The following is a 222569-nucleotide window of genomic DNA, read 5'->3' on the forward strand; positions in this document are numbered from 1 at the left end:
TTGCATTTAAATGGGGGTCTGCAAATCAAGGTTAGAGTAATAGATCTTTTTATTCTTCAGTATGTCACCCATATAATCTAGTAGAGGCATAGCATTTTCACTGTTAAAGACTGTCAGTGACTGCTGAGGGTAGATTATGCTAACAGAAGGACCCTCATCACCGAGTTGCTCGCCAGCTAATTAGTCTACAGCGAGAAAAGCTTGTCTCCTGCTGTTCACAGCCAGACTTTTCACCTTTATACCACCGGCAGTTGAAGGCCTTCAGTGAAGCCTAATGGCTTCCTTATCCGATTTACTCTTTCCCCATCAAGCCACTGGGTTCCTGCCAAATGTCATTTAATAAGTAATTTCATGTTCATGTCATTTCGTGTGACCTAGTTCCTTTGGTTGCGATGCTCCGCGTTAACTAACTTAAACATCAGTTGTTGTGTATAAAATATGTGCCAAACTGTCCCAAAGTTATTGCCACAATTCTTATAATACAGAGTAATTAATTGCTAGGATATACATTTTCCAGCTGCACTAAAAAAAACAGCCCAATCTGCTGTGTAAATGATATTGTGGTCATTGTTCAGGAATGTAATCCAAACACTCAGGAATAAGAAAGTCTTTGATGTCACTGAGATGGTGAGGTGACATACTGTACTGGAACATAAAAAAGACCACGCCTGCTCCAGCAACATTAGCAAGCTGGAGAACATGGAGGGTGAACAGTCTTCTTTTTATAGTGAGGAGCCGATGACTAAACTAACAACAGCTATGCAGAAAGATGGCTAATGGCTAGGTGAGTAATGGCAGACACCTGAGAGGGGAGGAGACAGCACAGGTGTCGGGTTTGCTTTCGAACATGAACCACAGTTTGAACTAAAATAATGAAGGTGTATATGATATATGATATGTTGAACTTGTCGTCTTTGAGGGTACATTGTCCCGGTGCAGTGTCTTTCTTTTTGGTTGGCACACCAGACATGCTTGTGGATGCGGTCACAATAGGAAAAGTAAAGGTGTTACTAATAACATTAACAATAACTCTGTTCTATTAAAGTGCCCCAGTAAGCCATGACAGTGTAACAGTGAACCAGCATACAGGACCCTGAAACCAAAGCAGCTAAATTCAGCCATCAATATTCCCATCATTTAGGCCTGAGTTGTTCTTACTCTTACTGGCACATGTCAAAATGGTTACACAAACACTAAATAGAAAGTTATTGGAGAAAAACAAATGTGAATATGCCCTGTACACTATTATCCACCTAAGGATCCGAGAATTAATTTCTTCCAAAATTGAAATTAAATTGAATTAAAGCTTATAGAGAGACGTGAAGAACAGAAAGGTAGAGAAAATCACTGTGAGGGCTGAATGAAAAGTTTGTATTATCCCATAATCTATAGAATAGAAAGACAAGCTGTTCATGGGTGGACATAGTGGGAATAGACAATTGTGGTTTCTGTGGAGGAAGTCGCATCTATGATCAGATGTACTTTAATACCTAGCTAGGGTTTGACTGAGTACAAAGAACATTTTCAGAAACAGCTCTGAGTATAGAAAATTAGTCTACTGTTTCCAGGAAATGGTCTGTCTAGGTGAGTTCAGGTAAACATATGTAATGGTTGTGACTGCACATGAACCCACGGCAATATCTCAACCATTTTTCCATTAGACAAAGGTCTACTGGTGAGGATTTCATTCAGTTTGACACATCAAGCTTCTGCATGTGTTCATTTTAAAGCTGCGTGTTTCCTCTTCTGATATTTTGTGCAGGGTTTTGAAGGAATTAGCTAAGTGATAAGAAGATAAGAGCACAGGTGCCTGTCTAACTCTCTCCCCTTATACTGGCACCTTCTTCAATCAGCGTACTGGTAAATGGAAGGACAACTTAGTGTAAACCCAGGTAAGTGCACCAGTGCAAACATCAAGGGAGACTATTTAGGGAGAAAGAGGGAGGTATCACAGTGAGAGCACGGGTTCTTGAGAAGCTAACAAGGTCTGACCAGTCAAAAGCAATCAATATACCACATGGATCGACCAAAAACAGAATTTCCTCACATGTTCCTGTTGCTAAATTTGGCAGTAATCTCTGTAGGTTTTTTGGACACCATGTGACAAGATGAGGGAACACGAGACCATGCCCAATCTGTTGGTGATCATCTAAGTGGAACTCTTGGCCCCCCAAAAATCATTATCAACAGCAAGAGCACACAGAGAGCGGAATTAATGACAGACTGGGTCAATACTGGCTGCCTGTTAGCCTAGCCACTGCACCAAGCTAATTGTGTATCATTGGTTCTAGCAGCTCTGTGTGCATTAGTGGCTCTGAGTTCACCATGAATTGGATGGACCTTATAGAGGGACTGATGTTCTGTAATGTGAGAATAGACGCAGATGTGAACAGGTGGTGCAAACATATACAGCCGATGTACATAGCACACGTACACATGCCCGTACAAACTCATGCACACATGCAAATGCTGAACCTCGGTGCACTCTCTTACCTGAGCTCTCATCTGAACCTGTGAGCCATCTCAGTTCGCTCTGCGTCATGGCAGCTTTTGTGTTCTGACCATCCCTCATATCTTAATTTGGACCACCATGTTTATGGAGCATGATAGTGATCAACATCCCAGATGAACAACCCTGTGCACCCAATGTTTCTCTAACCTCAGGGAACCTGGCTAGTTAAAGTTAAAGATATTCCTATCTCAGCAATGTCACAATTTGCTGGGGTCATGAGAGTTGAGAAAACCTGGTTTGATCGATCCTTGCATATCTCCATTTCTATTTTTCATAAGCAATGCAAGCCTCTTGGCGCCAACTGCAAGGTTTTCCCAGGTAAAACACAGTGTAGTGAGATACACACACGAGTACACTGTGTACTTAGTAAGGCTTAACGGCATCAAGAACACAGCAGAAAGCCATAATAAACAGAACCTGGTTTGCGTGCATTGACTAAAATTAGTATTTTATAACCCACATAATCGCGAAAGTCCCTCTCCCTCGCTCGCGCGAGAGGGAATTTTGCTCGCGGAGTGACGTAAAAGCACTTGACAAAGTAAAATACGCGCACGGCTGTTTGATTTGCGGCCGCATGAATCTCATTTGCGCTCTCGAATTTTGACAGTGATTTGCCTTCATAATAATCAGAACACTTTGCCTGTGTTGCTAATTAGCACTGAGGTGACCTTCTTCTACGCAAGACTGCCCACTTATACAAAACACTTGCGTCAATCTCTCACTTTGCTGAACATTAAATGGACTAACACAATGCTCTGCAAAAGTAATGTGTTGAATGAAATAGTGAGGAGAAAGAAGTTCTTTTCATTTTTTTTTCTTTTTCATTTTGGAGAACCTCTCACTGAACTTCATTTCCATGCCCTACTTTCTTTTAAATTGGGACTTTCTTACATGGAAAACATATTTTTTAAGCAAAATGTTTTTCTCACCATATGCTCCGCCAAATTAAAAGGTTCAGCCTTTGTCACAAGCACAATGGATACAGACAGCGATAGGCAGCCAGGTGATGTAAGACAGATGGTGCATTTTGAATAATGCATTGTTCCCTCACTGCGTTGAGTGTGGTCACCCTGTTGACACTTTAACATGTAGTATGCATGGTTGTATGGCTGATTTTATGGTTAGGTGCATTGAGTATGTAAAACATAAATGGACAGCAGCCTAAATATATGTGGCATTGAACTGGCCTCCCACAGTCACTCTAAACCCTGCTAACAAACGTAATGGTTTGTGACATCTGCCGGCCCACTTCTAATGTTCCAGATGTTCTGTAATCGAGGTGGAGAAGAGGTGACACAAACTAAATTAAACTTTCATCATTAAAATGATGACAGTTGGCTTGTGTTGCTTAGTAATGCCGCTAAATGTTTATTTGTTGATCAGATGCAGCGATATAGAGAGAGTGACAGAGAGAAGGACGGTGAGTTTGATGTGTCACTTAAATGTGATTAATGTTGCTGTCCTTTAATGGTTCATCAAAACAAGGTGTCGCTCCGCTTTTCTTTTCATGGGTTTTCTTGGTGACTTTGAAGATCGAAGAAGATATTTAGTGACATGGTGAGAAGAGGAGAACATTACTTGGATATAAGAACAACCCCTAAAGCTATATTATACAAAGTTTAAAAGCACACCCAGCAAGCATGTTGAAACTATTATTTTGACATAATATTTTCTATTTTTGCTCTGTGTTACTAATATCTCTCTGGGGAGTGTGGTGAGTGCATGCAAGCTTGTGTGCATACTCTACCCATACACTCAAAGTCTTGCGAGCAAAATGCATCAACTGTACTGTAAATGACTTAATGTTTTCCTGGTAGCTTAGTTCTTACAGTTATAACAGTTTGCTGCTCTGACCCTGAGTTGAGACTATATCCAGTGACACTGTTAAGCAGGGAAGAATATTTCAACAGCACTAAAGTCCAGAGATATCATAGGAAATATCATGAATCCTATGGCTGTAAAATATTAAGTGTTGCATTTCTAAGAGTTTACAAATACATTTACAATTGATTTCCTTTCCGTATAGATGTTGTTTAGAAGGATTGGTCAGATAATTACGCTTTTTTAAGGAAGCCTGAGTATTAGTAGAATCCAAGGCAAACTAAACACTAAAGAAACAATATGTTTTTGTAGAATAAACAGAAAATATGATGTGATTAACAAACGTCTTACTTTCCATTTTATGGTAATCTTGTGCAAAGCAGAACAATGAGTCATCCAACTGCACAAATTTAAAATGTGTTATTCTATGTATGTACATGATTTACCATAGCAATTAGCAGCTTGTGTTTACAATGAGCTATAATAAATATATGTACAAACACAATGCATGCAATGAGATGTTGCTTTGATCCTCATAATGACATACATTGTCTTTCCCAACTACAAACTGTGTTTTTAGCACATCTATAGATCATGTGAGCATTTACAGTAAATCATCATTTTATAACAAATTGGATACAATTGATGATGATAATACCTGGATCTGTGAAAATGGCAAAGATTAATTTTAGATTTTTTTCGGAAAAAAGGGTCTATTCATAGATAAAGTCGGCATACTGGTGGAGAGTAACATCAAAATTAAGACTTGTCTAGACATCCTGTGTCTAGATAGAAATTTGGCTGAATGTGGACACATGTATTTGCTCCTAATGCACTGACCATGGATTCTAAAAAGAGACTACTACTGCTTGTTTTTGTTTTTGCTGTAGCCATACTGTTGTAGGTTCTCATTTTGTCCCGTTCACATCATTAAACAATGCTCATTGTCCAAGCTGTTATGAGCAAGAACACAACAGTTTGTCGTTATTAACATTAACGAGGACTAAGTACAGTGGGACAATGCAGCGTCTGGAACATACGCAAGAAGCAGATAGCCCTGAACACTGAGTTTCAGCCACGACGGCAGCAGCTGGGAGGGAGGGACGTTATCCAAGACGTGTGCTCCCTCAGTACAGCCAGAGACAAGGACATGCCTGTCCTCATTTGGACCTACATTGTTATCTTTTTGTTGTTGTGAATACTTGTGTCACTGCTTGTGTGTGATGGTCAAAGTTGAAGAGAAGTGTGAAGAGACAAACTTTAACTCCTTTTATGCATGAATGGTGATGTAATCTACACATTAAACTGTTCACCCAGATCGATCAGAAACAGATAGTTTTCACTCTTTGTGTCATTATTCAGCAGGTTCTAGGTCAAACTCTCACAGGATGAAACAGTTTTAATTTCAATTAATCTCTTTTCATAGCTGAGTGCAATAGAGACTAAAATCCAAAGAAAATGACAATCACCCGGACCGTAACACTCTGTTCTCTCAAGAGGACGTGGAATGAAGTGCATCGCAGTCAAAGCACAATTAAAAGAGCAAAACATTATCCAAGGCACTTAGCACGGCCTGGGCCAAAAGTAGAACCTGTAGTGGTAAAGGTTAGGAGGAAAGGATGGCTAGATCTGGCTCGCCAACACACACACACACACACACATTGGACAAGCTGTTCTCTCTCCCGACTCAGCAGGCCAAACACGTCCTGGCCTGTTTGTGTGCATGCACTTTTGTTGAGCACATCTTTACACCTTGCTGAGTCCAGTTTCCAAATTACTTTTTTCCCTCTTGTATCCCTCTATCAGAACAGCTGTGCACACACCTACACACACACACCTACACACACACACACACACACACACACACACACACACACACACACACACACACACAGATACACATACTGTTCTTGTCCCTTTTTCCATTATTTAGACAAAAAGGAAAAATGTGATCTCTCCCGCTTAGGACACACCCACCTCCCCAGAGTGCACAGCCAGATCTCCTTTAATCCCCATCAGTAATATGCAAGGACAGGCAACATCTTGAACAACAATGTTTCTGTCATTCACATTAGAGAGAAGACGAGAGTTTGATGGAACAGATGATAAACACCCTACGTCTATGTTAGAGAACATGCTACTCTATGCTAATCCTGTTGAAGTGCAGATGAGTTAGTGGTGGGTGGCATGGAATAGAAAAACAGCTCATTTTAGAAAATACACCATCATTGTTCCTCTCACAGTTCATTTGTTGTATATATATTTCTTTATTTCTTTGATCTTGTTCATTATATATCATGTTCATTATCTGAGCTTACATACAGGCAAGGATGTGCCTTTGGCTTCAAGCATTATTAAATTCATTTTAACCATAATAATAATAATAAAAATAACAATAACTACCTACTTGTTTTGGGTAAGTTCCACTTCTGTAAAAGAGTAATTTCGTACGTTCTTTGGAAACTAAAATTTAGTACACTCATCTAATCATACCCTCTATGAATCATATAATATATAGGTAATAAAATACAACTGCTTTTTTTGTCCTAAGTTTTACGCTATTTATATCTTTATTAGACCATGTGGATATGCTATAGCCTACTTTGTAGTACTTCAAATATGTTGCGTTTCTTGCCTTTATCACCACCCTGAGGAAGTTGTGCAAAGTGTGCCTCGAAATCAAATTCTGCTTGTTAAAGAGTACAGCTGATCCTGCTTACAGTGGAGTCCTTCTTCCACAGGTTTGACTCTCAGCACACAGTCACACAAATTCAATTACCAAAGGGACGGTTTCTCTAACTGTGGCCAGTGACAAGAAGTGGGGAGTTAGTCTCAGACTGTGTTTTTCTCAACTTTAACAGCATTGTCTATGGGTCTGGATGCCTTGCCATTCATTTTGTTTCGGGAAATAATTCATTCATTGCTATTTGTTCTACAGCATGTTAGATGTAGATTTATTTCAGATGTTTCTTTCTTTCCTGTATATTGCAAAGGAGTTTGCCCAGATCCCCTCAAGTTAACAATAGATGGGGCTTTGGATTTGCATCAAGCTTCATTTCTTCTGCTTGGTATTTTTCAGAACATTGTAAGACATATTATCTATCCGTGGAGCACATGAAAGCAACGCTGAAACCATGAGCTGCTGAGGCTGATTCTGTTCTCCAGCTCACACTCAGGGACACATGCTCACCTTGTTACACATTGTGACTTCCACTTGGACATACACTTAGGACACATGCTGACACACACTCATTGGTTATCGGTGATAGGTCACACACATGCACTCACAAACACAATCACTGACATACAGTAGCAACATGACAACACAGCAGCTTAATGATTTTAAAAACATAAACTAGCAATAAAATAATAAAGGCTATTTTATCAAATGTAGACATTGTATTCAGCCATTGTCTCTTCATCAGTGATTATTTTGGATGAATGTAAAATCATCAAGTAGTGTGGAGGTTATAGTGAGGGAATTGTGATAAACCACAAGACTTGTGTCTACTAATTATGATGAATGTATTCCACGTTATTTCTACAACTCTGATTTTTCTCTGATAGAGTGATTGGAACAGATACTTCTTTGTCACAAAAAACATTCATGAAGTTTGGTTCTTTCATGACTTTATTATGGGTTAACAGAAAAAGTGATCAAATCTGCTGGGTCAAAAATATACATACAGCAGTGCTAATATTTGGTTACATGTCCCTTGGCCATTTTCACTTCAATTAGGCGCTTTTGGTAGCCATCCACAAGCTTCTGGCAAGCTTCTCGTTGAATCTTTGACCACTCCTCTTGACAGAATTGGTGCAGTTCAGTTAAATTTGATGGCTTTCTGACATAGACTTGTTTCTTCAGCATTGTCCACATGTTCTCAATGGGATTTAAGTCAGGACTTTGGGAAGGCCATTCTAAAACCCTAATTCTAGCCTGATTTAGCCATTCCATTACCACTGTTGATGTGTGTTTGGGGTCATTGTCCTGTTGGAACACCCAACTGTGCCCAAGACCCAACCTTCGGGCTGATGATTTTAGGTTATCTTGAAGAATTTGAAGGTAATCCTCCTTCTTCATTATCCCATTTACTCTCTGTAAAGCACCAGTTCCATTGGCAGCAAAACAGCCCCACAGCATAATACTACCACCACCGTGCTTGACGGTAGGCATGGTGTTCTTGGGGTTAAAGGCCTCACCTTTTCTCCTCCAAACATATTGCTGGGCATTGTGGCCAAACAGCTCGATTTTTGTTTCGTCTGACCACATAACTTTCCTCCAGAAGGTCTTATCTTTGTCCACGTGATCAGCAGCAAACTTCAGTCGAGCCTTAAGGTGCCGCTTTTGGAGCAAGGGCTTCCTTCTTGCACGGCAGCCTCTCAGTCCATGGAGATGCAAAACACGCTTGACTGTGGACACTGACACCTGTGTTCCAGCAGCTTCTAATTCTTGGCAGATCTGCTTTTTGGTGGTTCTCGGTTGACTCTTCACCCTCCTGACCAATTTTCTCTCAGCAGCAGGTGATAGCTTGCGTTTTCTTCCTGATCGTGGCAGTGACAAAACAGTGCCATGCACTTTATACTTACAAACAATTGTTTGCACTGTTGCTCTTGGGACCTGCAGCTGCTTTGAAATGGCTCCAAGTGACTTTCCTGACTTGTTCAAGTCAATGATTTGCTTTTTCAGATCCATGCTGAGCTCCTTTGACTTTCCCATTGTAGCGTTTGTGGGCATTTGTATCCAATGAGCCCTATTTAAATGGCCTCAGAGAAGTCACCAGCTGTAGTCACTCATAATCACTCACAAGAAGTTAAGAGGCCATGCTATGAAGCTCATTTCATTGACACAACTTTCTAAGTCACCAAAATTGCTAATTCATGTTGCTGTATGTATATTTTTGACCCAGCAGATTTGATCACTTTTTCTGTTAACCCATAATAAAGTCATGAAAGAACCAAACTTCGTGAATGTTTTTTGTGACAAAGAAGTATCTGTTCCAATCACTCTATCAGAGAAAAATCTGAGTAGAAATAACTGGAAACTCAAGAGAGCCATGACATTATGTTCTTTACAAGTGTTTGTAAACTTTTGACCACAACTGTACATCGGAAACAAGCACCCAAGGAACTGAACAAAATCACAGATATGCACAAAACAGATATAGAAAATAAGGTTTTTGTTAAGACGATGCTGCTCAATAACAACTTGAAAACATTTTGATGTTCCAAATAGAAAAGCTACTTTATAACGCACCTCTATAACATAACAAAAGTTTAATCAGCAGTGAAGGCTGTAGTGTCTACCAAGTGAAAAAACATTCAAAATGATGTGTGTTCTCAGAACACAGAATAAAACAAAAAAATGTATTTAAAAGTCTGGCACAGCTTTTATCAGCTTGGACTGTTAACAAAGTGCTAAATTGCCATACACCTGCTATAGGGAATATCCCATTCAACCCAGGCACATGTGTCTGCTGATCTTAGGGACATACTACTGCAACTAAATCAATAACCAATCTCGATCAAAGACACACTCAACATGTGCATGCATGTGCAAATGTTTGCATCCACTGACACACACACACACACACACACACACACACACACACACACACACACACACACACACACACACACACACACACACACACACACAGGAGTCGATGGACCCAGGTGGTTCAATTCGCTAGCTCAGGCAATCATTCATCAGGCACGTCTGTGTCACATGAAGAAAAAGCCAGAACACGTGCAGAGCTTATAACTGTAATCAGCAAGTGCATTCTCCTGATGTTCTTGCAGTGGTGTGGATGGAAGCAACACTGGATGATGTGGAAAACAACAGCAACAACACTTTTGGTCGAACCTGACTACGTCAAACCCGCTTCCTTGAATTGAGACGGGAAATAACAGATACATCGGAAACAAGCACCCAAGGAACTGAACAAAATCACAGATATGCTGAAATAAAACTCCAATGCAATTCAGGAGGGTTTTTGTAAAGACGATGCTGCTCAACAACAACTTAAAAACATTTTGATGTTCATCCAGGCCAACTAGAAAAAGCTGCTTTACAACACACATCTATAACAATTCTAAAAGTTTAATCAGCAGTGTAGGCTGTAGTGTCTACCAAGTGAAAAAAACATTCAAACTGATGTGTGTTCTCAGAACACAGAATAAAACAAATATAACGTTAAATTGTTCAATGGCAGCAAAACCTCACAAACACAAAATAGATTTGGCAGAAACACGCACATACCTCAAACTATAACCATCACAAGTAAATTAATGCAAACTGTCTTGGTAAACCAATCAATTTTCCAAGGCAGACCAACCTCATTACAGACACAGACAATAGAGATCCGTTATTGGCAATTATTTTAAAAGAGTGCAATATTTTTCTAGCTAGTGTCTAAACATCTGAGGCCATAACTCAAATCTTTCCATATGCTTCAAAGAGAGAGCAAAAGCCCCTCCTACCTGGCCTCTCTTCCACTTCCTTCTCAATTTTTGGGGGTTTTCATATAGAAGGATTTTATTCAACAGCCTTTCTGACAACCTGATATCTGAATGATATCTTTTAAAGCGACTGTAGAACCATATCTTTTCTCCTGGTGCCATACTCAGCATCTGTACATAACTGTTTCTGCCAGAGAGAAGTCTCTTGAGAAGGAGGCTAATTAGACACATTTATGACACCATGTGGACCTGGAGAAAGATATGAAAAGTCTAGCCTGCTGTCATGGAGCAAATTAATAAATGTCACTTGTTCATGCAGTTCACTTACACCGTTGCTCATTAAATCATTTCAGGCTATTTATATAGGAGCTTCACTTAAATAGACTATTAATGCACCACTGAGGGACTTAATGCACTACAGAGGCAGGTTTGCGCCCAATGAAATTGAGCATGATGCTACAGCTGTCTCAAATGGGTTCAGATGTACCTTTTACTTTCGAGATGAGGCTTGTGTTGTTTTTTTAATAATTTAAAAAAAGATTCAAATTTCAACGTGATTACAAGACATCGATGTGTAGATCAGTTAAAATAACTAGCTTGTGCAATACCCAACTTGTTTCATCTCGTTGTGTTTCATTTCATCTTATCTCTATAAACAGATTCTGCATATGAATACAGAATCAGTATGCAGCGGGACACGATTTTGGTATCGGAAGCGTTCTTGTTTCCATTGGTAGTCCTAATAGTATTGACCTATCATGTTTGAGCGGTCTTTGATTGTATGCAGGTAAACAGTCACTGTGGAGAGGAAATGAGCAAAAAAAAACAAGGATCTTAAAGATTCCAGAAAGATAAAGAAAATATGCCCTGCCATTTTGAATAGGCATCTAGTAACTTTGTGATTAGCAAATGCAAATACCCTCGATGTATTTTTTAGGATTTTATGACGTCATAACTTTTGCATGGTAGACATTTTTCAGTGATGTCGCCTCATTTTCCTTTAGAAATATTTATGCCACTGTGAATCTGGGAAACATGGGTTTCTAACATCACCAGTAACTGTATTGTTATGTAAAAAAATCAACAAACTATCTATTTCATTTTGATTGACATTTTGCATGATGAACTTAGAATTTAATAGCCTGGTGCAGTTTTTATCAGCTTGAACTCTGTTAACAAAGTGCTAAATTACCATACACCTACCTGCTATAGGGAATATCCCATTCAACCCAGGCACAGGTAGATAGATACTGGGATTTGTTATTTCAAGTTCAGTAGCTATTGTCCTCCTCTGGCACCTCCTGCCGCTTTAGTATACCCAACCAGTTGTAAGCGATTACTGATGCATGGTGTCCTCGATTATGTACGAAAGTACTTGGGCCCCTTTTCTCCTCTATCTAACTGCAACTAAATCAATAACCACTCTCGATCAAAGACACACTCAACATGTGCATGCATGTGCAAATGTCTGCATCCACTGACACACACACACACACACACACACACACACACACACACACACACACACACACAGGAGTGGTGGACTCAGGTGGTCATTCAACAATAGGCACGGCTGTGTCACATGAGGAAAGAGACAGGACACGTGCAGAGCTGGTTGGTGGTCATCACAGGACTGAGAAACGTTAGGTGTGTGTATAGCCTACATTTAAATGTGTGTGTGTATAACCCTGTCTCACTCATATCATCATTAGTCTGCGCGTGAGTGTTATCCTGTCACATTGTCTGCCAGTCGAGAGTGTTGTGCTCAGTTCGTGTCTGGACCCAAAATCACAACTCAGCCCAGATCAGGTCACAAATAAAGTGGACTTTAATTGAACAGGTATGGGTGGAGACTTGAACGGGCTGGTGCAGAGTCGGAGGTCCAGAGAGCGGAGCAGAGCAGGCAGGATGAGCTGGGCCAGGGACTGGAAAGCAGGTTGAGGAGGAACTGGTCAATGCAGGCAGGCATGAATATCAGTCAGGGAACGAACCCAGAGGGTCAGGTAGAAAACTAAGTTAAACAGAGTTCACGTAACATGAGGAAACTTTCACTAGAACCTAGTGTGGCCGAGATGTTGTTCCCAAATTGGCGAACTGAAAGATCTGGTAAGACTAGAGTAAAGAGCCGGAGTAGATATAACACAGGAGCTTGATTAGTGGATGGGCGTTAAGTGTGCAGATTGAGCGAGATTGAGTGCCACGCCCCGTGCAGTTTGCTGCAGCAGAATGCAAGATTAGCCATGGACAATAAAACAGAGATGCACACACAGTCACGGACACACACAGTCACACACACGACCAAATACATTCCTATTTACGCCTGGCGGAGATAACTAGGAATGAGGGAGAGGCACCGCTGGACCATGAGATGACGAGAGATAGTTAAGATGAGCTTTTGTACTGTCATTTATCTTTCTGCATATGTGCATTAGGCCGTATGGAGTCAACATCAAAAGAGTCACTGGGCAAACCCTGACATTAAGTTAAACCCATTGAAACGCACAAAGAAACATGTAATGACTTTAGATGTTTTTTTAATGGAAAGTTCCAGACAAGGACTTGCTAAAAAATGGGTTAATTTTAAAAATGGAAGTTGTAATTCAGACGGTTGACAAAAGCTGTCTGTTTAACTGTAGCTGAAATGAAAGCAGTCCAGACAGAAGGAGAAAAAGAGATCAATGTTGAGGTGGGAGTAAATAATGAAAGTCCGAATCAGACATCCACGTACAAGGAAGGCGTTAATACACGTGCAGTTTAGGGGAAGATAGACTTGTTCTAGGCTAGACGTTACTGCTTTTGCATGTTTTAGACCAATAACTGCAGTGTATACATAAAGTTACTTATATTTTTTTCTATAGCATACTATACGTTTGAGTATTGATATACCTTCTTCCAGGTGGCAGGTAGTGGCTTCTATTAATTTCACTGTGGCATGAAAATGTAATTGTCAAGGTTTCTTAATCACACCCACCTGGAGATTTTACAAAAATGAAAACAGGTGGAATCCTTACTGGCCAAGACATGAACACAAATAGTTTTCCATCCCCTCCATTACACACTTAAAACCACTAGTATTTTTCTTACTGCCCCATCAGAGCAAGCAAACCACGCTGCACACACTTCTCCCTCTGCCCTCCACTGGCACTTGTTTGAGTCTGGCAGAACCCACTAATTCAAAACACCTCATTGTGGGTTTTTTGCCGAGTCATTAAAAGGAAGTGAATAACTCTTCGGTACAGAAAACATGAGGCTTTTTCATTTCTTTCGAGATCAATCAAGAGGACAACTGTTGACTATGTTTCATTCATAAGAAAGCTTTCTGCTGTCTGTGTTCTTTCTAAGATGCCATGAGGCAGCACTAATACAAAAACAGCCCTCTTATATTGTTTGCAGGGTTTAAATTCCGAGAGATGTTGTAGGTATCAAGTTAGTCTATGTTAGCTTCTGAATAAAATGAAAAACAATCTAAATGAAAGAAACAAGTGCTTTTGGATTAGTAATGTAAGACCGGCAGAACAGTTTTGTCTCTCACACCATTACACATCTATTATGTATGTACATGTTAAATCTTGAAAATGTTAATAGGCCTCAGTGAGCTTTTAGGTCACTCTGATTGTGTTTGTGTCTGGGATTTTTTTGTAACAGCTAATTCGCCAAACACTTTAACTTGTTTTTGTCTTTACGTTAGAGGCATTGGGTCACAGGTAATGCTATAAACTATTTTATAGAGAGCTTAATTCAGTTAGAAGACAAGTCCACAGAGGAAAAATAGAACATTGGAAATGCGGTGGTGATAAAAGATAAGGAGGACATGAAGAAAAAAAAAAACAACCTCAGTCTCCACCAGTTGCACACATGCCCTGCTTGGTTGACTTCTACATTTATGAATGAGGAACTGTACATATTTCTGTATGTGAATCAGATACATGCATTATATCTGGTGATATATAGTCCCAGGCAACTGGATTTGAGCTGGTGAGCCGGTAACTCACCTCGCACCTCATATTCGGGGTATTAATTATGCAATCATTCATCGAAGACAGGACAACAATGGAGTTTCTAAAACAATTTACACCAACATGTCAGTCCAGAGTTAAAATATGGTGGCTGTATTTCACAGGTTGGCATGTTAACTGATCACATTAAATACACACCTGTAACACAAAACACTATGAGCCACCACAAAGACACAGGATAGTGGCCTGAGGGCTGCGTTCACAACACGACACCCTATGCTTCATTCACTTCTTGGGGAGCATTCCAAAACAACACTACGCAAATGTTGGTCACCCTCTAAGTGAATGCTTGATGATATGAACCAACTAGAGAGACAATTAAAATTGTAAATTTTAATTGTCAATTAAATTACATCAATCAGTAGCTTTAATGACTCTAAAATAACTTTAAAGAAATTATTTTGGGCATAACCAAAACATGTGAGCAAGATTGCAGAGTGATTGTGAGCTTGTTTCGCAGGAATCTATGATCTCAGGATATATCATTGATAATTTGGAGTTACTGTAATGTGCCCTATGAAGTGTCTTAAACTGAATGAACTGGAGTTTTGCACAGGATGAGCAAGAGATTATTTATTTCAGTGCCAATACTATGTCTGAGAGAGTGACTCGAGTCACCCACCCTTAAGCCTACACCTTTGGTCTTAAGAGGCTCCATTCATCAAACTATTTCTACTAGTTAATAGTCAATCTCTACATATCGTATGCTGAATCTGTAGTCAACAGGACAAGAATTTGGTATTGGATGTCTTCTGGTTTCTGTTTGTGGTCAGAGTAGTATTTACCGATCACGTTGGAGTAGGCTTTGGTTGAATGGTCTGTATGGAGAGCAAAAGAGGAAAGTATTTGCCGAAATGTAATCTCGGAGCCCATATGTCTTATGTCAAATGTATGTCTTAGTGTTTCACAATCAGAATAACAATCAAATCCAATTAATTTCAAATAAATCCATTCATTCATCCATGGAAGTTAAGTTTTGTGTGGCTGTAAATACTCAACAAACAAACATGAAACAATAAGGACCACAAAGACCTAAAGGCGTTTGTCGTAGTATTGTTTTTACATAAATGTGGAATAAATGGAATACTGGAAAGCAAATTTATTTTTTATATGCACATTTATACATCCTGTACTTGTCTCCTTGACAACAGGGACTCAGATGGAAGCCGTGGCTAAACACTGTTTTCAGGGTACAGTGCCTCCTTCTCTGTCCTCCATGCTTTTGTCTCCTATGTTGTCCTCTTCCTTCCTCTTCTTCTCTTCTTCCTCCCCCCTGAGCTCTTCTTTTCTTTGACAGTGAAAGACAGCTAATCAGATTCATGCATTTGTGGGCTGCACAGTACAGTGCAGTTGGGAGAATAATGTAATGTTCTCACAGTAAATAACCCATTAACATAATTATACTGTAGACATACGTATAATATATGTAGTAATAAATATAAGAGTTACTAGGTGTAATATTGTATTATTATTGACTGATATCTGAGAACTGCTTGTCTTTCCTTTGCTGTGTATATTTTGTTCACTTGTTTATCTTTATTCTCGATCTCTTTAATTGAGTATATTTCCTTGTGTTTGCTTGGTTTGCTGTTCCAATAAGTCTGTTTGCCTCTTCAACAGTTTAAACTAGAATGCATACTCTGGAACCTGGTGAGATGAATTTAAAATAAGATAGAATCAAATTATAAATAATAAGTCTTGTTCATTCTCAGTTCATTTTCACAAATCTCCTCAGCCCACTGCCTATTGTAATAACAGCCATCTGCTCCGCATCGCCAGCCCATTATTAGGAGCAACCACATTAAGGGCTGCACTTGTGACTCAGCTCACAAGCCTCCCTCTCTGTGGCAAACGGATCATGGCTTCATTAATTTTCTCGCCTGAAATGGCATTAATAAAATATTTCCACAAATGCGGAAATTAATTCTCTGTTTTCTTATTAAGGTGATGTTGACTGGTTTGATTGTTTTATTTGGATTCATGTCTATATTTGCCACACATCAATATTCATGCATGCTTCAGGACTGATAACAGTGAATGTATCGGAGAGATCAACAGAGGAAGTCGTTATTACATTGAAGTTGATGAATGTTGTGAAGCAATCTTGCCTTGTTGAAATATTAATCACAGAGGTTGATTTTCCCTACAGTATCTGGTATAAAGAGATTTTGTTCTGATTTAAGATCGTTTAAATGAATTATAGTGTGATGTTATGGTGCAAACTCTTTGCCCTCAGTGAAACTGAAGGGTTTAAAGTTAATTCATTCCTTTCTGAAGAAGTACATACTTTATCTGTGATTGATGCAGTCCTCACACCCACGTCATATTCTGGAGAAATGCATCCACAAATACTCCAAACCTCTAGAGGCCACATCAGCTGGGTTGCTGGCACTTTCTACATACCTCCATTGAGAGGATTCCCAAGCCTTGAGAGTTTCTGAGACTCGGTTGGCAACAAAGACTCTAGACCTTGAAGACTCTTTGCTGAGTTATTTAAATACTGATGCACTGTCTGTCCAAAACACAGCTCCGGAAGATTCATGTGTATCTCTTTCCTCCACAAGACATCTATGTGACTTGCCATTGTGACAGTAATGAGCTTGGTTTGGGGGATGGTAACAGACTTCAATTGAGCTACCCAAGCCTTTCCAAAGACAAAGGTGCTGTGTACTTGTGTGGTATGTTGTGAGAGCAGTTAAGTCACTACTCCCTTGTGTCACAGAAATGGTGCAACTGTGCCGAGGTTGATTCTCCAAAGTCCATTGGTTTCAGGCATCTCATGAAGTTTTAGTCCTCCAACAGGCAGAGTTCCTGCAGCAATCGACTCAGGTCTGATGTCCTCCCAGCTGAGCACTCACCTGCAAAGATCCCTTAATATTTTTTTTAGCAGACAACACAACAGGACTCCTACAGGATCATAGATGGAGCGAACATTTGAGAGAATTCCATTTCTGGAAGATCTTAAACTATCAGATAGATTGCATCACTCCACACTGAGTAATTTCCCCACGGTCCATGTCCAACTTGTTCACGTCCTTAGCTCTAGGCTTTCAGGTATTGCTGCCAGAACATCACATCCATGGCTTATCTACTTTGAAAGCAGGAATCCACCTTCTACACAGATGGAACCAGCAGATACAGAAGAGATACAGCTTCCCCCTCTATATCCACTGACACAAGACAACCATCAACAGAAGCAATGTGGAACCTTATTCACCGTTTCCTACCTGAACTGTTCTTTGGTATCTTCTGCACATTTTCTGAGGGCAAAATTAGCACAGCTGGGAGACAATGTTGTCCCAAAAAGATACACCATCATCCTGAAGTCAGTGAGGTTTTGATTTGAATCCCCATCAGGCCACTAGAGAAACCTCAACAAATCAGTGTCAACCAGTACCCTTACCTGGTAAAACATGGATTCAACATTGTGTTAAGGGATGTTGCTTTGACTGCGACTCCCAAAGCTGTAGCTCATAGTTAACAGCCAGCTCTTACCTCCGTGATGTACGTATCTCCCATGATTGCTTAGTTTCATCCTCTTCCAATCCTTCATCTACTGTGCCAACCGTTGATGTTTCTTATGTCTTTTTTTGGGGGGGAACAAAATACAGCGACTTCAGGAAACAAAATTAAAGCCGCTGACTTGGGGTATTGCATCAAATTTAGATGTATTTTATAGATTTTCTTCTTATTCTTTCTTCTCATTGTACCTGCATATAGCTTTCTAAATGTGATTTTCAGCTCTTTTTTGGTTGTTTTGTGTCAGCTGCGCTTACAATGTTGTAAAAGTGTCAAGTTCTATTCACCTCCACGTTCACCCTTAAGTTTTTACTTTTTACTTTGCTAGATGCTGACTTCTGGTTAGGGTTTTATCTATAAAACTATATAAATAAATACTGCAAGTGTCACGAGAAATGTATTACGAAGATACATCCACACAGGATTTGTGGCTGCATTGTGTGTTGCATTGAACTGTTTTGAAGCTCCCTCTTCTGATAAGACAAAAATCTGTAATTTCTCAGCAACATTAATATGCCATCTAGTGGCTTTGTGAGCATAGTTGCCAAAGGGTAATGTCAGCAGATGCATGAAGACACAATCAATAGCTATATTTCTTTCATGAGAAAAAATAACTGTTGATAAAACTGAAATAGTATGGACAACTAACTTAATTAGATATTTAGAATTGAGTTGAAATCACCTTCTTTTATGAGATGACAATATGTACAATCTGCACTCTTTTAGGATAGCTATACTATCCTAAAAGGATAGATATGCTATGCTCAGTAGGAGCATATTGATACATATTGATTGAAAAGCAACTATAACCAGGTTAATTTATACTTTATTAAAAAAAATGCATTTGCAGTTTCCTATCCACCAACATCATTTCTTTTTTGATTTCTTGATATCTTCGGTAATGCTCAAAAGAAAAGCAACAGTGAAGATGGACAGAGGATTCATAAAGAAAGGCCAGCAGACATAATTAGAATAGAACCATGACACCTTCATATTGAAATGATAAACACAATACACACTTTAAACCCTTTGTTCCTTTTTGTCATGATTGGCATGTCTGATTGTTATATTTGGAATCATGCTTATATTTGACACACATCAATATTCATGCATGCTTCACGACTGGGTGCTGACTATAAAAGGTAATATGTCAAGGAGAGGGACAGAGGTGATCCTTATTACATTGAAGTGGATGTATCTTGTGAAGCAATCCTGCCTTGTTCAAGGCTCTGGGGGATATTTTTCCATCCAGTATCTGGTATGAATAGATTTTGTTCTGATTCATTTACATTAAGCCTCTGTTGTAAAAGTAACAATTGCCTAACTTGTTTACTGTGTATTATTCATAGTATATCTGGTACATGCCCACTGACTGCTGACTGCCATGTATACTCATAATAGTGACGTGATTCTCAACACAATCCAATCAAATTAACCGACTTTTCCAAATGCAGAGGCAGTATACAATCCCATGGGCAAAATAAGTCAATTAAAGGAGCCATCAGCCAGCAGCATTAAAAGTGAATTTCCACCATAGTCCTGCATTGCCTTGTGGGAACAGAGCCTCTGCATGTACTGTAAATGCCTGCCTGACAGCCTAACGTCTGGACTCAGAAACAGAGCTGTTGAGAGTGGTTCATTGAGCTTGCCAACTTGCCATTTTCAATCGTCCTAATTCAACTACAGAAGTGGGTAAAGTGAAAGGATTTTAAAAGTGATATACAAACATCAATGTGGTCAGTATGGTCAAACAGATTTCTGTATTTTTGAGTAAGTGTTTGGCCATTATAAATCAAAAGTTAGAAAATTAAAACACAGTGTCTGTCAAAATTGGTGGAAAAAAGCAAGAGATTTAAAATAATGCCACTCAGGCCATCATCTAAGTTCCTCACATCCTTTACTTGACAAAATCAGTCATCGTGAGCTTGGGACTACAGCTCCCAGAGTTCTTTAGTTTGGTCACATGATCCAACAGCTCAGGTGTTCTGCATTAGGATTCACCAAGAAAAAATCAGTATGCAACTGATTTTTTAATTATTTTAGTAAAACCCATATGAATTGTTTTCTCTTTTTTTTGGTCATTTGTCAGCACAACTATACTGTTGATAAGACGAACGTGTTAGCTAACAGTTATTTAGCAACATATTTAACAGAAATGAAGCAGCATTAGCATTCATTTCAAGGGAGTTCTGTTTCAGGCTGAATGTAAGTCCAATATATTCACTCTCCTTAGGTTTAGTAAAATAGTTGGCTCTTTAGCTGCTAAACGCTCCACTATGTTCAGCTACTTGATCACTTTGTCTGTTGTCTGTTTGGTGCTGAGCACAGTGGGTTTATCAGAGCTTTTTGTTGAAAACCACTGGGTCCTTGGCGATTGGAAGGATAATAATGTCACTTGCAATGAGGTCTGTTGTTGTATTGCAGCCTACCTTGTTGAGGGCTTTAGTGTTTTATATTTCCACACATACCAGGAATTCATCAACCAGGCCTTCAAATGAGTTTCCGTTAACTTGGATTGTTTTTTGGAATAAAACTTTCCATATGTTGCGACAGTGAATAGCAATGTGCAAACAAGATGAGTTGCCAGGTTACACAGTGGCTCATGGTGGAACCAGTTTGGGAGGATAAGAGTTTAATGAGGCATCATCTATCATTGCTGGCATCATTGTACAGGAAATTAATGGATTCCATATTTGTTTGGCAACTGTAACTATGAAGAGCTAAATTGTGTGCCAGACTGTTTTGGGATTTATGCATTGTAATGTACAGACATATAACATCATATCTTCATTCTGTCTTGGGGCAAACTTGATTTAACATTCTTTGCCATGTCTAGTACCAGTTTGATTATTATGCAGTGACGATGAATCATTTTCAGTCATCTTAAATTGGTACTTCATTCAAATAAACAACATTCATACTTATTCATGAGCTGTAGAATGCAGTAATTTTCATATCTCTGCTGTCACTGGTAAGAGGGTCACAATATAAATACTCACGCAGTTAGTTGATTTGATTTGCTGCTTTCTCATTCCTCAGGATGTGTGCACTGTATTGTTGAGCGTCACCAGCTTGTTTATGTCAAGTTGAATGTAAAAGTATATTAATATAGGGATACTATTACCATGCAGAGATGGGACAGGAGTTCAAGTAATGAGGTAAAAAGCAGTTTGGTTATTTAAAGTTGTGTGTAATGTGTTCTTCTGAACACTTGGTGGAGCAACAGATACCAGAATAAGAAATGAATGGATTTGAAGTGCTGCAGTGCCATCTCCTGGTGAACTTCTTAATGTCCCCAGGCCTTTTTCAATGACACAACTCCTCTTTAAGGAAATACATTTATCATCAATATTATACAACATACCATACCTGTATGTGCATGTTTTTTCTATTGTCAGTGTAAAGCCACAAAAATACAACAAAAACAATTTAGAGCTTTGCTTCATATGTTCAACAGTGTCATGTTACTCAGCCATTTCTGTGGTAACCGGGTGAACAGGTGAAACTTGGCCTTTTCTTTGGGGGTAATCTCGTCTTCCAGAGCAGCTTTAACCACCTGTGGGTCTTACATTTTCCAGGAGAAAGTAAAGATAACACACACATTACCCACTTTGAACTGTAAATTGATAATTTCTTCTGTTTGATTCCAAGTTCCCCCCAGCCCGGAGAGAGGAAGTGTGTTTGTGTGTGCAGGAGGTGGGAGAGATACACTGGGTGTTGTGTGTTTAGCTGTTACAAGAGGCCCTGTTTCTACTTCCTTATATTGTGAAAGTGAATGGGTTGAGTGGGTTTGCATAATGAGCAATATCTGAATGGAGATGAACCATGTCTATTTCTAATATGATTTGATCATTGTTAAATGGATGTTTGAATTATTTTAATAAAAAGTTAATAGGCTGAACAAACATGTTTTAACAGTTAGAGGAGAGCTTTGGAGGGATTGTATCTGAGATTATGTTGCCACTCATGACATGTAAGTTGCTGTAAGGAAAGTGGTTGAGCCTCAGCTGTTGTTATGATCCGAGAACCAGGGTGACCGGACCGCTTTGCATCTGTTACTCGACAGATGCAAAGTTATTACTGTGCCGAGCAGTTGTCCTGTGTTTTGCAACCGAGTGTTATTGTAGCTATAGGTGCAGTGACCGCAGTGAGAGTGAGGGTCAGAGATGTGTGTCCTTTAGGTTTGTTATACTCATATGCACATGTACAAGTAAATACAAACAACAAAGAAAGAGACAAATAATTCAACTGCTTGTGTCTAAAATATAATGAAGAGCAAGCAGCAATTAAACAATGATGCAAACTCACTGAAATGAGCTTGTATTGCTCTGTATAGATAAATGTAAGTTGTTTTATTAAACAGGCATGTGACTTGCATCCACCTTCCCATCCTCTCAGATGCTGATAATTGATGTTATTACATGACTGTGGGTTGTATTTTGACAGGGACGCCAGAGATGAACCGTAGTCCAAAAATGTAGGGGAATCCCCCCCAACCTTCCTGCCAGAATGTGGCTTGTTTTGCCAGTCAAATCAGCTGCCCTGGAGATATTTCAGAGGAGGACTGGGGACAAGAGAGAGGGAGGCGGGAAAGAAATTGGGATGAAAAGCAAGTGATACCTTAGGCTGGTGGTGCCAACCTGCCTTGTGATGAAAGATCATGAGTGATACTTGGAAAGTCCCTGCAGGGCAAAAACCTTGGAGGCCAAAGGGGCTTCTTCTTTACCTCCTGACAAAATCAACATCACATTATGATGATGATGATGATTTTGTTATGTTTTCATCTTCCATGGGCAGAGGGCGATTGGGCAGAGGAAGTCTAGTATTATGGGCGATTTGAAAGCTTTTCTGGACCGGGTTCAAGAAGTGCTGACGAAGCAAGACTAAACATCACAAACCACAGTTGAAAGATTTGCACATGTGCTGGCTCCCCTTGCACTCCTGCCACCCCGGGATTAGTCCCATCCTGGTAGAGCAGCTACATTTTACATGTGTGCAAGCAGGCATGTCCCCTTTACACACACACCTACACACACATACACACACTTTGCATGTGTTGTGCACCCTATAATTGGAGAGGAGGAAGGAAAGCAAAGCTGAGAAAGAGAGGTAGGTGTCAAGAATGATTGGAAATAAGAAACACAGAATTCCTGAATAACCACAACCAGCAACATAAATAAAGTCAGCTACCACATCAGCAGTCAGTCCTGAAGCATGCACGTTGTTAAATGAAGTGTACAGGGCTAAGAATCAGTTGTTAGTCTCTATTTGGATATGTAAGAATGATTAAACACAATATATCATCATTAAAAAAAAAAAAAAAAAAATTATTGTGTTGGTGAGAATAAAATCCCAAAATGGGTTCATGAGGGCAATTAACAAAAAAAAAACAAAACAATGAGTAGATTTAGATTTAGGCAATACATGTTTTGCTATTGAAACTTTTATTTGGGCAGAGGGAGACTTTGATAGTTTGTTGGTCAACAGTTGCACTAATTCAAGTAATGTTTAATTAAATTGCTGCTCTAGGAGCAAATGGTTGGAATTTAGATAAGCTCACCTTGTCCAGGTTTTAAATACCAGCCATGCTTCAAACTACTTCTCAGGGCAGATAATTGGACTTGTCTGCTGTAACTACTGTAATAACATAAATGATGGTATCATTCCATCATCTCATCAAGCACAATACAGCAACCATTAACACTACCACACCTGCCTGTGGGACTGGAAAGTACTAAAGCCTTTTTTGGTGTTTAGAATACTGTGTATGAATTGTTGTTATGATAGCCTTTACTACTTCTGCTTATAAAAACAATGTAGATAACTTGAGTGCAAATGTCATTTTACAAACTGCCTTTTAAATTATTTGCCCGCTCCAGTGATTCTATCTGTTATATTATGGATTTCTGACCTCCAGTAAACTTCACCAGTAGGCCGACCCATCTGCTTGCCCTCTGCAGTCTCCCGTCTCCCTCCCCTGCAGCAGTGAGAGCTCCTCTTCTCAGGGATATCACACAGCAAAATCACACAGTGAAATATCTGTTTTATTAAAAAGCAGATCACTTTTCACATTTGAGCATACAACCCCTGCACACCATCCTACCCCACTTCCACTGCCAGGAAGTGAAATGCTAGCTACCTGGCTAGCTGCGTGTGTGCACTTCCTATGCATACCTTTTGTAGCGTATGATATCTTTTGGCATTTGTGATTGAACGTAGAGGAAGAAAGATAATAATAGCTTTTCTAACTCAATATAAAGATATCCAGATCAAAGTTAAACAGTAAGAAAGTTAATTCTTTCTTTCTAATCAGATCATTTAAAAATAAGTAGCTAGAGTGCTCTTGTCAGAGGATTTCAGACTACAGTACGTCTGAAATAACAGTATGAAATCCATTTCTGTAAATTCTCGCTTGTTCAGTGGAAAGCTTTACCATTTCCCCTACAGCCCACTCCTCCTCCACGAAACCATAAAAACAGTCAGGCAGTACCAGGGGCAGTCTAACAGCAGGCCTCCTGCCTACAAGGGGTCAAAGTTGAAGCTCATTAGCTGCTACAGTGAATAGTTTGTCTTTCTGGCACAAGTGAGAGTTCACTACGTCACCTTTCCTCTAGCCTAGTATCTCGGCCTTCTCTCTGTCCTTCTCTCTCATGTGTTTGTCTCAGACTTTTGCCATCACCTCATAACCATGTGACATCATGGTGCTGCCACCAAGACAAATGGTGATTTTTCAGTTGTTTTTTCTTTTACTGAAGCAGCTAGCTGGGATGCAACTTGTGACTGGAAGTGGGTTGTTGACGACATAGAGGCGTTGGATCCCTTCTTCTGACTCTTGGCTGAAGAACTGAGGAGAGACTTGTAAGAGAGACTTTTATCTGTGGTCATGAGGGAATGTAAGCGCCCAGCATGTAACACACCACATGTTGGATTGGAATTGTTTTATTAATCTTTTTTTTTAGTTTTTTTGATAATTACACAACCAATAAACTGTTTAATGATTATTTAAGCAGGCAGATATTTGATATTGGGTTTGTGTTGATTTTGAACCCAAACCAGGCAGTTTACTTTTTCAGGGGTTGTGGGTGTCCTTACTGAGTGCTGAACATAATGCTTATGCCTGGCCTGTCTGAAAAGTCAACATAGTGCTGTCAACCATCGTTGTTGCTCCTTCATGAAATATTATAAATATAATATTCCTTCAGCACTGACTGTTGTCAAGTTGAGTCTATACGTGGGAAAACATAATGAAGCAAGACCAAGACAAACATGACATTACCTTAAGGAATAGAGGAGTAGAGGCAGGAGGATTGGAAACTACCGACTCCAGTCTTTTATTACTGGCTGTATTGTGGTCAAGATTGACACTCCTAGACACAAACTCCACCTTTGACCATTTACAGACACTGAGTCATCCCTTCCATCTTACGTCATTCACATCGCAGAACTCCAAAATTGGAGTGGCATGTGTGCAACAAGCTACGTGACCGTAACGTTTGTGTGTGCTTTATCTTTCACCCTCTTATATCTTGCCCTCAAAACAGCAAACAAGCTGCTCTCATTTTCTGTCATTCAAATTATCATCAGCCTCAGCTAGTCCAAATAGATCTGGCCGCTCCCATTTGCATCGAGCCGCGTTTAGCTGCTGCAGTCAAATCAAACTGCTGGTCTCTGCAGCACGGCGGGGACAGTTGAAGCCACAGTTCAGGGCCTGTGTGTGTCTCCTTGTCTGTGAGAGCAAGTGACGGTCAGGGACCCAGTGACGGGTTGGAGGCGCCAGAGCATTGTGCAGTGGGTGACCTCTGCAACCGCGCTGAGGTTTGCTGCTCGGCTGCAATGAACTCAGCCGACCACTAAAAAGCTAAGGCTTCCTCTCATTACCAATGCTCAGTCCCCAGCTTCTCTGAGGCCGCAGTCAAGGGGGTCTAGCTGTAGCATGAGAAGTGTAAGACCGAGGGTGAAAGCAAATATCGTGGTTGCTTTATATGCTCTATTAAATAGAGCATATAAAGCAACCACGATATATAGAGTCTATTTGGTTTGTTGTTGAGATTGCCTATTGACTGAATGCAGCTGATCAAGTTCTTGAATTTGGTGTTGAGTCTTAAATGTGTTAAAATGTTTTTTGTGTTGCATAAGAGGAAAATGGCAAGGAGGAGGTAAAGCAGGATCATATCTGTTTTGATGCTACACATTTGTGATTCTTGGGAGGTGGCAACGACTGCTATTATTCATCTCAGGCTTTATATACTTTGCAGTTGTGTGAATGCACAAAAAAAAAGAGTGAAAACAGGAAGAAAAAGGAAAAACAAGTGAATACAATCTTGAAAGATTTGTTTCTATTTGCTTTAACACATTCACTACAACTGCAATGTGAGAAACTTGCTAGGAGATCACCGTCTGTAAATACAATGTGTAGCTCATTTCAAAGCCGGAGCAGGAGTGTTTCACAGTGTCTGGACTGTGATAAAGTGAGAGAGGGTTGTGTAAATGCCCTCAATCACTTACTTTGTAGGTCCTCACATACACACTCCTCTCCTGCTGGCCCCATATTGTTTTATTTTTTGACAATAGATTTAGTTACATAATGAACCCCATCCATATCAAAGGCTGGACCAGGGATAGACTGGCGTTGCTCCAAGGCCCTCAGAATGGGCCAAAACCACATGGGAGAACAAACTCTTCCCTATTTTTTCCCCTCTCCCCTGCTCTTTGTCATACCACAAAAGATATCAAGTGTGAGAGGATGGACATGTGTTGCTGATCATATGCTTATTAAACAAATATTGCAATGGTCACCTAATATGTTGTGGTGTACTGTCCGTTTTACTACGGCCGGAACCAGAGAAAGTGTGGCATCCCAGATATAGTTTTAAAATGCATTCCTCATGGCACTGCAGTCTATAGGCTTGTAAGAATTCTGCCAGTGAGTATAGAAAACCCGACCGCAGGCTTGTGTGCGCCAGCAGGGTAAATGGGTTTTGATGGGCTCTGCTGTTTTGTCTGAATCGCCATGTTGCACTGGGCGACAAGATTTGGTGCTCCCACAGAGTGCGCTCACACGCGGCTCTGCCAAAACTGAGCTACATTTAAAACTCTGGTCCTGCTGTCCCTGCCACACTTTTTGCCAAGCAGCTCCACAAGCAAGAGAAATAATTAAGATATATTTTTCTTTTTCTTTCTACCTGAGACTTTCCAGCCTTCTGTTTGTTTCCTCATCTTTTTTTTCTTTCCCTCTCTCTCTCCATCCTATTTTGTTGACTTCTCTCTTCTAGTTTGTCTCTACCTCTACTACCTTTGTGCATCAGTAGCATGAAAAAATTTGTGGCAAATGTTCCTCCCACACTCCACATTCCAGGGTCTTACAGGATCCCACATGCTGGTGGCTCAGTCTCTTTCCCTCTGTGTCATCGGTGATGGAGCAGTGCAACTTGTGTGGATGATGAAGGCCGTGGGGCAGCGTAACAATGTGAGTGTGTGTGTGTGTGTGTGTGTGTGTGTGTGTGTGTGTGTGTGTGTGTTGGGGAAGCAAATGTGAGATTGCTCCATTGAATTAACAATTTTAAATTGATTGAGGGAATCATTAATCCTTAAGTCCCCACTAATGTCACTTTAAATTACTGTAAAATATAAATAATGGCCATATTCAGATTATTTACAGCAACCAGCAGATTTTCACATACATGCAGAACTAGATCATTAGTTTAAAAAAAAGGTGTAGCATTTTAAATTTCAAAGGGAAAAAAGAGATAATATATGAATGACTGTCAATCATCAACTGTCTTTCCAGTGTGACTAAAACAGGATAGTAAAGTGTCTCTGTGATGAGGAGAGAGACAGGAAGTGTGAAGGGAAGAAGGTTAAGATGAGACAACTTCAAGTAAAGATGGAGAAAGTACATGACGAGGGAACCGTGCCACAGTTCAACAACAGCAGAAAGCTGTGACAATGAAAACACAGCCATAGTTACTAATCAACAAGTCTTAAAGCTGTGGAAAGAAGATGAGCAGCTATGCTGCCACCCCATTCACAATTGAGATGTGCCAAGAAAAAGTGAAAAGGAGAGAACAAATGAAAAAAGATAGCGAAAGACTGTGGACAACTGTTCAGAGAAGAGAACATGACCAGATGTCAAATTGTTGCTGATTTTTTTTCAATTTCCTTTATTTCTTTTCTTCCTTTTAAAAAAATAAATAAATTAGCAACACTCCACCTGTGTCGGCTGTTTGTTTCAACACCATCACTATCACCATTTTACAGAGCTGATAACCCCCACTTTTAGGAAAATAATAATTTATTAATTTGTTTTTATACTTTTATAAGTGTGTGCTTTTTACCAAATTGGAATTGTGTGTGTTTTATGTGATTTAGTACCAGAAAGTTTCATTAATCAGAAAAGTATTAAAAAAAATAAACTGGCACACTCTGACTTTCCGTGGTGCAGTAATCCCTACCCATCTGGCACTCAGAGCAGGTTGAAACAGCCACCGAGAAATATTTGCAATAGTGTTAGACCCAGGTTTGATTATCTTTTCAGTAAACAACCATAATCAGTCGCTCCACTGGGACAGATTTACTTCTAAATGGAATTTTTTTTTTCCATGCCCGATTGAAGCCCACGATTTTAGATTTACTGATTACAATGCTTTCAAATAGCTTTATTTACTGATCCCTCTTGATTTACCAAGAAATATTTCAATCCTTAAAGTACAAACAAACTGCAACTTTATAAACATTCAAACCAAAACTGTAATAGTTTGGCCTTCCAGACACTTGGAGACAAAAAGCTTTATTTTTCCTCTCAGACATTCTAGTTAGTAGCTAAACTGATTGAAGTTAGTGTCAGTGTTAGTTATTGCTGGCCAATCGTAGATTACCTTGGAGAGGCCGCCATCAATTTAGTGGCCTTTCGAGAGCCAGAGTGTTGGCACTGTGCTTCCCTCCCTTCTCTGTGCGGGCCCATCCGTGAGGAATAGGGGAAGTCAATGTTGGTTCTGTCTGCCACCCTGTTTTGCTTGGCCTGGTCCTGTCAGCAAACACAGGAGACACCAATAATTTAATAGAGTCCTTTTATTTAGTAAGAAGAACAGGGAGACAAGGCAAAATAAGCCTCAGGAAGTCATTTACTTGGGCGGAGCAGCTAGAATTTAGTTGAACGTGTTTGTTTTAGATACTGTTGACACAGTTTATCATTTTGACTTGTTCTATACATTGTTAAAGTTCTGGATGCAAACTTCTTAGTCACAATGTTATCTGCATTTTGTTGCAAATTTCACAGAGAAATCGAAAGTACGTCTTTTGTTCAAAAGTGTTGAAGGCATCACCCAAATATATGAGAATGATGAATACATTTCAGTTGTGCAGGGGAAGCAACATACAATAATAAAGGTTAACAAAAAAATGCACATCAACATAACTTTATCTGTTCTAAAACTCATTTTATCATTTGTGAACATTTTCTTCTGTTTGTAGACAAACTTAAATGCCATCAATGAGCCATTAGATGTGATGGACTCGGTGCATCAAGCGGACTCAGGCTGGCACAGTCAGTGACAAGCAATAACCATGCTTTATGTCCACTTCATTTCCCTTGCAAATCAGCCTCGCATTCTCAGAGTTTTCACAGTTCCCAGCTCCCTCCTTTTCCCCGAAACATGCCCTGCGTTAGCCAGGCTCATTAAACAGGATGAGACTATTACCAGGCGAGTTATCCTGCTCCTAACAATGGGATGTGGTCAGGTGGTGGAAGCACCAGTTTCACTGGGTTCATCTCGCCTTCCCCTTCGTGTCCTCTGGGTCCAAGACCGCGACTCCCACTTTGGCCAATAACGCCCTCCCTCCGTAAACAATAACTGTGACAGCTGGAATTTAGCACAGCCTCAGTGCGGCAATGTTGAAAATTACTCTAAATTACATTTCATTTCCAATTTCTGCTTATATGTGAGTGGGTGAGTTTGTGCAAGCATATACTGTACATGGCGCACTGTGGTTTCACCCAATGTGAGTTTGTGTCATAAATGTTCAGTTCTTCTCAGGCAAAGTTGCAACTGCAGTGTAAAAAAAATGTCCATTCATTCATTCCTTCATTCAGTATACTTTGCTGATGTAACTCAGTGAAGTTGCCCAACCCCCCAGTTAATTTTTTTCAGCTATATACAGTCGGGCTTTCAAGAGGCCCAATCAGAAACTGTGGACAAGTTCCAGGGAAACGGGACCCAAGCACCCTGAAGAGCCTTTTGCCTCACTTTTATTCACTCCTGTTCTTTCTCAAGAGTTCCTCCTGAAAGTATTTGGCAAACACTGGTGAAAAAAAAAGACTTTGAGGGAAGAAAAACAACAAGTTGTTCTTGAGCCACCCACACCCCATCTGCTGTGGTATTATCTTCTTTTATTATCTACAGATTATGTGCGCTGATATGATTTCTACAGTTTGGTCGGGTGGTCATTGTGGTTGTTCTTGTTGTGTTTTTTGTTTGTGGAGCGCTGTGATATGAGACAGTGAGGGGGGGGTTGGGGGGGGATCCTCCCCCATGTGCATCTAATCGTTCATTCAGCACCCTCTTAATGGCTTGTCAGTTCCCCTTGCCCTTCCATTTTCTGTCCAATTAATTCCTTTCTAGCTCTCCGGATAAAGGGACACAATGGGACCCCTCCACAGCATAATGAATCATTAAAATTCAGCAGCGCGGCCCTGGCACTTGGCTTCTCCCTGGGCTGGTTAGAGACGGCTGCTTGGCATGCATGCCAGGGCCAACTTGAGCGTTCTACCCCCTAGACCAGCAGAGATGGGATCTCTCCTCATTTCTCTGTTGTCTGTGGTTTAACAAAAAAAATCTGAGTGTAATGTTTTGGTACATATGTCTATAGCCACATATAAAGTGTCAACTTAAGGCCGTGTCGGGTCAGAAGGTTATGGAAGCGGTGCTAAGCTGTTGACTGCAACGCGTTTTATTTTCAATATATATTAAAAAAAAAAGTTAAACTCACTAGATAGCGCAACACCAAAATAACATGTATTTTGCAAAAGTTAATAGACTTGCATGTCCACTTGATTCGAGCAGCATCCAATTCAATTTACAGTGAAGGTTTAATAACTGTCATTTTGGAAAACTGAGAATACTTCCCTAAATGTCTCACTGGTCTCCCCTCACAGCTGTACTCAGTACAGATGTTAGATAAAGCTGGTATCCAGCACAAAGGTAGACCCATAAACATGTTCACTTTAATGCAATTCATTCTATTTATTTATTATAAACAAGTTGTTTCCAAATATATTTAAGAACAAATATCAACATGAAGCTGAAACTAAAAATAGAGGCAAATAAGAATGACAAAGACAAATATCAAGAAAAAATTATCTTTTTATTTTAAAAAAATGGCCAGCGTATGGGTTAGCTGTGCAAGTGTGAATGAAACTCTAGTTAATGGAACAATGATCATTTTCACAGCCTTTTCTCAAAATTATACACCAGAATAATATACAAACACAGTCCTGTGGACAAAACTTGGAGCACGATGCTCCGTACGTTTCTCATACAGCATCTCACAGAACATTACAAACCAAGGCTGTAAGGAATGATATCAAATTAAGAATATAATCAGGAGCAAGTTAACTGTAGGAATATCTGGTGTTTATTACTGATTGTGTGCTGCCTGAAGTTTGTTAATCATTCAATTTCATATTGAAATACTGACAATAAGCATTAGAAGGCACAAAAACGTTTTGCGCGAGACTGCAGCATGTGAGTTGGCACTTGATGGTTGATGAGATAAATATGGGGAAACACTCACACACTCTTATTTTATCCTTAAACCCTAAACACTCTTCTTTGAGTAACGGATGCATTTAAAGAAAATGTTCAGGAAAGAGTTGTTTATCATTTGGTGTGCATCATGTCATGAGATATGTATCTCTGCCCAAGGAAATGGCTCACACATTCAGAAGCACTTTATCTCCCTGACACATGCACACGCACACACAGATGCATGTGCGCACACATATCCGCGTGCTGTTCATCCACGTGTACAGGAGGTCCAGCTGACATGTCACTCAGAGAGCGTGGTGTTATTTTACCCCATTTCCTTTAACCCTAGATCATGACTAATCGCAATTTGCCAAGCATAGCTTGCAGACACCTGTTCTGTCCTGTGCGAGTCTGTTGGTCAAGCTCTGTTTGCTTGCAACTTGGAATGGAGATGTTAGTGGAAATTGGTCTTCAATGGAATGGAATTAAAATCATGGTACATTTATTGTCATTTCATGTACCTTGTTTTCATTAAAAGCCAAACTGTACTGTAATAACCAACCCCACATTACATGTGTTTATCTATTTAAGAACAAAAAAATAATAATAATGCATGAACATAAATACATATAAGACTTTTATGCCAAAATGACACTATCGGATTCATATGAGCCATTTAGTTAAGACTGGTCGACGGATGCAAATGGCTGCGATATAGCTCGGGCCATTAATGTAAATTTGACTGCAAATTCACATAATTGGTTCCGTGTACATTCTCCAATGTATCCGCTTCTCCATCTGCTTCACAACAGAATTGAGCCAAACAGTTTCTCTCCTACACAACTCCGTGGCAGGCCTTTGCTTTACCTCAAGTGTGCACACACGTGCAATCTTTAACTGGAAAAGATGGGGGGGTGTACAGGATGTAGGCGTAGGCGACACATCCTCATGGAGGAGTTTTGGCTCACCAACAACACAATTTGTCTTTGTGAAAAAAAGTCTGTGTTTTAATCGCAACGATATAACTTTGTATAAAATCAGCAGGCACTTTTTTTTCTCTTTTGCTTGTTTAACGTTCAAAATGATCACAGGTAGCCTACTACACACACTTCTCCACCTGCCCCCTACTTCCTTCATTAGTAGTGCATCAATCTGAATGAGTCTCTGGTTTTGAACTGACTGCTTCTTGTCCCCTTAAGGTCGAGACAGCGTGGTGTAGACAGGCTGGTCCCAGCTGGAGGCGTTGGGGCTGTGGGTAGGAGCCATGGACAGACTGTTGAGGATCGGGCTGCCGTAGGGCCGCCTGGATGAGTGGAAGTATGGGTACTGGTAGAGACTGGACGGGTAGCCTGAGTAAGGGTTGTAATAGTTGGAGCTCTGCAGGTCAGTATAGTCACACTGGGAGCTGGAGAACGAGGCTGCAGCTGATGTGGCCGAGGTGACGCAGGCCTGGCTACTGTAGGAGCCGTAATCAGAGTGTGATGGTGACCCGTGGGAGTGCTCGCTGTAGTGGCTGGGGCTCAGTTGCTCAGTTTTAATATGGAGCCGGTGCTGGCCCACCTCGCTGGCGGAGGGAGTGGAGGAGGACATGCCGCTCTTGCGGCTCCACGCTGACCCGTTGGCGCCTGCGTGGCTGTATGAGGAAGTGTAAGACCCACCAGGCACTGGAGCCTGCCCGTGGCTGTGGTCCGAGGGCAGGGTGGAGGGGCCCGAGGCGTGGCCATTGAGCGGGAGGTACTGGTCGAACTCGTGCACGTCGAAGGTCTCCATGTTGCTGATGACATCAGTGCTGAGCTCAGAGATGTCTACGTTGCTGAAGTCGATGTTTTGCCTGTTGCTGTCAACAAGACGACGGCCTTCATGTTTCAGATCCTGCTTCACTCCGTGGTGCAGGTCTGTTTTGGGAGTAGTGGGTGGTGTAGGGGGACCATGGGGCTGCCCTGAAAAAATATTAGGCAAAAAGCGTGAGGATGAGGATTCATCACTCCAAATACAAAATAATTTAAACAATTTACAGCCGCCTAAAACAAATTAATTCCTAAAATAAAACTCACAAACTAGTTATGTTTGATACATTGTTTATTTTTCGAATACATTTTGTTGTCATACCTGCATGCTCAGGGTGGTGGTGTCCATCAGTCATCCCTACCAGTCCTCCCATCCCTGGTTCAGCTTTATACATGTGATGTGCCAGTTCTGCTCCTGAGTCTGAGTCGCTCTGGCCTGGTTTCATATTCTTCCGTCGCCGGGGCTGGTACTTGTAGTCTGGATGATCTTTCTTGTGCTGAACCCGGAGCCTCTCTGCTTCATCTACAAACGGCCTCTTCTCACCTTCTGAGAGCAAGCTATGGTGAAAAAAAAGTATGACATTAAAATATGTGCAGTCAAACAAAACAACAAATTAAAAAGATACAATTAATAGATGGCTTTAGAGCTTTTTATTTACTGTCAAGAGGTCAGAAGATTTTTTTTAAATAATTTTTCTAAATCATGTACGTTCAAAATCAAAACATTTTTAAAAATATAGTCAAATCCATATTTCTATGTAATTATGAGCATATTTATGGAATGATTGTCATTCAAAGCCAGCCATGACCTCCGAGTGTCCTTATAGTTATTCATTTTTAATAATATTTAAATCTTCATCCCTGCATTTCTTTTTATAGAATAAAATGTTGCCTTACCGCCACAGCTTTCCAAGAGTCTTGCTCAGTTCGGCGTTGTGCAGGTGTGGATATTGATCCGCCAGCTTTCTGCGGGCCGCCTGCGCCCAAACCATGAACGCATTCATGGGTCTCTTGACATGAGGCTTATTCTTCAGAGATCCGCTGCCCCTCACGGGCATGGGCACCAAGGACCAGTCGTATCCTTTGAGGACCTGAGAGACGGCGTCACGTATACAAGCTGGGAACCGGTCGTCATCCTCCGAGTCCAGTTTCTTGCCCAAACCGGCAAGCAGGGATCCTTGGCCGTCGGAGCCCGTCGGTGAGGACGGAGCGTCGGAGTCGGACTCGTCCTGGGACATGGAGCTGTTTGTGCCCGATGGACTGCACGGCTGGTCGCTGCCACACTTGTCATGCTCCTCTGTCATTTTTAACATTATTTGCTCAGCCCCTTGGGGATGAAAATCCCAAAAAGGAATCTTCAATTAAAAACAAAATTCAAATGTTACCACTCGATTGAAGCCCGCAGCAAAGTGGCCAGTGCGCCTTTTACGCACGGTGCGCCACAGTAAATTCCTTCAACAATTTTAGTCGGTACGAGTCCGTTATTTTCCTTCTGCTTCCCTGTTTGTTTGTCTTCGTTACTTTTGTCTATGCTGTCATGAGAGGTGCAGTCGTGAAAGTTGTGGTCCACAATGTGAGCTTAGGAGCTGCATGTTCCAGCAACTTGAGTTGCAGTTTTAAAACAGTCACTCCACCCTCCACCTGGGATTGGCTGGAACAAATCACCACTTTGCCCCCATTGGTTCCAGCTTTTACGTGGGCTTCATTATTATAATGATTTTCTTGTTTTCATTTGTGACACAGTATTGTTTGTACTAAAGTACAAACATTATTGTTTGTACTAAAGTTGCACACAATCATGTTTTTAATGCTCCAGTTTTAGAAAAATCATGTGGGACATTTATTATTTTGCTATTATTAATACCAAAAATGTAACATTCAGTCTTTAAATGCAAATAAGTTAATTAACATTTGGTAATAATATTATTGCAATAAAGGCTGATAAAGTACTTGTATTGTATCATATATTGCTACTTTCCTGTTGATATACAGGATTTGATTTATTTAGAATATGAACTTTGATGTTATAAACACATTTAGAATGTCAGGAAACATTCTACTGTCTGTAGTCAAGACATAGTAAATATTGTTTAGAAATAACATTATGATATTTCTATCTGAGATCAAGGCTGACTCTGAACAAGAATAGACCATCAGAAAAAGTTGTGGCATACTGAGAGCATGAAAGTTGATATTTTGGTTTTGATTCTCCCAGATAACAGAACAGTCCATTTTGATTTGGCCAAACATTTAATGGCAAATATGTCAAAGCTGGTAACTAATTTGCTGCAGGGTTGCATATTATAGCAAGTACAAAATTAGCATCAAGTCTGACGGATCTCATTGTCAAATATACAGGATGATCCTGCCTCTCACAGTTATAACTGATGGCTGCATTTCTATAAAACCATATTTTAATAATAATTTCTGATAACAATTATTCATCAATGTTTATTAAACTTTTCTTGCCTGTCTTTCTACTCCAAAAAAATGATGACTCCGACACAAAAACTCTCACCCCTGAACCAACTTCTGACTAAAATGTGTGTCGTGTTGATAACAAAAAATGTCACAAGCCTGTGTGAGCCCAATTGTAGCTTTGATAAAATTCCAAACTTCAGAAGAGGAAGTTTGTTTGTCCCAGCAGTCCGTGATGTGATCCACATGTCACTTCTCATTACCAGTAAAGCACACTATTTTATGACACTGAAGATACAAAGAGCAGAGGAGATAAGAGGGCAGATTGAATCACTGCCTTTGTTAAAGGTGTCTTTGTGTTCATGTATTGTGGGATGATTTTTATCTGGGCTCCCTGTGAAAAGACAAGGTGTGTTTGTGCTGGACGGCAGTTTGCTTTGCTCGTTGCACGCTGCAGGTGGCTGAGGGACAAGGAGAGTTTGTAGTTTGGAAATAATAGAAACTGCGGCTTTCACATGCAGTACAGAGTTAACTGCAGACTTGCACAGTAAGGTAAGACATTTCATTGTTTGGCTTTTATTATCAAATAGGCTTAAGAAGCAAAGGGCTTCTCCAGTGAATTTTAATATATTGAATTTGAATTCTGAGGAAGGATCATGTGTCTGCCTTTATTTAAACATGTCATACAAAATAATGGAACATTTCTATCACAAACGATAAAATGAAAGTGCTCCTTTGGTCAGTCCAGAGCAGCCTGTCTAACAGCTGCTGTCAAAGCACTCTGTTGGGTCAAGTTCAGTGTGTGTGTGTGTGTGTGTGTGTGTGTGTGTGTGTGTGTGTGTGTGTGTGTGTGTGTGTGAACAGACAGGACAGCGGCTAGTTGTCAGACTTTAGTGACTCTGGCTTCACTTTCGTCCTGCTCCACACATGGAAAAGTATTTGCTGTGTGTATGCATGCATGTGTCAGCAGAGAAGACTCCAGACTCAAGCATGTGTTAAATGTGCGTATTGCATGTCTATCTCGCATGCTTTCCCTGATATAAGGCTGGTGTTAATTTTGATAATGAACTAGGAAGCACTCAGCGAGTAGAAACCTCCATTAATTAATTAATTTGCTGTAACACACAAGACATAATCACTTACACATAAATATAATTGATTGTCTGATCTTTTTTTAACATTCCCTTTTGGATTTGCAATACAATCAGTGTTTGTGTCAAATGTAATGCTGGAAATCCCTGTTCTTAATCAGCATCAAAACTGCATCAACTGTTCCTGGCTCAAGTCCTGTCTCCCCACGAAATTTCATGGAAAAACTTCAGTCAGGGTTGATGTATCCTGCCGACAGACAAACAAACAGTTCAAAATTAATCAAACCAGTGTGTCATAGTTCAAACATACTGCTACATTTTTTTTTGTAATTAAAAATAAAAAGCATTATTTTTGAACATAGCTGTTGGTTGGTGATTGGTTAAGTAGAGTAAAGTCAGCTACCTGCATTATTAAGAGAAGGACAAAAGCTCAAACTCCTCATCGATCACCACATCTGAAAAGGCTGAAAGTAAGTCTGGATGAGCCCAACCTGAGTGGCAGCTGCCATCAAGCTGCTAAGCTGTGGGCTGGTCTTGGTTTCTGGGCAAAGAGATGGAGACAGACTTAAACAGACTCCAGCCGTCACCCCCCCCCCCCCCCCCCCCTTCATGCTTCCCTGTATTGTGGGGAGAAACTCTGGTCAGAGTTTGTGGGCTCTGGGCTCTTGATTAAAAAAGGAAGGAGCAACAGAGGAGAGGCAACCGCGCATGAACCTTAAGTGTCCCAAAGAATGAAGGAAGGTTTTCATTTTCCTATTTTTGCGAGAAGCATCTCAAAGGAAAGACAATGGTAAAGATTTTCATTTTTTGTTTTTTCGGGCCTTAGCATGTTGGCTCATTTCTCCTGGGCTATAGTCACTTCTATCCCACATGTAAATTATACTCTCTGGCTTCTAATGTGCATACAAAATTAAATTACACAGTCACCCACAGGAATCTTGCCCTCTTTGGTCTCTGCTTCTGTGTTTTAATACACTTCGGCACATTTCTTTACTCTAGCCAAGTTATTGGACGGAGTATGTCGAGCAGTTAAATTGGCATAAATTGCCATAGCACTGTACAGTATAAATGTGTTAGGATGAACCAGATGAGGAGTTCATGAATGTCATGAAGTTCATAAAAAACTGAAGTTGAATAAATGTCTGCAACTCATTCAAGAATATATTGCATGTGAAACATATATTCCATATTTAACTCCATATGTTTGTGCATGATGTATAAATTCTGCGTCATAACATTTTTATTTCCACATGCAACTGTGGAAACCCGTGTCTCTACAGCCAGAGCGCTCCTAACCCAAACCCAAACAGCAGGCCTTTAAGCTGTTGAATAATCCCACTGATTGCACACTGAGTCAATGTAAACTTACTGAACTGGGGAGACTGTCATGCCCTCCCTCTCACCCAGACGATCCCAACCACTGCCTAACCACATGTGGAACAAGCTCCTGGGCTGCTAACAAGCCATATATCACCCCTGTACCACATCTACCAAACCACTTCTATCTTTGGTTTCACACACTCAGAAAGAAGGTAATTAGTGCACAATTTACAGATGCAGCAAATGCAACTGGAAGGTAAGCAATCAGGCTCCGGAGAGGAATATCTTTTACAGCCCTGGTGAAGATATAGGACCTGCTATTGCTACATCTTTAGGTGAAAAGATTTTCCTGACAGGTTCACACACACAGCAAACTCTCAGTGATGGATGTACCTCCTCTTCCTTTCTGTCTCATCTCTACTCATCCCACCCCCTCTGGAAGTTGCATGGTGGATGTTTTCCATTTTGGTCTGAGGCCAAATGTATTTTCCAGGTTTTCTACTTAGTGAGGTCGAGGACCCGGGGATGTTTGACTCCACTGGTTCCAATCAAAGTCCAACCCCCATGACAGCTGCTGTGTGTTAGGACCTCCCATTGACCCCTGACCCTGCACTATCCTAAATTCATTCTATTAAAACACCATAATGAGGGGTTTACTGGACCAATTGCAGGTTTTATTTAAACCTATTAGTAGACACAGAGAGGTGGAGGGGAGGGGTTGAACTGTGAGGAGGGAAGGAAGGGAGTTTTGAAGGGGGAGTGTTTGAAACTGAAGGAAACAATTAGTCCAAAACGTCTCAGGGTGTGTTTGGCCTTCGGCCACGCTCGTTTTTAATGTCAGGAGTATAAAAAGAGCTCAAGTGTTTCCAGATTATTTGCAGTGTTTTCTCCCTGACATATTACTGTTTTTTGAGGCAGTGGTTTCGTTTGTGATAGTACTCTATGTTCATGTGAACTAGAGATTATGGGCAGAGAGGTTTTGGAAGCTGTTGTAGTAGCAGGTCGGGAAGGATCATGTTAAATCATTCTCCAGTTTCCTCGAGGCTCTCGTGTAAATCTTTGATCTGCAAACTGTCAGATGGTATCTTGGTAGGGTAGTGACTCCCATGACGTGCAAGAACACTTTATGCGTATGTGAAGCGCATAATGGTTTTAGGTGTCATCACAAAGCTTATGTTTGAACGTTGCCTGAAGGTAAAGCTCAGGGTTGATTATCAGAGAACAGATCAGTGAACTTCCATTTATTAGTCTGTGTACATTCCTGGATTTACAGAGAGGATCTTTAGCAGTGATGACACTTCTCATAGTCTATCTTGTCTCAGAGTTGTCCCAAGAGAAGTGTGGGTCTATGTGGGTTCTTTTTTTTTACACTTTGTGATCTGCAACCCGGTCTTTCTGTCTTTCTTCCCTCTCATCTTCACGGCATATGTTCTGAATAAAACTTGCGGTGTGCTGAGTCTTCCATATTGTCTACTTTTTTGATCCTTGATTCTCATAAATCATCTCCCTAATTTGCCTGTGAGTTAGATGGTGCGGGACATGTAGACATTTAGGACGAGGCGGCAAGAGAACAGAGAGCCCACCCCTTGACTTTACGGGAAATGGGAGGCCGCTCTACAAAAGCGAGACTATTTAGAGGACTTGTCTGGCTGCAGAAAGTTTGCCTCACAGCATTAAGATAACTGTGGTGGATTGTTTTTATTTGCCGATAATTAAAACAAGAACAAAAATCCATTTGCACTGCTCATTTTTATGTTCCTTTTTTATGAGCAAAAGATGAAAATGTGCACATGCATACACATGTTCACATGTCTACACTTGTGTAGCAAGTGAGTGCAGTGCACACAGAACAGCACAGTACGAAAGCTAAATCTCTTGTGTACAATTCATATATCACGGGCTAATTTATAAGCTATGAAAATGATAATTGGTGAAGTGGATCAAATTCTCCATTTAGGCTTTCAGAGTACCAGCCAAGACGTTTAATGTTTATGAGCAGCAGTTAGTCTGTCTGTCTCCAGCCTGTCTGTAACCTCTTATAGAAACAGTACACTGTAAAACACATCAGCACACCTGCAGCTAACTGCATGAAGTTGCATGTTGTGATCATCTGAATCCGTAGGGTAATATATTACGTATATATGATGTTACAGGGCTAATATCCATGGGTTGATGTTGGTTAATTTACTGCATTCAAAACTGGTTAGTGCTGTAGTGTTCGATTTAAGGTGAGTCCCACTTTAGTATATTACATACATAGTATTTGATATATGCTGTATATATTGATATTTTTAAGGGTAGGAAGGCTGCAGAAATACACTACTCTCCCCATCCTTCTCCATAACATGCTGTCTTTTGTCTTTTGTCAAGGCGTATCCATGTTCCCCTATAAACACCCATCAGGGTTCGCCTTACTGACCAGAGAAACCAGCATGGCAACATTATCCAGAGATTAGCACCATGCGCAGACACGGTCAGCTACAGCACATAGCCTCAGATCTGTTGTCAAAAAGGCTCAAACGAAATCATGCTGCCTGACATGTCATCGCCATGGGAATGTAGCTTAGCATTGCACTTTTTCAACTGTTTCAGGGCAGCAGCCCTCCATCCTGTCTTGGTATTGTAACAACTGCTTCTTTTTACAATTAACACATAATTGTTTGCTTTTACTTTGGTCGAGTTTATATGATCTGTCAGCTGGACGATGGTGAAGAGTGAAAAAGTAAAATAGGTGGAGGCCTCTACGGAAAGAGGAGCAGTGCTCCAGCTAGTCCCTTGTTTCCTAATGTTAGCCACAGGTGAGCCTTCATTTAGGAATAAGATGGTTTTGTTCAGAGGTGGCGGGTGTGTGAACCCAGCTTCACTGCGAGGACAGGACTTCTGCTGTGCTAACGTTAAGCTAGCTGTTGATGGACAGTTAACTCCTTCAAAATGTAAACCAGACTATCTTGTTTTTTTTGCTCGTTTAACATGTGTTAAATACAGGATGCCGTGTGTGTGTGTGTGTGTGTGTGTGTGTGTGTGTGTGTGTGTGTGTGTGTGTGTGTGTGTGTGTGTGAGAAGGCTTTGACGGAGTTTAGAGTAATCTAACCATTTACTTTTGCTGTTGAGAGAGTAATTCATTCAATTTCAAATAACTTGCCCAACACTGGCTATGTCATGAAAATAACCAGAGCCAGCACCAAGTCAGTGTTCCAATAAAACAAACAACAACAAAGCGATTAGATGAATTAAATCCTGTATATGAAGATGACATGATACATTTTTAAAGCACTTTTGATCTGTGGATGGTGCCCTTGTTCTTTAACCTGCCATGATTGGATATTTCATCCTCCTCTTTAAGTTGACATTGATCTATAACATGCTGTAAGGTTGCTCTTCCAACTGTCACACAGACATCACTTGCCTCAGGCAGAGAAAGAAGGAAGCACTTGTTAACCGTTTCCACTGGTTGTAGGTAGAGGGTATTTCCTGGTAGCCACTTCACTATTTCCAACTGTTTGTCTGGCTGTTGCAGACATGCAAAGCAATAAAGGGAAAAGAGCATCTCATGCTGTAGCTTTCAGGCGCTTCATATAAAGACAAATCAATAACTCAACGCTTACAGCGCTCATGGGTAAACTAGCCCTTGAATACGAATGTTAAAAAACTAAAGCAGGTTATTTGTGTTGAGTTTATTGGGTTGTTGTGGGAAGTTTTGGCCATGACTGCATGCTGGTGCACAGCTACAGGTCACATGTTGTGGGAGTCCAAGGTTACCAGGGTCACTTCCTGCTCCCTTTAAAGAGGTGCAGAGCTCGAGCTAGGACAAAAGAGACCACGGAAGTACTTCTGCAGCACGAAAGATATAAAGAGTCCTTTCAGTCGACCACCGAGTCTGACCTTTTCATTCACAGAGGAATTTAACTTTCCCTAAATGTAGCTTGCTTTGGAAATGTATCTCTCTCATCCACCTTCTGCTGTGTATTCATGCCAATCCTGACCAGTTTTGTCGTATATTATTTATGTTGTTTCTATTTGATAACTGACACTTTAAAAGAGAATCCTGTGTTGCATAATTTGGTGACAGAGTCTAACCCCTTCTGACTGGTAACTCTGTTCAGCTCTGAGGACTATCAGTGCGTAGATGAAATTACATATCTACAGAAGATGGTCAAATCAACAACATTTGATTCCACTAACCTTGGATTACATCTGTCCGTATGTGTGTCTCTGTTCTGTCTCTCTACTAGCACTAGTTCCATCACGTCCACTTTCAAAAACTCTTATTTCTTGTAATTTCAATATGTTTTGTTTTAACCAAACATTTCCATTGTAGGCATATTAAGCACCCCAGTCTCTGCTCCACCTACCTCTTGTGTCTCCTAATGGCAGCCCCTGGGACAGCTTTGGCTCCATTTAACATAGAGTATAAATCCACTGAGCTATAGGGTCCCACATTTAACAAGATGCTGCTTCATGGTGCTGTGCAAAACTCGACCGACTTTTATGGATTATATTAAGAATATGTCATTGTCGGTTTATGTGATTGATTATTGCATTTATGCTTTAGGGCTTTAAGCTGCCCTGTTTGCTTTTGGGGATAAATTCATCATCTATAATTTGACAATATGACATGATTCTCTATAGCCAGACTATGTATTTAACGGTAAAACAGCAGAATCCTTTTAATTGGGGAAATTGGGAAATTGTTTATGTACTGCATTTATGTTTGTTTGTGTTGGAATAAATGCAGCACATGTAGACCATTTGAGTAGCCCATCAGTTGTCCACATGTGCTTTAGGAAAATTTGGTACCAAACTTAATCAGAACCAATGACCTCGGCCCCCCACCCAGCAGCCAGATTCTTGCTTCATGGGTGCATTTATAACCTCAAACTCAGGTACATATTTATGATGGCTGTAAAGTGGGCCGCTGTAGTTAATCTACTAATGACGTCTCCTTTCCTTTGCCACCAGTGAGTCTGGGTTCGGGCCACAGGGACCGATCGCTGGAGACAGGAAGCGGGGAACGGAGTCTTGTTTTGAGGATGCAAATTCAGGAGAGCAGGGCTTAAACTTAACTGGGTTTATGGCTGAGCGTGAGGTAGGAGACGCCTTGCTTTTTCCGTGTGACATGCAAAATGACATATATGTGACATGGCATATTCCAGAGGTGTGAGATCCATTGCAAGTGAGAGTGCCAGGGGTACATTTCACTAATGGGAAACAAATGAGCCACACGTCTCAGCTCTCAGCTCTTTCTATCTACCAGGAAGCTTGCTGCTTTCTCTTTTTCTTGTTTTATGGCACACATTTGCGAAGATGCTTTGCATAAACCTTTTTAAACTGCTTATTTAAATAATATCCACTTGTTGATGCACTTTCGCATACATGCATATGCACAGGTGTAAGTGTACTGTCATGTCATCAATGTGTGTGCATGTGTGTGTGTGGGTGAGGTGGGGGGGTTGACTCCATTATGAGGGTGCCTGCTACTGTATGCATACTTAAAGATACAGTATGATCTGCCGGTGAAACTGGTGGACACCAAGCAGTTACCGCCCTTTTCCTCTTGCTGTCTCCACTGTCCATCTTCCCTCCTCCTTCCTCTCTCCTCTCCTGGTTGCAGTTGTATTTGTGCGCCTTGGGAAGATTACAAAGAGGTGCTTTGTGAGGGGATGCAGCTGCTGAAATTCGACTAGATCCAGCTGAAGAGAGAAGGGAGCAGGTGGGTCAACAACGCCACCCTGCCGTTCCCAGAATATCAGGCTGCAGAGCTGTGCCTCCCTCCCCCACCCACACACACACATGCACACACATCCTCGGAGCACCCCTACCCCACCCCAGCGCACACACACAAACAAACAGTATACCATGTCAAAATACAAACACAGCAACACCCACCAAACAGCAATACAGCAATATGCACATGTCAAGAGACTGCCTCGGTGGAAATACTGCCCACTCAAACAAGTGTGCATCACTGGAATCATTCATACGGTGGGAGATTGTTGGCAGAAAGTTAGAAAAGCAACACAAATAATTACAACAACACACAAACATAGCCCTAAGTGCTGCCTCTCTAAGGCCTCATGCTTAAAGTTGTGGCTCTTGATGATTAACAGCAGTTATAACAAGGTCAGTGAAAGTGTTGCAGAAAGCAGAGGAAGATCCTGTCAGCTTTGTGAAGTTGAGATGTTAACAGGTAGGGTGCTGCCAAAATGTTGGATTTCTGCATCGCAGTGGGGACATTGGTAAGATGACCCTCATCCGGCTTTGTGCAGCTCAAAAAGAGGTGGTAGGAGATGGAGAGAGAAAAGGAATGAAAGAGAGGAGAGGAAGTCCTGCAGGCAAATGTTCTTGTTCTTGTTGAGACGGATCAAATGTCACACCGTCCTTTCTGCAGGGGACACCATGCTGGACCACAGTGACATAAAATCTACGGATACAGATTTGATTCGTTATTCTTTTTTTCTTAAATCCAGAAAAATCTTGGCGATGCTGTAGAACTGTAGACACATAGAAGTGTCATTGAAGTAAAACTATGGTCCCATTTAGCTTTATTGTCTCCATCTTCCCCCTAAATCAGCTCCAGCTCCATAAAAGCTGCTGTTTTTTTTTTTTTTACACATACAGTCTCTGTGGGAACACCAACCAAAATATGGATACATTTTTGTATTAACTTTGCACGTTTTCTCTCTGCCGTCATGTTCCATTAACAAGCTTTTTGATAATCATAAAAGCAATATGCTAATGAGATGCAAAGACGTTGGACAGTACGGCAAGCTGTGGGCTTTGTGAACTATTCTTCGGCTTTATAAAATATGTTACTTCAACTGAAGCCTCTCTGTACTCTTAATGAGAGCTTTGACGCACATCACCCCCTCCCCCACACCTCAGTGTACCCATCCCCCATCGTGTGAGCAATAATTCAGCCACATTGATAATAAGTCCTTCTGTCCTGCCCTGAAAATGCTTGAATGTCATTTCATACACACTGTCCCACAGGGCTGTACCCTGAAAGAGCTCACTGTCCCACACACTTAGTATTCCTGCCTTGAGATACTTGCAGACATCCTTATCACCACCAGTTAAAAGTCCGGCGAGCAAGCACACTGCACTACGTTTTCACATTCATCAGTGTTTTACTCGTGATTCTTCTGATATTTCTTTGTGTGCAGTGTTTTCTGTTTCTCTCTGAAAGCAATCAGCTTCAAAATCCATTACACTATGTTGCCTTTTGATGGCATAGCATATGACTTCTTTCAGAGTAAAAAACAAAAAGTCCACTGGCAATATATCATCCAGTTGTCATTTCTTCCATCATTTCTGAATGACTTCAATTCTTTTCATGGGTCAGCAGTCTTCCACCATTCATGTGGCTGCAGCTATGTTGAGGCACTGAGTTTAGTGACTTGATGTCAGTTCCATCACGGCGCTGTCACTCGCTTCTCTCTGTCGCCTCTCGCACCAGTTGGGAACACACGGCTCCCACTCTTCTTCATGTGGTACATGTTATTGTTCATTTTCTTATCAGTCCCCCTGGTTCATCTGATATAGTAGAAACAACACATTCTGGGCTCCTCACTTGCTCAGATTACAGTTTGTGTGGAAGTGTGAGAGAGATCACCATTAGAAGGTGGATCTCAGAAAATGCAGACTTCCAGCCATCTGGAGCTCCATCTCTCCACATGTTTTAAAGTGTGGGAAGTTGCAACAGCATGTCACTGGTCTAAAATCCCTAAATATTTCATCAACTCTTTGCTCACTCGTGGGTGTGAGGAAGTTATTGTTTGAGTGGTTTTCCTTTTTCTTTTTTTTTCTTTTTCTTGTGGCCAATTACTCTCCCATCACTATCATTCACATTAATTTGCATCAATTCATTTGTCATGTTAAATCTGCCTAATATGCTTCAAACTCACGGTTCTGAAGTTTGACAAAATTAAGCCATATGCTGTTGGTATGGCACTGATCACGTGCTTTCAGCTTGGTGCTGTGTCATCTTAAACAACTCTGGGCAACAGCAGAAGATGCCTCGACATCTCACCTCTCTTCCATACCTTCCGCTGCGAGAGTAACGGTATCCACATTGCCTAGCAAAGTGTCAGTCCTGATTGCCGCCATTCTCACATCTGCTTCCTGGAACGGCGGCGGGGAAGTCTCCAAAGAGCTCCCAGCGGAGTGTGGGGCATGTGTGCTCACATATGAGGCGAGAGTTTGAGACTGGGGCTTGCCGGCGTGGTTTATTTTCAAAGGGTAGAGCTGAGGATGTGTTGAGAGGTTGAGGAGTTGAGAGAGCTCTCTGCGCTTTGGTTTGGGTTTCAACTCCCTGGGACACAGCTGGGGAGTTGGGGTTAAGAGTCCAGAGAGGGGGTCCGCAAGGATAGTGTGTTTAGAAAACAGCGCAAACAAGGAAGAATATTATTTTCTGTGCAAGCGCCTGAGAGAGAGACAGACAGAAAGTGTGCAATCTTGTACATAATGTTATGTCACTCTCGTATTTACAGAAAATGTTACCTAATTGTTGTTAATTTTTTTGTGATCATGTATATTTAAGTGTCGTGTGAGGGGGGGTAAAAACATGCAAACAACCAAACTGCTCTCCAGCAGAACAAGGAAGTACACCATTTATGCCACTGCCTAACTGTCATATCTGCAACATTCATTTCCCTATTTTTCTGCACCCGCACTAACATGTGTAATGATAGGTATCGTTCCGAGTGGGCCACTTTGCATCTAAAAAAAAGGCCTGGGCCATATGAAAAATGCACAGAGCTGAACCGAATTGTATTTGGTTATTCAAAGCTACCACTTTCTTCTTTCTGGCCTACATCACCATACACATCCAGCATGTTTTCCAGCTGCCACAGCAAACTGGGAAGTTTTGAATGCAAAATAAGATGCAAAAGTGAAAATTTGCATCTACGGGACAGTTTTTTGAGGTCAGCAGAGGTACCAAAACTCCTTTGGACTTCTTTAATGTGAGGCTATTTAAAGTGCTTTGTGTCTAAATGACTGCTCAGAGCGCCTCAGAGCAACTGAAGCATGTCTTCACTGAGGCAAGCTGTAGGTAGAAGAGGAAGATGTACGTAAAACTGACCTGTCAACGATGATACGCAGTAAAAAGAGCAACTTCTAAACTGATAAAAGGTTTTATTGACTGGTATTCGTGCAGAACATTAAAATTTAGCAACCAGATATTGGACTTGCATGATAATGTGCAAATTCTTATTGAATCATCAGGAACCTGTAATATGCAAGAGCCTGTCCTTGCTTGTCCAACTGAATCTCCTCACCAAACATAATGTTATCCATCTGAAAGTGTATCACATGCTCACTAAACACCATAGTTGGATGGTATCTCTACTCTCTGTTTTGTACTGTCTCGTTGCCATCGGCGCTAAAATCTCTACTGGTTACAATCACTGTTATTCTTTTTCCTCACTTTAATATCTTAACCATAAAACTCCTATTTTACTCCCACATCCGCAGTAAGCAGTGCCACCATACTGTATGTGTAGAATGCAAAAAGCAAAGCAGACAGACGGCATGTCTGGATTTTTTTTTTTACGATTCTTACGGCTTCTCTGCATTTTCTGTATTGTGTTGCCTGCCAACCAGTGAGACTGCCACAGTGCTGCTGCTGGTGTTTTTTCAATCAGACTGGTGTGGACCTGGGAAGCAGAGCAGTGCCACAGTAGAATTCAGGTGCCAAGAATATAATTTTCCTTAAGTGCTTACAACTGTAAAAACCAAAGTTGATTCCCTGAGACTGAAAGTAATTACAGGGCATTTAAATTGGAGAAAAAAAGGTGGTTTTCGCAGAACTCAAGAAACATAATGTGGTCTGTCTAATATCTGTTTTATTTGAATGTTTTAACGTTCAACTTGGTTACTCATATTGGTTCTGTGTAATTCCGCTGGAGGAAATGCCACTGGCTATGATTAACCCAAAAATTTATGAATTGTGGAAGATATATTAGACATTCATATCAATAAAAAAAAAATATCTGGACTTTAACTTCTGCGTATGGCCTAATTATCCTTCCACCTCAAGTGCTGGTTTGTCTTCACAAAGAGACGAACTTGGCCGAGGGATGCTCCAAGTGTATCTTTTATCTGTCTTGACGGAGCAGGGCGGGGGGGCTTCACCCGGCTTGTGATAGCGTGACGGTGCACCTGTCAAAGAGGAAGGCCTGGCTAATCACTGTAAGCTGGCCGCAAAGTGTGTGCTCGGGAGACCCTCAGGCCAGGAGGGGAGGGGGCTCTTCTGACCCAAATTGTTTCAATAATAACAGAAGGATGTGGATGGAGAATTCCACAGATCACTCTCCCACCTTCACTTTCACTGCTCCTTGGTTCTTCCCCTTTCCCCCCACACTCCTATCATCTTCAGACATCAGAGCATGCTCTCTGTTTTCGTTGTGAAATCACCCGGCTGTTGACGGAATGATTGCATCCTTGCTCATATTTGCTGACTCATCTCTTCTGTGAAACCCGCCTTCCTGGGAATATCTGGCCTGCCATTGGCTCCCTCAGGTCTAATAACGTAGAGTCAATTCCTCTGCTCTCTCTCGCAGTGTTGAGTCATTCTCTGAGAAAAAAGCGAATCGGCAGTCCGCAGAGATTCTAGAGAACACACTCTCCGGTTCTGTTGACGAAGGGTGAGGTTCATTTTCTCCTCACCTCTGGAGGCAGGACCACACAGCGTGTGAAAATCTGGCCCTGCAGACACACCTCGGTTTCCATGCGCAATAAAACATACATACTGTACATGTTTTCCCACAACAAATGACTCCACGCCACAGTTGAGAGATGCACATGTCATCCTCATACTGTTGTAGGAATAACTCAGTCTGAGTACTGTTTGTGCATAACTCTGGAAACAGGTAATAGTTGAATTGGGTTAGCAGTGGTGCGGTCTAAACAACTGAAAGCAAACAGGAGACTTGTTCAACAGCAGAAGTATATGTGGTTCGCTCAATCTGCCAGGTTGAAGGAGAGTTTTCAATCAACGTCAGATTTGGATGTCAAAAGCTTACCTGAATATCAGTTCACTTCAGTTGTACATCTATTTTAGTTATTTCCTGGAAGACTTCAAGTACATGTTATGCTCCCTCTGCCTGTGTATGCTATGACTAATGGCATTTGGACGGCACATCCAAACGCTTCATGTTTGTCGGTAATCATTTGAATTGACCACCGTGACGTTCCTTGTGTAATCGAACCCTCGATTTCTTTGCTCTGATGCCTCTACATTTTCCACATTGTTCTTTTCCTTCAGAGGGCTCGTACTGCCAAAGCAGCCCAATTCTTGGCAGATGAACAATTTATAATAGATCTTCAGTATATTCATGACAAACTGAGAAGCCACTTTTAGAAGAAGGCTGCAGAAAGAATCTCTATTGCGTTTAAGCTTTAATATAAGATTACAGCTTAAACTAATTCCCCATGACAATCGGAGAGCGATTAGTGTCTTTGCTACGCTTTCACTTCAGATGTCTTAAAACTTGCAGGCTGCATGATGTGTAATGGAGCCGATAAAATGGGGATAATAAGCACAAGATATGTCATCAGATTTTTTTCAACACGCGTTACAGTAGACAGCATAAATATTGAACTGCTTAGTTGCTGTGTTATTATACAGGATTGATGTTTCAGAGAAACCAAATGGGCTTTTTGTTTATGATGCTCACAAGTTAACACCTTTGTCAAAATCTGAAAAATGGGACCTTTTGTGGGGACTAATCCTTCAAGTGGAGTTTTGGGTCCCTGGTGTATAGTCAGTGACCAATCTTAACAGATCCCTCCTAAACATTGGAAACTGGACTGGACATTAAACATGCAGAGAAGTGCCTGCTGTCTACAGCTCGTCAATGTGTTTCCACTTATCTCCACCACCTCCTCCTTCTTTCTCTCTTCTCTTTCTCTCCTCTCTCCCTCTATCTCTTCTCGCCCTGTCTCTCCCCCCGGGGGAAGAGTTTGAAGTGGCGTTTCTGGGCTTTGTTTCCTAAACAGGCTGGTTTTGTTGTGTCTAGTGTCTGGGCTTTGGCAGGGCCTGGATGCTGAGCTGAAATCTAACACTGCACTCGCCACACCACAAGAGGTGGTTTTTGGGATCCTCTTAGTGGCTGCTAGCCACTTTATTCTGGACCCTACAGGCTCTCTACTGAGGGGAGTGAGGGCAATGGCTTCCCATCATGGGATAATGGTTTGTTGCCTTCCACTACCCCCTTTGGTCTCAGTGTTCCTCAGATATAGTTACTCTTATTTTATACTCAAAACACACTCACCCTGCAGGATTTAAAGGTCCTGAAGACGTATTTCATCAATAAGCTTCTCAATGTGAGTGATGGGGTCAATCATAAAGATACAACTTTTTCATAAACGAGATATCTCAGTCTTTTGGCTCAACGCTTCTTGCTGGTTTTAAGTGGGTGGGGCTTAGTTGGAAAAAGGTGGTGTCATGTATTTTAGGGCACCAATCAAGACTTAGCACTATATGAAAGAGGATTGTTTGGTTTTACGAGCTTTGACCTCTTAATAAAATAAAAAAACTAAAAACGAATGATTATATTACCAAACTCTAACCGTGGGTTAACTTTATCATGCATATTTATTAAAGGCTAATCATTTGAAACCACATTTTCAGAGTTGCTTGTCTAATGTAGAGAAATTGGTGCATCAATAAAAACTAAATGCAACAAAGTGCAATGGAAAAAAGTTAATTCCACAGTTAATCTTTTGATTATGTCATATATATATATATATATATATATATATATATATATATATATATATATATAGAGAGAGATATATATAGCACCACCAACTACAGTTAGTATACAAGTAGTGGTGAATTTTGATGAAAACTTGATTATTAACATTTTGTAAAAGTGGTAAGACACTTAAGAAAAAAATCTATTTATCATCAATTTATTGAATATGGCTCTTAAGTAGTTTAGTTTTTCGTGAGCAGTGGCTGTGGTCAGTTGCAATGAATGCAAATTGTGTTAAGTTTTCATGGCAATGAAAAAAAATCAAAGCAATTCTCAAAAATCTATTCTGTGGTCAATTCGTATGTAATTTCATAATTTCATCATTTCATCAACATACATCTATTAGGTTGTGCAGGGATGACATATTTTTGTAGGCCAACCCGGAAGTTAGCATTGCCCAGGTGCCCTTGTTTTGTTTTTTTCCCATTGGATTTTGGATTAATGCAGAAAAAAAATTGAGAGGGATACTTTTTTATATATACTTTCATGTTTTGTTCAGCAAGATAATTTTCTTAAATAAACATCACTTTTTTAATTTTCAAAGCATGAATGCAAATGCCATATGTATGCACTGGTGTATCAGTTGCTGCTACTATAGCTTTCTGTGTCTACCTGTTAGGCCTCAACACACACACACACACACACACACACACACACACACACACACACACACACACACACACACACACACACACACACACAGAGAGACAGAGGGTACCGTGGGTCCCCTGGCCTGGCTGGGCTGTGGGTAGCTTGTAACCCAAGTGTTTTATTAGCAACTGGTCCAACGCAGCTAATTGCTTCCTGAGGGAGCCGCCTCCCTCCGCTCAGTGACTGATTAACGGCCCACATTATGTGTCTCGACAACCTTGACAATCTTTTTTTTTTTTTTCATTTTGGTCACTAACTTTTTTATTACCCTGCGCTGCCACAAATCTCCAGTGCAAATCTCCACTTTTTCATTGAGAAGCAGTTAAAGTGTTCTAACCTTTTTTTCAGCAATTAATGTTTATTAATATGATTTAATGATTTGTCTTGATAGTGCGTTTTTAATAGTCACTTACTGGTATGTTTTGCTACATTATTGTCATCTGTTTTAGCTTTGCAGCATGTATAACATATATTTGATATTTTCAATTTATTTAAATGTTACTTTTTCCACAGAGATGATAAATCTCTCATACTTTGTCATTTTGTCATTAAAACCGTATCCTTTTTTACAGATGAGTCATTTTTTAACTTGATTAGGCATTACTGCATCACACTGCCTCAAATGTGAAAGTAAGAAACTTTGATCTGATTTATATTTCATTTGTCATTATTTCTTTGTTTGGGGGGGGGGGTTTCATATTCCCCATCAATTTGAGTGCACTTTGCATGTTTCTTGTTTCACAAACAAATCTGGGTCATTCAGATTCAATAGAAGTTGTTTTCTGATGGTAATCAGATTTGTTGCTTATTTCTCTCCCAGGGTCTTTTATCTTGCTTTTCTGAATTTAATTATTTTCTAACTTTAAAACCACTTGTTCAAACCTATTAGTTTCAACAGATTGTATGTGCCTTCTTCTTCTCCGTGTGTGTGTATTCCTACATGGGATGACTCTTGTCATATACACAAAACATACATGATGTAAGCATATAATGTAACGGACTGAAACCAAGGATCATCTGGTTTTGGGCCTGTTAACTCCCAAAGGGGAAAATACTGAATTCATGATCAGCAGTGGATGTCTGAGTGGGTGGACATCAGCTCTGTGGTTGCTGAGAATTTCCCTTCATTTATTTATTTTCTTTTTTCCGTGCAGATATTTATGTAAAGTGCAGCTTTTCATCCTCTTTAAAACTTTTGTTCTTAAGGTTCTTAATTACCAATGCTGAATCTCTGGTCATGAAAAGCAGTCACTGGTTTCCGGACTTTTCTAGTCTCATACGTGGCTTTGATGATGCCATTGGGAGCGATGAGCAGATGGGTTTCAAAAGCCTGCTTTCCCCAAACAGGATATAGATGATGTGTAGGCCTGGTGCTCTCTGGAGCAGGGATCAAATGGTGTTCTTCCACCCCCCACTGCTCCCTCCATCACTGCGGGGTGAGGTCCGGACGCACGGTCTGAGGAAGAGGAGGTCTTCCTCAAGTGTGTTTCAAGGTCACATTGTCACAAGTGCGGCTTCCTCATCACTTCCTGTGTATCATCTGGATATCATTGCATTTCCACATCATTTATATGTCTCTGATCATTAAGTAGAATCCTTATTTTCTCTATCTTGATGTTTTTAAAGCAAAGTCACGGCACTTGTACTTAAATCAATCTTTCTTCATCGTTCTGCACCTCATTTTGACCCCTGGATACAGAACTCTTTCATTACTGTCACAGTTGCATATATGATGGAGGATCATCGCCCTGAAACCATATTCAGCCAAATTGCGGTAAAACACGCATACTTCTGGTTCGGGCTTGGAAGAACCCCTCCTGTGCCTTTTTCTCAGAAGTCCCGAGCCAAAGTCAAGTACGGAAATACATAATTAACATGGATTTGTTTTGCACAGTTTCATTTTTCTTCCTTAAACGTGTCAGAATCTGGGAGATCTGTCCCGGAGCAGACTCATCTGACACATCTGTCCTTCCTAGAGCACTCACATGTGTTTTAGCGTATGTGCGGCAATTATTGAGTGGATGATATGGTACTAGAATTGACATTGACATCAGGCGACGACGGTGCTAGGACAGATTTTTCTGCTCAATGTGGCTGTGACCAAGTGGGCAAAGTAGTTGGAAATTGGTCGATAGGAGGGACGCAGGGCAAGAGGGAGGAACAGTCATTTTCACATTAGCAGAATCACATTTTGAGAAAGATGCAGCATTCCAGGACCTCTTTATTTGATTAGCTGTAATGTCATAAATGCAAGAATGTACTCTGATAAATGGCAAAAGTAGCTGATGAATTAGACATTCCCGTCAGCAAATACCCACGCTAGCTTGCCCTCCCCGTCCTCATCCCACGGGCCACATTGCCTCCTCAATCTGCAATATGGAGCATAATTATACTAATTTCTCTCAATTGCATTAGCAAGGGCCTGGAGAAAAGAAAGGCTGTCTTTCTAAGCAGGACCTTGGCTATGCAGTCAGCCTCCCTGCACCTCAGAGAGCAAGTACAGGGGGAGGCAACATGACCCCTGCTCTCCTCCTTCGTTCCCTCCAGCTCTTGACCCTCTTTTCTCTTTCCATTTTTCCTCCCACACCGATTGCTTCATGTGACGTGAACTGAAACCTATAGAAAATAGTGCTTCCGGTGCTTCCAGAATCTGAAAATGTTGTCTTTTTCCACTTTGGCATGTTCTGTTTTCTGTTTATATGGCACGGGGGATCTCTAACATCCCATTCAACTTGTTCTAAGATGGTCCCATACTTTATCATAACATAGAGGTTGAGAGTTTATTTTCCTGGCTTAAGTTTTATGGACTAGTCTTAGTTTTGGATACTTTGGTTATCTTGTTAAATAGAAGTCAAATAAACTAACTGAGGCTTGAGCAAAAATGCAGCGTAGATTGATCTTACAACAAAGTTTCAGACTATTCTGTGGTTGTTGTTTGTCCTGTCTGACAATGTTTTACTAAATGAAGAGTTCTGCTGTATAGTGCAATATACTCTGTAAATACTGCATATGGCTTAATAGAATTCATCTTTCTGTGTTTCCTTCCCAAGTAGAACCAGTCCTCCATGACCAGGTCACATCAGACTTGCCTGGTGGATGAGGGACTCTGGGGGACTGCAGGGTGCTGGTAGTGGGAAAACAGCCTCGGTTATGAAAGACACCATTGTCCTTTCTGGCTCGCCAACATAGAAAATGAATAAATCAAAGGGGACAGATCAAGAGTGAAGGAGAGGAGGGAAGGGAGGGGGGCTATCTGACATCTGCATTTTTAAACTGGACATTGAGCATTGGAGGAATGTTGTTATCTGCCACCCTCAACTGCTACAATGGTGAAGAATTTTGCATTGAATTATAGCGTGATCTGATGGGATTTACACCTCCTCTCTGCCCCTGCAGTCGACCCTCACATATAACAATATTTCTGCTGATCTATTTATCATCAAGTTTGTAGCAAAGCAAGTCTTGGTTTTGTCATTTGTAAAATAATTAAAAATATACAACGTTTGTAAAAACCTGGGTCAAGGTGACATCAGACTGTAAACACACACCCTTATATTTCATCTCCATCAGTCTGTAATGTTCAGTCACAGGTGTCAACCTGGATTGTAGCTATCTTTGCTTCCACATCATGCTGTTACAGGGATGCAAGTCTCTATTTCTGTTGATTTGATTGTGGGATTTTCTTTCAAATTTTCTCTCTCAAGCCGCACTTAGTATCTTTGTTCAGTTTAGTTTTAGTTTTCAGTTTTCTTGTGCAACAAAGTGACTACAGATCAAGTGAAACAAACGAGCCAAAACCAACACGGTCTCACTCCCAACCCGTCAAATACTGAAGGTTGGTCAGTGCGCCAGGGCGTCTGACACCAGCACACGGAGGCACCCGTCTGTAAGCTACCGCCATTCCTACCACGCCACGTCCATAACTGACGCTAGAGGGGTACTTTGAACCTCATAGTTTGAAGGGTCATTGACCAAGTGCCGATATTTGATGAGTTGAGAGTGAGAATGTGTCGCTGAACTTATTGTTGATGTTTTCTAATTTGGTTTAGGTCAAATATACAGTTAATTTGGTTTACATATTAGCATTCCAAACAAAAATAGACAGTCTTTTTATTGGATAAAACTGTCTAGACATGGGTTCATTCTTTCAAAATCCTCCTAATATAATCATCACCCATCATCTGCCACAATATAACCTCAAAAAATGAAATGAAATGTTCAAAGGATAATCATGGCAGCATGGACAATTTTTGTTGCAGAATCAAGATGTCCATGTGTCCACATGTACCCTGTCTCTTATAGTAGAAGGTCTTGTTAAACGTGTTAAAGTCAAGATCATCATCAAGTCAAGTTTTGGATTTGTGCCTTGAGTCATGCAAGTTAAGTCTGCACCTCTGATATGTGGAAATGGAAGGTTTCACAAGCAGCCATTCGTGTTTGGTTTGTTTTTGAAGGTGCAGTGATACCTCCTTGTTATTTCAAGTCCTTTATTATAATATCAGCCTTCATTATGGGACAAGCCAATAATCTATAATATTCAGATTATGGTGTGGGGGACACGTCGGTTGACCAGTCAGTCAGCTCTGCCTGAACTCTGTTGTCTTACAGCTGGTGCACACTGGTATACTGGTGGATCCCAGTAAAAGCATGACAGCAGCTGTCTCTGATTCAGTTCAACACAGTGGCACTTTGCTGCTGCCTCCCATCCCAGGTGTGTGTGTGTCTACGTGTGTGTGTGTGTGTGTGTGTGTGTGTGTGTGTGTGTGTGTGTGTGTGTGTGTGTGTGTGTGTGTGTGTGTGTGTCTGTGTCTGTGCATGAATGGTGTCAGCACAATGGTCGCCCTGTGTTGACCCTGTGCATCTGTGTCTGCCCGGACAAGCTCTACTGTCCTTCTTGCGGCTGGGTCCTCTCTTCAGCGTTGACAGCAAACTACAGGTGCCCAACACATCTGGCACTTTGCACAATCAAACAGACACACACACACACACACTCACATCTGCTGAGGCCCTGATAAATTAAATTAAAAGCCCTCAAAAGAAATACACATATCAAAAGCAGCAGGGATACAACACATTGCCTTTAGTTGCTACTTTAAGAAGTGAGAGAAGTCATTTTTTTGCAGGGCCACAAACGTGCTCATTATTTGACCAGGCCACGAGTTCATGACCAGACCTCTACTCATTAATGAAAGTCTGTGTCTGGGGCGGGACTCTGAACAGTCATCACACTGTTTTTTCATCTAACACCCCCCAACATCTTTCATTACCAAACAAATCCTGCACATAATCAATGCTCTGTCCCACAACAACCCCTGTTTGCTAACTCTGGACAAGCAAAAAAGTTTGGTTGAAAGGAGCCATTTATAGACGTTTTTGGAAGCTAAAAGAACATTTGTAAATCATTTGGTAACTTCTGAAACACAGTGCCACCCTGCAGTTGCAGTGATCCACTTGTGCTGCAGTCTGGAGCTTGCTGGTGAACCCAGTTTAACTGCAAATTGGAGTACAAGAAATTTACACAACACAAGAAAAAAAAAACACTCTGCATTTATGCAAATAAATCATGCAAGTTGGTGTCTGGCAAACAAACCAACAGGGAGATTACCAGGCTCGGTTTGCCCTACTGGCAAGCAGAGGCGCAGTGTGCAAATACAGGCCAGGGGTTAACCAGTTAACAGGTTTCACTTCCTTCTTCACCTGACGGGACATTTGCATGAGCATCTAAAGAGGAAGCATCGTCTGTTCCACCTGTCATACTGATCCTTCAGCAAAGTTTCTTTGATTTACCCCAGGAATAACACCTTGCAGACTTTTGCAGCATCAGAAACAGAATTGGTCTTCCTGATGATGCTGGATTTTCTCCCAGATTGTTTGTTTGAGAGCTGTGTATGTGCGTGTGTTTTTACAGCTCTCGGTCCAGAAGGTCAGGTCACAGGACATGACAGTTGGCCAGTGGAGAGCAGCCTCTAGGCTAGTGTAAGTCCCCCCCCGCCTACCTCTCTCTTTCTCTCTGGGTGGCCTGCGTTTACGAGCTCCAGGAGCAGGTCATCACTGTGCTGAGAACACGGCTGCGGCAGGGGGACTGTTCCTGTGTCAGCCCCAGAGTAACGACCAGGAATTGTTTTTCCTTGCTGTGTGTGCCTGTGCGTGTCCTTACACGTATGTGCACGCTTATTCTGTGTGTTTGTGTGTGCGTTGATTTTGGACTTCCTGTGTGCAGCGGTGCGGGGGAGCAGAAATGGGGATGAGATGACCCTCGACCCTGACCACATGTCCTGGTCTGTCGGCTGATCACCAACACTTCCGCCTGCAAGGCCTCTCTGCTCCTCTCTTTGGGCTTGAGAAATGTCCCGGCTCATCAGCTCTGACAAGATCCTCATCGTCATCATTATTATTATTTGTGTAGTTTGAATTGTTGCACAGTTTATATTTTACTTTCTTTTAAGTTCCTTTTTAAGGTCAGGAGTACGCGAACAGGAGCATGTGAACTGAACCTTTTTTTTAGTAAACCCTGATTTCTATACACCAACCAAGTGCGGACTAGACTACTTAAGGCTACTACCACTTATCAGGGCAAACGTATAGCTCACTCAATTAACAAATTCTTCTTAAAGTTAGACTTTTTTGTGTGAGGTATAGAAGTGTAATGCTTTCACTGAATCATCAATTATTTTGGAAATTCTGAGAAGAGTTTTCATGAAAAAAAAAGATCTTCTCTTGTTTTTCTGAATTAACGAGATACCCAAAAGAAGCTCTCATTTACTTGGGAGCTCCATTTCATGACGGCAAACATGTCCTGCCGGTTTAGTTGAATCCAGTTTCATTTTGGTTTGAGTTTAAGACATAGGAGAATCGTGTCTTTAAGTAATACTGTTGCCAATTATTAGTTTGATGATTTTGCAAAGGCACCTCAAGACAGTTGTTCAGATGTAAAGCCCATTCTGATCTACTGGACATCTCTGGGGTAAGTTGATATGTCATGCATCACGGATATAAGATGATGCATTTGAAATCTAACCTTAGATACATACCTGTACTGACCCCATACTTGAAGTCATATTCTAGCCATGTTGATGCATCGGGCTGATTAGCAGGACCAAATGTACTGCAAGCAAGTGAGTGCTTCTTTCAAGATTTTGAGGTATCTTCTTAATTCAGAGCATTAAGCATAATTATTTTTTATGAAAACATTTCTAATAAATATGACATAAAGATCTTGTTATATTATACTGTGATTTAAATGGAGTAAACTAGGATACAGCAGATCAATTTCAATTCAATTTCAATTAAGATTATAATCAAATGACCAAATAAGTACAGTCAAAACAAACAACAATAATATATTGAGTTCCAAGCAAAGTTTGACTTGACTACAATTAACATTTTCTTAGTCAGTTTTCTGACTCTGATTTCTAATGTGAAAAATGTAAACAATCCACCATGAGAAGCGTACCTCGATCACTGTTGACATTTTGACCCCCAGCTTATGGGAACACCATCATTCCTGTCCTCTCACTCACAGAGCACTAGTCACTGGCCCAGGGCAAACCCACCACAAGGCTTTCATTGACTACGCCTAATGAGAAGACTATGGTACGACATGCAACCAACATGGAGAGGTTTACTTCCTTTACTCCACTTCTTATCAGCCTGTGTATCGAAAATTATTCAATTATCTACATCTCCTCTTCCCGAGGATTATGTCCACTCCCGGTAGTGCACACTATTCTACTAATGTGGTTAAATACAGTTAAATTAAATAATCACAGAGGCTGCAATTATAGTGCAGTATGCTTGTCGATAAAGGGGCCTGTCTGTGTGTTGGCAGAGTGCGCTCTCCTCCAAGGTCCCAATTCCTGTAATTAAATGTAGGGGTCTGCATTTTGGTTTATTGGATTTATTTTGACTGATTAGCCCTGGCATTAAATGATGGGTAAGACAGAGGTGGTGGTGTGTTGGTGGAGAATCTGGCATAATGTGTGTGCATGCAATCCTATTGCTGCTGTTTGGTTTTAAGAAACCATCCTGGAAGTTAAAGGTCAATAAACTCATAAAACCTCACTTCATCTTCAGCAACTGCGTTTTACAAACGCAATAAACAAAAGCGACTTGCTTCTATGCCTAAATCAGTGCTGCTTATGCGCAAAGCCAGCATTAGTCTGGTGTTTGTGCATGTGTGTGTGTGTGTGTGTGTTGGCAGTGGCATTTGCTGTGTTTATTTGGTCAGGGGTGTCAGACAGATTAGCTGGTGTGTTACAGGTGCTATAAAAGTTGTTGCTTTGGACACGGCTCATGAACAGTGTAATGACTCCAGGCTCATGTTAATCTCACTCCTCCTGGCTGCGTCTTGGGGTGCTGGCCTGTTTAGCTGCCGGACTGGGCTCAGGGCTAACAGGCAAACGGAGCGTTCCAGCATTACGCCTACTGGCAGAGGCCGGGAAACAAGCCAGAGAAGGAAAGAGGGAAGGAGAGAGGAAAGAAAGAAAGGGCGGAACGAGGAACGCATTTGCGACCATAAAGGGTCTGATTTCCTATCAAAATCTTTTCGAACCACAATCCCTTTTCTTCCTTCTGCTCTCCTGTCATTTATCAACAGACAGAGAGGGCTCGAGATCAGAAGAGAGGTTTAGTGCAGAGCAGAGAGGATCCCAGGAATATGCAGGAGTGAAAGATTGAAGGAGAAAAACAGTGATGGACTCAGTCCTTCAGTGTGATCTCCTCAGGAGGCGAGGGGGCGGGGGGGGGTTAGTGTATTATGGAGTCCATGCTGTTTGTTTTACTGGTCCTTTGGGGGGAAATGAACAGAACATTTGTGCTGGATAGGGGGAACCACATGGTCTGCACTTTATTTATGGAAGATCCTCAACTCTTTGAAAGAACATTATGAATCACAGATCGCTGTCTCTAACTGTCACACTAGTTCACTGGTGCATTCGTTTTTGACCCAACCTGTCGCTTGTCCTTACTCTCAGGAACAGTCAGTGCTGCTGTTGTCTGTCACCATTCTCTAGGCCATTCTTTTCTTGTTTTAGCTCCTTATTCCCATTTCAATAATCTTAATAAAGTATAACATGATGAGAGCATTTGTGAAAACCTGTACTTGCTCAGTTGGAGAACTGCCAAGTTGTCAGACATGGTTCTCCAATGAGGTAATGCATTGGCACAGCCAGCAGACAGGCTGAAAACTCAGGTGTAGTTTAGAACCATAGTGTTTACGAGGCAATACGCTGGTGTAATCCAAGTAATTGTTTATTACAGGCCTCAACCTATGTAATAAGTAATTACTTTCGGGTGCCCTAGCCCTGTAAAAATCTGTTTTGTTTCCTGTCTGGGTGCCTTACACCACAATCGAAGCTCCTCCTTCCAAAATGTGTATGTTTAACTACACATTGTGAATGATATTACACATAATTACAGTTTTTCTGTGAGCAGCACAGTTGTAAAATACATGCATGAGCTATGAAGGATCATTAGAGCTTTGATGGTACAGAGCTATTCCTCAGTGACACTCCATCGCCTGCGCCAGTAAAACTCTCGGTCCTGAGCCAGTGGGGAAGGATTTTAAGTGTGGCACGGTGCTCTAATAGCCACTTCCTTAATCAGACGGCAGGACAAATTGTAATCATTAGCACTGTAGTAAGCAACGTGCATGACATGGGTCTGGAAACTCATTAGAGTGAGTTAACTGGAGTCGGGAGTGAGTGACGAGAAAGAGAGGAGGAGGAGGGTGCTGTCACACACTCACCTGGGTCTGTTTGCAATCAGGCAGCTGAAGCAGGCCGTTCAATTAGGGCCTAACTGAGCATTGCACCAGCTTGGACTAACAAGGCCTTGCGTGTGCGCAGTAACCCACACAAACTGTGATTACAGTTACAACAATCACACATGCGCACGCATACTCAGCAGGGCGCAGATACCGCTCACACTCTGATTCACTCTGTAGCTTTGTTGTCCTTCTGAGCCATGTGAAGATCCTCAGTCGCTGCAACAAAAGGCAGTGAGCTGTCGAAGCAGTGATACCTTTGAATCCTTTGGCTTAGTTCCATTTTGTAACTCAAATATTTGGGCCGGTTTGTCATCTGTTATTGTCCTGAAGAAAAAAATAAATAGACAGGAAACATTGAATACTGAGATCATATTGAGTTCTGCTTTTAATTGTAAATGAGGAACCATAAATCTAAATGAAGTTGATAGACTGAAACAAGCATCAGCACACCCACAAAAGATAACACACACACACACGAACACACACAAATACTGTACACAAAAGCGCAAAGACACACGTGTGCACGTCCACACAGCTGGTCATGCTTGAGCAAAGCTAGCATCTGTCCCAGAAACATCCGTCAGTGCCTCCACATCTGTGTGCTCCAGCTCGAGCCTTTTGCTCCGGCCCCCACACCCCGCACACGTTCCCCTCAACTGGGCTTGGCCTCGTGCCACCCTCCCTTAGTCCTCCAGCTGAGTGATACATGCGCTAACCTCAGACAGCTATACAGTCCTGTTGCCTATTTAAAGTAATTCCAAAAGGAAATGTGATACGGTGGGTTTTATTTGAAATGTCTTTTTTTGATTGAGAGGGCGATGTGGCAACAGTCTAACAGCACTTCTAATGACACTAATGTGGAATGTGTTTTCACGGTGACACATGTTCAAAGCTTTTTCCTTGCATGCTCACTGAAGCAGTAAATGCCGCCCGGCAAACTGTGCCTCACTTGTCTATGACGTGACTTTTCTTTGTAACTTCGGACGTCAGTTGAGGGTCATCATTGATGCTGGCAGATGGAAGCATCAAATATCACTAAGTATCTGACACAACATGTGCCATGTGCAAAGTGCTTTAACCGCAATTTGTCTTGAATTTAGATTTCATTATTGAGTGTTATGTCTTTTTTTGAGTGTTATGCCTTTATAAGATATTGTTGTGCTGTATGTTGTCTTCAGTGATAGCATCACCCCCCCCTCCCCCCCACCTTCACCCCTAACTTACCCCTGCCCCGAGGTCATTAGTCATAAGCATGGAGGGAGGGGAGGGAGGATTGTAAACAGCGCAGAGGGGACAGAGCAGAATGGATCCTATTGTTAGCCCCACAGGCCAGAGGGTGCTGTCTCACCCGGGGAAGTATCACCATTTGGACGATGCTTGCAGCCAAGTGTGTTTTCCTGGGTGTCCATGTGCGTGCGTGCGTGCATGCATGTGTGTATCTGAAAGCACATGTATGTGTTAAAGTGTGTCTGCGCAGACGTATCACCACGGCAACTGCTCTTTTTGGTTGTTCATTTCCATCTAGCATGTGATGTGACGCAGCCTGACACCACCACATGAGCATGTGAAACTTGTCGAGAGCTAATTTGTAGACTTGTTGTCTTCCATCACATATCATCACCGTTGCCTCTAAAGGTATTTCCATGTGTGGCCCAGAGAATGTGTTGCATACATGTGTGGGTTGGTGGGTGGGTGTGTACACCAGAGACCGCTTGTCCTAATCTGTATTAATGTACTCGTGGTCAAATTAATACAGATTACTATAATCCTATCTGGCTGTGAAATTACATTGATTTCCGGCCAGCTCTCTTTCATACATCTCGGCCAACCCATTCCTCTTCGACTCCCCTTTAAATCTGGTCCAGATTGTAAAGGGCCTATCCAGTGAGTGAGCACACCTTGTTTCAGGAGACCTGGCCCTGCGGGAGAATCAGCCTTTAATAAGTATGTGAGGGAAAAGACTCACCCTGCCAAAATGGCAGCCGCCTTTATACTGTTCAGCTGGCAAACCAACCGCCAGAGAAGGAGGGATGGGATCGGAATCCAAGCGAAAGTAAGAGTGATTTTTCTCCCAGACCTCCTGTTGCAGAAAGACAGCATGTAGGAACGTGAGGAGAGGAGTGTGAAGAGGCTGATCTGAACCACCGCATTCTTTCTCATCGTTATCCTCCTCTGATGCATTGTACTTATTTGAATTATTTCTCTTCATTTATATTGGAACAAAACCATCTGTACAGTTTAAATCTTCTATACTGTATCTCAACCTCCTGCACAGTATGCAGTGACACATTTGGTTTACCAACTCCTACGACCTCAACCTGCGAGTGGCTACATTAACACAGTGACCCAGACCTATCTCTCTGTATGCCTGCCCTTTCCTTGCTGTGCTTTACAGGGTGTTAGCGGTTGTATGTTTTGTTGTAAGCTGAGTCTTGAGTCTGAGCAGAGCGAAGCTTGGAAGGGGGGAGGCTCCCAGCATGTTGGAGACCACAGCACCACCGGCGCCAACTCCAATGAGACATGAGTTATAGCTCCGGCTTCCCCGAAATCAAATAAATAATCTCTCCCATATTTATTTACTTAAACTCTCATTATGATTTGCAGCCTCTCAATTAATCTATCAGGGTAAAAGGATTTGCTCGCTCTCTTGTTGCACTTTGCGTTCCCTAGACACATGCACAAATGTCACTGATGATTTTCAGACACACACCTGTCACCTGTTTTTCCATTTCCATTTTGGTCTGGATATTTAACCATTAGGTAATTATAGCAGGGCTATAATCATGTAAAGTCATTGTCTAAACAGTTATGCTGTGGCGGGGTCCGCCATTCGACACAAGCAAAAACCTTCAACAAAACTACCTATTAACACACACACACACACACACGCTTGAAATGAGCCCTTGGTAACAACAGCGTTACAGCTATCAGAGCCTCTTGGCCGTGTGTTGAGAGCAATAATGGTAACGGCAACGACAGGCTCAGCTCATACTCTCAATTAGGGTCCCAGAGTGCTAGGTGTGGAAAGGTGTCTGGCAACCCGCCTGACCGCAGCACTCAAAGAGCACTTTGTCTGCGCACCTCACACCCACCGTACCTGCTCATGTTGTGGAAACAGCAATACGTTGTCACACAGTTGATTTAATAAAATTGGATCCCCAAATTGAGACTTCTTGTGTTTCAGGGGCGCAATAGTCGTAATGGAAAAGGAGACACTCCACCCCCCAGGCCCTCCCTTTGGCTTCACAGGCATCCTTCCAGAGTAAGAATGAGTGGAGGAGACCTGGGGTAAACGGATACTTCCCCACTGTGAGCCCAGTAGTCTGGGTATGGCAAGAGAAACCCCACGTCCATCACAAGCTCATATCTAGCCACAAGCCTGGCTGTTGCTGCAGCTTACAGACTTGTTAAATGATGATTGCAAAAACAGAAAAAAAGTTGAAAAGGAAAATAAAGGTAGCTCCGGTGTTTTGTGGTTTTGCAAGTTGGTTTTGGGATCTGTGGGGAGTCTGTTTAGTTTCCTGTAGCTCAGACTAGTGCGTGATTTATCAAGACATGTGTTTGCAGGGGTGACATTTAATAATCGGCTCAATAACAAACTGGACTTTCTGGACTTACATGGATGCAAGGGAGTTAAATGAGGGGGCTCAGTTTTTACAGTGTTGGTTGCTCAACCAGTGTTGGTTGGGAATCCAGAAGGATGATCAAATTGACACAAAGGGATGGCAGTATTGAGGGCTGAGCTTGGAAACCATGAAGGTGGTAGCAGAGCTTACACTTCCAAAAAATGGGCATTGATGACGTGTCCTTAAAGGCCCAGAAGCATGAAGCATGAAACATTAAGTTAGAGATGGCAGCTATAGTCCCTGCAGCCACAGAGCATCTTTATTCACCGCTTCATCCCCTAGAAATGCTTCCTGGTTGTGCATGCTTTTTTAACAAAGAGCCACATTATACATTCTTTGTATTCAAACAACTTGGAGGGTGAAAAGACATCAAGTCACAGTTGGCTGACTTCACACAACTTTAGCCAAACTAATCCAGAACTCTGAATCGCTGCCCACACCTTTAATTAATTCAGCAACAAGACAATTTAGTCGGATTATTTATTATTACCATCCTACATTGTGAATAACGGGTAGGATGGAGCAGCTCTGCATTAATCTGTGAAATCTGTGAACGTGACAGATTTCCTGTTGCATGTTCTGATAATATAGCAACATTGTGAACAGATGAAAATCCATATGTGTTTTTTGACTCGCATATTTCTGTGCATCCTGTGTATTGTTTGTCTTGGAATGATTTCCTCCATCTTGGAACAATATTTATAGCTTTGGTCTATAACTCACAACACTGTATGTATATATGCAGTATACCATTTGCAGACTTGGTGTAAATACAATGCACATTTTCAGTGTATTTCATATACTGCACAGTATGTGCTTGTTTAGTGGCACAAAAGGTATTATTGTTTATTCTGCATATATATTAATGATATTTTCATTATGGTCCACTCTCTGTTTCAATTCAGTTTTACTATTTGAATATATTATAATGCTTTTTTTTTTTCAATACTTAAATGAGTACTAATACTAATTTCAGTATAGGGATGAAAAAGCTTTCAGCTGTGAAGCAATGAAGTCAGATAGCTCTCCTGGGACGGGCGTAAGGTAATGGACAGTGGGTAAACTGGTGTCGCGTGTGTTTGTTGACACACTAGTGTATGTTGACTCAGATATTATCAGGGGACTCACAGTACAGGGGAAGGTGTTAAGAGGTGTGTGCATGCGTCTATGTGCGGTCGGTATCCAAGCCCCTTAAAGAGCACACATTGTGGTGAGCAACTGGGTGTGACAGAGGCTATTAATATAAGGAAAATGACCCTTAACTGCTGGCAAGGCTTTCATTGATAACTACAGGAGATTTAGGAGAGATTACATCACACTTTTCTCTTTAGATCAGCATTAGTTTGAACGGCCATTTACGCAAACATGATTACAATGTAGTGGCGGGCCTTGCATTCTATATCTGGGCCTTCTGTGCTGTCCTTCTACAGCTAAGGTTATTATTTGTTTCTAGGGGTGTAACTATACACGTATTCATATTAAACCGTTCGGTACAAGGCTTACTAGTGCGTTTGGAAAATGCAGAAGCTTAAATTGTGGGAAATATAATATTTTCGATGGACTGCGCTCACGAAACAGACAACGGGCTGTGTGACCTTTTCAACCCGGAACAATAACAAAAAACAGCTGAGGCACCGCATGTGTGTTCAGGGACGCTAAGCGGGGAAACAACAGCAGCACACAATCTACGAACTTTCCCCGCAGCAAATGCATAGAGTCAAAATCAATGTAATTAACATAATGAGAAGAACAAACTCACAAGAACCAGTCATATATATTTATATGACAACAAAGCAACAAATCAATCCAGCAACACTGCAGCGCTAGAGCACGAGCCATTCATATTATTCATAAAAACAACACGATAGACAAATTAAAACAGTAGTAACACTACTGCAGATGTAAAAAAACAAAAGCAGTTCACTTACCAAAGCTGCCTTCACTTAAAGACAAAGTCCATCCCCCTTTCTTTAACAAAGTTAGTGGCTCCAAAATGAATTTCTCCTCATCCTTCAGCCATTTGTTTAAAAAAACTATCTATGTTTAAAAAAAAGAATCTACACCAAGCAAAACGCTAAAAATGCCATAACTTCTCTTACATATGTTTCAACCTGAACTCTTACTAAATACAAACTACTGCTAGCTAGCTTTCTGTTTGAACAAAAGTCACGCTGGCCCCCTGACCAATGACGGCGCACGTTAATGCAGACGTACTTAGCAGGCTACCTCGCTACCACTGGGACGTCAAAGAATACGCCCAAAACAAAACTAAAGTCAAACTAAAGATCTGATTGGTTGAAGACTATGACAATCAACAATATCGTCCCCATTTACCTGCAAAGTCTACCTAGAGCTGCAGGCGGGAGCAACAGAGGAAGACAGGAGCTGTGCAATGAGAAAATAAGCTAATGGGGGAAAAAAATGATAATACATGTAATGCATTTGTGAAAAATGATTAAATGATAAAATAGCTATAACTTTGTGATTCTGTTTAGGCCAGCAGAGAAGGCTTAGCTGGCCCTGACGGCCCACCACTGTTACAATGTGGTTTGCGGGGTTCAGGTATGTTTGTTCCATAAATGTTTTTAAGCTCCCACCACAATTTGCTATCTTTAAAATGTGCTCTTTATACACCTATAGCCAGATGACTGCTTGGCCAGTGTGTGTATGTGCACTCATGTCCATACATCACACAGCTATCTCCAGTCTCTTTTCCAAAATTATTTCGACAGGTTCTTGAGGTTAAATCTCGCAGCCTTCGACATGGAGGTCTGCTTCCATAATTACGCTCTGTAGGGTTATTCGTGTACTTTATGAGTCTGAACTTGTGACCTTAGATGCATCGTGGACCAATTTATGATTTCTTTTTTCTTCCCTCTTGTACATGATAAACATCTGCAAACCTCCCCGGAGCCGACACGCTGACAACTTACATCGTAGGAGTCTCAAAAAAATGAAACAGCAGAAATCTCCCCTTTCCTCTCTTCCTCCCTCAACCCTTCCCTGTCCTCTTATCCCTCTCTTCTTCTTCACTCCCATATGTTTCTCTAGTCCTTGGAGGTAGAGAGGGGAGACAAAGAGGGGGGAGACAGATCCTGCTGCACATCTGAGGTTTATTTGGCCTCTCCCTGGGGAGTGTGGTGAAGCTCTGCATCTCAAGGAAATTGCCAGCGCTCTCTGGTCGGCTTGGCACACTCTCAAACACACACTCACACAAACACTCGTAAATGTACACACACACACACACACACACACACACACACACACACACACACACACATTCTCCTCAACTGGCTTAAGTCCCTCTTCTCCCTGTCAATGTGACAAAGTTTGTCCACTTTTCTAGCCTACAGTTCCACAATTCTTTGACGCATGTGTCCATATAGTGCACATTATTTCAATGTAGTCCCTTTGTCTCAACGTCAAAAAACGCACTCCCACTCTGGAAACCCCCGATATGTATCCTAAGGCATGTTTGAATGATAATTTTGTTACAGAGCAGGCTTTAACTTGTAGAGGAAAAAATGTCTTCTAGGAGTCTATGCTAGAAACACTGTCAACTTTCACAAATCTAACTTTGAAGAAGTCTGAAGACTGAATGAGATCTAAATCTCATTAAAAAGAGCAGATGGATGCCACCAAAATGCCAAGCTGTTTATACTCTAATATACAAATACTGTACAGCCACATATTAACACACACACACACACACACACACACACACACACACACACACACACACACACACACACACATTGCAGAAGGACTAATTTGTCTTTGTTTAAATGAGCAGCATGATGAGTTAAGATACCGTTTTTCCCTTTTTGTCAGATGGACAAGTTAGATTGTTGCCAGTCTTTGTACCTCATCCCCAGACTCATTCGTCTACTTCAGACTCAGGACTCCCAGCTGGTGAAGGAAGGATACAGAATGATGCCACCTCACCCCTTAGGCATTGACTCCTTCCTGCTCCTGCTTCTGAACCCATCCCCCTCTCCGTGCATCTATTCCCCACCTGGCTGCCATTGAGGTTAACATTGAGGGGGGTTGAACGCAGGATCACAGACAGGTGGCTCTTCTTGCGACCCGGATGTACTTATCCCCTGATCCCCAGGAACCCTGACAGGAAGTGAATCGCTGGCCAAGTGACCTCCCCTGGTGGGCCTTCCTGTCCCTGTGTTGCCTCTCAGGAGGAAGGAAGGATGCGGTCTGTTGTCCTCAGGCGCCGCTCATTCGCTCTCCTCTCCTCAGCCCGACTAGAAAATACAGATTATTGATTCCAGGCTCGTCTCTACTCATGCTTTCTTTCTTATTTTTCCTTTTGTCTCTCACATTTCCCATCTTCTTCTCAGCACCAACTTTATCTCATTTTGACATCATTCCTTTTGTCTTTCGTCGTCTTTTCTGTGCCCCTAAGTAAACACTGCGGACATTGGCAAACCACACCATCCCCAATTACACTCTGGGGGCCAACAAAACGCTTGATTTATAATATTAATTTAATTTATTTCTGTCACTGACTTGTTTATTTGTGTTATTGTTGTTTTACTGGCCATTTGTTTACATTAAATGTCATTCATTTTATGTGGCGGAGAAATCCCAAAGTCAGGCTTCTGGGTTTAGTCTGCTCTCAAATGATGTGCATGCACATTGTGAATTATAGGACACCATTTGGTGGTAGTTAGGAAGAGAGAGAAGGGGACTTCCAGGCAGACAGAGAAAGAAACCTCGCTAACAACATCAAACGCTGTTTGTGTTCTGGCTGCAGTTTAAGAACAGGAACTCAAAGCTAAAAAAGTGAGAAGGTCATGGAGAAACCTTACTAACTGCTCAGCGACACTGATAGCAGCGATGTGCATGAGCAAAAAGACTAGTTTTCTGTCTTGGTAACGCATACAACATCCTAAACACATGGTCACACTATTTATTGGATCTGATGATGATGAAGGCTGAGCAGGTGGCTCATTGGTCTGTGTCAATGTTGCAGCCACATAATGATGACATTGTCAGCCACATTTTGGTCTGTTTCTCTGTATTTGTGTCACCTTCAGGTGCTAGACAGCACTGCCATGTTTACATAATGCAGGATAATGCAATTATATAAATTTAAAGTCACATAACAAACAAAATATATTCATATTCCTGTTCTATTGTAAACATGCTAATGAAATTACATATAAGATGAAAAAATAAATCTTATACACACCATAAATAACATCCAAAACAAAAGCAAAATGGATATGAGCACTCCTGTATTAGATTATGTTATATAATTATTGTATTAGGCTACATGTCTACACAGGGTTTAATTCTTTTACAAACAATCAATAAATGAATAAATAAACAATCCTTTGAGAAGACTTGGCCTAATTGTGTATTTTAAATGAAATTAAATTATTACTCAGAGAAGGCATTAGAATAGGATTCAATAGGATTCACATTAGAGTAGTCTGTGAGATCCTCTATACAATTAGTTAATAATTCTATAAGATTCAATTATAAATCACCATTATAGATTGCTGTAAAATGGGATCAAATGCAGTGGTTCAATGGGAACTAGTTGTTCTTGAAAATCATCAAATCAAACATCAAATTTGAACATAGTGACAAAGGAATTGTTATCTCTTAAACAGCAGATCACAAGTCTTTTTTTTTATTTAACTTACAGGTTTTGCAAATTAAATCAACAAATAAGATTTTAAGTTCCTTTGTGTAATCATTACCCTGGTGTTTAACAGAGAAATGAAATGGTTTCTTCTTATTAAAAGTGAATCCTATTCATTGTTTAGTAAATGGAAATATAACACGTTCTAAAAGACTTGGGACACACGAGAGAACAGCAGGGAGAGAGCGTGAAGTGAGATGTTGTGATCCCACAGGTGTTTCTCTACCCTCTATCTATGATGTGAGTCTGCAACTGCATTGCCACCTAGTGGAAGAGGAGGATTACTCTCTTCAGACTGGTGTGATTTAAACGACTGTATATTCTGTAAACAGAGTGATATGCACTAGACAATCTTAGGCAGCATATCTGAGGTAAAATAATAAAAAACCTGCAAGGTGTCTGCCACCAGCATCGCTTTGTTCATCGGTTATTTCAGGTCAGACTGTTGGATTTGCTTGAAGTTTTCCAGCCAAGCAAATCCATCCATTTCTCCTAAAAACATCAGAACCAAACATTGAGCCAGTGAGTTCACATCTGGAGCTTATGTGGGAGATAGACATCAATATGTCAGGCCTTCAGGCCGTAGGAGAGCATCCTTACAGTTGCGAGGAATCAAAAACGCTCATAATATATAAATCACTTATCGCTAAAGGCCAGAGACACTGAAAAACTTTGTCTCTGTTGGCCACAAAAGGAGAGAGAGAAAAAGGAAGGCTGGAGGGAGGGAGGGCAAAAAGAGAGAACATGTTGTAAAGGCAAGGGGTGGGTTTGTTTGGCCACGTTTTGCTAATTGGTCTCAATGGTGCAGCTAATGGTTTTAAGTTCATGTCCAAGCTCCGCTGAAAAATAAGTGGGAACCAATGAAAGGCTTTTCTTCGATTTGCAAGCTAAGGAGGGGAATTTAAAGTGCAGAAAATGTAAAATGGAGACTGAAATCACCTAATTAAGAGCCACACATAGCACATCCTGTTACTCCTTCATGTTTTAAACAGATGTTGGGTAAAGTGAATTTGGAACTGTTTCATCCATTACAAGCTGTTTTAGGTTTTCACACCCCAAATGTCAAGCTCACATTTGAAGATCATGGAAAAGCTTTCATCCATTTTGATATCTTCCATGTCTGTCGCTATCTTTCAACACTATCAGGTTATGAGTGGTTCTTCTCCTGACCCTCACCAGTCCATTTTGTCTATCTTTCATCGACTGTAGCTGAGGCATGTGGCAACAAAGCTCTGCTGTGGTCAGATGGCATCTGTCCCTTCAATAATCCTGGCGTTATCGCTACACATCAAAGATGTAAAGGCTTGCATAATTGAGTTAACGAGTGTGTTTGCGACGTAACCTGATCCTTTATTCCCTGTGAGGAGTGCGGTCACAGTGTGTGACCACAGACAGAGGCGAAGAGAGAGAGGGACGGAGTGAGAGGGCCCTAAAGCCCTGCAACAACTGTGGGTTCACGCTGTGGGCCTGGCCAAACGCACAGCGTCCTGGGCCAGTACCAAGCTAATGAAAAAACAACAGAGGGGTAATGCCGGTGCGGAGCTGGGACCGTAGCACCAATGCCCACTGCACAACTGCCCCAGTCAGCACTGGCACTGGCCGCAGAGCCAGTTGTCACAGCCTTAATCCTGCCTGCTGAATGACCTCATCATTCTCTGCTTGCCTCCCTGCAGCTGCTGCCATGGCTCGTTACTGCAGAAGCACCGGAGTGACCTCACCTACACAACACAGACAATCCAATGCAAAGTAAGCAGATACACTGGTGCAGTGCCCAAAACATGCAAAACCTTAAAGAATACAATCACCTAAAATGCAAAAAGACATTTGTCTACTGATGGCATCTGGCCATGCAGAAAAAGAAGAAAAAAAATACTTTTTAACCTTTTAACAGCAATGAGTCTTTCCAGTCCCGCTTACCCTGGAAAATTCACAGACCTTGCTGTGGGCAGTTTTGATTGTAAATACTTCCAATAAAATAAATTGCCCCAGTGAAAACTGTCCACAGAGAGGCCTGTGAATTGTCCAGATTAACCAGGGCATTGTTTCTGGGGAGACACATTGCTATTGATGATCAAAATGTCATAAACCTCCATTGCATTGGGGTCCCAGGGGTAGTTGCAGAGATGGATACCTCAAAAACAGCCCAGTGTCCTATAATTCTACGTCCAAAGCCAGTATTCAGTCCCAACACAGGAAGCAGTATACTCAATATGTAGCGAACTGAAACGGGGTTGTGAAGGATGTGGTGGTGGTGGTGGTGTTGGATGTGCGTCTGATTTCATCATATCACAGACCTGCAAATAATGTTTACGACTCAACTAACCACAACCTGACAACCATACCTCAGTCATAATGTGTTTGCTGTAACCATCATCTTTTACAGATATTGTATTTTATTATTGTATTGCAAATGTAGCCAAAACTACAATACACAGTGAGATAGTTTTTTCTTTGTGATTTGGGTGTGTTGACCCTTTAACTGCACAAACCACAGCAATTACAACAAAACATGGATGTATCCTGTAAACATGAGGCTAATTTACATATTGTATACATTTGTATGACGGCTCCATATTGCGCTCGTACCAAACAAGATCAGACTGTTCTGTACATACAGACTAAGTTAACAGGCACAAACACAGATGTACATAGTGTTCATGAACGTATATCCACACACAGACACACTTGTGTGTGATGAAAATAAAGAGACACTTGCTCTGTTGGCACCTCCTCCAATCACACACGCCGCCTCCACTCCTTCATCCCAGCTGTCACAACTGCAAAAACTCTACAAATACACACGCACGCTCTCGCATATTCACACACACCCACACACACCACTTTTCCTGCTCACACCTTTCCCTGCTCACCATGGCTCTCTCCAGTTGGTGCTTGTGTGCCCACTCTCTGCCGCAGCTTGCATGTAATGTGTGTGTGTGTGTGTGTGTGTGTGTGTGTGTGTGTGTGTTTATATGTGTGTATATGCGTGTGTCATCGCCTTTTATTGTCGTGGTTCCAGCTGAGCTCAGACATGTAGTGCCCACCTCTGGTCCTGCAGCATGAGAGGGAAAGTGGACAGTGAGTCATGTTTTATTCTGGCCTCCTCTAAACTGTGAAAAAAAAAAATTCCGGACACCTAAAACTCAATCTGTTCTGCGTCTGAGACCGGAGAGACGATTGAAATGGCAGTGGGAAATTCAGGCACGCATTGTAGTGAATCTCTGCTTTTTCTCAGCTTTACGCCCCTTTACTTTTTGCCCTAGTTCGATCCAACTGAATGTTCGGCCATTGAATCTCATGATCAGTGTGTGAAATCATTCCTGTGCTTACTCGGCATGTTTTGGTGTGTCGGTGCACTTAACGCCAAATGTTTCCTGTTTGACAGCAACACCATGTGTGAGGTCATAAATCTGATCGCCACAGAAACAGAATACAGAGACACTCACGCTTGCAGGAAGCACCCTGGATTAGCAAGGATTTATGGTTGGGCTTTAGGTAACGCACCCATCCCTTGTGAATGCATCCAGTACCCTCTTTCTCAAAATGACAGGCGTCTTTGCAAGTGGAAACAAAAGTGTCTTGCACCTTAAATCAATCCGTAGAAACGCAGAGCAGATTCAAATTATATTTCACTTATAGGGCCTATATCCAAATAAATAAGGGGACTGAAATAAGGAGCAGATATTGGGGAAAATTGGGCCTCTGGTAGCGATTATTATCCTCATTGAGTTTTTCCATCCTGGTACCCTGGCTCCGACTCTTATGTCTGGATCTTTTAAAGGGTCCGGAGAGGGTTGGGCAGGTATTATTTTCAACACTTCAGATTAAACCCTGAAACGGCTCTCTGTGGCCTTACTAATACAGACCCCCTGCTGGGTTACAGCGAAATTAAAAAATGAAAAAAAGAGCAGTGACTGTGAAAACAGTATTAAAACAGAGGTGGAAATTGCAAATGTGACACCGAGATGCTATGATGACGTCTTTGGAAAGGTAATAATTAACGTAGCCACCTTTTTTACGACGCAGAGGAAAGAGAATTAAAGAAAATTTGTATGATGACCGATTTGAAGTCAGGACTTGGCTTCATTGGTTTAGCACATTAAAATATGGCAATTTAGTGATCATGCCAAGTCAGGTTTAAGCCACCAGAACACATTGTTGTTGCAAAGGCCCATTTCTCTCCATTTTCTCTTGTAAGTTACAGTATATGCAAGGTGTCAAGCTCTTGCATACAGTGAGGACATGACAAATCTTACTTTGATTATCAATTTATCAATGTTTGTCTCTCAAGGTGGGATTCAGAAGTAGAAAAAAGTAAACAAATTATTAAATCAAATAAAAATCCAACCCCAAGTTTGAGTAAGATCACCTATACTAGCGGCAGCAATAAAACTGCTGTAAATATGAATTGAAATTAAAGTACTTTAAGTTAAATATGCATGATAAAAATGTGTTTAAAAATAAAAATGACGTTTAACCAGAACAGAAATAAGAAGAAATGTAGTTTTACTGCAGTCCCTTTCCTTTTTGTTTCTCAGTGTTTTTAAAATATTTTATAATTTTATCTATTCAGGACTAATAAAAAAGAATTCATAAGCGCTTTAAGGGGTTATAGGAAAAAAGGTTGGGAACCCTGCTATACTGCAATATACAACATTCATTGGTTAACGTTATTTATGGTCCAGTGATGTTTATTCTAACATTTTTGGCATAGTCAACATGTAATGCTGTGTCCCTCATTAACAGACTTGATATACATCATATTTTTCATTACTTTGTGATAACTGTGGAGTCAGAAGTAAAGTTTTAAATAACCAGGATTATGGAATGAACGTGGAAGTTGATGGATACATCAAATTGGATAACTACCCAGCACAAAGGATAATACATTGCAAGTTATATTGTAAAGATACACACTAGGATTTCTTATCACTTAAAACATGTCCTCTACGATATACATAGCACACTACAAACAAGCAGCACTAATGCCACTCGTTCTCCTCTCACTCACGCACACACACACTTTGTTTCTCTCATTTAAGATGCCTCGGGGAGCGAATAAGTGCCAGGCAGTACCAGTCCACTGATGGCTGTTCTCGCCATGGCCTGACAAACAGGGATACCGGCTGGCAGGATGCCCCCTGCCCCTCCTCACGGCACTCGGGCCGCAGGCAGCTGAGAGAAAGAGCGGCCAACGGATCAACAGTTGCTGTGACTTTGGTTGAGCGACTGGCCGGGCTGCTGCACGCCAGCCAGCCCACATTCAGGGCACCTGACCCTGGGTAAACTGACAAATGCCTGGCCTTTAGGTGCGCTTGCAGATTGATGTGACCCTGACGTTGTTATGACCTCACTGCATCGGGAGCACACACATCCACACACTTACAGCCATGCTCCCAGTCACAAGGTTTTTTCAAGCACCTGACGAAGTGCATTGCTCTTACACGCACACACACTTTTCAGACTGTTTGACTTATTGTCATGGAGATTGAGCAGCTCTAAGGAGGCTTGCACCCAGTAAAGAGGGCTGTAATTTGCTCCTAATTAAACAGTTGAAATTATATAATTTGATTCATTTTTCACAGCTGTTCTGCAGTGCATGTCACAGGAAAAACAGCTTTAAGTAGATCGCCGCCTTGTTAGCTTAAACAAACAGCTTGATTAGATACAAACTGCCTCCACAGTTTGTATTCATAGACCGTTTTACATGCTAGCGCTGCGATATATATGCTTGTTGGAGCAGACACACACACTCATATATGGTACACATGTACACATTATAGCCTCGTAATGTACAGTACATGCATCAGGCATATTTATCTCATCTTGACAAGGCTGTTAATTTCTCTGAAACCAGGGAAGGATTCCAATGGCTCTCTCTATCCACGTCCCCTCTTCCCTCCAAAATGCCCAGCTGTTGTCACAGTAGACAGCTGCTTTCGTGGTAGAACAAATCTCAGCTGTTGAGGGGAGCTGCTCACAAGGGGGTGTTGGTGGATTTTGGGGTTTGTATTCCCCCAAACCAATGACACTCCACTCCCTACTCTGAGCCGAGTTGGGTGGAGTGTGGAAAAATGCTGACAGATAGCAGATTTAGGGACAGAAAGCAGAGAGGCTGTCTGAATGTTTACAACCAGAACTGCTCAGAAATCTTGAACCTGGGAGCTCTGGGGTCAAATAAGAGACGTCCCCGAGAAGTCTGGGCAAACTACAGTGTTTGGCAGTCGGATAATAAAAGAGGAATAGCATATGCGTTTTGCTTTGATGTTAGATTAATCTTAAATCTTATTATTACATCAAAAGTTTACCACAATGAATATTTACCGCATATGGATCAGTCGCCAAATCCAGTAAGAGGAACATACTGTCAAATATCATCCCCTGCACAGACACTCCCATAAACATGACTCACAAGCTGTTGTTTCTTTCTGGATTAGCTTTCAGTCTGTTAGATTTATATAATAAATGGAGCTGCCTCTACAAGCCTGGTATTATTCACGCCACTCATTGTAAAGGTCAGAGGTAATACAAGCTCACTAAACTCTCCTGTTGTGGGGAGCAAACATGGTCTCCAGGCTATGATCTTTGAGCATATTCTAATGGTCCCGGACAGCATGGCACTTGATCAGAAAGGCAGTTGTATTATACTCAAATTTCATATTGCATAACAAACTAGATTACATAGGGGGGAAACCAACAGCATCGTGTTACTGTCCACAGAGGATCAGGGTCTAACCAGAATATGCTGCTGTTCTTTGTTGCAAATGTAGACAATATGTGGACCATGCTAAAGAGTGACATCCTCCATGTTATAGAGAGACATTTGAATTATGCTGTGAATTATTGCGGGTGTGGGTTAGAGTCATTGAGAGGCCAGTGACCATCGTTTTGATTTTGACTGTTCTGCTCTGATCACAACCAGCTTGTTGATGGTGGCTGTCTGTACAGATGACATTTATGATAAAGACTGACTGTATATGTAAATCAATTATGTGATTATCTTTTGATATAGGTACATGTGAAATATAGTTTGTTATGATTTCTCACAGGACTTCAGCTATATATCCTCCACCATGCTTGACATAGTTTATTTTATGTCTAAAACAGTGAGCTAATTTGGGAGTAGTTCTGATTCAGCCCTAATCATTTTACAATAATCTGTTTTATTCATGCAGGGACAAAAATGTTCAACACCGAGACTACCTTGAACTTTACACTGCTGTTTTACTCGGTTTGATGTGTGACTTTCTATCTTATGTTCTTATATCGCCCTCTTGTGGTGCATTATTGAAATCACATCCCCAGCGGGTTCCACAGGTGGCTGCTGCTTGTATTTTCCATTTCCACATTTTTTTTCTCCACATTATATAAACAAAGTTCATGCTGTTAGAACTACGTATTTGGCATAAAATTACCACTGTGAGTGAATGGAAGGTACCACATATCATATAGGAATCTTACTTTCTGGTTATTAAGAAGTGAAAGCCATTAAATTAGTTGTAGAAAGTAAATCATGAATGTGCAAAAGTAGCAATTATTAGGCTATCGTGATAATAATACCTTTAAATATCCACATTGTCACTCAGAAAGTCGGAGATCTCTCTAAATATATCATATGTGCCTTATTTTTTATATTCAGAACACACTGGTTTATACCATGAACCAAATCATTGCAAGAAAATATCCATGGATAAAAATATGAGAATGAACAAAGCTTTTGACTCACACCAGTGTCAGATAAGGATATTAATGCAGCGGTTTGTCAGCGTCCTGTTCCCTCCATCGCCCTCATAATCATCAATGATAGCCTTCACTGGGCTAGGATACAGGTCATACAGTTCCATGTCACGGATAACGTTTAGTCATGTGGTGAAAGCTGTCACAGTCTCTACAATTGAGACGTACATTCGTCATTGAGTACTCATGGGAGACGTTTGCCTTCAGGGCTTTCTGCCAGAAAGGGTTTCTTTGAACCCAAATCGTGATATTTTCCTCAACCGAACTAAGTAGGTTTGTTGCCTAAAGTTAATAACAAGGCACACTTCTCCTATGTGCTAGGCTGAAGGGCTGAGGCTCTTACTCTTCTTCTTCAGGCGCCTTCGGTTTTCCGTGCAAAGTGCAGCGCCCCTGTGGTCTGATTGTTGTGCGCTCAAGGTGGAGTTCTCTGCCACATCACATCTAATTGTTGTCGCCACAACGCACACTGATCGAAGCTCTTGTCCTGCAAGGAGCACGCTGTCAGCAGTAGGAAGCGGCTGAACAACAACGGAAGCAAGAGCGTGGTTTGTTTTTGGGTTGTTGTTTTTTTGCATTTCTGGACAATTTCACGCTTACTTTGAGTAGAGAAGGTGTCGGAACATGCGTCCAACGCGCAGGTGAAACTAAATCTCCTATTTCAAGTTCTTCGCTGCTGCAACTTTTAAGCCCTTTGGAAGATTTTTGTTTAGTTTGCTTTAGTGAAGATTCATAAAGATAGTTTTTGAAATCTTGAGAAATGTCTCGCAAGAAGGCTGTCAAAGGCAAAGCCGCGACGCGCAGCCCGTCTGCAGGCAGCCCCGCCGGGAAAGGGACCGGGAAAGCTGCGAGGAGCAGCCCGGGCATTGTTCAGATGAACGGCGTGGTCCATCCCAGCAGACCCCCAGTCAGCAGCAGCAGCGAGTTTTATGACATCTCCTTCAAGGTAGGATGCCCGCTGCCGCTGTTGTTGTTTTTGTTGTTGTTGTTGCTTACAGCCTAAATAACAAACTGCACATATACAAGTGGGCTTTAATTTCTAGCATTTTACAACTCCAAATAGCTGAGAAATATTGGAGGCGAGGTACAAATTGATATGAATAATGTCACAGAGGTCACTAAAACTATGAGCAGAGTATCCATTACACGTTATATTATCATATGGACACTTTCTGGCTTTTGTTTACCTTTTTAGGTGGAAAGGAAGAAAAATACATATAGTATGCTACATCTGTTTGTGGTCTTATTCTTTGCCAGTGTCGTTTTCCTGCTTAGCTTTCACTGGCTTTCGCTTCACAACCACCTTTTTATTCATTATTAATCAGCAGCGAGCTCCTGACACCAGCTGTGTCAATAGTCGATTGATCATTGAACGGGTGCACACCGCCGTGCGTCGCGCAACTGGTTGAATGCGTGTTCGTCCCTGCAGCACACAACACTGGATTTGCATTAAGAGTGAGCGACTTGTGTGCTTCACCTAACCATAGTAGTCACCTCACCTCACAACACAAACACAGATTCACACCCACTGATTCTCAGTGTGTACTTCGAGCATCAAGGGACTTGTGCCACCTATACTCCGTGTGTTTGAAGCAGCTGTCTGATGTGACTGCATAATGTCTTTGCGTTGCCGCTTTTGCAGAACAACTGGATTGATTGTGCCAGCCAAGCCACTGTGAACTGTAGATGTTCTTATTTGATTGTTATTTGTGGGGTGCAGGGACTACCTTGTCTACATTATACATCTATATCAATAGCCATTTTCTTCAGTTTCAAACTGGACTGAAGCAAGATATACTGCCACATAACTTCATTTGGTTATGTGATGTATCAAGTATGTTCAGGCAGAAATCCGATAATATTCCCTTCAAATTCTTTCTAGATCTAGCAGTTATGTTTAGTTTGCAAAACTGGAGGAAAACTATCTGCAGCTTGTAGGGTACCTTATTACAAAATTATCTTTGCAAAGATTTACCAATACCTTATCCCTCTTTCTGGTTCCATTGTGCCATCATTTACTGTTTCCAATGAGTGCTAGTCTGCTATGAGTCAGTGAGAAAATGTATTGCATTTTATTTATATAAACCTAAGTACAGGGAGAGACCAGGTGCCTCCCACCGCACACGGCAAACATTTAGCTCGTGTAGAGCTGCTTCATGGAGACAAGAAACAGATATCAGAAAAAAACAAAGTTCAAACAGGGAGCATAACGAAAAACACATTTTGTATCTGACCCCGTCACATCCCGTCAGTCTCCTTCCTCTGTCTTTCATCTCCTCCTTGCTTCCTCTGTGCACCCAAGAGGCACTTTGGATTTCCAGGGTCTAGGGCATCACAGTCCCTCAGCTAAGAAGATAACAGTAATCACATCAAACCTTTAACTTCATCACTGCTCGCAGTAGAAAAGAGAAGCAACCAAGCTTAAGCATGTTTTTTATGTGAATGGATGTGCATTTAAGATGGTTACGCGCACACACTTACAGAAAGGATCTCAGGACATCGACTAGCCATAATGAGCAGTCACATACTCATTCACATACACCCTCTTCACTGGCCATGTACCGAAATACCAGGACAAATTTAGCTGAATGATTCAAATGTCCTGTTTTTATTTCCTGAGGACAAACAATTAGACACTGATATAAAATTAAACATATGAGCAAAAGCTCCCTCTTGTTTATTCTCCCACATGTTGTTTTTTTTGTTAGTTATTTCAGTTTTGTCTGACTTTCACTTTCTCGATCATGGCAGACAGTCTCAAGTTTTTTCCCTCACACCTCTGCTTGTACATTTTTTGTGCCTCTTAGTTAAGCCCTGCCCTTGTGTTCCTGTGCAGGTGATGCTGGTTGGAGACTCTGGTGTGGGGAAAACATGTCTACTGGTCCGTTTTAAAGACGGAGCTTTCCTGGCTGGCAGCTTCATCTCCACTGTGGGCATTGACTTTAGGGTGAGTTGAAATCAATGCAACTAAAAACAACAACAAATCACCCTCATGCATGCAAACATACTGTCAGGTTTAATAGCTTTTGTGAAACGGGGCCATATATGTACTTTTTTTCAAATTCAGTGTCTTTATATGTCCCAGAGCTATGAGTAGTTCCTGAGTTACAAGTCTCACAAGATAGGATATTGATTTCTTAAATTAGTTTGACATGCTTTAGTTTTTTGGCCTCCCTGGTTGATAACCGAGTCTCTCGTGTACCGGTTTTGTGGTTCCACATGGGCAGTCCATCTTTTCTAGTGATCACACTCAGGTGTCCAACACTCTGAGCTGGGCAGCAAAAAAAGAGACAGTTGCCTCCCTCCGGCTCTAGAGTGACATTATGCACAGGGTCATGTCAGCTACAGGAACACCCCTGGGCGATCGCTGAACTACTCCTTTCAATCACTTGGACAATTTTATGTTGGAGCTAATTTATATTTCTTACTCATTGTCTTTTCTGACGGGTCTATATGAGTTAAGGCCTTACAGTGAAAACCTTACTTTTATAAAATGTATTATATTCAGTTTTTGTTGACAGTGTATGCTAAGAGCACTACTGATTTAGCCTTGTTCTCCTATAACATTGTCAGACTCACAACGGACAGTTTGAAAATACAATACAAATTGATGCAGCAGAACCACAGATATTGTTTTAAAAACCTGGTGCCTACACTACCCACAATGCAACTCGCCTGCCGACATTTATGAGTTATGCTACTAGCAGCTAATGTAGCCTCAAGCTGTTAGCCCAAATCAGACATGAGGAGCGTGTTACAGAGGGGTGGTAAACTCACTTCTTTCTAACTTCCTAACTTCATTTTCAAACTCGTAATCTTCAACCCAAACTAACGTTGCCTCAAATGACATCACTTGAGGCAATTTTACAGACATTAGGAGCCACAAAATGCTTTCTACAGCTGTTTTCACTCATGCAGTAACACTCCCCAATACCTGTAACATACTTTGGTGTGTAAAAGCGATGCAGATTCTCTTTAATTAACCTCTCTGGTAATTGTTGAGTGCCATAGTTTGGTTGAGTAGTTGGTATTCAACAAACAGGAGCATTTTACTGCTTACCCACCTCATCACTTGGTTAGTACTCATCAGTTACTGACTTTTTCCTACACCCTTCTCCTCCACCTGTGATGGTAAAGTAACTTATTTTGAAACGCTGTATTTAAAGTTCCATAACATTTAGTGCAACATTAGATCCTTTATACTCTTGGGAGGCAAAATGACATGGGCTGTCACTGTGTGTTTGTGTGTGTGTTTAAACTAAAGTAACCAACCATTATATAGCCCTGTGAGTGGGTTGGATGAGCTTGTGGGTGGATGAGCAGTTGATTTATTTACTTATGTAACGTCTCTTATAACACTCTCTGTGGTCCCGATGTACATTTGGGCTCATCTAAGCAAAGCAGAAGCTTTCATCAGCGATCTTTGCCTGCTACATTTACTACGAATGGAGGAAGAAGTACAAAACTCATAAAGTTTGGTGCTTAGTCGGCTCTTTTGTCATACTGACTTGTTATTTAATTGCACAGAGCTGCATGACATAAATTATTTCATGATCGTCTCATTCTCTTCTGCATGGCTTCTTGTTCAATGGTTCAGTTTTTCAGTGCAAGTGAAATGGTCCTCCTCGACTCACGAGGCTCCTTTCTCAGTCAAACTGTAGAGTTAATGGAATATTTTTATTTAACATGCATACACAATGTTCACAAGTACAGAATGAATCAAAAAAGTCATGACTAGACAGATTTAAACATGTCATAATTGCAAACATGGTTAGTTTATCTAATTGAGTTTGCTGTTTAGAATCCTCTAAACAGTGTGTTTGAGAAGTTGAGTAAAACATGAAGATCCTCTGTGTTTGTCTTTCCATGGAGGATATACATGGAGACAGGAAGTGATTGTTTTGATCCCTTTAGTTGGTGGGAAAGTCGGGCAATTTTCTTCGTATGGGGATTTGACCCGGTTCCCACTTCAAAGCATCAAGATGCTATATTCCCCCCCCCCCCCTTGTTTATTGTGGTCTCATCTCGTTTAAGCCTCAGCATGTTCTCAGGATTACAGAGCTGCACTTGTGCCTTGAGAGGCTTAAAATATGCAGCCATAATGAGGAATGTAAATCCACAAAAATTGCATTTGATCATAAAATCTCACTATGAAGTTATTATAAGGGCCATAAATTCATAGACTGAGTGAAAAACAAAATGGTACCTAATCATATTTATTCCATGCAGATCTAACCTTTTTATAATCTGTTTCTTGGTATCAGTCTGATTTATAATTATTGCTAAACACTAATGGGAAAGAGGACTGATTCTATATGGCCCTATGGCACATTTATGGCAATGACCTATAGATCACATCAGGGTTATTGGATGTAACTTCACCTCTATAGCTCCTTCAAGAAGCATTGCTTATACTACGATTATTATTATGTACAGATACAATTTTGCTGACATATAACCTTTTGTTCTTGGCTTGTGAGAGTCAGAGGTGTGATGATTTTTTTTATCTTTCCTTTTTTTCTTCAATCAGGAGGTCATAAGCAAGTTGTGAAAGGCATCAAGTGAATGTAAAGGACTCAAAATGTAGCTTTGAAGTGTTCCTCATGCTCTGGCTTGCTGTTAAATTTGTAGGTGAAATATGGATTTGTAACATGCATGGACACCCAAACATAAAAGTCACACTTCAATGTCCTGAGGACATTTCCTAATTTATTTATTTTTGCACTATAACACATCTGATGACCTTAGCCACTTTTAGGCTCAAACTTTTTTAAGAAATAATTCAGAAGCAGCAAGATTTTATAACCAGTTATCTATTTGAAGTCTCCTCTTGTCATTTTTACCAAGGTCTGGCTCTGCAGGGCAGCGATGAACAGATTCATCTCTCTAACAAGGAAAAAAAAAAGAAACGCAGCCTAAAAACAAATTAACTGGTTGACTGGATTTATTTGTATTAATTGTTTAGTTGTTTACATTATTTTAGTAGCTAATTAGATATTAGAGACATTAAACGCATTGATATACAATGACCAATGTCATTAAGAATTGCATTTGACATTTATATGTAAAAAGTTATCAAAATAAGGGAAGTGAATCTTTTGTTGTTTCATACAATTTTTGTACATATTCAAATATATTAGCCTGAGCTTTGTGTCAGTAGTTTTAAATCCATTAGTTTTCCTCCTAGTCAGACAGGAGGATGGAACCTTAACGCTGTTTTGTTTTTTTCTTTGGGAATTTAGAATCATTATGAAGACGCATTGTGTTCATCAATATTCAATATTTTTCCTACTGTGGAAAAATCCTGTGAAAAGATTAAAACAAACAATGTATTAGTCATTTTCCCAATGCTTTCCAACTTCCCCACCCACCCTGTCTGTATCACTCAGCTCGATAGCACAGAGAAGTACGCGTTTGGCTACATAGAGCATTATTCTTAGTTGGATCAATTCATTGCTGGGTTTGATATTTTTTTATGGGATTTGTTGAAAAAATTATAGAACCAGACCTATTCTTTACCAAGTACTGTGTGCGTACTATTCATTTCTATTGTTTTTTTGGGCCAATGCACTACCATTTGCATAAAAACTAAGAACTACGGTCTATGGGTGGAACTGTCCTTGGTGCTGAACTCCTCCTGACTGGGGTTCAACAAAATCTATGTGATGCGTACATGGCTATCAAGTCTGTCATCAAACACTTAAGCCATCTTCAACTGAGCAATCAGATTGTCACACACTGAGGGACCAATATAGATTTTCCATGTTGTAATTGTACATCCATTTCAGTTTCCTTCATCTTTCTGTCACTTTTCTCCCCAGCACACTATATTTGGTATTTCGCTAAAAAAAATGTGCAATGTGTTGTTTATTCATCTGAAAGTTATAGCCTGAATGCAAAATTCTTTCTTTTTCTTCTTTTTTTTTAATGAATTTATCTAAGCTGTAAACCTAATGAGTCCCACATGTTCTTTACTGAAAAACAGTATTGGTAACTTCACAGAGGATTCTTTCTCCATTACTGTGGTTAACATGTCTTACATGTCTAACATGTCTAATAAGCTGGAAGAGCAATTTCTTTAAGAGTCAAACAGAGGACTATTAAGAGGAGAAAATGCAAAAGAAGGAAATCATATCCGGGAGAAGCAGAAATACGAGCTGCTCAGAGGGGAGGCCAATTAACAGTAATACTCCAACTAGCCTTCCTCTCATTTCCAATGAGGTGGAAAAAACACAACCTTTCTTTCTCTCTCCATCTTTGCAATCCACCTCGCCTCATGACACCAGAGAAAAGTCATTTTTCAATCCCTCAGCTGACGTAAGTGCAATGGTGGGGAGAAGAGCAGCACTTCTCACCTCTACTGAGAGACAAGGGAGCTGCCCCCAGCTGTCAGTTATGTCTACTGCGCCCCGAGTGACAGACCTCTTATGCAACCACAGATTTCACCTCTCTGCGCCTTTAAAGAAAACATGGCTGGTTTGACTCGGGAAGTCGAAGTCAGAGTTTGAGTGATGCCTGAAGATAGATCATCAAACTTTGGGGTTTTCAGCCTCTAGGGGTGACAATTTCAGTCTGTTGGTTTGGTCCAACCCTTTGTGCTATATATCTCAACAACTATTGGGTGGATTGCCATGATTATTTTTATGTATGGTCCCCAGAGGATGAATACCCCTGACCCTGATCCTTCGACTCCCCCTCTAGTACCACCAGCATGTCACTGTTGTTGCTTATTCTTTAAAATGTTTCAACATCTACAAGATGGATTGGCACAGCGTTTTGTAAAGACATTGGTGTTTCACAGATGATGCTTTGTAATGACTTTTACTCTATAGTGGCATCGTAATGCTCCAGTTATACTTTTCGCAAGGGCGGTCACACAGACTTGAGCTGACGTGGAATCATGACAAGGAAATGTTGGGATATTTTATACGCGCAGAAAACATTCTCAAAGCTCCTTAAAGTTCTCTCCTTTTCGCCACACATCCGAATAGTTGGAACATTTTGGATGTTCCCGGCAGGAGAAAGCCTGCTGCACAGAACCCCCGCAAAGGGCCGTGATCGATGGTGTTACATCACTTTGGCAGTGCGGACTCGCGCGGACATGTGGCCAGTATGAATAGTGCTTTAGGTTGGATATTTGTGATTTTGAGTGATATGTCTCTCATTAAAAAACCTCTCATCTTCAGGCCTTGTTTGCATCTTGTTTGGTTTATTAGTGTAACACTCTGATTTATCTTCAAAATGGTTTCTATCCTCTCGGTTGCGACCCAAGGTTTTCAAAAGTCCTTAATTGTACCTGTGGCTAAGGTAATGTGCATTACTCAGCCTTCTTATTATTGTCAGTTCAAGCAGAAAAATACCTTTTCTTTTCTTTGTGTCATTCTCGACCTTAAGTCTGTGAACTTATATGACACCCTCTCTGAATCAGATGCATGACCACCCTTGACCTCAGTGACAGTCCTCGGTCCAGCATGATGTGTAAACAAAACGTGCAATAACTCTAATTGTCACGTAATGCATGCCACAATATTTAAATTTCCCCATCACAGATATTTTTTTCCCCCTGAGGATGAAAAGATATCTGACATTCTGGACATGTAGTCAGTTATCACAGACCACACTCTGCAGCCCAAGAAATATGAAACAGCACAACCCTGCCCGCCTTCTCCAATGATTTGCTTCATGCACTCTGTCTAGGAGTGGTTCATAAAATGTCCCTGACAGGTTTAAGAGACATGGATCACACCTGGCATACTAATTCATCTGCCCCTGTTGTAGTCTGTATTTCCCACAAGACCTTTTATGAGTGATCTGAGAGCAACTGTGCTTCACATGTCCGATTCAGGCGTGGTGAGGATTGTTGTTTTTAGCCATGCTAGTGGCTCGAGGGATGGCAATGTCAGTCGGTTGGTTGGCGCGTTACTTTGGATACTTGTAATATCCTGAAATACCTGCCGCCACTATCCCCGCTCTGCTTCCCCAGAGAGATCGCCCGTCAGGTTCCCATGTACACTCATGACACTCTGACCCCTGTGTGTCACAAGTTGGACCAGAAGTTTCACACCTTGGAGTTGAAGCCTGTAAAATCCTTTCCCTTTTTAAGCACAGCAGGAGAGTTTCACACATAACTGACAGCCCCATGGATTCAGATTTCACTTCCCTGTGATGTTATTTTTGGGTGTAATTAGTATGTATGTGGGGGTGGGGGCTATGAATCAGGCAACTGCAAAATGTTCACTCAACATTTCAGTTATCTGGTTTTAAGATAACTTGAAGTGAGGATACATTTTGGCACTAAAAGAGGCATTGAAAATATATGTAGAAATCTTTGCCCGTGAGCCTCCGATACCCTGAGCATGACAACGTCTTCATTCTCATCCTAATTACCCAGGATCAAAGCTAAGGCATGCTGATAGAAGGATTTCCTTTCCCAAAAAGAGGTCACCTGCTCTGAATTTACTTGTATGTATTTTTATACATTAATGACGCATAACGCTGATACAGCAGCTTCTGAAGTATTGCTTATTTGTCGAATGACTTTCATTGTCTTTGTCGGACTGACCAGTCTGGTTTGTTGCCATCGTGTGTGTGTGTGTGTGTGTGTGTGTGTGTGTGTGTGTGTGTGTGTGTGTGTGTGTGCGTGTGTGTGTGTGTGAGCATTTCCATGGCAGTGAGGATGGGTGTGTCCCACCTGCCAGAGCAGACAGAAAGGAGATCAGATGGAGGCATCAGCAGAAAAAAAATATTCTTGGCATATATCGTTCTATGATGATGAACTCGGTCACCTTTAAAAGATATGTTGATATACATAGAAGATGCAGGCTTTTCTATGCATCTCATGTAGTTTGCTTGGATCTGTCAGATGGGAGGGGAATATACTTAGACTCCCTCATCTGTGAATTCTCCACTCCATTAAAAAAAAAAAGCTCATCACATTTTAGCTCATTCGTGACAGACTAATTAAGAATCTACATTTAATGTTCATAATACAGACTTACCCACACCTCACACTTCTAAGTTACTGTTTTATATAGCTCTGAATTCTACTTTTTTAAAGGCTGCATTTTTTTTTTCAGTCAGTCCCCCAAAAAATGCAAATATAGCGCAGGGAAACGGCAGGGGGACAAAGTTTATTCCAAAACGAGTGAATCAAGGGTTGGCTAAACTCATGTTCAGTTAACAAATCACAAACAACAAATCCTACATACTGAGGGAAATCTCTCCCTCAGTATGTATCTTGGTCACAAGTCTTTAATAACTAAATTTAGGGGATCCTTATCAAAAATGTTTTCTTTTTTTTTCTTTTTTTTGGGTGTAAAAAAATAACAGTACAGCTTACATGTTAGGGCTTTAATACAGTCTATTTACAGTTTAACATTTCCAGTTTTACACACTAAAAAAGTATTTTCCTTTCCCTCTTTCCTCCTTACAATAAAATCAAAGTGATGAATTTAATATTCAAGGAGGCAACAAATGTCTGTGTTCGAAAGCTCTAACTTCCCATTGCACCAGGATTGCTTATGTTCTTTGTCAAACCACCTGAAATCGAAGGAGTAAACATTGATTTCTTGCCCGACCTCTGACCCCATAATGCTGAGCCAATCATCCCATCTAGACATGCGATTCATCACAAAGGTTGTATTACCTTTGGTTCGGTCACCCTCTGGTGAACAGCGTTTCATAGTTGCAATGGAAGACTGAGCCCTTGTTGTGTGGTCAATAGCATTGATAACAGCTTAGTGGCTAAACAATCCCAAAATGTGCTAGATGGTCAATTCACTGATTGCAGCTGAGCTGGGACGAGGAAGAGAGATTATCTCATTTTGATTACCTTCCCAGGGAGATTACAGAAGAATTAACTGTGGCCCCACATACTGTGTGAGTATGAAAGTACATTTGCTCTGTAAAGACTATCGATAGTTTATTGTTGATGAATGTCTGTCTGTCTCACTTTGTGTGGAATCAGGAAGTGAGATAATGGTGTTGTTTCCTTTTTAATTACATTCAGTCACACATATAGTGGCACATTTAATGGCTGTCCATGACACAAACACACACAAACACATATGCACACACAATATACAAACCCACACTGCTAACAATGCTCAACAGATGTGGCAACTGTTAATGAACCAGGGGAGATCAAAGCAGGCAGCTCTTGTTATGCATCTGTCTCTCTCTTCTGAATATAGCCAGTTAGTGGCCTCTCTTACATCACTGTTGGCAAATAATGTTTGCGAAAACTGGCACGGTCTGCTGAATAGTCACCATGTTTTGGGATGCAGGCGCTCTGTTCGAATGCAGGCAGTTTCTCTGTAAAGCTCAAAAGTTATGTGCTCCAATGCGTGCAGTGTGAAAAAGGCTTCAAAGATAAGCTGCCAAGGAGAAACGGACAGATAACTGAGCACCTACTGTTGGTGTGTCCATGTGTGGAATGGAGCCGCAACCATTTGTCGACTAATCTGCAACTATTTTGCAAAGGATTAATGGTTTAGTCATTCTTTCAGCCAAAGTTCTACAATTGGTTGCAGGTTTTCAAATGTGAGAATTTGCTGATTTTCTTTTGTCTTGCATTATAGTAAGTTACAGTGGTGGAAACTAACTAAGTACATAAGTATTTACAATTCTTCTCAGCATTTCCATTTTATTCTAATTTGTACCTATTCTCCTATCACATTTATCTATTTTCCCCTGAAAATAAACATCTCATTAATCAATGATTTCAAAAAACAGTTGTCAGTTGCAGCCCTAGTGTGGAACACCCCACATAGAAATCAGACACACACATATGCATACATGGACACATTCATGCAGGCTGAGTGAGCCATCATCCTTTGCACCATTGACTCATGAGCCAGTCCATCCTTAGTGATATCGCTCTGAAATAGATTAAATTAGGACGAGCGTGATATGAATCATATTCTCTTTACTTTCATCTCTGACTGGAAAAGACTCAACTTGTGTGTGTGTGTGTGTGTGTGTGTGTGTGTGTGTGTGTGTGTGTGTGTCTATATTATTCCACCCCCAAACACTCACTGCACTGTTGGTTACCTTTTGCATCATAGCTGACGTGTGGTGTTCTTTTTAAAAGTACATTAATATACAATGCATTTTCAAGCGTTTGTTTAGTGGCTGAACGTCTTTGTTCAGACAAACATGAGGTCACCATCTTCAGACAGCTTGTTTTGAGAGAGTGACTCATGCAACAAGTGGACGTTAGTCATCGCGTAAGTACTGCGCCTCAGTTGGAAAACTAGATGCACTTTGTGTAAAAGTGTATTTGCATGCTTTTCATTTTAATCACCCAGCGGTTGATTTTCTTCCTGTGCAAATATAAAGTTAATTTTGCAGGTTTTTTATTGATGTTGTAGATCAGAAGGATTCAAATTTCCAAAAAAGCCTGTAGTCTTTCTGTATATTTGAGGACTTTAAGAACTGAAAGTCTTAAATACCCTAAGTTATCCATGTCTAGCTACTCATGTTGAGTCTTTAAATGTGGTTCCAGAGAAATATGTTACGGATACAACCATATGAGTCTGTAAGTGTCTGTGATGCACATTTTCGAGAGCAAGCACTGAAAAGAGGGGGGAAATAAGACAGCAGGAAGAGAGGCAGCTCTGGCATGTGAGGGGACGATAAAGGACCCATCATACAAATCAGGCTCTGACTCGATGATTACATCTTCTTCTTCTGAAAGCTTCCGCTCCTCTTTGAACCTTCCTCTGCCATTGTGCATGTCACTGACAGACCACACATGTCTATCTGACTTTTACTGGTTCTCAGTTTCTATACATGTTACATATTCTAAATATGTATAGTTTGTAGAGTTAACAGCTGACAGAGTTCTCCATTATCCACTCTCTCCCAACCGCCAGCCTGCCTTCTCTGAGTGGGTGCAATTAAAGTGCCAAGCTCCATCATTCCATCAAGTGGCAGTGATGGGTTTTTTTCCTGCTTGAACATTGAATTGAATTAAATTAAAATGAAGTTGGAGCTACAATGAGAGCCTGAGGCACAGTTGGACACACACAAAAACAGGGAATACGTGTGTGTGTGTGTGTGTGTGTGTGTGTGTGTGTGTGTGTGTGTGTGTGTGTGTGTGTGTGTGTGTGTGTGTGTGTGTGTGTGTGTGTGTGTGTGTGTGTGTAAGCGACCTTAACTTTAAGCCATTTTGCTGGATTGTCAGTAATTGTTTTTGGTGTGTTTATATAGAAGCTTCAGCTGTTACTAAAAGTTGTCAAGCATTCAGTTCCGTCCAAGTGGGTGTGAATGTGTGCCCATGCACGTGTAAACGTGTGAGTGTGTGTGTGATTTGGATCGGGGTTCACTTCTGCCTCAGGAGATGTTTGTAATTAATGAAAAGCAGCTTTGCCACCTGCTGCCCTAATGTCACTGAGACCTATAGAGGCGAGCCCTGAGGAGCACCATGAATATTTAATCATGGCATGAAAGAGGAGGGAAGTGACTGGTTGGAATATGGGAGCGTCGCTGGACGAAGCTGTTGAAAGATAGAAATGGTGAAGTATGTTGATTAGCAGAGATGCCTGTACCGAGAAACCGAAGATGAGGCGTATAACGGGGTTAAGGGTAAACGATTTGGACACAGTTTTTTCATCAAGTAATGCCATAACAGACAGTCATTATATTTAAGTTATCGAAGTATGCCGTCTCACAAATTTCATCTCATTTCACAGCTAAAACTGTGAAAGGCAATAATAATGATAATAAATAAATTATAAACAATACTAATGGTGCATAATTAACAAACAGATGAAAACAAGGAACCCGTATAATTAAAGAAAGAATCGCAAATCATTTATTCAGCTTGTAAAAAAAATGAATTTCGCAAAACCACCACAGTTCCCCTTTTTACATACATAATGTGTTTGTGCAAAACTCAAATCCTTTCACCACAGGTTGCAGGAGGACATTACAATGAAATCTATCCAGGGATGGATTGCCTTGCTACCAGAATTAATGTCACATGCAATACTTAAGACTTGAGTTATTTATTTATTTATGTTTTTCTGAATATATACAGATTCAGATTTTGAGAAACACTATAATGAATCTGAGTAACAAATGTAATGGCAGATATTCTTTGGAGAAGTGATTAGAAGTGAATGTGATTATTCTGGACGAGTGTTCTCGTTGAGAAAAATGAGAGTGGGGGGCAGAGCAGAGAGAGGACGAGGCTCTCCGGCTCTACCACTGCTGTGGTATCATAGAAATGAATGAGGAAGCCTGCGTCTTTGGCTCAGTGCAGTTGTCATTGTGAAAGAGCCCTGAGGCCCTCTGCTCTTACAAATAGTCTGGGGTTTTTTTCAACTTCACCAGGTCACCCAAATGAAAAGGTCAATAACAGGAAGGTTCCGGCTATTACACTTACAGCACATTAGGAGGTGTTTTGGGGAAGCAGACTTTGCTTTTTAAGTCAAAGCTGTGACTGTTGAACAGAAAACCTTCCTTCTTAACCCTGCATATTCTGACAGAATAATGATGTTGATATCAATTTATATTAAAATATAGTCGTATAATAATGTACAAACAAATAAAAGTAACAAGTAAAAACATGACATCAAAAAATGTTGCATGTATTTTTATGAATTTATTTTGATAATTTCCAACAAATTGAGCGTACAGGCAATCAGCACCAGTTGAAACCATTGTTACCACATTAGCGAAGGTCAGCAAGTAGCCCAGAGTGAATAAATCCCATAGAGTCTACAGGTGGTATTATGTCTGGGTCTTGTGTAATGTGATTTATTGTGCTGCCTCTGTCTCCAGGGGAATACCCAGTGCATCTTAATTTAAAGTATTTGTGAAAGAGTGTGTTGTGGTTTAAAAATGTTGGTGATGCTGTATCCAGGATTGTGACGGGAGGCCATATTTAAACAACGATGTATCACAGGAGGTACCAACTACTATAGAAAATTAAATGTCTGTAATCAGCCTCTTAAATTACATATGTGAAAGTGTCTGCTTTATTTAACTGCTGTCATCACATCAAAAATATTCTTATTCTCACATTGTGTCTGACTGTAATAATCATAATAACTTTATATTACAACATAATAATAGCCATACACTTAATGAATGCAGGCTGTGAGCTACTGTTGGTCCTCTGGTTCAGTAAATACGGTACTTGATAGGATCTTTTGGCCTAATTAAATTTCCTGACATCAAATTATACAGTATGTCCACTTGATGTTGAGGCATGAACGTAATGAATCTCAATTTATACGTTTTTAAATCACTGGATTGGCAAAAAATTAAACATTACCGTTTCGGGAAAATGTACTACTGTATATCATAAAATATATATCTAGAAAAAACAAACCAAACCAGACTGTAATGCCCACCTTAGAGTTTGACTGATAAAATCAGTGCTCATCTGTAGGCAGAAAGAGGATGGAACGTCTTACTGGGTACAGGAGTGTGTGCATATGTCTGTGTCAGCATGACTTAGAAAACTTGACAGCTGTGAGTCGGGTTGACTGCAGAGTAGAGCCCAGCGTCTCTCTTTGCCCTCAGTTCTAACTTATTTCCCCCATTGCTTTGACTTCTGACGTGTGTGTTGAGGCCAGGCAGCCTTATGCGCACCATTGAGCTCTCAGAATGAAAGAAAAGACATTGAGGAACGGCGCCATACAGCCTCTCTCTCTCATTCTTTTGTATCAGTACAGTGAATTTGTCTCATACACAACCTTTTTGTGTCCATCATGCTCCTCTCCTTCGCCTCACGCCACTGCGATTAATGTTTTATTGGCTCACTATTTCACGGACCCTATGAAAGCTCCTTGTGCATTTGTAATTCATGATCCCTGTGAAGTGCTGTTTGAGTCATTCTGTAGGCCTATTGACTGTACCTTCCCACTTATGTTCCTTTTATGGGGCAAGATTAAATAGCTAAAATCCAGTGTCGGACTGGTAAGTAGAGCAGTTTGTGTTTGAAGATGTGTTCTGTTTGAAGGGTGTTCGGCGCTTTGTTCAGGAAATTAAATTGACCTGAACGTGGTGCAGGCTTGTAACTACACAGAGCTGAGCTGTGTCAGCTTGTAAGATGTTGAAGCTTGAAGAAGTTATGAAAGTAAAGGGGAGACGGTGTTGCTGGAAGTGTGATTGACAGTTTGTAATCTACAATACCTTAATTCACCTTCGTTCCACAGTAGACTTAGTCATATAAGCTGCTCAGATACTTTTTTTCATCCTGCTCAGTCCACACTCTCGGTGCTCATGAAATCTTATTATGTCCCTGTTCTGGCTGGTTTCCAGTAATTCCTCTTAACAAATTCAACATAATTATCAGTGTAATCAAGTCGGACTAGCCACCCAAAATCCTTACGGTGCTATCATGAGTCTCTTTTTCTGGGTCACTAAATATTTATGAAGCCTCCGAGCACATTGTGAGTTGTTTTTAGCGACAACAACAACAACTGAGAGGAAGTCTTTTGAGACTATGATTCCTATCAGAGCACACTTACAAACTGCAGCTTGACTTGTTCGTGAATATGTATGAGATTCCTCCTTTGTGACTGCCAGGGAGGTAAATCAACCAAACACGTCAACAAAGACCATATCTTTTTGGAAGAGCTCTGCTGGTAGATTAACAGCATCTTGTCGGGGTTGAATATCTTTTCTTTCTCCTCTGGGATCGAGGAATGAGAAGGTCATCAGCGTCTCTCAAGAATAACTTGGAGGGTGTGAAGGTGGCGGAGACACCAGGTGCTGTTATCCACATCGGTGTACTTTAGAACGATGTGGGTCACTGAAGAACATCTTGACCTCTTATTTTCTACAGCAGTCACCAGCTCACGGAAAATGGGAATGCATTTGGTGAAATAGATGTGATGATTCTATCAGCATTTCCTCTAGAACTCAAACGATTAGTTGATTCGTCCATTGACAGAAATTCAAGTCAACTATTTGATGATCGATTAATCGTTCCAGTCATACTTTGGTTTACCGAATGTCTGCAAAACAAAAGACATTCCCATCAGCCTCAGCTGTACTGTGTTTACGTCTGAGAGCAAATGTTAGCATGCTGACAAGCTAAACTTAGATGGTGAACAAGATGAACATCATACATGCTAGGTATGTCATTGCGAGCATTATGGCAAGCACAACCTCATAGAACTGCCAGCATGGCTGTAGACTTTTAGTCTTGTTCAAGCAAAAATGCCAATCATTCTCTGATTTGTGCTTCTCAAATGTGAGGAGTTGTTGTTATCCTGTCCTATATACGATAGTAAACGGAATATCTTTGGGTTTTGGACCGACGTTTGAATAAAACAAGGGAATTTGAAGACACCATATTAGGTTTAGGGAAATTTAAATCTCTGACATTCTACAAATAAAATAATTATTAATAAATCAAGGAAATAATCTGCATATTAATTGCTAATCAAAATAATCTTTAGTCGCATCCCTAATGTTCTCCACACGTAGGGAAAGCTGTTGCAATGGTCTTAGAGTGTAGATTACTCAGATGTAATGGTCCTCTAGTTGCTCAATGAGGTGAAGGGCAGAGGGCACAGGTTCATACTTCGGAGCTGATTTATCTGTCTGAGACACTTCTGTTTACAGGCCAGGTGTGCAAATGGGCTACAGGGACTCCTCAGCCCAATTTGTACCGTAATGTTTGGTACAAAGCAATGATTTTACTCCTGCCATCATTCAGACTGAATTTAATTTGATGACAGGTTCTTTAACCTTTTGTGCATCTAGCTCTCTGACCTGGGAAAGTGCACGTCCATTTGGCTGATCCTCACTCTGCTCTGTGGTAGAGCAGATTGAAGCCGAGATCAGAGGAATGTCTTCCTGTGACGCGGAGACAGGGGTAGGCGAGGAGAGCAGAGGGCTTAATCCTCTGGAGGAAAGAGGCGAGGCTTCATCAAAAGGGACCAAAGTGATGTGGAGACATACACTATTAATGGAGAGAGGAGAGTGTGTCTAGTAGATGAGAGGTGTCTGACCACAAATTGACGCAGACCCACACCTGTGGTTGTTTTTTCTACACACTGAAGAACCTGTTTTTTCGTTGGAAAACGTGTTTAAATTTAGGCACTGTCACTTATGATTTCTTGCTTTCATTTCCAGAATAAAGTCCTGAACATTGATGGAGTCAAGGTGAAGCTCCAGGTAAGAACTTAAATTTATCCTGGCAATCATCAACAACTGCTCCTACACTGTTTCTGTAAGAGTTGTCGTCAAGAGAAAGGTGTCTGCCAAATAAGAATCAGGCAACCCCTGTGGCATTGTAGCCACCTGTCAGATCCTGTTTCCAACACCACCACCTGTCTCCAAGATAAAAGCCCATTTTAGGGTTAGCATTTACTGCTTTTTATGTGATGCATGAAGGAAAGATGAAGGAAAGATCTGTTTGTGGCCTTGTTTTATTAGGAAATCAATGATCTTGATGCAAAAAGCCTCTAAAAGAGAATTAGGGTATATTCATCTCCATGATTTTTTTCCATTAGGCTCTGAGTTTTCTTCCCTATTCCACACTTCATTCACTATTTTAACTGGTGCTCATACTGAGAACAACTCAGCATTGTTGTTTGTTTGATGTTTTCTCACAGAGCTAGTAATTATGTGAATCATCCCTAATGATCTGAATTATGGGTTAATGGAGGCTGGTGGATCGGGCCTTCGCTCTGTAATGTATTAATTTGGGTTTAATTGGCTCAAAGTCAGTTTGCAGAACACCATGCAGCCTACAAATAGAGAGAGGGAGAGATATTTTTCTTCCAGTAATTGGCGTCCTCCATTACTGCAACTTGGATCTGTGGAGGGTTGGTTGCCCTGTGGGGGTAATCTGGAGACAGAACCAGCAAGAAAGCTGACATGTCTCAGAGAGAGAAAGAAGAAGAGAAGGTCCTGGAAAAATCTATAAAAACAAGTAATATCTGCAGTCAACCTGCACAGATCTGCTAGGGAGAAAAGAAAATGTAATTGCTGTAGGCCGCTATAGACTGTGCTGCCTGATGAAAAAGAAGGACTTAATATAATGACCGAGACGGAGCTAAAGTAGAGATTAGGAATGTTGGGGAAAATATTAAATACAATATGTCCTAACCTTAAATCTGAACTAATTAATGTGTTATACTGTATTACTAATTAATCAAATGACTGTGTGTTATGTAAAAGGCGTTGTTTGTAGAGATAAATCACCTGATCTTGTAAAGTATTTTAGCATCTCTTAGCTGATTGTTTTGTAGTTTACAGCCTTCAACTTTAGTGTTTTTGTTCACTCTCATCACTCTAATCGACTTTGCTTCCGGTTAAAAAAACAAAACATTCATAAACCTCATGTAGCCTACCTTTCCTGCGCCAAATGGAAGGAACATATTAGACTTGCATTAACCAGGTAGAAGTAAACATGACTCCTAATTACTGCTAATGTTGCTCTGTGTCTGCTGATGCAAGCATTGGTAACTTTACCTAACGTTACCTTTTATTAAGGTTGATGTCAATGTTGTGTTCACAGCTTACTGCGCTGCCCTGAAGTGGCCAGAAAAAAAATCAATGAATGCGGCTTCACGTACGGCTCTTTTTAGATGCTGAATTCATAATACAATGGACTATTCAATAGTCCTGCGTATCTCATTTCTATATTCCAGACTTTAATCGAATGGAGGGTTTCACAATGAGCTCCAGCGAGATGGCTGAGCAAACAGAGAGCTTATTAAAAAGATAGAAACTTCTTCTTCTATTCAGTGATTACCTTTCTCTGTTATTCTCTGCAGATCTGGGACACAGCTGGACAGGAGCGCTTCCGCAGTGTCACTCATGCCTACTACCGTGACGCCCATGGTGAGACTCTCACACACATATATACACACACACACACACACACACACACACACACACACACACACACACACACACACATATATATATATATATATATATATATATATATATATATATATATATATATATATATATATATATATATATATATACACACAGAGAATTTATTTTTAAAGCAGAGGATTAACTTTTGAGTGAAACAATCAAAATTTGCTGTTACCCTTCAAATGCTTGACATGCACCCTAATATGCAGATTATGGCCTCATTAGAGTGCAGTTCAGTGTAACATTTAGATTTTTACAGCCTAATGCATGGAGTGTAGATTACATGTTGTGGCAGAGAGGAAGCTCTAAAATACATACATGGTTTACTCTTCCTGTGCACATCAAGGTACAATAAAAGTGAGTTTTTGGAGAATTCTTGTTTAGACTTGCCATGAGAATATATTTTATATACCAGTTACAATCCACAGCTGTGTAAGTGTCGAGGCGTAGATGAGATTGCTCTCCTTCCACTGTGCAGTATTATCAAGCACCGAGGTTTTATAACTCTTCTCCTGGGGTGGAAGGACAACACGTTCCGGATGCATGGGACTCTTTGATGATCCGTAATCAGTAATCACAGATGAGTGTGTGTCTTCATGTGTCTGTCTTTTTATTCATTGTGATGTTATTGTTATTAGCCATGCAAGTTCATTTAGAAAGCTCATAGTGGCAACACTCTATCGGTTTCTCACAAAGCTGGAAATCAAGGCAGAGCTGCTTTTAGTAACTTGGGCATAAACCGTAAGTGTTTCATTGAATAACAGCTTGAAATGAGATGAAATGTTCATGGAAGAACTAAAGGATTTTACAATTACACACAGAATAGCTTTTTGTGCAGGACTGGCTTTCCTCTTAGGGTGGCTCTGCTCCTTTTTTGGTACTTGACATTCACACAATTTAGTTTGTGTTTGTCATTTTATGTATGGAGAATGCATCACCAGGTTTGGTCTTTTAATCTCTGGGCAGTTGGGGATCCCTGTGTGATCAAAGGGAAGTTTTACCATCTGGATCTGTGTGTCCGTATAATCTATTTAGGTTTACGTGTGCACATGATTTATAAATCAGACACAGCCCTTGGCAGGAATTATGTGCGGCACATTTCTAATAACACGGATGCAGTGAGTGGAGAAAATGTTGAACTTTGAGAAAGTCGGTTTGCTGCGGAGAAAAACCTGCACCGAGTTTAAAAGATCCTCATCACGATTTCGCATCAGCTCATGTCCGTGCAACCATTCTTGCGGGAAGTAAAACCGAGGTTTAAATGATCTCTGTGTGTGTATTATCCTCATTATGCATGTCATGCGTTGGCGGTGAGTCTGCATAAATATAGCAGGATTTATTTGTCTCTGTCTGCTGGAAGAAGGAGACCCTGGAGGACTTTTAGCTGGTCCAGTCTCAGGCACGATGCCAGGGAACTTGCCTTCTTCTGAAAACCACATCACATACACTATTCCATAGTACTACCTACCTTGTAAAATGAATGGGAGCTGAAGGGTCATGTAAATGAATGAACTTTGTGCCTGGAAATATGGAATACTTAATATGGAAATACCACAGCAAAAAGCACTCATTATTTGAACACATGGAGATACTGAGCCTATTTATGTGCTGACTGTGATACACTGCTACTTTGTCTAACTTGAACAAACTCCTGTTTCAGCACCAGGCTGTCAGTGACGTTTTGAAGTCTATGAAGTGTTTTTCAAAAGGCTATGCTGCTTTGGTTTCCGCAGCTTTCAAAACTTTGTTCAAACAAAATTACTGCATTGTGATCTGCCTGCTTACCTTTACAATGTGTGTAGACTTAACTGTTATTCTCTCTGTGCTTCCCATGAACTCTGAAAACAAACTCAAGTTTCTTTCTGCAAAGTCTACTTTTGTCCTTCATTGTATCCCCACCGTGAACTAATCATGTAACAAAATGATTGCAGTTGTTGCAGGTTTAGAGTAGGCCACAGTGACTTGTGGCTATTTATAAACCAATGACAGTGACATCATCATCACACACTGAAGTCCACGAAAATGCTAATTATTCACCTGTGAATATTTCTCATTAAAACTATCCGTTAGCAAAGACGTCCCTCACATGGTATTGAATTAAATGCAGATGGAATCGCTTCTTTAAATAAATTCAAATTAACTTTTACATTTTAATTTAATTTGAAAGGAAGTTCAAACATCACTATGAAAGATTGAATTAAACACTTTATTTCACCAAACCAATTAACAATATAAAATGATTTGCAGTCAATTAATTTTGAAACAATACTTAAACTTTTCTGTTTGTTTTTCTTTAGCTTTGCTTCTGCTGTATGACGTCACGAACAAAACATCCTTTGATAACATACAGGTAAGTAACATTTTGTTGATCTTAGTTTGTTCTAGTAAATGATTGTAAAGTCGTTATAACTACTTTGCAACATCCTAAATGTTTTGTGTCACATCCAGAAATCTCTGTCAATGTTATTCTTACCTACAAGAACAGATATTGCTATTATTTCATACACATGTAACGCCTGCCATGGCAATTTGTAATTAAACTGAATAAACATTCCTTTTAGATTATATTCGTTGATTAAAAACTGATCACAACCTCAACTATTGTCAGGAAAGGCTCAGTAACATCTGATGAACGAATGAATGGTACGGCTTTGTAGTGCCCAAATGCTGAGCTTCATGGTCAATGTCATTTTTGACAACATCATTATCCCACATTTTTATCAAAGTCAGTCTGTATGACAGATAGTTGAACAAGCAGTGATCTGAAGGAAAAGGGGGAGAAAAATATATCAGAACAAATGGGAACAAGAGGAATGAGGGCGATAGAGTGTGTCCTTCGTCCTTTCTATGGACCACAGGGACTTATTGATGGTCCCCCAGCATCTCCATGCCTCTATTTCTCTCCATCTCTACCATACTATTTAGTATGACAGAAAAAAATATTTAGTTTGTCCCAATACATAGTATGTCTAATGCAATATGCCAAAAATACCAGGATATCCTACTGCATCTGGTTTAATTTTGCAGAATGCAAGGCAGCATGCATTTCTGGCTATTCTGACGCACAATCCTCTGTGCAGCTGATATATGAGCAAGGGATTCAAAATTCAAGGTGCAATTTTATGTCCCAATTGAATGCATACTGCATGCGAGAGTCCGTACTTTGTAACCGCAGCTGCAGTATGTACTAAAAGGAAGGAAAAATTCAGATGGTGAAAATGAATTGACATGGCTGCTCTCCCTCTTAGAATCAAGTATTGGAAGTCAGAGCCAGCAACATGTATGATTCTTTCAGTTTTAGCATGAATTTTGAAATTCTAGACAGTAACCAAAGAGAAGCAATGCGTTATGTCTGCCCTCTCTGCTGTACCTCCTCTGCTCTTTTCCTAGTGCACCTAACCTCACAGTTTATTAGAGATGAATGGCTTTTATTAAGCACTTGAGTTTAGTTGTTTAGTTGTTGTAGTTTAGTTTTTTTAGTTTTTTAGTCACTGCTGGGTCATTTGTTGTCTGCATTTTGAAGCATCCAACTGTTATGGAGCAGTGTGCAGCCACACTTCAGCTAACAGAGACCAGCTCCAGTCCTGAGGAGGGTGTCCCGGTCAATAGCAGTAAGATGAGTGACGGAGGAAACCATCATGGATAGAACATGCATCTAAGACACAGAAAGGTCCCAGTCAGCCCAGTGGGGTCCACTGTGGCGCCTTTCCTGCTGGTTGGCACAGACTGTTAAATGTTGTGGCTGCATTCACTCTGACAACAGGAGCACTGATAACAGATTATATGATGAAGGATAAAATTGATTAGAATCATCTGAGCACTCATGCAAAGGAAACCATTCATTAGCACACAGGAGAGGATTTTATTTCCTGCATGACCAGATAGATACACAGCTTCATCTACTAAAGGTCAACATGCTTCTATAAAAACTGTTGTTTGATGCAGTGTGTCCTGCAGAACACAGCAGCTTACAAATCAAATCACAATCTAGTCTTGGCCACCCAGACATATTCAATTTATTGATTCAGCTAATTAAAAGAGGGCAGATGGCAAACCTGACACAAGAACTTTCATACATTTTATTTTTGTCATATATTACCATAATTATGTGCATGTAGAGAGCAAAGAGCATTACAGTATGCATTTCTTGATAAAATTTCCTTTTATTGTAAGTCAGTTTCTTCTTCCAAGTACCTTTTTTGTTTTGTTTATCCACATTGATTCTTAAGTGAACAGTGAAAACAAAACAAACTGATAATACCTTGAAGCAAGAGATTACATAAAAAGAAATACAGCAACACAGGGAGGCATGATTTGAAAGGATACAGAGGAGAAGTCAAACTGAGTATATCCTTCCCATCAATAGAACAAATAATATCTTGGATCAATAATGACAATAAAGTGTTTTTGCAATCCTGTTGTATTGAAAGGAAAAAGAAAACTGGGCAAAACTAAACAGCACCACTAGTCCCATTTCGTGAGTATACTGTAAAACATCACCAAGTTGCCACCTGTCGAAGTCAATAGCAGTTAGGACACAAAATGACAGCTTCTCAGAAAACATCGCCTCAAGTCTTTGTGTTGTGGAGAGAGTTTTACAGATCTGACGATTAAATCAACTGATCGATTAGTTCACGAAATCAACGAATGAGTGTTACTTGACTAAGAATTTCTTAGGTCGAGGACAGCGCTAGTTTTTAGTCTCCCAGAGATATCTTTCTTCAGACAAACCCTCTCCTGCCCTGCTTAGCCTTCCCTGCTCTCTTTTTTAACTCCACATCCACATTCAGTCAATGTCTATTACAGCGGGGAGATATGCTGACGGTGAGCTACAGATGCCTGCTGGCACACCGCTGCCTAACGAGCACTAACTCATGTTAATGAACGCTAATGGTGATGAATGCCGCTGATGAAGGAGAGGGAGAAGCAAGAGGGGCAAATCATTCTCTCCTCCTCTGCCCTCAGACCTGCTTCCCTCTGCAGTGTATTATTGTCTCCCTAGCTAGGAGACCTTTAGGCAAGCAAAGCAATGTCAAAGGAGCTGTCCATCATCTCAGTGAGAAAGACTTAACACTTAAAGAGACAAAACAATGCGTCTTGTGCTCTGACTTGCTACATCTGAAACATAAACCACTGTCATTTGGATAGTATAATTGTGGTGGTTTAAAGATTAAAGTGTATTTTCATTGAATCTGCAGATCAGTATGAGCTTTCTTTCATTTGTGAGCATGCATTTCAAGCTTCAGCTTACATCCAAGGCTGTTTGTAACAGTCATATGAATCATTTTGTAATGGTTTTTAAAGGCAAAGACAAACAACATATTTTGCTGCTTAGTTTTATAAAACTTGCTGAATTGCTGACGTGTCCTTGAGCCAAGACACCAGCGCCTGCCGTGCTGTTTTGTAGCTCAACCTTTAGAAATCCCCACAGCAGTTTTCATCAGCATTAAGTCACCGACCCAAGTGAAGCAGTCTCGTAAGACACAAACTTTCTGTTTCATATTGACTGTTAACAGATCAATAGCTCTGACCCGGATGAGAATACATTCTCTATGAATACAATGAAATGATTCCTATTGAACAGTCTGACTTTGATGCTGATTGTTAAATGATCTATTACTTTACAGCTGCAATTGCTCTCACATCTGTGTGTGTTTGTGCCCGTGCTGATGCCTGAATGCTTGATCATGCTTATGTGTCTGTGTTGTAGAAATCCAATACAAGCAATGACAGAGATGAAACCTTCATTCATCTCTCTCCGTCTGTCTCCAGGGCCATGGACTGGCTTCAAATGAAATGGCCGCCTGCCTACCTCATAGCTGTTAGTTAAATGTCATGGCACAACCGCACCAGATGGTGATGAGAGAAAGTGTCAGTAAATAATGCAGCGATATGAATTCAAATAGCATTAATTTATGATTATCGGAGACTCTGTCGTTTAAGAAGTGAACCGTGTTGTACAAGTGTTGCACGAAGAAACACATCGTGGGTTATTTTGCAGCATCAGGTTCTATGAAAGTTAGTGAAGGCGCAACACTCAGTAATCCTCATTCAGCAGCTTCTTCCTCACACATCACCTGTAATTTTGTCTCCTGTGTGGAACAGTATTAGCCTGTGAGGTCCACTGCTTCAGTAGATGACTGCCTGTCCTTGACTGGAGGCATATATGATGCAGCCAGCGGAGCGTAGTCCCGCAGAGGCAAAGTGTCGGTGTTCAGCTGCTTTCTGTGGATATTTCCATTTACTTCGATGTCAAAAACAGATGGGACGCTACGAACACACACTCAAACACACTCAAACACAGCGAGATGAATGAAGATGTCCTATAAGCTGCCTGCTTGTTATTGTTGTTGTTGTTGTTGTTGTTGTTGGAGCAATTCAATTTCCCAGAAGGAATAAAATAAGTGAAATACCTTAGTGGATGTATTTATGTTGGAGGTGTATGATTATGTCTATGGAAAAAACTTCAGTATAGCTGAGAAAAGAAAAGTAGAATCTACTTTTTTTTCATCCTTTCTATGACCTCTTTGTTGTAGGGGGTGTGGAAAAAGGAAGGCCATCATCTTGCTGCTCTTTGTTACACAACACATTTCTGCCTGCTCACCAAAAAAGTGCCTTTTATGTTCCTCTGAGTTTATTGCAACTCTGCAGAAGGAAGCACTCTACCTGGGAAGGGGCTGACAAAGGTCAAAGCCATTCAAACTCTCTCAGAAAGACACAGTCGGCAAATCATATTTCCATTCTATCTCTTCTTTCAGCATCAAAAATCACCTTGAACTATTGAGAGAAAAGACAGACAGCTTTTCAGAAATGAAAGAGCCCAACCGCCCCTTCAGCTTTCTGAACTGTCTGCATCTTTAATACAGTGCCATGAAAAAGTATTTGACCCCTTCCTAATTTTTTCTAAATATTCTATATTTGTCAGACTTAATTGTGTCAGACCCTCAAAAAAATAATATAAGACAAAGACAACCTGATTTAACATACAATACAGTAATACAAAATGAAGGTTTTGGAGTAGCATAGTCAACGTCCTGACTTCAATCCAGTTGAGATGCTGTGATACGACCTTAAACTGTTAGTTAATGCAATCCAATGTGGCTGAATTAAAGCAATTCTGCAAAGAAGAGTGAGACAAAAGTCCTTCACAGCAATGTGAATAGCAGTTATCAGAAGTGTTTGGTGTCAGTTGTTGCAGCCAAAGGTGGCACAACTAGTTATTAAGCACAACCAGTTACTTTTTCACATGGGTGAAATATATGTTGGAAAACTGTTTTCCTTCTATAAATTAAATACTCAGGTTGTCTTTGTCTTATATTTAATTTCATTTGAAGATCTGGAAGAATTAACTGCAAAAATAGAATAAATGACAAAGGGGGCAAATACTTTTTCACCGCACTTTATTTTTTAAGGCATCTATTAGTTCTATTGTTTGCACTACTAATAACCTAAAATATATTTAGTGAACTGATGGTGTGTGTCGTTTCTGAAAAGAGGAAATGTTCAGTGCTAGACAGTTTGGAAAAATGTATTTTTGGGATTGCCTTGGGGACAGAGTTTTGTATCTATAAAGAAATATTCTGCATAAAGAGTATTTTCTGCCTCAGGGAAATAAAAACTGCAATGCAGGTTTAAACTTTTTTCCCCCATAACTTTATATACAAAGTTACTTTTACTTTGTCATTTTCCCCAAAAACCTTTCTAATGTGAACCAGATTTGTCCGATTATCTGGAAGCCAGAGGTCCTGCACTGCATCTTCATCCAATCATCGTGATGTTTTTGTTTTTCTATCTTTACAGTTTGTCACAGCAACTAATAAAACTGCAGTTTCCGGAAAAATATGTGATTCCTTTGAAGCCAAGTTCTGTAAACCTTCTTTTTTCCTTCTGTGTGCAGATATTACTGCTCCCTTTTTTCCCCCATTTGTACTTTTTGTTAACGGAGATATGTTTTTTTTCTATTTGACAAAAGTTAGCCATTTGTTTAAAGACAATTATTGTTAAACTTTCACTGAAACACTCACTAGACACACATTAGTCCACACACAAAATACAGCGCATTTACAAAAGTTCATTGTTTTTCTGCCATTCTCTATTTTGTCTTTTCAGAGTGTTTTATCTCTAACTGGCAACAACAAATGCAGAGACATTATCGTTTTTTTGTTGTGGTTAATCTGGCTTTTTATCACATTCCTGAAATCGTTTCATCATTCTGCTAGACAGATCTTATAGCTTTTGTTTGAAATAAAAAGGGTGTTAAAATGGATTTCAATTTTGCAAGCAGAATAGTAAGTGGCCACTAAAAACAAACTGTAGGCATGATCAGTGCCTCTTGGCGTCTGATACCAATGCATGGGGCTCTCTTAATCCTCGGTTATGCTTTCCGCATGGACGGTCAAACCGCCATGAGCTGAATCGGAATCGTGACAAGGAAACATTTGGATCTATTATACTCCGTGCAGGTTTCTTTCAGTTACAACTCGCTGTAAACTAATAGTCTCCCAAACTGTGTATGTGGGGCAGTGTATCAAAAACTCAGCCTATAGCATGGTTAATGGTTTTAGCATACGTGCGTCCACTAAGTTGTATGTCGGATGTGCACCGACAGGCAAAAGAAATCTCGATCAATGCAGCATGCAGTGAGGAATTAATTGTTTCAATGGACTACATTTACCAGCAACACTGATTGGACAGCTACTGTAAAGGTGCCAAATTTTCCCTTTAATGACTAAATATCTTCAAAACTGATGACATTCCTCAGCCTCAGCTGTACTTTTTGTGTTGTGCTAATTATCAAACCTTAGCTAATGCCAACATGCTAAGCAAGTATGGTGAATGTGGTAAACATTTTACCTGCTTAGCATCAACATTGTAGCGTTCTATCTGGAGTTTTCTTTAAAACGGTCATCGTGGGCTCTGGAATGAACCTTGTGCAGTCCAACAAGAGGTGAGCAGAGTAAAGTAGCAAAGACAAAAGGAGAAGACGGTTTTCTGTCTCAGTTGGTGCCAGTGGCCAGACAGTAGACCAGGAAATGTAAGTTTATGTAAAAGTTTGATGCCTACTGCCTTGCACATACGTGCTTGCACTGTACAGCTTATTGCAACAGAATCTACTTGGTGTCAGTTGTGTTAAAATGCCTGCAGCATGTCAAGACATTAGTAGAGGATCTAAAATGTTGTTGGGTTCATCAAAGCAGAAGAAGACACACTGGATCAAAGTAGTGGTTTCTCAGCAGAGGTCACTCCCCTCCCACAGGAGGTGACTATATCAGTATCTTAAAGTCAGTAAGTTCATAAATGGCTTCAGGGGTTTTCTGAGCTGCTCTACGTTTGTTTTTGTCTCTTTTTGTATTATGATGGCCTTTTTTTATCCTCTTAGATTAAAAATTTAACATAGCATTTGTCAAGAGAGACAATGCATGCACTTGATATGAACAGAAAGTTTTTACCCACTAAGCAGGGAAGCTTCTTTAGATCAAAAAACAGCATATTTTAAAGAGGAATTGGGCTGACAAGATATCAGTTTGACTGACGGAAGGCGCCGAGCCCCACACCACCCTCTGACACACAATGCCTCTGGAAACAATTGGCACAGATGCCACCGAGCATATCATGATAATGAGGACTGTGTATGTTCATACAATCTCAGAAACTGGCACACACCTTAGACACTAGCACAGTCCTGCCTTGACGTTAGATGGTTCGTGGATCAATTTATTTTTAGGAAAATGTGGAAAAGTGACACATTTGCAGGTTAATGACTTCTGTGGGTTTTTTCTGCAGCTTTGAGACCTTTTAAGCCCGCTCACACTGAATTTCCATTTTGCTGGCACTTGACATTTTACCCACTCCATTCTTTTCCCTTTGTAATATACTGAAAATCTTAAATTATTGATTTCCTCTTTTATATTCAGACATTCATAATTTGGAGAAATAGAAATCCATTCATAAGGTTGAGTGCTAGCTGGCACTGGCAGGGTTTTTTTTAACTGATTCAATTTACCTCTTGAATTGCCACATAATTGGTCTTTCACCTTTGCTTTTCTCAGTGTCATGCATGTTGTTTAGACACACAAGGTTCACGAAAATGTCACAGAGTAGTTAAAGATTTGCTAAATCAAAGGCACATTATACTAGATTTACTTATTAAATGAAGTACATTGCAGAACACAACCAAAGTAAAAAAAAAAAAATTATTCTATCTCCCCGAACAGCTCGGTATACTAAAACAAATAAAAATGCAGGGTTCAGCACAGAACATCTGTTCAATTTGTGCACAAATACTGGCACTAAAAGGAAAGAAAACCATGATTTTCTAAAATACCAAGTATATTCTTACCAGTCTTCATAATAATAGTAATAATAAATGCTTACATCAGTGTATTGCTGAGAAATACTTTAACTAAATCTTTCCATGCATTTCCAAAAACCTGTAATATACATCTGAATATAATATAATATATTGATCAAAAGCTAAATCACTAATGTACTATAGATGTTTAGCAGAATTACATAAAACAAAAAAGTGTTTAGTTAGTTCAGGGCTGTTAAAACTATGGAAACACAATTAGGGTATTCTCCACAAAGCTATTCCTTGTTACAGTATATTATTTTAATATAAATATTTGTTCATGTATGCACATGGAGATCTCTAGCATTAACGGTTTCACTTGAACCAGAAGAGTCAGATATGTTCATATGCTTACTTGTACTGTGGTTTCAAAGCAACTTGGAAACCCTGGCATTGTTGTAATATACAGTGGGTACGGAAAGTATTCAGACCCCTTTAAATTTTTCACTCTTTGTTTCATTGCAGCCATTTGCTAAAATCAAAAAAGTTCATTTTATTTCTCATTAATGTACACTCAGCACCCCATCTTGACAGAAAAAAACAGAAATGTAGAATTTTTTGCAAATTTATTCAAAAAGAAAAACTGAAATATCACATGGTCATAAGTATTCAGACCCTTTGCTGTGACACTCATATTTAACTCACATGCTGTCCATTTCTTCTGATCTTCCTTGAGATAGTTCTAGTCCTTCATTGGAGTCCAGCTGTGTTTAAATAAACTGATTGGACTTGATTAGGAAAGGCAGACACCTGTCTATATAAGACCTTACAGCTCACAGTGCATGTCAGAGCAAATGAGAATCATGAGGTCGAAGGAACTGCCCAAGGAGCTCAGAGACAGAATTGTGGCAAGGCACAGATCTGGCCAAGGTTACAAAAGAATTTCTGCAGCACTCAAGGTTCCTAAGAGCACAGTGGCCTCCATAATCCTTAAATGGAAGAAGTTTGGGACGACCAGAACTCTTCCTAGACCTGGCCGTCCAGCCAAACTGAGCAATCGTGGGAGAAGAGCCTTGGTGAGAGAGGTAAAGAAGAACCCAAAGATCACTGTGGCTGAGCTCCAGAGATGCAGTAGGGAGATGGGAGAAAGTTCCACAAAGTCAACTATCACTGCAGCCCTCCACCAGTCGGGGCTTTATGGCAGAGTGGCCCGACGGAAGCCTCTCCTCAGTGCAAGACATATGAAAGCCCGCATAGAGTTTGCCAAAAAACACATGAAGGACTCCCAGACTATGAGAAATAAGATTCTCTGGTCTGATGAGACGAAGATTGAACTTTTTGGCGTTAATTCTAAGCGTTATGTGTGCAGAAAACCAGGCACTGCTCATCACCTGCCCAATACCATCCCAACAGTGAAACATGGTGGTGGCAGCATCATGCTATGGGGGTGTTTTTCAGCTGCAGGGACAGGACGACTGGTTGCAATTGAAGGAAAGATTAATGCGGCCAAGTACAGAGATATCCTGGAAGAAAACCTCTTCCAGAGTGCTCAGGACCTCAGACTGGGCCGAAGGTTCACCTTCCAACAAGACAATGACCCTAAGCACACAGCTAAAATAACAAAGGAGTGGCTTCGGAACAACTCTGTGACTATTCTTGACTGGCCCAGCCAGAGCCCTGACCTAAACCCAATTGAGCATCTCTGGAGAGACCTGAAAATGGCTGTCCACCAACGTTCACCATCCAACCTGACGGAACTGGAGAGGATCTGCAAGGAAGAATGGCAGAGGATCCCCAAATCCAGGTGTGAAAAACTTGTTGCATCATTCCCAAGAAGACTCATGGCTGTACTAGCTCAAAAGGGTGCTTCTACTCAATACTGAGCAAAGGGTCTGAATACTTATGACCATGTGATATTTCAGTTTTTCTTTTTGAATAAATTTGCAAAAATTTCTACATTTCAGTTTTTTTCTGTCAAGATGGGGTGCTGAGTGTACATTAATGAGAAATAAAATTAACTTTTTTGATTTTAGCAAATGGCTGCAATGAAACAAAGAGTGAAAAATGTAAAGGGGTCTGAATACTTTCCGTACCCACTGTATATATTTTGGCTTGGCTTTTCTCCAAAGAGAAGAACTTCATCTGCAAATGCTATGAGTTGACCTTGTTTCATCCTCAGCTCACCAGTAATTTGTCTTCCTTTGGCAATGTGTACTTGCTTTTGTCATTGTGCTGTTTGCTCAGAGGGTCAAGCTAAATCACATTAATATCTGTAAAGATATTAAAGTTTTCCTTGAAGCAAAGCAATCATTTTATTCACTTGAAACCTGCTTTTGTCAGAGAGACTGTTTAATATGTGCCTCTAGTTACACGTCTTTTTAGCCACAGAGTTGGTTTAATGTAAAGAAACAGTCACTGCCACTTTCCGCTTAGCAAAGGGTCCTGATGTAAAGCCTTATAGCACCCAATGGTGTAATAATTCCCTGATAATATAATAATGTCTGAAAATATAATACAATTTGCACTTAACCTGATTGAAAATGTAATGAAACACAATAATGTAATCACTGGAGTGACTAATATTGTAATAACATTTTTACTGATAATGTCATACCTTTCGGGGGGTCTTTTTTTAATGTCATTATTGACGGATACTGTATTAATGTAAAAATATATTTTTTTCTCGGAAATGTAAATTATACAAGTATACAAAATGTATAATACAGTCAATGTAATGTTATCCTACTGAAGACTAACATTTGACATTGATTTCATGTTTAGAAATGTAAGGTCTTTACTCTTGTACTCTCTTCTTACTTTATGTAGAATTTGAAATTTACAACAGATGGGTACAGTATCAAGCAAAGATGCTTTAAACTGAAATCCCTATCAGTGGAAAATGAACGTGCCCATATCCGTGCTGATAAGTCATTGTGCATCATCCATTAGACCAGAGTGCTTAGATTAGACGCCATCGGAAGGAGTCAACAGCGATCCTTGTTGAATGAAGCATCTCCTTTGCCTCGTCCGATCTTATGAAATAACTGCAATTTAAAAGGTTTCAAATTTAATTTAAAATGTTGAAAAAAGTTTACCTTAATACTTAAGTATATTTAAAAATAAGGGTAGATTTTATACAATTGCACCCTTATAGATTATGTTGGGAAGGGGAGACCAGATGGGGCATATTTTATTACATTTTCAGGCTTTAATACTCTTTCTGGAAATTATTACATTATTAAAGGTTTATTTTCTCAGGACGGTGTAAACTGCTCACTGACTGAAAACGGCACAGGTTTAAGGTCAGTGCTTATGTTGAGCTTCTACGGCACAAAAAACAAACTGGAGAGCATCGAGAGAAGTGAGGATGGTTCCTCTATACTCGTCTCACTCTATCCTTCCAGACATGTCTCACACCCATGTTTGCTAGGCAGATAGGTGCATCAGCTGCTCTGTTATAAACATAAAAGCCTTCCTCTTCCCTGTCAGGCTACAGAAAATCAGCTTACAGGATGGGTTTTTTTCTGTTACTTTCTTATTGTTGTATATTATAACACAGGGGGATTTAATGTCTGGTGTGTGTTTTTATTAGATATATTGTGTTTGCCTGTAAAATTTGCAGAAGAAAACACTCAAAGTACTTCCACAAATGTCAACAAGCTGATTTGAAAATGCCAACGTTGTAAACCCTGGTTTTGAATAAATCGAATATTGATTTCTTTCTGTGTGCCTGGTAGTGTACCTGCATGAATGTGGATACACACAGCCCACAGAGTGACAGGATTTCTCTGTGTCTTCCTTGTGTGTCAGACAGTGACACTGTATCACACTCCGTTTAGCTCAGCTGCCTCCCTGAGCTTATACCTCCTCTCAGGGGATAAGTCCTACTTTCTCCCTGTGCTCCTCTGGGTTGGCTCAGTCTGACTCTGTCTGTTGTTAGGAGCACACTCGACTGTTGGTGTAATACTCTGATCAAAGCTTGGCAAGAATAGCATTGTCACCCATAGCAAATCTGCTTTGACAAAAGTGCAAACGGAGGGAAAGTTGGGTCATGTGGAAAGACACTCGGAGGCTCCCTGAGGAATTTTAGTAACATTCATTATTGTGCTCAGCAAAGTATGACCTGCGTTTTAATTGGATGCAAAGATATCGATACTGTATATAGTATAAGAAATGCGTATTCTTTGTCAGTGACTAGAAGACATTGTTGGAATTCAAGGACAAATCATTGAGATTATTCTGGTAATGTTAGCGATATTTCTTTAATGTTTTGACATACGGCAACAAAGGTGATGTTATCACTGGATTACATTTTTACAAGGAAACAATAACTCATAACAAGGTGACCTGATACAAAACATAGGCTACACAATACAACTCATGCTGGGTATCTTTTGAATTTTTTTTGTTGTTTAGTTACTGATATCTTGACATATTTTATGCCAAAGTAACTATAGGTTCAATGTTGAATGCAACATTTAGATTCAAACTATCCAATCAAAGAGTAAATATGCGAGACTACAGATTTGACTAAAACACGATGCTATACGCAACAGATTTTTAAAATGTGCAAAGAACACATGGTTTGTTGCAGTAACGCGAGTAAATATAATTCACAATTCCACCTGTGTCTGTTATACAATTCAAAACATAGTCTTTAGGGGAAAAATTGTAGGACACAGCCCTGCTTATTCATCTCAGTGACAACACAAGGAAAACGGGCACCATCAGAAGAAAGTCTCATAGCTCTGCCAGTGACAACTTGTCTTGCCAATGTCACAACGCAGCTCTCAGCAGGTTTCTACCTGGGCTTTTATCTTCCTTCCACTCAGATACAGATCCTTTGGTCTTTGTCTTGTCTTGTCTCTCACTGTCACTGTCTGTCTCTCCATCTCGCTGCCTTGTGGCACCCTCTCTGTCACATCTCTGGCTTTGTCTCTCCCTCTGTCACATCAGTCTCTCTGCCGTTGTTATCATCTCTATCTTCTACAGTTGAGCCGGCAGTGTGAGTTTAAGCGGGGCCTTTGGCATTTTGACTTTATGAAATTTTATATTTTAGAGCAATTGGGTACCAATTACTTCTCTCTTTTTGTTAATATTGACTGAACGGGTTATGTGGGTACTTTATAAAAACTTTCAAACTGACATAATGCATCAGAATGCTAGACCACTGGAACATAGGTGAATCATGAAAATGTTTTTATGCCCTTACAAACAAACTTCCAGCTGCATCATATTGACAACACTATTTAACGACTTGCCATTGCCAGGGCAATGAGCAGAGAAATGAATTACCTGCTCTTCCACTGTGCCACATTGTCACTCACACTTGGCTCCCTAAGCATTCGACCAGAGTCTTTTAATAAAAGATGAACCCAGCCCGGTTCTTTCAGCCATGGCCGCTGAGGATATTGGACTACGTTCACACTGCAAGCGTTTAATGCCGATCCGATCTTTTTGTTTCGGTCCTCAACTGAACCGCATGTGCAAAAGAACAATAACAAAGACGTTGCATGCAGCACGCTGGCATCAAGAAGTAAACGTTGAGGCCACTGAAGTCAGCATTTACGGTTTCACTTATGAGTTGATGTGAAGTGGAGGCCAGCGATCATGAGCAGATGATGACGAGGATGAGGAGAAAGAGAAACACATTTTGAATTTACTTTTTGTGGTGCACTGGCTGCTGCGTCAGTGAGTGTGTGACTCCACTGACTACATTCATCATCACAGCTGTCCTCCATGTTTACATTGTTCACTGTGGGACTTCCGCCAGGGCAGATTTGTGACGAATGTCGATCTAGAGTGATGTAAAAAATAAGACCTGTATCTGATTGAGGACAACATACGTGGCCCAAATTAGAATTGAAAAGATAAAATTTCATGTGATTTGTGCTGTTCACAATGTTATAAAAAAAATTATAGTTCATCACATAGCGCAAAAAAATCATACTTGGGCCACTCTTGCCTGCAATCTGAACATAGCCTAAGACTTATTTGGAGCCTGAAATCTATCTGCGTGAAACCCTGTTTTATATAAATAGACAGATAAATAAACTGAAACTTACAGTTTATTTGAATCATATACATAGTCTATGTGTATGTTTATGAAATTGGACCTTAACTCATCCTAAGCATTTAGGAGCAGTGGGCTGCTGTGAAGCGCCTTGGAGCAACTTGGGGTTCAATGTATTGCTCAAGTGACATATTTGACATGCTGACAGGAGTCTATATAAATACTTTATTTTATTCTAGCTATATTCATATATTTTTATCTATAAGTATTCACTAGAAGTTATCATGTATGCTTTGATGTTGGTATGTACATCTGTAGCAATTGTTCTACACTGCAGAAAACTACTGTTTTACTAATTTAACGCTGTATTTTTACGGATTTAATATAGTTGCGATTTCTTACTGTGACCTCTGGAGGGCAGTAAATACTGATTCTAAATATATTTTGGTTAACACTTAGCGCTACCCAGTTTATGTCACTCACAATACCATACTAACACTTCCAGTAGAAATTTTCAGTGTACAGCAGTGTATCTTTATATGTTTTGCCATTGTTTGTTCAGATTGATTTACTTTCATGAGACTATTTACAACTATAAAGCTATAAAATGATTAAAAAAAAAGTTGAAAAGATTCCTTTTAAGTCTTCCAGTGTCTACGGTCTACAGATACCATACAGACTTTAGTCCACATTGCTTCGTGTGAATCTACCCTGCAAGAGTAAATGTGAAATGAGTAATAAAGATGAGAGAAACAAGGCAGTTTCTGAAATTAGAGATTGTACAGGGTTTTTCTTACTGTAAAATATGGCCCTCCAGAGCCTCAAGTTTCATACGAATGACGTACTGGAAACAGGATGTCACTGTTTGTTCAGCCTTTCACAGAGATGGAATGGCTCTCAATAATGTTCATCATGGTATCTTTATTTTTGTTAACATCAATTATCACTTCCTCAAAAGTGGAGTTTCTACATTGTTAGTTTCCAGTTGCACTCATTTTGTGGAGGGGTGTGCTGGAAGAGACATGGCCATTACAGGTCCACCAACACCAACAACTACAAACCGTATAAATACACTAACATATCCTCTCATTCAAATGATAATGTATAAGTCCCATTTACCGCACTGATCCTTTGTTGCCACATGTCATTCCTCTCCTGCGATGAAAAGATAATGGGAAACTATAATTCTCCAGGATGGAGGGGAGAAGTGGAATCAGTGCTTGTGTCTATAATATGGCCCATAGGGTGCGCTATGAAGAGCTGAATGAATGTCAAGCTATGGTTCATCTTCGGTAATCGCAGCATATGGAGATAATCACTGAGTCAAGCTGTCAAACTTTATTTGGGAGGATAAAAGTTTGCATAGGTGGGAGGAGCTGCATGAACAATATTACAAAAGGCCAAACATACACTGCAATATGTTGATTTGAATAATACGGCATAGAAAATAACTAATAAAGGATTCACAGAATTCAAAGATGAGCCGTTGTCAAAGAGAAGCAACAACAGCAAACAGTTAACCTGGCTGAGCAGCCTGTGAATGATGGGGAAACCTTGACAAAAATTTGAATTATGCATAAAGCAGGTAATTATTCACATGCAAAATGTTGAAGAGCACTGGTGATGCTAATTCAAACAACCCAACCTAATCTTGTCTCAGGTATCTCATAAATGTAGAGGGCTTGGCCGGACCTTTCTCTAGACGTCTTTAAATGTCCCTCTCAGTCGACCCTCCACTCCTCACTGGTGAAGCCCTTTTTAAAGAACCTCAGGGCCACTGCCTGGTCGCCCAAACAACCAAACCTCCTCCGACCTCATTAAATCCAAAGCACATCAAATTGCAAAGGTTATTCAGCAATGAGTTCAAAGCAACACGATATGATTAGTTAGAAGACAAAATGCACAATAAAAATAACTCCATTATAGAAATTTAGCTAATCATGACCCATATTATTAGTATTAGTACAAAGTTATGTTTAGTTTGTACAACCTCAATAAAAGGCCAGAATGAAAAAGTGTTTATCCGTATTTTTATTGCATTTCTTTTTTTCCTTTGAACACTGTTCAGCTAAACAAACATTTAGATTAAAATTGAGCCTTGTCCCTTCTGACCAATAAGCCTTTTAACAGCCTTTGTGAATGTGAGTGACTTATTGCCAGGGTTCAGTTTTCTGTATGATGGGGTGGTAGTGGACTGAAATACAGATGTTTTATTTAAAAGCAACTGTGTGTGAGCGATGGCCATGCAATGCTAATCATGTGAGCGGCCATGCATCATTCTTTTGGATTTGGAGTTGACTGGGGGAAGGCTCAGAGCTCCAGAGTTTGGATATTGGATGGTTTGACTACAGATGAAGTCTATAATATGGGGGAAGGTTTGAAAGATGGCATGGGAAATGCCGCGGTCAGCACACGGGACAATGGAAGTTCATATTCTTACATTTTTTTAATACATTTTGAAGCATTACCTTCTGTTAATGATAAATATTCCAATTGACACATGCATAGTCTTCCTTAACTACTCTGATATTTACAGGCTGCAGTGACAACACATTCCCTATCTCATCTCCTGTTCTTTAACATGACCTTTGGCTTGACGTGATCCCGGTGAAATCCCTTTACAAACAGAGTCATCACCAGAATGAATTACAAGGGAGCGGTCGGAGGAGAAACGGCTCCGGAGTAGGACTACTTAAGGAAAGGCAGATTGATCACCTGCCAGTTAGAAATCCAATGTGGAGTAATTCACTGTGGGTACAATTAAGCTCTGTGCTGAGATGAGGGATATTATTTCAGCAGGAGGGGTTTGCAGGTGTCTGTGATGATTAAATTCACTAACCGTGAATGGATGGTTCAGGTGCTGTCGGAGCTCATACTGTCAAGTGTTTGTTCTCCTGTGTACTTACTGTATTTAAGGCAGGATGTAGCAGACAGTGTTTGTTACACTTACTCTTCCTCTCACAGTATTTCTCTTTCTCACATACTTTTATCCCTTCTATTTCTTTGTCCTTGCCTCAGTTTTTCTGTTTATGTTCTTTTTTTTTCTTCTTTTACCCATTTTCATCTTCTAAATGCCATAGTTGCTGTCACTTTCCTCTTCCTCGTTATACTTATTTGATTTTGTGCTCAGACTTGTCCTTGACAAGTCCCAGCCAAGATGTTCTCTTCCCGAAGCCCTTTCTATGTGTACTACATATTTCTTGTTTCTTGTCTCTTATCTCAGGTTGTTCCTTTTTTAGGTTTTCACACTCATAATGTCCTTCTACTTATCTAACGGCTTCTCTTCTCCCTCTCTTGTCTCCTTGTCCTGTGTTGTTACCAGGCATGGTTGACTGAGATCCACGAGTACGCCCAACAGGATGTGGTGCTCATGCTGCTTGGAAACAAGGCAAGGCATTGTGTTAGTGAAATAAAAAATATACTCTGGATTAGAGGTCGACCATTATTGGATTCTTAAAGGCCCATATAACAGCGGTAGATTGGAGCAAGAAAAAGCCAATTAATCAGCTGACATGACGTGCTTTACTTCCATAGGCTACTTTTGCACACGCCATTTTTAGTTCATCTCTTTTTTTTTCCAAAGTAACAGTTAAATGATTTGTTTTCCTCACAGTCTGCCTGTCCTGTATTGTGGACAAAGAGCTGATGGTGTTGCGTTCTATATTCCAGAAATAACTTTTGTGCGTTGAAATAATTGGTCAGATTGGACCTGAGTACCACGTGTCTGCTTGCCGCAAAGTCAGCTGTGACTTAAACCATTTTGCAAAGGTTTAGCTCACATTTTCTAACCCTATCACCAGAAAGACCAAGGCTTTAATAGTTTTTTGAAGGTTTTATTAAGAATTGCTTTCTGAAAAAATATGTTGAATTTGGGCTCTTAAGTGTATTTTGAGGCACTGTAAATACTCCCTAGAGCATCAAATGTGTAAAACTGTTAAAAATAGCTCCCAACAAATACACTATTTTCTCCTGTGTGATTATTTTTTTTCCAAAAATGATAGTGCCCAGCAGTTTAGGAAATGATTAGCCCATATAAATAAAAGTATAATTTTGATACACTTGAGACATTTTTTTAACCAATGGGCTTTAGGCTGAGAGACACAGTCAGGATAGGAAAGGTATTGACGTAGAGACTAACACTCTATTGATTACAGCCTGACAAAAATGTTTTGAATATTAGCAGCCTTATCCTTTAAGATGTTTGGCTTCCTGTATTATCTTTAAGAAGGACAAAACTTATTTTCATGCTCCTCAATGTGAGGTATCCAAAATATATTGTTTTTATTTCTCTTCCAAAACTCGGTTGCCTTATTGGCATCACTAACAATATCCAGCTCTAATGCACACATGCATAACATCAAGCGCTGCATATGTTAAAGCCCAACTTCATTAAAAAAATATTTACCAAACCAACTTGAAGCTCGGTCAGTTAATTATTGGTGACTTTCTGGCTGATATTTAATTTAAGGACAATTATTATTGTTGCTTTCAAGCACACAAACATCTGACAATATCTCAACCTGCTAATTTGCTAATATTGGTGTTTCTATAACTGCCATTCACATCCCTCCTTCTGAACAGATGTCTCTGCCTTGGAGCTCTGTCTTGTTTCAGTCCCCCACATTCCTTATCAGCGCTTAATTAGTATTCCGAGAGTCAATCTTGACTCATTAGCTGCCATCAGACTTGAACACCAGGGAAGGCTTGTATGAAAACTGTGGACAAATAGCAAGCAGATCTGCAAATCGCGTGGGTGGATGTTGTGGTTTAAGCAGCGATGTTGGTGCACGATGTGAGCGTGTGTGACCTTGTTTTTCCCCTGTCTCACCAGGCTGATGCCACTCATGAGAGGGTGGTGAAGAGAGAAGATGGGGAGAGGCTTGCAAAGGTGAATTATTGAAAATTTACAAAATATATGGGCACAACTTTCAATGTCCAGATGCTACAGCTGCGAACCTACTTCGTACATGACCAAAACGTTTTTAATGCATTTCTTAATTCTAGGAAAATCAAAGCCTCGTATGTCACCCATGATTTCTCCTTTCATGTGATTTTCCAACAGTATTTGTATGGCTGATTGAATTTTTTATTTTGAGTATTACAGAAAGATGTCATGAGATTATCTAGAGATTTATTTCTGCTCTGAGGACAATGTACCACCTGCAAACAAAAAAGATAGATAAGACACAGAAATGCCAGACAGTTCAGATTTCCCCTCCTCAAGAATCAATTAACATTTTATAATGAAGATTTATTGTATAGATTCCTGCCTTCTGTGTCATCATGTATAAAAGTTGTCTGACTTTCTGCAGAACATTCATTCAACATGTCAGTCAGTTTCATATTCCTGTTTGCTACAAATACAAAGCACTGAAACAAAGAGCAAAAGTTTATTTTTATAAATCTCCCTCCCTGTTGTTGCTTTGTAGCATGGCACACCAAACAAATGGCTGACAGCCAAGCGATTCTCCCCAGAAGTGGGAGCACTAAACATCCACTATGTAACTTAAGACTCAGTCTGGGAGGGGAACAAAGCACAGCAGTTGTGGGCTGAGACAAATTCCCTTGCAGAGGAAAAGCTGGGAGACAAATGCATCACATCTGTGCTGGATGAAGAATATACTAGTTCACTATTGTGCTATAATGTTCTGCTGTAAATTTCATCATTAGTCAACAGCCTTTATTCAAGTTGTTGTAGCATATCTTGCAGGCAGCAGCAAGTTGAAAAGTGTTAAATTACCATGCATGTCTTCTGGGAGAAAAACGATCTCCAATAATTGTCATAACTTTGACTCTGCAGGAGTTCGGAGTTCCCTTCATGGAGACCAGCGCCAGGTCAGGTCTAAATGTAGAGCTGGCTTTCACTGCTGTGGCTAAGTGAGTATCATTCTCTCTGTAAGTGTTGTGGATCAGTCTGATTTTGTCTTATTAATCAACTAAATATTGATCATTTGCAGTATTTATGATGTTTAACCTCATCTTACCTTTGTCTCAGGGAGCTGAAGCACCGATCTATGAAGGAGCCCAGTGAGAAGTTTAAGCTCCAGGAGTACGTAAACAAGGAGATGAAGAGCACAAGCTGCTGCAGGTCTTAGAGCCTGCCCTTGTCATTTTCTGTGTGTGTGTGTGTGTGTGTGTGTGTGTGTGTGTGTGTGTGTGTGTGTGTGTGTGTGTGTGCGTGTCACTGATCATACCGTATGTGTTCATATCTGGTGAGATCAAAGATGAGGAGTCGGCTCCAGCGAGGTATAAATCTTTTTGCCGGTTTGTTTCTACCCTCTCAAACCTCCCTGTCTCAGTCCACACATCCTCTCTCTGTTGTCCTGCACTCATCTCTCTGCCCTACTCTATTTCATATGTCCTGCTTGTCCTCATCCACTTCCTTCTGCAGCTGTGAATGTAGCCCCAGGTTATGGTTTGTGAAAGACAGTTAGACGATTATGTTATTGTTGATTATGTTGATGTTCTCGATGTTCTTGCACCAGAATTTACGTTTTTGCAAGATGCGTTTTCCTGTAAAGTTGTTTATTTCTCATCAAATTAAAATGTCAGTGACAGTCCACATTTTGGTTGAATGTTGTCCTTTTGGTCATCGTGTGGATGAATGTTCATTATAGATGTAGTGTATAGTGATGCTTGTTCTGTCCATGGTTCAGTGTCCATGTCAGTAATTCAACAGGCTCTTTGGAGCTAATCAAACTCACCAGCATAAACTCAATCCAAGCATTTCTATGATTCAGCTGTGGATATTTCCACTTGGAATATGTCTGGCAATTGATGTTGCTATTTTGTATACAACCATATGACGTACAGAATAGCATCATTAGCTACAATTATTCTTTTATTGAATTTTAATTCATGCTAGATGATAAATCAAAGTATACAGTAGTTTAAACAAACCATCTGAAACATGGCAGTGAATATGTCATAGAACCTTCAACATTTTGGGGATTTTTTCAATATTAGAGGATCGATGTTGAGTCTTGGAGAGCTCTAATGCAACCTCTCTTCTTGTTGTTTATATAGTCTTTAGTTTTGAAGTGATTTGAAACCTGATTTGACAAATGTGATGTAAACACTTTGTTTCTTTATGTATTGGGAAGAATAGCACTTTAGATGGTAAATGAGAGTATGGATGAGGTTTTAGGGGGGTATTCGGGGAATAAGGACCCACGGTATGTTGGCAATGTTACCCAAAGTATTGTATACAACACACAGATGTTTATATCTTTTCATTTTTAATGTTCAATTTGCAGTCAAATGTGCAAACATCAGTAGGCTGCTTTAATTTTTGCAATCATGAATATATAAATGGGGTATATTGTGCCATGTTTTCTTAAAAACATTTTGACCAGTGCATTTCTTATAATATGTTAACCATATTTAACCAGGTCTTAATAAAAGAAGCATAGGCCTCTTTTCTATATGACTGTTGCTTTGGTAGATTTAATGTTAGTCATAGAAACTGGATATCCCTGTATAATATTTACTGTACATTTTCATGTTCACGGTAATGTATTGTTTTTTGGCTTTACTACTTTTCAATGTGCAACTCATTTCTTGTATCTGAAAGATAACTAAAATAAAACCAGAAAGTAATGTGGCTTTACCCCTTTTAATGGTGACGACATTTCAGCTTCACTTACAGAGTCTCCCTTTCCTCGACTCCACAGTGAGTTCAGAGCATGAGTTACAAAACAATGTGTGGTGGCAGAACATATTCATGGACACATAGTTTGCTTGACCACAGGTCTTTGAACAAAGGCATCGTTATACTGCTCAAAACATCCTCGCACCATTCTCTTTAGCACTTTAGACAAACAATTTACACCTGCAGTCACTGATTTGATGAGCCTAATGAGCTCCTGGCGTTTGTGTAGGGGGTCATAGTGAGTTTAAACCCTTTCCTCTGTCTCCATCTGCTGGATAATTATACCACATGAAAGTAAATGCTGAAGGGATCACTATTTTCATACAGTTTTTAAAAATGCAAGCCAATCCTTAAATGTGATCATACACATTTCACAAACCAGTTAACATTCAGCTGCTCCAACAACAAAAAATGTATTATACCTGCACTGCTTGGCAATATAGCATCACAAGCTGCATATAGCAAATGTGAAAGTAAAAAAAATAAATACATTGAGAATTAAATATCACTGTACTCATACATGGAATAAATGTGAGCATCTGCATACTTGTTATATTACTGAAAACAGACAAAAACATCTTTTGACATTCGAGCAGCAAAAATTCTGATTTCTACAAAGATTCAGGTCAGGATGACAGACCTCTTTCAGGTATGTAAGTGGCATCACGACACAGACGAGTAAGTTAGGCTAACATTCATGAGCTTAGGAGGGATTCGGACTCCCTAAGAAATGGGTCTGTCACATAATGAGGTTGAGTGGGATGGTAGATAGAGTAGAGGAGTCACTGGGGGAATGGTAACTGTCTCACCGTACGGTATTTTTCTCTGACATACTTAAGTCTTTATAAAGACTTCCATTATGAGATATCAAGTACGTATCCCAGGTCCTTCTCTTCGTCCAGCTTCATTCCCTCCAACAGATCTTCAAGCACTAAGACAGTCATGGTTTGTGCTTAAAATAGGCCTCTACTGCAAAGAGAATGGAAACAACGTATATCGGACTCATAAATTGAGAATAAAAGAGCTAAATAATGACTGCTTGGGTGTTCAGTTTACCTGCATACTCCTGAGGCAGCATCGGCCTGTTGATAACAGTCTGAAATGCTGCGATCCAGTCTTTCTGATCCTCGTCAGTCTCGCACGCAAATAGAAACTTCCTGTCTGGGGTCACGATTGTAATTCCAAACTGCCAATGGTAGCCTTGAGTGTTCGGGGGGAGGCCGGGAAGCACAGTGTAGCTGTTCTCCTTACAGCCAATGAACACCTCGCCACGTGCATAAGCATCCTGGCAGCAGAGGAAGAAACGCATAGTTTAATCATCTTGAATCAAACTGCAACTCAGTATTGCTGAATGAAACATAAACACTGATTTATAGTTTTTATTAAAAGAAGCTAAAGCCAAAATCTAGATGCATTTAGAAGGAAAGCTATTTGTCTAAAACTGTCCCTTAAAGAATACACAGAGAGTAATACATGATAGAAATAAGTGTACCAGTGGTTCTTTGAAGTACATGAGCCTCCTGTCATCCATCGTAAACCATCTCTTCTTGAAGCCCTCTGTGTGCTGTGGGACAGAAACGAAAGTAGCAGGCCAATTCATACAGTATAGCTACAAATTGCTCCCAAAGGCAGTGCTTTCGGTGTACATGTGGCGTGAATGATTAGTTAGTCCTGATGGGCAGGTGGCACCTTGCATGGTAGCCCCTGCCATCAGTGTATCAATGGGTGTGAATGACATGTAGTGCAAAAGTGCTTTGAGTGGTCGGAAGACTAGAAAGGCGCTATACAAGTACAAGTCCAATTACCAAATGTCAAATAAACAACTTTGCTTTCATGCTCTGCAAGACACTGTTATAGGTATTGCATACCTCCTTAACATATAAATCACATTGTGGAAAAGTAATGTAACAACATCAGAAAAATGCCTTACTTTTGGACCAGTCTTCTCCATGTAACCCTCCTTTATGTAGTTCCTGGTTAGCTTTGGCAACAACTGGACAAACAAAGAGCAAATACTTAGTCACTGATAAACTGTGTGTGTGTTGAACTATTACTATTCTTTTTTTATTGTAAGTAATATCCCCCAAGACAATATACATAAAAATGCTTTTGTATCTTCATGCATGTGTGCATGCATGTACTCACATCAGAAGTGGATGCTCCAGGAAAAGCCACCTGAAGATAGTGAAACCTGGCTGCTCTGATGGCATTGAACCAGTCCACCATTTCCTTCAAGACAGGGCATCAAGAAGTTCAGGGACGGACTTTTACTGAAATACCTTTTCCTCACACATGCATCATCAGCCCTGATACTCCATAATAACCTCCAATGACAAAGACAAAATGTCTTTTCAAAGCTCTAAACCCAAAGGAGATGTTCTCCATCTTGAAGAAGTGGCATATTCTCACTGTAATATTTCAGATGCTGTATGAGTTTTATGAAGCCTTATTTTATTAAGGATTATAAAAGTAAACTTCTCTGATTTGTAATGGCAAACTATGTCCACCAGAGGGACATGTATACCTTTTCCTGAATCCTGAGAAACACTCCAGCTCTATTTTTTCTCCACTTAAAACACCAAACAGAAAGTCACTGCACCTCACCTTTCCATCCTCATGGTAAACAAAGATATTCCTAGTGCTGTTGTCCTTCAAATAGGTTATCTGCAGGCCCTGGGCAGTGCCGATTTTTGTTGGCTGGAAAGTGGCATTCACAGTATTGATCTTCATTATCGCTTTGGGCTCTCTGGCCTGCAGAAAAGAATGATATGTTTAGAGGATGCATAGTCAATGGTTTGTCTTGGCTCTACTAAGACAAACCATGGTTTACCATACCTCAGTTAACACACTGTGACATGTTTTACCACTGTGATTTTTTAAATGAGAGATAAACATGTTCTTGTACTTATAAACATAGTAATAAGCAACATTTTGAAATGGGAGTTAAATGGGATCTCCAGATTCCACCAGAAAAATCCAGACATTTCTATAACGGGATTTTTTTTAATCAAAGGCAGATCAACTGATCAAATTCTGATTTTTTAAATGTGTGAGAGAACACTCACATCGTGCTTGTGGAAGTACTTCAAAACACCTTCCCGTTCGGACAGAATAAATTTTCGGCTGAGGTACTGTCCATTGTCTCTGCCTCGTTTCCATAAACACCCCTCTCTGTAGCCTTACCGTTCAACACGGAGCAGTAACAAGAGAAAAAACAGAGGAAAGACATTTTTACAACATTCACACAGAGGAGAAATTCACAAATGTCACTATAGGGAATATCAAGTTATGGTAAACCTCATTTTTATTTAGAAATATTTAAGGTATAGTTGTTTTTTGGTTAGTGGCCAGTAGCAGGCAGCAGAACAAGCTGTAAACACAACATTGTCATATCATTTTATAAAGTTTATATGGCTAACCTGTTAGCAAGTTGGCCATTTACACATCCAGCAGACAGAACAACTTCAGCGTATTCGTGTTTCCGGTCACCCAAAGAATATACATCCAATAATCATTCGTCTTTCTTTAGTTGCTAAATACTGTGCTATGGTAGTTGTTATCTTTGACTGCCATTTGGCGAGTTTGCTGGAAACCTAAACTCTCCAACACACTGTAGAGCTGAAGGGACACAAAGGCTTTAGATCCACTATGTAAAAATATCAATTACGGATGCTTTAGGCTAATAGTCATAAGTGATATTATCATTCCCCGAACCAAGTGGGCAACTTCCTTCACTTGAATTAGCCCCATAACATTTTCTTGGTAAATTAGTTCAAATTAATGTATATGTCTTTACGTATTGGTCGTCATAAAACCAATTCAAATTGTGCCCATTCATCCAGCACATTGAGAGTGCACTAACACAGTAATCTTTCATAACTGTATGCAACAGTGGTCATTCAAGAGTGAGAATGTCACACAGGACACTGATCCAGAATCAATGCTGGAGGAGACCGCTGAAAATTACAGCTATTACAAGCAGCTGTAATATTAGGGTGTGTAAGTGTGTGTGCTCACTTTCAGCTTATAGTCTGCTACTACACAGCAGCTCAGCAGTGGTGGGAGGAAGCACCTATTTTTACTGCACATAAATAATTCAGCTTCAACTGATGGCTTCCTCTACAGGCCTTTAGACAACCACCAAAGCGCCGTTGTGTCACAACTAACAATCCGATCAGTGCCATTGTAGGAATGAACATATATATTTATTTATATATATATGTTCATATATATATATATATCATTGCCCTATGCACATCCAAACAACACACAGACACACAAACTTACTTAACTTTCGCAAATCAGCAATATAACAATATTCAACAGAAAAAAAGAATTCTCCAAATATCTAACAACAGGACTTCATACTATAATAAACTTGATCTTTATTCAGTTTTGGCATATTCAAGTAAGAACACTTGTTTGCACGACCACAGAAGCTACTTTTAGTTCATAAGATGTTATCAATCCGGCAGCACTGTGCCACAGCAATTACCACAACTGAAAACTGTTGCAAGGTTCTAGGTTTATTAGCAAGAGCCTTTTACCACTTTTCAGCTTTTTCTTCTTTAATTCTCCTTTTGTTTTAGACAGTCCTTTATGACAATCTCTTTAGACTTCTTTGTTTCTATTGTTTAGTGTAGTTTTAGTTCCAATTTGAATGGAGATGGTATTTATTATATTTTTCATACTTTGTTCATGATACAATAACATGATGAAGTGAGATAATGTATGTACTGTATATAGATATGTATTTTACCAAAGCTGTAAGGTGCTGGAAAAGCTTAGAAATGCGTCTTGAAATGTCTTGAAGTGTTTGATTTTGACTTTGGAAAAGGTTTAGGAACCCTAAATATAATAGCAATAATCCCCTTTGATGCCAACTCTCAACCTCACATATATAGCACATAACTGTTTTCTTCTGAGTACATGGAAATCTCTAAATAGCAGACTACATTAGAAACAACCTATAAACCACTTCCCCTGCGAGGATCTGTACAATAATTCATTCTAATTATGTCTCATTCTAATGCTGGTACGGTCTGAGCTCAAGTTTAATGTGATTAAAAGCAAAGAACAGCAAAGGAAAATGTACCAGAATATTTCCACTTTCCTCAGGGAAATTGGAATTAACAAACACTTTGTCTTCTGGTCCACCTGCACCACCCTATCGCTTCCATCCAGTAATAAAGTCGTCATCAACTGGTCTGGGCTGCAGTAAACTTCTGGTTGAGCAATAGTTTCATCAATTATTCATTATTCTGACTTTTTCTCCGCTGCTGAGAGGGGGGGTCAAACTGTCCACAACAACATAACACTATGGAGAACAAGAGAATTAATTCACTGTTAAAACAGGATGTCAAATATTTGTAAACACTTGGGAGACCAAAGCAAGTTTTTCACCACTGTGTCGTGCTGCTAAATTCTCCTGGCATTAAATAGGAGCAATGTTACATGGAATGTTATATAGAGTACACAAAAGAGGCTATTCTTCCTCCGTGGCAGAGACACACAGCCACATGCTCCTAAACCTCTGCACAGCACAACACAAGAGGCCTTTGACAGAGAGGGAGGAAGATAGAGGCACAGAGTGGAAGGGTTTGACAGTCATAAGACTCGGTTAATTGTGCTTTATCTCGTCTACCTCTAAGTAGAGATTAACTTTTAAGGGAGATGTTTTATACTGCAAGGTTGCTCAACTCTAACCCTGATATATAACTTAGCACGGCTCTGTTTAAAGTGGAACTGTGTTGTGAACTTGAAACTTTTGTGTGAACTTGACACTGTGGCTCTAGAAATAAACATCACTCTACTAGAAATTTGAAGAGAAAGTCCCGCCCATATCTTCTACAGGGCAGAGTGACACAGTAATGTCTTAAAAATCTTGTGTCCAAAAAGCAGCCACAAACCATGACCTCTATCAGGTTAACTGACTATTGTTGCACAACTTTCCGTTTCCGGCACAGAAGTCACAAAGGAAAAACAACTGATAGAAAGCAGCAACATAAAGAACATGCAGACATGTCTGACTATACTTACAGCATCTCATGTTCCCCTAAGACTGTGCTTAAACCTAGTGAGAGGCTGCAGCAGAACTGTGAGTTTCTCAAAACTAAATAATTTTGTGAAGTTGTATTCTGTATGAATATAACAATGATGGGACAATTAAACAAGAAGCAGGCTGAAAAACAATGATGGCCCTGTACGTCAATATACATCAGCCATGTCAGTGAGCAAGCATGCACAACACCAGAGATCCATGGCACTGAAACACCAGAATAGGATTAACGTCATTATATCCTGTGTTTAACAAGTCAAACTGTCTGCTGTGCAAGGCCTATAATCCAGACAAGACCATTTTCATTTCAGTCAGTGCTGAAATGACTTTACTTTAAATTTACCAATTTTGCATTTTTATGCAGTATTTAAACACTAAATACATGGTTTATAAAACAACAATGTAGACAGATGTATGTGTTTAATATTGTATTAATATCAACAACTTTAACTCATCCTCCTGCTGAATGATAATATAGTAAAACACAGTTGTGATATAAAATATATATTCATAAGTTATTGGTGACAAATGCTGTACATTTATAAACACTTAAATCTAATATCTTGTTGCTTGTTATAAACCATTTATTACATGTTAATGTATATGCTGCTTATAAATAGGGGAAGTAAAGTGTTGCCAATTGTTCATAATGTTTAGTCGTCTACGGTGTATCCTGTTTTAAACTTGTGGTCTAAACACTGGAGGTGTTCTTTTAAAAGGGGGAAAAAGGTAAAAGAGTAATTATTTCTTTTAGCTGAGTAATATTTCAACTACTTTAACTTGCTTTACTTGGATTGTAGTCAAAGGTCAATTTCTTGCCTTCTCCATGGAAACAGTTCTAAGATTCCAGAATCTTAAAGATCATAAAGGCCCAATCTTAGCATCTGCACACCCGTTGCCGGTTACTTTGCGGGGGCCTCCATTAGTGATTTCGTTGAGTCTCATTAGCAGTCATGTTGGTACCACTCTCTCTCTCTCTTTTAACATAACCCTGTTATGTTCCGGGTCAAATTGACCCGTTTCAAAGTTTGAAAATCTAGAAAAAATATTTTAAAGTACTTTTTCTGTATGAAACTTCTTCTGCTTGCCTTAATTAGTGTAATCAACATTTAAAAAAAAAGAAATATATATATATATATATATATATATATATATATATATATATATATATATATATATATATATATATATATACATATATCATGCATTTGCAACCAACCCCTGCAGGTTTCTATAACAGAGTTGATGTTCGGGTCAATTTGACCCGGCAGTGAAAATGGAGGCTATAAGGGGTCAGAAGTGTCAAGTTTAGACCATTTCTTTCTTTGAAAACGTGAGACAAAGTATTTCTTACTCCCTCCCACCATGTTTCACCCCATTTCTCACACACACACACACACACACACACACACACACACACACACTCTTTCTCACTACCCCACCTGTGTGAGAAATACAGATAGTATTTTGACGGGAACCTTTTATAAACTCCACCCACACTTAGCAGGGGGGGGTTGCTTGAGAGTCCTACCAACATTACACTCTGCAGATGCATACAACACAGCAGAATACTGTAGGACAACATGAGCAACAGAAACAAAGGGATGACCGCCCTGGAGGCTCTGGAGCACATCCTTGATCACGACAGTGAAATAAAGGAGGATGTGTCTGAAGATGAAGACCATCTTGAGGTCAATTCAGATTATAATGGTACTGATTATGAACCATCAGATGAGGAAACGAGGAAATGAGGAAACACAATCACACACACACACACACACACACACACACACACACACCTCGTTAATTGTGCTCATCTCTTGTTCATTTTTGTAAATTTCTGTTTCTTAACACAATAAATGAACATAAATTAAGTTTACTTTCAATACAAATCGTTTTGTATTCATATGGCTTGATTTTGAGTGAACGGGTCAATACGACCCTGAACAAAAGAGGTGTCTCATCTCTATTTATCTACATCACCCCATGAAAAAAATAAAGTTTCAAAATGTACACAAAATTTAGAAATAAATACATGTTATGGTAGACTAATGCAATTTATAGCTAGGTTTTTCCGAAGTACCAAAGAAATGTTTGAACATGTATTTTTCATGAAAACGAGTGGGTTATGCTAATTAAACTATGATCTATGGAGTGGTGAATAACTCCATTCCACTAAATACTGATTGAATTGTTAGTAATGGAGTTGGTGATGAGGTACAAACTATATTTATTAGGATTTTTTGGTTTCTGACCACTTTTGGATGACTAAACAAATTGACCATCGAACATTATGGCTGTACCTAAAAAACGAACATAACAGGAGGGTTAATGAGGCGTCACAAGGCAATTAGCCAAGAGACATTTGTCATTTGTGACTCACACGTTCACACAGGCACATGATTCAGCATAAGAGACAGAGATAAGGGTTATGTAACATACATTTAGTGGGGAGCTGAGCTTAGACAAATGGCAAAATGATTTGAACCATGAGGAAAAGGGTAAAACAAACTGTGGCTAGGGGGAAACAGAGGTGGGTGTGGATAAGCAATAAACAGGAAGGTAGAGCAGAGGGGGGGAAAATAGGACACATGAGGTACTGAAGTGTTCTTCCCCTGATGACCAACCTTCATTGTCTCTGCAACATAAGCCATGCTGACACACCATCTATCTGTCGAACGAGCACTCAGTCTTATCTGGCAGGATAATTGGGCTGGGCCACATAAATGAGCAGTGGGTAATGGTGCCTACTGAGCCATGAGTTATTCATTAACACCCTTTGGCTGTGTAATGTCATTAGCAGGCCAAATAGCACCTCCACACACACCCCAACAGATGTATCCATACAGTTTTCTCACAAGATCACCATCACAAGAGTTAGTTCTGCTTTAAGTTACATCCTTACCCAGAATACTGTCACTTCTTTCAATCAACAATCTTATGGATGCAGATAAACAATTGTACAAGAGTATGTCATGTGGTACTAAAATACATTCAAATTTTAAGGAAGTTGATTAAGATATATTGCAAATGAGTAAGTCTACTTTCAATGTGTTAAGTACGGAGCTGGAGATGGAACGTGGTTATCCTAGCTTAACATAATAACTAGAAGCAAGGGGAAACAGTTAGCTCTGTTCAATGTGAAAAAAAACTAATCATAAAAGCTTACTTATTAACCCAATGTCTGTCACTTGTTTGAACCATGCGTAAACAGAAAAAACACCAATTTCAGGTTTTCAGAGAAGTAGTAGTTACATGCTACATTTTTCAGTTCCTAAAATATTAAACTATCCCTTAAAGTGGAGACAGTAAAGTGGGGTGTGAGGTAAGGCTTCCTTTCCTTCAGGTTTCATCAGCTGTTTCACCCAAGAATGTTGGTAATGATAAATTAAATGGATAATGCCATTTGAATTTCATTCAATGCTAAATAGGCGGTGCCGTGTGAGACACAGACAATTATTTGTTTTTCCTCAGTAAGCAAGACGTATATTGTGTTTGTGGGCATAACTGGGCAGAGACGCATTTAATTCTTACCTGCTGAGTAAGGCTCCTGCCTCTCCACACACTGGAACTCCTTCCTCTCGTACTTGGCTCGGATCCATTGTTCTCGCAGGAGCCTGCAGACCATGTTTGTGTTAGATACTCAGCTCTGCCAGGGTTTGATGTTTACTTCATGCTTAGGCTAATTTGTTGGAAATGTCTCATTAACTTACATGGATGTCAAGGCTCAGAACAACATTGTATTCAAACTCTGAACAAAAGCAGTCAAACATTACATGGCTCATCTTCTCGTAATCATCACTTGTGTCTACCTTGCCATTCGTAGATGCTATTGACTCCCATATCCATCTTTATTGAATTAATTTATCTTTCTGTCCCCTTAATAATTATCTTTAACATTCTCAAAGCATCATGCATAAATAAACACCTTGCATGTGTATGCATCTTCAGTTTACTTCTCACCTCATCATTTCACCATGCTAAATCTGCTTTGTTATCTTAAACATATCAGCGTCACAATATCGAGCTTTCGTCCCTGAATGCTCAAAGCTCTTTGTGGATAATGGATTTGCCTTTTTCTCTCGTCTTTATTCAATCATCCCTTCCTTTGTGCAGTACTTAAAGAATCATCCTTCATAAACACGATGGAGGTCAATTCTAAAACAAACCTCACAGCAAATCTTTTGTTTTTATTGTTATTTATATCACTGGACAGTTAAGAAGAAACCCTTGAACTGAACTGTTGCTTCCTGTTCACAGGAACTTGGCATTCTTATCACTCAGAAGTGTCTGCAGTCAGCCTGGCTACCAAAACCACTTGTTTCCCCTATGTTAATGAATGCATCCATCTGAACAATAACTTCCATCTTAAAGACACAATCAGTAATATTTTTCTGTCTTTGCACAAATAACCACAATATATATCAGCAAAGGTTTGCAATGTTGTTGATCAATTATCTCACCCACTCAGAATGTCTACTTTGAGGGACAACACCTTTAACATTTGAACAAACAAACAAAGTCATTCCATGCTGAACTACCTTTCAATAAAAATGTACCACATTTTAAGGACGTCCAATCAGTGTTGATGGTACATCTAGTCAATTGAAGCAATAAATTCTTCAGTGCGTGCTTTGTTGACCAAGAAGAGTTTTCCTGCCAGTGGAGCAGTGTTGGCAGTGCCTACATGTACCACGATGCATTGTGTGCAAGCTTGTGACGCCCAGGGTCCCCACCGGCCATATGGTTAATGCTAGAATGGTGGTAGATAGATTGTCCAGAGGGACTAATAGTACGGGTAAGGTTAGCCTATTGGTCAAGGAATAAAAAGTGCATGCGCAGAATCAGGCAAGCGTCCCTCAGAACCATCCATTTTAGCATTAACCCGGCCATATCCCCTTGCACGGCAAATGCAGCCGCAGCCTCGGCCTCAGTCTGCTGCAATTCTTTGGCTGTTTACTCTGGCTCAAATAAATACAGCTGATTATCTGAGTCAGCCAAAACACTGTAAATGTATTCTTGTCTATCCTCTGTACTCATATTTTGAAATGCTATGTTTGCTGATGGAAACATAGCTAGTTTGCAATACAAGCGATAACAACAGGGACGTTCACATTTTTCTTTGTTACTTTATTTACACAATGCAAATTTCCCCTTTTAGACAGCTTCATTAGTTGCAAATGGATGTGTATGATAACCTTCACCACCATGGCTGTTCAAAATCCAGACAAAAAAGAAAAGTTTCTACTGTATCCATCTGTGCTGTAGATATGTACTAATCACTCTTACATGTATTGGTGACCTGAATCAGACATTTAGTAGGGCAGAGGAAGACACATCACTTACATGCAGTCTTTATGTGTAGGGCAGTAGTAGAAGGCAGGAACTATCTGTTCATATTTGGCCTTGGCAGCATTGTTACCCACAGTGTCCATAAACTGCAGCGGGGAGGAAGAAAAACAGATGTTTGTAAGTGATATCTGAGTGTATTACTGTGTGCTCAGTGGCATAATGCCTGTAAGCGCATGTGTATTTGGCTTCTGCTGAAAGGTCCCACTCACACACACACACACACACATACACAAAGATATTGGTTGTATCTGCCAGCTGCTTGCTCATGCTTTTCAGGCCATGTAGAATTGAGTCTGATGACTTGTCTTTTTCTTCCAGGAGCAGCAATGGAAGGCAGAGAGTGATGCTCACAGTGGAGCATGGTCTGCTGGGTGAGGACGAGGCCAGAGGGTGCAGACGTTACCTCAAGCAAAGTTTCAGACTATAATCATTGGCTGGCCTTCTCTTACAAAACGTGGGGCTTTCTACTTTTTTCAGGTTATGTATGAATAAAATCACTTCACATACGCAACAGACACAATGCCTTACCTCCACCTCAGAGGAGCTCCAGGGATCCAGCAGGACAGATTTCACTTTGCTGATCTGAACAATATTTCTATGAAGGCCGGAGCAGCTGAGACACACAAATACTCCCAGAGTGTAGGATGCCCATTCCGGATCTGCAACTCAGCAGAAAGACAGATGTAGATGCACACAAAAAAAGCTCAAAATAACTGTTCACACTGAAACATTTCTGAAATTCCTTCTAACAGACACTGATGGCTCAGCTATAATTGAAGCAGTAAAAAACTGTAACAGCGGTTGACACATTATAACAGGCAGAAAAAACTATTTTGACATGTGTACAAGTTGTTTTTTTTACCTTATTCCTGCTGAGGATTAAGAATCCTAATTATAACATGTAGTTAGTTGGTATTTGCAAGAGGTGTTGGTCCAGAAAGAGCAGAAACAGGTATAGATAGAAAGGGTCAAGACTTGGTAATGGCAGAGATAAGGAACATGGCGAGACTATGGGGTTGTCTTTCTTTCAGATCATGTAGAAGACATACGATAAAATATGTATTCTGTCTCTCTGTCTTCTTCTCTCCATCTCTCTGTCTTTAAATACATGCCAGCTACTCCCTCAAGTCATTTATCTTTGACCTACATTTAACAACTCAGTTCACATCCTAGGAGTGATCCGAAAACCCTCCCCCGGTTTCGCATGTGATCAATATTTGGATGAATGTCAGTCGAGATCTGAATTGTATTTAGGTTTGTGTGAGGCCAGATAGGTGTTTCCTTTCCATTTTTCAGTCTGGTGGCAGTAGTGAGAGAGTACTGCTGGCTCAGCTTGGATCATCCCGGCAGGGTAGTGTTTCATAGATGTTATTTCTGCCCACAGACGCTACAAAATGTCTCCTTTAATGTAGTATTTACACAACAGCCAACATTTACTGTACTTTGCTACTGTAACTAGCAACACCTGCTTAGAAATAGTAATAAACTATCTTTAAAAATCTAATCTACTGGAAGCAAGCATGTCATATACCTATACTATGAATACATATATCACGTATACGTGTGTATCTCCATTGTTATACTATTGAGTAAAGAAAAGTCTGTTTTTAACATGCAATGCATACATTTAAACTACAGCCACAACTGCTTAACATTTTTTATGAATATTGGAAATTGACAGGCATGATTACTGTATATCAGTTACCAGTGTGCAACACGTTATTCACACTTACACAATGTTCACACGTTACATGTACACTCTTTTGCATTCAGTAAATGAGTCATGACACCTCTGTGCCTCCCCCAATAAAACATGTACTGAAGACCTCTGACATAAAGCAAACATGAACTGAAAAAAAGGACTTTGTTTTTTGTGACATCATGTCGCCCAGTTATGTTTCTGCTAAAGTAGTTCAGTGAAGGGTCAGAATTTTCTCACTCAGTTCAAACATTTCTTCAAAGGGAGACCAAGTGGAAAGAGTTTTCAGTGTGGCAATTATGAATTTCACAATAAATCCACCGCATACCTTTTTTTTCTTCTTTTTTTATACCAAGGGAGTAAATAAGATGGCAGACAGTATGCTAATCCATTTAAATTCAGGTCCAAACAGACACAGAAAAGCCAAGGGTTGCAGCAAATGTGTGAATGGCTACACTACACACACGAAGCACAAATCTTCATTAGTCATATCAATGCAAGGTGAGATTACATGTGGTGGTTATTTTGTAACTGAGTCAGAGTACTCAGGCAGTGTCACATAGTTTGCATCAGCGTGCTGCAGCCCTTCAACCATCGCTCATGAAAACTTAGTGAACGCGTGCTACAAAAATAGCATGAGAACAAAAAAAATATTACTTCCTTGTGCACAATCACAAAGCTGCACACATGCATCTGCACACAAGAGACAAGTGTCTGATGTGTAGCTAGCCACTCCCATCGCCTCCTCAATGTGTGGGCCTCTTGTAGTTGAGACATTCAACCAGTCAAACTGAGAAGTCAGTCTCCAAGACAACAAGATGCATACAAAGTCAAAAAGAGGATGAAAACATATTTGGAATATAATAGAAATGTAAGGGTCGAGAAAGCAGAAATGCATGAAGCTGCTTAAAATAAGTATACAGTGCTTGAATAATTCATTAGTCAAAAGAACAAGAAAAAACTATTCAGCAGCTATTTTGATAATTAATAATACCGGAAGTCAATGTAGTCTTTTTTTCAAGAAAACAATGTAAAATAGTTGCCTAACTTTCTCTGGCTGCAGCTTCCCAAATAAAAGGGCGTTGCTGCTTTTCATATTATTCACTGTAGGGTTAAACGTGGGTACAGAGTTTTTTTCACAAGCCACACCTGTTTGCCTGTGTTTGTTACCCCTTCTTGTATGCCCATGCACTTGACTGCCGATACGATAAGAACAAACCAACTAGGTGTGACCATCAGGGTGTGTGACCACATGTGTATGCAAAAGGAAATCAACCTCCAGATGATTACATTTGAACCCTCAACCAACGAAGAATACATCTGTAATATGTACCCCACATAAGAATAACGATACATATTAAATATATTTTGTATTGTTTTTAACTGCTGAGACATATATTTACTATTACAATACATAGTTACTTTTTCCTTTGAGCCCTAATGCATTACTTTTACATTTACACTCTTTCAGTACTCTTTCATTACGCCCTTGTGAGGATCTTCATTATGTCAACTTTTATATTATAACCAGACCATTCCGTGACTGAGAAGAGAACTCAACGACCTTGCGAGAAGGAACTGTAGGCACGGTGTGAAATCGTGGTGAAGAGAGTTCATTATTTCAAGCTCATAATATCCCACAGGAATAACAAAGAAGTAGGATGGTCATAAAATGTATTTTCAAACAGGTTTAAGTCACTGAGAGGTCACTAAAATGTCTTTGTCCAGCATCTGTCAGAGTCAGACAGTGACTCCCCTCCATCTTACCTGCAGCTCCGCAGTCGGCACAGTTTCCATTTCCAGGTTTCCCCAAAAGCTGTTTCACACGCTGACTGTTGTTTTCTTGATCCGAAGCCATAATGCAAATAATTCTGCCCAGATTCCTGCTCAGCGGCTGAAAACCTTAAACTCTCACTGGGACGCGCTGGACCGCATTTGTACAACAAACGCGCGCCTACACATCTAACGAGAAGGCTGTCATTTTTAGGTGGAGGGCTGAAGAGTAGAGCATGGTCAGTCTAGTGTATATGCTGTATCACCCATATACAGCATTACAGTTTTAGCTCTGTCTTTTTCTAGAGTGAGACCTCCAGCGGTCATTGTGATGGTATGAAATGCGCTCACGACACTCCCAGTCTGTGAGATTGTACCTCCTCCTTCACCAATTCACTGCCTGGAAATATATAGTATGTCGCAAAAAGTAAAATAAAGTCATGGTATAGCATGTCAAATATAGTATAGTATGTAAATAAATGCAAGAAAGTATAGTAGGTCGAAAATAGTCAGTATAGTATGTTGGAAAAAACTAACTCATAGTACAGCATGTTTTAAAAAGTCAAAATAAGTTAGAGTATAGTATGTCGAACAAAGTCATATGATTTCAATTTTATAGTATACTTTATATAGTATAACTTTTATATACAATATATATATATATATATATATATATACATATACTACACTGTTTTATAAATGTTTTCTTATGACATGCTGTACTGTCGTTACCGCATACTATGACATTTTTTATGGCATATCACATTTTGAAATGGATTTTACGGCAAACTATACTATGAATTCCTTTGATCTTTTATGACATAATATACTATGACATTTTTGAATATGTATAATTATTTTATAAAAATATAATACTATGGCATTTTATCACTTTTTATGTCATTAAAATATTACATTTTTATGTTTTTTTTGCACAAAATAACATTTTACACAATAGCTAAATAAAATAAAATGTTTAGCTTTTTTTAATGGCATATTTGATTAAATACTACGACATTTTCATAACATTATTTTGAATTAATTACGTAAAAGTATGTTAAGCAAATAAAACTGGCAGGCAGTGAGATAAGAAGCGCATCAGCGAAGGCTTTCAGAATCTTGACCTGACTTACATACTGAACTCACACTCTACATGTTTCAGCAATTTTATTTTTCAAAATGTCTAAAAATTCAGTACATTGTAAAAAGAAGTTACACTTTAAAAGAAATATTTGTAGAACCCAGTGGAGCCAACCTCAGCTTGAAACAAAACATAAATCGCGAGACAGCTTTCAGGGTCAAGCGAAGACCAAATACGAAAAGAAAATACTGCTATTTGCACAAAAAAACTAAAAAAACATTTATGCTTTCAACATACAGGCAAATGTTTATGTTTGCTACAATGCAGAGGATTTTTTTTCTTGTCATCCATGAGGTCTGGGAAAGCAGAAACTCCAGTTGATCTGGTGTCAGAATCTAAGAGATCACTTGACATCAGGAGGCAGGAACCTCGTCTATCTGGAGGAGTTAGAGCTGGAACGAGAACGGTGGCGCCTACGACCAGGAGACCTGGAGCGAGAACGACGGCGTACTGGGGACCGCCTCCTCGGGGAGCGGGACCTGCAATGACAGAAAAAGAAACTACAATTACCACCTCGCGGTTGTATGCCTTGTATGGGACAGAGCAGATTGTTCTTCCTGCTGAGACTCAGATCCTTCAGTGTGTGCAACAGGCTCCTATAGATCTTTTAGCAGTCACAGTGAAACAACATTATTGGCCAATAAAGCTGAAGAATGAACGGCTTAATGCGCACATGATATTGTGAAAATCAAGTGTAGGTAGCTACTGATTGAAAATCATAAATGTACCTTCTCCTCATGCGTGGTGGACTGCGACGCCACATGGGTGGCGGCGGGGGCATTCTGCGAGGGGGAGAAGGTCTACGAGGTGGAGGACGAACTCGTTGAGTCAGCACAGCAGATGCACTGATTTACGATAACAAAGTTGAAACAGAAAGTTAGTCAACACGTATGCCTAGTAAAGTAATCTTGTGAGACAGAGGCACTGAAGGGAACACGATGGCCTACCTCCATCCATGTGTTTGAGGGCCTTCTGAGCCTCATCAGGAGTCTCAAACTCCACATAAGCATAGCCCCTAGACAGGTGTGGGTGGACCCGGTCCATCGGCATATCGACCATTTTGATTTTTCCATAAGTGGAAAAGATCTCCTGGATGTGGTCCTGGGCAAAAGAAAAAGACACAATATGTTTTTTTATCTTTGGAGGAATATTGTTATTGTTGATTTACAAAATAAGCTGAATTCATAATTAATAAAACTAGACTGCTAACAACAAGACTAAGGAATTGAAATACTGGACAATAACCATAATGGATTAAAAATAATTGCAACATCTTAAACATTCTTCTTTTTAGGATCAACAATTCCATTTTGATTATAAAACATGGTGTTATCTACCAAACATTACGTTTCTGAGGTCATAATCTCAAATCATGTTACATCATACATCAACAATATTAACTGTTTCTCGGCTGACCTTGGTGACGTTCCTGGTCAGCCGCCCTAAGTGAACTTTAGTTGGTTTAGGGCTTGGGCTTCTTTTCCTTCGCTCCTTCTCATCTCCCCTCTTCTGTGTTTTGGACCTTACAATTCACAAACAAAACATTGATTCATTTAATCAGGTCTCTAACAAGCACCCAAAAAAAAGGACAAGACATTAAAGTCTATAAATAATGGGTAGCTAGCTGCGTTAGATATAGTGACTCACGCTGAGCGGGATCGGCGGCGGTTATCGTGGCGTCTACGGCTGGGGCTGGGGGAGCCTGAGGAGCTGGAAGATGAGGAGGAACGAGAGCTTGAAGAACCAGAGCGGCTGGATCCAGATGAGCTGGACCCACTCGAGGAACCTGAGCTTGAACCAGAGCTGCTGCTTGAAGTAGAGCTAGACCTTGACATGGTCAGAAAAAGAAAAAAAAAACACGGTAAATAAATAGACATATTTAAGACACTAATTAACTGAGAGAATAACAAACACAAACACTAATAATCGCATCAAGAACATAGAAAACAAACCTGCTGCTGCTGCCAGTAGAGGCACTGCGACGTTTCCTAGCCTTCTCCCGTCCTCTTTCCTTATCTCCTTCCTTGGTACCAGTCTTGTCTTTTCCTCTGTCTTTTGTTTTTTCCTCCTCCTTCCGCTTTGTGGGTGACGGTGCCCTAAAGTCCAGAATTGCTGTTACTTTGAGATAAGATACATTGTGACCGGTGTAGGGCAGCAACTAATAATTATTTTCATACATTTTGTCTATTGTCAGCAAGCAGTGAAATGTGCATGCCACAACACCCCAGAGCCCAAGTTAGTGTCTTTGAAATCGCCGTTCTGTCTGACCAACAGAGCCAAAGATATTCAAACTGCTATTACACAGAATGTGTGATCAGCAAAACGTTTGAGAAGCTGGAACCAATGACAAGTTTTGGGCTGATAAATGACTATCGATTAATCCGCTATCAAAATCGTTGGCCAACAATTTTTTATCGACCGAAATATAGTTTCAAAACTTAACTAACGTTAAGGATAACAGTTTGTTCAACACTTGAGCATTATTAATGCTGTAAAGTTTACAGTCACAACCAAAAGGACCGTAAACTCTGTGCAAGTCATAAGTAACCGTCGCAATGTGGCGAGTATGTCCTTACTGGATATTTTGCATATTAAAAACTTCGACGGCTGTAATGTTATTTTATTGGCAGCGCTTGTATAATCTCATATTATTACTATTAGAAGTGAAACCTCTTAGACTAGTCAACTTCACTGCCAACAAAAGTAACGTTGCTCTCTGACAAAATTCGGCCGCCATTGATTTTCATTCAACTGACTCCTCAAAACAAGGCGCACACAGCCACGGGGACTGCTGTTTTATCGACTGCTACACGATTCATAAGTGCACAAACGGTTTAAAAAACGTGACACAATATTCCATATATGATACAACATGTACTGGGATTGATACTAGCTCGATTGTAATCGAATATATGGTTAAACTTACATATTTCTTTTTCCGTCGAGGTGATTTCGAGTCAACCACTTGCGGCCGGAGAAAACGTCGCTCGGTGATGACGAAAGAGCGGATGTGACGTATCCACCTATGCGCCACTTACAACTTATTTGTTTATTTACCTTCTTGTCGATAAAAATGTTAGTTAGATGCCTGACTACATCGTACCTAGGCTGAGATGAAATACTTAATATTGGTCCGTGAAATTATTTAATCACCGATCGACCTTCCCCCGACGAGGTGAGCGCTTCACTCTGTAACGGCACTGTGCTTACGCTAGCTGTTAGCTCGTCTAACGTTATAACATAGTTTAGTACAGATTCATTTAACGTTACTATACGGCATCGTTTACCAAACTGCCGCAACGGCGACCGTTATTTTTCACCAATCCTCTATGACTATTTTTAATCTGGACGAAAGTATATTTCTGATAACCTATAACGTATAGCCACCTCGTACTGTTACTGTTTATTTAAGCAAATAATGTCAAAATATGCGGTGACAGAAAAAATAAGATCTATTTTTTTTCAGATGTGGATTCGTATTTACAAATATACGTTTCTTGTTTTACTGGGATACGTTTGTACTGGATAATAACCAAAGTGCTTCTTGATATAACATGATGCAGTAAGTTTAATCTTACAACAGTTCGAAATCAATTTGTTATAACCTAATAAGGATACTGGGAGGAGCTGAGCAAACGTTTTGCGTAATGCTGGAAGCAATACCCCTCTATTTTACTGGTATTTTCATATACAAGAAGAAGTCCAAAGCGGCAGCACCTATTGTTTATTTCCCAGTATTAATCATACTCTAAACGTCAGTTACCGTTTCTTTTACTTCATGTTTTATGAATCTTCTAGAGATCAACCGCCAAACTCACAGAGTCCCTCTAGAGTGAGAAACTATGGGCCGGCTGGATGATGCCGCTAAACACAAAGTGGTGGAGCTGCGGAGGGCTGGTCTGAGTTTCCGTAAGATCAAAGCTGTGCTGGAGCTGGAGAACATCAAAGTGTCCGCCCAGGCCATCTACCTGTTCCTGAGGGAGTTTCAAGGGCGGCCGCCAGGGAGGGTTAGACCTATGGAGGCTGGAAGCAGCACATCACCCGCACAGGTGCAGCCTCGAGCCGGGGCAATGCAAGAGAGCTGGAGTAACATTCAAATCCAAAATCTTCTGCGAGAGGCATCTCACCATGCTGGCTTTGTAGCAGCTGCCAATTTTGCCAAACATACTTCCACAAATCCAGATGCTGTAGTAAAGCCATCCGGGTTTGGGGAGACTAGTGGAGGCAGCCAGCCAGAACAGCAACACGAAGATAAGGAAGAAAATGACATCCAGATTGTAAGTGTCACCTCCCTTGCACAGAGCAGCCAGCCAAGAGTTCCCCCCACGGTAACAACAGCAGAGGCCAGTGCTTTGTCTTCCACACTAACAGTCTCTGGAGTTATGAGGAGGAGAGCTACACCTTCTCCAGCCACCAATTCGATGCTGGCAGCTCGAAAGAGGCTTTTGGACAAGGCGCTGTCACACAGGATGAAGGTACCTACTTGCACAAAATGTCTCCCATTTAACACAATTTCAATTATTAAGTTTGTAATTCTTGTTTAGCATAGCGCAAGGCAAGTTTATTTGTATAGCACATTTCAACAACAAGGAAATTCAAAGTGCTTCACATAAAACCATTAAAAGCATCAAAACACAATCAAAAAAGGAGATTTAAAAACAAGACAGAAAGAAACAAGACCTGTATAATGCGTGAAATAACAAAAGCATCAAATCATCTGTCAATCTTAACTTGCACACAATGTTTTTCAACAGTCATTCAATCAGGTAGCGCCATTGTTAAGGAGAGATCACTCAAGCGTCCAAGGTGCTGATTTGAGAGGTGCAATGCCACAACAACCTGAAACTTATGATCTGACCACTGAAAAGGTGAGGAAAGAGCAAACCTGATTACTGCCTTTATTGACTTTAACTAAAGTGTGTGCCAGCACTTAACAATAACAGACTTCAGTCACCTCCTGTGACCAGGCCACAGTACATTGTAAGTCCAAAGTTAAATTTGTATAGATCCTTTACACCAGCTGCTGGCACCAGGTAGTATTCCAGCATATGTCCTCACCTGATTCTGGGAGCCTGCATTTTCATTCAAGATTCATTGTAATGTTATTAAGATTGCATTTCATATTTTTGTTATGTTGCACAGACTGCTATGGAAGGTCAATCTGGTGGAGGCAGCACCCCCAGACGTTTCCTTTCACAGAGACCTTGTCTGTCCTCCCGTTCCCTTCACCCGATTCCTCGGGTTGGCATTCGTCTTCCTAACCGGTCACCAGCACCTTTACCATCCTCGGCTCCTGGGGTTGCCGTCATTCGCTTACAGACCCCTGGAGGCCAGGGCACCACTCGTAGTGAGAGGAACCCGAGCCCCCAGCAGGCAGGCCAGGATCCCATGGGTAGAGGTGGTCTACAGGATCAGATTCAGACCCTGGGATCTGAGGTGCGCAGCTTGGGTCTGGCAGTGAAGCTGCTGGTGGAGCAGCAGTGCTGCCTGGAGAGGGAGCAGCTGCAGCAGACGCACATTCAGAAGCAGATCCTCATCACTCTACAGACCCTCGCCACCAAACTGGGACGTTGCAGCGTCGTTCAACAGCAGCACAACAAAACTCCATCGCCATCTGGTTTGCCAACAGCTTCTGCATCTACCTCCTTCAGCCAGGACACCTTCAACTTCAACAGTCACGGCACGTATACCCAGTGCAGCCAAACCGAGCCAAGCTTCAACTCTTTAGAGAGTTTAGAACATGTAGAGGCCTTTAAACTGCCAGGATTGAGCCCTTCGAATATGAATGGGTTTCCACCATGTAGCAATGCTGAGAACCTCCCACTTACTCACACTCCCCCTCGCACACAACCATATGCAGCTGCATACCCACAGCAAAACAGTCAAACACTCATGCAACCCTACACACAATCCTATGTCTCTACATACAGCCAGTCGCATTGTCAGACTTTCAGAGGATTAGAGAGTAAAACATCTGATTTCCCAAGAAGCTGTTCAAGGACTCTCCAGGACTGTAGTGTGTCTACCCAGCCAGTGATGGACTCTAACCACTCTTCACAGGATCAACAGATCAATATTGTCAAAGTGGAAGGACCTTAGATACCACAGTGTTCTGGGACCATAAGGGCTTTAATATGCTTTTTTTAATAGTCACTTTAGAATACTTAAGACATGTTTTTATATAAACATATGCTGTAGCATTTCTTAAATTTATTTTATTTCCAAAGTACATTTCAAGGGAATACAAACAGCGATAGAATGCAACGCTTTAGTAATGTGTGGATGATTTGTCTTTACTATAGGTAATGATTACAAAAGTAGAGCAAATGATCATGTGCGCACTTTGTCCTTTTTGTCACAATTCTTGTTTATTTTTGTATCTATTATTTTGTATCACTAGGACTGGCATTACAAACTGTTTTCATTCCTCTATTGTAACTGATAACAATTGTTATGATCCAAAGCACATTCCCATTTTCAATGTGTAAGGCAGTGTGTGAGAAGTATGTTGTATGTGTGTTCAGCTGAAGCTTACTAATGGTTCAATTCATCTCATGACCTGCACAGGAAGGGTTGAAATGTAAGAGCTGTAGTTTAATCTATAACCTATAACCCAGTCTGCCTCCAAAGCCACAGCCAGGATGGCATACAACTCCTTTGTTAACCTAAAGTAGCTGACACTGGGCCTGGCTCCTGCCACCCGTAAAACCATGAACACTAGATATGAGGACTTCAAGTGTCACCCTGATGCTAAAGGCTGCTAATGCTATGCTGAAGGAGGTCCCAGGACTGGTATAATGGACCACTGTCAACATGCTTTAGAAGCATTGAGATATATGCAGGTTTACTATTATTCTCTGTGTGTTTGCGTGGTTAATACCAAGTACACTTTAATGTGAACTACATGAGATTAAAGCAGATAGTAGACTGTAGTAACATACAAGGAATGCTGCACATTGCTTCCCGGGCCTGACATTTTTGTAATGTCTTTCTGTGAAATGCTATATCAGACCGGTTTTTGAAGTACACCTGTATGTGAAATATCTGTCGTGAATCTTGATTACTTTTCCACTCATTCTGTCTGGTTTTCTTTGTCAATAACAGACCCAGCGACTCCCACCTTCCCTCTAAGTTCGACCACCTGTTCTGCTCCACCCACTCACCTCCACATTTTCCTGATTATCTCAGCGCGCGCGCACACACACACACACACACACACACACACACACACACACACACACACACACACACACACACACACACACACACACACACACACACACACACACACACACACACACACACACACACACACACACAGTCTTTTGCATTGACCATTGAGCGTTCTTGTCGTTTACCTGACTGATTTCCTTTTTTTTTTAAACAGTTTGCCTTCTGTTTACCTGACGGGTTTTGACCTCTACCTGGTTTTGGATTAAAGCTTTTTTTTGACTTTGCTCTTTACATAACTGTCATGAGTTGTGATTGTGGGTTTCTGCCTGTCCTATGCCAGCCAGCGTTACAATAATTAACTAAAAGGAAAACATTGGCAACACCATAAAAATGCCCCCCCATGGTAGATGAACTCTACAAAGCCGTACTCCAGACGGCTTCCCTCCTGAATTCTATAAGCACTTTTGGCATATATTATCCCCATTATTTCATCAGAAATACAAAGTATGTCACAAACCCTAACCCGCGCACAAGAATACATCCGTTACATCAGTTCTAGTTATACCATATAAAGATCCAACTCAACCTTCTAGCTACCGTCCTTTGTCATTAATAAACACCAGCTTAAAGATCATTACAAAAGTCATTTCCACTTTAATACACCCCGATCAGACCCGGGTTCATTAAGAATATTGATATTTCCCCAAGGCTGAGAGAGTTGTTTCATCTTAACTACACTCAAAAAAAAATGACCAGTAGAAAATGACCTCCGTCGCTGGATGAATCTACCTCTCTCACTCATAGAACAAATTGCAACTGTCAAAATGAAAGTACTCCCCCACATTAACTACTTATTTTCAATGCTGCCCATCATACACACAGATAAATGGTTTAAATCTATCGACTCTCTCATCAAGCATTTATACTGGAAAAAGAAAAAAAAAATCAAACTAACTCCATCAAAGTAAATCCCTATGCAGACTAGACGCTCCAAACTTTCTATTCTCCTACATTGAAAATCAAATACAACAAATCTAACACACCACAATGGCCCATGGGTAGACATGGAACAGCTATATTCTAATAACATCTCACTTGCAGATTTATTTTTCCTCCTTTTCCCTAATAATTCCACTCCAGCACCGTGTAAATATACTCCAACAGTATTTGGCACAACCCTGACTTCCTACTCCAAAAAGCACCCCTCTCCACTGCCACACATGGGCACAAATATCATACACCTCAAACATCTTTTCAGCAACAACCATTTCATACAGTTCATAGATTTCAAAGAGCTTATACAGAAGCACGGACTTGAGAGATAGTCTTTTGGAATACATACTAATTGAAAACATAATAAAAGCAAAATTCAACACAATTTAAAACCCACTTCAACGTCCCAAAATAATTAACGATATAATCCAATTCACAAATTTCGATAAATTAATTTCTAAACTCTGCAGAATGCTCTCAACCTGATAATTCTTCAACAATCCTATCAGCTAGCTGGAACACGGACCTAACCATGTCTTCCTCACACGACTTCTGGATAGAAATAAATGAAAGTATTTTTAAATAGTTTGTTATATGTTATCTACTGTAGTACGCGCACACGCGCACACACACACACACACACACACACACACACACACACACACACACACACACACACACACACACACACACACACACACACACACACACACTTTCTTTTTCATTTTGTTTTACTTTTTTTTCCTTTTCACACAAACACTACACAAACAACCTTTTGTAAACTAATTATTTGTTGTTATTATTATCGTCATCACTCAATCATTTATTTATTTTCCTTTTATTTCTCAATACTACTATTAATTTAAAGACATGTTATTGCTTTCTCTGGACTTTCAAACATATCAGTTTTGTTATCGCACCACCCAATTTGGAATTCAGCACCTTTTAAGTGTTTTGGCTAATCAATCAAAAATGTCTTACACAGGTCTTCTAGCAGTTTATTTGGTACAGCTGTAAAGGAGTCCATAACAATATAGATTGCTAATTAGCACTACAGAGAGGAAAAATATGTATTTTGGATTTTTGGGTTAACTGTCACTTTAATTTAAAGATAAAATGTGTTGAATAAGCTGGTTTCAAAGTGGACAGCAGTATACGTTTAAAATGGCATTACAATCTCAAAAGCTTTCTACTGTGCAAAAGTGTTTGACAATACTTGAGTACCAATTTTGAAATCCCTCACGACTGACGGCACACAGCTCATGAGGTGTTGGGGTGAGGGTGAAGCCCACAGCCGGAGTCAGATCCAGTTCTTCCTCTGGGACTCCAGGTGGAGGAGTGAAATGAAAGCGCTGGAGGAGGGAGGTGAAGAAGAGGAAGAGCTCCATCCTAGCCAGACTTTCTCCCGGACACGCCCTCCGTCCTGTGAGAGAACAAGCTTCAGATAATCTGAAGAACTTGTATTGATATTGAAAATAAGTGTAAACTGAGCTCTCTAACCTGCAGAGAAGGGCATGAAGGCATCTCTCTTGACAAACTTCCCATCCTTGTCCAAGAAATGGGCAGGATTAAAGGTGCATGGGCTCTCCCACTCACTTTCATCCCACAGAACAGATGTCAAAAGAGGAAACACAGGGGTCCCCTTGAAAGAGACATTTATTAATGCTTACAATGTTTTAAAGAAAAACTATGATCTACTATCTTTATACAGCTTTCTAGAATCAAGCATGTAGTCTCATCATGTTTCATTATTCAGAGTGAACTGGAAGACTTGTTTTCATCAGTCAGATTCTTACCTTTCTAATAAAATAGCCCTGAAAAGTCACATCTGCACTGGTGATGTGAGGAATAGAGATGGGAAGGATATTAGCAAATCTCTGTGTCTCATGGATGACAGCGTCAGTGAAGGGCAGGTTCATCCTGTCCTCCGTCTTGACCCGACGGCTCCCAACCACCCTGTTCAGCTCTGCCTGGACCTGGTCTGGAAATTAGAAAATAAATAAAAAGACACAGTGGCTAAAAAACAAAACAGCAGTAAAGCTTTTTTCACCAATTCTAGAAAGACTAACATGAATGCTTTTTACCAAACCCTCACAGAAACAAATCATTTGAGAGAACACACTCCACAATACATTGCAATTGCTATATCACAGAATTTTGAACAAGCTAGAAAAATGCCATTAGTGTAATTGTGTGTAGTCTAAAGCTGGTTGAACATTGCACTTATAGTAATCGGCCAAAACTAAGGAAATTAAGTAATTTCTTATTTATATCTAAAGTACTCTTGATGCATACAGTTTCAATGGGGTTCTTTTTCCAGGTGTTATTCAGTTTGAATGGAGATGATACCATGGACAGAACAATGATCATTTAATCTTTGGTTAGTTGTAGTTTAAAGTTACTGTTTGGAAGTAAAAACTAATTCTCCTGGGTTGCAACAGTCAGGATATGTTAAAGGCAGGGTTAGACATTTTGAGAAACTAGCAAGAGTACCAGTAATAGTCTTTTCCAATGAAAGTAGCTAGCAGTACTAGCTCCAAAAGTTGCTGGATCTAGCAAGACAGTAGCCGAGTTGACAACACTGACAACCCGTCCCTTCAGGTCTTCCTCCAAAGCCAAAGAGCAGTGACAGAAGACATGCACCAGGGGACGCTCCTCGCCCTCAAAGCATGGTTTTCTCCTCACAGGCTTCAATTTTACTCACAGGAACAGAGATGTTCTGCATGGAGTGATGTGAAAGTACTCGCAAAAGTAATTAGCGTGCGCAGCTGTTTGAGTTGCACACGCGTGACCTCTACACACGTGCATGGATCTCATTTGTGCTCGTGGATTTTGACATTGATCTGCCTTCATACCATTGGCCAAAAATTCTAATGAACGTAAACAACAAACATGGCTATTGTTACTCACAGCTGTCAAGCTAGCAGCTTGTGAAAGACTCCAGTGACGAGCAATGAATGCACGAGCAGAATACGTGCAGACAGGCAGGAATTTAAGCAAGTAGAATTAATTGATTGTTCGGGCTTATTAAAATCCTGCGACAGTCACAGATATCAGATTTTTTTTGTCAAAATATTTGATTCATTGATTACTGTCAGGATGTAATGAGCAAATGGTATATCAAAGAGATAACACCGCCCACGGTTGATCAGATATTTTACTGCAAGGTAACTGGATTTTATTAGAATGAACAGAACAAATACAACATGAAAATTGTATTTACCAGTCATAGGCTCCCTATGGCCCCGAAAAATTGGGCTCATTGGAAATCCAAACACTACATGTTTAAATCCAACCCACTGACCTTTGCTGCATGTTGTTCCATGTGTTCTCTTCTTTACTGTCAATCTTTGACAGCATCAAATTAAGGTAAAAAGCCTCAATTAAAAAAGTAATCTAAAAATATATATTTTAACTTTTACTACTATGTTAAGTACCCCAGTTGGGGACTGCATCTGCTTGCAACCGGTCTAAGCATATTACTTACCTTGTATTTGAGGATATTTGGCCATGAGCAACAGACCCCATCTCAGCGTAGTTGCTGTTGTATCAGTACCAGCCGTAAAGAGGTTGCTAACAGTTGCCACAAGGTTCTCCATGTTGTAGAATGACTCAGTAATCCCTAAATCCTTATTAATAGGTGGAAAATTAAATGTGTTAAAACTTAATTTTAAAAGGTGTTCTTGACATTTTTCATCCTCCAGCTATTGGCCGTTTTCATAGAAATATGAAAACCAAATATAGGTGGTGATGTTTTATGAATTGATGTTAATCATCAATTAAGTCATTAAAAAAACAATTTAAACCTTGTAATATGATATCACACCTTTAATACCTCTAGCTTCTGTTTGTGTGCCAGAAACGAGTCCACAAATCCTCTGCACATCTGAGAATTCAACGTTTCTTGTAAACGTCCGATCAGCTGCTTTATTTGTTTTCTGTTTTCAGCAACATTCTTCCTGAGACGCATCCTGTTGCTCACCCATTGAAATATCCAGGGGTAAATATTGTACAACTGTTGTAATTCAATAGAAAAAAACAGTTACATCATGTTATTTAGTATATCAAAAAGGCACAATAAAAGGTCAGTAATCATGACCATGGCCCCATGAGTCTAATTCTCACTATAACCCACTAAAGGTATCTTATAGTTTAATGAAAGACAAAGTGGTACCTGTATTGAAGGAGAGCCTGAAAGTCGAATGTTGTCATTGGCTCGGTCTACCATACGTTTAAACTCTGTATCGCTGTAATCAAATCTGCTGCCATAGACAATTGAACAGATGATGTTGGAAACTGCATAGTTTATTGACTGGGTAGCACTGAAGGGTTTACCTAAAACAAACAAAAATGAATGAGCAAAACAAACAATGTAGAATCCTTATGAAGACAATATACAATACAGGAGAAGAGTTACCTTCATGTCTTTCGAACACGTTGATCAAATACTGAATCTCCTCAATGATTTTCTCCTCTGCTGTTTTTTTGCCCATCCCAAAGTCTCTCAGGTTGCTCAGAGCAAAACGCCTCATTTCTTTCCATGATTCCCCATTGGCAAATAAGATTCCTTTACCTAAAGTGAAATCAAGTACACATGTTTATGTCAAACGTTATTTGAACTTTTTGAAATCAGATTACAAAAGTAATAGACCAACCGATTTATATTTCCATTGCTACAGCCATGGTACTGTAGCGATGGAAATATAAGTCGATTGGTCTATTACTTTTGTCCAGACAGAGATATCTCTACAACTATTGGATGAATTGCCATGAAATCGCTACATTCATCGTCCCCAGAGGATGAATCCCCGAAATCCCTGACTTCTAAAATGATGAAGTACGTTCAGAGGCTTGTCAAAGACTTCATCAACTTCTAACTATGCAAAAAGCCTGTCAGTATCTCAACCATCTCGTATGCATGACGGACTTCAGGCTAATCCTCAAGGTGCTGCTTTGTACACCTGCACCATAAAGACTGTCCTGACAGGCAGAACCACTGCCTGGTTCAGGAATAGCACCAAGAGGGACTACCTGGCCTGAAGACCATCAGATGTCAACTCATACAACCTCAATCACCCCAACTAGAGAATCTTCTCCCTGCTGCCGCTGCCTGAAGGCCAAAAAGAATTAGGAGTTTCTTCCTTGGGGTCAATCATAATCTGAACCAGTGACCAAGGCTGGCTAATGCAATCACCCAGGCTATTGCACTTTGTTGTTTTTGTACACACATTACCAAGGCTAATCACAACAACTATGCCCTTTAACAGTATGAACTCATTTTGCATTCTAAACTAAACAACATTAGCAGAGCAATTGAAACAGCGGCATCCATGGAAGAAGCTTCTAGCTCAAAGCACAACTGTGCCACACGCAGCAGCTATTATGGCTGTAGACTGTGAGCTGTGTGATGTTAACATTGTCATTGGATCAAATGTATGCATCAGCTAGATGAACTTATACTGTAGTGGTTATCACCAAAATCTGCTGCTTTATACTTACTATGTAAACCACTTAAGTCATTGCCTAATGGAGGGACTTGTCTCTCTCCAAACTCCACAGCATAGTTGACCAGTGCCTGCTTCACGGTCTTGTATCCTGCCAGAATTAACACTTTCTGGGGTCCAAAATACACTGTGAACACTGAGCCATAGTTCTTGGAAAGCTATGAAACAAAAATGAAATCAACAGTTATTGGGAACATAAATTGAAGCTTAGCAACAAAGACAGACTTTAAATCATATATAAATAAGAACAAGTTCCTGTTTCACTGTCTGGTGAACAATAATGCCTATAACAAGCTGGAATTTACAGGTGTGTTACTTTATCAAAGGTATTCTTAAAAATCAGAAATAGGTTCGTGGAAATGTAGCACTATTGGAATTTGATCAGGGAATATCAGCTGAACATCCAATGGCCTTACAAATCCTGTTCAATTTAACCACTAAGTAGACGGCAGAGGGTCCTAAGAAAAACGTCTTTCCAAAATGTTTATTGGGTGATTGCACGACTGTGGTTCAAATATGATCTTGGGTCACTTGTATGTTTTTGGACTGGAAAACAAATAAAACAAATAAAAAAAAAATATCACAGGGGGGATACTGTGACACTATTCTAGAGGGGCAAAAGACTAAATACAATTTTAAATCATGTAAATACACTTGGAGGCAAAACTATTCTAAATGTAAATAATACTATTTCTGTCTGAATTATATTGTTTTTATCTGTGTTAAAATATCAAAATGACAGATTATTCCACACTTTTGAACAATACAATATACAGCTACTTTAGCATCACTTACTTACCTCAAACAGCGTGCTGTGGACTGACTTAAGATTCAGCTGCAGCAAATTGCCAAACACAGGCAGTGGTCTGGGTCCTGGAGGCTCCTTTCTCTGATGGTCAACGTTGGGGAAAAATACATACAAGACGAGTAGGATCCCAATAGTGCCCAGTAGAATGGTTGTACTGGGGAACTGTAGAAAAAGGCTTTCCATGGCAGCCAGTAAGCCACACTTTCAACAAAGTCAGAGACAATATTTTTGTGTTTAATGTTGTGTGAGTATTAGAGTGAAGCTTTGTCCTAATTTTACCTGACAGAGTGATATGCACATATATACCCTAAGATTCCTCCCTTACACTTTTATTGTCCTTAAGGTAATGTGTGACGACCCACTCTGCCCTGTCTGTCTGTTACTTTGTTTGTGTGGTATTTTCCCCTGCAGGTATTGGAGGTGGGCGTGGGAGAGGGTCATCAGTAGAGTGGAAACACCTGAGCTCATCATTAACACTGGCAACACATGGGCCCTGTTAAAACCCCTCTTTAGTCTCAGTTGGTCCCTCTCTCCTTACACCCATTTAGTTTTTGGTTGAGATTATGGTTTGTTTCTGCACTATACAACATTGCATACACACTTTCCACTCATGCACTCACCTACACTGCTGAAATGATTGACTTCACACGCCACTGTCAGTTTGAGCTTGCTTTTTATTCTGCCTTTAAGTTATTAAATAACTTGTCATGCCCGTGCGGCCCGGTTTGTGACAAATGTACAACTGTTAAGTTGAATGTATCATAGACTCCAAAGGTTTAACAGAATAAGACTTACTATGTACTATATTTACTCGGGGTGGGAATCACCAGAGGTCCCACGATACAATATTATCACGATACTGCTGTAAATCAATCAATGCAGCAGATCAATTCACCTGATTGGCATGGAATCCTACCTGGTGGCACTGCTGACAAGCATTAAGTATAACTATATAGAAACAGCCAATATTCCCTTTAATGGTCTCTTTTCCTTATAGGTCATATAGAGGCATCAGGATTAAATAGAGACAGTTTCATAACCAATTTAAAGTTTGTCACAGTAACTTTAAAGTTGTACTGCCTTAGTAGAAAGGCAAGGCAAGGCAAGTTTATTTGTATAGCACATTTCAACAACAAGATAATTCAAAGTGCTTCACATAAAACCATTAAAAGCATCAAAACATAAGGCAAAAGATATGTGGAGCAGAAAAACTGAACGCTGCTTCTTCATGTTTAGTTCTGACTCTGGGAACAGAAAGTAGACCGGTCCCAGATGACTAAGGGGTCGGGATGGTTCATCAGGTAGCAGCAGATCAGATCCAAAGGTTTGTTAACAGAATAACACTTACTATGTACTATATTTACCCACAGCTGGCAAGCCTCCTCCTATGAGTCCGGGTGGTGGACCAAAACAGTAATAGCTATTGATATGATTTTTGTTTTCCTTTTGTCCTGTCTCCCTCCCTTTAAATAGCTCCTGCTCCCATCCTCAGTGGTGACTGACAGCACACAGTTCATGAGGGGAAGGGGTGAGGGTGAAGCACACAGCTGGTGTCAGATCCAGTTCGGCTCTCTAACTCCAGGTGGAGAAGTAAAACGAAAGGCAGAAGAAGCACGACTCGTGGGTGTCTGAAAGAGGCATGGACGTGGTACAGGTGAGGCAAAGCTTGACGTCATAAAAACTAGTGAGACGTGCTTATTGAGGATAACTATACAGTTTACTAATTTATGTAGCATGAAGTAAGGATAGCTATAGAGAGGTAAAGTCACATTTCTTTTCTGTACCACCATGGCACCATGGGTAAACAAGTTAGCCAGAACAAATATTGACAGACCAAATCAAAGTTTAAAAGCAGTTTTAATATATTCTTTCCATTTATTTAATCGATAGAAATACTTCTTTGTTTTTTTCATCACAAAATGTGTCCAGTAATTTTTATTAAAAAAATATTTAAAAAAATGATATATAGGTGTACATTATTGTAATTTTAGATGCAAGCTAAATTAGATATCAGCTATATGACGAGGAAGGTCTACATTTATTCATAGTGTGCTAATACATGAGGTGATTTTCAACACCGTCCTGCAATATAAGAAAGTAAACAAATTACAACAAAACCAAGTACAATCATTTGTGAAAATAATCAACAGTGACCTGGAAGCAGGAATATGTAGGTGAATGAAGCATCTCATTGTAAAAAAAAAAAAGTCGTTAGACAATCAAATATAGAAAATAATTATACTGTTTTTATCTATGGTGAAATAGCCATTATAGAAGACAAACCTCAAAATAATGGGTAATTCCAAACTGTTGAACAGCAGTTTGTAAAGTAGTTTTCCATATTATTTAGTTTCCAAATACAGCATTCTGGGGAGTGACTTAAGATTTAGCTGCAGCAAATTACCAAACAGCAGGGTCATTGTCTTGTTGGAAGGTGAACCTTCGGCCCAGTCTGAGGTCCTGAGCACTCTGGAAGAGGTTTTCTTCCAGGATATCTCTGTACTTGGCCGCATTCATCTTTCCTTCAATTGCAACCAGTCGTCCTGTCCCTGCAGCTGAAAAACACCCCCATAGCATGATGCTGCCACCACCATGTTTCACTGTTGGGATGGTATTGGGCAGGTGATGAGCAGTGCCTGGTTTTCTGCACACATAACGCTTAGAATTAACGCCAAAAAGTTCAATCTTCGTCTCATCAGACCAGAGAATCTTATTTCTCATAGTCTGGGAGTCCTTCCTGTGTTTTATGACAAACTCTATGCGGGCTTTCATATGTCTTGCACTGAGGAGAGGCTTCCGTCGGGCCACTCTGCCATAAAGCCCCGACTGGTGGAGGGCTGCAGTGATAGTTGACTTTGTGGAACTTTCTCCCATCTCCCTACTGCATCTCTGGAGCTCAGCCACAGTGATCTTTGGGTTCTTCTTTACCTCTCTCACCAAGGCTCTTCTCCCACGATTGCTCAGTTTGGCTGGACGGCCAGGTCTAGGAAGAGTTCTGGTCGTCCCAAACTTCTTCCATTTAAGGATTATGGAGGCCACTGTGCTCTTAGGAACCTTGAGTGCTGCAGAAATTCTTCTGTAACCTTGGCCAGATCTGTGCCTTGCCACAATTCTGTCTCTGAGCTCCTTGGGCAGTTCCTTCGACCTCATGATTCTCATTTGCTCTGACATGCACTGTGAGCTGTAAGGTCTTATATAGACAGGTGTCTGCCTTTCCTAATCAAGTCCAATCAGTTTATTTAAACACAGCTGGACTCCAATGAAGGAGTAGAACTATCTCAAGGAGGATCAGAAGAAATGGACAGCATGTGAGTTAAATATGAGTGTCACAGCAAAGGGTCGGAATACTTTTGACCATGTGATATTTCAGTTTTTCTTTTTGAATAAATTTGCAAAAATTTCTACATTTTGTTTTTTTCTGTCAAGATGGGGTGCTGAGTGTACATTAATGAGAAATAAAATGAACTTTTTCGATTTTAGCAAATGGCTGCAATGAAACAAAGAGTGAAAAATTTAAAGGGGTCTGAATACTTTCCGTACCCACTGTATATATACACGTATATATATATACACACACACACACACAAGAAGCGTAGTAGTAACAACATCTCTGTGTAGTCAACTGTCAAATCAAATAAAGTACACATCAATTATATTGTAACAATTATTATTCTGTTTTCAAATTTAACTGGATGGATTATAAATACATAGAAATATATAAATAAATGTTCTTCTCATTTCAAGTAAAATAAGAGCCCACTTAAAGGATAACTGACATAACAGAAAGCTTTTGAAAAATGTGACTCTTAAAATAAAGTACTTCATTTTAGAAAAAAAAATATCACTGTTTTGCCCTGCAGCTTCAAATTCAGTTCATTCAGGTGTGAAGTGATGTCAATCAAAAAAGCCACAATATTATATTTTTCTCATCTTCTAACAAGACAAATTTGTGAGCATGGACTTTATTTGTGGTTAAACCACTTGTTTCAGCTCCATTCTCTCTGTTAACATCATTGGTCAGTGAACTAACGTGTTAGGATTCTGATCATATTGGGCTCTTAGGTTTATTTTCTTTGTCTTCATTTCAGATGTGAGTGGGTACGTTTGCTCAAAAGAGTTGTGCTTTGTCTCGTAGTGGCGTTTCACTTTACCGTTTTTAATAATCGTCACGGTGTCTGAACATGAGACACACTGGTGTTAAAACTGTCTGTGGGAAGAATTCACCAATAAAAGTCTGTTAATTATTGGTTAAAGACTCTGGTCTCTTTGACCACTTTCCTCTCTTTGGAGAACTTCATGTAAAATAACTTATCTGACTCACGTAATTATTCACCTGCCCTTCGTTCTGTTTCCTCGTCTCAGCCCTGGGCCGTGTGTGTAAATTACTCACTCGAGTCAGGAAACTAGTCAGAATACCCATATTTGATTGACTGAGCTGCATCACGTGATGTAATTTACAATGCATGTAATTGGTCGGTTGTTTCCTGGACCACTGACCGAGTGCCGAAAAGGCTGGAAAAGCTGTGTCGGTTAAAATATAGGTGCTTCATCAAAGTTTAATAATTCTCAATTATCTATCGGTTTTAGGTCCAGGGTCCGGATACAACGGCGTCTGGGTCCGGATCCGGACCGCAGTCCGCCTATTAGTGAGCCCAAAATCTATGCCTTACAAAGCATTGATAAACAACAATGAATGGCCAACACTGCCTCAAAACACAGTTTTTCAACAGAAAAGGCAAATAGATACAACACAAAGTGATCAAGAACATATCAATATTTATTTAGGCCATAATACAACTTTACCATTCCTCTATAGTGATTCACAGTTGGAATTAAGTTAAATGCAGTGCAAGGTGTTGCTGTGAGGTCTTACAGCTGACAAATAATGTCCAAAGATGGCTGCTATAATAACATAAAGATGTGATAAATCAATAACAATATCTGCCCTATGGTGACAGTGTTTCAACACTTTGATGTTTTGGTTAATCAAAAATATGATGTAGCTTTTCTAGCAGTTTGATTGGTGCAGCTGTAAATTAGCCTATTGTGCCCAGAGTAGTCAATTCACAGGTTAAAGAAATGTTCTCTCATTTTCTTACTGAGACACCAACCTTGCTTCAGCACTTAAGTTAAAGATCAAATGTGTTGAATAAGATGGTTTCAAAGTAGATAGCAGTGTTTCTTTTTCAGTGGCATTACAATCTCAAAAGCTTTCTACTGTGCAAAAGTGTTTAACAATACTTGAGTACTAATTTTGAAATCCCTCACGACTGACAGCACACAGCTCATGAGGTGTCGGGTTGAGGGTGAAGCCCACAGCCGGAGTCAGATCCAGTTCTTCCTCTGGGACTCCAGGTGGAGAAGTGAAACGAAAGCTCTGGAGGAGGAAGGTGAAGAAGAGGAAGAGCTCCATCCTAGCCAGGCTTTCTCCCGGACACGCCCTCCGTCCTGTGAGAGAACAAGCTTCAGATAATCTGAAAACTTTGATTGGTATTGAAAAGAAGTATTAGCTGAGCTCTCTAACCTGCAGAGAAGGGCATGAAGGCATCTCTCTTGACAAACTTCCCATCCTTGTCCAAGAAATGGGCAGGATTAAAGGTGCATGGGCTCTCCCACTCACTTTCATCCCACAGAACAGATGTCAAAAGAGGAAACACAGGGGTCCCCTTGAAAGAGACATTTATTAATGCTTACAATGTTTTAAAGAAAAACTATGATCTACTATCTTTATACAGCTTTCCAAAATCAAGCATGCAGTCTCATCATGTTTCATTATTCAGAGTGAACTGGAAGACTTGTTTTCATCAGTCAGATTCTTACCTTTCTAATAAAATAGCCCTGAAAAGTCACATCTGCGCTGGTGATGTGAGGAATAGAGGTGGGAAGGATATTAGCAAATCTCTGTGTCTCATGGATGACAGCGTCAGTGAAGGGCAGGTTCATCCTGTCCTCCGTCTTGACCCGACGGCTCCCAACCACCCTGCTCAGCTCTGCCTGGACCTGGTCTGGAAATTAGAAAATAAATAAAAGACACAGCGGCTAAAAAACAAAGCAGCAGTAAAGCAAGCTAGAAAAAAAAATCCTTCTCAATGCCATTAGTGTAATTGTGTGTAGTCTAAAGCTGGTTGAACATTGCACTTATAGTAATAGGTCAAAAATAAGGAAATTAAGTAATTTCTTATTTATATCTAAAGTACTCTTGGTGCATACAGTTTCAATGGAGTTCTTTTTCCAGGTGTTATTAAGTTTAAATGGGGATGATACCATGGACAGAACAAATTAAACCGGTCATTTAATCTTTGGTTAGTTGTAGTTTAAAGTTACTGTTTGGGAGTAAAAAAACAATTCTCCTGGGTTGCAGCAGTCAGGATATGTTAAAGGCAGGGTTGGTAATCTTGAGAAACTAGCAAGAGTACCACTAATAGTCTTTTCCAATGAAAGTAGCTAGCAGTACTAGCTCCAAAAGTTGCTGAATCTAGCAAGACAGCAGCCGAGTTGACAACACTGACAGCCCGTCCCTTCGGGCCTTCCTCCAAAGCCAAAGAGCAGTGACAGAAGTCATGCACCAGGCAGGGACGTGCGGTCAGGGGAGGTAGAGCCTCACCTGTCATCATGACAAGTACAAAACAAATAATGTTAAAATAAATATTAATATTTCTCTACTGATCTGTGCTATAAATGTAATTTCTGTATGATTCCAATCATTTCAAGCATTTTTATAATCAAAATCGCTGAATTAGCGCATGTCCTGTTCAAACAGAGGAGACACGTGAGGTGAGGCAGCGAAGAGCTGTGCCTCACCTCAGATTGCGCAATCCCTCACAAACTGGGTTGAGCGCGTGCCTTTTGCTTTCTCATCGTTTGTCACCACTGTAATATTTGTAGACACTTTTATTATATGCCCTTTCTTTCCATAGAATAGGTAATGTATTTCACGTCTGTGTAGAACATATTTAGTGTTGCTGATCTGACATTAAACCGCAGTGAAAAAGCGCAGAGGGGAGGCAAACACTACTCTGCCTCAAAGAAGAGGGCGAGCGAGAGCCCACGGGTCGGGTTTATGCTTGTTCTGTCGTTGCTCTTCTTCTACACTTCTCTTCTTCTTTTTATATTTTGCTTTGACCACAAAAATGTAAGATTATACATCCAAGCTTAAAAATGTCTAAAAAAAACAAACAAGAAAATATGAACAAATCAACAGCAATTCAATGTTGGACAGGTAAAGTAACCTTTTATGCGTTTGTGTTCTCTTTATACATCCGTGGTTGTTACACAGATTATCGCGGAATCTCACGATTTTCACGGGTGGTGCCCGCGAGCGCTCCGCTTCTGAAACGCTCCCGGTGGGGCAGGTCGGTGGGGCAGATCACGGCGCACACGCTCCCGGTGGAATCAAATATGTACTTTACCTATGTGTGTGTAAATAATGCTGATATGAAAAACAACCAGTAGTCAATGTGCAAGCTGCCAATTGAATGGTGATTTAAGCTTCTCTATTGGGTTCATATTTTTGTAAATCTGACTTATGTAGTGTCAGTGCCTCACCAGCCACGAACCTCACCGCACGTCACTGGCAGCAGGAGACGCTCCTCGCCCTCAAAGCATGGTTTTCTCCTCACAGGCTTCAATTTTGCTCACAGAGATGTTCTGCGTGAAGTGACGTGAAAACGCTCAAAAAAAATGATTAGCGTCCGTGACAGTTTGAGTTGCACACGTGTGACCTCTACACGCGCGCGGATCTCATTTGTGCTTGTGGTTTTTGACATTGATCTGCCTTCATACCATTGGCCACAAATCATAATGAACGTAAACAACAAACATGGCTATCATTACTCACAGCTGTCAAGCTAGCAGATTGTGAAAGACTCCAGTGACGAGCAATGAATGCACGAGCAGAATACGCGCAGACAGGCAGGAATTTAAGCAAGTAGAATTAATTGATTGTTCGGGCTTATTACAGTCACAGATATCAGATTTTTTTTGTCAGAGCATTTGATTCATTGATTACTGTCAGGATGTAATGAGCAAAATGGTGTATCAAAGAGATAACACCGCCCACGGTTGATCAGATCTTTTACTGCAAGGTAACTGGATTTTATTAGAATGAACAGAACAAATACAACATGAAAATTGTACTTACTTTACTAGTCATAGGCTCCCTATGGCCCCGAAAAATTGGGCTCATTGGAAATCCAAACACTACATGTTTAAATCCAACCCACTGACCTTTGCTGCATGTTGTTCCATGTGTTCTCTTCTTTACTGTCAATCTTTGACAGCATCAAATTAAGGTAAAAAGCCTCAATTAAAAAAGTAATCTAAAAATATATATTTTAACTTTTACTACTATGTTAAATACCCCAGTTGGGGACTGCATCTGCTTGCAACCGGTCTAAGCATATTACTTACCTTGTATTTGAGGATATTTGGCCATGAGCAACAGACCCCATCTCAGCGTAGTTGCTGTCGTATCAGTACCAGCCGCAAAGAGGTTGCCAACAGTTGCCACAAGGTTCTCCATGTTGTAGAATGACTCAGTATTCCCTAAATTCTTATTAATAGGTGGAAAATTAAATGTGTTAAAACTTAATTTTAAAAGGTGTTCTTGACATTTTTCATCCTCCAGCTATTGACCGTTTTCATAGAAATATGAAAACCAAATATAGGTGGTGATGTTTTATGAATTGATGTTAATCATCAATTAAGTCATTACTAAAAAACAATTTAAACCTTGTATTATGATATTACACTTTTAATACCTCTAGCTTCTGTTTGTGTGCCAGAAACGAGTCCACAAATCCTCTGCACATCTGAACATTCAACGTTTCTTGTAAACGTCCGATCAGCTGCTTTATTTGTTTTCTGTTTTCAGCAACATTCTTCCTGAGACGCATCCTGTTGCTCACCCATTGAAATATCCAGGGGTAGAGGTTGTACAACTGTTGTAATTGAATAGAAAAAGACCACATTATTAATATATCAAAAAGGCACAATAAAAGGTCAGTAATCATGACCATGGCCCCATGAGTCTGTAATTCTCACTATAACCCACTAAAGGTATCTTATAGTTTATTTAATGAAAGACAAAGTGGTACCTGTATTGAAGGAGTGCCTGAAAGTCGAATGTTGTCATTGGCTCGGTCTACCATACGTTTAAACTCTGTATCGCTGTAATCAAATCTGCTGCCATAGACAATTGAACAGATGATGTTGGAAACTGCATAGTTTATTGACTGGGTAGCACTGAAGGGTTTACCTAAAAAACAAAAATGAATGAGCAAAACAAACAATATAGAATCCTTATGAAGACAATATACAATACAGGAGAAGAGTTACCTTCATGTCTTTCGAAAACTTCTTTCAGATACTGAATCTCCTCAATGATTTTCTCCTCTGCCGCTTTTTTGCCCATCCCAAAGTCTCTCAGGTTGCTCAGAGCAAAACGCCTCATTTCTTTCCATGATTCCCCATTGGCAAATATGATTCCTGTACCTGAAGTGAAATCAAGTACACATGTTTGTCAAATGTTATTTGGAGTGTTTGAAATCAGATTACAATAATTTCAGAAAAATGCCTTATGGTGATCTCTGCAGCCTGTCCACAGCTCTAGGGAAAAAGCTGTTTCGCAATCTGTTTGTGCGTGTGCTTGGGGTTCTCAGTCTGCCTGAGGGGAGGATGGAGAAGAGGTGGTGTCCAGGGAGTGAGGGATCCTGCATTATGTTAATGGCCCGTGTGAGAAGACAGCCTGAGTGGATGTCGCTCAGGTTTGGTAGGGGTGGAGCCAATGATCCTCTCAGTCGTCTTGACAACCCGCTGCAGGTCTTTTTTTTTTTCAAGGTGCAGTGTGGCTGGAGTACCACAGAGTGCAGCAGTATGTCAGTATGCTTTCAATGGTGCTGCGGTAGAAGTTGACCATGATTTTCTGAGGTAGCCTGTTGCGTTTCAGGGTCCTCGGAAAGAACAACCTCTGCTGGGCTTTTTTGATGATGTGGGCAGTGTTCAGGCTCCAGGTCAGGTCCTCAGCTATGTGCATCCCCAGAAACTTAAAACTTTGGTTTTCCTGAAGTCAATTATTTCTTTTGTTTTCTTTGTATTGAGAATGAGGTCGTTGTCCTTGCACCAGGCAGACAAGGTCTGGGCCTCTTCCCTGTAGGTTATTTTGTTATTGCTTCATAATTGTTTATCATAATTAAATAAACATCAAAAACACCATAAAAAAGGACATCAGATGCCGTTTGACAAAGTGCAGAGTTCAGACCATGCGATCAAAGCTTGTTAAGCAGTTCAATGCTGCGTGGGACGAAGCATGGGCATCCTGGGCATCACATACCTGCTCCCTAAAGACAAAAGTGCACATTCAGGCCTTGGAGCGTACATTGGATCTGCTGTGATATTGTGAGCAAAATTCATGGTGCACTGGTCCATCATGCAAGCATTACTGCACACTGGTTTCCCTGTTATTTTATCACCCAGTTTAACAACCCTGTCCAGTCTGTTCTTGTTTTATACAGACAGCACTTGCTAGCGCCATGGCTGTAGCGATGGAAATATAAGTCGATTGGTCTATTACTTTTGTCCAGACATATCTCTACAACTATTGGATGAATTGCCATGAAATTTGGTACATTCATCGTCCCCAGAGGATGAATCCCCAAAATGCCTGACTTCTGTGATGATGAATTGCTTTCAGAGGCTTGTCAAAGACTTCAACTTCTAACTATGCAAAAAGCCTGTTAGTGTCTCAACCACGTCACATGCTTGATGGACTTCAAGCTAATCCTCAAGGTGCTGCTTTCTATACCTGCACCATGAAGACAGTCCTCACAAGCAGAACCACTGCCTGGTTCAGGAATAGCACCAAGAGGGACTACCTGGCCTGAAGACCATCAGATGTCAACTCATACAACCTCAATCACCCCAACAAGAGAATGTTCTCCCTGCTGCCGCTGCCTGAAAACCAAAATTAGGAGTTTCTTCCTTGGGGTCAATCATAATCTGAACCAGTGACCAAGGCTGGCTAATGCAATCACCCAGGCTATCACGCTTTGTTGTTTTTGTACACACATTACCAAGGCTGATCACAACTATGCCCTTAAACAGTATGAACTCATTTTGTATTGTAAACTACACATTTGCATTGCGGAGCAATTGAAACAGCGGCATCCATGGAAGAAGCTTCTAGCTCAAAGCACAACTGTGCCACACACAGCAGCTATTATGGCTGTAGACTGAGCTGTGTGATGTTAACATTGTCATTGGATCAAATGTATGCATCACCTAGATCAGTGGTTCTCAACTGATCTGGCTGCGGGACCCACCATCACCCCTTAATGGCAAGCCATGACCCAAATTTTCAACTTCTCAAATTGATTTAATGAAAAGATGGTGCAGTTTGAACCTGAGCTGAACATTTCCTCTACAGTTGTAGTGGTAGGGAGCTCTCTTGTGCAGAGAAAATGTTCCCGCCAGTCCCCGTCCCACGTAAACAAGTAAAACTGCTTTGTTTGTTACGTCTGTAGATTCGTCCATTTGTAATGCAAAATGACCACTTGCCTTAATTCGAGCTGTAGTCTGTTTTTGATGTCATCCGACATGTCTTCAATTCACCTACTTATAGTGTAATTTGACAGAGGTATAGTTTCCAGTTTATCCGCTGCAGATTGATCCAACACGTCCATGGCTGCAGGTAAGTAAGACACTTTTGTGATGTCCTCAGGTCTTGAAGGCATCTTTGAAAGTACTCAACAGGTTTATCTTTGAGAGAAGGGTGTTTTGTTTCCAAATGCCACTTCAGTTTTGACGGCTTCATGCTTTCTTGTGCCAGAACCTCGCTGCACAAAACACACTGAGGTTTTTGCCCTTTGGTCCTCAATGTAAGAAAATCCCTATCTCATGTAATCGGTGTTGTATTGCGTTTCGCTCAATTAGCATATGAAAACAAACTTTGTGGGTGTTCTTCTATACTGTGAAATGGGTGTCTATTAGCATTACAAGGCATTAACGCCAAATACTGTTAAGAAGTGTGAATAACTCCGCTGCATAAAAAAAATCCCCATCAAAATAAAAGCACAGGATTTTTTATTTTATTTTCCAGGCAAAGGCCCGCGACCCACTGAAAACGAGTCCGCAACCAACTTCTTGGTCGTGACCCACCAGTTGAGAATCACTGACCTAGATGAACTTATACTGTAGTGGTTATCACAACAATCCACTGCTATATACTTACTATGTGAACCACTTATGTCATTGCCAAATGGAGGGACTTGTCTCTCTCCAAACTCCATAGCATAGTTGACCAGTGCCTGCTTCACGGTGTTGTATCCTGCCAGAATTACCACTTCTTGGGGTCCAAAATACACTCTGAACACGGATCCATAGTTCTTGGAAAGCTATGGAAGAGAAAAAAAAAAAAAAGAAAAAAAGCAGTGATCATTACAACTTTTGAAAACAATAAAAATAAAAAAAGGATATTGTCTGGTTATTAAGTTTTGCAGCCTTTGTAGTATTGAAATCATCACAACATCACTCTTAATTCCAAACAGACATAGTAGAAAGGAACGCATCACTAGATCATTTTCACATACACTTATTCCAATACTTCCTTTAAAATAACTGCTGTGGACAGATACCAATAAAAAACGGGTGCAAACAGGCACCTGTATAGCCGTTAATGTGTTGTTCTCTTGTTTCCGTTTTTATTTTTTATTGTAATTGAGATTCCTTCATGTGCTGCAGAACAGGAACATGCTGTAAACCACTTTCAACTGAGTCAAGACAGTTTACCGGTTAGATATTTATTATTTTCTTTTAATTTTGTCCTGTATAATGATGATAATAAGCTGCAGTAAAGTGGCGGAAACATCTTGTATCCTACAGTATAGCCTTGGCCCAAGTTTTTGAGAATGACACAATTATTCGTTTTCACAAAGTTTGCTGCTTCAGTGTTTTTTTTTTGTCCAAGATTACTATGGTATACTGAAGTATAATTACAAGCATTTCATAAGTGTCAAAGGCTTTTATTGACAATTATATTAAGTTTATGCAAAGAGTCAATATTTGCAGTGTTGACCCTTCTTTTTCAAGACTTCTGCAATTCACCCTGGCATGCTGTCAATTAACTTCTGAGCCACATCCTGACTGATGGCAGCCCATTCTGGCATAATCAATGCTTGTCGGTCCGAATTTGTGGGTTTTTCCTTTGTCCACCCGCCTTTTGAGGGTTGACCACAAGTTCTCAATGAGATTAAGGTCTGGGGAGTTTCCTGGCCATGGACCCAAAACTTCGATGTTTTGTTCCCTGAGCCACTTAGTTATCACGTTTGCCTTATGGCAAGGTGCTCCATCATGCTGGAAAAGGCATTGTTCATCACCAAACTGTTCTTGGATGGTTGGGAGTAGTTGCTCCCGGAGGATGTTTTGGTACCATTCTTTATTCATGGCTGTGTTCTTAGGTAAAATTGTGAGTGAGCACACTCCCTTGGCTGAGAAGCAACCCCACACATGAATGGTCTCAGGATGCTTTACTGTTGGCATGACACAGGACTGATGGTAGTGCTCACCTTTTCTTCTCCGGACAAGATTTTTTCCGGCTGCCCCAATCACTGGAAAGGGGATTCAGCAGAGAAAATGACTTTACCCCAAGTCCTCAGCAGTCCTATCCCTGTACCTTTTGCAGAATGTCAGTCTGTCTCTGATGTTTTGCCTGAAGAGAAGTGGCTTCTTTGCTGACCTTCTTGACACCAGGCCATCCTCCAAAAGCCTTCGCCTAACTGCGTGCAGATGCACTCACACCTGCCTGCTGCCATTCTGAGCAAGCTCTGCACTGGTGGTGCCCCGATCCCGCAGCTGAATGAACTTCAGGAGATGGTCCTGGCGCTTGCTGGTTTTTCTTGAGCACCTTGAAGCCTTCTTCACAACAATTGAACCTCTCTCTTTGAAGTTCTCGATGATCCGAGGGACTTTGCAATTAATTGCAATTCATCTGATCACTCTTCATAACGTTCTGGAGTCTATCCAAATTGCCATCATAAAAGCTGAGGCAGCAGACTTTGTGAAAATGTATATTTGTGTCATCCTCAAAACTTTTGGCCAGTAGTGTACAGCTATCCATCTCATTAAATCAAACATCCAATGTTTGATAGAATACATAACGATACAAAAGTTTGTAATTGCCTGCCACAAAAGATTGATCCAGTACAATCAAATGGCTGAGAGGACCACTCTATATTTTGAATGGTCTTTCATGCTTTTAGGTAGGGATGCACCGATCTAACTTTTTCAGTCCCGATACCAATAGTGATACCTGCGCTTTGGTTATTGGCCGATACCGAGTACTGATCCGATACTAGTGTTTATTTGATAAGCTGTATGCCTCACTTATGTGTAAGGCAACATCAGGCTTGATTTAAAAAGGTAGCTTTTTTTACCTTTGTAAAACTAAATATCACAAATAAATACATAGAATTATGTTATGTAAGAATTATTTAATAAAATAACGGTATCCGATACCCGATCAGTCAATTGTCACCTATATCTGGTCCAGTATCGGACCAATATCAGTGCATTGCTACTATTAGATGGATGAAAGTCCTATTTACAAATCTTATGATAAATCAACAGTTACTGGTCAAAAAATCTGCTTTAATCAGATTCATATAGGAATGTCTGTCTGAATTCTACTGTTGTTATTTATGTTGAAATGGTATCAAAATAACAGGTGATTCCACACTCTGAACAGCAGTGTATATACAATATACAAGTTTGACTCAGTAACTTTAAAGTTTTACTGCCTTAGTAGTAATGAGATCATCACAACTTTACTCCAATTCCATACAGATGAACAAAGCTGCAGTAATGTGGCCAAAACACCTCATAACCCATAGTTATCCATATAATCCTTTTCTCCTGAAAAGTGATAATATCATATCCAATTTTGTATACATTACTGTTCAGAAGTTTGGAATTAACTTCCACAAAAGCTTAATCTGCTACAGTCAGATGGCTGAGAAGACGACTATATTTTTTTTAATGGCCTTAAGGTTTTAGAAGATCCTCTTTACAAATAGATGCAACTTTGTATCAAGGGTTTTGCAAAAACAAGTCATGTTTGTGAAGCCTACATGGAGAACAAAACGCTGTACAATGGTTCAATCAGCCAACGGAAAGTTCAGAAAGAGACAAAGATACCTCTAAGAATTAGGAATAAGAAATACAAATGAAATCAACAGTTATTGGTAACATAAATTAAAACTTAGCAACAAAGACAGACTTTAAAATCATATATAAATAGGAACAATTTCCTGTTTCACTGTCTAGTGCAGAATAATGCCTATAACAAGCTGACATTTACAGGTGTGCTACTTTATCAAAGGGATTCTTAAAAAAAAAAAAGAAAAAAAAAGAAAAAAAAATCAGAAATAGGTTCGTGAAAATATATTGGGATTTGAGCAGGGAATATCAGCTGAACATCCAATGGCCTTACAAATCCTGTTCAATCTAACCACCAAGTAGACGGCAGAGGGCCCTAAGAAAAACGTCTTTCCAAAATGTTTATTGGGTGATTGCACGACTGTGGTTCAAATATGATCTTGGGTCACTTGTACATTTTTGGACTGGAAAACAAATAAAACAAATAAAAATAAAAATCACAGGGGGATACTGTGACACTATTCTAGAGGGGCAAAAGACTAAATACAATTTTAAATCATGTATATACACTTGGAGGCAAAACTATTCTAAATGTAAATAATACTATTTCTGTCTGAATTATATTGATTTTATCTATGTTAAAATACCAAAATAAATTATTCCACACTTTTGAACAATACAGTATACAGCTACTTTAGCATCACTTACTTACCTCAAACAGCGTGCTGTGGACTGACTTAAGATTCAGCTGCAGCAAATTGCCAAACACAGGCAGTGGTCTGGGTCCTGGAGGCTCCTTTCTCTGATGGTCAACGTTGGGGAAAAATACATACAAGACGAGTAGGATCCCAACAGTGCCCAGTAGAATGGTTGTACTGGGGAACTGTAGAAAAAGGCTTTCCATGGCAGCCAGTAAGCCACACTTTCAACAAAGTCAGAGACAATATTTTTGTGTTTAATGTTGTGTGAGTATTAGAGTGAAGCTTTGTCCTAATTTTACCTGACAGAGTGATATGCACATATATACCCTAAGATTCCTCCCTTACACTTTTATTGTCCTTAAGGTAATGTGTGACGACCCACTCTGCCCTGTCTGTCTGTTACTTTGTTTGTGTGGTATTTTCCCCTGCAGGTATTGGAGGTGGGCGTGGGAGAGGGTCATCAGTAGAGTGGAAACACCTGAGCTCATCATTAACACTGGCAACTATGTACTATATTTACTCGGGGTGGGAATCACCAGAGGTCCCACGATACAATATTATCACGATACTGCTGTAAATCAATGCAATAGAAGCGTCTTAATTTGCTCCGCTGGTTTTAATGGATCATCATGTGTCTCCCTCTTCATGCATTTCCCAGAGCTCCCGTATAACCCCCAGTAGATGCGCAACCGTATATGACATCTCCCCCTCTTTTAAGTGTTATGTCAATAACATCATAGGGACACTTTAACTGAAAATGGCTATTCAGACAGCACATAGCATAAACCAAGATTAACTCAAATGGAGACATTTCAACATACACCGGTCTCTTTCCAATCAAGCAACAAATAAACATCAACATTATCACATCAATGTCAGTACAACTTTTTCTCTTCTCCCCCCAAAGGCCATATGATCTGCACTTGTCTACAGGTCAAGCCTGTCGACTTGCTTGCACACCTATCCAGATCTGGTCAGTCTGACCGGGTAGAGGGGTTGTGGGTGTAGCCACACTCTGACTGACAGGAACAGTCTCTAACATGGTGGCTCCGTCAGAGTGTGTGTCTGTCCCTGTGATCTCCCCGTGCACTGCTGGGATGGGCTGGGGAACCGGCACAGGTTGATGGTGACGCCGGCATATTTCTTGGAAAGCTATGAAACAACTAAACAGACGCCATTGTGATCCTTACAACTTAAAAAAAGCCAGAATATTATGGTAATATTTAAAGCTACTACAAGGAAATTTGATCATGTGTTGACTTTGGCGGCCCCTGTGAACAAAAGTTGGGACTGGAGGATCAGCGAGCAAAGCTCTGCTCCTGGCAGATGGAGGAGATGCTGCTGCTGGGAACAGAGCTATCCTTTCGCCGGAGCTTCCGACTGCAGGGCGCTGGAGTCTGACTTGAAGGAGTTTCTGGTGAACCTGCATGATTTCACCTGATTGGCATGGAATCCTACCTGGTGGCACTGCTGACAAGCATTAAGTATAACTATATAGAAACAGCCAACCTTCCCTTTAATGATCTCTTTTCCTTATAGGTCATATAGAGGCATCAGGATTAAATAGAGACAGTTTCATAACCAATTTAAAGTTTGTCACAGTAACTTTAAAGTTGTACTGCCTTAGTAGAAAGGCAAGGCAAAGCAAGTTTATTTGTATAGCACATTTCAACAACAAGATAATTCAAAGTGCTTCACATAAAACCATTAAAAGCATCAAAACATAAGGCAAAAGATATGTGGAGCAGAAAAACTGAACGCTGCTTCTTCATGTTTAGTTCTGACTCTGGGAACAGAAAGTAGACCGGTCCCAGATGACTAAGGGGTCGGGATGGTTCATCAGGTAGCAGCAGATCAGATCCAAAGGTTTGTTAACAGAATAACACTTACTATGTACTATATTTACCCACAGCTGGCAAGCCTCCTCCTATGAGTCCGGGTGGTGGACCAAAACAGTAATAGCTATTGATATGATTTTTGTTTTCCTTTTGTCCTGTCTCCCTCCCTTTAAATAGCTCCTGCTCCCATCCTCATTGGTGACTGACAGCACACAGTTCATGAGGGGAAGGGGTGAGGGTGAAGCACACAGCTGGTGTCAGATCCAGTTCGGCTCTCTAACTCCAGGTGGAGAAGTAAAACGAAAGGCAGAAGAAGCACGACTCGTGGGTGTCTGAAAGAGGCATGGACGTGGTACAGGTGAGGCAAAGCTTGACGTCATAAAAACTAGTGAGACGTGCTTATTGAGGATAACTATACAGTTTACTAATTTATGTAGCATGAAGTAAGGATAGCTATAGAGAGGTAAAGTCACATTTCTTTTCTGTACCACCATGGCACCATGGGTAAACAAGTTAGCCAGAACAAATATTGACAGACCAAATCAAAGTTTAAAAGCAGTTTTAATATATTCTTTCCATTTATTTAATCGATAGAAATACTTCTTTGTTTTTTTCATCACAAAATGTGTCCAGTAATTTTTATTAAAAAATTATTTAGTCAGTGGGAAGTTCATTCCACCACTGTGGGGCCAGGACAGAAAACAGCCGTATAGAAAAGAATTATACTGTTTTTATCTATGGTGAAATAGCCATTATAGAAGACAAACCTCAAAATAATGGGTAATTCCAAACTGTTGAACAGCAGTTTGTAAAGTAGTTTTCTATATTATTTACACATTAAAACAACACAGGACTGATTGTGTCCCGTGCGAAACAAACAGTAAATTGTGTCACAGCAGTCGTTAGTCACGTGAGTCGCTAGTAACATAAGTCGTTAGTCACTCGGTATTAACGTGGATCGTTAAGGCAGTCAAGTTAACGTCAACCACATGCTTACCTATTTAAGTGGTTTTGTTGCCCAAACCTAACTCTCTGTGAAGACAGAAGTTTTTTTGAAAAGACACTAAATCTAACAATTGGAAACTGAGAGGCATCTCTGCGTGTCCAAAACTGACGGTAGAGGGAAACCTAGAGTCAGTTAGAAGCTTCGAGCCACTGACCAAGCGTAATTATTTGATGAGTTGGGAGTGAGAATGTGTTGTAATATTATGTGCCAAATGAAATCATTCTAAGCACATAATGTGGGACCGTTCTCTGTTCAAGAGGTAAGTAGACAAGTATTACAAGTTTTATCTAAGGCATATATGACAATATATGTATATATAATATACACAATACAACTTTACCATTACTTTATAGTGATTCACAATTGGAAATGAAATGTAGTGCAAGGTGTTGCTGTGAAGTCTTACAGCTGACAAATAATGTCCAAAGATGGCTGCTATAATGATAACATAAAATATATGATAAATCAATAACAATCTCTGCCCTATGGTGACAGTGTTTCAACACTTTGATGTTTTGGCTAATTAATCAAAAATATGATTTAGCTTTTCTAGCAGTTTGATTGGTGCAGCTGTAAATGTTATCCCATTTTCTTACTGAGACACCAACCTTGCTTCAGCACTTAAGTTAAAGATCAAATGTGTTGAATAAGATGGTTTCAAAGTAGATAGCAGTGTTTCTTTTTCAGTGGCATTACAATCTCAAAAGCTTTCTACTGTGCAAAAGTGTTTGACAATACTTGAGTACTAATTTTGAAATCCCTCACGACTGACAGCACACAGCTCATGAGGTGTCGGGGTGAGGGTGAAGCCCACAGCCGGAGTCAGATCCAGTTCTTCCTCTGGGACTCCAGGTGGAGAAGTGAAACGAAAGCGCTGGAGGAGGGAGGTGAAGAAGAGGAAGAGCTCCATCCTAGCCAGACTTTCTCCCGGACACGCCCTCTGTCCTGTGAGAGAACAAGCTTCAGATAATCTGAAAACTTCGATTGGTATTGAAAAGAAGTGTTAGCTGAGCTCTCTAACCTGCAGAGAAGGGCATGAAGGCATCTCTCTTGACAAACTTCCCATCCTTGTCCAAGAAATGGGCAGGATTAAAGGTGCATGGGCTCTCCCACTCACTTTCATCCCACAGAACAGATGTCAAAAGAGGAAACACAGGGGTCCCCTTGAAAGAGGCATTTATTAATGCTTACAATGTTTTAAAGAAAAACTATGATCTCCTATCTTTATACTTTCTAAAATCAAGCATGCAGTCTCATCATGTTTCATTATTCTGCGTGAACTGGAAGACTTGTTTTCATCAGTCAAATTCTTACCTTTCTAATAAAATAGCCCTGAAAAGTCACATCTGCGCTGGTGATGTGAGGAATAGAGATGGGAAGGATATTAGCAAATCTCTGTGTCTCATGGATGACAGCATCAGTGAAGGGCAGGTTCATCCTGTCCTCTGTCTTGACCCGACGGCTCCCAACCACCCTGCTCAGCTCTGCCTGGACCTGGTCTGGAAATTAGAAAATAAAAGAAAGTGGCTAAAAAACAAAACAGCAGTAAAGTTTTTTCACCAATTCTAGAAAGACTAACATGAATACTTTTTACCAAACCCTCACAGAAACAAATCATTTGAGTGAACACACTCCACAATAAATTGCAATTGCTATATCACAGAATTTTGCACAAGCTAGAAAAAAAAAAATCCTTCTCAATGCCATTAGTGTAATTTTATGACCAGCTGGTTGAACATTGCACTTATAGTAATCGGTCAAAACTAAGGAAATTAAGTAATTTCTTATTTATATCTAAAGTACTCTTGATGCATACAGTTTCAATGGGGTTCTTTTTCCAGGTGTTATTAAGTTTAAATGAAGATGATACCATGGAAAGAACAAATTTAACCGGTCATTGACTCTTAATTGTAGTTTAAAGTTTCTGTTTGGAAGTAAAAACTAAGTCTCCTGGGTTGCAACAGTCAGGATATGTTGAAGGCAGGGTTGGTAATCTTGAGAAACTAGGGGCACCAGGGGACGCTCCTCGCCCTCAAAGCATGGTTTTCTCCTCACAGGCTTCAATTTTGCTCACACAGCAGAGATGTTCTGCATGGAGTGATGTGAAAGTACTCGCAAAAGTAATTAGCGTGCGCAGCTGTTTGAGTTGCACACGTGTGACCTCTACACACGTGCATGGATGTCATTTGTGCTTGTGGATTTTGACATTGATCTGCCTTCATACCATTGGCCAAAAATTATAATGAACGTAAACAACAAACATGGCTATCATTACTCACAGCTGTGAAGCTAGCAGATTGTGAAAGACTCCAGTGACGAGCAATGAATGCACACCAGAATACGTGCAGACAGGCAGGAATTTAAGCAAGTAGAATTAATTGATTGTTCGGGCTTATTACAGTCCAGCAACAGTCACAGATATCAGATTTTTTTTGTCAGAGCATTTGATTCATTGATTACTGTCAGGATGTAATGAACAAAATGACAACTGCACACATGGTGCAGACACTGTGGTATAGCGAAGAGTTTTAACACCGCCCCCTGTTGGGCAGATAATTTACTGAAAGGTATCTAGATTTCATTAGAACAAACATGAAAATTGTATTTACTAGTCATAGACTCCCTATGGCCCCGAAAAACTGGGCTTATTGGAAATCCAAAAGCGTTTAATTCCAACCTACGGACCTTTGACAAGAAAGAGGGGGAGAACAGATGGATAAACATGCATCAATCTTTGACTGCATCACATGATGTAAAGTTGGGGACTGCATCTGCTTGCAACCGGTCTAAGCATATTACTTACCTTGTATTTGAGGATATTTGGCCATGAGCAACAGACCCCATCTCAGCGTAGTTGCTGTCGTATCAGTACCAGCCGTAAAGAGGTTGCTAACAGTTGCCACAAGGTTCTCCATGTTGTAGAATGACTCAGTAATCCCTAAATCCTTATTAACAGGTGAATAATCAAAAGTGTTAAAACTTCATTTTAAAAAGGAGCTAAAACCATTTTCATCCTCCAGTTGTTGGCTGTGTTCATAGAATTATAATGGTGATGTTTCATGAATTTATATCAAAAATTAATAATTATAGATTTAAACCTTGTATTATGATATCACACTTGCTTTTAATACCTCTAGCTTCTGTTTGTGTGCCAGAAACGAGTCCACAAATCCTCTGCACATCTGAGAATTCAACGTTTCTTGTAAACGTCCGATCAGCTGCTTTATTTGTTTTCTGTTTTCAGCAACATTCTTCCTGAGACGCATCCTGTTGCTCACCCATTGAAATATCCAGGGGTAGAGGTTGTACAACTGTTGTATTTGAAGAGAGAACACATTCAACATGTTATTAATATATCAAGAAGGCACAATAAAAGGTCAGTATGCATGACCATGGCCCCATGAGTCTGTAATTCTCACTATAACTCACTAAAGGTACATCTTATAGTTTATTTAATGAAAGACAAAGTGGTACCTGTATTGAAGGAGTGCCTGAAAGTCGAAAGTTGTCATTGGCTCGGTCTACCATACGTTTAAACTCTGTATCACTGTAATCAAATCTGCTGCCATAGACAATTGAACAGATGATGTTGGAAACTGCATAGTTTATTGACTGGGTAGCACTGAAGGGTTTACCTAAAACAAACAAAAATGAATGAGCAAAACAAACAATGTAGAATCCTTATGAAGACAATATACAATACAGGAGAAGAGTTACCTTCATGTCTTTCGAACACGTTGATCAAATATTGAATCTCCTCAATGATTTTCTCCTCTGCTGTTTTTTTGCCCATCCCAAAGTCTCTCAGGTTGCTCAGAGCAAAACGCCTCATTTCTTTCCATGATTCTCCATTGGCAAATATGATTCCTGTACCTGAAGTGAAATCAAGTACACATGTTTTTGTCAAATGTTATTTGACGCGTTTGAAATCGGATTACAATAATTTCCGAAAAATGTCAGCAAGAAGTTCAATGATGAATGATTTATCTCAGGGGACTTCACTATGCACAAAGAGCATACAAGAATATCAAAAAAACATTAACAGTCATAAATGACGGCACATAATAAAATAAATATGAAAAACATCATAAAAGGCATTATTTGGTAAATCAGTTAAGGACTTCAGATGCCAGTTGAAAAAAAGTTCAGACCATGTGATCAAAACTTGTTAAGCAGTTCAATGCTGCGTGGGATAAAGCATGCAAGTCATCTTTTATTCTGGGCATCACATACCTGCTCCCTAAAGACAAAAGTGCACATTCAGGCCTTGGAGCGTACATTGGATCTGCTGTGATATTGTGAGCAAAATTCATGGTGCACTGGTCTATCAAGCATGTATTACTGCACACTGGTTTCCCTGTTATTTTATCACCCAGTTTAACAACCCTGTCCAGTCTGTTCTTGTTTTATGCACACAGCACTTGCCAGCGCCATGGCTGTAGCGATGGAAATATAAGTCGATTGGTCTATTACTTTTGTACAGACAGAGATATCTCTACAACTATTGGATGAATTGCCATGAAATTTGCTACATTCATCGTTCCAGGAGGATGAATTTACCAAAATGCCTGACTTCTGTGATGATGAATTGCTTTCAGAGGCTTGTCAAAGACTTCATCAACTTCTATCTATGCAAAAAGCCTGTCAGTGTCTCAACCACATCACATGCTTGATGGACTTCAGGCTAATCCTCAAGGTGCTGCTTCCTACATCATAAAGAATATCCTGACAGGCAGAACCACTGCCTGGTTCAGGAATAGCACCAAGAGGGACTACCTGGCCTGAAGACCATCAGATGTCAACTCATACAACCTCAATCACCCCAACTAGAGAATCTTCTCCCTGCTGCCGTTGCCTGAAGGCCAAAAAGAATTAGGAGTTTCTTCCTTGGGGTCAATCATAATCTGAACCAGTGACCAAGGCTGGCTAATGCAATCACATTTTGTTGTTTTTGTACACACATTACCAAGGCTAATCACAACAACTATGCCCTTTAACAGTATGAACTCATTTTGTATTGTAAACTAAACATTTGCATTGCGGAGCAATTGAAACAGCGGCATCCATGGAAGAAGCTTCTAGCTCAAAGCACAACTGTGCCACACGCAGCAGCTATTATGGCTGTAGACTGTGAGCTGTGTGATGTTAACATTGTCATTGGATCAAATGTATGCGTCAGCTAGATGAACTTATACTGTAGTTGTTATCACTAAAATCTGCTGCTTTATACTTACTATGTAAACCACTTAAGTCATTGCCTAATGGAGGGACTTGTCTCTCTCCAAACTCCACAGCATAGTTGACCAGTGCCTGCTTCACGGTCTTGTATCCTGCCAGAATTAACACTTTCTGGGGTCCAAAATACACGGTGAACACTGATCCATAGTTCTTGGAAAGCTATGAAACAAAAATGAAATCAACAGTTATTGGGAACATAAATTGAAGCTTAGCAACAAAGACAGACTTTAAATCATATATAAATAAGAACAAGTTCCTGTTTCACTGTCTGGTGAACAATAATGCCTATAACAAGCTGGAATTTACAGGTGTGTTACTTTATCAAAGGTATTCTTAAAAATCAGAAATAGGTTCGTGGAAATGTAGCACTATTGGAATTTGATCAGGGAATATCAGCTGAACATCCAATGGCCTTACAAATCCTGTTCAATTTAACCACTAAGTAGACGGCAGAGGGTCCTAAGAAAAACGTCTTTCCAAAATGTTTATTGGGTGATTGCACAACTGTGGTTCAAATATGATCTTGGGTCACTTGTACGTTTTTGGACTGGAAAACAAATAAAAAAAAATTTAAAAAAAATATCACAGGGGGGATACTGTGACACTATTCTAGAGGGGCAAAAGACTAAATACAATTTTAAATCATGTAAATACACTTGGAGGCAAAACTATTCTAAATGTAAATAATACTATTTCTGTCTGAATTATATTGTTTTTATCTGTGTTAAAATATCAAAATGACAGATTATTCCACACTTTTGAACAATACAGTATACAGCCACTTTAGCATCACTTACTTACCTCAAACAGCGTGCTGTGGACTGACTTAAGATTCAGCTGCAGCAAATTGCCAAACACAGGCAGTGGTCTGGGTCCTGGAGGCTCCTTTCTCTGATGGTCAACGTTGGGGAAAAATACATACAAGACGAGTAGGATCCCAATAGTGCCCAGTAGAATGGTTGTACTGGGGAACTGTAGAAAAAGGCTTTCCATGGCAGCCAGTAAGCCACACTTTCAACAAAGTCAGAGACAATATTTTTGTGTTTAATGTTGTGTGAGTATTAGAGTGAAACTTTGTCCTAATTTTACTTGACAGAGTGATATGCACATATATACCCTAAGATTCCTCCCTTACACTTTTATTGTCCTTAAGGTAATGTGTGACGACCCACTCTGCCCTGTCTGTCTGTTACTTTGTTTGTGTGGTATTTTCCCCTGCAGGTATTGGAGGTGGGCGTGGGAGAGGGTCATCAGTAGAGTGGAAACACCTGAGCTCATCATTAACACTGGCAACACATGGGCCCTGTTAAAACCCCTCTTTAGTCTCAGTTGGTCCCTCTCTCCTTACACCCATTTGGTTTTTGGTTGAGATTATGGTTTGTTTCTGCACTATACAACATTGCATACACACTTTCCACTCATGCACTCACCTACACTGCCGAAATGATTGACTTCACACGCCACTGTTAGTTTGAGCTTGCTTTTTATTCTGCCTTTAAGTTATTAAATAACTTGTCATGCCCGTGCTGCCCGGTTTGTGACAAATGTACAACTGTTAAGTTGAATGTATCACAGACTCCAAAGGTTTAACAGAATAAGACTTACTATGTACTATATTTACTCGGGGTGGGAATCACCAGAGGTCCCACGATACAATATTATCACGATACTGCTGTAAATCAATGCAATAGAAGCGTCTTAATTTGCTCCGCTGGTTTTAATGGATCATCATGTGTCTCCCTCTTCATGCATTTCCCAGAGCTCCCGTATAACCCCCAGTAGATGCGCAACCGTATATGACATCTCCCCCTCTTTTAAGTGTTATGTCAATAACATCATAGGGACACTTTAACTGAAAATGGCTATTCAGACAGCACATAGCATAAACCAAGATTAACTCAAATGGAGACATTTCAACATACACCGGTCTCTTTCCAATCAAGCAACAAATAAACATCAACATTATCACATCAATGTCAGTACAACTTTTTCTCTTCTCCCCCCAAAGGCCATATGATCTGCACTTGTCTACAGGTCAAGCCTGTCGACTTGCTTGCACACCTATCCAGATCTGGTCAGTCTGACCGGGTAGAGGGGTTGTGGGTGTAGCCACACTCTGACTGACAGGAACAGTCTCTAACATGGTGGCTCCGTCAGAGTGTGTGTCTGTCCCTGTGATCTCCCCGTGCACTGCTGGGATGGGCTGGGGAACCGGCACAGGTTGGAGGTGACGCCGGCATATTTCTTGGAAAGCTATGAAACAACTAAACAGACGCCATTGTGATCCTTACAACTTAAAAAAAGCCAGAATATTATGGTAATATTTAAAGCTACTACAAGGAAATTTGATCATGTGTTGACTTTGGCGGCCCCTGTGAACAAAAGTTGGGACTGGAGGATCAGCGAGCAAAGCTCTGCTCCTGGCAGATGGAGGAGATGCTGCTGCTGGGAACAGAGCTATCCTTTCGCCGGAGCTTCCGACTGCAGGGCGCTGGAGTCTGACTTGAAGGAGTTTCTGGTGAACCTGCATGATTTCACCTGATTGGCATGGAATCCTACCTGGTGGCACTGCTGACAAGCATTAAGTATAACTATATAGAAACAGCCAATCTTCCCTTTAATGATCTCTTTTCCTTATAGGTCATATAGAGGCATCAGGATTAAATAGAGACAGTTTCATAACCAATTTAAAGTTTGTCACAGTAACTTTAAAGTTGTACTGCCTTAGTAGAAAGGCAAGGCAAAGCAAGTTTATTTGTATAGCACATTTCAACAACAAGATAATTTAAAGTGCTTCACATAAAACCATTAAAAGCATCAAAACATAAGGCAAAAGATATGTGGAGCAGAAAAACTGAACGCTGCTTCTTCATGTTTAGTTCTGACTCTGGGAACAGAAAGTAGACCGGTCCCAGATGACTAAGGGGTCGGGATGGTTCATCAGGTAGCAGCAGATCAGATCCAAAGGTTTGTTAACAGAATAACACTTACTATGTACTATATTTACCCACAGCTGGCAAGCCTCCTCCTATGAGTCCGGGTGGTGGACCAAAACAGTAATAGCTATTGATATGATTTTTGTTTTCCTTTTGTCCTGTCTCCCTCCCTTTAAATAGCTCCTGCTCCCATCCTCATTGGTGACTGACAGCACACAGTTCATGAGGGGAAGGGGTGAGGGTGAAGCACATAGCTGGTGTCAGATCCAGTTCGGCTCTCTAACTCCAGGTGGAGAAGTAAAACGAAAGGCAGAAGAAGCACGACTCGTGGGTGTCTGAAAGAGGCATGGACGTGGTACAGGTGAGGCAAAGCTTGACGTCATAAAAACTAGTGAGAAGTGCTTATTGAGGATAACTATACAGTTTACTAATTTATGTAGCATGAAGTAAGGATAGCTATAGAGAGGTAAAGTCACATTTCTTTTCTGTACCACCATGGCACCATGGGTAAACAAGTTAGCCAGAAGAAATATTGACAGACCAAATGAAAGTTTAAAAGCAGTTTTAATATATTCTTTCCATTTATTTAATCGATAGAAATACTTCTTTGTTTTTTTCATCACAAAATGTGTCCAGTAATTTTTATTAAAAAATTATTATTTAAAAAAAATGATATATAGGTGTAGATTATTGTAATTTTAGATGCAAGCTAAATTAATTATCAGCTATATGACGAGGAAGGTCTACATTTATTCATAGTGTGCTAATACATGAGGTGATTTTCAACACCGTCCTGCAATATAAGAAAGTAAACAAATTACAACAAAACCAAGTACAATCACTTGTGAAAATAATCAACAGTGACCTGGAAGCAGGAATATGTAGGTGAATGAAGCATCTCATTGTAAAAAAAAAAAGTCATTAGACAATCAACATTACATTACATTACATTACAGTCATTTAGCAGACGCTTTTATCCAAAGCGACTTACAATAAGTGCATTCAACATTGGTAATCAAAAGAACTACTAGTCACCAGAGGTCATAAGTACATTTCCTTCTCCAAACAAGCATCTAAGAGCATGAAGCAGAGCATAACTCAGAGCCAAAGTACAGGGCAGAAACAAGAAAAACAGTTAGTGCTATAAGTAATACGAATACAATAAGTGCAACAAGCTAGTATGAAAACAATAAGTGCTAAGTGGAAGGCTCAGGGTAGCACTTCCTGAAGAGGTGGGTTTTCAGCCTGCGCCGAAAGATGGGCAGCGACTCCGCTGTCCTGACGTCAGTGGGAAGTTCATTCCACCACTGTGGGGCCAGGACAGAAAACAGCCGTATAGAAAAGAATTATACTGTTTTTATCTATGGTGAAATAGCCATTATAGAAGACAAACCTCAAAATAATGGGTAATTCCAAACTGTTGAACAGCAGTTTGTAAAGTAGTTTTCTATATTATTTACACATTAAAACACAGGACTGATTGTGTCCCGTGCGAAACAAACAGTAAATTGTGTCACAGCAGTCGTTAGTCACGTGAGTCGCTAGTAACATAAGTCGTTAGTCACTCGGTATTAACGTGGATCGTTAAGGCAGTCAAGTTAACGTCAACCACATGCTTACCTATTTAAGTGGTTTTGTTGCCCAAACCTAACTCTCTGTGAAGACAGAAGTTTTTTTGAAAAGACACTAAATCTAACAATTGGAAACTGAGAGGCATCTCTGCGTGTCCAAAACTGACGGTAGAGGGAAACCTAGAGTCAGTTAGAAGCTTCGAGCCACTGACCAAGCGTAATTATTTGATGAGTTGGGAGTGAGAATGTGTTGTAATATTATGTGCCAAATGAAATCATTCTAAGCACATAATGTGGGACCGTTCTCTGTTCAAGAGGTAAGTAGACAAGTATTACAAGTTTTATCTAAGGCATATATGACAATATATGTATATATAATATACACAATACAACTTTACCATTACTTTATAGTGATTCACAATTGGAAATGAAATGTAGTGCAAGGTGTTGCTGTGAAGTCTTACAGCTGACAAATAATGTCCAAAGATGGCTGCTATAATGATAACATAAAATATATGATAAATCAATAACAATCTCTGCCCTATGGTGACAGTGTTTCAACACTTTGATGTTTTGGTTAATTAATCAAAAATATGATGTAGCTTTTCTAGCAGTTTGATTGGTGCAGCTGTAAATGTTATCCCATTTTCTTACTGAGACACCAACCTTGCTTCAGCACTTAAGTTAAAGATCAAATGTGTTGAATAAGATGGTTTCAAAGTAGATAGCAGTGTTTCTTTTTCAGTGGCATTACAATCTCAAAAGCTTTCTACTGTGCAAAAGTGTTTGACAATACTTGAGTACTAATTTTGAAATCCCTCACGACTGACAGCACACAGCTCATGAGGTGTCGGGGTGAGGGTGAAGCCCACAGCCGGAGTCAGATCCAGTTCTTCCTCTGGGACTCCAGGTGGAGGAGTGAAACGAAAGTGCTGGAGGAGGAAGGTGAAGAAGAGGAAGAGCTCCATCCTAGCCAGGCTTTCTCCCGGACACGCCCTCCGTCCTGTGAGAGAACAAGCTTCAGATAATCTGAAAACTTCGATTGGTATTGAAAAGAAGTGTTAGCTGAGCTCTCTAACCTGCAGAGAAGGGAATGAAGGCATCTCTCTTGACAAACTTCCCATCCTTGTCCAAGAAATGGGCAGGATTAAAGGTGCATGGGCTCTCCCACTCACTTTCATCCCACAGAACAGATGTCAAAAGAGGAAACACAGGGGTCCCCTTGAAAGAGACATTTATTAATGCTTACAATGTTTTAAAGAAAAACTATCTACTATCTGTTAAACAGCTTTCTAAAATCAAGCATGCAGTCTCATCATGTTTCATTATTCTGCGTGAAGTGGAAGACTTGTTTTCATCAGTCAGATTCTTACCTTTCTAATAAAATAGCCCTGAAAAGTCACATCTGCGCTGGTGATGTGAGGAATAGAGGTGGGAAGGATATTAGCAAATCTCTGTGTCTCATGGATGACAGCATCAGTGAAGGGCAGGTTCATCCTGTCCTCCGTCTTGACCCGACGGCTCCCAACCACCCTGCTCAGCTCTGCCTGGACCTGGTCTGGAAATTAGAAAATAAAATACTGTGGCTAAAAAACAAAGCAGCAGTAAAGTTTTTTTCACCAATTCTAGAAAGACTAACATGAATGCTTTTTACCAAACCCTCACAGAAACAAATCATTTGAGTGAACACACTCCACAATACATTGCAATTGCTATATCACAGAATTTCACACAAGCTAGAAAAAAATCCTTCTCAATGCCATTAGTGTAATTTTATAACCAGCTGGTTGAACATTGCACTTGTAGTAATCGGTCAAAACTAAGGAAATCAAGTAATTTCTCATTTATATCTAAAGTAATACCGTTTCAATGGAGTTCTTTTTCCAGGTGTAAATTTAAATGGGGATGATACCATGAACAAAACGAATTGAAGCAGTCATTGAATCTTAAGTTAATTGTAGTTTAAAGTCACTGTTTGGAAGTAAAAAGTATTTCTCCTAAGTTACAACAGTCAGGAAATGTTAAAGGCAGGGTTGGTAATCTTGCGAAACTGGCAAGAGTACCAGTAATAGTCTTTTCCAATGAAAGTAGCTAGCAGTACTAGCTCAAAAGTTGCTGAATCTAGCAAGACAGTAGCCAAGTTGACAACACTGACAGCCCGTCCCTTCAGGCCTTCCTCCAAAGCCAAAGAGCAGTGACAGAAGACATGCACCAGGGGACGCTCCTCGCCCTCAAAGCATGGTTTTCTCCTCACAGGCTTCAATTTTGCTCACACAGCAGAGATGTTCTGCATGGAGTGATGTGAAAGTACTCGCAAAAGTAATTAGCGTGCGCAGCTGTTTGAGTTGCACACGCGTGACCTCTACACACGTGCATGGATGTCATTTGTGCTTGTGGATTTTGACATTGATCTGCCTTCATACCATTGGCCAAACATTATAATGAACGTAAACAACAAACATGGCTATCATTACTCACAGCTGTCAAGCTAGCAGCTTGTGAAAGACTCCAGTGACGAGCAATGAATGCACGAGCAGAATACGCGCAGACAGGCAGGAATTTAAGCAAGTAGAATTAATTGGTCGGTCTTATTACAGTCCAGCAACAGTCAGATACCAGATTTTTTTTATCACAGCATTTGATTCATTGATTACTGTCAGGATGTAATGAGCAAAATGACAACTGCACACATGGTGCAGAAATTGTGGTATATTTAAAAGATTTAACACCGCCCCCTGTTGGGCAGATAATTTACTACAAGGTATCAAGATTTCATTAGAACAAATATGAAAATTGTATTTACTAGTCATAGGCTCCCTATGGCCCCGAAAAAGTGGACTCATTGGAAATCCGAAAGTGTTTAAATCCAACCTACGGACCTTTGCTGCATGCACCAAACACATTCTCTCCCTCTTTCCTGTCAATCTTTGACTGCATAAAATGACAGTAAAAAAGCCTACAAAAATAATCTTTAAAAACATATTTCAACTACTATGTAAAGTACAACAGTTGGGGACTGCATCTGCTTGCAACCGGTCTAAGCATATTACTTACCTTGTATTTGAGGATATTTGGCCATGAGCAACAGACCCCATCTCAGCGTAGTTGCTGTCGTATCAGTACCAGCCGCAAAGAGGTTGCTAACAGTTGCCACAAGGTTCTCCATGTTGTAGAATGACTCAGTATTCCCTAAATCCTTATTAACAGGTGTAAAATGTAATGTGTTAAAACTTAATTTTAAAAAGGCGTTCTTGACATTTTTCATCCTCCAGCTATTGGCCGTTTTCATAGAAATGGAATGGTGGTGATGTTTTATGAATTATCAATTAAGTCATTAAAAAACGATTTAAACCTTGTATTATGATATCACACTTTTAATACCTCTAGTTTCTGTTTGTGTTCCAGAAACGAGTCCACAAATCCTCTGCACATCTGAGAATTCAACGTTTCTTGTAAACGTCCGATCAGCTGCTTTATTTGTTTTCTGTTTTCAGCAACATTCTTCCTGAGACGCATCCTGTTGCTCACCCATTGAAATATCCAGGGGTAGAGGTTGTACAGCTGTTGTATTTGAAGAGAGAACAACACATTCAACATGTTATTAATATATCAAGAAGGCACAATAAAAGGTCAGTAATCATGCCCATGGCCCCATGAGTCTGTAATTCTCACTATAACCCACTAAAGGTATCTTATAGTTTATTTAATGAAAGACAAAGTGGTACCTGTATTGAAGGAGAGCCTGAAAGTCGAAAGTTGTCATTGGCTCGGTCTACCATACGTTTAAACTCTGTATCACTGTAATCAAATCTGCTGCCATAGACAATTGAACAGATGATGTTGGAAACTGCATAGTTTATTGACTGGGTAGCACTGAAGGGTTTACCTAAAACAAACAAAAATGAATGAGCAAAACAAACAATGTAGAATCCTTATGAAGACAATATACAATACAGGAGAAGAGTTACCTTCATGTCTTTCGAAAACATTGATCAAATTCTGAATCTCCTCAATGATTTTCTCCTCTGCTGTTTTTTTGCCCATCCCAAAGTCTCTCAGGTTGCTCAGAGCAAAACGCCTCATTTCTTTCCATGATTCTCCATTGGCAAATATGATTCCTGTACCTGAAGTGAAATCAAGTACACATGTTTGTCAAATGTTATTTGGAGTGTTTGAAATCAGATTACAATAATTTCCGAAAAATGTCAGCAAGAAGTTCAATGATGAATGATTTATCTCAGGGGACTTCACTATGCACAAAGAGCATACGAGAATATCAAAAAACATTAACAGTCATAAATGACGGCACATAATAAAATAAATATGAAAAACATCATAAAAGGCATTATTTGGTAAATCAGTTAAGGACATCAGATGCCAGTTGAAAAAAAGTTCAGACCATGTGATCAAAACTTGTTAAGCAGTTCAATGCTGCGTGGGATAAAGCATGCAAGTCATCTTTTATTCTGGGCATCACATACCTGCTCCCTAAAGACAAAAGTGCACATTCAGGCCTTGGAGCGTACATTGGATCTGCTGTGATATTGTGAGCAAAATTCATGGTGCACTGGTCTATCAAGCATGTATTACTGCACACTGGCTTCCCTGTTATTTTATCACCCAGTTTAACAACCCTGTCCAGTCTGTTCTTGTTTTATGCACACAGCACTTGCCAGCGCCATGGCTGTAGCGATGGAAATATAAGTCGATTGGTCTATTACTTTTGTACAGACAGAGATATCTCTACAACTATTGGATGAATTGCCATGAAATTTGCTACATTCATCGTTCCAGGAGGATGAATTTACCAAAATGCCTGACTTCTGTGATGATGAATTGCTTTCAGAGGCTTGTCAAAGACTTCATCAACTTCTATCTATGCAAAAAGCCTGTCAGTGTCTCAACCACATCACATGCTTGATGGACTTCAGGCTAATCCTCAAGGTGCTGCTTCCTACATCATAAAGAATATCCTGACAGGCAGAACCACTGCCTGGTTCAGGAATAGCACCAAGAGGGACTACCTGGCCTGAAGACCATCAGATGTCAACTCATACAACCTCAATCACCCCAACTAGAGAATCTTCTCCCTGCTGCCGCTGCCTGAAGGCCAAAAAGAATTAGGAGTTTCTTCCTTGGGGTCAATCATAATCTGAACCAGTGACCAAGGCTGGCTAATGCAATCACATTTTGTTGTTTTTGTACACACATTACCAAGGCTAATCACAACAACTATGCCCTTTAACAGTATGAACTCATTTTGTATTGTAAACTAAACATTTGCATTGCGGAGCAATTGAAACAGCGGCATCCATGGAAGAAGCTTCTAGCTCAAAGCACAACTGTGCCACACGCAGCAGCTATTATGGCTGTAGACTGTGAGCTGTGTGATGTTAACATTGTCATTGGATCAAATGTATGCATCAGCTAGATGAACTTATACTGTAGTTGTTATCACTAAAATCTACTGCTTTATACTTACTATGTAAACCACTTAAGTCATTGCCTAATGGAGGGACTTGTCTCTCTCCAAACTCCACAGCATAGTTGACCAGTGCCTGCTTCACGGTCTTGTATCCTGCCAGAATTAACACTTTCTGGGGTCCAAAATACACGGTGAACACTGATCCATACTTCTTGGAAAGCTATGAAACAAAAATGAAATCAACAGTTATTGGGAACATAACTTGAAGCTTAGCAACAAAGACAGACTTTAAATCATATATAAATAAGAACAAGTTCCTGTTTCACTGTCTGGTGAACAATAATGCCTATAACAAGCTGGAATTTACAGGTGTGTTACTTTATCAAAGGTATTCTTAAAAATCAGAAATAGGTTCGTGGAAATGTAGCACTATTGGAATTTGATCAGGGAATATCAGCTGAACATCCAATGGCCTTACAAATCCTGTTCAATCTAACCACTAAGTAGACGGCAGAGGGTCGTAAGAAAAACGTCTTTCCAAAATGTTTATTGGGTGATTGCACAACTGTGGTTCAAATATGATCTTGGGTCATGTTTTTGGACTGGAAAACAAATAAAACAAATTAAAAAAAATCACAGGGGGGATACTGTGACACTATTCTAGAGGGGCAAAAGACTAAATACAATTTTAAATCATGTATATACACCGGGAGGCAAAACTATTCTAAATGTAAATAATACTATTTCTGTCTGAATTATATTGTTTTTATCTATGTTAAAATACCAAAATAACAAATTATTCCACACTTTTGAACAATACAGTATACAGCCAATTTAGCATCACTTACTTACCTCAAACAGCGTGCTGTGGACTGACTTAAGATTCAGCTGCAGCAAATTGCCAAACACAGGCAGTGGTCTGGGTCCTGGAGGCTCCTTTCTCTGATGGTCAACGTTGGGGAAAAATACATACAAGACGAGTAGGATCCCAATAGTGCCCAGTAGAATGGTTGTACTGGGGAACTGTAGAAAAAGGCTTTCCATGGCAGCCAGTAAGCCACAGCTCTGCTACTTCTCTTCTGTCACTCTATCTCTCACAATCATTCAGTGTAGCTGTTAGTGTCGTGTTCAGACTTTCTCAATAACGAGGGAGCCCCCCTTCCTCGCTCCTGGTCCGTCAACAAAATAAAACCGAATAGCTGGTTCAAGTTAAAATCAAAAGGTATTTAATCTCTAACAAAAGCAAATACAATTACAAACTGAATCACACTATGAAGTACAGAAAATATATCATATGAGATAGAGGTCTATTGCATTCCACCCAACAGGCTGGCGTATTCCAGTTAGTCGTAATCCAGATACAACGGCGTCTGACATGGTCAACAACAGAGCCCCCGATTTGCGGAAAAGCCTCAGGCTTCGTACTGCCTTAAAGTCCACCTATTTCCATATGCCAGCAACACGTTTCGTTCAAGGATTGGCTGTGAATTGGATCTGCTCCTTCTCGAAACATCTCCATTTTACACACTCTCACTCACTCACTGCCTGCCAGATCATTGTCATGTCAACCTGCCCGTTTGGCTCGTCCTGCTCTCCCTGCCTTGTCCTGCCAGATTTCGTCTCTCGTCTTGTTTTTGGATTCCCTGCTGTGTTCCTGTAAATTTCCTGTTGTGTTCTTGGTTCATTAACCCATTCCACTCTGCTTCTGGTCATGTCTGCTTTTGAGAACTCCACCACACCCCGTGACACAGTAAGCCACACTTTCAACAAAGTCAGAGACAATTTCTTTCTGTGTTTTATGTTGTGTGAGTATGAGTTGCGTGAAGCCCTGACCCAATTTGACCTGACACTGTGAGACGCATGTATCCTGAGGCAGTCTGTGTACAAATAAGGAATGCACTGACACAAAGTACTTACAAGAAAATTAATAACATTCATTTCCACCACAAATGGCGACAAGGATGGCATTGGACAAGTGATTTGGACTCCAGTTGAACGACAGAGAATAGCTGATTCCTCCTGGACAACGAGGTTCGAGATTGTGTCACAATAAAGGGCTGAATTTAAAGCCCGAAATAATATAGCAGCTGGGTTTGAGTCTTTTTTCCACATGGTAACGATCAACAAGAATGTAAATTGGATACATTTATATCTATTTTAATCATTAGCGATTCTTCAAGTCAGACTCTTGTTGTACTTTCATTCCAAACAACACAGCTCTAGACAGCTCCTTCACCAAAGCATCTCTAAACTCCAAACCATGGCTACAGAACTCAAAGACAATGCTGGTCAGCACATGTGACAAGCATGTGGACATGAAATTAATTTGAAAATGTATTCGGCTGATGGGATGCATTTCTCACTTAAATTGGTGTTACGGTGGTTTTTTGTTTAGCTGTCGTTAACCTATTTGGTTGCTGTGTTATTCCATGTGTTAGAAAGCTGATTGAAAAATCCATAACAGTGTTTCCCAATATGTAAGGAACTATGTGCTAAATACAAGTTAGCAAAAAGAAGCTTTAGGGTTGACAATCAGCTGACCAAATACTTTAAAAGCAGTTTTAATGGATTTTTTCCTTTATCAAGTCCTAAGAATTATTACTCCTTTTGTTTTCCATCCAAAAACATTAAAGAAAACAGTAGGTCCAGTATTTTTAATCAAGTATTTCTCTAGAACAGAAAAATAACACAAGAACCAAAATAAAAGAAATATTGGTATATAATTGTACATTATTGTAATTTTTAGATGCAGGCTACATGGGGTATCGGCTGTAGGAAGAGGCAAGCCTTGATTGATTTCTAGTGGGCTAATACATATGTGATTTCTGCAATTGTATGCAGTATAAGAAAGTAAACCCTTGACAAATTGTACAACACCAAGTACATTCTTTTGTCAAAATAATCAACAGTGACCTGGAAGCAGGAATATGTAGGCTAATGAAGCTGTGTCTAGCCTAAGTGTGTTTTTTTTGTAATTTGTATACGGTTTCAACAATCTGTAGGAATGTGGACGTATATATGCTCTTATTTAGAGTGAGACAGCTCATTAGCCCTAATATGCCACTGTTGTATATTTACACAAATAGATGTACTTTTCTGGCTGCTCAGTATGTTCTGCTGCCTGTGAGGGTGAATTAAACAATATTCATGTCATGGTCATGTACAGTTACAGTATAATGCCATGCTACAGCTCTCTTCCTCATTGGCGACTGACAGCACACAGCTCATGAGGTGTCGGGTTGAGGGTGAAGCCCACAGCTGGAGTGTCAGATCCAGTTCTTCCTCTGGTACTCCAGGTGGAGGAGTGAAACGAAAGTGCTGGAGGAGGGTGGTGAAGAAGAGGAAGAGCTCCATCTTTGCCAGACTTTCTCCCAGACACACCCTGCGACCTGCAGGAACAAAGAGATTTGCAAAGAGTTAAACTGGATCACAATGTGTGGAAATTCTCTGTAATCCCTAAAATACAAAACCCTGACAACGTTTTTGTACCTGCAGAAAAGGGCATGAAGGCATCCCTCCTGATAAATTGACCCTCCTTGTCCAGGAAGTGGGAAGGGTTAAAACACAAGCTCAAACTTGTATGGCCTGGAATACCATTGCAAAAGGTCTAGGGTTACTAATCATCTAAACTCCTTTTGCTCTGTAAAACAGACCTGTATTGAGCCCATGCAAATCCACTACTACAGAGAGTTGGGTTCACCCCCTGAACTGATAAATACACATCTTGGGTGCTGATAGTTTCAAGGTCCCTTGTCCTTCCTGAGAAGCTTAACCCAACCCACACCTTTTGTTTAACTGTTATTTCTTGTAACTCTGTATTATAATCATGGCCAGAACTCACTCTGGTTAGATACAATTCTACAGCTTTACTGCTAACTTCATACTGTTCCTCTCAACCAGACATTCGCTAACGTCACGCCGGGCAAGTGTGGCGGGAGCCTTAGGGGAAAAATAAGAGGGAACGAACAACGCCACCTGGGGAATTAAACCCCATGAACAATGGACATAAGAACTTTAACACATTGTTTTGAGAATTGATAAGGCGCACAGATTTGTTACTGTTTCACATTCCATGTGTCAGAAAGCTGGCAATTTATCACGTTGTTCTTTTGAGGTGTAACTTGTATCGCTTGACTCTGAACATTGTGTACATGCAGACGCTGCCCAAGCAGAACTCGCAACCAAACAAATGTATCTTATGTGTGACTTGCTGTTGTCTCAACCTGATGACTGTGAGAGCTGACAAATTAACCCTTTCTCATGACTGCAGGAACAGCAGCACCTACCAAGGCCTTGACATCTTAGCTCCATCCGAAAAGGGAGTACGCCTGCCTGTCTGCTCTCCCACTCTTTAAAACGTTGACTTGTTGTTAGACCTCCGAACCATCCGTGGGAAAAGAGCTCTGACCATTCAGCTGAATTATTCTAAGTGTCAGTTCAATAAAATACCTAAAGACATTTGAGAGCTTTCTTGTTGCATTTATTTCTCTCAAGAAAATTAATAACATTCATTTCCACCACAAATGGCGACAAGGATGGCATTGGACAAGTGATTTGGACTCCAGTTGAACGACAGAGAATAGCTGATTCCTCCTGGACAACGAGGTTCGAGATTGTGTCACAATAAAGGGCTGAATTTAAAGCCCGAAATAATATAGCAGCTGGGTTTGAGTCTTTTTTCCACATGGTAACGATCAACAAGAATGTAAATTGGATACATTTATATCTATTTTAATCATTAGCGATTCTTCAAGTCAGACTCTTGTTGTACTTTCATTCCAAACAACACAGCTCTAGACAGCTCCTTCACCAAAGCATCTCTAAACTCCAAACCATGGCTACAGAACTCAAAGACAATGCTGGTCAGCACATGTGACAAGCATGTGGACATGAAATTAATTTGAAAATGTATTCGGCTGATGGGATGCATTTCTCACTTAAATTGGTGTTACGGTGGTTTTTTGTTTAGCTGTCGTTAACCTATTTGGTTGCTGTGTTATTCCATGTGTTAGAAAGCTGATTGAAAAATCCATAACAGTGTTTCCCAATATGTAAGGAACTATGTGCTAAATACAAGTTAGCAAAAAGAAGCTTTAGGGTTGACAATCAGCTGACCAAATACTTTAAAAGCAGTTTTAATGGATTTTTTCCTTTATCAAGTCCTAAGAATTATTACTCCTTTTGTTTTCCATCCAAAAACATTAAAGAAAACAGTAGGTCCAGTATTTTTAATCAAGTATTTCTCTAGAACAGAAAAATAACACAAGAACCAAAATAAAAGAAATATTGGTATATAATTGTACATTATTGTAATTTTTAGATGCAGGCTACATGGGGTATCGGCTGTAGGAAGAGGCAAGCCTTGATTGATTTCTAGTGGGCTAATACATATGTGATTTCTGCAATTGTATGCAGTATAAGAAAGTAAACCCTTGACAAATTGTACAACACCAAGTACATTCTTTTGTCAAAATAATCAACAGTGACCTGGAAGCAGGAATATGTAGGCTAATGAAGCTGTGTCTAGCCTAAGTGTGTTTTTTTTGTAATTTGTATACGGTTTCAACAATCTGTAGGAATGTGGACGTATATATGCTCTTATTTAGAGTGAGACAGCTCATTAGCCCTAATATGCCACTGTTGTATATTTACACAAATAGATGTACTTTTCTGGCTGCTCAGTATGTTCTGCTGCCTGTGAGGGTGAATTAAACAATATTCATGTCATGGTCATGTACAGTTACAGTATAATGCCATGCTACAGCTCTCTTCCTCATTGGCGACTGACAGCACACAGCTCATGAGGTGTCGGGTTGAGGGTGAAGCCCACAGCTGGAGTGTCAGATCCAGTTCTTCCTCTGGTACTCCAGGTGGAGGAGTGAAACGAAAGTGCTGGAGGAGGGTGGTGAAGAAGAGGAAGAGCTCCATCTTTGCCAGACTTTCTCCCAGACACACCCTGCGACCTGCAGGAACAAAGAGATTTGCAAAGAGTTAAACTGGATCACAATGTGTGGAAATTCTCTGTAATCCCTAAAATACAAAACCCTGACAACGTTTTTGTACCTGCAGAAAAGGGCATGAAGGCATCCCTCCTGATAAATTGACCCTCCTTGTCCAGGAAGTGGGAAGGGTTAAAACACAAGCTCAAACTTGTATGGCCTGGAATACCATTGCAAAAGGTCTAGGGTTACTAATCATCTAAACTCCTTTTGCTCTGTAAAACAGACCTGTATTGAGCCCATGCAAATCCACTACTACAGAGAGTTGGGTTCACCCCCTGAACTGATAAATACACATCTTGGGTGCTGATAGTTTCAAGGTCCCTTGTCCTTCCTGAGAAGCTTAACCCAACCCACACCTTTTGTTTAACTGTTATTTCTTGTAACTCTGTATTATAATCATGGCCAGAACTCACTCTGGTTAGATACAATTCTACAGCTTTACTGCTAACTTCATACTGTCCCTCTCAACCAGACATTCGCTAACGTCACGCCGGGCAAGTGTGGCGGGAGCCTTAGGGGAAAAATAAGAGGGAACGAACAACGCCACCTGGGGAATTAAACCCCATGAACAATGGACATAAGAACTTTAACACATTGTTTTGAGAATTGATAAGGCGCACAGATTTGTTACTGTTTCACATTCCATGTGTCAGAAAGCTGGCAATTTATCACGTTGTTCTTTTGAGGTGTAACTTGTATCGCTTGACTCTGAACATTGTGTACATGCAGACGCTGCCCAAGCAGAACTCGCAACCAAACAAATGTATCTTATGTGTGACTTGCTGTTGTCTCAACCTGATGACTGTGAGAGCTGACAAATTAACCCTTTCTCATGACTGCAGGAACAGCAGCACCTACCAAGGCCTTGACATCTTAGCTCCATCCGAAAAGGGAGTACGCCTGCCTGTCTGCTCTCCCACTCTTTAAAACGTTGACTTGTTGTTAGACCTCCGAACCATCCGTGGGAAAAGAGCTCTGACCATTCAGCTGAATTATTCTAAGTGTCAGTTCAATAAAATACCTAAAGACATTTGAGAGCTTTCTTGTTGCATTTATTTCTCTCAAGAAAATTAATAACATTCATTTCCACCACAAATGGCGACAAGGATGGCATTGGACAAGTGATTTGGACTCCAGTTGAACGACAGAGAATAGCTGATTCCTCCTGGACAACGAGGTTCGAGATTGTGTCACAATAAAGGGCTGAATTTAAAGCCCGAAATAATATAGCAGCTGGGTTTGAGTCTTTTTTCCACATGGTAACGATCAACAAGAATGTAAATTGGATACATTTATATCTATTTTAATCATTAGCGATTCTTCAAGTCAGACTCTTGTTGTACTTTCATTCCAAACAACACAGCTCTAGACAGCTCCTTCACCAAAGCATCTCTAAACTCCAAACCATGGCTACAGAACTCAAAGACAATGCTGGTCAGCACATGTGACAAGCATGTGGACATGAAATTAATTTGAAAATGTATTCGGCTGATGGGATGCATTTCTCACTTAAATTGGTGTTACGGTGGTTTTTTGTTTAGCTGTCGTTAACCTATTTGGTTGCTGTGTTATTCCATGTGTTAGAAAGCTGATTGAAAAATCCACAACAGTGTTTCCCAATATGTAAGGAACTATGTGCTAAATACAAGTTAGCAAAAAGAAGCTTTAGGGTTGACAATCAGCTGACCAAATACTTTAAAAGCAGTTTTAATGGATTTTTTCCTTTATCAAGTCCTAAGAATTATTACTCCTTTTGTTTTCCATCCAAAAACATTAAAGAAAACAGTAGGTCCAGTATTTTTAATCAAGTATTTCTCTAGAACAGAAAAATAACACAAGAACCAAAATAAAAGAAATATTGGTATATAATTGTACATTATTGTAATTTTTAGATGCAGGCTACATGGGGTATCGGCTGTAGGAAGAGGCAAGCCTTGATTGATTTCTAGTGGGCTAATACATATGTGATTTCTGCAATTGTATGCAGTATAAGAAAGTAAACCCTTGACAAATTGTACAACACCAAGTACATTCTTTTGTCAAAATAATCAACAGTGACCTGGAAGCAGGAATATGTAGGCTAATGAAGCTGTGTCTAGCCTAAGTGTGTTTTTTTTGTAATTTGTATACGGTTTCAACAATCTGTAGGAATGTGGACGTATATATGCTCTTATTTAGAGTGAGACAGCTCATTAGCCCTAATATGCCACTGTTGTATATTTACACAAATAGATGTACTTTTCTGGCTGCTCAGTATGTTCTGCTGCCTGTGAGGGTGAATTAAACAATATTCATGTCATGGTCATGTACAGTTACAGTATAATGCCATGCTACAGCTCTCTTCCTCATTGGCGACTGACAGCACACAGCTCATGAGGTGTCGGGTTGAGGGTGAAGCCCACAGCTGGAGTGTCAGATCCAGTTCTTCCTCTGGTACTCCAGGTGGAGGAGTGAAACGAAAGTGCTGGAGGAGGGTGGTGAAGAAGAGGAAGAGCTCCATCTTTGCCAGACTTTCTCCCAGACACACCCTGCGACCTGCAGGAACAAAGAGATTTGCAAAGAGTTAAACTGGATCACAATGTGTGGAAATTCTCTGTAATCCCTAAAATACAAAACCCTGACAACGTTTTTGTACCTGCAGAAAAGGGCATGAAGGCATCCCTCCTGATAAATTGACCCTCCTTGTCCAGGAAGTGGGAAGGGTTAAAAGAGTTTGGGCTCTCCCATTCACTCTCATCATGAAGGACAGAAGTAAGAAGAGGAAACACAGTAGTCCCCTGTTGGCAAAAGAAGAGAGAGATGTGTATGAAGCCTCAGAATGAAAGCACTTTTTCACCTTTTCAGAAGTTGATTTATTATTATTGTTTGTTTGCAATCTGTTGATTGTTTTTGTTGTTTCATCTATTGTACTGTTTTATCAGTGTTTTAGCTTAGTTTGTCTTGCTTTTGTTGGACTTTCTGTTATATTGCTGTGTATCAAATCACTTTGTCAACTTTAATTTTAAAGGTTCTATATAAATAATAATAATTATTATGTAGGCAACCGACCTCTTTGATGAAGAAGCCTTGGAAGGTGACGTCTCGGCTGGTTTTGTGAGGAATGGCCATGGGGATGATGCTGGCCAGTCTCTGTGTCTCATGGATGACAGCATCGGTGTACGGTATGAAGGTAGATTTGTGTCTTTATTACGCAAACAAAACCTTTGCTTTCAAAACGAAAAGCTACGGTTTCAAAACCAAAAGCTAAGGCTTCAAAACCAAAACGTAAAGCTACGAGATGAGTTTGGACGTAGTGGGCGGGGCATACGCTGCTGAATGAGCCAGGAGTTTCTATTGGTGGGTTTGACTTGGATCCCGGCATCTACTTCCACTGTAGAGGTTACTGTGATGAGCGGCATGGAGGTAAGTTGACATTATATTGCTCTGGTAGCACTTCACTTTGTTTTCATGTTGTTAGTGTCGTAGAGTCTCTTTTTTTAAAGAACGACATGAGGTGTTGTTGACATGAAGCTTCACTTTCTATGTATATATATATATATATATATATATATATATATATATATATATATATATATACACGTATATATATGAAGCTACTGCTATAAAATGCTGATGCTGTTTACCATTCTGCACAACCTTTCACAGTTTCGTCAGCTACCCCTGCTTGTGTGCAATCCCCTTAAAACTGCAGTAAATTAAAAAGCAAATACGAAGGTCACCTGGATTGATGCAGAGCCCACAATGCGTACGTTTTCGTTGGCTCTTCTCACCATGTTTTTGAATCGGGGGTCATTGTATTCAAACCTGCTGCCGTACACAATAGCGGAGATGATATTGGATGTTGCATGATTTACCGGGCATGCTGTATCGAATGGCTTCCCTGTGAAACGGCAGTGACAAATAATGAAAATTATTTCATAAAAGCAAAAGAAAAATGATCGTCTTGTACTATTAAAGCAAACCCCACCATGACTTACACTGGCTACAAAAAAACTAGAATATGGGGGTGATTTGAGCACAGCGCACCATTTTCTGAGCACAGGTACAGTGCTGTGAAAAGTATTTGCTCCCTTCCTGGTTTCTTATTTTTTTGCATATTTGTCACACTTAAATGTTTCAGATCATCAAACAAATTTTAATATTAAACAAAGATAACCCGAGTAAAGACAAAATGCAGTTTTTAAATGATGATTTAATTTATTAAGGGAGAAAAGCTATCCAAACCGACTTGGCCCTATGTGAAAAAGTAATTGCCCCCTAAACCTAATAACTGGTTTTGTCACCCTTGGCGGCAACAACTGCAATCCAGCGTTTGCGATAACTGGCAATGAGTCTTTCACATCGCTGTGGAAGAATTTTGGCCAACTCTTCTTTGCAGAATTGTTTTAATTCAGCCACATTGGATGGTTTTCGATCAGAAACGGCTCGTTGAAGGTCACGCCACAGCATCTCAATCAGATTTAAGTCCAGACTTTGACTAGGCCACTCCAAAACCTTTTTTTTTTTGCATTCAGAGGTGGACTTGCTGGTGTGTTTCGGATCATTGTCCTGCTGCATAACCAAAGTGCGCTTGAGTTTGAGGTCACGAACTGATGGCTCGACATTCTCTTTCAGGAGGTTCTGGTAGAGAGCAGAATTTATGGTTCCATAAATTATGGCAAGTCGTCCAGGTCCTGAAGCTGCAAAGCAGCCCCAGACCATCACACTACCACCACCATGTGTGACTGTTGGTATGATGTTGTTTTTATGAAATGCTGTCAGTTTTACGCCAGATATAACGGGACGCACACCTTCCAAAAAGTTCAACTTTTGTCTCGTCAGTCCAAAGAATATTTGCCCAAAAGTCTCGGGGATCATCAAGATGTTTCTTGACAAATGTGAGACGAGCCTTTGTGTTCTTTTTGGTCAGCAGTGGCTTTCGCCTTGGAAGTCTCCCATGGGTGCCATTTGTGCCCAGTCTCTTTCTTATTGTTGAATCATGACCACTTGACCACCCTAACTGAGGCGAGTGAGGCCTGCAGTTCTTTAGATGTTGTTCTGGGGTCTTTCCAGACCGATTCATGTCAGTTACTTTGTTTCTCATCTGTTCTTGAATTTCTTTACATCGCGGCATGATGTGTTGCTTTTTGAGATCTTTTAGCCGACTTCATTTTGTCAGACAGGTTCTATTTAAGTGATTTCTTGATGCAACACGTCTGGCAGTAATCAGGCCTGGGTGTGGATAGTGAAATTGAACTCAGCTTTACAAAAAAAAAATCAGTTCATTCATGATTTATCAAGGGGGGGCAATTACTTTTTCACATAGGGCCAAGTAGGTTTGGATAGCTTTTCTCCCTTAATAAATTAAATCATTTAAAAACAGCATTTTGTATTTACTCGGGTTATCTTTGTCTAATATTAAAATTTGTTTGATGATCTGAAACATTTAAGTGTGACAAATATGCAAAAGAATAAGAAACCAGGAAGGGGGCAAATACTTTTTCACAACACCCACCCACACCTGATACAACGGCGTCTGGGTCCAGATCCGAACCGCAGTCCGCCTATTAGTGAGCCCTGATCTATGCCTTACAAAGCATTGATAAACAACAATGAATGGCCAACACTGCCTCGAAACGCATAGTTTTTCAACAGAAAAGGCAAATAGATACAACACAAAGTGATCAAGAACATATCAATATTTATTTAGGCCATAATACACAATACAATTTTATCATTACTTTATAGTGATTCACAATTGGAAAATAAATAAAATACAGTGCAAGGTGTTGCTGTGAAGTCTTACAGCTGACAAATGTCCAAAGATGGCTGCAATAATAACATAAAATATATGATAAATCAATCTCAACCCTATGGTGACAGTGTTTCAACACTTTGATGTTTTGGTTAATTAATCAAAAATATGATTTAGCTTTTCTAGCAGTTTGATTGGTGCAGCTGTAAATGTTATCCCATTTTCTTACTGAGACACCAACCTTGCTTCAGCACTTAAGTTAAAGATCAAATGTGTTGAATAAGATGGTTTTAAAGTAGATAGCAGTGTTTCTTTTTCAGTGGCATTACAATCTCAAAAGCTTTCTACTGTGCAAAAGTGTTTGACAATACTTGAGTACTAATTTTGAAATCCCTCACGACTAACGGCACACAGCTCATGAGGTGTCGGGGTGAGGGTGAAGCCCACAGCCGGAGTCAGATCCAGTTCTTCCTCTGGGACTCCAGGTGGAGGAGTGAAACAAAAGTGCTGGAGGAGGAAGGTGAAGAAGAGGAATAGCTCCATCCTAGCCAGACTTTCTCCCGGACACGCCCTCCGTCCTGTGAGAGAACAAGCTTCAGATAATCTGAAAACTTTGATTGGTATTGAAAAGAAGTGTTAGCTGAGCTCTCTAACCTGCAGAGAAGGGAATGAAGGCATCTCTCTTGACAAACTTCCCATCCTTGTCCAAGAAATGGGCAGGATTAAAGGTGCATGGGCTCTCCCACTCACTTTCATCCCACAGAACAGATGTCAAAAGAGGAAACACAGGGGTCCCCTTGAAAGAGACATTTATTAATGCTTACAATGTTTTAAAGAAAAACTATGATCTACTATCTGTTAAACAGCTTTCTAAAATCAAGCACGCAGTCTCATCATGTTTCATTATTCTGCGTGAACTGGAAGACTTGTTTTCATCAGTCAGATTCTTACCTTTCTAATAAAATAGCCCTGAAAAGTCACATCTGCGCTGGTGATGTGAGGAATAGCGATGGGAAGGATATTAGCAAATCTCTGTGTCTCATGGATGACAGCATCAGTGAAGGGCAGGTTCATCCTGTCCTCCGTCTTGACCCGACGGCTCCCAACCACCCTGCTCAGCTCTGCCTGGACCTGGTCTGGAAATTAGAAAATAAAATACTGTGGCTAAAAAACAAAGCAGCAGTAAAGTTTTTTTCACCAATTCTAGAAAGACTAACATGAATGCTTTTTACCAAACCCTCACAGAAACAAATCATTTGAGTGAACACACTCCACAATACATTGCAATTGCTATATCACAGAATTTCACACAAGCTAGAAAAAAATCCTTCTCAATGCCATTAGTGTAATTTTATAACCAGCTGGTTGAACATTGCACTTGTAGTAATCGGTCAAAACTAAGGAAATCAAGTAATTTCTCATTTATATCTAAAGTACTACCGTTTCAATGGAGTTCTTTTTCCAGGTGTACATTTAAATGGGGATGATACCATGAACAAAACGAATTGAAGCAGTCATTGAATCTTAAGTTAATTGTAGTTTAAAGTCACTGTTTGGAAGTAAAAAGTATTTCTCCTAAGTTACAACAGTCAGGAAATGTTAAAGGCAGGGTTGGTAATCTTGCGAAACTGGCAAGAGTACCAGTAATAGTCTTTTCCAATGAAAGTAGCTAGCAGTACTAGCTCAAAAGTTGCTGAATCTAGCAAGACAGTAGCCAAGTTGACAACACTGACAGCCCGTCCCTTCAGGCCTTCCTCCAAAGCCAAAGAGCAGTGACAGAAGACATGCACCAGGGGACGCTCCTCGCCCTCAAAGCATGGTTTTCTCCTCACAGGCTTCAATTTTGCTCACACAGCAGAGATGTTCTGCATGGAGTGATGTGAAAGTACTCGCAAAAGTAATTAGCGTGCGCAGCTGTTTGAGTTGCACACGCGTGACCTCTACACACGTGCATGGATGTCATTTGTGCTTGTGGATTTTGACATTGATCTGCCTTCATACCATTGGCCAAACATTATAATGAACGTAAACAACAAACATGGCTATCATTACTCACAGCTGTCAAGCTAGCAGCTTGTGAAAGACTCCAGTGACGAGCAATGAATGCACGAGCAGAATACGCGCAGACAGGCAGGAATTTAAGCAAGTAGAATTAATTGGTCGGGCTTATTACAGTCCAGCAACAGTCAGATACCAGATTTTTTTTATCACAGCATTTGATTCATTGATTACTGTCAGGATGCAATGAGCAAAATGACAACTGCACACATGGTGCAGAAATTGTGGTATATTTAAAAGATTTAACACCGCCCCCTGTTGGGCAGATAATTTACTACAAGGTATCTAGATTTCATTAGAACAAATAACATGAAAATTGTATTTACTAGTCATAGGCTCCCTATGGCCCTGAAAAAGTGGACTCATTGGAAATCCGAAAGTGTTTAAATCCAACCTACGGACCTTTGCTGCATGCACCAAACACATTCTCTCCCTCTTTCCTGTCAATCTTTGACTGCATAAAATGACAGTAAAAAAGCCTACAAAAATAATCTTTAAAAACATATTTCAACTACTATGTAAAGTACAACAGTTGGGGACTGCATCTGCTTGCAACCGGTCTAAGCATATTACTTACCTTGTATTTGAGGATATTTGGCCATGAGCAACAGACCCCATCTCAGCGTAGTTGCTGTCGTATCAGTACCAGCCGTAAAGAGGTTGCTAACAGTTGCCACAAGGTTCTCCATGTTGTAGAATGACTCAGTAATCCCTAAATCCTTATTAACAGGTGTAAAATGTAATGTGTTAAAACTTAATTTTAAAAAGGCGTTCTTGACATTTTTCATCCTCCAGCTATTGGCCGTTTTCATAGAAATGGAATGGTGGTGATGTTTTATGAATTATCAATTAAGTCATTAAAAAACGATTTAAACCTTGTATTATGATATCACACTTTTAATACCTCTAGTTTCTGTTTGTGTTCCAGAAACGAGTCCACAAATCCTCTGCACATCTGAGAATTCAACGTTTCTTGTAAACGTCCGATCAGCTGCTTTATTCGTTTTCTGTTTTCAGCAACATTCTTCCTGAGACGCATCCTGTTGCTCACCCATTGAAATAACCAGGGGTAGAGGTTGTACAACTGTTGTATTTGAATAGAAAAAACAGGTACATCATGTTATTTACTATATCAAGAAGGCACAATAAAAAGGTCAATATGCATGCCCATGGCCCCATGAGTCTGTAATTCTCACTATAACCCACTAAAGGTATCTTATAGTTTATTTAATGAAAGACAAAGTGGTACCTGTATTGAAGGAGAGCCTGAAAGTCGAAGGTTGTCATTGGCTCGGTCTACCATACGTTTAAACTCTGCATCACTGTAATCAAATCTGCTGCCATAGACAATTGAACAGATGATGTTGGAAACTGCATAGTTTATTGACTGGGTAGCACTGAAGGGTTTACCTAAAAAACAAAAATGAATGAGCAAAACAAACAATATAGAATCCTTATGAAGACAATATACAATACAGGAGAAGAGTTACCTTCATGTCTTTCGAAAACTTCTTTCAGATACTGAATCTCCTCAATGATTTTCTCCTCTGCCGCTTTTTTGCCCATCCCAAAGTCTCTCAGGTTGCTCAGAGCAAAACGCCTCATTTCTTTCCATGATTCCCCATTGGCAAATATGATTCCTGTACCTGAAGTGAAATCAAGTACACATGTTTGTCAAATGTTATTTGGAGTGTTTGAAATCAGATTACAATAATTTCAGAAAAATGCCTTATGGTGATCTCTGCAGCCTGTCCACAGCTCTAGGGAAAAAGCTGTTTCGCAATCTGTTTGTGCGTGTGCTTGGGGTTCTCAGTCTGCCTGAGGGGAGGATGGAGAAGAGGTGGTGTCCAGGGAGTGAGGGATCCTGCATTATGTTAATGGCCCGTGTGAGAAGACAGCCTGAGTGGATGTCGCTCAGGTTTGGTAGGGGTGGAGCCAATGATCCTCTCAGTCGTCTTGACAACCCGCTGCAGGTCTTTTTTTTTTTCAAGGTGCAGTGTGGCTGGAGTACCACAGAGTGCAGCAGTATGTCAGTATGCTTTCAATGGTGCTGCGGTAGAAGTTGACCATGATTTTCTGAGGTAGCCTGTTGCGTTTCAGGGTCCTCGGAAAGAACAACCTCTGCTGGGCTTTTTTGATGATGTGGGCAGTGTTCAGGCTCCAGGTCAGGTCCTCAGCTATGTGCATCCCCAGAAACTTAAAACTTTGGTTTTCCTGAAGTCAATTATTTCTTTTGTTTTCTTTGTATTGAGAATGAGGTCGTTGTCCTTGCACCAGGCAGACAAGGTCTGGGCCTCTTCCCTGTAGGTTATTTTGTTATTGCTTCATAATTGTTTATCATAATTAAATAAACATCAAAAACACCATAAAAAAGGACATCAGATGCCGTTTGACAAAGTGCAGAGTTCAGACCATGCGATCAAAGCTTGTTAAGCAGTTCAATGCTGCGTGGGACGAAGCATGGGCATCCTGGGCATCACATACCTGCTCCCTAAAGACAAAAGTGCACATTCAGGCCTTGGAGCGTACATTGGATCTGCTGTGATATTGTGAGCAAAATTCATGGTGCACTGGTCCATCATGCAAGCATTACTGCACACTGGTTTCCCTGTTATTTTATCACCCAGTTTAACAACCCTGTCCAGTCTGTTCTTGTTTTATACAGACAGCACTTGCTAGCGCCATGGCTGTAGCGATGGAAATATAAGTCGATTGGTCTATTACTTTTGTCCAGACATATCTCTACAACTATTGGATGAATTGCCATGAAATTTGGTACATTCATCGTCCCCAGAGGATGAATCCCCAAAATGCCTGACTTCTGTGATGATGAATTGCTTTCAGAGGCTTGTCAAAGACTTCAACTTCTAACTATGCAAAAAGCCTGTTAGTGTCTCAACCACGTCACATGCTTGATGGACTTCAAGCTAATCCTCAAGGTGCTGCTTTCTATACCTGCACCATGAAGACAGTCCTCACAAGCAGAACCACTGCCTGGTTCAGGAATAGCACCAAGAGGGACTACCTGGCCTGAAGACCATCAGATGTCAACTCATACAACCTCAATCACCCCAACAAGAGAATGTTCTCCCTGCTGCCGCTGCCTGAAAACCAAAATTAGGAGTTTCTTCCTTGGGGTCAATCATAATCTGAACCAGTGACCAAGGCTGGCTAATGCAATCACCCAGGCTATCACGCTTTGTTGTTTTTGTACACACATTACCAAGGCTAATCACAACTATGCCCTTAAACAGTATGAACTCATTTTGTATTGTAAACTACACATTTGCATTGCGGAGCAATTGAAACAGCGGCATCCATGGAAGAAGCTTCTAGCTCAAAGCACAACTGTGCCACACACAGCAGCTATTATGGCTGTAGACTGAGCTGTGTGATGTTAACATTGTCATTGGATCAAATGTATGCATCACCTAGATCAGTGGTTCTCAACTGATCTGGCTGCGGGACCCACCATCACCCCTTAATGGCAAGCCATGACCCAAATTTTCAACTTCTCAAATTGATTTAATGAAAAGATGGTGCAGTTTGAACCTGAGCTGAACATTTCCTCTACAGTTGTAGTGGTAGGGAGCTCTCTTGTGCAGAGAAAATGTTCCCGCCAGTCCCCGTCCCACGTAAACAAGTAAAACTGCTTTGTTTGTTACGTCTGTAGATTCGTCCATTTGTAATGCAAAATGACCACTTGCCTTAATTCGAGCTGTAGTCTGTTTTTGATGTCATCCGACATGTCTTCAATTCACCTACTTATAGTGTAATTTGACAGAGGTATAGTTTCCAGTTTATCCGCTGCAGATTGATCCAACACGTCCATGGCTGCAGGTAAGTAAGACACTTTTGTGATGTCCTCAGGTCTTGAAGGCATCTTTGAAAGTACTCAACAGGTTTATCTTTGAGAGAAGGGTGTTTTATTTCCAAATGCCACTTCAGTTTTGACGGCTTCATGCTTTCTTGTGCCAGAACCTCGCTGCACAAAACACACTGAGGTTTTTGCCCTTTGGTCCTCAATGTAAGAAAATCCCTATCTCATGTAATCGGTGTTGTATTGCGTTTCGCTCAATTAGCATATGAAAACAAACTTTGTGGGTGTTCTTCTATACTGTGAAATGGGTGTCTATTAGCATTACAAGGCATTAACGCCAAATACTGTTAAGTGTGAATAACTCCGCTGCATAAAAAAAATCCCCATCAAAATAAAAGCACAGGATTTTTTATTTTATTTTCCAGGCAAAGGCCCGCGACCCACTGAAAACGAGTCCGCAACCAACTTCTTGGTCGTGACCCACCAGTTGAGAATCACTGACCTAGATGAACTTATACTGTAGTGGTTATCACAACAATCCACTGCTATATACTTACTATGTGAACCACTTATGTCATTGCCAAATGGAGGGACTTGTCTCTCTCCAAACTCCATAGCATAGTTGACCAGTGCCTGCTTCACGGTGTTGTATCCTGCCAGAATTACCACTTCTTGGGGTCCAAAATACACTCTGAACACGGATCCATAGTTCTTGGAAAGCTATGGAAGAGAAAAAAAAAAAAAAGAAAAAAAAGCAGTGATCATTACAACTTTTGAAAACAATAAAAATAAAAAAAGGATATTGTCTGGTTATTAAGTTTTGCAGCCTTTGTAGTATTGAAATCATCACAACATCACTCTTAATTCCAAACAGACATAGTAGAAAGGAACGCATCACTAGATCATTTTCACATACACTTATTCCAATACTTCCTTTAAAATAACTGCTGTGGACAGATACCAATAAAAAACGGGTGCAAACAGGCACCTGTATAGCCGTTAATGTGTTGTTCTCTTGTTTCCGTTTTTATTTTTTATTGTAATTGAGATTCCTTCATGTGCTGCAGAACAGGAACATGCTGTAAACCACTTTCAACTGAGTCAAGACAGTTTACCGGTTAGATATTTATTATTTTCTTTTAATTTTGTCCTGTATAATGATGATAATAAGCTGCAGTAAAGTGGCGGAAACATCTTGTATCCTACAGTATAGCCTTGGCCCAAGTTTTTGAGAATGACACAATTATTCGTTTTCACAAAGTTTGCTGCTTCAGTGTTTTTTTTTTGTCCAAGATTACTATGGTATACTGAAGTATAATTACAAGCATTTCATAAGTGTCAAAGGCTTTTATTGACAATTATATTAAGTTTATGCAAAGAGTCAATATTTGCAGTGTTGACCCTTCTTTTTCAAGACTTCTGCAATTCACCCTGGCATGCTGTCAATTAACTTCTGAGCCACATCCTGACTGATGGCAGCCCATTCTGGCATAATCAATGCTTGTCGGTCCGAATTTGTGGGTTTTTCCTTTGTCCACCCGCCTTTTGAGGGTTGACCACAAGTTCTCAATGAGATTAAGGTCTGGGGAGTTTCCTGGCCATGGACCCAAAACTTCGATGTTTTGTTCCCTGAGCCACTTAGTTATCACGTTTGCCTTATGGCAAGGTGCTCCATCATGCTGGAAAAGGCATTGTTCATCACCAAACTGTTCTTGGATGGTTGGGAGTAGTTGCTCCCGGAGGATGTTTTGGTACCATTCTTTATTCATGGCTGTGTTCTTAGGTAAAATTGTGAGTGAGCACACTCCCTTGGCTGAGAAGCAACCCCACACATGAATGGTCTCAGGATGCTTTACTGTTGGCATGACACAGGACTGATGGTAGTGCTCACCTTTTCTTCTCCGGACAAGATTTTTTCCGGCTGCCCCAATCACCGGAAAGGGGATTCAGCAGAGAAAATGACTTTACCCCAAGTCCTCAGCAGTCCTATCCCTGTACCTTTTGCAGAATGTCAGTCTGTCTCTGATGTTTTGCCTGAAGAGAAGTGGCTTCTTTGCTGACCTTCTTGACACCAGGCCATCCTCCAAAAGCCTTCGCCTAACTGCGTGCAGATGCACTCACACCTGCCTGCTGCCATTCTGAGCAAGCTCTGCACTGGTGGTGCCCCGATCCCGCAGCTGAATGAACTTCAGGAGATGGTCCTGGCGCTTGCTGGTTTTTCTTGAGCACCTTGAAGCCTTCTTCACAACAATTGAACCTCTCTCTTTGAAGTTCTCGATGATCCGAGGGACTTTGCAATTAATTGCAATTCATCTGATCACTCTTCATAACGTTCTGGAGTCTATCCAAATTGCCATCATAAAAGCTGAGGCAGCAGACTTTGTGAAAATGTATATTTGTGTCATCCTCAAAACTTTTGGCCAGTAGTGTACAGCTATCCATCTCATTAAATCAAACATCCAATGTTTGATAGAATACATAACGATACAAAAGTTTGTAATTGCCTGCCACAAAAGATTGATCCAGTACAATCAAATGGCTGAGAGGACCACTCTATATTTTGAATGGTCTTTCATGCTTTTAGGAAGGGATGCACCGATCTAACTTTTTCAGTCCCGATACCAATAGTGATACCTGCGCTTTGGTTATTGGCCGATACCGAGTACTGATCCGATACTAGTGTTTATTTGATAAGCTGTATGCCTCACTTATGTGTAAGGCAACATCAGGCTTGATTTAAAAAGGTAGCTTTTTTTACCTTTGTAAAACTAAATATCACAAATAAATACATAGAATTATGTTATGTAAGAATTATTTAATAAAATAACGGTATCCGATACCCGATCAGTCAATTGTCACCTATATCTGGTCCAGTATCGGACCAATATCAGTGCATTGCTACTATTAGATGGATGAAAGTCCTATTTACAAATCTTATGATAAATCAACAGTTACTGGTCAAAAAATCTGCTTTAATCAGATTCATATAGGAATGTCTGTCTGAATTCTACTGTTGTTATTTATGTTGAAATGGTATCAAAATAACAGGTGATTCCACACTCTGAACAGCAGTGTATATACAATATACAAGTTTGACTCAGTAACTTTAAAGTTTTACTGCCTTAGTAGTAATGAGATCATCACAACTTTACTCCAATTCCATACAGATGAACAAAGCTGCAGTAATGTGGCCAAAACACCTCATAACCCATAGTTATCCATATAATCCTTTTCTCCTGAAAGTGATAATATCATATCCAATTTTGTATACATTACTGTTCAGAAGTTTGGAATTAACTTCCACAAAAGCTTAATCTGCTAAAGTCAGATGGCTGAGAAGACGACTATATTTTTTTTAATGGCCTTAAGGTTTTAGAAGATCCTCTTTACAAATAGATGCAACTTTGTATCAAGGGTTTTGCAAAAACAAGTCATGTTTGTGAAGCCTACATGGAGAACAAAACGCTGTACAATGGTTCAATCAGCCAACGGAAAGTTCAGAAAGAGACAAAGATACCTCTAAGAATTAGGAATAAGAAATACAAATGAAATCAACAGTTATTGGTAACATAAATTAAAACTTAGCAACAAAGACAGACTTTAAAATCATATATAAATAGGAACAATTTCCTGTTTCACTGTCTAGTGCAGAATAATGCCTATAACAAGCTGACATTTACAGGTGTGCTACTTTATCAAAGGGATTCTTAAAAAAAAAAAAGAAAAAAAAAGAAAAAAAATCAGAAATAGGTTCGTGAAAATATATTGGGAATATCAGCTGAACATCCAATGGCCTTACAAATCCTGTTCAATCTAACCACCAAGTAGACGGCAGAGGGTCCTAAGAAAAACGTCTTTCCAAAATGTTTATTGGGTGATTGCACGACTGTGGTTCAAATATGATCTTGGGTCACTTGTACATTTTTGGACTGGAAAACAAATAAAACAAATAAAAATAAAAATCACAGGGGGGATACTGTGACACTATTCTAGAGGGGCAAAAGACTAAATACAATTTTAAATCATGTATATACACCGGGAGGCAAAACTATTCTAAATGTAAATAATACTATTTCTGTCTGAATTATATTGTTTTTATCTATGTTAAAATACCAAAATAAATTATTCCACACTTTTGAACAATACAGTATACAGCCACTTTAGCATCACTTACTTACCTCAAACAGCGTGCTGTGGACTGACTTAAGATTCAGCTGCAGCAAATTGCCAAACACAGGCAGTGGTCTGGGTCCTGGAGGCTCCTTTCTCTGATGGTCAACGTTGGGGAAAAATACATACAAGACGAGTAGGATCCCAATAGTGCCCAGTAGAATGGTTGTACTGGGGAACTGTAGAAAAAGGCTTTCCATGGCAGCCAGTAAGCCACACTTTCAACAAAGTCAGAGACAATATTTTTGTGTTTAATGTTGTGTGAGTATTAGAGTGAAACTTTGTCCTAATTTTACTTGACAGAGTGATATGCACATATATACCCTAAGATTCCTCCCTTACACTTTTATTGTCCTTAAGGTAATGTGTGACGACCCACTCTGCCCTGTCTGTCTGTTACTTTGTTTGTGTGGTATTTTCCCCTGCAGGTATTGGAGGTGGGCGTGGGAGAGGGTCATCAGTAGAGTGGAAACACCTGAGCTCATCATTAACACTGGCAACACATGGGCCCTGTTAAAACCCCTCTTTAGTCTCAGTTGGTCCCTCTCTCCTTACACCCATTTGGTTTTTGGTTGAGATTATGGTTTGTTTCTGCACTATACAACATTGCATACACACTTTCCACTCATGCACTCACCTACACTGCCGAAATGATTGACTTCACACGCCACTGTTAGTTTGAGCTTGCTTTTTATTCTGCCTTTAAGTTATTAAATAACTTGTCATGCCCGTGCTGCCCGGTTTGTGACAAATGTACAACTGTTAAGTTGAATGTATCACAGACTCCAAAGGTTTAACAGAATAAGACTTACTATGTACTATATTTACTCGGGGTGGGAATCACCAGAGGTCCCACGATACAATATTATCACGATACTGCTGTAAATCAATGCAATAGAAGCGTCTTAATTTGCTCCGCTGGTTTTAATGGATCATCATGTGTCTCCCTCTTCATGCATTTCCCAGAGCTCCCGTATAACCCCCAGTAGATGCGCAACCGTATATGACATCTCCCCCTCTTTTAAGTGTTATGTCAATAACATCATAGGGACACTTTAACTGAAAATGGCTATTCAGACAGCACATAGCATAAACCAAGATTAACTCAAATGGAGACATTTCAACATACACCGGTCTCTTTCCAATCAAGCAACAAATAAACATCAACATTATCACATCAATGTCAGTACAACTTTTTCTCTTCTCCCCCCAAAGGCCATATGATCTGCACTTGTCTACAGGTCAAGCCTGTCGACTTGCTTGCACACCTATCCAGATCTGGTCAGTCTGACCGGGTAGAGGGGTTGTGGGTGTAGCCACACTCTGACTGACAGGAACAGTCTCTAACATGGTGGCTCCGTCAGAGTGTGTGTCTGTCCCTGTGATCTCCCCGTGCACTGCTGGGATGGGCTGGGGAACCGGCACAGGTTGGAGGTGACGCCGGCATATTTCTTGGAAAGCTATGAAACAACTAAACAGACGCCATTGTGATCCTTACAACTTAAAAAAAGCCAGAATATTATGGTAATATTTAAAGCTACTACAAGGAAATTTGATCATGTGTTGACTTTGGCGGCCCCTGTGAACAAAAGTTGGGACTGGAGGATCAGCGAGCAAAGCTCTGCTCCTGGCAGATGGAGGAGATGCTGCTGCTGGGAACAGAGCTATCCTTTCGCCGGAGCTTCCGACTGCAGGGCGCTGGAGTCTGACTTGAAGGAGTTTCTGGTGAACCTGCATGATTTCACCTGATTGGCATGGAATCCTACCTGGTGGCACTGCTGACAAGCATTAAGTATAACTATATAGAAACAGCCAATCTTCCCTTTAATGATCTCTTTTCCTTATAGGTCATATAGAGGCATCAGGATTAAATAGAGACAGTTTCATAACCAATTTAAAGTTTGTCACAGTAACTTTAAAGTTGTACTGCCTTAGTAGAAAGGCAAGGCAAAGCAAGTTTATTTGTATAGCACATTTCAACAACAAGATAATTTAAAGTGCTTCACATAAAACCATTAAAAGCATCAAAACATAAGGCAAAAGATATGTGGAGCAGAAAAACTGAACGCTGCTTCTTCATGTTTAGTTCTGACTCTGGGAACAGAAAGTAGACCGGTCCCAGATGACTAAGGGGTCGGGATGGTTCATCAGGTAGCAGCAGATCAGATCCAAAGGTTTGTTAACAGAATAACACTTACTATGTACTATATTTACCCACAGCTGGCAAGCCTCCTCCTATGAGTCCGGGTGGTGGACCAAAACAGTAATAGCTATTGATATGATTTTTGTTTTCCTTTTGTCCTGTCTCCCTCCCTTTAAATAGCTCCTGCTCCCATCCTCATTGGTGACTGACAGCACACAGTTCATGAGGGGAAGGGGTGAGGGTGAAGCACATAGCTGGTGTCAGATCCAGTTCGGCTCTCTAACTCCAGGTGGAGAAGTAAAACGAAAGGCAGAAGAAGCACGACTCGTGGGTGTCTGAAAGAGGCATGGACGTGGTACAGGTGAGGCAAAGCTTGACGTCATAAAAACTAGTGAGAAGTGCTTATTGAGGATAACTATACAGTTTACTAATTTATGTAGCATGAAGTAAGGATAGCTATAGAGAGGTAAAGTCACATTTCTTTTCTGTACCACCATGGCACCATGGGTAAACAAGTTAGCCAGAAGAAATATTGACAGACCAAATGAAAGTTTAAAAGCAGTTTTAATATATTCTTTCCATTTATTTAATCGATAGAAATACTTCTTTGTTTTTTTCATCACAAAATGTGTCCAGTAATTTTTATTAAAAAATTATTATTTAAAAAAAATGATATATAGGTGTAGATTATTGTAATTTTAGATGCAAGCTAAATTAATTATCAGCTATATGACGAGGAAGGTCTACATTTATTCATAGTGTGCTAATACATGAGGTGATTTTCAACACCGTCCTGCAATATAAGAAAGTAAACAAATTACAACAAAACCAAGTACAATCACTTGTGAAAATAATCAACAGTGACCTGGAAGCAGGAATATGTAGGTGAATGAAGCATCTCATTGTAAAAAAAAAAAGTCATTAGACAATCAACATTACATTACATTACATTACAGTCATTTAGCAGACGCTTTTATCCAAAGCGACTTACAATAAGTGCATTCAACATTGGTAATCAAAAGAACTACTAGTCACCAGAGGTCATAAGTACATTTCCTTCTCCAAACAAGCATCTAAGAGCATGAAGCAGAGCATAACTCAGAGCCAAAGTACAGGGCAGAAACAAGAAAAACAGTTAGTGCTATAAGTAATACGAATACAATAAGTGCAACAAGCTAGTATGAAAACAATAAGTGCTAAGTGGAAGGCTCAGGGTAGCACTTGCTGAAGAGGTGGGTTTTCAGCCTGCGCCGAAAGATGGGCAGCGACTCCGCTGTCCTGACGTCAGTGGGAAGTTCATTCCACCACTGTGGGGCCAGGACAGAAAACAGCCGTATAGAAAAGAATTATACTGTTTTTATCTATGGTGAAATAGCCATTATAGAAGACAAACCTCAAAATAATGGGTAATTCCAAACTGTTGAACAGCAGTTTGTAAAGTAGTTTTCTATATTATTTACACATTAAAACACAGGACTGATTGTGTCCCGTGCGAAACAAACAGTAAATTGTGTCACAGCAGTCGTTAGTCACGTGAGTCGCTAGTAACATAAGTCGTTAGTCACTCGGTATTAACGTGGATCGTTAAGGCAGTCAAGTTAACGTCAACCACATGCTTACCTATTTAAGTGGTTTTGTTGCCCAAACCTAACTCTCTGTGAAGACAGAAGTTTTTTTGAAAAGACACTAAATCTAACAATTGGAAACTGAGAGGCATCTCTGCGTGTCCAAAACTGACGGTAGAGGGAAACCTAGAGTCAGTTAGAAGCTTCGAGCCACTGACCAAGCGTAATTATTTGATGAGTTGGGAGTGAGAATGTGTTGTAATATTATGTGCCAAATGAAATCATTCTAAGCACATAATGTGGGACCGTTCTCTGTTCAAGAGGTAAGTAGACAAGTATTACAAGTTTTATCTAAGGCATATATGACAATATATGTATATATAATATACACAATACAACTTTACCATTACTTTATAGTGATTCACAATTGGAAATGAAATGTAGTGCAAGGTGTTGCTGTGAAGTCTTACAGCTGACAAATAATGTCCAAAGATGGCTGCTATAATGATAACATAAAATATATGATAAATCAATAACAATCTCTGCCCTATGGTGACAGTGTTTCAACACTTTGATGTTTTGGTTAATTAATCAAAAATATGATGTAGCTTTTCTAGCAGTTTGATTGGTGCAGCTGTAAATGTTATCCCATTTTCTTACTGAGACACCAACCTTGCTTCAGCACTTAAGTTAAAGATCAAATGTGTTGAATAAGATGGTTTCAAAGTAGATAGCAGTGTTTCTTTTTCAGTGGCATTACAATCTCAAAAGCTTTCTACTGTGCAAAAGTGTTTGACAATACTTGAGTACTAATTTTGAAATCCCTCACGACTGACAGCACACAGCTCATGAGGTGTCGGGGTGAGGGTGAAGCCCACAGCCGGAGTCAGATCCAGTTCTTCCTCTGGGACTCCAGGTGGAGGAGTGAAACGAAAGTGCTGGAGGAGGAAGGTGAAGAAGAGGAAGAGCTCCATCCTAGCCAGGCTTTCTCCCGGACACGCCCTCCGTCCTGTGAGAGAACAAGCTTCAGATAATCTGAAAACTTCGATTGGTATTGAAAAGAAGTGTTAGCTGAGCTCTCTAACCTGCAGAGAAGGGAATGAAGGCATCTCTCTTGACAAACTTCCCATCCTTGTCCAAGAAATGGGCAGGATTAAAGGTGCATGGGCTCTCCCACTCACTTTCATCCCACAGAACAGATGTCAAAAGAGGAAACACAGGGGTCCCCTTGAAAGAGACATTTATTAATGCTTACAATGTTTTAAAGAAAAACTATCTACTATCTGTTAAACAGCTTTCTAAAATCAAGCATGCAGTCTCATCATGTTTCATTATTCTGCGTGAAGTGGAAGACTTGTTTTCATCAGTCAGATTCTTACCTTTCTAATAAAATAGCCCTGAAAAGTCACATCTGCGCTGGTGATGTGAGGAATAGAGGTGGGAAGGATATTAGCAAATCTCTGTGTCTCATGGATGACAGCATCAGTGAAGGGCAGGTTCATCCTGTCCTCCGTCTTGACCCGACGGCTCCCAACCACCCTGCTCAGCTCTGCCTGGACCTGGTCTGGAAATTAGAAAATAAAATACTGTGGCTAAAAAACAAAGCAGCAGTAAAGTTTTTTTCACCAATTCTAGAAAGACTAACATGAATGCTTTTTACCAAACCCTCACAGAAACAAATCATTTGAGTGAACACACTCCACAATACATTGCAATTGCTATATCACAGAATTTCACACAAGCTAGAAAAAAATCCTTCTCAATGCCATTAGTGTAATTTTATAACCAGCTGGTTGAACATTGCACTTGTAGTAATCGGTCAAAACTAAGGAAATCAAGTAATTTCTCATTTATATCTAAAGTAATACCGTTTCAATGGAGTTCTTTTTCCAGGTGTAAATTTAAATGGGGATGATACCATGAACAAAACGAATTGAAGCAGTCATTGAATCTTAAGTTAATTGTAGTTTAAAGTCACTGTTTGGAAGTAAAAAGTATTTCTCCTAAGTTACAACAGTCAGGATATGTTAAAGGCAGGGTTGGTAATCTTGCGAAACTGGCAAGAGTACCAGTAATAGTCTTTTCCAATGAAAGTAGCTAGCAGTACTAGCTCAAAAGTTGCTGAATCTAGCAAGACAGTAGCCAAGTTGACAACACTGACAGCCCGTCCCTTCAGGCCTTCCTCCAAAGCCAAAGAGCAGTGACAGAAGACATGCACCAGGGGACGCTCCTCGCCCTCAAAGCATGGTTTTCTCCTCACAGGCTTCAATTTTGCTCACACAGCAGAGATGTTCTGCATGGAGTGATGTGAAAGTACTCGCAAAAGTAATTAGCGTGCGCAGCTGTTTGAGTTGCACACGCGTGACCTCTACACACGTGCATGGATGTCATTTGTGCTTGTGGATTTTGACATTGATCTGCCTTCATACCATTGGCCAAACATTATAATGAACGTAAACAACAAACATGGCTATCATTACTCACAGCTGTCAAGCTAGCAGCTTGTGAAAGACTCCAGTGACGAGCAATGAATGCACGAGCAGAATACGCGCAGACAGGCAGGAATTTAAGCAAGTAGAATTAATTGGTCGGTCTTATTACAGTCCAGCAACAGTCAGATACCAGATTTTTTTTATCACAGCATTTGATTCATTGATTACTGTCAGGATGTAATGAGCAAAATGACAACTGCACACATGGTGCAGAAATTGTGGTATATTTAAAAGATTTAACACCGCCCCCTGTTGGGCAGATAATTTACTACAAGGTATCAAGATTTCATTAGAACAAACATGAAAATTGTATTTACTAGTCATAGGCTCCCTATGGCCCCGAAAAAGTGGACTCATTGGAAATCCGAAAGTGTTTAAATCCAACCTACGGACCTTTGCTGCATGCACCAAACACATTCTCTCCCTCTTTCCTGTCAATCTTTGACTGCATAAAATGACAGTAAAAAAGCCTACAAAAATAATCTTTAAAAACATATTTCAACTACTATGTAAAGTACAACAGTTGGGGACTGCATCTGCTTGCAACCGGTCTAAGCATATTACTTACCTTGTATTTGAGGATATTTGGCCATGAGCAACAGACCCCATCTCAGCGTAGTTGCTGTCGTATCAGTACCAGCCGCAAAGAGGTTGCTAACAGTTGCCACAAGGTTCTCCATGTTGTAGAATGACTCAGTATTCCCTAAATCCTTATTAACAGGTGTAAAATGTAATGTGTTAAAACTTAATTTTAAAAAGGCGTTCTTGACATTTTTCATCCTCCAGCTATTGGCCGTTTTCATAGAAATGGAATGGTGGTGATGTTTTATGAATTATCAATTAAGTCATTAAAAAACGATTTAAACCTTGTATTATGATATCACACTTTTAATACCTCTAGTTTCTGTTTGTGTTCCAGAAACGAGTCCACAAATCCTCTGCACATCTGAGAATTCAACGTTTCTTGTAAACGTCCGATCAGCTGCTTTATTTGTTTTCTGTTTTCAGCAACATTCTTCCTGAGACGCATCCTGTTGCTCACCCATTGAAATATCCAGGGGTAGAGGTTGTACAGCTGTTGTATTTGAAGAGAGAACAACACATTCAACATGTTATTAATATATCAAGAAGGCACAATAAAAGGTCAGTAATCATGCCCATGGCCCCATGAGTCTGTAATTCTCACTATAACCCACTAAAGGTATCTTATAGTTTATTTAATGAAAGACAAAGTGGTACCTGTATTGAAGGAGAGCCTGAAAGTCGAAAGTTGTCATTGGCTCGGTCTACCATACGTTTAAACTCTGTATCACTGTAATCAAATCTGCTGCCATAGACAATTGAACAGATGATGTTGGAAACTGCATAGTTTATTGACTGGGTAGCACTGAAGGGTTTACCTAAAACAAACAAAAATGAATGAGCAAAACAAACAATGTAGAATCCTTATGAAGACAATATACAATACAGGAGAAGAGTTACCTTCATGTCTTTCGAAAACATTGATCAAATTCTGAATCTCCTCAATGATTTTCTCCTCTGCTGTTTTTTTGCCCATCCCAAAGTCTCTCAGGTTGCTCAGAGCAAAACGCCTCATTTCTTTCCATGATTCTCCATTGGCAAATATGATTCCTGTACCTGAAGTGAAATCAAGTACACATGTTTGTCAAATGTTATTTGGAGTGTTTGAAATCAGATTACAATAATTTCCGAAAAATGTCAGCAAGAAGTTCAATGATGAATGATTTATCTCAGGGGACTTCACTATGCACAAAGAGCATACGAGAATATCAAAAAACATTAACAGTCATAAATGACGGCACATAATAAAATAAATATGAAAAACATCATAAAAGGCATTATTTGGTAAATCAGTTAAGGACATCAGATGCCAGTTGAAAAAAAGTTCAGACCATGTGATCAAAACTTGTTAAGCAGTTCAATGCTGCGTGGGATAAAGCATGCAAGTCATCTTTTATTCTGGGCATCACATACCTGCTCCCTAAAGACAAAAGTGCACATTCAGGCCTTGGAGCGTACATTGGATCTGCTGTGATATTGTGAGCAAAATTCATGGTGCACTGGTCTATCAAGCATGTATTACTGCACACTGGCTTCCCTGTTATTTTATCACCCAGTTTAACAACCCTGTCCAGTCTGTTCTTGTTTTATGCACACAGCACTTGCCAGCGCCATGGCTGTAGCGATGGAAATATAAGTCGATTGGTCTATTACTTTTGTACAGACAGAGATATCTCTACAACTATTGGATGAATTGCCATGAAATTTGCTACATTCATCGTTCCAGGAGGATGAATTTACCAAAATGCCTGACTTCTGTGATGATGAATTGCTTTCAGAGGCTTGTCAAAGACTTCATCAACTTCTATCTATGCAAAAAGCCTGTCAGTGTCTCAACCACATCACATGCTTGATGGACTTCAGGCTAATCCTCAAGGTGCTGCTTCCTACATCATAAAGAATATCCTGACAGGCAGAACCACTGCCTGGTTCAGGAATAGCACCAAGAGGGACTACCTGGCCTGAAGACCATCAGATGTCAACTCATACAACCTCAATCACCCCAACTAGAGAATCTTCTCCCTGCTGCCGCTGCCTGAAGGCCAAAAAGAATTAGGAGTTTCTTCCTTGGGGTCAATCATAATCTGAACCAGTGACCAAGGCTGGCTAATGCAATCACATTTTGTTGTTTTTGTACACACATTACCAAGGCTAATCACAACAACTATGCCCTTTAACAGTATGAACTCATTTTGTATTGTAAACTAAACATTTGCATTGCGGAGCAATTGAAACAGCGGCATCCATGGAAGAAGCTTCTAGCTCAAAGCACAACTGTGCCACACGCAGCAGCTATTATGGCTGTAGACTGTGAGCTGTGTGATGTTAACATTGTCATTGGATCAAATGTATGCATCAGCTAGATGAACTTATACTGTAGTTGTTATCACTAAAATCTACTGCTTTATACTTACTATGTAAACCACTTAAGTCATTGCCTAATGGAGGGACTTGTCTCTCTCCAAACTCCACAGCATAGTTGACCAGTGCCTGCTTCACGGTCTTGTATCCTGCCAGAATTAACACTTTCTGGGGTCCAAAATACACGGTGAACACTGATCCATACTTCTTGGAAAGCTATGAAACAAAAATGAAATCAACAGTTATTGGGAACATAACTTGAAGCTTAGCAACAAAGACAGACTTTAAATCATATATAAATAAGAACAAGTTCCTGTTTCACTGTCTGGTGAACAATAATGCCTATAACAAGCTGGAATTTACAGGTGTGTTACTTTATCAAAGGTATTCTTAAAAATCAGAAATAGGTTCGTGGAAATGTAGCACTATTGGAATTTGATCAGGGAATATCAGCTGAACATCCAATGGCCTTACAAATCCTGTTCAATCTAACCACTAAGTAGACGGCAGAGGGTCGTAAGAAAAACGTCTTTCCAAAATGTTTATTGGGTGATTGCACAACTGTGGTTCAAATATGATCTTGGGTCATGTTTTTGGACTGGAAAACAAATAAAACAAATTAAAAAAAATCACAGGGGGGATACTGTGACACTATTCTAGAGGGGCAAAAGACTAAATACAATTTTAAATCATGTATATACACCGGGAGGCAAAACTATTCTAAATGTAAATAATACTATTTCTGTCTGAATTATATTGTTTTTATCTATGTTAAAATACCAAAATAACAAATTATTCCACACTTTTGAACAATACAGTATACAGCCAATTTAGCATCACTTACTTACCTCAAACAGCGTGCTGTGGACTGACTTAAGATTCAGCTGCAGCAAATTGCCAAACACAGGCAGTGGTCTGGGTCCTGGAGGCTCCTTTCTCTGATGGTCAACGTTGGGGAAAAATACATACAAGACGAGTAGGATCCCAATAGTGCCCAGTAGAATGGTTGTACTGGGGAACTGTAGAAAAAGGCTTTCCATGGCAGCCAGTAAGCCACAGCTCTGCTACTTCTCTTCTGTCACTCTATCTCTCACAATCATTCAGTGTAGCTGTTAGTGTCGTGTTCAGACTTTCTCAATAACGAGGGAGCCCCCCTTCCTCGCTCCTGGTCCGTCAACAAAATAAAACCGAATAGCTGGTTCAAGTTAAAATCAAAAGGTATTTAATCTCTAACAAAAGCAAATACAATTACAAACTGAATCACACTATGAAGTACAGAAAATATATCATATGAGATAGAGGTCTATTGCATTCCACCCAACAGGCTGGCGTATTCCAGTTAGTCGTAATCCAGATACAACGGCGTCTGACATGGTCAACAACAGAGCCCCCGATTTGCGGAAAAGCCTCAGGCTTCGTACTGCCTTAAAGTCCACCTATTTCCATATGCCAGCAACACGTTTCGTTCAAGGATTGGCTGTGAATTGGATCTGCTCCTTCTCGAAACATCTCCATTTTACACACTCTCACTCACTCACTGCCTGCCAGATCATTGTCATGTCAACCTGCCCGTTTGGCTCGTCCTGCTCTCCCTGCCTTGTCCTGCCAGATTTCGTCTCTCGTCTTGTTTTTGGATTCCCTGCTGTGTTCCTGTAAATTTCCTGTTGTGTTCTTGGTTCATTAACCCATTCCACTCTGCTTCTGGTCATGTCTGCTTTTGAGAACTCCACCACACCCCGTGACACAGTAAGCCACACTTTCAACAAAGTCAGAGACAATTTCTTTCTGTGTTTTATGTTGTGTGAGTATGAGTTGCGTGAAGCCCTGACCCAATTTGACCTGACACTGTGAGACGCATGTATCCTGAGGCAGTCTGTGTACAAATAAGGAATGCACTGACACAAAGTACTTACAAGAAAATTAATAACATTCATTTCCACCACAAATGGCGACAAGGATGGCATTGGACAAGTGATTTGGACTCCAGTTGAACGACAGAGAATAGCTGATTCCTCCTGGACAACGAGGTTCGAGATTGTGTCACAATAAAGGGCTGAATTTAAAGCCCGAAATAATATAGCAGCTGGGTTTGAGTCTTTTTTCCACATGGTAACGATCAACAAGAATGTAAATTGGATACATTTATATCTATTTTAATCATTAGCGATTCTTCAAGTCAGACTCTTGTTGTACTTTCATTCCAAACAACACAGCTCTAGACAGCTCCTTCACCAAAGCATCTCTAAACTCCAAACCATGGCTACAGAACTCAAAGACAATGCTGGTCAGCACATGTGACAAGCATGTGGACATGAAATTAATTTGAAAATGTATTCGGCTGATGGGATGCATTTCTCACTTAAATTGGTGTTACGGTGGTTTTTTGTTTAGCTGTCGTTAACCTATTTGGTTGCTGTGTTATTCCATGTGTTAGAAAGCTGATTGAAAAATCCATAACAGTGTTTCCCAATATGTAAGGAACTATGTGCTAAATACAAGTTAGCAAAAAGAAGCTTTAGGGTTGACAATCAGCTGACCAAATACTTTAAAAGCAGTTTTAATGGATTTTTTCCTTTATCAAGTCCTAAGAATTATTACTCCTTTTGTTTTCCATCCAAAAACATTAAAGAAAACAGTAGGTCCAGTATTTTTAATCAAGTATTTCTCTAGAACAGAAAAATAACACAAGAACCAAAATAAAAGAAATATTGGTATATAATTGTACATTATTGTAATTTTTAGATGCAGGCTACATGGGGTATCGGCTGTAGGAAGAGGCAAGCCTTGATTGATTTCTAGTGGGCTAATACATATGTGATTTCTGCAATTGTATGCAGTATAAGAAAGTAAACCCTTGACAAATTGTACAACACCAAGTACATTCTTTTGTCAAAATAATCAACAGTGACCTGGAAGCAGGAATATGTAGGCTAATGAAGCTGTGTCTAGCCTAAGTGTGTTTTTTTTGTAATTTGTATACGGTTTCAACAATCTGTAGGAATGTGGACGTATATATGCTCTTATTTAGAGTGAGACAGCTCATTAGCCCTAATATGCCACTGTTGTATATTTACACAAATAGATGTACTTTTCTGGCTGCTCAGTATGTTCTGCTGCCTGTGAGGGTGAATTAAACAATATTCATGTCATGGTCATGTACAGTTACAGTATAATGCCATGCTACAGCTCTCTTCCTCATTGGCGACTGACAGCACACAGCTCATGAGGTGTCGGGTTGAGGGTGAAGCCCACAGCTGGAGTGTCAGATCCAGTTCTTCCTCTGGTACTCCAGGTGGAGGAGTGAAACGAAAGTGCTGGAGGAGGGTGGTGAAGAAGAGGAAGAGCTCCATCTTTGCCAGACTTTCTCCCAGACACACCCTGCGACCTGCAGGAACAAAGAGATTTGCAAAGAGTTAAACTGGATCACAATGTGTGGAAATTCTCTGTAATCCCTAAAATACAAAACCCTGACAACGTTTTTGTACCTGCAGAAAAGGGCATGAAGGCATCCCTCCTGATAAATTGACCCTCCTTGTCCAGGAAGTGGGAAGGGTTAAAACACAAGCTCAAACTTGTATGGCCTGGAATACCATTGCAAAAGGTCTAGGGTTACTAATCATCTAAACTCCTTTTGCTCTGTAAAACAGACCTGTATTGAGCCCATGCAAATCCACTACTACAGAGAGTTGGGTTCACCCCCTGAACTGATAAATACACATCTTGGGTGCTGATAGTTTCAAGGTCCCTTGTCCTTCCTGAGAAGCTTAACCCAACCCACACCTTTTGTTTAACTGTTATTTCTTGTAACTCTGTATTATAATCATGGCCAGAACTCACTCTGGTTAGATACAATTCTACAGCTTTACTGCTAACTTCATACTGTTCCTCTCAACCAGACATTCGCTAACGTCACGCCGGGCAAGTGTGGCGGGAGCCTTAGGGGAAAAATAAGAGGGAACGAACAACGCCACCTGGGGAATTAAACCCCATGAACAATGGACATAAGAACTTTAACACATTGTTTTGAGAATTGATAAGGCGCACAGATTTGTTACTGTTTCACATTCCATGTGTCAGAAAGCTGGCAATTTATCACGTTGTTCTTTTGAGGTGTAACTTGTATCGCTTGACTCTGAACATTGTGTACATGCAGACGCTGCCCAAGCAGAACTCGCAACCAAACAAATGTATCTTATGTGTGACTTGCTGTTGTCTCAACCTGATGACTGTGAGAGCTGACAAATTAACCCTTTCTCATGACTGCAGGAACAGCAGCACCTACCAAGGCCTTGACATCTTAGCTCCATCCGAAAAGGGAGTACGCCTGCCTGTCTGCTCTCCCACTCTTTAAAACGTTGACTTGTTGTTAGACCTCCGAACCATCCGTGGGAAAAGAGCTCTGACCATTCAGCTGAATTATTCTAAGTGTCAGTTCAATAAAATACCTAAAGACATTTGAGAGCTTTCTTGTTGCATTTATTTCTCTCAAGAAAATTAATAACATTCATTTCCACCACAAATGGCGACAAGGATGGCATTGGACAAGTGATTTGGACTCCAGTTGAACGACAGAGAA

General features: G+C 40.3%; 10 protein-coding genes, 1 long non-coding RNA gene and 1 pseudogene across 16 annotated transcripts; 2 read left to right on the forward strand and 10 right to left on the reverse strand.

Moving 5' to 3' along the window:
* Positions 1-33177: 33177 nt before the first annotated feature.
* Positions 33178-35424, reverse strand: LOC137878766 (transcription factor Sox-8). The gene is made up of 3 exons (XM_068719194.1): positions 34754-35424; positions 34179-34414; positions 33178-34009 (listed from the first exon to the last, which is right to left on the reverse strand). The coding sequence occupies exons 1-3, from the start codon at positions 35167-35169 to the stop codon at positions 33264-33266; spliced, it is 1398 nt and encodes a 465-aa protein (XP_068575295.1). The 5' UTR covers positions 35170-35424; the 3' UTR covers positions 33178-33263.
* A 1301-nt stretch (positions 35425-36725) lies between these two features.
* On the forward strand, positions 36726-122651 carry LOC137878138 (ras-related protein Rab-26-like). 2 transcript variants are annotated; one of them, XM_068718278.1, is made up of 10 exons: positions 36726-36826; positions 43645-43771; positions 81725-81835; positions 96988-97029; positions 98637-98703; positions 101046-101098; positions 118375-118440; positions 119884-119940; positions 120853-120929; positions 121048-122651. In XM_068718278.1, exons 2-10 carry the CDS (start codon positions 43757-43759, stop codon positions 121145-121147), a joined length of 588 nt encoding a protein of 195 aa, XP_068574379.1. In that variant the 5' UTR covers positions 36726-36826; positions 43645-43756; the 3' UTR covers positions 121148-122651. The 2 variants fall into 2 exon arrangements, with proteins under 2 accessions (XP_068574379.1, XP_068574378.1); XM_068718277.1 differs by lacking the exons at positions 36726-36826; positions 43645-43771 and adding an exon at positions 78888-79834.
* LOC137878137 (arf-GAP with dual PH domain-containing protein 1-like) lies at positions 122652-137873 on the reverse strand. Its single transcript, XM_068718275.1, has 11 exons — positions 137580-137873; positions 134642-134772; positions 134108-134199; positions 132296-132378; positions 125769-125881; positions 125308-125454; positions 124849-124932; positions 124634-124696; positions 124196-124267; positions 123760-123988; positions 122652-123672 (listed from the first exon to the last, which is right to left on the reverse strand). Exons 1-11 carry the CDS (start codon positions 137668-137670, stop codon positions 123644-123646), a joined length of 1134 nt encoding a protein of 377 aa, XP_068574376.1. The 5' UTR covers positions 137671-137873; the 3' UTR covers positions 122652-123643.
* An 864-nt stretch (positions 137874-138737) lies between these two features.
* Positions 138738-141750, reverse strand: LOC137878767 (RNA-binding protein with serine-rich domain 1-like). Its single transcript, XM_068719195.1, has 7 exons — positions 141653-141750; positions 140679-140822; positions 140374-140553; positions 140143-140248; positions 139652-139827; positions 139455-139571; positions 138738-139205 (listed from the first exon to the last, which is right to left on the reverse strand). Coding segments are annotated over exons 1-7 (831 nt in total). The 5' UTR covers positions 141655-141750; the 3' UTR covers positions 138738-139099.
* Positions 141751-141758: 8 nt separating this feature from the next.
* LOC137878764 (uncharacterized) lies at positions 141759-146189 on the forward strand. 2 transcript variants are annotated; one of them, XM_068719192.1, is made up of 4 exons: positions 141759-141901; positions 142525-143201; positions 143481-143594; positions 143869-146189. In XM_068719192.1, exons 2-4 carry the CDS (start codon positions 142569-142571, stop codon positions 144823-144825), a joined length of 1704 nt encoding a protein of 567 aa, XP_068575293.1. In that variant the 5' UTR covers positions 141759-141901; positions 142525-142568; the 3' UTR covers positions 144826-146189. The 2 variants fall into 2 exon arrangements, with proteins under 2 accessions (XP_068575293.1, XP_068575294.1); XM_068719193.1 differs by lacking the exon at positions 141759-141901 and having other exon boundaries at positions 141916-143201.
* A 1740-nt stretch (positions 146190-147929) lies between these two features.
* Positions 147930-169380, reverse strand: LOC137878666 (cytochrome P450 2K1-like). The gene is made up of 14 exons (XM_068719051.1): positions 169064-169380; positions 165431-165593; positions 162541-162696; positions 162300-162460; positions 161964-162143; positions 153196-153366; positions 152392-152554; positions 151310-151465; positions 151067-151227; positions 150728-150907; positions 150380-150521; positions 148689-148873; positions 148393-148534; positions 147930-148315 (listed from the first exon to the last, which is right to left on the reverse strand). The coding sequence occupies exons 1-14, from the start codon at positions 169253-169255 to the stop codon at positions 148071-148073; spliced, it is 2397 nt and encodes a 798-aa protein (XP_068575152.1). The 5' UTR covers positions 169256-169380; the 3' UTR covers positions 147930-148070.
* Positions 157964-161577, reverse strand: LOC137878663 (cytochrome P450 2K1-like). 4 transcript variants are annotated; one of them, XM_068719047.1, is made up of 4 exons: positions 160766-161577; positions 159025-159209; positions 158729-158870; positions 157964-158652 (listed from the first exon to the last, which is right to left on the reverse strand). In XM_068719047.1, exons 2-4 carry the CDS (start codon positions 159145-159147, stop codon positions 158453-158455), a joined length of 465 nt encoding a protein of 154 aa, XP_068575148.1. In that variant the 5' UTR covers positions 159148-159209; positions 160766-161577; the 3' UTR covers positions 157964-158452. The 4 variants fall into 4 exon arrangements, with proteins under 4 accessions (XP_068575148.1, XP_068575147.1, XP_068575146.1 ...); XM_068719046.1 differs by having other exon boundaries at positions 160761-161577; XM_068719045.1 differs by having other exon boundaries at positions 160750-161577.
* A 2177-nt stretch (positions 169381-171557) lies between the features above and the next one.
* LOC137878668 (cytochrome P450 2K1-like) lies at positions 171558-178163 on the reverse strand. Its single transcript, XM_068719053.1, has 9 exons — positions 177936-178163; positions 177131-177293; positions 175614-175769; positions 175371-175531; positions 175028-175207; positions 174700-174841; positions 173211-173395; positions 172918-173059; positions 171558-172841 (listed from the first exon to the last, which is right to left on the reverse strand). Exons 1-9 carry the CDS (start codon positions 178125-178127, stop codon positions 172642-172644), a joined length of 1521 nt encoding a protein of 506 aa, XP_068575154.1. The 5' UTR covers positions 178128-178163; the 3' UTR covers positions 171558-172641.
* Positions 178164-180617: 2454 nt separating this feature from the next.
* Positions 180618-188668, reverse strand: LOC137878659 (cytochrome P450 2K1-like). Its single transcript, XM_068719038.1, has 9 exons — positions 187919-188668; positions 187124-187286; positions 185610-185765; positions 185367-185527; positions 185023-185202; positions 184696-184837; positions 183015-183199; positions 182721-182862; positions 180618-182644 (listed from the first exon to the last, which is right to left on the reverse strand). Exons 1-9 carry the CDS (start codon positions 188108-188110, stop codon positions 182445-182447), a joined length of 1521 nt encoding a protein of 506 aa, XP_068575139.1. The 5' UTR covers positions 188111-188668; the 3' UTR covers positions 180618-182444.
* A 3611-nt stretch (positions 188669-192279) lies between these two features.
* Positions 192280-193352, reverse strand: LOC137878672 (uncharacterized). The gene is made up of 2 exons (XR_011103633.1): positions 193130-193352; positions 192280-193029 (listed from the first exon to the last, which is right to left on the reverse strand). It is a non-coding gene; the product is annotated as an uncharacterized lncRNA (long non-coding RNA).
* Positions 193353-194853: 1501 nt separating this feature from the next.
* On the reverse strand, positions 194854-209062 carry LOC137878670 (cytochrome P450 2K1-like; annotated as a pseudogene).
* A 2478-nt stretch (positions 209063-211540) lies between these two features.
* On the reverse strand, positions 211541-219591 carry LOC137878658 (cytochrome P450 2K1-like). Its single transcript, XM_068719037.1, has 9 exons — positions 218842-219591; positions 218047-218209; positions 216533-216688; positions 216290-216450; positions 215946-216125; positions 215619-215760; positions 213938-214122; positions 213644-213785; positions 211541-213567 (listed from the first exon to the last, which is right to left on the reverse strand). Exons 1-9 carry the CDS (start codon positions 219031-219033, stop codon positions 213368-213370), a joined length of 1521 nt encoding a protein of 506 aa, XP_068575138.1. The 5' UTR covers positions 219034-219591; the 3' UTR covers positions 211541-213367.
* Between the last annotated feature and the right edge of the window lie 2978 nt (positions 219592-222569).

Source organism: Cebidichthys violaceus, unplaced genomic scaffold, assembly GCF_023349555.1.
Source record: "Cebidichthys violaceus isolate CVI_PGR_0920_01 unplaced genomic scaffold, fCebVio1.0.p SCAF_23, whole genome shotgun sequence".
Lineage (NCBI taxonomy): Eukaryota > Metazoa > Chordata > Actinopteri > Perciformes > Stichaeidae > Cebidichthys > Cebidichthys violaceus.

Bases quoted from the DNA above. Each gene is read 5' to 3' on its own strand.
- LOC137878766 (XM_068719194.1), bottom strand. From the start codon at position 35,169: ATGTTAAAAATGACAGAGGAGCATGACAAGTGTGGCAGCGACCAGCCG. The intron at 34,415-34,753 runs GTAAGGCAACAT...TTTTCACCATAG, and splicing joins ACTCTTGGAAAGCTGTGGCG to CTTGCTCTCAGAAGGTGAGA. The intron at 34,010-34,178 runs GTATGACAACAA...ATATTTTTTCAG, and splicing joins CCACCACCCTGAGCATGCAG to GGCAGCCCCATGGTCCCCCT.
- LOC137878138 (XM_068718277.1), top strand. From the start codon at position 79,649: ATGTCTCGCAAGAAGGCTGTCAAAGGCAAAGCCGCGACGCGCAGCCCG. The intron at 101,099-118,374 runs GTAAGTAACATT...TGTTGTTACCAG, and splicing joins CATCCTTTGATAACATACAG to GCATGGTTGACTGAGATCCA. The intron at 119,941-120,852 runs GTGAATTATTGA...TTGACTCTGCAG, and splicing joins ATGGGGAGAGGCTTGCAAAG to GAGTTCGGAGTTCCCTTCAT.
- LOC137878137 (XM_068718275.1), bottom strand. From the start codon at position 137,670: ATGGCTTCGGATCAAGAAAACAACAGTCAGCGTGTGAAACAGCTTTTG. The intron at 123,989-124,195 runs GTACACTTATTT...CTCTGCTGCCAG, and splicing joins TGTACTTCAAAGAACCACTG to GATGCTTATGCACGTGGCGA. The intron at 123,673-123,759 runs GTAAACTGAACA...TTCTCTTTGCAG, and splicing joins GCTGCCTCAGGAGTATGCAG to TAGAGGCCTATTTTAAGCAC.
- LOC137878767 (XM_068719195.1), bottom strand. The intron at 139,828-140,142 runs GTCAGCCGAGAA...TCTTTTGCCCAG, and splicing joins TGACCAGGAACGTCACCAAG to GACCACATCCAGGAGATCTT. The intron at 139,572-139,651 runs GTGCCTCTGTCT...ATCGTAAATCAG, and splicing joins AGGCCATCGTGTTCCCTTCA to TGCATCTGCTGTGCTGACTC.
- LOC137878764 (XM_068719192.1), top strand. From the start codon at position 142,569: ATGGGCCGGCTGGATGATGCCGCTAAACACAAAGTGGTGGAGCTGCGG. The intron at 143,202-143,480 runs GTACCTACTTGC...GTTTTTCAACAG, and splicing joins CGCTGTCACACAGGATGAAG to TCATTCAATCAGGTAGCGCC. The intron at 143,595-143,868 runs GTGAGGAAAGAG...TATGTTGCACAG, and splicing joins ATGATCTGACCACTGAAAAG to ACTGCTATGGAAGGTCAATC.
- LOC137878663 (XM_068719047.1), bottom strand. From the start codon at position 159,147: ATGAACCTGCCCTTCACTGACGCTGTCATCCATGAGACACAGAGATTT. The intron at 158,871-159,024 runs GTAAGAATCTGA...GTCTCTTTCAAG, and splicing joins AGGGCTATTTTATTAGAAAG to GGGACCCCTGTGTTTCCTCT. The intron at 158,653-158,728 runs GTTAGAGAGCTC...GTTCTCTCACAG, and splicing joins CTTCATGCCCTTCTCTGCAG to GACGGAGGGCGTGTCCGGGA.
- LOC137878666 (XM_068719051.1), bottom strand. From the start codon at position 169,255: ATGGAAAGCCTTTTTCTACAGTTCCCCAGTACAACCATTCTACTGGGC. The intron at 162,144-162,299 runs GTACCACTTTGT...CAATTACAACAG, and splicing joins CAGGCACTCCTTCAATACAG to TTGTACAACCTCTACCCCTG. The intron at 148,316-148,392 runs GTTAGAGAGCTC...GTTCTCTCACAG, and splicing joins CTTCATGCCCTTCTCTGCAG to GACGGAGGGCGTGTCCGGGA.
- LOC137878668 (XM_068719053.1), bottom strand. From the start codon at position 178,127: ATGGAAAGCCTTTTTCTACAGTTCCCCAGTACAACCATTCTACTGGGC. The intron at 175,532-175,613 runs GTAACTCTTCTC...TGTTTGTTTTAG, and splicing joins CGTGTTCGAAAGACATGAAG to GTAAACCCTTCAGTGCTACC. The intron at 175,208-175,370 runs GTACCACTTTGT...CAAATACAACAG, and splicing joins CAGGCACTCCTTCAATACAG to TTGTACAACCTCTACCCCTG.
- LOC137878659 (XM_068719038.1), bottom strand. From the start codon at position 188,110: ATGGAAAGCCTTTTTCTACAGTTCCCCAGTACAACCATTCTACTGGGC. The intron at 185,203-185,366 runs GTACCACTTTGT...CAAATACAACAG, and splicing joins CAGGCTCTCCTTCAATACAG to CTGTACAACCTCTACCCCTG. The intron at 182,863-183,014 runs GTAAGAATCTGA...GTCTCTTTCAAG, and splicing joins AGGGCTATTTTATTAGAAAG to GGGACCCCTGTGTTTCCTCT.
- LOC137878658 (XM_068719037.1), bottom strand. From the start codon at position 219,033: ATGGAAAGCCTTTTTCTACAGTTCCCCAGTACAACCATTCTACTGGGC. The intron at 216,451-216,532 runs GTAACTCTTCTC...TGTTTGTTTTAG, and splicing joins TGTTTTCGAAAGACATGAAG to GTAAACCCTTCAGTGCTACC. The intron at 216,126-216,289 runs GTACCACTTTGT...CAAATACAACAG, and splicing joins CAGGCTCTCCTTCAATACAG to CTGTACAACCTCTACCCCTG.